This window comes from Halichoerus grypus, chromosome 14 (assembly GCF_964656455.1).
Source record: "Halichoerus grypus chromosome 14, mHalGry1.hap1.1, whole genome shotgun sequence".
In the NCBI taxonomy this organism is placed as follows: domain Eukaryota; kingdom Metazoa; phylum Chordata; class Mammalia; order Carnivora; family Phocidae; genus Halichoerus; species Halichoerus grypus.
In genome coordinates, this window is record NC_135725.1 from 93,402,020 (window position 1) to 93,635,079 (window position 233,060).

The following is a 233,060-nucleotide window of genomic DNA, read 5'->3' on the forward strand; positions in this document are numbered from 1 at the left end:
CCCGCGGGCCACCCAGAGAGGGCCCAGGCCTGACTTCATGCTCCAGATACCCTGAGCAAAGTCCACGTCCTTGTAGCAACTCTCCCTTTCGAGGCCTGGCACCCTCAGCCCACTCTGCTCGCCCGCCCAGCCCGGTGGACACCACCTCCCCTGCGAGCTCATTTGCACCAGATATTCCACTCACCTCTGCGGGTGTCTAAGGATAGAGCTGCACCCCCCCTCCTCCACCCGGTCTCTTGGCCAGCTGAGGGACAGTAAATGCCTATTTCACCAACAGGAAGACGAGCTCAGAAAACCCTTAAGGGCAGAACAGAGCAGATAGGCAAAGTAGGAACATGGAAGGCACAGCCCCAGAAGCTTCCAGTCTGGAAAGTGCAGTATGTCTGCAGGACGAGGTAGAGCCGCAGGGACCTGCTGACAGACAGGAAGCTGACACCATCTGGCTGCAGCAGAGGGGTCTGGGTTACAAGAGAAAGCGGTTACCTTTGCCGGCTCCCCCTTCTCTGGACCCACTGGTGTCCTCGCCTGCACCCCCATCTCTTAAGGCCCCAGGGCCCCGAGGGCATCTCAGGTACGTGCACGGAGAGTCTCTGCTCTTCCTGTAGGTGCCAGAAACAGACACCCTGCTCTGCGCTCCCCTCACGCACACAGGGACCCTGGCTGACACTTAAGTCTACCTTGGGTCTGTGCTCCTCGGGGAGTGGCTGGCCTCCCCAGCTCCCAGATGCCACCGGCAGACGGAGAGAAGAAACAGGCCTTTTAGTCGCCAGGAGAGATCAATTATGATGTTCCCCAGATTAAAAAATACGCCTTGTGTGCAGCAGGTGGTCCCGCATAAACCCACAGCGGAGGAGGGCCCTGGTGAGCAGAAGAGGGGCCTGGTTCCCCTGAGGACCTGTGGCACCTCAGCTGGCCAGGGGGTGGGAAGAACCTCAAGAACTTCCCACGCAGAGGCCTCAGCTGCTTTGCCAGGGAGCAGAGGAAACAGCTTGTCGGCTGGTTTTGGGCGCTCTCAGGGTGGCCTAGGTCCCCCCCACCCAGCTGGAAGAGGGTCCTCCCCTGGCACCTTACAAATCCCATACATGGCCAACTGGGGCTGGCCCTTGAGTTGAGCCCAGAGCCAGTTTACCAGGCACTGTCTTTAGGTGAAAACAAGCCAAGCATTGTGTAGACGGCACCCACAAATAGCATGTTGCAGCCTGACCCTCCTCCTGGGTGCCAAGACCAAGAAGAACCAACAAACTTTTTTTAATAAAAAAAAAAAATCAATGAAAAATTTATTCATAAATTTTTCATGCTGGGCTACAAGTCTATATCGTACACTCAGGAATGTGCTGCAGACTTTATCCAGTTAGAAGTGATCATACCAGGACCCACACACAGCTTCCATATAAGCCTAGAAAGTTTTAACATTAATTAACATAATTAAAAAGGTATTTGCATCTAGAAAAAATATACAGAAAAACTCCTTTTGGAGTAATCTGTGCCTCAGTTTCAATGTCTGCTTGTTTCACTGACATTATCAATATATTCTTCTCACACAAGGTTTTATGAAAAGCCACAGATGACTGCCCGAGAGTCTGACCAGCCACGCACAAAGGGCCTCCACCCACCTGTGTCCTCAAGTGCTCCCCATTTTTGCACGAAGGGTCAGCAGCACTTCTACCCTGGGGAAGCCTCATTTAAATTTGAATAATTCAGCCTCCCTTTTATTTCTCAGGATCAAAACAACAAGGGGTGTGGGGTTGCATAGAAAATTGGAACCTCGGAGACCAGGAAGGGCGCCTTTCGGGACAGAAAGTGACGCAGAAGCACCGCCTCCGGCCCAGGTCCCCGCGCGGCCCCTCCCCCATGACAGGATTTTCGGATTCGAATCGGGTCCTTGAAGCTCCGGGAGACTGAAGAGGGGCAAAGCAGTCCTTCAGCTCACTCAGCAATTAGCACAAGAGATTCACAGTCTTATAGGTATTTTATAAAAATATAAATATGGGTACATTGTTGCCTTCACAGCGCTGGATACAACGCCCTTTAAAATTGGGTTTATAACCAAGATTCAAAAAATACACCTAAAACTTGGCTTAAAATATGTTAATATTTTATATTCCGTCATAAATGTTATGACATTCAATCGTGGCAAATCCATTTACTTTTTTAAAAAAGTGTGCAACCGACTAACTGTAATAGAACTCACTAGAAAAGGTATGATCCCCCCGCCCCCCCCACCGCCACACCCGAGCACCCATGCTCCCGAGGAGGCTTTGCAAAGCCAGCAGGTTTGGGGGATGGTGGCCTCTCACAGAAGAGGGGAGAGGGAGGCCCGGGGCTTCCAAAACTCGCTCGGAACTGTGTGTCCGTGTGCAAGAAGGAGAGACGGGGGGGGGGGGGGGGGGGGAGGGGGAGGGGAGAGAGAGAAAGGAGGGAGAGGGACTAGCACGGGAAAACCATCAGGCCGGGCGGTATTTTCAGTGCAACCAAGAAATGACAGACTCAAGTTTTAGTTTTAAGACTAGGAAAAAAACTGCATCTTCCCCCCCATAACCACATTGACCACGCACAATAGTTTCCAAACAACAAAAAAAATAAATCAGGCGCACAAACTTCACCCACAAATATACACACACATGATAAATACTTTAGAACCCCAGGAACAGCGAAGCGTCTCCACTATCGCGCGTCCGGCCCGGAGAAGCCCCGCCGTGGCCCCTAGGCGACTGCGGGCTTCGGCCGCGAGTCCTGCGGGCGGCGGGGCGCCCCGAGCCCGGCGTCCCCACCGCCCGCCTTCCACCTTCGGGAGAAAACATTTTGACCGGAGGATCCGGTGTCTCGGGACTCCGAACTTGCTGGTAGCGAGACTCAAATTTCAAAGGGGCTGCAGCCCGCGCCCCGCCCCCACCTCCCGCACAACGCCCCCCCCACCCCCCCAGCGAGGCGGCGGGCGGGGGCCGTGGGAAGCCCTCCGCCGGGGTCCCGGCGGCCGCGCGGGGGCGTCGATCCAGGGCAGCGGGCGCCGCGCGGCCCCCGTGGGCGCGGACGCGCGCGCGCCAGACTCGTTGTGGCCTCTGGGCCCGGGAGCCCGGTGCGCACCGAGGTAGTTGGCGGGAAGGTACAGCAGAGGACACGCTCGAGGCCCGCGTCCGGGTCCGGGCGGGCATCACCGGCCGCTGCCCGCGTACTTGGCCTTGGTGATGAGATAGAGCACGATGTCCTGGTGGCCGCCGAACGCGGCGATGTGCAGCGCGCTCCAGCCGTCGCGGTTGGCCAGGCGGATGTCGGCGCCGAACTTGACCAGCAGCTTCACGAGCTCCAGGTTGCCGTCGATCACCGACTGGTGCAGCGCCGTCTGGCCCTCAGGCCCGAACGAGTTCACGTTGAACTCGCAGTTGGTCATGTTCTGCAGCAGCGATTGCAGCTCCTGCGTGTTGCCCTTGCGCACGGCCTCCTGGAAGATGCGCTGCGTCTGCGGCGCCGAGCAGGTGGACAGCTCGGCCTGGCTCATGCTGCCGCCGGGAGAGGGCCGCGGGCCGCGCCGGGGCTCAGCGCGGGCGGCGGCGGCGGCGGCTGCGGCGCGGGCCCCTGGCTGTCTCGGGGCGCGCCTCGGCGCATGGAGGGCGCGGAGCCCCCGGGCCCCGCACGCCGCTCCTGGGCGTTCCGGGCGCTGGGGGCCGGGGGCCGCCGCAGCGGGGCCCCCGCCGCATCCAGCCACGCCCGGGCGGGCGGGCGACGGGGGCGGGCACTGCGCTCGCGGGGGCCGGTGGGCCCGGCGGCCGCGCCGCGCGATCCCGGTCCCTGCTCGCTGCGGCTCCCACGCGGGTCCAACACGCCTCCCCACGCGCAGCTGCACTCGCCCGCCCGCCGCGCCGGGGCGCCTTTTACCCCCTTTATATTTGCATAACAATAGGGCGCCCGTGACGCGCGCGCCGGCGGCCCTACGATTGGGCGGCGCCCACGTGGGGGCGGGGCGGGGGCGGGGCCGGGGCGGGGCGTGCCCGGGCGGCCGCGCGCTTCGCGGCAGGGGGCGCTGGTCGCCGGCAGGGGGCCAGGTGGCCGTGGTTGGCGGGGGTTGGGGGGAGCTCCTTGCTCCACGCGCCCGGGGGCTCTGCGCATCTCCGCCGTCGTCCCGCCTACTCTGCTTTCGGCCACCCGGGGAATTCCAAGCTCCCTTCTCGGACGGACCCAGGCCCGATCCCTGGCCGAGCGCGGCCTCGAGGTGGACCCGAGGGCGGCCTCCCCATGGTGGGGGTTCGCGGGCATTTCAGACCCGGGAGGCCCGGGTAGAGACCCGAGTCTCGCTCCACGCTCCCGGAGCGCCGGCCGTAGACCCTCCGCGTCCCTAGCACGCCGGTGCGCGGCGACAAGACTGGCCCAGCCTGGACCCCAGGACACAGGGTCTACGCGGGGGCCAACTCCACAAACAGCTCGGGCGTGTGACCTCAGCCACGCGGTCCTTCCCGCACGCGGGCGGCTCCTCCGGCGGCCTGGGTCATCCCGCGTTTCCTCCCCAACCTGATTGGCTTGAGGAGCCAAACCCTGAGGCCCCGCCCTGACAGAGAAGCAGGGTCTCTACCGGAGGAAGCCCGGGGCTGCCCCCCTCCACCCCACCTCCCTCTCAGAAGCTCCTCCAAGGTGGCGGGGGGGGGGAGGGGGGAGGTCAGTCAGCGGAACCTCAGGGCCTGCTTCCCTCTGCTGGGCCACCTCCATCAGCACGACTAGGGACAGGGGGCTTGGCCAGGTGAGCAGCCCCAGGAAAGGCGCCAAGGGCCGCTCGGAAGGGAAACCCAGAAATGACTCATTTCCAAACTGTAAACCCATTTTTTATTGATGCTCTAATACTGCGGCCGAATTTGCTCATTAGGATTTTACAGTTTATAGCTGGGCTGCGGTGGCTGGAGATGGGGCAGGAGTGATTCTCGGAGCGGTAGGCCTTGGGCAGCAGGCGAGCACCCAGGAGCTGGCACTCCCTCAGCAGCCAGCCGGGCTCCGGGCCTCGTCAGGGGAGACCACCCTGCTAGGCCTTGTTTCAGGATGGGCTCCCGTGGGTGTCTGCCCGGTGCCCCCCGTGTCTGGACACACACGTGGGTGCGCCCCCATCTTGCTCTCTGCTCTGGAGGAGTCACAGCCAAACCGCAGGAAAAACTGGGTGAGGCCACCCCAGGGCTGGCTGCCTCTGGTCGGCTACCTGCAGGCCGTAGCTGGCTGTCCTGGGGTCCTCCTGGCAGCGGGATCCCCGAGTCCCTCACTCTGGTCTCCCTGAGGCTGGTGGTCCAGCGGTTCTGCTCAGACTTGCTCCCACCAGGAGCTCCCCCCGTGCAGGTGGCTGAGCCCGGGCTCAGCAGAGCCTGTGCTAGGTCCAGCCGTGGTTGTGACTTGGGGGGTGCTGCTGGTATCGGGAGCCCCTCCCTTGTCCCACTCATCTTACCAGGAAGTGTCCCTGGGCCCAGTAAGGGGACCTGGGAACAGTTGCTGCTGGAGTGTGAACACGTCGAGGGCAGGGCCCCGACCACCTCCAGCAGCCCTTGTATCTCCTGAGCACCAGGGAAGAGGGCAGAGGCCCTGTCCTCTGGGGCCCATAGTTCCCTCTGGACAGTGACCCGCAGAGCGGGTGAGCATGCAACCCTGTGCAGGGCTGTGACCTGCTAGGCGGGCACGTACCTCCCTGCTTCTCCCTGGAACAGGGCTGGGCATGGACGGCAGGGCACCCTGAGAATGTGCCCAGGGCTGTCCCCGGAGGGCAGTGGTCTCAAAGACATGCCCCAGCCCCGGTGGGCTCAGGTCCCCTGACCTGAAGAAGGGCATCTTGGAGACCCTGTTGTGCCCCGGAGCAGAGCCTGGGAGAAAAGTCCCATTGACACGGCGCAGGCTTCGAGGAGGGTCGACAAAGGGCCCTGTGAGCTCCACGTGGGAACGTGCGGCCGCCACCACGGGCCAGGAAATCGGTAGTTTGGGTGCCCCCCAGCTGGATCCGCATGGCCAGAGTGGCCGTAAGAGTCTACCCGGAGGTTGCCTCCTGCCCCACCCAGGGTTCGGTGTAAGGGTCAGACAGGTGTAGCCAGGCCTGCCATCGTGGGGTTCAGGGGACGGTCACACTGTCCCTGGGGAGCTGATGGAATTCTCCACTGTGGCTGGGCCATTTCGTTCTGAGCCGCTCTGCTCCACACCCCAGGAGCTGCCCCATTCGAGGACAGGAGGGGAAGAGGGGCTTGCAGGACACCGGCTCCTACATGTTTGCTGAAGGAACAGTCCGAAAGGAGGACATTTGTTCCAAATGCCTTGGAGGGAGGGGGAGAGGCCCGCCATGGGCCAGGCCCTGCCCCGGGGCTCAGGAAAGCCCCCCTCTGGTGTTTGTGGCTCTCTTGGTGGTGTCACTTCCACAAACTGGCTCTGAGGGAGAAACCCCTGACCTGGGATCTGTGGGGACACACTGAACCCTGGCTACGCAGCTGGACCCCGTCCTTCTCCACATCAGCTCTGAGGGTGCTGGCCCAGGGGGTGCCACCCCGCAGGGCCATGGTGGGGTGGAGGCCGGGGTCGCAGGGGTCCCCTTCTTCCTCTGGGGACCCCCTTCCTTTCCAGGCTCAGAGCAGTGAGGAGGGGGGAGCAACGTGGGCAGGGGTGGGGCAGCCTGGGGAGCATTCTGGGATACGGGCTGGGAAGATCTGGGTGGGGCAGCCTGGGGAGGACAGCGCAGAAGAGGCGGCTGGCCAGAGCTGGGCCAAGGCCGCGGCCACCTTAAAGGCACTAGGCAGGGGAGGGAGGGTGAGCAGGCAGGCGGGCAGTGGGGGGGCGGGGCTTCCAGCTAATTCATTAAAATGTGTCGGGGAGCGTGGGAAAGAGGAGAGTGTTTCTTCCCAGCAGCCCAGACACCTGGTAGAAGGGCCGAGAGAGGATAGAGATCAAATAACAAACACTCAGCCCTCGGCCAGAGCAGAGGAAGGACGCCCGGGGCAGGAACTGTGGCAGACAATCAGGGTTCGGCTCTTGCCTGCCCTGCTGGCCGCTCAGGGCACGGCCTGGCACTGGGGCCACAGCCCACCCGGTGGGCATGGTGCCTGACCCCTGGCCTGGGAAGGGGCCTAAGGCTGTCCGGGGGCCTCAGAAGGCTCTTTGGGCTGACCCCCTGATGGCTCAGGACCAGCGGTGTGCTGTGGAGCCAGGCTGGGCAGGCAGTGAGCGCTTGAGCCCCGGAGGGTCCCTGGAGGGAGACAGTGGTCTGGGCAGCAGAGGGGTGGGGAGGTGGGAAGGCAGGCTGGATGGCACAGGCGTGGCTGTGAGGGAGGGGCACACTGAGAAAGGGGCCCCACTTGGGCCCCTTACTCTCCTCCCTCTAGAGGGTACACAGGGCAGAGGGATGCTGGGGCTGGGCCTGCCCGGAGGGACAGGAAGGACACTTGGTCTCCTGTCTCCCCGCGCTTGTCCCTGGCTGTGGCCTCTTGTGTTGAGGACCAGTTGCAACCAATACCAGGGCCTTGGGTCAGAGCAGAGTGTCCAGGAAGCGGCTGGGTTGGGCAGTGGGGCTAGCACCCCTGACGGTTTCCTCCTAACCCTACGGGGGAGGAGCGTGCTCAGGCTGCCCCCTAGGACGGGGCTGGTGGGCTGGCTCTTGGAAGCAGCACCCCAACCACAGAGGGTCCCCACCACTGGTGGGGTCTGGTTTGCCTGCTCACCTCGGCAGCCCTGCCTGGCCCTCAGGCTCAGCAGGGACCAAAGGGTGGGGAAGGCCAGTTTGCAGCCTAGGCCTGGCCCTGTCCTCCGAGCCTCGGAGCCGCTCCCTCCGTCTGTGCAGGGCCACCCTGCTCCAGCTGGCCCCAGAGTAGCTGGGGGGCTGAGCGCCTGGCGCCCGGTGGGCACTTCCAGAGAAAGGAGAGGATAGGGAATGTGGCAGGATGTCCGTATGGCCTTTCAGCATGGCCCCCAACCCGGGCAGGGGCAGAGGCAGGCTGGGCATGGCCCGTGCCCACCTGGTACCTGAGGCCACCACACCTGGGCCTGCAGGTGCACCCTGCTCTGGGCAGAGGCGGCAGCCCCGCCCCAGCCCCCAGGCCCCAGCAGCCCCGAGGCTTCCGCCTGGGCTCCTCAGCCAAATCTGAGCTGGTTTCCGCTCAAGGCAGGAAGGACAGGAAAGGGATGTGGGGGGGCGCACATTCCTGGGGGGTGAGCCAGGAGGAGGCAGCGAGGGCAAGATGCAGTCTAGGCTCCTCTCCCCGCCCACCTGGCACCAGTGCCCGTGGGCCCTTGGGGTGCCTGCCATGGGCGCCTGCGCCTCAGTTTCCCTCCGAGTGGGCGGAGAAGCCCCTGCTTCCTGCAGCTGTGAGGGGGAGGCTCTTGTGTGCAGGGCCCCCCTGTGGCTTCGGCTGCTGCCCTCTTTCATGAGAGGGGGCCACCCAGCCTTGACTGGGGGGTGGGGGTGGGGGGAGGAAAAGAGGCCTGTGGGGTCAAGCTCCGGCCAGCGAGGGGGCCAGGGCAGGAGACTCAGAGGTGCCGCCTTCCCTCCAGGCCACGGCCTTCCAGTACACAATGGATGTCTTCCTAGAGGGGGGCTGCCCTGCCCCTTGCACCAGGCAGGGCTGGGGCCCAGTCCCCAGGAAGCCACCCCGCCATCTGGCCTAAAGGGCCCTGCCCCAGCAGGATCCCACCAGCTTACTCCCCAGAACCAGAGGGCCCCGGAGGGTCCTGAGGCCAGCCTGGCTGGGACCTACTTGGGGTCAGGCAGGAAGGTCCTGTCCTGCCTGGCCTGGAGGCTTGGCCCTTGGCCCGAGATGGCCAGCAGGGTGGGGTAGTGGGGGTGGAGTGGGTTAGCGCAGGGGGGGCCTGTGTGCCCCCACCCCCCAGCCTGCTGAGCCCCGCAGACGGGGAGCCACTTGGGTCCCACCCTTGGGCCTTTGTGCAATTTCCTCTACCAGGCGTGTCCTTCCCCCCTTCCGCCGGCCTCATTCCTGAATGTCAGGCGATTCTCGGCTCAGGGTCCGAGCATCCTGACTGTGAGGGAAAACTTGCATCCCCAGTAGCTGTGTGGGGCTGGGACCCTGCTGGCACGCTGGTGGGGGGCACCCAGGTGTGTGCAGGGAGTCGGGGGGCAATGCAGGCCAGCGGGGCCCGCGGCCCTGTCCTCAGGAGGGGCCGCTGGCCGGGTGGCGGCCGGGGGCTCAGCTCTGCGCCCAGGGGCTGGAGGCACCACGCAGGACCTCGCTGAAATGCATGGTGCTGCGGCCCAGGTGGGCGCCCTCCCAGAAGACCCTGCCACAGCCGGTGCGGCAGAAGGGCTGCAGGCCCGGCCGCCGCAGCACGCCCTTGGGGACCCCTGCCGGCTGCAGCCGGTGCCGTTGCCCAGGGTGGTGGGCGCGCCGGCCTGCAGGTCCGCCGCCTCCAGCCAGCGGCAGGGCAGGTCATAGCTGGAGCCCCTGGGGGCCTCCTCCGGGGCGGAGCCGGGAGAGGTGGAAGCATCGCTCTGAGCGCTCAGCCTTCGGGTGTCTGGTCCCCACCCCACTCCTTCCGGAGGCTCCTCCCTATGTGGCCCCATCCCCCCAAACCTCTGCCTCATCTTACCCGTGGGTCCCTGGCCCTCCCACTGGTCCTGCCCCTCACCCAGGGCACAGGGACCATCCTCTCTACTGGGCCAGGACACGAACCCTGGCTTGGGCTGGGGCCCTGTGTCTGGAGCCCCACGTGTCCTCCGGGGTGGTCCCAGGGCTCACCTGCCTCCTCTAGGTCCTCGCTCGGGGTGGCCTCATCACCTGTTAATCAATCAAGGTCATCAGGGACTGTCCTAAGGATGGGGCCTGGCAGCCCCTGTGCCCACAGTGCACCTCCGGGCGCCCAGCCTCTCCCCCACCCTTAGCAGAAAGGGCAAAGGGCAGGGGGCTGAGGAGCTTTGGTGCTAGCCCGGTCCCCTCCCATGGGAACTCACACCTTGGAATGTTCTTGGGGCTCAAAGGTCCTTGGGAAACAAGCTCTGGGCGTGAGATTAGCCAATTAGGGCACTTGGGGGCCTGAGAACTGGCGGGTGGGGGCGGGGGCATCCCATCTGCGGCGATGAGCAGATAAGCCTCTGCCAGGGGGGCGCGTTTCACAACAGCCCGCACCCCGGTGGGCGGGCAGGGGCCCCGGGGACCTGCGGGAGCTCCGGGTGCCAGCAGAGACCCGGGAAGCGAACACTGTGACCCTGCGAGAGGGTCCCTACCCCCACTGCGAGCGTGGGGAGACGCCAGGGAGACGGCCAGGCCGCGGGTGGCTGAGAAGGCAGCAATGACTGCGGAGCAGGTGGGACAAGGGTCCTCCCCGTTCTGCTGACCTTCCTACTTGGCTCAGCAAACACTTCTGCCAGATGGCTCCAGCTCAACGGCAGTGGGGGCCTGACTGGATGCACCCCTCACCCGAGCCCCACTGCCTCCCCAGCAAGGCCACGTCCTCCAGCTGGCCTCCCTAGCTTGCCGGCCCGTCTGGCCTCAGCCTCTACCTGGAGGCCCCGAAGTACCAGGGGGCCTGCAGGAGTGCTGCCCACTACCCCAGGACAGTGGGGGCCTCTGGGTGGGCTGCTGGTGGCTCAGAGGGGACGGGAGCCCTGCGCTCCCAAGGACAGCCCCACGCATGCGCTGCTCCTCCCCTCCTGGGCCTTGAACGTGTCAAGGCCACACTGCGGAGAGCTGAGAGCGGCTGGGGCTGGACACAGGCCATCATGACGGCTCACCTGAAGAGTGGGTGGCCCCCGCTCTGGCCCCAAACCTCTGAGGGAGGGGGGAAGAGCAAGTAGGGATGTCAGTATCCTGGAGAGGCACCCAGGCCTCAGGCTGACCCACCCAGAGAGTGTCCCAAGACACCCTTCTACACAACCCATGCTTGGCCTCCCCCGAGGAGGGGCTGGGGGCCAAGGGAGCACCAGTCAGGCTCCCGCTGGTGCCCCCTCCACGGGGCCCTTCTCTCTAGAGGGTGGAGGCGCCGTGCTAGGACTGGCTGGGCACACTCGCGGCCCTGGCCAGCAACTTTGAAGTCTCTGTGTGCTCTGCACCCTTTTCTTTCTAGTTTTACAAACACGGAAACTGAGGCTGGGGGGTGGACCTCTGGGGTTTGCCCTCCTTCCTGTCTGTCCCGGCTCGGTTACCTTCCGATCGCTTAGCGAGTGCCGGTGGTGCAGAGCTGTGTAGGCAGATGCCCACGTGTGCCCGTGTGCGCGCGTGAACAGGTGTGCGTGTGCGTGTGCGTGTGCGTGCTCTCCCCGCGCAGGGCCTCCGGGACGGGGGTGGGGAGCACCACCCAGAGGGGTGTGGAGTGTCGGAGCTTCCGTTCCCCTGGGCCTGTGACCTTTGCACGCCACGCGCTCTGTCTTTCCACCAGCCCCTGGCCACACGTGTACTTTCATCCTGGGAGTACCCAGTCATTGGGCCCCTGTCCACAGACCCCACAGAGCCCATGGCCACCCCGTGGGGCACACACCCCTGTGCTGCTGGGGCCTTCCTGGTGGCGGCCGAGCCACAGCAGCTGCCGCGTCATGTCCTTGGAGACCTTCAGGTACGGGTCACAGTTACAGGCCCGGGGACAGAGGGGCTGCCGAGGCCAGGTGAGGCTCCTTCCATCCTCCCGCCCACAGCCTCACGCTCCTTGCAGCTCTGGGTCTGGCTAGGGGATTTCACAGACACAAACAACACATCCCTTCCTGTCTCTGCGAGACAGGGCACACCACCTCCTGGGAGCCCTCCTTGACTGCTCTGGATCCCAGTGGGCCCTGGGTAACCTTTTCTGGCTCCCGAGACCCTGTGGCACTCTGCTATCACCTGGGTTGTTTTCCCCAACCCCCAGAGTCTTGAGGGCAAAGCCAGGCCTGGGCGGCCCCGGGCTGGCTCAGCATGGTGGGGGACACAGGGCCCAGCATTAAGGGTCAGGGTAAGCAGCCCCACAGCTGAGCCCTCAGCTGGTCTTGGGGTGAGCCAGGCCATTCAAGTGTCCATGTTTCTCGACGCTGCCTGTGCCCGTGCCCAGTGGGCACCGCGTCCTGGGATCAGGAGGGAAGCCACTTGTGCTTCTCGTTGGGGTCCTTGTCTAGGACACACCATGGGTGAGGGGTTGAGCTCAGCCCTGCTGAACTTGCGGCGACCCTGGTGGAGGCGGGGGATCCTGGGGCCCGTCCTGCCCTCCCCACACAGTTGCCCCAGGGTTGCTTTCTGATGGGCCCTGCCTGACAGGGTGAGGGACCCCAGGATTCCTGGGGTGAGGTGGGGAGGGCCCCGAGGGAGAGCGGGAGGGGCCAGGCCCCTAGAGATCTGGCTGGCAGGCAGGTAGGGACAGATACCCATGGAGATATGCACACCGGTCACAGCCCTTCCAGACCTCAGAGCAGCCTGCAGGAGGAAGCAGAGCCGAGAGCAGGGCCTGGGGGGTTCCCAGGCCTCAGGGAGGAGGGGCCGTGATCTGTACTCACGGGATCCCTCTCGGCCCCCGCCTGGAGGAGCCTGGCTAGTGCCCTGGATGACATGGCTCCTGGGGGTGGGTGGGTAGGCGGCAGCCACGGGCCCCTGGAGCCTCAGGGTGTGCCCACGTCAGAGGCGGTGCCCCCCCCGCCCCCACATGCCCTTTTCCCACGGGCCTTTCGACACTGTGAGCTTGCTTTACCTGTGGCCTCATGGCTCCACATCCAGCATCGGGAGCCAGGGCCTGGGAGTGCAGGACGGGTGGGGTGGCCTCGGCTGGGAGGCCTAGGCGGGGCTGGGGTCGGGCTGATCCCAGGCAGGACCCTTCCTCCTGCTTCTCTGGGGGGCCCCCTGTCCCCCGGCCACCTCTGCCAACCAGACCCTGGGCCGGCCTGTGACCCAGGGAGTCTGCGGGGGCGGGGGGTGCCTGGCCTCCTGGTCACGGATCCAGCGACCTTCCTGGGGTACAGCCCCGGGTGCCCGTCTGGCCTGTGGTCATTCCAGGTCCAGCTGGGGAAGGAGCGGAGCACCAGTGGGCTGCCCAGCACAGAGGCCCACGTTCTCCCTGTGCAGGCCCCCCAAGGGGTCAGAGCCAGTAGGTGTGAGAGGGACGGGGCATTGGCAGGAGGGCGGGATCCTCTCCGAGCGCTCTGCCAGCCTCCCAGGACCTGGGCCTGGTGCTCACACCTGGGCGGGGCTGCCAGCTCAAGCTGAGTCACTGCACACAGACAAACGACGGGTGCCATCCACAGGGACCTGGCCCCACCCTCGGGAACCACTGGTGCTGGTTTTCCCACGGCTGCTGCCCACTGTCACCCCATAGGGCCCTGGGAGGCCCTGCCCTACCCCCACTTCCATCTGGAAAAGCCGGTTCTGCACTCTCACCCCCTCTCTGCCCTGCATTCCCCATCTGTCGGAAGGACCAGCACCTAGGGCCTCTCTGTCCATCTCCTGTCCACCGTGGGGCCCAGCAAGCCTTGCCCGACCGCCTGCTGTGGGCGGGCAGCAGCCGCCCCTGGAGCAAGCCTGCGGCCCTGCCCTTTGGGGTTCACGGCCCAGCGCGTGCCTGCTCACGGACTTGGTGCCGGGCCAGCAGAGGCCCCCTCCTGACACCAAAGCGGTAGAGCCTTTCGTTCTGAAGAGAGGGGGCTTCTTGAGGGGCTGAGTCACTTGGTCACAGTCACAGAGCCCTCGGCTAGCTAGGGCCCCACACCGGGCCCTCACACTGACCCCCAGGAGCGGGGTGTGCCCGTGGTACCTAAGCCACGCCCACTCCTCCTTGCGGGACACACAAACCCTGGCTTTGGGATGCCGGTGGGTCTGGGCAGACAGCCGTGGGGGTCCTGGGGGAGGCCCTGGACAGGGGCTGGGTGGTGTGGTCTCGTGAGTCGGCCCGGTCTCTGTGCAACCCCTCATTCAGTCTGGGAGCCTGAGGGCAGGGTTGGCGTCTACCCCCAGAGCCCGGCTAGGTGGGAGGGGCCAGGTAAGTTGGGGGCAGGAGGGGCTGGGAAGGCTTCTGGCCTCCCTGTCCCAGGGGTCCCTCTGCCTGCCTGCTCCTCACAGCTCCTGCAGCTGCTCGGAGCCAATGCCCGCCGTGCTCAGGGCACCCCGTCTTCCTGGGGACGCCTCAGGCAGGGCCACGAGCCCACCAGTGGGCCATTGTCTCCTGGGGGCTGGGCCACCAGCAGGGGCTGGTCCTGGGGACTGGTGGGGCCCTTGGACCCACAGTTAGGCAGGCCTGACCTTTCGGTCCACCCTCTGCAGCCCCCTGCTCCTCCCTAGGGCCTGGGGAGGCTGGGGAAGGCCTGCTCTGGTCACTTCCCCAGCAGGTTTGGTTCTCTGGGCTTCTTGGGTGTGTGAGGAAAGGGTATGGCAGGTGCCTGGGACAGCTGTCCATTCCTCTGAGGCTAAGACTTGGCAGGGGGCAGCGGGGCGGCTTTGAGGGGCCAGTTCCCAGGTGTGGGGAGCCATGCCCAAGAGCGGGTCCGCGCTCAGCTCTGAGCCCAGGAATCACAGCCACGCCCACCCACAGGGGTGGTCGGGCCCGCAGAACCACAGCTGAGCAAGAGGCAAGCTCGCGGCATCTGTCCTGAGCTCTGTGTCCCTGGAACTGTCTGTGTTCCCACCCCCTGGGCGCCCCCCACTCCTAGTTGCCCACCTGCTCCGGGTCCCCACCTCCCCCGAATACCCACCTGCCCCAGGCGCACAGGCCACATACGCGGCCCTGGGCTGTGGGCCTGTGGGGGTCTGCTGCGTGCAGCCAGTGGACAGCTGGGACACCGGTGTGGAGCGTGGAGCGGGCCAGGCCCCAGCCAGGGCCACAGAACGTGAAGAGCAGGGCAGGAGGCGGCTCCGCCCCAGGGCAGCACTGGCTGAGTTCTGTTGGTCGCCTAGAGGGAGAGAAGAGGGTGGTATAGGAACTGCACCTGGGGCTCACCACGGCATGGGGCATGAGAGAGAACCCATGTTCCTCAGGGTGCTGGGCAGGAGGGAGGCACCTGCCTAGGCTGGGAGCCCAGCGGAGGGACCCACTCTTAAGGAGGATGTGGGTGAGGCTCTGGGCTCAACCAGCAGGCAGGCCTGTGACCTGAGCTGCCCACTGCAGGCTGGCCCCATTTTCTCTGCCCAGTGGGCACCTGGCACAGCTGAGAGTTGCAGGCCCACCTCCCAGCTGGGAACTGGGCCGGGCCACGCCAGGGTCCTGCTGTCAGGGGTTTCCGCTCTCCTGAGCGAGGGGCGGGCTCGTAGAAACCTCGCTCCTGCCTCATGGTGCTGTTCGGGCTCCAAGCAGGGCCCTGCCAGCCCCTGGAGCCCCCACCCTGGGTAAGGGATGGGAGGACGAGTCGCTCCGGTACCCAGACCCTGGAAGGCCGTGTTCTGGGATTTTCTGACCCCACAGGCAGGGTGGATGCGGGCTTCGGCTCAGAAGCTGTGACATGCTCTAGAGTAATGGGCCGTTTCTTGCTCCTTTAGAGCAAATTAGGAGAACAGCAAAGCATAAAAAAAGCAGAAGAAAATAAACTTCCCCTCAACCCACCACCTGGTGGGAAAAGCCAGCATGGCAATGAGAAGGGTTTCCGTTTCCGGCACCTTCCCAGAGCACACCTATGCGCAGCCAGCGTCTCAGACGCTCACGTCAGGGGAGTGGGGGCCCTGGTGGGTCTCAGCCACAGGACACCAGTGCCGCTCTTCCCGCGGTGTGTTCTGCCCATTTGGTCCCCGCCTCCCCTCACTGTCCACACTTGCTGTTCTGAGAAGGGCAGGCCCTGAGGCCTTCCCTGGCTGGCTTATCCACTGTGACCCCTCCAGAGCCACCCCAACAAATGGTGCCGGGTGCAGGGCCAAAGGGCTGGGAGGAAAGACCCCTGGCCTGGGGTGTTGGCCTGACACCTCGCTGGACGGGGCGGGACGAAGCCCCAGGGGGAAGCAGTGAGGCCTGGGTCCGCTCCACACCTCGCTCTCCCACGCTGTCCCGGCAACGCCTCGTGGGGCCCTGAGCCATCTGCCCGCTATGCTGGGCTGTGACCCTCCAAGACAAGAGCATCAGCCAGCTTTGCCCACGAAGACCCTGCTGGCCCCCGGCATGGGATGTCGCCTGATTTTCCACTGGAGACAGGCCAAGGGGCCAGGGCGGTGGGCGGGCTGCAGTTGTGGCCGGCCCACAGCTGAGATGCTCGGGACATCGTTGGGGTGTCACCCCCAGCCCGCTCGCCAGGGACAAATGCTGGGGCAGAAGGGCCAGGCCCCAGGCCCTGGGGGGCGGGGTGCATGGCTACAGATGCTGTACTGGCCTTTGAGGGAAGGTTTTGTTTTGTTTTGTTTTTAATATTTTATTTATTTGAGAGAGAGAGACAGAGATATTGAGAGAGAGCAGGAGTGGGGAGGAGAGGGAGAAGCAGGGAGCCCAATGCGGGGCTCGATCCCAAGACCCTGGGATCCTGGGCCCTCCTTATTGTTGGGTTTTAAAACCTTCCCATGGGGCGCCTGGGGGGCTCAGTCGGTGAAGCGTCTGCCTTTGTTCGGCTCAGGTCAGGATCTCCGGGTCCTGGGATGGAGTCCCGGGTCGGGCTCCCTGCTCAGTGGGGAGTCTGCTTCTCCCTCTGCCTCTGCCGCTCCCCCCTCCCCCCGACTCCAGTGGGCGCTCTCTCGCTCTCTCTCAAATAAATAAAATCTTAAAAAAACAAAAACCCAACAATAATGCTCTTCTGCTGTGAAGCAGGCTCGTGGCCCTCCAGTGGCCTCCACCTCTGATGTCCATGACCTGGGATGGCAGCCCTGCGGGGGCCTTGCTCCAATGCCTGCCCTGGCCCCGGGTCCAGGAGGGTCCGTGCCCATGGGCCCGGCCCTTCCCTACCTGGCCACTGCCCATCCCCTTCGTGGGGCCAGGACAGCGTCTCCACAGACAGAGCAGGGCATGGGCTCCCTAGGCTGTCAGGGGCCCCCACAGGGGCCATGCGGTGTGAACGAGTCTCCGAGAGGGCCAGCGCTGGGCCTGTGAGTGTGAGCTGGTGCTCCGCAGGTGCGTCTCTCAGAAGCACCCGGGCTCCGAGGGGCCGAGCGTGGGTCTGCATGTGAGCCGGAGTCAGAGGTGTGACTGAGCATTCCACCGTGTGGACACAGGACTGGTGTGGCGGGGCGTCTCAGGGTGGGGGGGGACCTCACGTGTTCCCCTGGCCCCAGGAGGGTGTCCGTGTGTGTGGGCAGCCTGCAGGCAGGCGCCCGTGTCTACCTGGCAGGGGAGTACAGGAGCTCGTTCCTGGGGGCCTCTACGCTCAGGGTACTACCTCCCCAAGCTGGTGGGGAGCCGACAAGACTGGTTCAGAGGGCACAGGGTCAGATGGGAGCAGCCTTACCAGGCTGGCACCCCAGGTCTGGGACCTTGGCCACAGAGGGAGGTGTATACCTGGCAGCTGGGGCCAGACACCCCCCCCCCCCCCCCCAGCCTGCTGCCAGGACAGGAGGGCCACGGCCACTTCCTGAGGACCTGCCCCAGGCTCTCTGGGAGTGGAGCCCCCAGCTCTGGAGCTGCCGTCAGGCCTGCAGAGTGGACAAGGGGGGCTGACAACCAGCAGTGAGGGCCCCAACAGCCATGGCTGTGGAGAACATCCCAAGACCTCCCTGGACATCCCTGAGCCTGCTGGACACTCTGATGGCAAGGGAAGGAGGAAAGGGCAGTGGGTGGAATGGGAGAAAGCCCTGGGCAGAAGGACAGACACAGCTTTCCAGGACGCAGCATGCATGACAACCAGGGAGTGAATGGGAAGCGCCCCAGGTCACCCTGGCCAGGGACATAGGGGAGGGTCACGGCCCCTCCCCCAGGCCCCTCGGGGGCTTGCAGGCCTGAGCCCTGGGAAGTGGCTACAAGCAGGATGGGCAGCTGAGCTTCCTGCTGGGTGTCCCCTGCCCACCCTGGTGCCTTAGCTCCTGAACGCTCCTACTCCTACTGCACCAGCCACAGCCCAGGGCCCACCTAGGACCCGGACATGCAGACCCCACTGTGTGGGGACAGTGGGGTCGACAATCCAGTCCAGGCTGGGCAGATGACACGCCACGTTGCAGCTCCCTTGGGTGGGCTGGGGCTGACATCCAGGGAGGCAAGCCAAGTGGTGTGAGCCTCAGGGCCCAGATAGGTGGCCAAGACCTCCTGCCCTGCTTCCTTAAGCCTGACACCGGTGGTCACAGTCCCAGCCCCCCTCCCCCTCTGTCAGGGGCCGGGGAGAACTCGGGCCCTAAATGTGAATTTCAGAGAAAGTGTGCCATACATTTCTATGGGAGAGGGTAGTCAAGTTTTCTGAAGTTCACAGTTAGCGGGCGTCTGTATTTGTATTTGTGTAGTCCGGTGCCCGGGCCTTCCAGGCTGTCGGGAGGAACAGAAGCCCCAGAACCTGCCCGCGAGTCAGGGAAACCCCACTGAGGGGTCAGTGCTCACCGTCCCCAGCACGAGGCAGGCACAGCCAGGGCCCCCTAGGTCTCTCCATGAGGTGTGGGGGGCCGTAACCACCTGCCCTAGGTTAAATCCAACAGAATCTGGGCCAGAGGATGTCCTCTAGCCTCAGGCCCTGCGGGTGGGGGGGCTGTTGTCTGCCCCCCCTTTGGCAACCTCAGCAGCCCCTAGGCGGCACCCCCTCCAGGAACCCCGGCTAAGCGCACCGCCCAGCCCGGGGCTCCCGGGCACCCCAGCGCGGCGGGCGCAGCGCGGCCGTTCCCAGACGGGGGAGGGGCAGCGGGCCGTGAGAACCAGCCGGCGGCCGGGCCGCGTGGGAAAGCGGGAGGAGGGGCGGGCGGGGAGGGCGGGGCGCGCCTGGGAACGGCCCCCGCCCCCGGCCGGCCTTTGAAAGGGCCACTCAGGACACCCGGCCGAGATTCAAAAGCAAACGGTTGCGCCTGCCTTCCCGCGCCAGGACCCAGGGCGAGGGGGGCTGGGGGACCTCTCCCACCTAGGGCCGCGGGGGGCAATGGGGGACAGGCTAAGGAAGTTGGGGAGCGGCCCTGGTTGTCCTGTTTCCGCAGACAAGTGGAGCCAGGCTCTCAGGCAGCGGGCGGTGGTCCGGGACCCCACGCCCTGCACCCTGGGGTCTGAACCTGCCTGAACGTCTGTGGGCCTTTCAGTCACAGCAGCCCTGCCCCACTGTGTTCCCAGCCAAGGGAGAGAGGAGCCCCAAAGTCCTCCTCCAAAGGGTGGTGATGTTCTAGAGATTGGGCTGAGGGCCTGGAGGCCTTCCTGGAGGAGGTGACAGCCAACCTGGGGCTTGGCAGACCAGGGGAGAGGGGTGTCACAGGAGCGACAGTATAGACGGGCCCAGCATGGTGGGGAGCCAGCGTGACTGGGGGCTGAGCACAGGGCAGGGGTCCCCTGGCCCTTCTCCTTCCTGCCTCCTCCCAGGGCCACTGAGTCAGGCCAGGGAAGCTGGCCCCTTCCACCACCACCTGTGCCTTGAAATGGGTTTTCCAAGATGGGGGGAGGAAGACGCAGTCCTTCCCGGAGCCTGACTCCCCCCGCTTCTCTGACAGACCTTCCCCCACCCGCTCCCCCACCTCCAGGGAGGAGTGCGGGCTTGGCTGGGCAGGCCTATCTCCCTTTGTAGGGTTATTCTTAGGCCCCTCCCTCTCTGGCTGGCCCTATCTCATGCTGTTCCGCCCGGGATGCCCCATCTCCCCCCAGAGACCTTTGGGGTCTACGCTCGTCCTGAATGTGCTCCACACGCAGTGGCCCTGCCTCAGGACAGGGGGTGGGCGGCGAGCGGGGTACCTTGGAGGCGGTAGGGGAAGGGGACAGACCCCATTCCCCAGCTCCAACAGGGGAGGGAGAAGTGGCTAGGTGCCCCGCAGCCCTGGCCATCCATCCACTGGCCCCGTCAGGACACGGATGGAACAGTCACTGCCTGGCAGACCCTCCCCAGACCCAATCCACGGCTGCCCACGGCCTCCTTTATCTGCAGCCCCCAGGGGCTGGCTGCCTCTGGCCTTGCACCCCCGAGGCCAGCCAGGCCTGTCTTGCCTCCCACATCCAGGGTTGAGTGGACAGTGGGTCTGCAGAAGTCAGGCCTGCTGTGCCCATCCAGGCCCCATGGCCACCCACCACGGGGCTCACTGCCCCCTGGCTCCGGGGCCCCGCTTGCTTCGGGGCTGGCAATTGCTCCGAAGGAAGAAGAGCGCCCCCCCCCCCAGATGCCAGCCAGGCCCCTAGGCACTGGTCAGTCCCCTGCAAGGGCCGGTGGGTCCCTGAGAAAGCAGCTGTGGGCAGTGTAGGAACACACAGGCAGAGCTCTGCCAAGAAAACTATTTATGGACGCTGAAATTTGAATTTCATGATTTAGCCGCGGGCTGCCGGGTGCTGACATCAGGGTGTTCGTCTCAACATGCCGCTAACCCCAACCCTGGCCGCGGGGGACCTGGGTGTGCTTCTCTCCCTGAGCCTCAGGGCCCCTCCGACTGTGCTGGGGGGTTCCGTCTGCAGCCCTGGCCCTCCCCCCGCCCGATCCGGAGGCCCGCCAGCATCCAGTGCCCTCGCCCCATGGAAGGGCGTCGCCAGGGGCTCTGGCTCCCTGCTTCTTCAGAGGCCGGTCTCGGGCATTGCCAGGAGCTGCCTTCACATTCTGGCTGGGGGTTCTGGAGAGTCCACGGCTCAGGGCTTTGGGAGGCGGCACGGTGAGAGCTCCCGTGGGGGCACAGAGCAGAGCAGGGGAAGGACCTCGGTCCCCAGAGACACGGCCGGACCCCAGACTTTGCGTTTTGGGCTTCAGGCCTTGTCTTACTGTCGGAGGCGTCTGGGACAGTCACCCAAGAGGACGACGCTGAGGGCGCCCACATGACCAGCTCTGCCCCGCCCCCCCTCCCACCTCTGACCTCAGCTGACCGGCTCAGATGACACCTGGCCCGGATGGCCAGGCCTGCACTGTTCTGCCTGAGGTGGCGAGTGCTTGCTTGGGGAACCTCCCTGCTGTCCTTCCCCCAAGCTCCCCGTGGCGTGACGTGGGGCCATGGTTGTGTCTGTCCAGGCCACCAGCACCCACCTGCATGCTGTGTGTCCATGCACCTGTGCACACCGGCATCCCAGCAGTGGATGGGGCACCTGCTCCCATCCCCTCACACTAGCCAGGGCAGCGGGAAGCACCGTCTGGGCGGGTGTTCATCCTACCTCGGGTGCATCCGTGCCCTCTGAAGTTCAACCTTAAGCACGTCAACCCCTTCTGAAAGTGGACAGGTCATGTGTGCACTCTCCCATCAACATTGGGGGGCGTACACCCAGAGGGGCCCGTCCAGAGGAGACCCCACAGCGCTGATGGGAAGGCCCATTAGAAGCACAGGATCACTGACTGCTGGGTCCTGGGGCACCGGCCGCACGGACAGACACGAGAAGGAGAAAGGAGCTGGGTACTTGGGTGGGCGCCTGGCATAAGCTGGGCTGGGGACTCACACACCAACCACCCCAGGCGCCGGCCCAGAGAAGCCTCGGCAGGTCTCAAGGCCACAGGCATAGGGCTGGCCCTCAGACCTCCTCTCAGCCCAGGCCAGTCCAAGGGACGACACAGCCCAAGGAGGGGTGGGCTGGGGGCAGAGGGCCTGGTGTGGACACATGGACAGGTGCCACACGCGGGTTAGGGTCTCGCGTGAAGCTGGCTGCTGGACGGGTTGGCATCCGGGGGCAGCCCTGCTTCAGTGTCAAGGATGCAGGTGTGGCTGTCACGCTGGCCCAGGATCCTTCCTAAAGTGGCCAGGGTCAGATCAGGGCCACCAGAAGCTGGGGGACCCCCAGGCCAATGGGGTCCAAGTCCTCAGTCCCCCAGGGCCATCTGGTGGGAACAGAAGCCGGGGCTCTGAGACCCACGACTTCTCTGGAAGGGAGGGAGGGCAGAGGGGTGGTCCTACAAGCTGTGGGGAGCGCCTGGAGGTGGCCCACCCTGCTGTCACCCCTAGGGACTGCACCAGGCTTGCTGATTGGGCCATCACCCTGGCTAGCCTCTCGAGTCTGGGGGCACGCTGGCCTCAGCCCCCGCCAAAACCTGCTGGTGGATCCCACTGTCCTTGAGGTCTCACAACAGCGCGGAAACCCATCCTCCTCCAGAGCCCCCGCGGCCGCTCCTCTTGCAGCCTCAGAGCCAGTGGGCCGGGGTCTCTCCCTGTGCAGGGTGGTGGCCACCCCTCCCCAGGCTTTGTGCCTGTGTGACCCCGGGGGCACCGAGTGTGGGAACGGGGCTGGGGGCCAGGGAGCACAAAGGATGGGGAGGGGCGGGGTCAGCGGCCATGGCCCCTCTTCCTGTCGGTCCCTGGTCTGCAGTTGGTCATCAGGATAGAGGGAAGGTCCGCAGGCCCAGGGACCGGGCCAGGCCCAGGTGCCACGGCTGGTCCTGGGTTCCAGGCCTGGGTGCTGGGGGTTGGCTGCTCTGGAGCTCCCCTCACATCCGCAGGCCCTGGGAGCCCTCTGCTTGCATCCCTCCCCTGCCAGAGATCAGTCTGGGCTGCTGTCCACCTCTGTCCCAGGGCCCCTGCCCAGCCCTCTTGTCTCCTGGATGCCTGTGAGGCCCGGCCTCCCCTAACTGCAGGCTTCTCTCTGGCCCCACACCCTCTCCCTCCTGGGGATCCTGCTGCCTGAGAGCTCCCCAAGGCGGGGTCACCGTCCCGCAGACGCCTCCCCTCCCGGGTGCCCACTTCCGGAGGCCAACGTCACTGACTCCCCTCCCAGGACACTCCCCGACTTCCACATGGGGGCCACAGCCTGTTCCCCACCACAGCGGAGGGGGACCAGAGGGACAGTAAAAATAGACATTACGCCTAGCCATGTCAGGGGTTCATGCTTAGGCTTTTTTTTTTAACTCAAATTTCTTTGATAAAATATTTTCCCATGGTGGACGGCACTGGGAATGTCCTTTCGGCGGATGTTCCTGATGGACAATCCCAGGCCCAGGTCGCCAGCTTCAGGGGTCATGATCCTGCCCACCACGTGAGGCCCACCACCCCTGATCCCTGGAGTGGGCAGGTGGGCCATCTCCCCACCCGCTTCAGGCCTCCACCACCTGACTGTTGCTCTTCACGTGCAGATGCCCCAGAAGGTGGACCCTGGTGCCCAGGGCACACGCCACAGCTTCGGGTCAGGGGCTGGGCACCAGTGTGAGGCATGGCCACGGACCCCTGGCCAGACCCCTGGCCCAACCTTGGACCGGGCCTTCTCCCTCTGCACGTCCAGCCTTGTACCCCGATGCACCGGCCCAGAGAGTGGCCAGGCCCGCTCTGGGAATGCTCTGTGTGTCGAGTGGGTTTTCCCTCTGGGAATGGCACTAAAATAGCACGAGGAAGGGAAGGAAAATGGAAAGTCAGCCTGGCAGTGGGAGGTCTCCAGGGAGGCAGCCTGCTCCAGCCGGGGCCCGGGGCGACAGAGGCTCTGAGCCGCCAGCCAGGGTGCTGAGACCCACCGGAGCACAGGACAGGGCCCTGAAGGCCGAGCACTGCACAGAGGCCCTCCCTGGGTCAGTCCTGAATGTGATGCTCTCTGCTGGTCAGTGGACAGCACCTTCTGATGCCTAGATGGGCTTACAAGCCAATAGCCCCACGGAGCCCCACAGAGCCCCACGGAACCACATGGAGCCCCACAGAACCACACAGAGCCCCACGGAGCCCCACGGAACCACACAGAACCGCACGGAGCCCCATGGAACCACACGGAGCCCCATGGAACCATACGGAGCCCCACAGAACTACACGTAGCCCCACAGAGCCCCACAGAGCCCCACGGAACCACACGGAACCACACAAAACCACACAGAGCCCCACGGAACCACACGGAGCCCCACAGAGCCCCACAGAACCACACGGAGCCCCACAGAACCACACAGAGCCCCACGGAACCACACGGAGCCCCACAGAGCCCCACAGAACCACACGGAGCCCCACAGAACCACACAGAGACCCACGGAGCCCCACGGAACCACACGGAGCCCCACAGAACCACACAGAGCCCCACGGAGCCCCACAGAACCACACGGAGCCCCACAGAACCACACAGAGCCCCACGGAGCCCCATGGAACCACACGGAGCCCCACAGAACCACACAGAGCCCCACGGAGCCCCACGGAACCACACGGAGCCAGCCTCGTCACTGTGTTGAGCCTCAGGCTATCACCCTGCAGCGTCCGTGGGGCACCTCTTCTGTGCTTCTTGGTGTTTGCCACTGGTCCACCCCACCTGGCCCCGAGAACGGCGTCTCCCCTGACACTGGGCTGGGAGCAGGGGTGGCCAGTGTGCAGGACGGGTGGGCAGCCATTCCTGGCTGTTGCTGAGGCTGAGCCCCTGGGGTTCAGCTGGGAATGCCGTGGTGGAGGGGCTCCTGGAACACTTGGAGGGAATGTGGCCGGAGCCCTGCCCAGACCTGGCGCTCGCACGTAACTGCCACACAGCAGTGAGCCACCTGTCTCACAATGACCGGGTATTTGGCCTGAGAGCCTCGGTGGGGACCCTGGCCTCAGGCCGAGGCATTAACGCTACCAGCTCGCTGGAACAGAGTAAGCTCAGTCCTCCCACCCTTCCCAAGATGCCTCCCTGGTGACCATGGCTGGGTCCAAGTTTAGAAATCCTGGCTTCTCCGAGACCCCCTTCTCTGCCCACCTGGCCCTGTGATGCTGGCCTTTCAGGGTCCTTGTGCACATTCATGGACCCTCCTAAACAGCCATTTGCCACCCAGGGAGGGTCCTGCCCTGGGGCACACCCAGCGCACTTTCTTTCGGAGCTGAGCTCAGCTGGAGGCCACTGGCCACCCCTGGGACCAGAAGGCTCCCTGGGCCCTTTCTTGACAAAGGCCCATCAGGTGCCGACACACAGCCTTCTACCTGCACCCCCACTTGCTGCCCACGCAGCGGCCAGCCCCTGTGGCCACACACACAGGTCTCTGCCTGGGACCCCCCCAGCCCTGTGCACCCTTTGGTACTGGGGTGGCTGCCCTCCGCTTCTTGGCCAGGGCAGCCGCATGGTCCCAAGTCGTGGACCCTGTCTCCGTCCTCACCAGCTGGTCTTGGGCGGAATGCATATCTCCCACAAATAGGGACAGTGCTGGGCAGGGCCCCCAGGTGAGCAGTGAGCTGGGGGCCGAGGCTTCCCCTTCCTTCCCCATGCCCCTCCCCAGCCTGCAGGGCCTGGTGCATCTGCCTCCAGACCAGACCCCAGGGAGCCCAGGCCCGCTGGGCTGGCCGGGGCAAAGCCTACAACCTAGGAACCCAGCCACAGCCTTAACTTGTATTCTCAATCTGCTCCTGCTCATCTGCTCAGGCACCTGCCACCTCTCACCTGGGCAGGCCCAGCAGCTGCTCCCAGGTCTCTCACCTCCCTACCTGGTGGTCAGAACCCTCCGAATGCGTCTCACCTGCTGCAGCCAGAATAGATCCCAGCACCCCCATAGCCCGCCTCCCAGCTGTCCCCCCATGGGCTGTCCCCTGTCCTGGGGTGGCCGAGTGCCCACCTCTCCGGCCTGGGCACTGGCTGGTCCCCTCTCAGGGCTCTGTCTCCGAGCCTTTGAACTGGCTCCATGCGGCCCCCCAGGCGTTCTCAAACAGCCTGCGTCCTGCCCCTCCCCGGCAGAGCAGGGGGGCCCTCGGCCTGCCAACGGCACAGGATGGACGGGGCCAGCGAGGCCGGGGACGCTCTTCCCCGTGCAGGGGTGTGGTGGCTCGGTGCCCTCGCAGGCCTGAAGGAGGTCAGGCTGCTCCCCAGCACGAGGCTTCCCGGGGCGCCAGTGGGGGTTTCCTCCCAGCTACCCAACTTCCTGTTTTCTCAAGAAAACTTAGCAGCAGAGGCTCTGAAAAGCTCATTAAAATGCCTCCCAGGCGTCCCGGACGTCCTGGGGTCTTTACAACACTTGTCGGCTTGAGCACAGACAAAGAGAGGCAGCCGACAAGGTTCCTGTCCTCCCAGAGCTCGCTGAAGGAAAAGGCCCTGCGGCGCACTTCCCGCCACGCAGGGCAGGGGGCCCGGGGGCCTGCACGGACGGCACCCGAGGCCTGGCGGTGGGGGTCCAGGCCCTCCTCCCCGCTCCCACTCTGCTGCATGCCTGCCCTCGCGTGCACAGACGCGCACGAGGTGCAAATCTCCCGACTCGGCCCCGTGGGCTCAGGTCCCAGGGGCCTGGCCGGAGACGACCCCTCCCCGGCACTGTGGAGGTGAGGCCCAGTGTCCACCGGGCAGCTGGGCTTGGGGAGGTGCTCCTGATGGAGCTTCGTCGTGCCTGCAGCTCCAAAATACCCTGGGAGTAGCCAGCACTCCGCACCAGGAGCCACGGGAGCGCGCTAGGACAGGCCCCAAGGCCCCCCGCGCCCGCTGTACCCCGCCGAGGCCGAGGCCCCGACATGGAGCAGCCATGCTCCAGCCTGCACCACCTCCCCCGCAGCCAGACGGCCCTCAGGGCCCCCAGGCGCCCCCTCCCTGGCCCAGTCAGCAGACGGTACCCAGGTCCCAGACCCCTCTCCGATCTTAACCCTGGATACAGCTGCCCTGACCCGGCCATTTCTTCACCCAGACCTTTCTAGACGTCAGGATGGACCCAGTGGCCATCTGTGGCTGTGGACATTGCCCTCCGAAAATGGGACACCCCCGCCCCCAGCCAGGTGCAACTTCCGTGGGCTCCTCTTCCTTCATCCAGAGCCCTGTGGGAGGCCAGCCCTGGACACGGGAGGAAACGCCTGGGTCGAACAGGCGTCCCACGTGAGCCGCTCCCGTGGCCAGGCCAGTGCCAGCACTCTGCCACCTCCTGGCCCCGTGGGGGTGGGAGGAAGAGGGGGAAACGCCGCAGGTGGGGCAGTGGCGGTTGCTGCTCGCAAGGGCACAAGCCCCAAAGCACGTGGCCTCTGCTGTCCTGCCGCCAGCCAGAGACATGCTGGGTCTCGCCTGCCACGGAAGTGTCTCCCTGACAGCTGGGGGGGCTCACACACCGGCCCACGGCAGGCCTGGGGCACGGGGGACCCACCTGGCAGCGGCTGAAGATGTCTGCGTGGGTGACATGTACGTGAAAGGCTTGAGCACGGCCTTGGCCTGCTGCAGCCTTGAGGGAGCCGTCCGCCTAGAGGCAGTGCCCAGCCCCGACCTGGGCCCGGAGCTGCACGGAAGTGTGGTCGCCGAGCCGCAGGCACAGAACCCAGAACCTCTCCAGGCCCAGCTCCCCTCCCCCAGCTCAGGGGCCAAGAGTCTCCTCTCAGCCCACCCAGGCTGGGACAGCAGTGTCGGGTCAGCCCCCACTCCCATCAGCCCCACGGTGAGACCCCAAGAGGGGGTGGCCCAAGGGCCAGGCTGAGGCTCCCTTGGAAAGATGAGGCTCAGAGGTGAGCCGTCTTCGGGGCCCTCACCTGTGGTACCGCAGCCCCGATGTCAAGATGATCCTTCCCTCCTGCCTGGCAACCTGCGCAGGAGGCAGAGCGACAGGTGAGGGGCACGCTGGCGCCGGTGACTAGGGCTGTTCCTGTCCCCCCCCCCCGTCTCCCCCAGGCCCCGCCCTGTCCCCCAGAGCTGCCTCTGTCTGGGACCTGAGCAGCCAGCAAGTCCTGCAGCCTGAGTCCCAGGGCATTGCCTTGTTGTATAGATTTGGTCTTAGAATCCTACAAACATTTTACATAATTGTAAACAAAATTAAAATTTAAAAAGCAATCTCTAAAAATCCAAAGAAGATGAAACAAATGAACTGCATGGAAAGAAGTATTCCAAGTGACGCGAAAGCCAGTACATTGACCGTGCATCTCCAGGGTGCTCCACAACGGACCGAAAATGAAAAAACCCTGCAGCAATCCTATTGTTGGCGATAAGACTGGCATCGTTGCTCGGAAACGTTCATGTGTGACCTGTGACAAAAACAGATGCATTATGCTGGTGTTGGGTCGGGTTCAGTTGGGAGAGGGGAGGTGTGAATTAAAACTAAGGAAATTGCACCACAGCTTCAGGCCTGCATAGAAAGCTTCACTATGAATTTCTTATACATATATATTGAAAACTATTTCATCCCTCCGGCTACCATAAAGGCCTAGAAAGAAGAACCAACCCTACAGCCAGGATCATCCTGTGCCCAGACTGGTTTCCACATAGGTGGAAAGGGGGTCAGCACCTTTCTTGAGAAATAGGTGATTCCAAGTCTGAGGCAGAAAACGCACACAACGAAGCTGGAATGTGTCGTCGTGTCAGAAAACAAAGAAGTTATCAAAATTCACAAGTGTTCTAGCAAAAGGACTCAGGATGCAACGAAAGCTCTCCCATGCTGCAGGGGGCAAAGTACCTACGGATGAGGTGCCCGCTCCAGCACGCAGAAATGCCAAACACGGCTCTATCGATGTGTTCGGCTCATTTCTAAACAATCACTAGTTATCTCTGGAGAATGTGAGAGACCACTCAAAAATGTAAGAGCTAAAACTATAAAAATCTTAAAAGAAAACATGGTCACGGCATTGGATCTGGCAATGATTTCTTGGATATGACACCCAAAGCACAGACAACAAAATAAAAAATAGAAAAATTGGGCTTCCTGAGAACTAAAAACTCTTGTACATCAGAGGGCATCATCAAGAGAGTGAGAAGACAGCCCACAGAGTGAGTGAGAATATTTGCAAATCATGTGTCTGTTCAGGGATTAATATCCAGAACATATAAAGAACCCTACAACTCAACAACAAAAAAGCAAATAACCCAATTAAACATGGGCAAGGGGCTTAAATAGACATTTCTCCAAAGAAGACATACAGACGGCCAACAAGCACACGAAAAGGTGCTCAACATCACTCATCATTAGAGAAATGCAAATCAAAACCACAATGAGATACAAATTCACACCCATTAGGATAGCTTTTTTTTTTTTTTTTTTTTTTTTTTAAGGAAAATAAGTGTTGGTAAGGATGTAGAGAAATTGGAGCCCTCAGGCATTGCTGGTTGTAATAAAATGGTATATTTACTGTGGAAAACAGTATGGTAGTTTCTCAAAAAGCTAAACATAGAATTACCATATGATCTGGCAATTCCACTTCTAGGTATACATCTGAAAGAACTGAAAGGAGAAAATTGAACAGATCCCTGTATACCAAGGTGCATAGTGGCATTATTCACAATAGCCAAAATGTGGAAAGAACCCAAGTGTTCCAAGTGTTCATCAACAGATGACTGGGTAAACACCCCCCCAAATACACACACACACACACACGCACATGCACACACACACACACACACACACACTAGAATTTATTCAGCTTTAAAAAGGAAGGAAATTCTGACACATGCTACAACTCAGATGAACTCTGAAGACATCATGCTGAGTGCAACAATCTAGACACAAAAAGACAAATAGTATGTGATTCGTGTATATGAGGTATCCAGAGAAATCAAATTCATAGAGACAGAAAGTAGAATGGCGGGTGCCATGGGCTGCGGGGAAGGGGATGGAGAATGATGGTTTAATGGGGACAAAGCCTTTGTTTGGGATGATGAAAAATTTTTGGAACTGGATAGTGGGTACACAACACTGTGAGTGCCCTTAACGTTACTAAATTGCACACTTAAATATGGTTAAAATGATCTATGTTTTGTATATTTTACTACAAAAAGTAAGAAAAAAAGCAATAAAGCAAGTGGTTACTTTGTAGTGATAACAAATATACATGCATGTGATGAATAAAAAATAAACAAACACAACTGAAGTAAATGTGAGGAAAGAACCAAATGAATGGACAGTTAAGAGAAAATACAGACTAGTTACACAGAAATGACACAGGACTGATGGCAAACGTCTCAACAGCAACGATGGACACCAAAAAAATCAATGCGTTATTTTCAAAGCTTTGTCAAACTACAATTATAAACCCACCTACATTCTCTTTCAGAAGAGAAAAGACATAGAGATTTTTCAGAGAAAAATAGACCCGATGAAAGAATGTAGGAAAAGACGTTCTTTAGCAAGAAAGAGATCGCTTTTTCTTGGAGCAAGGTCTGTTGTGCATATGCACATCCACACATCATAAACTCTAAAAACCATCGAATACATAAAACAAATATGATAATGTCTAATTTGTAGATTTAAGAAAACCACATTGTGTTAAAATACTGGAAAATACTAGTAGGTAAGTTGGGAAAGGAATAAGAAAGCTGACTTGTTCTAAGATCCCCATATTAACTTTAACTTCAGACAATGTTAACTCAAATATAAATGTTAAAATTTCTAGGGTGATCTCTAAAAGAATGGAAACAGAACTTATAACTTTCAAGTTAATAGAGAGAAAAACAGAAAAAGGATAAAAAAACTAAAAGAATGTTAAGGAAAAAAGGGAAAAAATAACAGAAAAAGTAGGACCAACAGAAAGCACAAGTCAGGGTAATACAACTGAACCCAAAGTATGTCAGCAGTTACATCAAGTGTAAACAGACTAAACTAATAATTTGAAAAGCAAAGATTGTCAGACTAGACTTTTTTTTACATTCAGCTAGAAGCAATTTATAAGAGTAAAGGAAGGTTCAAAGTAAAAAGGCGAGAAATGATACACAAATACTACCCAAAGAATGCTGGAGAATGATATCAATATTAGTTAAAATAGACCTTATGGCAAAGACCATTATTAGAGTCAAAGAGGTTTACCTCATGATTGTAAAATATTTCACTCAACAGGAAGATACAAGAATTCTAAAAAATATATGCATATGCACCTAATAACACAATTTAAAAACATAGAAAGCAAATTCTGACACAACTACAAGATGAACCCACCATCCTAGGAAACTTCAGTACAGAGAATTAAGCAGAAAAATAATCAAACAAGATACAAATGATTTGAGCCACACATTAATTAAGCTTGATCTATTGAGAGTGTGTGTGTGTGAGTGAGAGAGAGAGAGAGATGGAAATGAGCATAATTGGAGGAGAATATGTATCCTTTTAAAACCCACGTGGGACATTCATAAAGAGATCCTCTACTTGGCTACAAAGCAAGTCTTCACAAATATCTAAATTGGCAGTGCATAGACTATGCTCCTTGACTACTATGTAGTTAGGTTAGAAACCCATTTTTTTTTATTAATTTTATTTGATTTTATTAATTTATTAATTTTATTAATTTATTTGACAGAGAGAGACACAGCGAGAGAGGGAACACAAGCAGGGGAAGTGGGAGAGGGAGAAGCAGGCTTCCCGCCGAGCAGGGAGCCCGATGCGGGGCTCGGTCCCAGGACCCTGGGATCATGACCTGAGCCGAAGGCAGACGCTTAACGACTGAGCCACCCAGGCGCCCTAGAAACCCATTTTTAAAAAGGTAACTAAAAAGCTCCAAAACTCCAAGCTTTCTGAAATTGAAAAACAGCCTTCTAAGGAACTCTTAAGTCAAATAAGTAATTATAATGGGTACTCAAAAATTATTAGAACTACAAAATAATAAAAGTACTACATATCAAAACTGAGGGAATGCAGTGAAAACAGTACTTCAAGAAAAAATTTATGATCTTGAATGTTTACATCATAAAATTTAAAAGGCTAAAAATTAAGGAGCTAAGCACTCCACTTGGAAATAACCCTAAGAAAGCAAAAGGAAGGAAACGATAAAGATAAGAATAGAAATTAATGAGATAGAAAACAAAAATGCAATAGGATCAACAAACCAAATACTAGTAATTTGAAAAGACTTATTAAATTGACAAATCTCAGCAAGATCAAGAAAAAAGAAGGAGCACAAGTATGCACCAGTGAGACTGGAAGTGTGAAAAAAGCTACAGACATGGCGGGACTTACACAAGGAGTACCGACAACTGTATGTATCTGGAATGTTGGGCGGGATGGACCAGAAAAAGACAGAAATTACCAAAAGTGACTCAGGAAGATGCAGACAACTAAATAATCCTATAATTATTAAAGGAAAAAGAATCATCACTAGACACTCCCTCCCCTAAAACATCAGGCCAGGAAGCCTTGCAGAAAGTCAGCCAACATTTGAGGAGAAGATAGTTCAACTATTACTCAAAGTTGCAGAAAGAGGAAAAGCTCCTCAACTTGTTTATGATGAAGCCAGAAAAGGAGGTGATGAGAAAGAACAGTCCGACGTCAGACATGCTCCTCAAGAGCCATCCAAACATCCCAAATAAGAACTTCAAACCAAAGCCAGCAATGTTGGAAAAGGGTTACATGCTCGGCCAAGACAGGTTCAACCCAGAAGTGCAAGGTTGGTCCCAAATGAAAAATGCCCACCGCCACGTTGACACATTAAAGGGAACAAGCCTCCATGGTTATCTCAGTAGCTGCGGAGATTGGTGGTGGGAGGGCTTCCTCGGCCGGCCTGGCTCTGCAGCGGCCGCCCCGCTTCAGCCCAAGGCAACGAGGCGAGGACAGCACCCCCACCGCTCCTGGGCAACACCATCTTGGAGGTCTGAGTGAACGTGACAGGAAGAGGGGAAAACCAGAAACTGGGAGGTTTGGAAAGGAAGGAAGAAAAGTGTCGCTGTTTGTGGGTGGTGCGTCCCCAAGGAGAGCCCCAAGGAGCTGACAGCCGTTGGGCAGAACTGAGGACACTTTCGTCAGGTTTCTGGGTGTGAGACCAACTCTTAGGCCAAGTTCCTGGGTGAGCTCTGGCCAACGAGGCCCAGGGGCCTGAAGCACACAGGAGAAGAGGCAGACAAACAGTCACGGGCAGAAGACTGGATAGTATACACAGGCCTCCTCCTCCCACCCGATTCACGGTCAGCGCAGCTCCGAGCGAAGCCCCACTGACTGGCTGCTTCTACAGCACTGGCCGAAGGCTCGCCCCTCTGGATGCCAAGATGAAGAATAAAGCCAGAGGCATTAAGAGAGGGGAGACGTGTGTTGAGGGTCCCCAAACCACCCCCAGTTTCACTGACTCCCCAGAAGGACTCCGCATAGAGTCATGCTCACGGCGAAGGTTCATCACGGGGAAAGGATACGGAACAAAATCAGTGCGTGGAAAAGGCATGTGGACAAGAGGCAGGGGCACGAGGGGCCCCCACGGGAGCTGCGCTGCTGTCCTGCTGTCCTGCTCCGCCCTCCGCAAGCACACGCGGCAGGGAGCGCCATCTCTCCGGGAAAGCCGCGGACGCCGGGCACCGGGGGTCCACACTGGGGCTGGGCACACAGGCACCCCCTGGCACGCACCGGGACTGCCGACTCCCAGACAGAAACCCTGCGCGCACGGTTTAGGCGTGTGAGCCACCGTCACCAGCCAGGGACTGGCCTCGCAGGCAGGCCTGGCTAAGGACCGCGTCCGGCTTGCTCAGGAACTTCCTCACAGAGCGAGGCACAGAACTGAAGGCGCTGGCAGCTAGTGAACACAGGACAAGATGCTCGACTTTGGTTAAAATACATGACGTATGATTTCACACCGGCAGGCCCAGCGAGACGGACAGCTCGGCACCAGTGGTGAACGTGACCTGTGCTGCCGTTCAGACGCCCACGGCAGGAGAGCCTGGGTCTCGCTCTGTGGCTGCTCTCGGGGCACATACAGAAGCTCTCCAGTCCCTTATGTGACTGTGAGCGGGAAATGTGGCGCCCACACCCATTCCTTCCTTCGCCACTTTGCCCAGCACCGTGAAAGCAGCCAGCTGACCCCACATCCTTGTTACTCAGACCAAAATGTCCGGAGGTAGCAGACGCACGTTCACCCAGAATCTCTCCTCCTACAGGTTCTCGACCACGGGCATCCCAGGGCAGGCCACAGACTACTGGTGACCCCTCTCCCACATGAGACAGTGCTTTTCTATCTCATCGGATTAGAGGACCAAGCCAGAGGTCCCAGACCCCATTCAGAGAGCTCATCCTGAAGACCGTCCTTGGGAACCACTTCTGGCCCCAGCGTTTTCAGCTAGGGTCGCCCGGGAGGCCTCACCCATCGGAGGTGTAAGTGAGGAACTGGCTAGGCGCATCCGAAGTCCGCTGGGCAGCCCGTCGGGGGCAGACCCTGAGCCGTGGGATGGCTACGGGCACGGACTTTCTCTGCGAATTCTGGCTGCTGCCGAGGGACTGAGGGCTCGGGCTTGGTGGAGACCGGCAAGGCCCTCAGTAGCTTTTGTAAACTCATACTCTGCCCTCTGCGTAGCCACAGCCAGCCTCCTCCAGGCCACGCTTTTGAAATCAAACACTTAGTTTTAGCATCTTGCACCGTCCCACCACACTGAGAATTCCCTCCTCGCCTGACAAGGCCTCTCCCCCAGCCGACCCCGGTCCTCTCCTACTTGAGGCCCCGGGATGTGCCTCTAGCACAGAGTGAGGAGGCCTCCTTCGTCCCGGGCAGCCTGCCCGGCAAGCGATGGACACAGCACCACTGTGCTCTCTGAGCACCCGCCTCCCTGCGGGGAACACACCCCTGGCGTCCCTGGCCCTCAGCAGCAGAGCGTCCTTTCTTTTCAAGAACACGTCCGTCAGTGTATTAACATGCACGAGATGAAAGGTATAGAAGGCGGAACCTTCTTCTGTAAAACCTGCTTTTTTTTGAAGGCAGAGCTGTGCGCACGTGGCGGCGGCAGGGCAGAGGGAGAGAGAATCCCAAGCAGGTTCCGTGCTCGGTGCCAAGCCAGACATGGGGCTGGACCTTCCAACCCTGAGATCATGACCTGAGCCAAAATCAAGTTAGACACATAACCGACCTGCTTTTGTACGAAACACACAATTCATGGACTCAGGAGTCTCGATGGGGAAACACATGATTTGGAAAGGTCCGGAGAGGAGGACACCAAACAGCCAAAGGTTTGCAGGAGCTCCCACTGCTGGACGTGCTCTCTCTGGAAGGTGCCCGAGGACCCTGCCCCGAGAGGACACGCCTGCTCCACCATCCAGAGTGTCTACACCAGCAAACGAGCGAAGCGGTGTGAAGTCTCCCACTCTGGAGACATGTACCAAAAACACAGAATTCCTTAAAAGCTTGGATCAAAAGGCCTACTAGAACCAAGTTAAAGGGACTTTGGAAACGATGGCTGACATCGGTCCATGACATGGGTCCATGAAACCACAGGGAGGGTCCGGTCTGGCTCACCCCTCCACCGGTGTGCGGCACGGAGAATGAGCACCCACAAATGCTGCTTCCTGAGCCCCCAGGAACTGTGAGGTTCGTGTGTTTTTAGTCCCGTGTGGTTCGGCTTCACTTTCCAGACCCTCCTTCTGTCTCATACCTTCAAGGCCTTCCACTCGCAGCCCTCCAAGGCCGGGCAGGCTTCTCTCGGGATGCCCCCACCCCCCCGAGCCTTCTGCGTCTGCAGCCATCGGCTACGAGCCTAAACACAGCTCTGCGGTGGGCTGGTCCCGCTGGCTCCATGGGCTCCCTGCTCAGGGCTCACGCCAAAATCTGGGTGCGGGCAGCTTCGCTCTGGGGACGGCCAGGCTCACGAGGTGCTGGCAGGATCCAGCCCCCTGCTCGACGTGGGTCTCAGGCCGCACGCACACACCGCTCCTTCCTGCGCTCTGGATCTGCTCCTGCGTTCTGTTTCTGCTCGACAGGCTCATGTGGTGACACTGGGCCCACCCGAGAGTCACTTAAAATAATCTCTGTATTTTAAGGTCACTTGATTAGTAAATTACATCTTTAAATCCCATTTGCCCTGCAATGTAACAAGTCACAGGTGCAACATAGGGGGGTAAGGAGCAGGGGAGCCAAACCCTGCCTCTCGTTTGCTGGGGACCCCATGCACTCCCCAGTGGGAAGGCACCTCCTCCCTGGCTCCTGAATCCCCTGACCCAAGAGGCCTGGTCTGGAGTCCCCGAGAAGCCAGGCTGGCCACCTTGGTCTCAGCCCCCCACAGGCTAAAAACAGCCTTGGTTGGGAAGCAGGTGTTTTGTACAGGGACAGCGGCCAGGGCCAACCTTGGCACAACCACCTCCTCCCCTGGACGCCAGGACCCGGCCTCCGGGAGAGGCGGCCGCGAGGGGCCAGAGATGGGGGAGAGAGCCAACATCCTGTCATGGATGCCAGGGGCCGGCACAGGAGGCCCTCCCTCCTGCAGCCTCAGCACCCGGGGAGAAGGGGTGGGGGGGACAGCACAGGGCAGGTCCCCGCGATTCTTCTGGCTTCAGCTTCCTCCATAGTGGGGGGTGGCATGAAGAATACCACCCACGTGTGCTGGAGGGTCGGGGAGCCTGGGCCCGTGCAGCCAGACAAACCCCACTGCCCCGCAGTCTCGGGCCGAGGCCCGCCATCTGGTGAGGCAGGGGACCCTTTCTCAGAAGAATGTTTGCAAATGCATAAAAGAAACCACATATTAACAACAAAAATGACACGGCAGCCAGTCTGTCCCACTCACAGCAGTGCCCCTGGAAGCCGCCCAGGTGACCGTCCTTCGCGGTGGGGGCGGGGGGACACTGCTGTGGTCCACCTGCAAACAGAACGCTATCGGGTCTTAAAAAGGAGTGGAGCACGAACACAGACTCCAAGGACCGTGAGCCCAGAAAGCACGGCGCTGAGTGAAGGAGGCCAGCCATCCAGAACAGAGCCCCCACAATGGCCGGGGGCCGGGCGGGGGGACGACAGCGATGGAAACGTCACACGACGTGGGAGCGCACGAGAAGCCCGTGAATGGTGCGCCTGGACGGGTGAGCTGTGTGTGATTCCGCCTGCACACGCCTGTGGAGGAGCTTTCCATCCACGTTCAAACCCCTGCATTCTGAGACCCCCCCCACTCAGACTTTCTCCGTGGCCCCCGGCGGCTGGTGTCCCCACAGGCAGGGCCCTGCCGCGGCCCTGAGCGGGGCCTCCTTCCATGCAGTGTCTCCACAGGACAAGGGGGTGAGGGTGGGGGCAGGCCCACCCCCAAAGGAGCCGGGAGGGTTCCCGCCCACAGACCCCAGGGGCAGGGCAGCCATAAACATCTCTGTCCTTGGACCCAGGGAGACAGAAGGGCCCCGAGCCCCGGGAGGTGGGCACAAAGCCCCGCCACGCTCTCCTCCACGGCCCTGCGGTGTCCTCGCCGGCACCCAGCCCTTGCAGCCTGTGGTCGCACCGCACGCGGAAGGCCCCGGCCGGGACCTCGGGGGGTGTCCTCCTTCTCCGCCACAGGCACCTGCTACCCGGCTTGGCTCAGCAGCCCGCGGCCCCCTCGCCCCACCCTGGTCTTGATGGGGAGTGAGAGCCCTGAGGGCCGACCTTTAAAGAGAATCAGGAGCAGTATGTGGTCAGTGTAGAAAGCAACAGAAAAACAGACCAACAAGATGATACCCGACGGCTCACACTGGGCCCCAGCAGGGCCTCCACAGGTCTCCTTGGGGTGGGGGTGGGGGTGGGCTCAGGCTCATGGCTCGTGCCAGGTACTACCCTGGACCTCGGTGGGGGCACGTCAGGCCTGCTGGCAGGAGACGGCTGGGGACTTCTCGTCCTCAGGACTCTAACCTGTGGCCCTGCTTCCTTCTCTCCAGGGGGAGGGACCCGGGCCCTCTTGGAAGCTGCTGGCCTCCCCCAGCCCAGGCCTCCTCCCCTGTAAGGTCCTCGTTTTCAGGACAGTGATCCTCCTCCCTGGGAAGTCAGGTGCAGGGACCCTGAGGGCTTCGCTCACCTGCCAGGCCAAGACTGAGGCCTCCTGCAGGCTGGGCGGCTCCTGGGCCCCTGGTCTCTCGCTGCACCCTGGCCTCAGGCTCCTGGCCAGGTCCTCAGACGGGTAGAAGCTGGAGGCTCTCTGCACAGAGCCTGGTACACCTCCGGCAGGCGGTAGGCGTCGGCAGCTGGGGGGCACGGGTCAGCCTCAGCCTCCAGGGTGGGGGGCACGGGGGCGAGGGGGTGTACACCTGCACAAACCGGCTGCCCCCGCTCAGCGGCCGCCGCTCCCAGGTAGAGGGCTGCTGTGCCTTGTCCAGGGCCTTGCCCAGCACCTGCTGCGCCGGGAGGCTGAGGCCCCGCAGCCCCTGGCCTCACCCCTGCCTAGAGCTGGCTTGTGCAACACCCACATCTGCCAAGACAGAGCCCCTCGGGGGTGACGGGCCTGCCCTGGGGAAGGCACCTGCGCACAGAAGGAAGGGCACAGATGGTCTAGGCAGGCAGGTGCAGGGGGACTCAGGGCCACGGTGGCCTGCCCACGGGGGTCAGCTCTGGGGCTAACATCTCAGCCCCCAAAGGTGTGGCTGAGAACTCAGAGGGGCCCAAAGCAGGGCTGGTTCTGGGGAAAGTGTGGGGACACGTGGTGACACCCCCTCCCTGGGGGGCCCTGGTGACCTGAGTAACCCAAAGGTGCTCCAAGGCCACGAGCACATCCTGACCCTAGACACCAGCCAGCCTGTGGTGAAGGCCCCCGGCTGGCAGGGGGCATCACTGTGCAGGCAGCTCGGCAGACAAGGGAGGGGCCCCGTCCCCGTCCCCGTCCCCCTCGAGCTGACCTGCCTGTGCACCGGCAGCAGGTCTAGACCGCCCCGCAGCTGCTTCTCCACGTGAGCCAGGGCGGGGCAGGAAGCCCCCAGGCTCCGACGGTCCCCCGCCATCCCATAACCTGCAGGGAGGGCCATCAGCGTGACAGGCACCTGAGGCAGGGGCCCTGACCTCGCCCCAGCACCCTCCCCCTGGGTGGGCAGGGGCTGTGCTCACCCAACTTAGTGACGGAGGGGTCCGAGAGCAGCTGGGACACCAGCCTGGAGAAGGCCTGGGACACCTGCCCTCCCGTTGGCCGTGAGAGCACAGGCAGGTCCAGCAGGAACACACGGCCCTCCGCTGCCACCTGCATGATGGATGCCTGGGGCCGGCCCCCTGTGCCAAATGAGGGTCGCCACTCCAGGTCCACACCGACCACCTGGCCGGGCTGTAGAGAGCTGGGATGAGCAGGGGAGGCCCATCCAGGGGCTGCAGGCCTGTGGCCGAGGGCATGGCCTCCCTGACCCCCCTGAGGGTGAAGCCGAGGGGAGGCAGTTTCTGTTGGGGGGGCCTGACCAGTCCTGTGGGCTCCTACGGGGCCGGGGCTGCGCCTGGCCCCTGCCTGCCCCTTGTTCCACACAGAAGGGGTCAAAGGACTCCTTCTGGCCTTCTCGGGCCCGGAGCCCAGCCATAGCACAGGTGTGGTGCTGCTGCCGGGGGGCGGGGCGGTGCCAAATGTCTGTGGGCAGGTGCCCGATGCTTGCACCTTAGGCCTGGAGTCTTCAAAATGGGCTGGTATAGGTGCCCTGCTCTGCGGGGGTGTCTGGGGCACGGTGGGATGGAGAGCCAAGCCCGGTGGGTCCTGGTGTGGACAGAGCCCCTGGAGCAGCCCCCCACCTGCCGGAGCTCCTCCTCGTGCCTGGCCAGGTCCCAGGAGGCCAGGAAGAGCATGTCCGCCCCGGCGATGGGCAGCTGGTAGTAATCATCCCTCCGGTCTTGGAAAGGCACCTCAGCCGTCCTAGGATGGAGCTGTGGCACCCCCACGCCCTGGGTCCCTGGTGCCCTCCCCCAGCCCAACACTTCCCGGCCTGGCCAGGCCCTGCGCAGACCTCCGAGAGGCAGGGGAGCTCTGAGGGCGCTTGGTGGGCTGGCGTCTGCAGGGGCCTTGCTGCTCGCTCCACCTTGCCCGAACTGCTGACATATGCGACTCATGGGGCCGCTTGCCAAGGGACGGGGGCCCAAGCGCCTGTCCCCCTCGCCAGCCTCCCGAGCCTGGGCGCCGCCGCTCCTGGAGTTTGAGCTGGCGGAGCTGGCGTGGCTGGCAGCCGCTCCTCGGGCAGCGAGAGGTCCAGGGCGCCTCGTTGTCAGGAGAGGCCAGCAGCTGCCGCAGCCCCGGCTGCAGTCACTCGTGCTGGCCCACAGGCCCTGCGGGGCACACGGGATGGGCTGTGCGGCCTGGCTCTGCCCCGAGGGGGTGCGGACAGTTCCCCCGGCCCGCGCCTCCCCCCAGGCCTCGCAAGCCCCAGAACGGGAGGCTGTGCCCTGAAGGAAGGCCACAGATGCTCCCACGACTGAGGCTCTGTGCCGACCGCGCTGCCGAGCGAGGGCCCCCCACGTGGTCCGGTTGGAGGGCCGCTGTCCTGTGTCCACAGCCCAGCCCAGCGGCCCTGCCCCCCAGACCCGAGACCAGCCCTGTCCTTCTAGAACATTGCCTGACCCTGCTCCTTCTCCACCCTTGCGTGCTGCGGCCTGCTCCTGACCCTCGGGCTGCCCCTCAGGTCTCCTCGCCCCTGCCCTCGCGGCCGGCCAACATTCTCAGGGGAAGGTGGGGCCGTGGGACACTCCTGAGCCCACAGTCCAGAGAGTGGACACGGGCGAGCAGCCCTCGGAGTGGCAGTGAACGTGGGGGGCCTCACGAGGCTGTCTCCCACACCAGGGCCCAGCACAGGTGTCCCGCCCGTCAGCTCAGCCTCAGGACACCCACAGCAAGGCCCGGCCCCCGGCACCACCGGGTCCCACAGGAGGGTTTCGGTCCTGGCTGAGTCCTGAGTCCGTGAGGTCGTCGCCTGGAGCCTCTTGCCCTCCTGATCCCTGGCCCCCGAGGCCTCTGTGCGCTCTCAGCAGCCCCTGCCGGCTGACAGGCAGGGCCCCCTCCCAGACGACTCTGTCCCCCCAGTAGCCTCAGGCCATCCGCTTCCCGCAGGCCGCGGGTTCCCACGTGGACGACAATATGTGGAAGCCCCTCCACATTCTTCAGGATGTCCGCTGCCCTTCCGGCTGCCTCGGCCTTGGCACCCAGGGGGGACCAGCCTTCCGGGCCTTCCCTAGGGGTCCACGTTCCTCTCCGGTGACTCACCACCCACCCCACACACCCATTACTCCAGGGGTGGCTCGGCGCTGCCCCCCGCTGGATGCCACTCAAGACACCAGAAGCCAGACTACTCATCAGGGAGGGAAGGGCCCCCCACTCCACGAACTGGCCCACAGTTCCATGCCCGTTGCACCTGGGAGCCCACACACCCCCACCTTCTTCCCAGGCTGCTTCACCCAGGGCTGGGGACAGCTCTGTGCCCATGATGAGCCACACCTCCAGCTCAGGCCTGAGGGACAGAAGCTACTAGATGGTCCTGTCCAGGCTGCCGTCCTGATGGGCTCTGCAGCCCCCAGGCCCAGGAGTGGCCTTGCAGTTCAACCCCCTCTATGCCCCTGCATCACCCCAAGGGGCAGCTGCCTCCTTCTAGGGGCCTGGGCTCACCCCCCACCCTGCCTCAGGGGGCACAGAGCCATGGGCGAGGACCGTGCTCAGAGATGGTCTAGAACATTCCCTTGGTGCACACGTGGAACCCCCAGCACACCGCACCTCCTCCGTCGCCTGGGGGCTCTGTACACAGGGCTGAAGGAGGGTCCAGGCCCCCAGCCGCTCTGGCCCTGCCTCACCCGGGCGGGGCCCTCACACAAAGCCGACCCTCAGCATGCGCCTCTTGCACCTTCTGAGCGGGGTGGCAGACCTGAGGCTCTGTGGCTGGTTCCTCGTCACGGTGTGGCATTTATGCCGGGAGCAGCCCTTTCTCTACACCATCTTCTCCCCAACCTGCCAGGGACACCAGAGGAACTGACCCAGCTCGTGGGCCAACGTGAAAGCTGTCTGGGCCGCGGCACGCACCCGTGAGTACGCACCACGTGCCCAGTCCATATGTGTGCACGCACTCTCCCAGGGCCACTCGTCCCCCTAGGTCCTCACCCAGGTCTCCAGGGAACGCCACAGCACGCAGGGCCCTGCAGACTCACCTGCACGTGGCCAGTCCGGTTCTCCCGAGACAGGCTTCTCTGCAAGAGCGAGCACCAAGGGACCTTTTCTAGCGACAACTCTAGAAGCTGGAGGGACAGCCTCACCCGGAGCACCCCTCCCGCCACGGCCCGGGCTCGGGGCTCTAAGCAGGGCACACGCACCTCCACACCACGAACCACTCACAGCACAGACGGTGCAGGGCGGCCAGGCGCTGCTGAGTGACAGCGCGGGGACACAGCGCGGCTGAAAGACAGCAGAGCCCGGTGGGGCAGGGGCTCCACCCCACACTCTCCCCCACCTCGAGCCTCTCTTGGGGTCTGCCGGAGCCCCTCCCTCTGCACCGGGACAAGGGACACCAGCCCCGTCTCCCCAGGCTCCAGTCCACATTCTCCAGGGCGGGACCCTCCGGACGGTGCGTTTGCTTCCTGTCCGTCTCCCACTGGAATGCGAATCCTTCAGGAAGAGGCCATCTTGCTCACATGTTGACAGACTGATGCTTACTCGTCGGCCTCGCTCCCAGGAAGGGCACCCACCCGCCCGCCCGTCCAGCCATCTGGTTGCTGCCCCTCCCTCCCGGGGCCAGCTGTCCTTGAAGCCTGGCGGTGCGGCTGGGACAGTGAGGGGTCCGGTCTTCTAAGGACCTGGCCAGGACCCTGCGCTCTCCACACGGGCGGCTGCTCCACGAGCACCCGCACCCAGCGCCGGGGAGCACGCTTGTTGCAGGGCCGCTGTCCACCCACAGCGGAGGTCAGTGCTGCCCAGAGGTTGGCCAGAGACTCTCCCTCCTCCTTCCTGCCCGGGACCTGAGGGCTCCGGACCCCAGGAGGCCGCTCAGGAATCTGGGACAACACTGCAGGCGAGGGGGACAAAGCCTGAGGAAGGGAGGGACGAACCGGCGAGCCACGCGGGGAAGAAGGAGCTCAGAGTGGCCAGCGTGTTCTTGGAGCACCGTTCCCACGCAGAGCTGCAGACAGAAACCTGCTTCTCGGCCGTTTCTACACTTTGAAGCGTCACTTTGCCAGTGGGATACTTTGTCCAAAAGCCTCACCCCCACAGGTGGAGCTCAGCCCTGGTCAGACCCGAGCGCAAATCCTTAAAGGAAAAGGCCCGGGTAGAGCAGGCCCGACCTCCTGACACACACTGAACATCTGGAAATGCCACACAACCCAGTGTCCTGCAGACTCATCTGTGCTACGAGGCCTTGGGGGGCTCCACGTGGGACCCAGGCCTGGGGGGGGCTTGTGGGGAGCTCAGGGTGGACAGGCAAGCAGAGCTCCCCGGCCCTCCTTCTGGGCCTAATGTCAGTCCGTGGAGCCCCACAGCGGGGATGGTGGATGCACAGCGAGGACTGCCGACGGGCAAAGGGACAGTGCTGTGGCCCTGAGGCCTCCTGGCCAAGACACACCCCTGGAGCCAGCTGGGGAGCCTGCAGGGGGGGCCTGGCAGCACACGGCCGTGCAGAACGGGAGACCCAGCTGGGTGGCTGTCCTCCCCACTCCCAAGCGGGGCCAAGGAGCTAGGCACCCCTAGAAAACACCTGCCCCTCCCCTCCTGTCCCACAGCCCGTCAGACTCCACATGCTGCCTGGGGGACGACCCCATTGTTTGAGGGGTGTCTGGACAGCAGATCTGCTCCTGCCTCACACTCAGCTGAGACCTGTGGGGTGGGGTGGACCCTCACGGGGGACACACCCTGAACTGGGGGTGCTGGGCTAAGGCTGGCCCAACACCCCCAAAGACTCTTCTGGCCCCAAGCCCTGGGCCCACCACGGCCATGACCTGACCCTGAAGTGGGGACCCTGGGGGTCAACAAACGGCATGGCAGGGCTGCTGGAAGGAAAGACGGCCCCACCCAGAGCCCGCATCCTCAGACCACACAGCCTGCCCCTCACGGTCCGGAGTCCTGGGTGGGGAGAGCCTCACAGCGGCCGCCATGGACTCGGCGCATGGTTCTGTGCTGAGAGCCCCCGGAGCCTCACCTGTAGGCAGCTGAACTCTGTGCCCGCCCCACGTTCCCACCGGGTGATGCCAGCAGGGCTCCCCACCCAGCACCCACGGACGGCATGCAGGTGACCTCAGAGGCCCTGTGCCAGCGATGCGGGTCCCCACGGGGGGCCACTCCTTAGTGTCAGCCCAGTGCTCTAGTCCTCCAAATGCAGGGGCAGGTGACCCACCTTACACGCCCCTGTCCCTCAGGCCCTGGCACCCCAGAGGTCTTTGCCGCTGGGACCCTCCTTGGAGCTTCTGCCCCTAACACTCCACTCTTGGTTTTACTCTGCAGCTGGTGGAGGCTCCTTCCTATAGCTGCTTCCCCGGGGTCTCAGGGGTCCCACCAGTCGGCCGGTCCTCTTAGGCCAGGCTCAGGGCTTCAGGGGGAGCCCCAGCCACCGCCAGGACAGCCAGCAGCTCCCTGCTCCTCGCTGACCCTGACCTGCCCCGACACCGGCCTGCAGGTGTCCACATACCCTTGCTTTTCCCATCTATGCTCCTAGTGCCGCCCGAGGGGCTGTTTAAAGTCATGAATCAAAGCATCTTGGTGATGTGCTTCTGTCTTTGCAAAAGCCCCAAATATTGCCCTCTTTTCTGGAGGCAGGCACCTTCATCCAAGGGCCAGAGAATCTGCGTAATTTCTCAAGGGTGCCAGACACAAACATGATGACAATTAAGCCTCCGAGTGACACAGAGAAACAGATGCTGACCAGAGATGGTGCGGAAATGTGGATACAAACCATAAAACAACCGTGGCCAAGACATTCAAAGAAAGAGAAGACAAAATCAGAAATACGTTCAAGCATCAAGAAGCCGCCCAAAGTGAGACAGCAGATCTGAAAAAGACCGCATTACAACTTCTGGAGCTGAAGATACAACAATCAAAAAACATAAATGATGGATGTGATTTGTAGTTTGTTGGACACAGACGAGGAGAGGCTTAGTGAAGCGGGAAAGAGCAGAAGTCATCCGAACACACAACGAAGGGGACACTGGAGGCGGGGGGAGAAGATCAACACACAGTCAGGGGCCCAGAGAACAGCGGAAGAAAGCAGGAGATGTGATGTGTGAGATCATGACTTAGAATTTTCCAGAACCGACTGAAGACAGCAATCCAGATTCAAAAAGCCCAACACATACCAAGGAAGATAAATACAAAGAAATCTATAACTAATCTCCTCACAGTGAGACCACAGAACATCAAAGACAAAGAGATTATCCTAAAAAATAGCCAAAGGAAAAAAAAGATTGCTTTCAGAGACAAGAAGGTAGATTTCTTCATAATACGTTTCAACCCAAAGGACTGACGTTATACAAGGCATGATCTCCGATCACGATGAGATTGAGCCCACACCAGAAAAATAACTAAAAATGGCAAACAGCTTGGAAATTAAGAAATACATTTCTAATTAACTCATGGGTAAAGAAAAACTTATAATAGAAATTAGAAAATACCTTGAGCTGCACAATAATAGAAATAATATATATTGAAACTTGGGGAATATTTTAAGAAGAAAGAAGGCTTCTAAAATTTAGTTTGGTGGGCTGGGGAGGGCAAACAACAGAGAGGACCAAAAAGCCAAAAGCAGGTAACAAAAGCAAAAATGGCAACAAGTGGCATTCCTTCAAACTACAAATTAGTTTCTGCACAACAAAGAAACAATCAACAAAATGAAAAGGTGACCTATGGAGTGGGAAAAAACATTTGCAAACCACATATCTGATAAAGGGTGAGTATTCAAAATATGTAAGAAACTCATGTAACTCAATAGCAAAAAGAATCCCAAATAACCTAATTTAAAAATGGGCAGAGGAACTGAAAAGACATTTTCCAAAGAAGACATCCAAATGGCCAGCAGGTATCTGAAATGGTCCAAGACATCACTAATGATCAGGGAGATGCAAATCAGAATGGCTATCCTTCGACAAAAGACAGGAACTGAGAGGAGAGGGGAGGGGGGAGGGGGCAGGGGAAGGGGGAGGAGAGGAGCACCGGCCCCTACTCCCAGGGGTCACTGCAGGTGGGCAGAGGGGCTTGCAGACCTCAGTCCGCTGCTCAGTGCCCAGGGTCCGTGATGGTGGGCAGGTGACGCAGGAGGGGGGTCGGGGGATCCTGGCCGCCCCGGGGCACGCAGGGTGTGGGGGCCCCGCTCACCTGGTCCAGGCCCTGCTGTCCAGCAGGCTCAGGACCTGCGACGTAGCGCTCTGGGACCCAGCCTCTCCAGCCTCAAGGAGGTCACCTGTGGGTGTCTGCAGGGAGAGAGACACGGCTTTTTAACTTAATACACGTAAGACTTATTTTCGTCAAAGTCACACACACAGAGTTGAAAACTCAGGTAATTCTAGGAGGCCTGTGGAAAGAGCGGCACGTCACCGTGTCCCAGCACGCTCCAGACCCTCACACATCAATTCCGTCACGGCCAGTATTTGCCTCTGTGTTTCCAAGGAACATACTTGTGCGTGACCTCTTGGTTGTTCAGTCTTAGGGTTTGGTACGGACATCTCGCCGTGGACGGCGCGCCGCGTTCCGACCTAAGTCAGGACACACTGTGTTCACGCTCTCACGACCAGGCAAGCGCGGCCAGTGCAGACCACACCCCTTCTCTTCAGGGTTAGTGCTTCTCTGGTTTTATCGCCTCCTTAGTTTCCAGACCTGAGGACCCGACCAGCCTCGCCCTGAGCCAATGAGGAGGTGAGCGGGCCTCCTCGCGGCCCCCCGGCTGCCGGCTGCTCACAGCACACCTGCAGAAGTAGGTTTGTGCTCTGCCTCATGCTGGCTTGAGGGCTCGGCTGAGCTGAGGCTTTGGGGTTGAAGTAGCTGTCCCTCAGCACGGGGCAGGCGATGCTCCCAGAATCCCGTCTGATCCCCGTGCTGCCCTGGGTCTGCAGCGTGGGGCTCATGCACTCTGGCCGCCCGCAGACCTGCTGCACCCGACCCAGCCACCTCGGGAATGAGCTCTGTCTGCTCTTCTTTCTGGGGTTCCCATTGTTCGGATGTTGGGCCTTCCTGACAGGACCTCCAATTTTTCTTTTAATCTTTTCTCTCTGATTTTCATTGTTTATCTGTTTTGTACTTTTTGGAAGGCATCTTCAAATTTATCCTCCAAACCTCTACTGAGCTTTTCACTTTGCCATCATATTTTTATTGACAAGAGTCCTGTTCTGTGTTCTGAAAGCTTCCCTGACTGTGGCACAGAGCCTCAGCCTGGTCCTCAGCTGAGCCCGGACGCCACGGCCCAGGGTCCCCAGGGTCTGGCTGACCGCCAAGGAGTCTGGGCCTTGGCTCCTGGGCCCTCCTCGGGCTCTGTGCTGGACCCCACATGCTCCTGGTGGCCGCGGGCTCAGCTTCCCAGGCTGCTGCCTGACCACCGGCACCCAGAGCCCCTCCCGTCACTGCCTCTCTCGCATTCTCTTCAAATGTCTTCTCCATTTTAAAGCAGAGACAATAATGGGTCTGCCAGAAGCACTTTTTAGAACCCAGTGTTTATCGAGGTATCACTGACACGCGGCGAGGAGTGGGGATCGTGGGTGCACTTGCACCTGAGGACCCGCTACCCACAGCTCAACACAGATGCGCAGCCCTCGAGCTGCCCCTGCCCCCTTGGCCACGCTTTGGACCAGCAGAGACCACGTGCCAGGTTTTGAACGTCCTACCGTTGGAATCACGGAGTCCAGACGCTTGGGTCTGGGCCATCTCACGCAGTGCGGGCTCTGGGACATTCCTCCACGTTATGTGTGTAACGTGTGTGGTCCAGCTGTGGCTGTGGACCGGCCTCTGGGTCCGTCCAGTGCTTGGGGACTAGGAATAAAGCTGCTGTGAACACACCAGTCTCTTCACAGACCACGCACCCATGTGTCCTGGATTTGCTCCAACAGTGGACTGGCTGAGGCAGTCCTAGCCCATGTTTTGCTGGGGCCAGCAGCGCCGAACAGCTTCCTCGAGTGGCCGGGCCGTGTTAGCCGTCCCCAGCTGGGCACGGGGGTTCCTCCCTCGCTAACGTCTGGTATGCCAGACTTTTCCGTGTTAGCCATTATGAAGGAAGCCACTGCGTCTTTTGCAAATATTTTCTCCCACTCTAACCTGGTCTTCTCGATTTTTTTAAAGATTTGTTTATTTACTTATTTGTCAGAGAGAGAGAGAGAGAGTGAGCGCACAAGCAGGGGAGCAGCAGACAGAAGGAGAGCCGACTCCCCGCTGAGCAGGGAGCCTGATGCAGGGCTGGATCTCAGGACCCCGAGATCACGACCTGAGCTGAAGGCAGACGCGTAACCGATTGAGCCACCCAGGCGCCCCTTGTCTTCTCATTTTTAAAAATACTTTAAGTAATCTCCACACCCAACATGGGGCTCGAACCCAAGACCCCAAGATCAATAGCCTCATGCTACTGACTGAGCCAGTCAGGTGTTGCTCTATGTCCCTCTCCAAATATACAGTAACGGTGATGACAGCCAGCGCTAGGTGTGCCGGGCTGGGCGCCCCGCGCGCTCTGTCTGCTTCGTCGCATGTTAAATCACACAACCCTTTGAGACAGGCAAAATTAGCCCCATGTGAGGGCTGAGGAAATAAACCCAGGAAGTGAGAGTGACTTGCTCATAGCTCCAGGGCAGGTGGATCCAGGGAGGTCGGCCCCAGAGCCCAGGGTCTGCATCTCAAGGGGGGTGGTCTCAGGCCTGGGTGGCTCATGGCGCCGGATCAGGCCCCCAGTGCCTGCAGATGGACGGGAGGCTCGAGGAGCCTCCACAGACAGCCAAGTGCTGCTTCATGCTGTGGCCGCCGCAGATATGTGACCAGCAGATGCCACCCCACGCCCACACTCGGGCGACCCTCGCGTCACGTGTGTGTGCAGCTCAAGTGACCCCACATGGGCTCCAACGGGAGTCACCGATGAGATTTATGAGGCGCAGAGGTGAGTGAATGGACAGGCGCTGTGACTTCCAGCGTGTAGTAAATTGTTCACGCAACCTGGAGAATTATTTTTGTTCATTTAAGAGACTTAACTGTGTCTCGTCTGGTTCCTGCCAGGTGCAGCCTCTGGGCTCCAGAAGCAGGTCCCTCTCTGGCTGACCGAGCCGCGGCGTGTGCGGGCCACACACGTGGCTTTCCCGAGCGCCTGCCGCCCCCTGCCCCACCCTGGGCCCCCATGGGGCTTACCTGGCCACGACTCTGACGTCAAAGCTGGGCTGGCACCAGGAGTCCAGGAGGGCCAGCAGCCTCCTCTGGAGGTCCGGGAAGCCGGCTACATAACGCTCCACGAGGGTCACCTTGTCCTGGAGGAGCAGTGGGGTGCTCCCATCTACGGGGAGCACATCCTCAGGTCACAGCCTTGCAGGCGCCTGGCACCTCCACCCCCGGCCAAGACCCCAGACTCACCCCCAACCCAGAGGAGGCGTGGCCAGAGCATCCGGACTGAGAGGACCCGAGGCCCCTCCATGTGACCTGGCTCCCTCAGGGAGTGCAGAGGCCCGGCCAAGTGTCTGACTACATCCGTGAAACACCCCAGACTGGCTCCCAGGGCCCGGTGCACTCATCCCAGCCCATGCCCTGTGCTCGCACACCTACACACACGCGCACAAACACATGCAGGCCCCACTGCTCCCTGGGCCTGGTCCCGGGGCTCTGTGGTCATCCCCATCTTCATTACAAAGGACTGGAGGCCCCCAGAGGCAAGGGGCATCCTGGGGAAGATCAGCTGTCCCCTTGTCTTCACTGAGCTGCGGGGAGGCAGGAGGGAGACCAAGCATGGGCAGCAGCCCCGATGGCCCAAGTGCCTCCTCACTGGCGCAGGGGGCATGCCCGTGCACGGTGCCCGCAAGAGCCCTGAGCTGCCCAAGCCCGCCCGGAAGCTCAGAGGAGGCCCCTGGCCGTGGCTCTGGGCCTTGGGACACTCAGGCCCTTTCCACCGCAAGAGTTCAGGCCTCAACAAAGCCCCCTGCCAGTGGTCCCAACAGTAGACCCCTCCTCACCTCCTGTCCTCTCCGTGTGACCACATTGGGTCAGGCTGCCTGGAGCCCAGACTGAACAGGGACCCATCTGCGAGGTTGGGACCTCAGGAGGTGGACCTCACGGGGAGCCCCATTCCTCAGAGACCCTCTGGCCACTGCCTTCCGAGCATGTTACACCTAAGTCCAGGGACTGCCCTCCTGGGCCCCACCCCCTCGGGCCCTCCTTGCAGGGTCGGGTGCTCACACGTGACCCCTGCCCTCCAGCACCCCCAGCCCCACCCAGTGAGGAGCAAAGCCAGGGCTCAGTGGTAGGAGAACCCCCTCCCCAAATCATGTTTCTAGAGACCCAGGCTTTATCCAAGTCAGAACCTAAATGATTTTCGTGAAAAGATACTTACCTTTTCTTTCTTTTTTTTTTAAGATTTTATTTATTTATTTGACAGAGAGAGACGGCGAGAGAGGGAACACAAGCAGGGGGAGTGGGAGAGGGAGAAGCAGGCTTCCCGCTGAGCCAGGAGCCCGATGTGGGGCTCGATCCCAGGACCCTGGGACCATGACCTGAGCCGAAGCAGACGCTTGACGACCGAGCCCCCCAGGCGCCCGACACTTACTTTTCAACATCAAGTTCGAGCTGCAGCTTCAGCTTCAAGCCCAGCATAACGGCCTGCTGATCACAAATGCAGCAGGTTACACCGGGCCTGGTGGGGAGCAGGCAGCCCATGGCGGGCGCTCCCCCCTTCTACACCTCCCAGTCACTGAGGGCACAGGTCCAACGGCCTGGAACCCAAAGCCTCTGGGCAGACAGGCCAGGCTCCACAGGAGGCGGGGCAGGGGGGAATGCCCCGGCAGGTGGGTCCTGCCAGGCTGGGGTGTGGCCTGGATGGGGCGTCAGGGTGGGTGCCGGGCCCAGGTGGCTCTGGTCAGGGGTTGCCCATGAGTGGACAGAGGACCAAGAGGGAGGGGCAGACAAGAGGCAGGAGCTCTCTCACCTACCCCCAGACACTAGCACACCGTGCTTTCCCCACACCTGCTCTCACCTGCCGCATACCGCCCAGAAGTGTGCCCTCCGCCTGCAAGTGCCGGGCATGGCCAGTCATGGTGCTCACAGCCAGGGGCCAGGGCTGTGCACCCTGGGGGCCTGAGGGACTGTGGCCCTGAGGTGCAGGGGCCTCTGAGCACTTTCCACAAGGCATACTCTGTGTGCACCCCAAAACGACTAATGAGTGCATAGCTGTCTGTCCAAAAGGGTGGGCTGGCCCCAGGGGGAGTGGTGGGGTCTGTGTGTTGGGGGATGCACAGCGCTGCCCCTTTGGTCCACAGAGAAAGAGGCTCTGAACCCAGCTGCGTCCTGGTGAGGCAGGGAGCGCAGCAGTCCCAGGAATGGGGAAGTGGGCACCGCCGAGAGCCCTGACCCCCCCCTCCCCGCGGCCCTTGCTCACGGCCACAGGGACCCTCCTGCGACTCAGCATGGAGAGCGCCCGGGGCCCTGAGTGCCCGCACGTAGCGCAGGCTCGGCTACTATTAATAATTTCCATACATCGCACTCCCATTATGAGCAAAAATAACCGGGGGAGCAGCCGGGCGCCCCGCCCCACGCAGCTCACACAAAGGACCAAAATAGCGGCCTGGGAAAGGCTCGCTCAGGCCTCCGGCCTGGATCGCGCGGGGCGGGGGCGCGGGGCCAGGGGCCTTTCCCTGCGCGGCGCTGACCCGGCGCCTCCACAGCCTGGCCGAGGTCCAGGAGCTTGGCCGCTGCCAGGCCCCGCGGGGGCCCGGGGGAGGGTGCAGAGGGGCAGGGCCTGGGGAGGGGCCAGGGGCTGGAGGAGGGAGGACCTTATTGTTTCTGGATGGGAGACCCCCTGAGAAGCCACGGGAGCACCAGGCCCCCATCCAGGAAGGGCCCCCATCCAGGAAGGGAAACTGGGGTGGTCGAACCCTACTGCTTGTGTCCTGCATCTGCCATGTCCGGTTAGCTTCCTGGCTCCTCCAGGGCCAACACCCGGAGCTGGGCTTGCTCAGGCCAGGCCACCATCGGGAAGGGGCTGTGGGAGGGATACCTGGGGGCTTGGGACCCTCCCACCCTTCAGACCAGGCCATGGGCCAGTGACCCGGGGAGAGATGAAGCGGGGGGAGCCATAAGGCAAGGGGGGTAGGAGGAGGGGGCACAGAGGCCCCGGGGGGCTGGGCCTCCCCCTCCCCCCCCCACCTCTGCTGGGCTATCAGTCTCTACCAGCCGCTACCTCTGCCCCCTAAGGACAAGACTTCATCTGTGCTCTAGGCCCCAGCCCTCAGTGGGGCTGTGGGGGGATCTTGGCCCCCCACCCGCCCAACAAGCCCTCTGAATCCTGGGGTGTGGGGCAGCCGGCAATGGTGGCCTGGGTGGAAGGGGGCACGGCGGGCACTGCCCCTCACAGCCGCGGGAGGGGCTCTGCCACAGAGGGCAGCCAGCCCCCGTCACCAGCCTCCCTGAGGGTCCCGTCCCTCTGCCCACGGGGACTGCCTCTGCCTTAAGGAGCCAGTGAGGCCAGGGTAGTCCTCGGTGCCAATCCCAGCCCTCAGGGCTCTGGTTGGTCCGTGGTGCCCACTGGCTGAGGGGGTGGGGGCCGGTGTGGAGGTGCCAGCTGCGCTTGGGGCCAGCCCTACCTACCCCGGGCGGGCAGCTCGGGCCTCAGCACACCCCACCTGGCCACACAATGACTGTCGTAACGGGGGTCAGCGTGCTCGGCATGGCCCTTCTCTTCTCCCTGGTCCCTCCAGAGCAACCAGCTTTCCATGCAGCCAGCACTCAGGGTGACCTCTCTCAGCCCTGCGGCCTGCGTGCATCGCCAGCGTGCCCAGAGCTGGATGACCACAGGCACCCCGGGGACAGTTCGGGAGGTGCCTTCATTCGGCACCTGTGGCCCAGGGGTGCGGTGGGCAGGAAGGGGGCAGCCAGGGAGGGTGCCCTGGGGGGATGGCTGACAGCAGAACCCTTGGCCTGGCTTCCGTCTTGGGGGGGAGCCCCATGTAGTTCTACCCCTGTCATCAGGCCTGGCTTAGGATCCGTCTCTGGTCATTTTTCTGCCTGAGCTTCTGCTGAGGTGACAGCAGACCAAGCTGCCCACTGCCTGGTCACATGAGGGACCCAGCAGGTGTAGGAAGATCACCTGCCGACTCAGGCACCTGTGATGAGCAGGGAAGGTGGGAGGGGCTCAGACCCCACAAAAGGAAATTGCCGAGGAATGGGCCTCCCTGGCACCTCCCTGGCCTTCCTGGCCTCTGCATGGAGGCCACTGAGAAGGGAGGCACTGGGCTGCCCAGCAGCTGGGTCAGAGCAAGGCTGGGGACCCCTCTGGCCAGACAGGTGCCAGAGCTACTGCCTTTGGGGAGGGGCTGGAGTGGTCACCGTGGGAAGAGCATCCACGGACCCCCGGGCTGCCCACTCCGCTGGGCAGGAGCGCCGGGCAGGTGCCCAGGCAGCCAAGCCCAGACTCAGCAGCCTCAGACCCAGGACGGGCCTGCCTCCCACCTCCACAGCTCAGCTCGGGCCTGGAGCCAAGGGGCCTTCCCCCCCACCCCCCCGAAGCAAAGCTATCTTTTTACCTTGATAAGCTGTTTAAAAAATGTAAATAAAATAACTCAGTAGACAAAAGCGGGCATTCATCCTGCCCGGAGCCAGCCGCCGCCCTCGACATGAAATATCGGCGCACATTAAGTCGTGAGTCCCTGCTAATCCGAGCGGACAGGCCTGAATGCGGTCCCTTTCGCCGGGCGCGGCGGTGGGCACTGGAGCGTGCATCGCCTGCCGGGCCGCCCCGCTTGGGGACAATGGCTTTTCTTCGCAGAAGGGGCCTGTGCGGGACAAGAGCCCCCTTTGTGTTGGGATTCCTGCCTTGGAGCGCGAGGGAGGTGCATTCAGCCGGCCCTAGACACTCTTTGAAAGGCTCGGGTGTAACAGAAGACGCGGAAACACTAGCCCGCCTTCTGCCTCCCGCATTCTTGCAAGCCCAGCCGCTCATTCAGCCTGCGGAGAATGGCCCTGCGCCACAGGAGCGGAGCCCCGGCCACATTGTCGCTGGCCTGGTCACCTTGGTTTCTCAGCACCTTCACCAGCCTCGAGACAAGAGCCTGGGCCGGGGCATGACAGCCACCAACACAGGGCCCACACCGCCAAGGACCGAGGACTGGCGGCCCAGGTGAGGCCTACCTTGCAGTGAGCCTCCAGGCTGGGACTGGCCCCCCGGGGAAGAAGGCCCCCCTGTGGGGTGGGCCCGGGATCCTGCCCACCGAGCCCTGAGCCACCACAGGTGTGGGGAGCAGGGTTCATGAGCCCCGCTGTCCCTCAGTTAGGCTCGACTTTGGGCCTGATGAGGCAGTGGGTGGAGGTGAGCCAGGAGCGAGCCTCTGGATACCCCTGGAACGCTGGACCTGTGACTCGGTGAGAGCGCGCCCCTGAGCTGGGCGCCCCAGGACCTCTCCACCGCCTGCCTCCCCACGTGGTGATCGTCACATCTCAGGGCCCAGGGATGCCGCGGGGACCCCTGTCCTGCAGCAACCGCCCAGAGCCACCCCACACGGAGCCGCCCCTCCCTACTCACCGCAGACCCCTGTGCCCTTCCGCCTCACGCAGAGCCAAGCCACTCCCGGTGCTCCTGGCCCGCTTCCATCTTCTCTCGGAAAATTCTGGACTTAAGTGAGAGCCGGTGCTACTCACAACAGAGACTCAACAAACCCACCGAGCCCTCCAGAGCCCCACAAGCTCTAACCCAAAGATTTGTAGCTACTAAACCCACATTTCCACATTTGCCCTTTCTGACCCAGGCCTTCCCAGGACAAGGGAGCCAAATGACCTGCCCCCGGCATGGCCCCAGGTCCAAAAGCATTGCACGCACTGGAGAACTCTGCTGTCATGACCAGTAATCTGTGCCCTACACTGAACTTCTGCAAACAAACACGGGCATCATTTCCGAGGGGCTGGTCCTGGGGACCACTGGTACAGGTAGGATGGGGGTCCGCCCAGCCGGTACAGCAAGGATGTATGACCCTCACGGGGCACCCCGCTGGCCGGACCTGATCCAAGTGAGGCACCAAACTGCAGGAGTTGGGTCAGCCCAGGTGAGGCCCCTTCGCTCCAGGGCAGGGCCTCAGGATGGGTCCAGAGAGGTGGCAGGCACAGCACTCAGGGCTATGGAGGGGCTATTCCTGAGCTTCTGGAGCAGGAGCGAAGTGGCCAGTCCCCAGGCCGGGTGTGGGTGTGGCTGCAGGGCCCCCCACGAGGACACAAGGGGACGGTGCTGTCCCCAGCCAGCAGCAACTAGAAGCAGCTGGGCCCCGAGGGACCTGGGCTGCTCGTCCACAGGCCATGCCAACACAGAGGCCGAGCGACCTTGCGAGTGAGTGGGCCTGGGCAGAGGCAGAAGGAGGGAGAAGGGGGCCTCCAACCCCAAAGGGTCATGTGGGAGCTCCCTGGCAAAAGCTCCCCTGGCCTGGGAGGCTCTGGGCTGGGAGGGCTTGGAGGTCCAGCTGTCTGATCTAGGCCCAAGGGGTGGCAACTGTGGGCAGAGGGACCCCCTCACCCCTGACCCTCTTAGCCCCCCAGAAGTGTTTCTGGGAACTGACGAATGAGTCTGGACGGCAGCATCTCAGGTGAGTGGCTTGGCCACAGGACTTCCAGGCCAGAGCCAGGGTGTCCTTGGGCCGCTGACCCCTCCTGAGGACCCAGTGGGCACCTCAAGAGGAAGGACCCCAGGTCCTGGGGTGGGGGCTGCTCGCACGACTCTTTTTCAGCTTGGTGAGTATGAGAGTCTCCTAGGACCCCAACGTCTGGCACAGCCCTGAGCTGGGCCCTTGGGGTGGCTGGTCCCTGAAACCCTCTGCACCAGACCTGAAGCCCCCCACCCCTGGGGAGCCCCCCACAGTGGAGGGACAGAGAGGACACTGCCAGGGTGGACCCTGTGAGCTCCCTCAGCCAAGCCCTTGCTTGACCCCACATGCAGACCCGGCCCACGGCCCAAGAATCAGAAGGTGTGTCCCCGAGCCCCTCCCTCCCAGCCCTGACCCACGACCCACGTGGGGGTCACGCTCACTTCTTTGAACTTGCCCTCCCGGTGAAGCTGGTGGATGTGAGTCAGCAGGGGCTCTGGTCGGCATCCTGCAGCTGGAGGATGCTGACCAGCGGCTCCACGAGACTAGCAGGGCTCTCAGCGAGGACCCTGACCGCACGGGCCTGCAGCTGCTTCAGCCTCGAACTGCACTGGGAGACCAGAGAGCCAGCCTCGGCTGGGGAGCGGGGGGTGCGGGCTGCAGCTGGGGTCACGGTGCCGGGGCAGACCTGGCCGAGGAGTCCTGTGCCCATGGTGGACATGCCAGGCGGGCAAGGCCTAGAGGGCAGAGGCACAGGTGAGGGAGATGTGTGGTTGTGGGGAGGCCGCGGGTCAGGCCCACAGACCGAGGAGCACAGTCAATGCTGAGGCGCCAGCCCCCGCCCAGCAAGGGTGAGGGAGGCAGCAGGCTCCAGAGGCCGGCTTGGGCAGGCGTGGAGCCCACGGTGCTGGGGGGGACACGGCCGGTGGGGCTGGGGCCAGGCGGCAAACCCCCGCTGGGCCTCCCCGGGGCTGTGGAGACAGAACCTCACTGTTGTTCTGTGGTGCTCGAATCCTCCAGCAAAGCGTCCCGCACCTGCGCGGTCCAGAGTGCGGTCTGCTCAGAGAGAGAGCTGGGGCTAGTCAGCGCCGTCCCCCGCTCCTCGGGGCTCTGGTCTGGTCCGACCCGCCGTGCCCTGCGTCCCGGGTGGCAGCCGCTGTCCACAGTCGTGGTCCCGTGAAGATGGGGGGCTCATCCCCGAGGCTGACCAAGGGCGGGAGCCCTCGGAGAGATTCCAGTCCTCGTGCCTCGCCCCACAACCTGTGTGGTGCCCGGGACACACGCGGTCCTTCAGACGCAGTGACGTGGTCGCGGGGCCCAGCGAGGAACGGGAAACAGAAAAAAGGGGGAAAACTGCCTCTGATTGACTTTTCTACCTCTTGCACTACAGAGGATTTGGAAACGGGTGGGAGCTAAAAGGAGAAAGACCCCTACCTGGAGGGAGTGGGTGTCGTCCGAGGGCCACCCCCCGGTGCGTGGCCGGCCCTGGCTGCCCTCTGCCTGACTCTGCTGTTCCCCGAAACACCCTGCAGTAACAGACCCGCTTGGAGCCCCAGACGCTTCTCCCTCAGGGCGGAGCTGCAGGGTCTGGGCTGTGCGCTCGGGAAACAGACACCCTGACGCCCGAGGCCACCCTGTGGGGAGCGAGGCGCTGAGGCTCCGGCTGCCCCCGCAGACCTGCAGACGGGCGCACCCCGAGCACAGCCTCCGACACTGTGGGGCTGCCACCCCCAGGACAGGCGGGCAGAGGCCACACTCGTGTCTCAGGGGCCACGGGGCCGCTGTCCCATCTCCGCCAGCTGCCCCGTGCCTTCCAGGAACGTGTGAAAAGACACCTGAGGCCGAACCACCACCACCTTCTTGCTCGTGGAAGGAAAGATCTAGAAAGAGGCTGCTCTCGTCTGGTCCCGACGTGTGCACGTACAGTTCCCGTTCAGGGCTCCGAAGAGCAGCACTGAGAGGCTCACCGAGCAGAGCGGGGAGCCCGCGTGGCTGGGATCTGCGGCTCCTACGTACCGGCCAGCCAGCCCTTCTCCTTGGAAGGTGAGCTCAGGTAAACACCTGTCTCCTTTCTCCCCTGGGCAGTCCCCACCTGCCCAGCCCCCGGCCACCAGCCGGGCAGAGAGTGTGTACCCAGCCATGGCCCAGGGCAGCGGGCTGGAAGGAGGAATCCCACCCAAGAGAGACCCTCCAGCCCTGGGCTGAGTGCCCACTGACCAGCGGCCACAGAGAACGAAGGCTTTTCCAAAAGAGCCACCATCCGTCCTGTGACAGGGTGATGGGAGGCCAGGTCTGGCTGCACTGCTGGACGGAAGGATGCCCAGGAGGGCCCCAGGAGGCCACACGGACCCCTTCCCAGCAGGACGGCCCCTGGAGCCCCCAGATCCACCCCATGGTCAACTGTGGGGCCAGCTCCTTCCGTTGGGGTCGTCCAGCTGCCCTTCACAGTGGGAACCTTCTGTGGTGGCCAGCAGAAGGGGAGCGAGGGGGCATGTCCTTCCGAGATGGCCACTGCCCATTGCTGGTGCTGGCTCTGTCCCCTCCCATGAGAAGGCTCAGCAGAGCGGCTGAAGGGACCAGTAGTGCAGCTGGAGGGCTGTCAGCTTCCGGGGGCCCCCAGGAAGCTGGACGGTCGTGCGGGGGCTTGCCTGACCTACCCAACGCAGCCAAGCCTCCCCCGCTCTGCCGCTGGGAGCCTCTCAGCCCGTGGCTCGGAGTGGGCCTTGAAGCAGAGATGGCCCTGCACCATCCCCGGGACCGCCGTGGAGGCGACGCTCACCTAGCCCAGGTGCCAAGGTAGGTGCAGCCCTGAAGGAGCCAAGGCCCCACGGGGGTCTGCGGGCCTCGCGGATGGCAGCGTCACCACTGAGGGCCAGGCAGGTCCTTGCTGCACTCTGGCATCTTCCCTGGAGAGAGGAGGCCTTCCAGCAGCCCCCGGGGACCTCCCCAGGGTTCTGCTGACCAGACCTGGGTCACACGCTCCCCCTGCCAGTGACTAAGCAACAGCGGAGGGGAAGTCAGCAGGGAGGCGCAGACCCCCTCTGCTGTTGGCCCCATGGCCCTTCCCACGTCTCTGCCCTGAGAGCAGCCTGGGGACGGCCTGGGCCAGAACTCTCTCCTTGGAAAGCGCTGCTCAGGTCTGGAGCTCGGAGAGTCACCCGTGTCCTGTCTGCATGCCCTCTCCCACACAGATGCCCCTGCTGAGCTCAGCAGCCCCCAGGCGGGGGGCCCCGCCCACAGAGCCATAGGCAGGAAGCAGGGTGCAGAACCGGGACACGGGCCTTGGTCCTCGCATCACCGTGTGGATGATGCTTCCCCAGGACACGCAGAGCAAGCATCTACTTAGTCCGAACCTAATTTTAAAACCACTGTACTTGAGCAAGTTGGCATGCTCACCAAACGTGAAATGCACTTTCCCCTCAAGTATCTGTGGGAACTCAGGAGACCTGGCAAGTCTCCCTTTACAAACACCCGGGAAAGGAGAGGGTCTGTGGGAAAGGAGGCCTACGAGGGCCCAGGGCTGCCGTCGGCACCCGCGCACCTGGGCTGGGACATCACGTGCATCCGCATCTGCTGGGGGGTCCCGGAGACACCGTCGGGGGAGGAGAAGCACCATCGTGCTGTGACCACTCGGTAGGCACGCGGGGGCCGCCACCGGCGGGAAAGAGCTTCACTAACAGGCGCTCAGGTGAGAACCACAGAACACACGGGGACGATGCGCCTTGAGTGATGACCACCACAGGACAGGGAAAGTGCTGGGACAGGAGGACACTGGTCTGGGAATGCAGACAGACAATAAACATGCCTAAAATGGTGGAGGAAGGAAAATTCAGGGAAGAACACAGGGGCCCCGAGGGGTAGCGTCCGCGAGCCCCTCCTGCCCTTCCGGCCCCTGCTGCTGCCAGGGTGGACCTCACACACTGTCCAGCACCCACTGGCCACTTGCTGCCCCTTGTCCTGGAGGCTTAAGTCCGGGCCCCATGGCCCCCTCTCCGGTGCCACTCTGCTCCTCAGCTTTTGGTGGTCCCTGTGTCTACGCTGACAATCCCTTGAACCCTGGCTCTGGAACCCTGGCTGCCACCCCCTCCCTCCCTCCTGCCCTCTGCCCACTCCTCGAGCCCCCCTCTGCCATCCAGCTGGGGCCCATGTCTTGTCACCCCCCGGCTCACACTCCAGAGGTGGGCTTGCTGCCCCACAGAGCTCGCCCCACCCCGGACCTCATGGACTCAGTGCTGCCGAAGTCACCCCACGCGGGCTTGGGCCAGAGCCCCCACGGACCCGTCCTCAGCAGAGCGGGGGCCTGCCCAAGAGAGCCAGTGTTTCAAGCAAGCTCCAGGGGTTTGCCCCCTTGGGCCCTGCCTTGGGGAACACCGTCGTTCCCGTTTGCTCGCCCTCCTGTGCCTACCATCTCTCCTATTGTTCCCTCCCAGGGGGCTCTGAGGACACCCCAAACCCACTGCCCGTCTCTGCCCCAGGCCCCACAGCCCACCAGCCCGCCTCCCCTGCCTGCAGCCTCTGTCCTGGCCACTCACATGCCCCACCGCCTTGTGGTTCCTGTGGGGACCCTCCGCCCGCGGCCGCCGGCCCCTGGGCCATCACCGGGGTCCGAGCTCAGATACTGAGCGGCACGGTGCCTGCCCACCCACCCCGGACCAGTTCTGGCAAGTGAACCCAGGGGAGACAGCACGTGTCCCTCAGGCAGAAGCTTGGCTCCAGGCGGAGAACACAGCTGCCCAGGGCACTCACAAGACGCACACAGACCCGCCTCCCAGCAGGCCTCTAGCGCCGAAAATGAGAACACGGACGTGCTCCTTCATAGACAGAAACAAGTCACAAAAGAGCTCAAAACAACCCTGCGTGTGCTTGGAAATTAAGAACACGTCGGTCTAAGGAGGCGCCTTAATGAAGATCGAGAAGACGGGCGACAGAGCCCTACCCGTGGAGACCTGTGATGGAGGGACCGTAGCGGGGGACGCACACCTGTCAGTGAGCACCTGGGAAAGAAGAGAGACCGTGGCGGGGCCAGCACCAGCCACGGGACAGCACTGAGCCAAGGGACTGTCCTCGACCCCCACACCTGAGAGTCTTGAGAACCGTGGGGGACCTCAGGCCGGCAGCCATGATGACACGAGTGAGGTGGAAGCTTCCTAGGGCAAGAAACCAGAAACGGAAAGCCCCCCAGAAACGGTCCCCCCCTACCCGGGCTCAAGCCCAACCAGGCAGGACGGTCTGCGTTCTTCCAGACCCTCCAGGAACGAGGAATTCCGGTCTTCAACCAACGGTTCCAGAGAAAGGTAACAGAAGGAACGCTTTCAACCCAGTTTATGAGGTTAGTTCACCTCGACGCCAGGAACAGAGACAAGCTCACAAACACCACACTATGACCAGGTGAGGCGCATCCCACACACGCAGGGCGGCCTGAGCTGGAGAATCTGTGAAGTCAGTTCACTAAATAACATGGTCAGCCTGCCTCTGTATTAACTCAAAGCCATGGGAGACAAAAATTAAAAAGAGCTTTTGGCTTTTGCCGAAACTTTGGCTTTCTCCAGCTGATGGCTAGAACTGCTCAGAGCCTCAGCGCGGGCAGTCGAGAGGAGGGTGACGGCCACCGCAGCTCAGGTGTGCGTGGAGCCCAGGCCTGTCGCCCACACACACGGGTGGTGACCCCAGAAGTCTGGCTGACCCGTTAGCCAGGCGCTGGTCCCCCCGCGCCACAAAGCCAGCCGTGGGCCTGGCAGGAGCGCCCTCAGCCTCCGTAGCTCACGGACACCCCTCCTCCGCAAGCCTGCAGCCCCTTCCTGGAGGGCACCTGCGCCGGACGCCTGCCCCAGTGAGCTTGGTCCGGGTCTGGACACTCTGCCCACCCTCAGCTGGGAGCGGGAGGCAAGACACGAGACACGGGCCTTATCCCTCCAGCCACGCATGGGCCCTGCAGCCTTCACTGCGGTGACCAGGGCCACCTCATCCTTCTGCTGCTTCCGGGAGCAAAGTGCGGGGCAGGGGCGCCCACGGGTCCGGCGGTGCCTTCACCACCCGCACGGGCAAAGCCGCCCTCCAGGCCCAGGCCGCACGCATCTCCCGGTGGCCAGACAGGCTGTCCCTGGGGCAGGAGGCCATGAGCAAGGCTAGTGAGAACTGGTGAGTACCCCGGCCCCACACGCCACACAGGCGGTCATGGCCCACTGGGTCCCCTGTGCTGTGCGGAAGCTGGGTGGTGGCCACAGGCCCTTGCCTCCTGCTCTCAGCCTCGGGGGCCTGTGTCTACCAGTGTCCAGTGGGGGTCAGCCCAGGGCTCCAGCCCCCATGCATCTGCCAGAACTTTCAGACAGGGTGGCCCACTGAGGCCAGAGGAGGGCCCACGCCCACAAGCTCACCCACCTGCCGCAGCTCCCGCGTGGACCACAGCGTCTGCAGGCCTGCAGGAACAGGAGCGGGTCCTGGCCTGGGGGGACAAGACGGGGCTATGCAGAGCCCACCAACCCCACCTTGACCAACGCCTGGGGCCCCCCACAGATGCCACCGGTGTCCATGGACTCTTGTGCCCTCTCTGGCCAGGGCTCCCCCTGCCCCTTCCCTGGGACCTGTGGCCTGGCCATCCGCGGTGCTCACTGGGACGGGCTTCTGTCCACAGCTTGGGGGAAGCCCAGGCCTCATGTTCCAGTGGTGGTGAGCGGCCCGTCTCAGAGTCGCCACACTGTGTGAGCGGGAAAGGGGCAGTGGACGCCAGGGCCAAGCCTACAGCCCTGACCATCGCGCCCTCCGTGTATGTCCCAGCCCACCCCACCCACGGCCCACCAAGTCTGGCCTCCAGCCCCTGGCGAGGCCCCAGAGTGGTCCCGGCTTCTGCCTCCCCACCCCCGCTCTCCGGCCCCTGCTGCACCCCACACAGCTGGCCGCTCCCCAACGCGCCCCCCCCCCACAGCCCTGGTCCTCTCTTGCTTGCCCAAGTCCCCAGCCCCACTGCAGGACTGCGGGTCAGGACGGGGACCCCACTGGGACACGAGGCCCAGGGGAAGTTGGGGTCACCCTGTGCCCTCAGACCAGGTTTAAGGTCAATGCCCGGGAGGGTGGGCTGGCCTGGGAAGGTGTCTGCGGCCTGCTCTCCACTTGGGGAAAGAAAGCGGCCTCTGAGTCACCCACAGCCACGAGCGCCCCCTGGCTGCCTCGGGAGGGCCCGCCCCACCCCTGCGGCCACTTGCCCCGGCCCGCAGGGCAGCACCACCCTGCTCGGCCCTTCCGGGGTCCCCCCTGCCTCACTGCACCGCCCCCAGGGCTGTAGAAACCCCTCTTCACTAAGCAAGTCCTGCTGCAAATGCCCGGCCGCTGTCCGACCCTAGGCCTCCACAGCCCCACGAGGACATTACAGAGCCCAGCGCGGATGCCAGGTGACATCAGGGGCCATGGGGCTCAGAGCCTGTGTCCAGCCCCAGCCCAGGGAGGTGGGAGAAGCCCTGCATTTACTCAGGACCCTGGCCATGCCCCCCACATGGTGGTGGTCAGAGGCAGGACCTGAGCCCACACGTTGGGGGAGGGGAGGTCACCAACAGATGCCCTAGGTCAAATCGGGGCTCACCCAGGGGACTTCACCTGCATATCTACCCAAGAATTGAGGGGACAACAGCAACCCCTGGGCTCCCGCGGAAGACCAGACTCAGAGGGAAAGGTGGGGACACCTGGACCAAAGCCTGGAGGGCCGGCCGCCCACCTGAGGACACAGACTCAGGGACCCAGACGGACAGCAGTGGGTAGACGGACGCACCGCACGGGAGGGGGAGTGACACGCTGGGTGCATTCCAGAAGCAAGGCTCGTTGACGGGCTGGGCGTCTACCACTGCGCTCCGTTAGAGGAATAAAGGGGAAATCATATGCGCCTCTCAGTAGATGCAGAACGAGCATTTCATAAACACAATTTCTATTCATGATTTAAGAAACAACCCAGCAAACTGGGAATAGAGGCAACTTCATCGCCCAGAAAAAAAGATGTTTGTAAGAAACACTCTCGGCAAGCACAGGACTTAATGCTGAAGACTGACAGCACCTCGGGGCGCGGGGCCAGCAGGGCAGCCCTGACGCGCACGGTCAGCTTTGGGTGCTGGTGTGTTAGGAGGGGACCGTGACGCACGCACGCTGCAGGGGCGCGGGTGGTGGGGACACGGGAAATCCTGTGCCTCTGGATTCTGCTGTCAACCTAAAACTGCTCTAGAAAATACAAGTCTTTAAAAATTAAAACAGGGGCACCTGGGTGGCTCAGTGGGTTAAGCGTCGTCTGTCTTCGGCTCAGGTCATGATACCAGGGTCCTAGGATCGAGCCCCACATCGGGCTCCCTGCTCATCGGGGAGTCTGCTTCTCCCTCTCCCTCTGTCTCTCCCTCTGCTTGTGCTCTCTCTCTCTCACTGTCAAATAAATAAAATCTTTAAAAAAAATTAAAACAAGAAAATAAAAACATTACTGCTCACTGAAAACACAATTTTGTGGAAAGTCATGAAGAATCTAAAGAGAAGGTACTAGGGGCACCTGGATGGTTCAGTCGATTTCAGCTCAGGTCACGGTCTTGGGGTCGTGAGAACGAACCCTGAGTCGAGCTCCATGCTCAGCACGGAGCCTACTTGAGATTCTGTCTCTCTCCCTGCCCCCCCAATAAATAAATAAATAAATAAATAAATAAATAAAGAGAAGGTATTAGGATTACTTAGCAGGCTTGTTGTAGCTTGGATACTCAACACAAGGCCAATACTAAAAACCAATTATTTCCATATAAACAAGTAACAAACAGAAATGAACATTAAAAACAATTAAAACAGCACAAAAAAATTCAAATATCTTTGGATAAATCTAACAAAAGAAATTCATGCAAAAAACCCCATAAAATATTGAGAAAAAAATTAAAAGACCTAATGAAGGAAGGGCCATCCCATACAATAAAAAAGAAAAGTTGTCACCTGTCCCACAATCAGTAGATGCCATACTGTCCCAACCCCAGCAGCGGGGCTGGGAGGGCATGCATATGTGTCCACCTGTCTTAAAAATCTGTCCAGGGCGCCTGGGTGGCTCAGTTGGTTAAGCGACTGCCTTCGGCTCAGGTCATGATCCTGGAGTCCCGGGATCGAGTCCCACATCGGGCTCCCTGCTCAGCGGGGGGTCTGCTTCTCCCTCTGACCCTCTTCCCTCTCATGCTGTCTCTCATTCTCTCTCTCAAATAAATAAATAAAATCTTAAAAAAAAAAAAAAAAAAAAAATCTGTCCAAAATCACAGTGGAGCAAGACTACCCCATCCCGCGCCAAGCACCACCCTAGCACCACCCTAGCTAAGGCTGAGGGGCACCGGCCTGGAGAGGGCAGCCACGGACCCGTGTAAAGACCTGGAGCCGGAGCTGGGCACGCGCGGGACCCTGATGCGTGACCAGGGTGGCCCCGGAGCCCAGGAACTCTGTGTCCCTATTGAGGATGCTGGAGCATCACTTGCCTCACACCCACACCCCTCACTGCCCCCACCCCCAGAAGATCTAAACATGGAAGACAGATAAATAGAGCCTCTGGGAGAATATTTTGATGACCTTGGGGCAGAGAGGTCTCCCAAAAAATACAACTACGGACAAGATTCCCACTAATCAAAAGGATCCTGCAGGAACCTGGCAGGGCAGGTCCTGGCCCCGCCTCACCTAGAGCCATCCAGCTGTCTAAGGGGACAGCCCTGCTCTCAGCTGCTTCCTTCGCGGCCAAGACCTGGGCCCCACCCAACAGTTCTGCCCTGGGCGTGCTCCTGACCCGGCCCCCACAGCTGGGCGCCGCACACGGCAGAGGGCCGGCCATCTGTCCCTCTTGGGCAGTGACCACATCGGCCTTGTTCGAGGCTGTGGTCCGGGCCTTGATGGGTGCTCCACAGTGAGCTGGGGACGGTGCCAGGGCCAGGCTTGCACACACACGGTCACCAGCCCAGTGGCCTCGGGCAGAGCCCTGGAAGCCCAAGGTGCAGCAGGAGGGGACCAAGGCAGTTCTGAGTGGGGTGGGGCATGGCAAGGACATGGCCCGGTGGGCAGTGAGGTGTGGGTGGGGTGCGGGCGGTGGGGCAGGGAGGTCCCCTAGGCTGAAGGGGGCTCTCAGCTGACACCCATCCAAAGACACAGAAAGGAGGGCGTTGGGAGATGTTTGTCTGAAGGAACAGATAAGCAAACTAAGTGTCGCTTTGCAGAGCCCAGGGCAGGGACCTGGCAGGCCTGGGTCCCTGCTGCCCTGACTTAGGGATTCAGGCAGGAGGCTGGGCCTAGGAGGGCAAGTGGGAGCCTGGTGCCGAGGGGTCTCTGTCCACAGGATGGACATCAGCCATGCCCGCCGCCTGGCATGGCCCCCACGTCCCCACCCCAGGCCTGGAGCTGGGCCAGGCCCAAGTTCATAGCTAACCCGCCCTGACGACGTGGACCTGTAGGCAGAGGGCCAGACAGCAGGATGGGGGCCTGAGACAGATGGCCTCTGGCCTGTGCCTGGCCCCTGACCCCATCCCCGGACCACGCAGGTGGGGGCGGGGTGGGAGGCTCTGTGCAGGGAGGACACTGAGAAGCAACTCATTTCAGGAGTGAAACCTCCACACCCACAGCCGGGGCTGCTCCTCTCTGTCCAGCATGCGGGCCTCACGGGCTGTCCCCGCCAACAGCCCTCCCGCACATGCACCAGGGGGCCTCAGGCTCCAGCCGCACCAGGAGGCACAGGGGTGGCTCACCCTCTGCCCCGTCCCCCCGTCCTCCTGCCTCCCTGGTGCCCACTGGACACCGAGAGCCGCTAGCTGCCCAGCGGCACCCCTGAGGTCGCTGACAGGAGGAAGAGAAATGCAGGGCCAGGGAGGGGCAGGGCAGATAGACAGCACTTCATCCAAAACACCACCGAGCTAACTCAGTGCCTTCACTTTAAGAAACAGATGCGTTCTAGAAAACAGCTCAGCGGCCACGTGAACACGACGGCCTGCTATTTCCTGTCATGAAGCCGGGTGAGACAGAAATAAAACGGGCACTTTCTGTGGGGGTCGTAGGAGCAGAGAAATCTCAGAAACCATGGCCGGGCGTGGCTGAGCTGGGCGGTGCTCACCGGGCCTCCCCTCCCCCCCGTGGTCTCCGTGAAGCACCCCCTCCTGAGCCACCCGGCCGTCCTCCAGAGACCCAGGTCAGGACCCGCAGAGGCTCCCGCGGTTGGTCTGGGATCCCACTCGGCACCAGCGGGAGGCGGTGCTGGACGCGCTGAACCCCGGCTGCCCCGGCCAGACCCGCCCGCTCTGCAGGTCATCCCAGTGTCCACCTCCGCCCCCGGGGCGGCTGTCCTGACCCTGCCCATCCTCGGGTAGCTGCGGAGCGCAGGCGTCCAGCCTGGCTGTTGGCCTGAGCAAGGGCCGGTTTTTACCCCAAACACGCACTGTCGTTTGTTAGGGTCACGGTCCTGCAGGTCAGGGGCGGGGCATGGCTGGCGCCTGGGCTCAGGGAAGGGTCACCGCGACTCATCAGAAGTAGCCACCGAGGCCAGGCTGCGCTCGAGGGCGGGAAGCAGAGCCCTTGGTGGGAGGGTGTTGGGGGCTGCAGGCGTTCCTACACCGTCGATGAGCTGTCCGGCACCCCCGGGGCCAACCGCCAGGGTAAGGCAATTCAGTAAGAATACAGGATTTCTGTGGAACCAAACAAGCCCATTCTGATGCCGAAAGAGAGAGAGAGAAAAGAAAACAAAAACAGAAACGAAAAGCAACGAGAGTTGTTAGTCCCGCCAGAGAGTGAATCACCATAAAACCATGGTCACTAGGACAGCGTGCTGTTGGTTCACGAGTGGACAAAGACCAGAGCAGAAAGCTGGCGACAAACCCAGAGACACAGGGGAACCCAGCATGTGATCACTGGGGGGACGTGGACCGTTCACGGAGTGTTGTCGGGACACCCGAATGTCTTCTAGAAATAGAGGCGAGTCGGGCCCCTCCTATCTCACAGCAGAATAAATGCCATCTGGATCCAAGACTAAACGTGCTCACAGCTGACCCCTCACAGCTCTCTGTTCCGGGCAGGTGTGTGTTCAGCACTCACAAATGGAGGGGAGCACTGGCTTACGACCGTTTTTCTCAGACAAGGAAACACAGGGAGGTTAAGTAACAGCGAGGAAAGTGTGTGTGTGCCACCTGGGTTCCTGGCCTCTCAGGTCACAGCCCAGGGATGGCTCCCCAGCCCCAGGGGCCAGGGCAGACCCTCACCCCAACACTTGATGCCCGGAGGGGCCAGCCTTGCAGTGTTGACTGCATGCCCTGGGGGGGCCCCGTGTTTTGGGGGTCCGAGGGAGGGAAAGGGGTTTCCTGGAGCTTTGGCACTTGTCCCTCCCTCTGTGCTGAGAAGGAACTTCCGAACCCCCAAGGACGGGGAGTCCAGCGCTGCCTGAAAACCCCAACCACCCAACTTCTGATTCAGCTCCATTTGCTCCTACAAAGGCCACGTTTTCTTGGGGAAACAATCTTTGAGCCCAGTTGATGTTTCAGTTGGAGAATGTTTTCTTGGCCCCAGGGAAGCGGAGGTCGGGAGGAAAAGGCCACTGTCCTCACTGGCCCATCCTTCCCCTCATGAAGCCTCAACACCAGCCGCAGACCCAGCCGGAGGAACCACGTGGATGCCCGAGGGCCTCAGGGGTATCACCCTCCCAGGGACCACAGGAGAGGAAGGTCCTCAGGGGCAAAACCGGCAGAGGGGCCAGAAGCGTCCTGGAGGTGCTCAGCCGGACCCGGGGGAGAGACAGATGATGCCCACTGCAGAGAGCTGCCCTGGCCTGAGGCCGCCCACGGAGGCCTTCCTAAGGCTGGCCGCATCTGCTGACCTGGACACCAGCGCAGGCCCGGAGACCCAGGCTGTGTCTGATCGGGGAGGGGGGGCTGTGTCTGATGGGGGGGCTGTGTGTGTTCTCAGGGTGGCCTGCCCCTCTGCTAGCTCCAGCAGGCCATGGGTGAGGCCCAGAGAGAGGAGGGGCCTGAAGATTCCCTGTGCACCTCTGAGCCCTGTGGGCACCAGCTACAACCCCAGGACCTGGGTCCCTGCCCTCCAGACCCTAGATCCTCACTCCTGTCTCTGGTTGCTGGTTGGCTCAATGGCCAGAGCTGACCCCAAAGTGATGACCCAGGAGGCCCCTGGGGGGGAAGTGTGGAGACCATGGCCATCCAGGACAAAAGAGGCATGCTGCGATTTGGGGACCAGTTCTTAGGGTCGAAATGAGAAGACAGCTCTTTGCTGACCACATCCCCGGCCACCAAAGCGAAAATGCCTCCCTACCCCACCAAGGGGGTCTCTGCGCCCAAAAGGCCCCTCATCTCTGGTCAGGACCCCGGGCCTGGGCACGGGGCAGGGGTGCCATGGGGGGCTTTGGGCTCCCATGTTTGCAGTCTGGCCCAGGCCCCTGCTTTTCAGACACACCCCACTTCCCTCCTTGCTGCTTCTTGGCAAGATGAATAAAATGCGTGTGTCAAGCCCAGAGACTCAGAGAAACACCCGTCCTTCCCCCCATCGCCACACACGCCTGCTTCCCCCACTTCTATGTGGGGCTCGGTCCTCCCCTGTAGTGTTGGCCCAGCCACAGAGTCCTCCGGCAGCCGTCGAGCCAGTGGCCAGCAAGCAGCCCGCCTTGGGACGATGAGGCCACGTAGCTTGCCCCTCGGGAGCTGGAGGCTCCCTTCCCAGGGCACACGGAAGCGCCTACCCACTGCCCTCAGGAAGGCTGCGCTTGCGTCCACTCGAGGTGGGCCCATGCGGCCCAGCCCCACACGAGCCTGGAGCGCTGGGACGCCTTCCACCGGGGCTGCCTCCCTGTGCACACACATGCTGCCCATCCGCAGACAGCCCCACGCACATACACTCTGCACACAGCGCACACACACCCCACTCCTCACGCGCCCCCCATACCTGGCCCTGCCAGATGCAGCCCATCGGGGGCGCAGACTCACCTGCAGAATGGCCCTCGCTCCCAGCAGTGGGGTCACCAGCCGCGTCGCCCACAGCGGGGTCCGTCCTCAAGGTGAGGCCAGGGAAGGCAACAGGCAGCTCGAGGCGTGAGGACCTGGTGGAGAGTGATAGACTATTCTCCCCACGCTGACCGGCAGCCCACCAAGGGCCCACCTCCGTCCCAGTGCAGGGACCCAGGCGGCCTCAGCTGCCCCTGCTGGCTGGGGAAGCTTAGAGCTGGCTTCAGGGGCGGGCTTGCAGTGAGGACCCACGAGCTAACCCACACAAGCATGCCCACCTCTAAATAATCCAGTCTGGCCCCAAGCGGTCATGCCCCGTGGTCAGCAGGGTGCCTGTGAGTGTTTATTGTCTACAACACACTTCTCTACACTGATGGAGACTGTTCTGTCTCTCCTCCTTTATTCTGCGTACTTGAGGCCTTGTAAAGACTTTGTTCCCATAGGCAGCCTTCCTCTGCATCGCAGTGAGACATGCAGAGCCTCCTGAGTACCCCAAACCTCACACAGATACGGAAGGGAAGAGCCTCTCGGCTTCCTTCCCTGAAACTCCCCCTCAGAGGCAACCACTCTCAGGAACTCTTTCAGCTGTCCCTTTAGATATGTACATTCATATTTCTTTTTCTTTTTCTAGATTGTATTTACTTATTTATTTATTTGACAGAGAGAGAGAGAGGGAACACGAGCTGGAGGAGGGGCAGAGGGAGAAGCAGACTGCTGAGCAGGGAGCCCGATGCAGGGCTCGATCCCAGGACCTGGGATCCTGACCTGGACCAAAGGGGATGCTTCACCGACTGAGCCCCCCAGGCGCGCTACATTCATATTTCTAAATAATATGTTGATGTGGTTCCTCCTTCAGTTTCCAGCCTTACATGTGACTGACCAACTTCAAGCCAGAATTCACCATCACGCCCCAGCGGCGCCCACACATCCCACAACCTCCTCAGTTCTGTGAGTCTCCCTTAGCTCACTCTTTATAGAAGACGTGAGCACGACTGTGTAAACACTACACACGGCCGAGCCACGTGTGGACTGCGGTTACTTTTCCGTTCACGCTCGGTTTGCGCCAGCCTTCTGCTCTGGCCCCGCGGGAGGACCGGTGCCGCGCGGGCCCTCTCGCTGCAAACAGCTCAACTGGACAATGTATCTGTGGACGACAGGCAACACACAACCATGCCTGCTGACCGCAGGACCGTGCCCAAGGGGGCCCCAGGACGGCTGGCTCCCAAGACCACGGATCTGGAGTCCAGAAAGCACAGCGCTCCGCTGGGTACAGGACGCAGCAGTGCATCTGTGGGACGGGGCACCACAAAAGGGGCAACCCGAGCAGCCGGAAGTGCCCACGCACAGCGCAGGAGCCCCAGGCTCCCAGAAACAGGCGCCTCGGGCCTGAGACGGTAACAGAGACGGTAGCAGTCAGGCTGTGCCGGACATACCAGACTCCAGCCCAGCCGACACCAGCCGAGACTCCAGGAAGGCCAGGCTTAGGACGATGCCCAGAGTGAGCCCCCTCTTGACCTGCCCTGCCAACAACTAAAACCAAGCCCCAGTAGAATCAACATTGGTCGATTGTAGGTCGAGTTGTAGGTTGAGTCCCACCAAGACAAAGATCCACCCTAACAAAATGTCAAGCCATGCTCACCTGTTCAAGGTAATCAGCTAGAAATTAACTGCCTACTAGAACAGAAATCAACATTCTTCATAGGAAGATAACAGAATCCAGAATCCAGAGCTGCTACAATGTATCGTTCACAATGTTCAGTACATAATATAAAAATCACAAGATCTACCAAGAAACAGGAAAAAATGACTCCATAATCAAGGAGAAAAAATTAAAAAAAAAAAAAACCCAGATAATAGAAACCAACTCCAAGTGGCTCAAATGTTGGATTTATCAAAGATAAACACAGCTATTATAAGTGTGTGTGAAGGGACGCCTGGGTGGCTCAGTCAGTGAAGCATCCACCTCCGGCTCAGGTCATGAACCCAGGGTCCTGGGATCCAGTCCCGTGTTGGGCTCCCTGCTCAGCGGGGAGCCTGCTTATCCCTCTCCCTCTGCTGCTCCCCCTGCTTGTGTGCTCTCGCTCTCTCTCTGTCAAAGAAATAAATAAGACCTTTAAAAACAAAAAAGTGTGAAGAACGAATGGAAAACATGTCCAAAAAATTAAAGGAAAACATGGTCTTCATGAGTAAACAGACAAGGGAAAATGGAAATTATTTGAAACTCTATAAAAGAACTAAATGGTAGTTCTCCAATAAAAAGTATAATAACTGAAATGAAAAGTTCAGTGATTGGGCTTGACAGTGGATTGGAGATGGCAGATGAATCAGTGAATTTGAAGACAGATCAGTAGAAATGATCCTATCTAGGGATGGGGGAGGGGAGTAGATTATAGAACAAAGTACATCACTTCTTCCCTGCTGGCTGTTCTTTACCACCATCACCGATGGGACCCTGACAGCGCTGCAGGACCTCCCTCCGCATGTTTCAACAAGCCTGGAAGTCGATCACCTGTTTTTAAAGGCTCTGTCCCCCTGTCTCCGTCTGGACAGCCGCTCTCCAACCCGGTGGTACAGCTTTCACCCTGGGACTCCCGTTCTCTCTTCTCTTGGTGCATCCTGCATTCCTTGACTTCCAAGTCCTCACCTTTCTGTTTTCCTCCTGTTTCCAGAGGAGCACATTCTCCAGAATCTTCCTGACAAGAACTGCAAAGGAAGAACATTTAATAAGCCTTTGGTTGTCTGGAAGTGTCTTCCCTGGGCACTAGCTCTTGGCTGGAAGTTTGGCTGTGTGTGTGGGCCGTAGGTGAGAAGCCATCCCCCAGATATGTGATGTTGATGGTCCTCCATTGTCTTCTAACCCCTTGTGTTGGTGCCCAGAGGTCTGAAGCCACCTGACTCCCAACGTCATGTAGGATGATTGTCTTTTCCTTCTGAAGGGCCTTCCCTTAACAGCATCCAGCATATCAGGAGGATGGATGGGGTGGGGTCCACCAGGTGCTCTCATGTTCTTCAGTTCTGGGACATGTCTTTTATTTTTCCTTGATAATGTCCTGGCCTCCCTGTTCTCCACCCTGTAGTGTAAGTACTCTTTTTTTTTTTTTTTTTTTTAAGATTTTATTTATTTATTTGAGAAAGAGCAACAGAGATAGCGAGAGCAAGCACAAGGGGGGAGGAGAGGGAGAAGCAGACTCCCTGCTGAGCAGGGAGCCTGATATGGGGCTCAATCCAGGACCCTGAGATCATGACCTGAGCCGAAGGCAGACGCTTCACTGACTGAGCCACCCAGGCACACCATGGTGTAAGTACTCCGATTTTGGGCTTCCTGGAAAAACCTCTAATTTTCTGATCTTTCCCCTTCTCTACCTTCAGGGGAGATTTCCTGAACTTTATTTTGCAAAATGATCTTGAATTATTCATTTCTGCTATCAAAATTTTATTAATGAAGAGTTCTTTCTCCTGTCACCCCAGAGGACCTCATGACTCAGTCTTTGTTTTCTACACATTCTTCTGCATCAACGCTCTCTTTCCTGCTCGCCCAGTGTCTTTCCTCTCAGAAGCTTTGCTCAAGTGTCTGGGGACTGCTGCTCATATTTAAGAGTGAGGCACTGAACAGCTGCTTGGGAACTGAGCAGGGGGCAGTCCTGGGAACCGCGGGCCTCACTGTGGGTACCCAGGGCCCGGAAGGCCTCTCCTCTTGGCCCGTCTGTCGGGAAGAAACGCCCCCATCCTCACCTGCAGGTGGGCACTGGGCTGCCATGGCCCAGGTCCCCGGAGGGTCAGAGTCTGGCCCCTGCCCCTGAAAACATCCCAAGACCCTGTTTCCAGTCTGGAGCCTCCCGGGGTGCTGTGGCTGGGGGCCGGCCCTCTGCCTCGGGCTCTAGCTTTCTCAGGTGGTTAGAGAGCGACACTCAGCAGGGCCTTCCACCTCCATGGGGCTTTTCACCTCTTCCCTTCTCTTTGCCTTTATTAAAAAGGCAAAACTGTCTTTTTAAAATGCATCTGCTGTCATTTTAATGGGCCTCAAGTGAGGCCTCGGCAGCTCTGGGCTTGCGCCGCGCATCCTTGCAATAAGCGCACCTCACGCGGAGCACACTCTGCTCACTGTAATCACTCATCTCCTAAGGACTGCTGCACCTAAGTCCATAAATGATGTCGGCCTGCACTGTCCTCTTCTTGGAAATCACTCCCCACCTGCCCCGGAGGCGTGTACACCTCCACCCACCGCAGCTCAGGTGAATGGACGCCCCTGCGCTTCTCAGCAGGAAAGGAAGACATGGGACTGTGGGACGGGGTGGTCCCCACAGTGCATTTACAAGCCCACCCTGTCCAGAGATCGGCCCCCTGGAGGTGAGGTAGGAGTTTCCTAGGGTGGCCAATGCAAAGCACCACAGAAGGAGGCTTAAACAACAGAAATTCAATGTCTCAGAGTTCTGGAGACTGGAAGTCAAATATCAAGGTGTTGGCAGGGTCGGTTCTTCCTGAGGCCTCTCTCCTTCCTGTGCAGACGGCCGTCTTCTGTGTCTGTGTCCCACTCTCCTCTTCTCAGAAGGGACACCAACCTAATGACCTCATTTTACCTTAATGACCTCTGGAAAGACCCCATCTCCAAATACATTCTGAGGTGCTGGGGGCTTTTCACCCAAAATTCAACACGTGAATTTTTAGGGAGACACAATTCAACCATGACAGGGGGGCTGGACACTCACCTGGTGCTCTGGTTCCGTGGGGAAGGGTCAGGGTGCCTTCACAGACAGGAAAACGGGCTCAGCTGGGACCAAACCCCAGTTTTCTCCCAGCTCTTCCCTTACACCACTGTTCACTTCTATTTGCTTTTAATTGATTTTTTACTATTTACAAAGGCAATTATGCCTATAGTAAGATATTTGGAAAATGAAATACATTTGCAAATTTGGAAAAATTAATGCAAAAGAAAGACACCCTGTCCCTCTGGCTGTCTGTCCCTCTGCAGAGACATCTGGTCAGGGTCAGCCCTGGGACTTTGTGGAGCGCCTCTCCCCTCCCAGTGCCGGCCGGAGGGACAGGCGCCCCTGGGCAGGTCAATGCTCCGGGTCCAGTGTGCTCCTGACAACAGACTCCTGTCTGCTAACTCAAGCCACGGAAGGCTACTTGGCAGAAAGGAGATGCTTTAGGCACAGCTCCCGCTTTAACACAGCAAAGTTATAATTTCTCTTCATTGCGGGTCTCCTCCGGGATCTCGTTCTGAAATCACGAGTGTTTTCTTACATCACATTAAAGTAGCTCAAGTCCCTGATAAATACCATACGTGGCCACAGCTGAGAACCAGAGTGCTCCAGCTGGCGCGACCAAAGCATCCCCGGGGCGCCCGGCCCACCCCGGTACCTGTCCCACCCCGACCGTGGCCCCCACCAGTGCCGGACCCAGCCCCCTCCCGCCCCCACGCGGGACCTGCTGCCCAGAAGCCTCCTTCCCACTGCCCCTCCCACCGGAAGCGAGTTGGCCCCTGGGGGGCCCGAGGGCGGGCCACTCCAAGCAGCAGGGGTCTCTAAGACGAGGAGACAGAGACTGGTCCCCACAGCACACCCTCTTTGGGGGTCTCTGGCACCCTGGCACTGGGAGCCTGGGGACGGGCCCCACGGGGCACACAGGCAGGTGCTCCCTGAGGCCCATGGCCAGGGATCTCGGGGGGAGGGGCAGGAGGTGGAGGGGGTACTCTCCTTGTCTGCTGGTCCCCCACGTAGCAGGGGTGCCACTCACATCCCTCATGGTTGCCCTCCCCTGACGCCCGCTGAGTCACAGTCTCAATCCTGTCCACCTGTCTGTTTACTGCTGGCCCTTCCCTGGGGGTCCTCACAGAACTGGGTACTGAGGGCGAGGTCAGTGCCACAGGTCCCCTGGTGGGCTGTGCCAAGGAGACCTCTGAGGCCCCTTTGGCTTCAGGTCGGAGGATGACTCTTGGGCCCACCAGAGGGTCCCCAACAGGGGATGCTGGGCACACTCCAGGTCCCATGGGCCCCTCTCTGAGGATCCACCCGGAGCCCCGCCCGTTCCTTCCTCTGGTCATTCCCTCACCCCAACAGACATGCCTCACCCAGACCCCAGTTCCTTGTAGGGCCAACTTACAGCTGCTGCAAGCCTCAGCAAGGCCGAGGTCCTGGCCTGGCTCCAGGGTGTCAGCTCACTGTTTAACGCTTCTGGAGCCCTTGAGGCCTCACGGTGTGCGCAGTGGATGCCCGGACGGCCTCTCAGGCAGGTCCATCCACAGCAGCCCCACGGGCAGTGAGCCCCTGGCTGGGGCGGGGAAAGGCCGGTGCATGCTGGGGCCTGCATTCCCTGGTCGGAAGGCTGTGGGCGGGAGAGTAAAGAGCATGATGGGGGGGGGGGCGGGAGCTCTCCCTGGGGTGCAGCATTCTGGCTCAGCACACTTTTATGTCTCCCCTCCAAAAACACAGGGCCAAGCATCCAGCTCCAGCAGGACTGACTGAGAGCCACTTGGTTGGTTTCCATAAGCCCCACATGGTGACTCCTCCTCCTGGCCTCCATCTCAGGTCCCACTGTAGGCAAGTTCCCTATGCTACCGCCCAGCTCCAGGCCACTCTGGGGGCTGCTAAAAGGGTCTCAAGGGGAGGCAGTGGGCTTGCAGACATGCCCTGTCTATAGCCCTTCCTCAAGCAGAGCCAGACCCCCAGGCCACCCCCATCTCATTGGCCGTCCCGACACTTGTGTGGGCCTGTGGGCTCTTCTTAAAAAGGTGGAGCCTCACTCTGATCAGAATTATAATAAAGACCAGCATCAGTGCAGGGCAAAGGTCCCTCTGACCCCTTCAAGTCAGTCACCCCAGGAGGAACGCTGCCCTGCGGTCCAATCACCTCCGGCGGTCAGGCCCTGTCCACACTGCCATGACCCTGATGACCTCCCCTGCATGGCAGCCACCCGCTCCGCTGGTCAGCCTAGGAAGGGGGCAGAGGACCAAGTGGCTCTTTTGTGGGAGAGGGGCTTTTCTAATCTCAGGGGAGAAACCCCCACAATTCCAAGACCTGCTCCAGGCTACCTTCCCCTTTCCTCTGAGGAGTGTGGCAGCCAGAGGTGGGTGGTGGGCTGTGTCCTCAGGCGAGCCCCAGGGCAGGTAGACAGACCCAGACCCTCCTCCTTGGGAAAGGGTGAGGCCACGGAAAACCCAGCTCAGCTCTCGTTACACAACCTTTGTTCTGCTCCCGAGCCTGGAATCCGAACTCCACAACGGGCAGCAGCGCAGTGAAGCCCATGTGCTTCTGAGAATGAAAACAGTGGCAAAGACCAAGGTCAAGTTCACCCCAGGCAGACTGTTTTAATTGACCTCATTTTAAAGTGAAAAAAATCCTCTTGGAGTCCAAATTGTCTTGAGCTGAAAATGCGGATCAGGGTTTGCAAGCCACACCAAGACCAGCAGGCCTTCCCAGGGACGGAGCCCACGGGGGTGAGGAACTTCCATTTAAAATGAACCGTCAACATGTGCAACTCATTTAGGCATCGCGACTTTGTCTTGCTGGGAACCGTGCCACCCATCAGAACGTCTGCCTCAGACAGCCCACCCGCAGCAGAGGCTCCCGCGCCCCTGGCCCCTGCTCGGCACCTGAGTGGGGGCCCCGGCCCAGTGGCACACTCACCTGCAGGAGGGCGCAGCCCCGCGGAGCTGCACTGGGCGCCCGCCTGGGCGCGCGCGGTCCGGCCCGACGCAGGCTGGAAGCCCCACGTTCCGTGGAGCCGGGCGGCCAGCAGGGGGAGCTCTCGGCCCGAGCATCCGGCGGCGCAGCCCGACGGGACGACGAGATCGAGATGCGCGTCCACACCACCGTACCCCCTCGGCCGGAGGAGGGGCCGCTCCGCCCTCGCCCTGCAGCTCAGCCAGAGAAGCTGCCGGCACCCTGCGCCCCCACTTTCCTCCGCGGGACGTCCATTCGAAGCAGTCCCTGGCAACGTGCGCTGTCCCCAGACTTGCCTGTGCTTTCGCCATGGCTTGCTTGTCCTGAATCCCAATTCCTGTGCCATTCCCCAGTAAACCCATTTTGCTGGTAAAATAACTGGCTGCTTTATTTTCACGCATTTGCTGTAGGTTCGGGATGTTCCAGGGCCCCCAGATGTGCCAGCCCTGTGCCCACCAGGCCTCCCGCTCTGCGCACCGACCGGGCCGGATCCAAGGCCTTCTGAAACCCATCCCCTCAACCAGGCCTGGTGGGGGGAAAGAGGGCCAGACAGAGCCCCCTGGCATCAGCACCACCCGGCTGGGGCCCCGTGGGGGTACGTGAAGGCATGAGAACCACAGAGCGGGGGCTCACGACACCTGCCCAGCCCTGGCTGTGACCTGGCTGTCCCCTCCGTTCCACAGGAGGGGAAGCAGCGCGGGGCCCGGCTTGCTCTGAGATGGGTGGGGAGGCACGTCCTTCAGGCCCGGGGTCTCCCCACTGCAGGCTTCGCCCGTGGGAGGGACCCTGCCAGAAGCCCAGAGGACCAGCCTCCGCTTGGACGGGGCAGCATGGAGCGGACACTTCAGGGTGTCCCCTGACCTAAAGCTGCCCTTCAAATAACCCAGAAAGGTGGAAATTAAAGGAAAAGGGCAGAGATTAAAAGTCCCCAAAAGAAGCTACATTGCTGGCTGAGGGTCCAATGCAGCCACGTGGGGCTGGGGCTCAGCCTTGCACCCGTCTGTCCATCCATCCCAGGAGAACAGGCCACAGTGGTTAACTGAGGTGACCTTAAGTAGGTCATCAGAGCATTCTCGTTTGGGCGCCGGGTCATGCTTCCTCCACCGCTGTCCTATGCTGTTTTCTGCACGTATGGAGGCGCCGGCGGTGACCCCCCTGCACGTGGTTCCTGTGCCCTTCACCACGGGGCGGCCGAGGCCCAGGAGGGGGTGACAGTGGACTGCCGCCTGTGAAGGAGAGCCCTTCTGAGAGCGTGGCTCCTCCCCGGGCCGCCACAGGCAGCACCCAGCCCTCGGGCCCCGTGGATGGCCGCCACGCCATGTGACCGACAGGACGCGCGGCAGGAACACGGCGCAGCAGGCTGGAGGGCAAGGGGTCAGCGCCAGCCTCAGACTCCAGAAGCCGGCGCCCCCATGGGCGGCCCGTCCCCTCCTGGGCCTGCACTGCCCGGCCCCCCCATCCCACAGTCAGCCACGTCCTGGTTTCAGTGCAAAATACACCTGGGATAATAGCATAAAATGTCTCAGGATTGATTTTTTATATCAATTACAGGTGGGAATGGTGATATTCAGGGAATACTAGAGTTAGAATATATTATTAAAATTCATTAAAAAAAAATTTTTTTTACAAGTAAGCTCTATGCCCACCTGGGGCTTGAACTCATGACCCTGAGCTCGAGAGACACACGCTCCACCAACAGAGCCAGCCAGGAGCACCTCACCTTCTCCTTTTATATTTTTAGTGTTTAGAAAATTTAAAATCACATGTGTGGTTCACATATTTCTGCTGGGCCCACTGGTGTCGACCGAGAAAGCAGCTGGCCAGACCGAAGGGCAGCCCCAGAGGAGCCTGGCTGCCCCCCCAGCAGAGATGCTGCACCCGGACCCAACACCACCAGGGGCTCCCTCTGCTGTCCCCAAATCCCAAATGTAGGTGGGGCTGGGGTCACCACCCCAGACACATGGGGAGCGCGCAGCCTGGACCCCTGAAAACAGGGGGCGCTCGTGTCTCTTTGGTTCAACAAGAACACTAATTCGAAAGCTGTTTCAACTGGTTTTCAAACTGAATTAAATGTCTGGGCACACAACTCCGTGATTTTTTTAAAGCTTTATTGATATAATACACACACCATAAAATCTACCCTTTTAAAGTGCACAACTCAGTGTTTTTAGTATATTTAGGTACGAGAAAACATCACCACTACCTAATTCCAGTACATGTTCATCACCCCAAGATGACTCGTACCCATTAGCCGTTGCTCCCCACCCCCCCCTTTGGCAACCACAAACCCACTTTGCCCCCCGGGGCTCGCCCGTCTAAGCATTCACACACATGGAACCCTACCATATGTGGCCTGCATCCGGCTTCTCTTACCCAACATGTTGTTTTCATGGTCCGTCCACGCTGTAGCACCTATTCTTTCCGTGGCTGAATAATGTTCTGTGGTACAGAGGGGCCACACTCATCTGGGTTATTTCCACCTTGTGGCTGCCGTGGACAGTCACACACAGGTGTTTCTGTGGATACATGCCGCCTTTTCTCGGGGGAACGGGCTGAGCTGGGCCGAGCCGAGCCGGGGAGCCGCCACACTGCATCCCGCCACAGCGCGCGAAGGTCCCGATTTCTGCACATCCTTGCCAACACTGACTTGTTGGTGTCTGTCCTTGTTATTCTATCCGGCCTAGTGGGAGTGATTTTTCACTTACTCACTTAAGAGTTGTTCCTTTCTTTAAAAATTAAGACCACCAATCTAAAACACAAGAAAGCAACTTTCCAGAGATACCGTATGGGGGGGTGGGCCTCTCTGGAGCAGCTGCGGGGGTTTCTGGGCTGGAAGTGGTGGTTTTCTGCACACTCGCCACTGTGCACACATCAAGGGTCACTCGGGTTAAGCTAGTTGGCTTCGGCCCTGCGTCACCGCTCAGGTGGGACAGCCCCTCCTGAGTCCCGCCTCCAGGACCCTTTCCCACAGGGTCCGGGCTGCAGCAGGGGAGGGGGCGGAGGGCAGAAGTCACAGGCCCCACCGTTCAGCTGGGCTTTCCAGCTCCCTGCCCGCTCTTGTGAGGGCCCCCCGCTGTCCAAAAATGGGGTAGAAATCATGTGAATGATGAATGGCTACTTAAAAACGACACTTTACAAAAACATTTAATGTCGTGGAGAAAAAGGACCTCACAATGTGGCACAAAGTTGCGTTTAACGAAAGCAGCCCCGCTACAGTGCGGGCCCAGGCCACCCCCAGCCCCGTCAGCACTGGGCGGGACGCGGAGGACACACAGGCACCGGGGGGGGGGGGCAGACCCCCACTTCTACTTTCCATTTTATTTTTTTGTATTTCCTAAACACTATACAAGGAACACACTCCACTTAGTATTCACGAAGAAAAGAAAATCACAAATGATATTTTAAAAGTAAAAATCGGGGTGCCTGGGTGGCGCAGTCAGTTAAGTGTGGGACTCATGGTTTCAGCTCAGGTCATGGTCTCCAGGTGGTGGGATCAAGCCCCACGTCGGGCTCTGCACTGAGCACAGAGTCAACGTGAGATTCTCTTTCCCTCTGTCCCTCCCACTTGTGCTCAGGCCCTCTCTCTCAAATAAATTTTTAAAATCTTTTTAAAAAATGTTAAAATAAGCTATGAGGAAACCTCAGCTTCGGAAAGGAGATGGGGCCACCTGCTCCATGAGCCCCACACGGGAGGCGACACCAGGTACTCCGCTGTACAGCGGTCTCCCCAGGGCTCCCCAGGGCTCCAGCTCTGCCCTCGTCACCGAGCCTGACCGCGCTGGCCTCTCATCAGTCACGTTCTGCTGCCAAACGAATGTGGCCCCAAACTCAGTGCCTAGAGCAGAACAATCTTTTATTGTCCTGCGCAGGGTCAGGGGTCAGGAACTGGAAGCGGCTTGACCGCGCGGTCCTGCTCAGGGTCTCTGGGGGTTGCAGCCAGAACGAGGCAGGGGCTGCGTTGTTGCAAGGCTCGGCTGGGGCTGGGGGCCCGTGTCCGAGCCGGAGCGCTGGCCGGGCCGTGCGCCCGAGCAGGGCTGGCAGCGGCCCACCCACTGCCTGCGTGGCTGGAACCCTTCAGCCTGTTGGGTCTCTGACGCTCATCGCCTGCTCCAGTTTCCTGTTTCTTCTCAGGTCTGTTCGGATAGATTGGATTGCCAGGAAGTCATCCGATTCCTTGAGGAGGTTTTCCCATTTATGACCACAGTATCGGTGTGGACGTGGCAGATGTGTGGTTCTCCGCTCTTTAACGCTGAACGTTGTTTACGTCTCTCTTGTTTTTCCTTAGTCTTGTCAGAAGTTTATTTCATTGGTCTTTTTAAGAACTAGTTTTTGGTCTTACTAATTTTATACTTCCTGATTTAATTACCTAATTCACTAAGCTTTTCTCTTTATTAACTCCCTCTTCCTCCTTTTGGTTTCTTCCATTTGTTTTTTACCTTTTCGGGCATGATTTCCTTCCTTTTTGGCTAAATCCAGGCTTCCTTGGATTTGTGTGTTCCTCGTAGATATTCTGCTTCCTTCTGACCTCCAGGGCTGCTGTGCTGGCCTGGCAGTAAATGACCCGTTATTTCTCTCCGGGATCCCCTTAGCATCCAGGACTCACCCCTGCATGTTTCAAGGTGTTACCCACTTGCTCATTCATTCATTTCATGCAACGTACACTCTTCCCTTTTGCACTGGCTGTTTCATTGGATTCATCGGACGTAACGTGATGCTGTGGGTCTGCTCTAAGGTTCTAAGCCTGGCCCCCCTTCCTGCTTTCCCCTGCAGACAGCAGCACACGCTGCGGAGACAGGCCCTGGCACTCGGAGCGGCCACGGTGCAGGGCCCCAGACAGCTGCGGGACTGTCTTGTATCTGACTTTCCAATCCTGGCCCAGACAGACACCTGCTTGGAAGGGCCGCATGTAGAAATGAGCTCAAAGACCAGTGGCAACACATTCCTCTGTTTGAAACTGCAAGGCCAAGTAACAGAGGCTGGCTTAGGTCTGCGAGAGCAGAGTGGGTGGTGCCACTCCGGTGCCCACGGACCAGGACTCCCATCTGCCCGGAGGATGAAGCCCTTGACCACCATGGAGTCCTGCAGGAGTGCGTTACAATTTTCCCAGTTTTACAGTCTCAACTCTGAACCTTAAAGGAGATGAATCTTGAGCCGCTTCCTGTCTGCGTGGCTGCCTTCCATGTCCTTCTGGTTTTCCTCTTCAAGATTTCCTGGGGTGGCGGAGGGTGAGGTCCTCAGCGCCCGTGTCAACGGTCAGGAGCCTTTGAACAGGCTGAAGTTGTGGGTTTCAGAAACGTGGCCGATGGTGGGCGCCTCCTCAGTGAACCCTCCACGGAGGGGCTCCGTGACCCTGAATTAGATGCAGCCCCGGTCGGGGCCAGGACTCAGGAAGCTGGTCTCCAACACCAAGCATTTCAATCACACCAAGGCTATTTTTATTTCCTGAGAGAAAAATCTTATTTTTATTTATTTATTTTCTTGGAAAGTTCCCGTTGTTTAGAAAGGGGGAAAAAAAACCCAACTTCTTTGTATTGGGCTAAACCCAATTCCTGCCCATTTCTTTGACACCTGTGCTCCAGAATTAACCATGATTATTGCATTCCTTTAAAAATAAGTCCCAGCACTATGCTGACCGCTATCTGAGTCATATTCTTACCTTAGGAAATGGTTCCCTTTTCTGGACTCTTCCACCGATGTAGGAACTGTGTGATCCACACAGTCTTAGCGGGCCTCCCCAGAACACTGACGTGGAAGAGGGTGACCGCAGCAGGAGCCTGGGAGGCCTCCCTCAGGACAGCAGGCCACCCGTCTGAGAAGGCCAGCTTCAGATCGGCCACTCCAGATGCCTCAACACCTGCTTGGGAATAGATTTTAGCTCAGACAGAAGGAAGTTTTCTATGTTAACATTTAAGCAGTTGAATTTCAGAGCTCGACGAATCTTAGGCTCATTAATCATTTCAACCTTCAGGATATCTGTAAAACAGAAAAACCTGTAATTGAAACCTTCTTTAGAAATTGTTTGAAACATTTGAGATAACTGGAGATACACACGCATTCTGAGCGAAAACAGCTACCCCTGTATGCTATATCCAGTCCTCCAGACGTGACCGTAGTCAGCATCACAACCAGGGCCTGACACGGATTCAGTCAAGACCCAGGACGGTCTGCCCCACAGGACCCTTCGGTGTTGTCCTTTTAGAGCATAATCTGTTAGTGGCCCCAAACAACCACTAATCTGCTCTCCATTTATATAATTTTCATTTAAGAAAATTATATAGATGGAATCAAAGTGTGCGACCTTTTCTCACTCGGCATGCTCCCTGAGACCCGCAAGCTGCTGCCTCCCTTGTTCCACGGAGTGTGTTCCACGGGCGGGCGCAGCCTGCTTACCCATTCCACCACCGCAGGACTTCTGGGGGTGTCTAGTTTGGGGCTATGACTAAGAGAGCCGCAGTACACATAGTATACAGTGACCGGGACGGGGCTGCTTTTATCTTTTTATTATGGAAATTAAAAAGTTGGTATGAGAGCAGACGCTGCAGACGCCCCAGTGGTAATAAACAACGGGAGCCCAGGGGAGGCAGGAGGGGCAGCCAGGGGGCAGAGGGGACCCGGGGGAGGCCATGACCTGGAGGTCAGGCACTAAGTGGGGAGGATGGGCCATGCCCAGGGCCCCCATGGCTCAGGAGGAGGAGGTTGCTGGTTACCCCGACAAGCCTTTGGGTAAAGTGATGGCGGGAAGGCCACCTAGAGCCGGTTCAGGAGCAAGCAGCATGATGGAAATGTGGAACAGGACAGCCACCTGGAACAAAGTTCAATGGAGTGACCCCATGAGCCAGCGACTCCGCTCCTAGGTGTTTACGCAAGAGAACCGAAAACACGTCCACACAGAACTTGTAACAAATGTTCACAGAAGCATTTTTCGTGATAGCCAAAAAGTGGGAACTGCCCAAATGCCCATGAGTGGAGGAATGGATGAACAAAACAGGGTCCATCCATACAATGGAATGTCTCAGTCTCAAAAAGGAGCAAAACTGATATAGGCTACAACAGGAATGAACCTCAAAAAAATGACACAGAGTGAGAGAAGCCAGACACAAAGTGCACGTGCTGTGTGGTCCCATTTATATGCAATGTCCAGAAGAGGCAAATCTGTAGAGACGGGGATCAGTGGTTGGCAGGGGCTGGGACAGGGGTGATGGGGCATGACAGCAATGGCGATGAAGTGCTCTAGAATTATCGGGGATGGTTGTACAATACTGTGAATAGGACAAAAACAGTGATCTGCACACTTTAAAAGTGAACTTGCTGATACATGAATTACATCTCAATTTCTGAAAAGTACACAGCAAAAGTACTGGACACACTGAGAACTCTTTGAGGCAGTTTTGCTGCAAAGGGGAGTAAAGAAATAGGGGGGTGTGACCTTGGGGAGGGGGTTAAGATGGAAGGACTCACAGTATGTTGATGGGCTGGCCCTAGTGAAGGGAAATGATGATGGGGTGGGAGAGGGGACAGGCAGGATCCTGTCTGTGGGAGCAGGGACAGTCTCAGGGAGGGGGCAGATCTGTGGGTGCAGACACTGGGGAGGGGGGTCCCTGCCAGCTGCTTCCATTTGCTCTGGAAGCAGGTAGCCAGGTCCTGGACTGGGAGGCAGGACAGGGCGGAGTGGGGCTGAGGACAGAGGAGGAGGAAGTCCACCATAGGAGTGAGGGAGTGGACCCACCCGAGGCTTGTGTTCAGGATGGAAAGAGACTGGGCACTTCGGCCGGGCTCCTCCAGCCCAGATGAAGGGAACAGGACTGGAGGTGTGAGTGGTGAGGGGGTGTCAGGTCGAAGGTTTGAGCTGCAAGGATGGGGTAGGGTGTGGGGGGCCGCAGCTGTCGGCACTGGGGAGCCCTAGGTGGGACCTAGGTGGGCTGGTGGGAGAGGCACTGAGGCGGTGGCCCCAGAGGCTGTGAAGGGCAGAGCACAGATGCAGGAATGACCCCGAGCAAACGTTGTAGGGAAGGTAGGGAGGATGGGGAGTGGGAGGGATGTCCACATGGGGGGATTCAGGAAGGACAGGATCCCGCCGTGGGTACCCACCCACCTCCAGGCCAGTAGATCAGGAAACCCAGACCCCACTGGTGAGGAAGCAGGTCCTCAGGGGCAGAGGCTCTTGGACATTTACTGAGGAAGCTGCCCAGGTGCCCTCCCAAGCATGCCACAGGCGTGGGTCCTCACAGGTCCACCAGGCCAGGACTCAGCACTCCTGTTCCTCAGGTAAGGAAGCCTGCAGGGTCAGAGAGCTGGCCCAGGTCACACAGGGAGGAGACAGAAGCCATAAGTGAGCAGAGTGGCTCCCAGGTCCCAGGACCCGCAGGCCCCAGGGGAAGGAGGATGGCCGACATGGAAGGCAAGCCAAGTCGCGAGTCACAGCTGAGCTCGGGCTCTGAGAGCCATCGAGGATACAAGCCTCCCCTGGGTGTTCTCTTATGTAAACAGAGGAGCGGAGCCTGTCTACGGGAGCGTTTCTGGGGCTGCGTGCTGCCATGGTTCATTTTACGGGTGCCCACAGAGTCGGTCAAATAGTCACAGGTTGCTGGGAAAGTATTATTTATTGATTTATGGGGGGGCAAGAGCATGGGGGGAGGGGAGGAACAGAGGGGCAGAGGGAGAGGAGGGGACCCCTGCTGAGCACGGATCCCGAGGTGGGACACCCTCCCGCGACCCTGAGATCACGACCTGGGCGGGAACCAAGAGCTGGAGGCTTGACCGACTGAGCCCCCCAGGCGCCGGGTGGGTATTTTTATGAGATCAACATCTGCAGCAGTAGACTCGTCTGAGGCAGATGACCCTTCCTAACATGGGAACGGGACTGGAGGTGTGGGTGGGGAGGGGGTGTTGGAGGCCTGTCAGTCGAAGGGGAGGGGAACGTGCCCCCAGACTCAAGCGGCGGCAGCCGGAGCTCTTCCCCGGGTCTCGTCCTGTCGGACCAGCCTGCAGATTCCGGATTTGCCCGCCCGCACAACTGCTCACAGTCTCTCCCTCTCTGTGCACCTGTCGGTTCTGTTTCTCCGGAGAACCCCGACTAACACGAGTGCTAAGAGCGTGACAGCAAGTAAGACGTACCCGGGCTGGCAGTAGGGACATGGGCTGAGAAGGCAGAGGCCCCTGCGGCGACTCCGGACCTCCAGGAGGGGCTCCTGGCACGGGGCGGGGGAGGCGGCGCCACCTGGGGCTCTAGGGGCCTCTACGTTCTCGGTGAAGGAGGTCCTCAGGGTCACCGAGGTGGGCGGGGCACAGGGCGGGGCGCACTTGCCACAGGGGCGGGCCGGGGCCCGGGTTAGTCCCGCTCGCCGCGCCCCCACCGGGGGCCGACAGCGGGGACGGGTGACAAGGACAAGGGACGGACGGTCCCCACGAGTGTCACCAGCACCTCCCACGTCCCGCCGTCCCGCGGGCGGGGCTCGGGACCCCCCCTACCGCTGGGCCTCTGCTAGCCCCGCGGAGGGAGAGCGCGGGCCCGCCGGCCGCTGGGTGGGGACCCCAGGGCGAGCTCCCGCGGCTCGCCCGTCCCAGCAGAGCCGGGCTGGCGGGGCCGGGGCGCCGGCGGGGGCCCTCGGGGCCGGCCAGGCCGCCAGCTCGGCCACAGCCCGGCCCGGCTCCGCCCTACCTCCTGGCGTCCCGGGGGGCCCCAAGCCCGCCCCACCTCGGCCCGCGCCCCAGCGGTCGCTCACCTGAGCCAGCGGGGTCCGCCCGGAACCCTGGCCCGGCCGCGGCAGCGGCGGGCCCGGACGGCTTTCCCTGGCGCACCGAGACCCACACGGCCCGGGGCGGTGCGAGGCGGGAAACGCGAGCTCCGGGAGCTCCCGGCGGAAGTCCGGAGGGGCGCGGCAGAAGCGGGGGGAAGGGGCGGGGTCGGATATAGAGGGGCGGTCCCTTGGGGGCGTGGCCGTGTGGACGGAGCGGGGCCGACTCGGGGAGGGGCGGGGTCGCTCGGCCGCCAGGGGGCGCCGTGGGGCAGGAGGCGTGGCGCCCCTGCGGCTCGCGGACTGCGCGCGCTCCGAGGGCCAAGCGCCCCCTCGGTCTGGACCCCCTGCCGGCCTCTAAGGGGGGGCCCCCACATCCCCACGCCGGCCTCCGGACCCTGAAGCTCCTGCTCCGCGGCCCTCGGCCCCCAGTCGTCCCGCCGGATCCCTCACGGGACCCCCACCGCCGCCGGCCTCGCCCGCCGCGCTCCGGCCCGGAAGCCAGACTCCGGCCGCAGTGTGACGGGTGTCCACGCCGCCATGCCCTCTCTAGGGGACCTGGTGCGCGACTGGCACCGGGGCGTGCAGGCTGTGGCGCGCGGGGACTGGGGCTGCGCCCTCCGCCTCTTCTCGGGCGACCCCGAGCCGCCCGCCAGGATGTGCTTCAACGTGGGCTGCGTGCACCTGCTGGCCGGGGACCCGGAGGCCGCGCTGCGGGTGAGCCAGGGGCCCGACAGCCCGGCACCCAGGGTTGGTCGCAGAGACCCCACCCCTTGGGAGGGCTGTTCTCTGACCCTGGGGAATCTTACCGTGCGATAAAGACCCAGCTGCAGGGGTGAGCCCGGGGTCCCCGTCCTTCTTCCGGATGGTCATCTGGGGATGTCCCCCCAGTGTTCTGCCTCAGTGAACACCGAAGGCAGGTGGGAGCTGTGTGGTCGAGGGACCCCACCCTGAACTCAGTCAGGGCATGATGCGGGGGCGGCCTCCCTCGCCCTCTCCTCGAGGTGATGACCATGTGCCAGACTCTGTGGTCACAGGGAAGGACTGGGGAGCTGCTGGCTCAGGTGCTCATCGTGGTAATACCTAGAAATAGGCTGGACGCTGGATCCTGCTTGCAAGGGGCTTGCCTGTCCCCCAAGGTGTGGAGTTTAGAGCGGGGACTCCATCAGAAAGCTGTGGCGATGGGAAGGAGATGAGGTCTGTCTTGTTGGTACCCAGACCCCAGATCTAAGTACTCATCTTTTTCCCAATCTGTTCCCCAAAACAGAACCAAGAGCTCAAGAGTGCACACCGGCTAGCACACACAGCCCCTCTGCTGAGAGGGCAGCACAGAACCACCCTCTGCCCTTTAAACACTTTGTGTTCTTTAAAGTGATGTATGTTCCCCAGGTGCATACAAAAATCCAGCAGCGCCCTACTCATTTCTCTGGTCCCCAAATCACCAACAGAAAGAACCAGGATCCTGCAGTTTTTGAGACAATCAGTGGCAGCTACCTGGAAAATGACACAAATGAAAAGAGAATTAGATGTAGGAGAGCATCAATGTCGATATCTTGTAAAACTTTACCACGGGAGTTGGGGGGGAGACTGGGCAAAGGGTACGAGGGATCTCCTCTGTCATTTCTTGCATCTGCATATGAATCTACAATTCTTAATAACAATTTCAGTTTTAAAGTGTTATCCAAGAAAGGGACTATAATCACCAGACATTAGGTAGCTCAGTCAAAAGTAGATATAGGGCCAATCCATTGATCACTTATTCATAAACTGTGATTTAACTAGAGAAGGGACAGAGGTGGTGAGCAGGAGAATATGGTATTAAATTCTTTACCCCAAGAGAAGAGGGAGGACTGTCCAAAGTCAATAAAATTAAGTAATAATAGCATGGGCACATTAGTTGGAAATATGGAGATTTTTTAAAGCAGATGGAATGGCTATAATTATTAAAACTTTCTCTGAGGAGCAGGGCAGGGTGAGGGGGGGTGTAGGTAGGAAAGCAGTCTGTTGATAGGAACCCTATGTGACCTTGACTTGGCTGCTCTGTGTGGCAGGGTAGCAAACAAATGGATTTCTCTGGCACTGAGTGCCCCCACCCCCGCCCACATCAATGTCTCCGTGTGTGCCTTCAACCTTAGGTCAATCCCAGTTCTGCAATAAGCCCCCCATTTGGCCAGATTTGTAAGACCATGATGCCCCTCCTATTACCCGTGTTTAACTGAAATCTCGTTAGGAATAGTCAACCTCGTTTGAGTGAAGTTTAGGGAAGAGCTGTACTTTACATACATACTAAGACTTTTGTGTTCTTGTTATTTCTAATACTTTTTTAAAGATTTTATTTATTTATTTGAGAGAGAGAGAGAGAGAGAGAGCACGAGCAGGGGTGATGAGACAGAGGAAGAGGGAGAAGCAGACTCCCCACTGAGCGGGGAGCCTGATGTGGGACTCGACCCCAGGACGCCTGGATCATGACCTGAGCCGAAGGCAGATGCTTAACCAACTGAGCCACCCAGGCGCCCGTCTTTCTGATTCTAATAGATAAGAAGTGTCATTTTGTATGAACTATCAGAAATAGGATTTTAAAAAGACAAAAATCTTGTATAATTCCATGCCCCAGAGGTAACTATTATTAATGTGCTGGAGTGTTCCCTTCTGTTGTTTCCCCTTGTCCTCATGGCAGACAATTGGTTTATGACAACACCTCGCTGTGCTCTTTGCATTTCGGGAGCTCAGGCTGATTCTGGTTGTGGCACCAAGGAAAACTGAATGGGGATGCAGGCACACAGGCATGAGCTCTGGAGGCCCCGACTGGTGCAGGAAACTTCTATCTGCAGGTGGCTGTCCTGGGGTCCAATGGAATTCCTTGGCCCCCTGCCACTGGTCATCTGCCTGGACTGTGTGACACAGGGGTGATAGAATTGCAGACCTTGGCGATCCATGGGCATTTTTGTCCCCAGGCATTTGACCAAGCAGTGACCAAGGACACCTGCATGGCTGTTGGCTTCTTCCAGCGAGGAGTGGCCAACTTCCAGCTGGAGAGGTGAGCACAGGGATGCCTTGTTTCTCCTCTGATGGCTCCTTTTCTCTGAAAGGTCCATTCTTATGCTCCCCTCTCCCCCTCTCTCCCCATGGGTCACCTCCTCTTGCCAACCCCCTCCTCTACAGCCCCAGGGAAGCCTGGAGAAGACACTGTGCTCATGCTGGAGCGGGACACAGGGCACAGCTACATGGGGAGACTTCTCTCTATGCCGAGGTTCACAGCGTGCTTTCATGGGCATCCCCTCCTTTGTTCCTCAGCACATTTTTGCTGTAGCAGGGATGGTGTGATTATACCCATTCTGCAGATGTGGAAACTGAGAGTAGGGCTGCAGTAATGGTGTGTCCCGGGACACAGAAGTGGTTGGGGTCCTCAATGCTCACCTGGGCGCTTTGCACTGTGGTCCTTCCCAGAGAAGGAAACATTCTGCAGGACAAGCTCATCTTCCCCCTATCTCACCTAGCCCCCAGGACAAGCCCCGCAGATGGCCCCATGCCAAGCAGGCAGACTCTGGGGGCAACCTCCTCCTCACATGGGTCCAGAAGACTGCCTGGGGGAGATAGGGATTCCAGTGGAGGCTCAGGAGCTTCCGGCAGGTCTCTGCAGAGGGAGGCCCGCAGGGGATGGGGGTCCTGAGAAGCAGGAGGGAAATGCTCAGGGCACTCTACACAGCCAGGGCTGGAAGAGGGCCTGGGGTGCAGACAGGGGCCCCAGGCAGGGGAGTGAGATTTCCAGAAGGCAGAGCTGGATGAGAGCTGACATCACCTCACACCCCAGGCGTGGTGCCCCCTCTACCTCCCACAGCCACGTCTGTATGTTGATCCCTTGACCCATTGGTTGGGACTTGAGTGCCTACCATGTGCTAGGACCTGGGTGGCCACCACTGCTCCCTAGCAGGTGTCCCTGGAGATGGGGGTGGGGGGAGGCTGGGGCAGGGCTTGGCCCCTTTCCCTACAGCCACTGAGAACACCCCCCCAACCCCCCACTGCCCACAGGTTCCGGGAGGCCCTGTCCGACTTCCGGCTGGCCCTGGCACAGCTAAGGGAGAACGCCACCATTGACTATACGCAGCTGGGCCTGCGGTTCAAGCTGAAGGCCTGGGAGGTGAGCTTGCACCAGACTTGTACGGGGAGCGGGCCTTCAAGAGGTGGGGCCAGCTGGGGGCCCTGGGGGTGCTGTCTGTGGGTGGATGGCCCGGGAGCCCCTTCAGGCCCCGTCCTCTGGGGCCCACTGTCTTGTTACTGTCACAGGTGGGGTCATGTTGACTGATATGCTCCCTCAGGCCTGAGACACCCCGCTACCCCTACTGACCACACTTTCACCCCAAGGAAGCTTAGGGGCAGAAGAGGTGGGAGGCCACCAGGAGAAGGGCAGGGGAGGGTCAGAGTCAGCAGAGGGAGGCAGGTGGGGTCAGAAGGAATACAGCTTGGCTGTGAGCCCCCACCCTGGGCTCTCCGTGTGGCTGACACCAAGGGAGGGGAATCGAGAGGACACCCCCAGCACTCCCGGAAACATGCTGCCTGGAGCCTTCTCCAAGCAGCCTGTGTTGCAATCAACAAATCGTGGGAAAGTCCCACCGGGTGGGCTCCACAGCCCGCCTGGGTCCCCTGGCCCAGGGCACCCAACAGTGCAGGGTGGGGCATGGGGTGTTGGCCTGGCAGTGACCCCCACCCAGCCGTGTAGCAGCATCTCCAGAGGGTGGCCAGCTGGCTCTGGGAGTGTGGGGTCACCTGGCAGGCCATGGGGACGGAGGGCCGCGGGAAGAACGGGTTGGTTTCTCTTGACATAGGGCCGAGCTGGGCAAGCACTTGCTGCCCCTGCAGCAGCCGAGGGGTCAGCGGGCGGTGTCGGCTCCCAGGAGCACCGGGGCAACTTCGCTTCTGCCCTCAGCACGTCCCGCTGGCGACAGCCTTAACCCGACCCAACCTGTCCGTCCAAACGTCTTTTCACACGGGGGTGGGCGTGAGGAAGGGGACAGGACAGAGGAAGGGGCTCCTTGGACAGCACCCCAGAGCAGGGCACTGAGCAGGGCAGCACACAGTCGAAGGGGCTGCAAAAGGGGTCAGGCCAGACGCAGCGTGGGGGTGAGGCAGGCGGAGAGGATGCTCCCGGAGCTCGGCAATCTGCCCCGATGTTCGGAGCAGAGAAGCGCCAGAGCGATGAACCGCTGCAGCTGGGGCGTCTGGAGAGTGAGGCCTGCCCGGCAGAGCCACTGAGCCAGGCAGGCTCCGCTTCAGGCTGGGCACCCAGAAGGGCCCTCGGGCGCTGTGCCTGAGGCGCGACGGGGCCGGGGGCGGGGCGGGGGCGGGGCCAGGAGAGGCGTCAGGGGTGGGGCTGGAGGCGGGGCCAGGAGAGGCGTCAGAGGCGGGGCTAGGAGAGGGCCTGGGGGTGGAGCCAGGAGGGGGGTCAGAGAAGGGACTGGAGGTGAGGCCAGGATGCGGGCCGGGGGCGGAACTGGAGGCGGGGCCAGGAGATGGGACTGGCGGTGGGTCCAGGAGAGGGGTTGGAGGCGGGGCCAGGAGAGGGGGTCAGGGGCGGGACTGGGGGCGGGGCCAGGAGATGGACTGGAGGCGGGGCCAGGAGAGTGGTCCGGGAAGGTACTGGAGGTGGGGCCAGGAGAGGTGCCAGGGGCGGGACTGGAGGCGGGGCCAGGAGAGGGACCTGGTGCGGGCCTGGGGTGGACTCCGGATAAGAGGCAGGGGAGGGGTGGGGAGCAGAGGGGGAAGTTGAGGACTGAAGGGCTGCTCTGGGGGTGGGACCAGGGGTGAGGCCAGAGGAGGGGAGATAAGTGAGGGAGTAGGCTGTCATCTCCCACCTCGCTCCCAGGTGCTCTTCAACGTGGGGGCGGCACAGTGCCGGCTGGGACTCTGGGCTGAGGCCACCCACAGCCTAGAGGAGGCCCTCTCGAAGGGGCCGGAAGGGGCCGACGACCTGCACTCCGCCCTGGACCAACTGCAGGTGAGGGGGGGGCAGGTGGAGAGCAGGCCGGCCCCATCCCCCGGGCGCTGTTGGGCCCATAGCCCACAGTCCAGGCCCCCCAAGACCAACTCTGTGAGATGAAGAAATTTCTAGAGGGAGGTGGCCGGTGTGCCCTGGTGTGGGGGCTGGGGAAGGACTTCCCAGGGCCTGTGAGAAGTGGGCGGAGGGTCCCTGAGGCCACAGCCCTGGTCAGATGCTCAGGTCTGCGTTGGCCGGACCCCCTCCAGAAACAGGCCCCCCTGCAGCCTCGGCAGGTCCCCAGAGGTGAGGTCTTCCGGCCCCACAGGCGGCAGCTGGAGCATCTGGAACCAGTGGATTTCCTAGGCAAGGCCAAGGTAAGGGGACAGCGGCTCACGTCCTGCGGCCGCGGGGCTCGGGGGGCCAGCAGCAGCCCGCAGGTGCTGAGCTCACAGGGGCACCTGTTGTTAGAAAGGCTTCCGTAGGTGGGTGGAGAGTGGGCACAAGGCCACCCCCAAACTGCAGAGTGCCTGAGCTTCCTGGGTCAGGGCCAGTGTCTTCAAGTGGAGTTCACAGATCCTGGGCTCTTGGAACCAGGAGGCAGAACCCACCGGAAGCTGGCTGCAGAGGAGGGGGCTCATGACTTTTTGGCAGGGATCCCCAAGGCGGTGCTGTCCCCAACTGCCTCTACCTCAGCCATGCTCTTCTGGCCTCAGCACCTCCCTGTATTTTTCTGTCTCTATGTCTCCCTGCATCTCTGCCCCAGAGAGTGAGATCCCAAGGAGGGCCGGGGTAGGCTGGCCTGGGCCACGCAGCATCACCAAAATCCCAGAACATTTGGGAGCAGGGGTGGAATGCAGAGAAGTAACTCCCCTGTGCACAAAGGAAAATTCGCTTGGGTTTCAAGCTGGTGGCCCTTGGGTTAACCCCAGCACCCACCGAGGTCACCGAGGGCCGGCACGCTGTGTGTGACCAGGTACGGGGCTGGTGAGGTCACATGCCCCAAACACCTCATCTTTGCAAACATCTGCTGGCAGGGGCCAGGTGGCTCTGAGCTGCATTAATCTGAATTTAGAGTTTGTTTATCACAGTATAAGACTTCTAAGAAATAAAAATATTTCAGAAGTTGTATTAAAAATAATTTAAAACTGTCGGGACGACTGGGTGGCTCAGTCGGTTAAGCGTCTGCCTTTGGCTCAGGTCGTGATCCCAGGGTCCTGGGATCGAGTCCCGGATCGGGCTCCCTGCTCCGTGGGGAGCCTGCTTCTCCCTCTGCCTCTGTCTCTCTCTCTCTCTCTGTCTCTCATGAATAAATAAATAAAATCTTTAAAAAAAAAAAATTTAAAACTGTCAACACAGATGTTTTCCTTTATCAGACATATTGTTCCTACCTTCTAGCCCCCACCCGGCAGACGGGACACTCAGGAGTGTGGGGTGGGCAGCAGAGGCTGGGAGTGGACATCACAGGGCCCCTGACTCTGCTGTCCCCTGCTGTCCCTCACCAGGTGGTAGCCTCTGCCATCCCCGAAGACCAGCACGAGGGCACCCAGCCTCAGCAGCCCCAGGTGGGTGGGTAGCCTTCCAGCCAGCCCAGACTTCTGTGATTTTGCAGGCCTGAGCATTTCAGACCTTTTTACTGTGAAGGGAGGAAAATGCTCTGAACCCTCCCTCGGGGCTCCCCAACCTTGCTCTGATCTGAACTTGGGAATGGCAGCCTATTCTGTGTGAGAGTCTTGCCTGGGGTAGCAGGGCGCGGGGGCAATGCTGGGCCTCCCTGCCCTGACACTCACCCACAGGGATCTGCCTCCTGACAGATGTCATTCTGTACCCATAGGTTCGGGATGCCGATGGTGAAGGCAGACCTGGAGCCGCCCCACGGTAGGAAGGAGTGGGTCTCCCCTCTGCATGCTGGTTTCTCCTCTTGGGGCAGAGGCCCTGGTGTGAGGCCTGCATTGCAGCCCCTGAGGCCAGGGAAGAGGTGTCTAGCCTCTCTCAGCCCTGCCCATGCCCCCTTTGTCCAGATGCCCAGGGCTTACACTGTCCTGAGCCCATCCTGCTCGTGAGGAAGAGCCCTGTGCCCCCTTCTCATAGAAGCAGCACCCAAGCCTCAGTGGGCACCAGAGGGGAGTTGAGACTTCAGGTCGCCATGACTCCAAGTAGCACCGAGGCTCGGAGCCGAGGTGCCCAAGGAGGGAGCTGGCTGGGTTGTGGGCTGACGTAATTACTCCTCTGGCATTGCCAGACTGGACCTCACAGGTGGGGCTGTCCCAACTCGGGAGAGGGGTTGCTGCTCAAGGTTGCACAGGGTGTAGGGACATAGAGCAGTTCCCCGCCCGGGGCCGTGCTCTGCGCTGCCCCTCTTCTCCACACTTGGGGTTCCTCTCAGGCTGTGTTGGGGGGGGAACAAGTTGGGCAAGTCCTGGGTATGAGGGCTCCCCCCGCCCCCCAGGGCTGGAGACTCAGGCCCCTGCAGAACTGCCACCCCCTGTGGTCCCAGGATGCCCCTTGAGGCAGAAACAGAGGTTGGCTCTGGACAGGTGGTGCAGGTCATCTACGATGAGCAGGTGAGTGAGCCCGGGCCCAGGTCGGCAGTGGGGGGGGACAGGGGCCACAGTGCTGGGAGGACACCCCCCACCAGGCTGAGCATGGGGACCAGCAGCCACAGCCAAGCACTGTGAGGGTCTCAGGGCAGGGCAGGTGGCCTCATCGGCTTCCTCTGTCAGGGCACAGACAGGGCTGGATGCCAGGGTTGGGGAGCTTGCTGGTGCTCACGGGTGCATAGACTGGAGTCCGGTGGTCCTCCCCCCGCCGCTGGCCTGCAGCCTGGGCTTCTGTACCATTCATCCACCTAGCCTTCCTTCCTGGACACAGGCTTCTCCTAGGCAGGGACCCCCGGGAGGGTGTGGCTGGCCACCGCCCAGGGCCAGCGCCCGGAGAGGGGTCGTCCATGCGCAGAGAAGGTGGTTGAACTTAACATGCAGTTTATCCAAGGACTCGATAAGAAAACAGACAGTCTCTCCCCTTTCACTGATGTTCCATTAACTCAAGGTGAACAGACCTGTGCCCTGAAAAGCAATTGTTCTCTGTCATGACTGAGCTTCATTAAATCCCCGCAGGTTAAGGCTGCCTTTACTAGGTTCGTACATTGGGGGTTTAGGTCCTTGACCCTCCTGACATAATAGCAAACAGCTTCTGAAGGGCTTTAACCAGCTGGAAAATCTGATACAGTCCAAACACTTCATTTATGGTCAAACTTCCAGACCCCCCCCCTTGAAGCCAGAATCTGATTCAGGATGGTCTGGACCCCGGGGCCCCTCTGGGAGGTTCCGCTGCCCCTCTAGCACCTCCTACATGGGGTGAGGTCCAGCTGGCCCCTGGCCTGGGTCCTCAGCCTCCAGGGTCACCGGGGACCCCCAGCTGGAGCTCCCATCTCATAGTGCTTGGTGGTGGCGGTGGGGGGCATGACAGATTCTTCCCCACCGATGTAAGGCAGGCTGTGTGTGGTCTCCAGGCCCCTAGGGACCTGGTTCATGCCCTGAATACACCCCCACATGGGTTGTATTATGGCTTCCTGCTGATCAGCTGGCTCCCTGGCCATAAACCTCACCACTGGGTCTGCTGCGACAAGCCCCAGGCCAGGGAAAGCTGCCCCATCCTCAGGGCCCCCCTCCCTGGCCCCTGCTCCCAGCCTGCGGCTTTTCCTGCAGAGGCCCCGGCTTTTCCTGCAGAGGCCCCGTGTGGAGCAAGTTGGCAAACAGGTTCCTCCAGGTAAGGACATCCTGAGCAGCAGGTGGTGGGCAGAGGCTCGTGGTGGTGGGAGTCCTGGGCAGGCGTCTGGGGGTGCTGGGAGCGGCCTCTTTGCCCCCGAGGGAGGTGGCTGGCTACCTTGGGCCTCCCAGCGGGCATGTGGTACCAACAGCTACTCTACCCCAAAATGTCCCAGTTTGGGGGTGGTGGCCATCTGAGTCCCTGCTCTGTCACCCTCCACAGGGCCGCTGGTGGCAGGGGCGCCAGACCCCAGCCCTTTGGAGGATCCCTCAGGTGCTGGGGTAAGAGGCACTGTCCTGCATGTCACCCCCACTCTTCAGGGATTGGGGGCCCTGAGGCCAGGCCCTGGGGACCCCAGCTGATAGAGCCTTCCAAGCCTGGAGCCCCAGCCCCTCCCCCCTCTTTGCTCGAAGGCCACCCCAGCCGGGCCCTGGGCATGCAGATGTGAGGCTTCATGACTGACCACTGCCTTTCTGCCCTGACCCAGGGAGTGGCCGTGGGGGACCCTGCGTCCTCGGTGACCGTCACGGTGCAGTGTGCCTTCACCCTGGCCCTGCAGGTCCCTAGAGGAGCTGACCTGTCCAGCCTACGGAGCCTGCTGAGCCAAGCCCTGCCTCGCCAGGCCCAGCGTGGGCAGCTCAGGTGAGCGGGCGGGAGGTGGGGCAGGACTGCAGAGGCCAGAGGGCAGCGCCCCGCCAGAAGCACCCCCTGCCCCCTCGACGCCACTCTGGGGAGTCTCTTTGCAGTTACCGAGACCCCAGCAACAAGGGGCGCTGGGTCCCCCTCTCCGGGGAGGAGGCACTGCAGAGGGCCTGGCGGGACGCGGCGGCCAGCCCGGGGGTCCTGCAGCTCCAGTGCCAGGTGAGCCTCAGGATTGCGTGGGTGTGGGTCTCAGTGTGGGGCACGGGGGACCCTGGGGCCCTTCTCCAGCCCTGCAGCCCCCCTTCCCGCCGTAGGGAGCAGGTGGCCGACCTGCCCTCTGCCAGGTGGTGGCCCAGCACAGCTACTCTGCCCGGGGGCCCGAGGACCTGGCCTTGCAGCGGGGGGACGTCGTGGACGTCCTGTGTGAAGGTCAGTGGGCTGCTGGGGCATGAGGGGCTTCTGTGAGCGGACCTTGCTTGGTGTGCTCTGAGGAACCCTGACTCCCCTTGCATGCAGTGGACCAGGCATGGCTGGAGGGTCACTGTGATGGCCGCATCGGCATTTTCCCCAAGTGCTTTGTGGTCCCAGCTGGACAGTACGTGTGAGGAGCCCGACACCCCCACCCAGAGCCCCGCCCAGCCCAAACCCAGTGAAGAAATCAGCCCTAAGACGTCCCGTGGCAAGGAGGATGTTAATAAAGCAGTCTTGCCCCGCGAAGGTGTGGTCTGTATTCTGGGCTTGTCCACTTGGAGGGCCTGGCGAAGGCCTCGAGGGTGGGGGTGGGGCTGCCACTCCAGGAGAAGCCTGGAGCCCGACACCAGGGGTCCAGCTGGGCCTCTGCCCAGCCTCCTCCTAGAGACCCCCAGGGCCCCACTGCCAGCATCTCCCAGGGGGCCATAGCCCCTCTTGCCTGGGCAGTCACTCCCACCTCCAGGCTGGACTGGGCCCCACGTCCCACGGCACCTAGGTCACACAGCCCTGGAGTGCTGCAGGGCCCAAGTCACCCGCCCCCCTGGGAAGCCTGGTGGAGAAGGGGACCCAGGGGGGCCGGGATGGGGAGAACCACCCCGAGGGCCGAGTGGGGCCATCTGCCCATGGGGCCAGAGCCCTCAGGACAGGGAGCCCCGACAGGGCTCAGGAGCTCAGGAAGGCTCTGGCCGGTGCAGCCGTCCAGCCTGGGGCAGCCAGCTTAGCCCTGGGGCCACAGGAGGTGGACTGCCACAGCCCCAAGAGTAGCCAGGAGAGTCAGCACCGCAAAGACGACTCCAGCCGCCCAGATGCCATAGCTCTCCGCCCGCCACTGGGCGGGCACCTCGGCCGGGATCACGCCAGTCAGGTTCAGCATGTAGCCCAGCGTCCAGCCAATATCGGTGCCACCGGCCTGTGGGACATGCAGCCTGGTCAGGGCTGTGGGCAGCTGCTGCGGAGCCCCTGACCCCCCCTTGCCCCGGGCCAGATGGCCAGGCCCTGGGAGGTGGTCACCTGTTTGTGGAACTCGATGTTGGGCCAGGTCTCCTCCCTGAACCCGTAGCCCTCGAGCAGCAGTGTGAGTATATACAGGCCCGAGGCACAGTGGTCCCGCAGCCAGCGGTCCTGCCCTGGCGAGCTCGCCTCCACCTGGGGGCCGGGAGGTGAGGAGCCAGGTGACGCCCCCTCTCCCGGCCCACCGGAGGCTGCTCCCACCCACGGATGCGGCCCTGGGCCCCCTGCCTGGAGCGGGATGGCCAAGGGGCTGTCTTCCCTTCCGTCGGCAGCCCCCCAGCCCTGCTGGCCACACGGCCCAGGATGCGGGCCCCCCAAGTGCCTGCTTGCTGCAGCCCAGAGAGCTGGGGTGGCTCTGGTGGGGACAGGTGGCCCCAGGACCCACACACCTGCTTCCAGGGTCTCCGGCAGAACTCCCAGATAGTGGCGTTGACGGTGGTCAGCGGCTGCTTGGAGGTGAGGTTCAGGAAGTGGAAGGTGTAGTAGAAGTTGGAGAAGGCCTGGGGCGGGGAAGTAAGATGGGCGTGCCTGCACTGGGGCGATGCCCAGGTGGGCCCGGATCAGAGTAGCCCCAGCACGGACCAGGCAAAGCCCCCCCACACACACACACACGGGGACCCAGAGTCCCCAAGACCCCACCTGTCCAGGGCTCATCCGGGGCCCACCTGGCATCAGGCCCTTGGGGCTCCAGGAGGAGGCTGGGCCCCTGGGGAGGACAGTGCAGAGTGCTCACATAGAACCGGCCCCGCACGGGGGGCTGGTAGACCCCGTCGAAGGCACAGTGTCCTCGGCCCTCGCAGCTGGAGAAGTTGAAGAGGCCCCGGATGGCGGAGACGCAGGCCCCAGGGTTCCCTGTTCCTTCCACCGTGAGGGTCCGGGCCAGGTCTGGAGGGGGTGTGGTGTGGACACAGGGTGACTCATACAGGATGGCCGGGGACAGCGTGGTCCAGTAGCCACTGTGGTAACAAGGGTGACGGACCAGGGGGCCGGGGCTGCTCTGCAAGAGGACAGGGAGGTGGCCTTGAGCCCAGCAGAGGGCCACAGGCCGTCCCACTTCACCTGGGCCTCCTCTGGGGGCAAGCCAACCTCCATCAGCCGAGCCAGGAGTCTGGTCAGCATCTGGTCACGCCCGAAACAGAGGTAGCTGTGGGTGTAGACCCTGTGCTCAGAGCCGTAGAGGCGGAAGGTGGCCTGAGTGCTCTTGTCCAGTATGGGGCCTCCAGGAACAAAGGTGATCTGGGTGGAGGCTCCACCCATGTCCAGGGCACCCACCAGGGTCCCCTCCAGAGGCCGGATCCATTCTCCAGAGAAGGAGTACTGAGGACAGACAGGCGGCACTGAGTCCTGGAACCAGCCACATGGACCCACAGCCCCCGGTCATCCAACCCCCACCCAGGGGCTGCCCGTGGCACCTTGATCAGCGTGCCCAGCACGTAGTTGATGGTAATCCAGCCTAAGGCACCTTCAGCCTGCCCAGCCAGGAGCTCAGCACCCCAAAAGTCCAGGGGAGCCTGGCCCAGGACCCGGCTGACTGCCGCAAAGATGTCTCCTGCCTGAGAGCTGTTCTTCTGGCTGGGCAGAAAGGACCAGCAGCCAAAGCTGGTAGGAAACCCACAGCAACCCCACCCTGCCCACCTGCCCAAGGCGTCCATGCCGCGGTTCTCACAACTGCTCCGTGCAGATGTGCCCCAAGCCCCAAGCCAGCCCACCTCACCTGAGCAGCCTCATGCCGGCCGTGGCCCCCAGGAACATGGGCGTTTCCTGATGTTGTGCCTCCGGGACCAGGGCCAGCGCCTCCTCCAGGCAGTCCTGCAGGCTCTCACCAGCTTGTGCAGGATTGGAGGCATAGGAGGAGATTCCAGGCCCTGAAACAGAGCACCCAGGACAAGGCTCCAGGCCCGAAGGCTGGCGGGGCTTGGATAGTGTCGCCCCAGGAAATATGTCCACGTCCTCACCACTGGGACCTTTGCGTGGGATCTTATTTGGAAAAAGGTTCTCTGCAGATGTAATTAAGGTAAGGATCTTAAGATGAGATCATCCTGGATTCCCGGGGCAGGCCCTACGTTCGATGGCCCATTTCCTTTAAGGGAGAAGAGAGGAGGGGTTGAGACACACGAGGAGGAAGAGGTTGGACTGATGGGACCACAAGCCCGGGAAGGCCGGGAGCCTCCAGAAGATGGAAGAGGCAGGCGGGACCGGGCAGGCGCTGTACCAGTTCTCTGCAGACGAACCTGGGCCCTGGTCCAGTGCCACACTGGTCGGCTGTGCCACCTTGCATCATTCATTCAACCTCTCTGAGCCACTTTTCCTTTAGGACCATTTGCTGATTTGCTAAAGGAAATCCCACCTTGCTCCCGCTGCGCCACCTCCCAAACCTCCACCCAGCCAGGGATCCCACCCTGACAGCCGTCCGCGGCAGTCGCGCCCGCCCACGTTGGCACACTGACCTTTCACCTGGCAGGCCAGGGCCTGGCTGACCACACCTGTGTTATTTTCCTTGTCTGCTGGCCACCGGTACACAAAGAGGGACGTGTGGGAGGACCCGGCGTCAAACACGATCCCAAACTGAGAGTGACAGCAGGGTCAGGAGGACAGGGGCCAGCACATCCTCAGCCCGCCCCCTCCCCCGCCCCCCAGCTAGGGTCCGGGGGCATACCTTGGTGTCTGCGGGCAGGAGGACACTGGTGGCCTCCACCAGGAGGAGAATGAGCGTGGTGAGGCCTAAGGCCGCTGCGGCCCCTAGCAGGGCCGTTAGGACCCGCTTCTTCCAGGTCAGCCCCATGAGGGCAGGGCAGGGCTGGCAGCTGCAGGGGGCAGTGGTGGGCACCCAGACTCCCTTTCTGCAGACACTGCTGCCCTGGAGAGTCACCCCGTCCTCCCTGGGGCTCAGCACACCCTGGCTGGGTCAGTGGGCAGGGCCACCATGCCATGGGAGCCAGGCCTGCCCAGGGTGTTGTGGGCATCGGAGGGGCCCGTGGGGCCAGGGCCCAGGAGGGCTCGTCTGGCAACAGCGCTAGCCCGAGACGCACAGTGCTGACGGCGACGGGGTCCCGAAGAGCCCCACCCTCATGCCGCGTCGGGGACCAGCTGTGCCCCACCATGCTATCCAGGCAGCCCTGCTCCCCGCACCCTCCCAGGAAAAGGAGCCCCAGCCCTGCAGGTCAGCTCCAGGCTGAGGTCGGGGGACCCAGGACCCTACCTCTGCTGCTGGCCTGCCGCCTCTCTGCGGCCCCCACCCCAGGCCTCTCCCAGGGCCGTGTTTCCTCTCTGGGAGCCCTGAGGTCAGGCCCGAGCCAGGTGGGGACAGGTGACCAGCTGGATATCTAGTTCCTGCCAGGCAGCCTCACGTGCACTCTAATGAGTGAGGTCAGCAGGGCCCCGAGAAGCACGTTTTCTTGACGAAAGGACCTGGAGGTCAGGCAGTTCTTAACAAAGACGTTGGTTTCTATTTGAAAACCCAACCTCTGGTTTCTCTAATCTGATTTTGAAACTTTTCGTTGGCTCCAGGCAGCCCCTGGGCATCTGGCCGAGGCTGAGCCAGGAATGCAATTTGCACAGGGCCCAGGTGCCCAGCTCAGTGGCCTCGGCCCCTGCAGGGCCTGCTCCAGGCCCCAAACACCCCCGAACCAGGCCGTGCACAGAGCACCGTCAGGAGTCTCGGCCCGGCTGGCGCCACCGCCCAAAGGAGACTGCTCTCTGCGATTCCTGTGATTTTGTATCGCACCGTGAACCTCACAAAAATGCAAACAAATGCAGGCAATTTCCCACTGAGTGATGACACAACTATCCCGCAGGGGGCATAGGACAGGCTGTACCCAGAGGATTGGGGACCTGTTTGAGCCAGTCAGTCCAGGCCCACAGGGGACCCAGCCTGTGCCCCCAACCAGCACCCAGGTCACAGGCAGGGCCCAGGGACACTGGAACCCCACCTCATAACCCCCCCTCCAAGCAATATAGCATTCTGAGACCCCCCAGCCTGGGCCCCCAGTGGGTGGGCAAAAAGGATGGGCAGACTCTCCCACGGTCAGAACACCCCCTCCAGAACTGGTCAGCACCCCCAAGACCAGGACAGCCCCTCAAGACCAGGACAGCACCCCCCAGACCAGGACAGCCCCCCTTAGACCAGGACAGCCCCCCAGACCAGGACAGCCCGTCAAGACTAGGACAGCCCCCCAGACCAGGACAGCCCCTCAAGACCAGGACAGCAGCCCCCAGACCAGGACAACCCCCCTTAGACCAGGACAGCCCCCCCAGACCAGGACAGCACCCCCAGACCAGGACAGCCCCCCTTAGACCAGGACAGCACCCCCAGACCAGGACAGCACCCCCAGACCAGGACAGCCCCCCTTAGACCAGGACAGCCCCCCCAGACCAGGACAGCACCCCCAGACCAGGACAGCCCCCCTTAGACCAGGACAGCCCCCCAAGACCAGGACAGCCCCTCAAGACCAGGACAGCACCCCCCAGACCAGGACAGCCCCCCTTAGACCAGGACAGCCCCCCCAGACCAGGACAGCCCCCCTCAGACTAGGAGAGGCCCCTCACCTGGGTGCTGGGTAGCCGGCTGCAACAAGGAGAAAGCTGGACTGCGGTCCCTCAGGCACCTGGCAGGTGCTCTCCTGCCTCTCCCTCAGCTAGTCACCACCCACCTCCGCCTGGACCTCACCAGGCAGGTGACAGAGCCTGGGAAAAGGATCCCCTGTGAGCTGGTACTGCCCACCCCTAGTTCACAGACTGGCCAACAGAGGTTTAGGGGGGTTGAGCTCAGGCCTCTGCCGGGGGGTCATCCCCCACTACCTAGGATCACACTCTGCCCACCCCACCACCACCCAGGGTCATCTCCTCACCTGTGGCCTGGGGTTGCCCCTGCCCCACCTGCCCCACTCAGTGACCGCCCAGGTGGGCCCCCACCACTCCCTGGAGGCTAAGCAGACTTTGCCCTCCAACCCCACCCTCCCCCAGTGGGAAGCCAGGTGCCGGGCTCAGGTTCCGGGCAGGTCGGAGTCTGGTGACCCAGGCCTTGGCTCGAGCGAAGGCCGGAGGAGGCCCGACTAGCCTGTGGTCCAGGGAGGAGGGTGAGTTCAGCTCCTTAGTGCAGCTGTGTTTGGTTGTTTCGAGCGTACAATGAAATTGCCCCGTTTTTGTGCACATGTGTAAACTCACAGGAACACCCCCACAGTCAGAATCACCCTGCACCCCTCCTGTGCCCCCTGGGGTCGCGCCCTGCCCCCACCAGCTCCACCGCCAGTGGCCTCTGGGAGAAGGCTACAGGGATAGGTGGAGCCTGGCTTCCTCCACGCAGGGCGAAGGGCGAGGCCCAGCAGCCACCACAGACGCCCAGTCCCTCCCTGGGCCTGAGTCAGGCCGTCTAGACAGGCCGCAGTTTGCGTGGCCTGCCCCTGTCGAAGGCATCCGGGGACTTCCCGCTCGGGCTCCGAGGAGCCGCTGAGGACCTTGGTGCCCGACTCACCCAGGGACACACTGCTGAGCGCGTGGCCAAGTCATGTGTGACTGGATTCCAACCGCCTGTTTCTGGAGTGAGGTCCGGCTTCTCCGCAGCATCCCCGGCCTTTGATGTCATGATTTTTAATTTTAGCCAATCTGATGGGTGCACAGTGAAGCCACATTATGGTTTTAACTTGCACGCATGGCCGAGGTGCTGGACACCTTTCCACGCGCTGATTTGCACACATATATCCTCCCTGATGAAGTGTCACATTTTGCCCATTTTAAAATTGGATTGTTCAATTTCTTCCTGGTAAGTTTAGGGAGTTCTGTAGAAGCGGCGTTCAGGCAAACAGGCTGAGCGACCCCCTGGCGGAACACAGACAAGCCCATCAGGAGACCCACCTCAAAATGTCCAAAATATCTGCTGACCAATGGGCTACTTACAACCAGGCACAGTTACCAAACAAGTGAAAATCCCATACGTGGCCTACCTCCTTGGCCTCCCTCTTTAAAGACAGCCCTCAGCCACGGCCCCGTGGCACACAGGCTCTCCTCTTTGGTCCTGCCCACGGCCCCCTGGCCGTGGATTCAAGAAACTCTTATCTCTTTTGTTCTGCTCGAGTGAATTCTTTCCCCTCCACCGGAAGCTCCACTGGCTTCCGCCCCATCGGGTGGCCCCACATTTGGGGGCCGCCATCCGATTGGAAGAGACACCACATTTAGATACCAAAAGTTCTTTATATATTCTAGATCTATCCCTCTGTCATGTATGTGGTTTGCAAATTTTTTCTCCAGGTCTGTAGCTTGTCTTTTCATTTTGTTAATGATGCATTTCACAGAGCAAAATTTTAAATTCCTGCTGAAATCCAGTGTATGTTCTCCTGTGGACGGCACTTTTCACGTCATTGCTGGGAACTTTTCTCCTAACACCAGGTCTTGAAGATTCCTTTTTCCTAAAAGCTGTAGTTCCATGATGTGTGTTTAGAGCTACGGTCCATCTGATCTTTGGTGAGATGCGCGGCTTAGGTCAAGGCTCACTTCTCACGCAGCACCGTTGGTGAAAAGGCCGTCCTTTCTGTATGAACTCTCGTGCACCTGGGCATGATGGCCACTCGTGTGGGCCTATCTCTGGGCCCTTCTGTGTCCACCTCCCTTGCGTCTGTGCTGACCGCTGCCGCCCGTGTGAGCCTCCCACCCACCCCGCTTCATTCTTTCTAAAAGTCATTTAGCTCTTCCAGTTCCTCTGTGCCTGCCCCTCTCTGGCTACAAAACATTCTCTTGAAATTTCTGTGATCATTTTGGGGAGAATTGACATCTTCACAAGTTTCAGCCTTCTAGTCCATGAACACAATTCTCTTCTCTCCCTTTATTTAGGATTTACGTCTTTTAAACATTCTCTTTTGCCAGAATTTCTAGTTTTCAAAACAATGATCCAGTACATGTGTGTTTTTAAATTCAACTTATTTAAGCAAAACAAGACAGTTGACCCATTTCTCCCACTCTCCACCCCCATCTTTTGCAGCCACCAACCTGTTCTCCGTATCCACAAGTTTGGCTCTGTTGTTGCTGTTGTTGGAGCCCACGTCCACATATAAGTGACCACATGGCGTCTGTCATTCTCTGCCTTATCTCACTGAGTGTAACGCCCTTGACATCCATCCACATCATTGCAAATGGTAAGATTTCATTCTTTTTATGGCTGAGTAATACTCCATTACTTACACACACACACACCACGTTTCTCTGTACCCATTCATCCATTGGTGGACACAAATTGTTTCCATATCTTGGCTGTTGTGAGTAACGTTGACATGAAGGGTGCATGTATCTTTTCGAATTAGTATTTTTGTCTTCTTCAGATAAATATCTAGTAGTGCAATTGCGGTTTCTAGGGTAGTTCTATTTTTAACTTTCGGAGGAACCTCCACACTGTTTTCCAGAGTGGCTGCGCCAGCTTGCATTCGCACCAGCCGTGTAAGAGGGTTCCCCTTTCTCCGAATCCTTGCCATCATCTTCCCTTTCGTGTGTTGTTAATTTTAGCCATTCTCACCATTGTGAGGTGGTATCTCATTGTGGTTTTGATTTGCATTTCCCTGATGATGAGTGATGTGGAGCATCTTTTCATGTGTCTGTTGGCCGTCTGTGTGTCTTCTTGGGAAAAGTATCTGTTGAGGTCCTCTGCCCATGATGTAATCAGCTTCTCTGTCTTTTCATTGTTGAGCTGTGTGAGCTCTGGGCACAAGCCCCTTGCAGATACATGATTTGCAATTATGTTCTCTCGTTCAGCAGGTTGCCTTTTCATTTTATGGATTGTTTCCTTTGTTGTGCAGATTTTTAGTTTGATGTCGTACTACTTGTTTATTTTTGCTTTTGTTCTGTTGCTTTTGGTGTCCGATTCAAACAATCATCACCAAGACTGATGTCAAGGAACTTCTTCTAGGAGTTTCATGGTTTCAGATCTTACATTCGAGTCTATCATCCATTGCGAGTTAGTTTTTGTGTGTGGTGTAAGGCAGTGTCCAGTTTCATTCTTGTGCATGTAGCCGTCCTGTTTTCCCGACACCATTTATTGAAGTAGGCATATTCTTGCCTACTCAGTTGTAAATTAATTGACCATACATGCGTGGGTTTATTTCTGAGCTCTCTGTTCTGTTCCATTCATCTATGTATCTGTTTTTACACCAGTACCATAATGTTTTAATTACTCTAACTTTGTAAAATAGTCTGAAATCAAGGAGTATGATGTCTCCAGCTTCGTTCCTTCTCAAGATTGCTTTGGCTCTTCAGGATCTTCTATGGTTCCATACAAATTTTAGGATTGTTTGTTCTATTTCTGTGAAAAATACCATTGGAATTTTGATAGGGATTGCATTGAATCTGTAGACTGTCTTGGGCAATATGGACATTTTAACAATATTAGTTTGTTCAAACCATGGGCATGAAATATCTTTTATTTGTGTCTTCTTCAATTTCTTTCATTAATGTTTTGTAGTTTTCAATATGCAGGTCTTTCATCTTCTTGGTTAAATTTATCCATAGGTATTTTATTCTTTTTTTTATAAGATTTTGTTTATTTATTTTTAAGCTCTCATTTATTTTAGAGAGAAAGTGAGAGAGAGCACACGAGCAGGTGGAGGGGTGGCGGGACAGTGGCAGAGGGAGAAGCAGACTCCCCACTGAGCATGGAGCCCGACGCGGGGCTCCATCCCAGGACCCTGAGATCATGACCTGAGACGAAGTCAGATGCTTAACCCACTGAGCCACCCAGGCGCCCCAAGAGTTTATTTTTTAACTAGTCTCTATACCCAATGTGGGGCTCAAACCTACAACCTTGAGATCAAGAGTCACACGCTCCACCAACTGAACCAGCCAGGTGCCCCTTATTCTTTTTGATGCAATTATAATTGGGATTGTTTTCTTAATTTCTCTTGCTGATGGTTCATTATTAGTGTAAAGAAATGCAACAGATTTTTGTGTATTGATTTTGTATCCTGCAAGTTTACTGAATTTGTTCTGTTTTTTGATAGAGTCTTTAAGATTTTCTTTTCTTTTTTTTTTTTTAAATTTTATTTATTTATTTGAGAGAGAGAGAATGAGAGAGAGCACGAGAGGGAAGAGGGTCAGAGGGAGAAGCAGACCCCCCGCTGAGCAGGGAGCCCAATGCGGGACTCGATCCCGGGACTCCAGGATCATGACCCGAGCCGAAGGCAGTCGCTCAACCAACTGAGCCACCCAGGCGCCCCAGTCTTTAAGATTTTCTATACATATCATGTCCTCTGCAGATAGTGATAGTTTTACTTTTTCCTTTCCAATTTGGAAGTCTTTTATTTCTTTTTCTTGCCTAATTGCTTTTTTTTTTTTTTTTTAAAGATTTTATTTATTTATTTGACAGAGAGAGACACAGCGAGAGAGGGAACACAAGCAGGGGGAAGTGGGAGAGGGAGAAGCAGGCTTCCTGCGGAGCAGGGAGCCCGATTCAGGGCTCAATCCCAGGACCCTGAGATCAGGACCTGAGCCAAAGGCAGATGCCCAATGACTGAGCCACCCAGGCACCCCAAGTCCTAATAAATTTAAGAGGATTGAAATCATACCAAGAATCTTTTCTGACCACAATGGTATGAAACGAGAGATTAATTACACAAAGAAAACTGGAAAATTAAAAAATATGTAGAGATTAAACAACATGCTACCAAACAACCAATGGGTCAAAGAAATCAAAGGAAAACTTAAAAAAAAAAATACCTTGAGACAAATAAAAATGGAAACACAACACACCAAAATTTATGGGATGCAGCAAAAGCAGTTCCAAGAGGGAAGTTCATAGTGGTAGATACTACCTCAAAAAAACAAGAAAAGTCTCAAATAAACAACCTAACTTTACACCTCAAGGAACTAGGAAAAAGAACAAATGAAGCCCAGTTAGAAGAAGGAAGGAAATAATAAGGATCAGAGCAGAAATAAATGAAATAGAGACTAAAAAGATAATAGAAAAGATCAATGAAACTAAGAGCTGTTTTTTTGAAAAGATAAACAAAATTAACAACCTTTAGCTAGATTTACCAAGAAAAGAAGAGAGAGAACTCAAATAAAATGAGAAATGAAAGAGAAGTTACAACTGATACTGCAGAAATACAAAGGATCATAAGAGACTACTATGAACAATTACACACCAATAAATTGGACAACCAGAAGAAATGGATAAATTCCTAGAAACATACAACCTACCAAGCCTGAATCATGGAGTTCAATGGAAAATTAATGGAAAATCTGAACAGACCGATTACCAGCAAGGAAAATGAATCAGTCATCGAAAACATCCCCACAAACAGAAGTCCAAGACCAGATGACTTTACTGGCAAACTCCACAAACATCTAAAGAAGAATCAATACCAATCCTTTTCAAACCCTTTAAAAAATAGAAGAGGGGGGAGCACTTCCAAACATTTTATGAGGCCGTCATTACCCTGATACCAAAACCAGGTAAGGATGCCACCAAAAAAACTCAAAACAAAACAACAACAAAAACAATATCCCTGATGAACATGGATGCAAAAATCATCAAACAAATTTTAACAATCCAAATTCAACAATACATTAAAAAAGATCATATACTGTGATCAAGTGGGATTTATTCCAGAGATGCAGGGTAGTTCAACATCCACAAATCAGTCTGTGTGATATGCCACATTAATAAAATGAAGAATAAAAATCATGTGTTTATCTCAATAGGTGCATAAAAAGGATTTGACAAAGTTTAACATCCACTTATGATAAAAACTCAATAAAGCAGGTCTAGAGAGAATATACCTCGACATAACAAAGGCTGTGCATGACAAGCCCACAGCCATGTCACAATGGTGAAAAGCTGAAAGCTTTTCTCTAATTCAGGAATAAGACAAGAATGTCTACTCTTGCCACTTGTACTCAGCATGGAATTGGGAGTCTTAACAAGAACAGTTAGGCAAGGGGCATCTGGGTGGCTCAGTTGTTAAGCGTCTGCCTTCGGCTCGGCTCGGGTCAGTGTTGTTCACCACTGAGCATGGTGTTAGTTGTAGGTGTGACCTACATTGTTAGGTAGATGCCCTTCTCCAGGCTGAGGAAGTTCCCTTCTAGTTTGCTAGAGAAGTTTTCTTCACAAACAAATGTATTTTGTCAAGTGCTTTTTCCTCATCCATTAATACGTTCATGTGATTTTTCTTCTTTAGACTCTCGCTTTACATTGGTTGATTTTCTTGAATACTAAACCAGCCTTACAGTCTCAGGAGAGACTCTACTTGGTTCTTTTCTTTATATATTACTGGATTTTATTTGTTAACACAGTCCTCATTATTTGTGGATTTTGTGTTTGCAATTTTGCCTACTAACCAAAAATTATTTATAATCCCCAAATCAATGCTTGCATGGTCATTTATGGACATGCACAGGGCAGCAAAACACATGAGTGCCAGACGTGAGTTTTCTCAGCTGAGGGTGAACAAGGCAGCATCTGCTTTCTTGTTTCAGCCCATACTGGAAAGTGTCCTTTTCATGGCCCGTGTAGTGCTGTGTTTCTGCACTTTTGTGCTTTGTCTTGGTGGTTTCTGTTTGGAACGACCCTGAGTGTGGTGCCAAAGTGCTTCCCAGGGTTGCTAGTGCTGGAGGTCTTCTCTCTGCTGGCCGGCCTTCTCAGGGTTCTCCAGGTGTCACCACTTCTGGCTGCAATATTTTGAATGCCATTCTGTGAGGCTGGGGTCTTGCCTCCATCCTGTGGAGGATGCTGGGGTTTTAGCTGCAGCCTCAGTGGCTCTAGTCCCAGGTCATCCCCTTTTCCTTCACCACATTTCTGTTTGGCTTTGCTCTGCCTCCAGTCTGAGAGTGGGCCAGTCTGCTGCGCGGGGCATGGGTTAGGGTTGCTTCTACATGGGCCTGAGTGCAGGGCTAGGGGTTCGTAAACACCTTTGCAGGTGGCCTCCCGGTACTTTCTACATCCCTGCCTCCTGGCTCCCTCCTGGGTGCCTCCTTCCATATCCAGCCTGCACTGAGCCCTCCGACAGACCCTGGCCCTGTTCAGCTGACAGCTGCATAGGGGTGGGACCAGCAGGGGCAACGCCCACAGGGGCTTTGACACCCTCCCCGCCAGTCGACCCTGGTTTCCAGAGACTACTCCATGGGAACTGCCAGTGGGAACCTCTCTCCCTAGCGTGCAGACTTAGTAAGAGGGGCTGTTGGTACAATGTGTCCCTTCTGGAAGCGGGAGGCAAGTGGCAGCGCCAAGTGTGAGTTTCATTCTAGGAGTGAGGGAGCCTTGGAAGCTTCTAGATGAGGCAGATGCACCCCGTGTTGCTGGGCAGAGAAGAAGCTCAAGGGGCTGTAAGTGGAGGCCGGGCTGGAGGACACCCATGGGGGAGATGTGGAAGGTGGCTTCCTGGCCCATCCTGCCATTTGCAGGGGCAGGTTTCATGTCTTCTCCCCTCTGCCCCCAGCAACACTCACTGCCGGGAGTGAGCGGCCACACCTCCCGTCACAGCCTGTGATTACATATGTGGATTTATCCCCATGCAGAGAGGCTGTTTTCCTCTACTTTACGGGTTGGGAATCACACCTCAGTGTGACTGGAGGCACTCCCCCACCCTGCTGGGGCATCACACCCCAGCCCTGTCTTAGCGGGGCGCACATCTGGCGCCAAGGAGGGCCCACAGCAGGTGAGTGAGGCACAGAGAGGGCAGCGTGGGGGAGCTGGGCAGGCTGGGGCCACCTGTGCCCATGCTGTTCGGAGAGACAAGGATTGTTCTCGGGCCCGGCCTTCTGGGTGATTATGAATTAATTATGAAGGCATACATGTCACAGTGGGTGGCCGGACTCCTCTCATCACTGTTCACCTACCTACTCACTTTAAACAGAGGCCTGACCATATTTCCCCCTTAACAATGAGCCTTTTGAACCATCTGCTCCTTCTGGGATAGTCGGCCCTGTGATCTGGCCTTGCCCCAATCAGTGGCATGAACGAGGGCAAAGGACAGCTGCCCCAGAGGGAGGGAGGTGCTGGCTCGACAGACCTGCCGGTTTATCAGCTATATATATATATTATACACATAATATACATATACACACACACATACAATTTCAAGATTTATTTATTTGAGAGAGAGTGCGAGTTGGGGAGGGGCAGAGGGAGAGAATCTCAAGCTCCCTGCTGAGCGTGGACCCCATGCAGGGCTCTGTCTGGATCACGACCTGAGCTGAAATCAAGAGTCAGATGCTCAACTGACTGAGCCACCCAGGTGCCCCATGTCAGTTATATTGTAAGAGCTGTGGCCAGATTATCTTCCTGAAAGGCTCTATCAACTCACATTACCTTTTCCCCACACATTCACCAGCATAGGGCACTAATGCCCTAATGTTTGTGCCAAACCAACAGGCAAGAAGTAATACCTCGTCCCTTTTGTTGGCTTTCACTGGGTCCCTAACGCCCTAAGAAGACTGTGCATTCATTAGCCCCTTGACTTCCTTTTCTGTGTTCTCTCTTGAGATCTTTACTCATTTCCCCTCTCGACTGCTGTCCTTTACTTAATATATAAGAACTTCTTACGTGTCAAGGACCCTTCCGCCTCTCTCACCACCTCTAGCTGCTGGGGCAGGTGCGTGGGTCAGCGCTGCGGTGGCCCCGGCCAGCGTCGGCCCTCACGTCTGCCACACCTTCCCCGCTTGTACTTCTCCAAAATGCTTGTCCATGTTGTACTGGGCTTGTTCCTGGGTGGTGTTTCTCCCACTCTTGACATCTGTCCCTCCACCACGCTTCTCTTCAGTGGTTATGGGGCAAGGAATGGAAACTTGTGAGCCAGACGTTAAGACCTCGAGCCTCCTGCTGGCAGACCTCTCAGGCCTTCTCCACCGCAGCTGTGCTGAAGGACCGTGTGGGCTGGACAGTCCTGCTGAAGCAGCCCCAGACCTGCAGCTACAGGGCCCCACTAGGTGAGGGAAAGTGAGGGGAAGGGGCATGGGACACAGTTTCCAGCTGGTCCTGGGATGAGGGTTGCAGACAGCACAGTAAATGTGCCCTCTAAGCGCACAGCGTGCAGGTAGCTGGGTCGTCTTGAGGAGAGCTAGCCTCCTGGCCTGCACGTTTAAGACAAAAGCCTACAGACAGAAATTCTGGCAGCACCAGGCAGCCTGCAGGTGTTAGGAGCAGGGGCGATACGTCATGGCTCAGGCACTGAGTGCACTAAAAACTCCCAGATAACACGACGTCGTATGTGAGAGCATGTGGACAGGCATGTGGCTTGTGCGTACCTACAAGCTTACCTATTCCCGTAGACACCGACCGCTCGGCCGCCTGCCCCAGCCCTGTGTGGGATGCCCTGCGAGCATCTGGAGGCTGCAGGGCTGTGTGCCCCTGGAGCTGGCATGCCCACCCCAGGAAGGGCCGCCTGCCTCCAGGATCCCAGCACCCAAGGCCTCAAGCCTCCTAGACTCTACCCACGCTGTCCACTGGTGGCCTCCCGTCCTGCCCAGCCCTTGGTGGCCTTGTATGTGCACATCTGGCGCCTGTTGCCCCATCCCTGGACCACTAGAGACCAGGAGCCACCCAGGTAGCGGGCCCAGCTATGCCCAGCAGCAGCTTTGCCACTGGGCCCATCTGGAAAAGGGTGGCCAGCTGGTCCCACGGTCACTTCCTGGCATCCTGCGGCAGCCATACTGCTGACCAGATGCAGAGAGCGGCCTGAGGGGTGGGTGGCCCTCTGCTTGGTGCCTGGGGGTCTCTGTTCTCACCTCCTGACCCTTCTCGACCGTTTTCCAGGAGCACACTCCTCTGCCCCCTGCGGCTATCTCAAGAACCTGCTTTTCTCCATCCCCGCCGCTGCCAGACCCTCTCATGGAGCGTGCCCTTGGCAGGGGAGGTCTAGAGGCCCCACCCAGCCCTCTCTGTCCAGGCAGCCATGGCAGCAACCTTGGACCAGCAGGCCCCAAAGTTTCTGGGCCCAGGGAGGTAGTGGACGGTGCTGAGAGGAGAGCCAGGCGGTGGCCGCAGCGGAGGGTCAGGTTTAATGGTCACTCTAAGGGATATCGTACATCATTCAGAGCCCAGCACATGCCCTTGCTCCTCCCTTAGCTGAGGGCAGAGCCAGGTGTCCTCACACCCAGGCTCTGCGGAGGGGGGCCTGCCCCCGAGCCCCAGCTATGTACAAGAGCCAGCCCCACTGGGCCCCAGAGTCCACCGCTGCTCAGCGCCGCTGCGGGGTCCAGGCACCCACTGCCGTGTGCGGCGGGGTTCCCACCCACCGGGGCCCAGCCCCGGCCTGCCCCTGCTGAACCCTTTGCACTGGGAGAGGGCTCCAGACCGAGGCTGGCAAAAGCCGAACTGCACCACAGCATCAGGGGGCCGGGCGGCTGCTGGAGGACGGGGAGCGGGCAGGGCGCTGCTCAACCCAGAGCCTCCTTTGAGAGAAGGGGAGGCGTGTCCCCTCCACGGCTGCCCAGACACCCCTGCTGGGCCGGTGCGGCTGAGGTCAGAGGAAGCAGGGGTGGCAAGAGGGTACAAGCACAGACCATCAGGGCCTCGGCCAGGGCCGGAGCCAGGCCGGACAGCCGGGCAACACTGCCCCACAGACGGGCCGCCCTGGTGCTGGTGATCAAATAGGGCAGGGCTGGGGGGCTGGGGGCAGAGAAGATCCTGGACACACACTGGGCTGGGTTGTCTACACCGTAACTGGTAACATAGCACTTAACTATTCAACTAATAATGCTGCTTCCCTTTGAACTGTTTCGGGGCTGTGAAAATTGCACTTATTTCTAGGAACCTGCAGAGAGGAGCCGCCCCAGCGCTGCAGCCTCTGGGCAGGGCCTAGGCCCCATCAGCGCCTGGCTGCCGAGCACCCCCGGCCACGTGGGGTGAGGCTCGTCCCGGGCCGCAGGGGCTACGACCTCAGTGGCCTGGGGTGCGGTGAGGGCCAGACCCCCAGGAGGGAACCTGAGCAACATCTGAGGGTGCCCTGAAGCGGCCGTGAAGACTGGGACCCACGCGGTCCTGGGCCACACACAAGGGGCCCAGCCCCAGCCGCTGGTCCACGGAAGCAGCCGGGTGGCGGCCCTCAGAGAACATCCTCAAAGTCCAGCAGCTTCGAGTGCTGACGGCTCTTCCACAGGCGGTAGAGCCGGAAGTCAAAGTAGGTCTCGATCATCTGCTTCCCTGGGGCACAGAAGAAAGGCCGGGGTTCAGGCCTCAGCCCCTGGACCCCACCCCTTAGGCTGGGAACCAGCCTGGCAAGCTCACCTTGGGCCGACAACTCCAGCGGGGACTCAAAGGTGACCCTGTAAGGGGTCATGAGGGTCCTGAGGTTCTGGAACAGCTGAAAGGGCAGGGCGGGGCCGTGAGTTCAGGGCAGGGGAAGGGAGGGGATGGGGGAGGAGGGGGGGGTAGCAGGAACCCCCCATCGTTGACTGGGCTCAAGCACAGGGGGCTTCTGAGGGGTTGAAGGAAGAGAGGAGCGTAGAAAAATGAGACGTTGTCAACGCTTTTAGTGGGTCGGGGGTTTCCAGAAGCCTGGGGCAGGGTTTTGGGGTCCCTGTACCTTCTCCCCGTTGGGGTTCCCCAGAATGTAGCAGCCCATGATGTGGATGACGTTCGGCTCTGGGTTCACTTTGCTCATCAAGCGGCTCAAGCGCTTCCAGAAGCTGGTGGGGGAGGGCTGGGTCACAGGTAGCCTCCAGCCCAGGCCCCCACGTGTGAGGAGGGGCAGGCCAGCGTCCAGGACCCGGCTCCAGAGACAGGAGCATCCCGGGGAGGGGCTGCAGGGATGGCGTGTGCAGACGGACGCTGCCTCTAACTCCCCTATCCAGCCTCCGCAGGCAGCCCTGCCCACTCACTGGATCATGTCCTCCTCCTTCTCCACTTTGGCAAAGGTGGCCACCTTGTTCTTGAGCAGGTACAAGTGTCCCGGGCCGCCCTGTCAGAGACTGTAGTTGGCCACATGGGGCGTACACAGAGGGCGTCCATGCACTGCCCCCATCACACAGACACGTGGTCGTTCACACATGCGCACGGAGGCCGCACATTCTCGACTGATACCCCGCTCCACGCCCCAGCAGGAAGGGGCTGAGCCCTACCTGGCAGAAAATCAGCATCTTCCAGATCTTGGCCCCCTTGTGGTAGATGTTCAGCTTTTTCTCTATTTCCTCTAGGGAGGGAGGAGGGTGAGCTGTCCCCTGGTGCCCCCCACCCCCCGCCATGGCCTGTAGGTAAACCCCCACACCCAGGATCAGAAGACAGTGGGGTTGGAGGGCACATACCCAGAATGTCCTCAAAAGTCGCGTGCTCGTGATCCTGAAACAGACACAGGCCACACTCTGGTCAGAGCCCCTCAGGCAGCAGCCCCACCCAGCACCGGGGGCTGGGGGAGAGACTCACATAGAGGATGGGGATGATGGACGGGTCGTCCCTGCGGATGATAGTCGGGATGTACTCAGCTTTGGGCACCTTGGAGGAGATGAGCTGCAGACGGCACAGGGAGCTGCTCAGGGCCCAGCCGCCTTGGAGCCCGTGGGCAGTGGGAGGCCCCGTGAGGTTGCCCCCCGCTGCTGGGCAGCCTGTGATGGCTGCATCATTTCCAGGTAGAGCCAATTGGGCTCCTGGAGGAAGAAGGACCCCGCCCCCGCCAGCCCAGAACCGGCTAGAACAGGAATAGCGTAAAGACACCCGACCTCACCATAACCTTGGGGGGCACAAAGCCCGCGGTGTCGCAGGCCACTGCCTCCAGCCCCTTCTCGGTCTCCCAGTCCAGATCCTCGAAGGCCTCACCCAGGGTGCAGTGTGAGCTCTGCAGGTCACTACCTGAGGGGCAGGATGGGTCACCAGGGCCGGGGGCGACCAGCAGCACCTCCAGTCCCAGCTGTTACCCGCAGACACGAGTGGTGGAAACCGCAGTAAAGACTCCCGGAAGGTCCTCCAGGCCAGCGAGAAAACCAGGGTGGGGGACAGCGGCCAACAGAGGCCACCACCAGCCTGGCGAGACCGGCCGCTGCCCCCACCCCCAAGCTGCTGCACTGTGGACGCCCGCACCATGCCAGGAGGGCCAGGCCAGCCGGGGCCCGGAGCCAGCAGCAGGGCAGGGCAGCCCCCGGCCCCTCCGGTCTCCCGGAGCTGCGGCAGCCCACAGCACCCTGCCCACGAGGTGCCCCCACCTCACAGATGGGTAAACTGAGGCTCAGAGAGCAGAAGCGCAGAAGCCTAGCTGCCCGGGCAGGAGGCCCGCCCTGCGGAGCGCGGGAGCTGGGGGCCTAGGGGAGCCTCTTGGGGCAGGTGGGCCGGCCTGCGCCGGGCACCTACTGTCTCGGGAGTCGTGGGAAGTGTCGGCTTTCATGGGGGTGGGGTCGCTCCAGGACCGGCTGAAGCTCCGCTCGCGCCGCTCGGCGAACGCTGCAGGGAGAGCAAAGCGGCGTCAGCGGCTGGAGCGGGGGCGGGCGGGGCAGAGCCTGAGAGCGGACTCCGGGCCGCGGGGCCCCACGGCCGGGCTGGCTCCGGGCCGCGCTCGTGGCTGGGCGGGCGGAGGACGTCAGTCCGGGGCGCCGGGGCCGAGTCTGGCGTGCGGGGGCAGGGGCTGGGGACCGGCCATGTGGCGCAGGGATAGCAGGGGCGCCCGAAGGCGCCAGTGCGGGCGGCGGAGTGAGCGGCCGGCCCAGAGGCACGGCCCGTGCGGAGGGGCCGGGGCGCCAGGAGTTGGGGGCGGGGTTGTGGGTGGGGCCTGGAGCCCGGGGCGGAGCCTGAGGCAGGGGTTCCGTTGCAGGGCTAGGGGCGGGGCCAGAGTCCAGGGTTCCCGGGTGGGGCTGGGGTGGCGGTTAGGGAACGCGGGTCTTTCCGGCGCAGCTAGCAGCCCGCAAAGCCCCAGCCGGCCGAGGGCAGCGCCGCCCACCTGCCCACCCTCCTGCCCTGGGTCTTACTCTGGGCCTTCACCCTCCGGCTGCCGACCATGCGCAGGTGTTTGCGGAAGTTCCTGGGGAAGAAACACGGGGGCTGGTGAGGCTCGCCAGAGTGGGTGGGCGGCGGCCCGGTCCCCCATGCTCCCTGCTCCTGGCGCCACCGCCCCGGAGTCGCACCTGACGTTGCCTGAGGCTCTGCCTTCACCTCTTTAGGAAAGAAATGGCTCGCGCGCCCCTGCGCTCCCCCACTCGCTCCCCGCCCACTCAGGCGCAAATCCCCCCCAGTCCCTGTCATGCTGACACCTCTCCAGGGCTCCCCTTTGCTGCCAGGACAAAGGCACAGTGGTCAAGCCTTCTCTTGCCGTCGCCCCCATCGCAGGACCACTCCCTTGGTGACTTCCCCCGCCTTCAGGGCCCCACCTCCACTGCCCACCCTTCGTTCCCTCTGGGCCCAGGCACACTCTGAACCCCACCAGCCTCCCTCTCCAAGTGGTCGAGGGCTCCCGCTGCCTGTGCTCGGGGACCAGGGCAGCACGACTGTCTGCACCAGCCTCAGGTCGGTTTGGGGCCTGCAGACACTCCTTCCCCTGCTCTCATGTCCCTGGGCCACCTCAGAGACGGGTCTTCTTTACCCCCAAATGTGTGCCCTACCCAGGTCCAGGGTCCAAGATGGACAAGGTTTCTGGCCACATCTCTGAGGTGGGGCTTGGGGAGGATAAGCCTTGTTGCTGACCCCACAGCTCTGGGGTTCAAGGGGCAGGGAGAGACATGGGTGGGCTAGCTGGCTGGAGTCCCACTGTCAACGTACCCCCAAAACACAGGCCTAGGGGGCCCAGGTTCCATGACCTCTCCTGCCTGCTGCGTCCCCAGAGCAGGGCCAGGCCAGTGGTCGCCACCGCCCTTCCCCCATCAGGTCTGCCAGGGCCCAGTGGGTCCAGGCCAGACCAGCACAGACAAGAGACGGACCCTGGTGGCGAGTGGCTGGCAGGCCCTACCTCTGGATTACAGACGCGGAATCATTCTCCCGTTTCCGGCGCTTCCTCTCCGCGTAGCCCCTGAACACCCTGGGAAACCACCACGAGTCAGCACTGCCCTTGGCCGCAGGTAGGAGGGACCGAGACGTGGGGACAGAGTCGTGAGCACAGGGCCTGGAGGGGCATCCAGGGCGCCGGGCCAGGCAGAAGGCTCCTGGCCTGTCTCACCCTGTCCTCCGCCCTGCTTCTGGCAGGCCCTGCTGTGGCCTTGGCACTTGCGGGGGTGCACTCTCCCTCACACTCAAGGCCCAGGTCCCTGGCCTGCCCAAGCCTATCTGGGGGTAGGAGGGTCCCCCAGGGACAACCACCGTGCTCTTAAGCTCCAGGTCCCACAGGGTACTTACGAGATGCTGGAGGTACGGCGGGACGGGGCAGCGTGGGAAAGAAGACATAGTGAGCCACGACCCCGGCAGCCCCCTGAGTTCCCTGTTACTGCCCTTGTCATCGACTCCAGGGGCCCCTCACTCATACTCCGGGCACTAGCTATGCTGTGGGAAGCCCACGAGAGGGCCGTGGCTGTGGAGGTCACGGGCTCATGCTACCAGGTGCTGTGACGTGGTCATTTCTGCCGGGTCTGGGCCTGGTGGCAAAGGTGGCAGCCCCCAGCCAGCCTGGGGGCAGTGCTGGGCTCCCCAGAGCAGCATCGGGGGAGGAGCTTCCTCAATGTGGGGGGCACTGCAGCAAAGGGTGCCTCTCTGAAAGGAACTCCGTGTCCGAAAACCCAGGTACATGTCCCAGACAGAAAAGAGCCAGCCCCGCAGGGGACTCCTGAGGTGTGGTCCCTCAAGGTGCACACAGGGTACAAGTCCACTGCTGTCTGGGAGCTGAGATGAGGCAGTGGCCTAGGAGAACCACCCCCACGGGTGACTGCGTCAGCTGCAGCCCTGGGCGGGGTCCCCAGAGGACCATCAAAGACAGGGGAGGGCCAGGAGAGCAGAGGGCAGGGCAGTGCGGAGGGAGGGGTGGTAAAGGGATGGGGCGTGGGAGGGGCAGTGGGAGGCTGGGGTCGGAGAGTAGCCAGCCCTGCCTTCCCTGAGACTGAGGTCACATCTGGCAGCCATGGGGGGACATGGGCGCGTGGGGCTGCTCGGAAACAGTCACGCAGGTGGCCCAGCAGGAGGGAGAGGGTCCAGCAGTACTTCCTGAGCACCAAGAAGAGCCCCTGGCCAGGCCCCACGCCGTGGGCACGTATCAGGTACACGACTCACGCTTGCATAGTTGTGGTTGCTGTCTGGAAACTGAAGAGGTTTTCCTTGGGGAACCAGGTTCGGATGGGGGTATCATCTGCAAGACAGAAGTGGCAAGGGTGGCTTGGGGCTTCCTAAAGCCTTTACTTCCACCTGCCAGGGAAGGCGATGCTTCTGCCAAAGCCAGTGGAGGAAGAGCTCCAGGGTGCCCTAACCCTCTCCCAGGTGGGCGGACCCTGGCATGGGGCTCTAAGGTAGCATGTGCCTGCTCAGCTGCTCACGCCGAGACGACTCAGCAGCTTCGTGACAGTCGGTCTTTGCCCAGCTCTCCCTGGGGCTGCCTACAGTGGAAGAACATTCCTTTGAAAGCACAGCCTGTGTCCAGGGGGCCCAGAGAAAGGACTCACTTTGTCTCTCTTTGGAGAGGAGGAACAGGGCAGGGGCAATGGCTGCAGCCTTTCCTGGGGGCTCTGGGGCCTTCTCTGCAGCCTGCACATTCCACTCCCTTGCACCGTTCCAGGAGGGTGAGGTGGAGGCCCTCCCCCAGCGTGGAGACTGTCTTGCTGAGGGCTGCCCCTTCTCAGGACCCCTACAGCTCCCAGATGGGGTGGATGAAAGTTTGCTCTACTTTCTCACCCTGACCCCTGCCCCAACCCCTAGGCTGTGTCCATCAGAGAAGCATGAGGTCATGGAGGTGAACTGCCCACACCCCCGGCCTGTGCCCTGATGCCTAGGCAGGTGGCGGACTGGGAAGCCCAGGAGGTATCCTGGGTTGATGTGGGGGCTCGGCTAGTTAGCACTCTTGCTTTTCAGGATGTGACCTCAGAGCCAGGAGGCATGGGGCTGCTCAAGTGTCTTCTAGACACAGTAAGCCTCCAGGGCTCACCAGCCACTCACACAGCTCAGCAATCCTAGGAGGCACCCAATACCTGGCCAGGCCCCAGACAGCTTCCTCAGGTTACTGGGAACTTCATTTGTTGGGACCCAGGGCAGGGACTATTCCCCAGGACTCCCCAAAGGCAGCCTGATTTTCTAATTAAGCTACGTTTTCTGTGTGCTCAATCAAGATGCTCCTAATCCCCCTCCTCCAGGAAGTACTCCTTGATTGACTCGGTGCTGCGGGGCACCTACACACCCTCCACCTGTCCAAGCCTCATAGTGGTGGTTGCCAGCAAACCCCAGCATCAGCTCCCTGCCCCCGAGCCTGCCCTCACCAGACACACGATCAACACTGTACATCCTCTCCAGCTTCTTGCGGCGGCTCGTGGCCTCAGGCAGAGGTGGCTGGTCCAGCCCAAAGGCCCGAGGGGAGGGGCTGGGACCGGGGGCCAGCTGGGCGCATCCTGGACATTCCTTGGAGCCCTGGCGGCTGCCTGCCCAGCTCTGGCAGGGCCTGCTGACGTCCTCACGGCTGCCCCCCGGGCTGGCACGCAGGGGCTGGCTGTGGTGGTGGTGGGGGTGCCGTTCCCGCTGCCGCCGCCCCTTCACCACGGCCAGCTCAATGGCCTCGGCCTCTGGGCTGGGGAGCAGGGCCGGCTCCCCGGAGATGGTGTACACACGGGGCTGGGGGCCCTCACCGGCCGGCTTCCCGCCGACAGCCTCCTCTGAGAGGCTGCCCTCGTAGCGGCCATTGGAGACGAGGGAGAGGCGACGCTTGTTCTGGGGGGCTGGCTGCATCTCGGGGGACCCGTCGTGGCCAGAGTAGGCGTCAGCCAGCAGGTGGTCTGGGGGAGAGGCACCAGGTGAACTGCAGCCCTCTGGCCCTGCCCTCCCATTCTCCTGGTGCGGTGAGGGCAGAGGACACCCAGTGAGTGCCTGGCCTGGATGGGGGAGGCTGGAGCTGCCCTCCAGCCCCAGTGACCAAACGCTAAGCCCCTGCTATCTTCGGAAAAGGTGTTTGCGAGCTGCGCACTCCTCTTAGACTAGGCTCCCACCCTCCTCCTACCGGGGCCCCAAGCCCTGGGTGTGTGTGCGTGGGGGTGACAGGCTACACTACCTGCGGTTGATGGTGGGGGACGGACGGGAATAAACAGGCCACCTCCCAGCCTGCCACTGCACCCGTGTGCCCAGTGCCAACTTCTCCCCTCCCCCCCACCAGCTGGCCCCAAGAGACAGCGGTGCCAACCCTGGGGGTGCCAGGAGGCCTGTTGCCATGCCAACGGCCCAGGCTGGGTGGGTGCCATGGTGATGAGTGACTCTGAGCTCCTCCTGGGGCTCTGGGCCAGGGAGGGCAGGGGGCGTGAGGAAGCCAGCCCAGCAGCTCACAGCCCACGGGCTGGGCCAGGCCTGGGGCAGGGGACAGCAGCCCTACGTCGTGGGGGTGGGGTGGGGCTGCGGACCAACCCTGTCCTGGCACCTCTTCGAATGCCCCTACCTGCACCGTTCCGATTCTCAGGGTGACTCTGGGACAGGTACTCGCCAAATGCTCGGGCTGCTCTGAAGGGTGGACAGCGGGGTGCGCTTTCAGTGCACCCAGGCCACTCTGGACTCTCTCCAAAAGGGAGCCTGGGGTCCCCACCCCCACACAGGCCTCGGGCACCAGCAAGGGGAGGGTCGGGGTCACTCACGGCAGACCGTGCCGTCCCACCCCCAGAAAACCCAGGGCTGGCAGGTCGCAGTTCCAGGGACCCTCGGGTCCCAGTGCAACGTGGCCGGGGCCCGGGTCTGCTTTCTGTCCAGCCCCCGTCACTGTGTGTGTGGGGGGGGGCGGGGGGGTCGTGAGGTCGGCATCTCACCCACAGCTGTCTCCGGGAGGGGAGCCGCGCCGAGGTGGCGGTGCGAGTGGGGGAGGGAGGCGCGGCGAGAAGCCCCGCCACGGGGGAGGGGGCCGGGCGCGGGGGAGACGCCGCGGGGGCCGGGGGCGGGCGTTGAGCCCCGGCCGGCCCGCCGCACTCACCGCACTTTGGCCGCCACCGAGGACATGGCCTCGCTCCTCAGCGCCCTCCTCCGGGAGGCGGCGGCGCCCATGGTCGCGGCGGCGGCGGCGCATCCCCCGGCCTCAGAGCGCGCCCCGCGCCCGCCGCCTCCGCCGGGGTAGCCACGCCGCGCCGGGGCTCCGGCTCGGGCCCGGGCCCCGCATGGCCGCGCTGGGCCGTCCGCGAGTCCCGCCGCACCGGGAGAGCGCGGCCGGGGCCGGGGGCGGCGGCTCCGCCCACCGCGACGTCATGGATGGGGCGGGGCAGGGGCTCCGCCCACCGCGACGTCACGCCTGGAGGTGGCCGCCCATGACGTCGGAGCCTGGCGGGGTCGTCCGGAGGGGACTGGGGCGGTGGCCCCGCCCACCGTGCAGGCGCTGGGGAGGGGGACGCCGAGAAACAGGCTGGCGGTCACTTGACTGCAAGGTCCTAGGCCCTCGGGTCAGGGGTCTCCCTGCCCCTTGGAGACCTGCAGGGGCTGCGGACCCCAAAGACGCAGGGCCGGAGTTGTCCCTCCTTTTATACAAAAGGGCTCCCTGGCGCTATTTAATGATCCGAGACAGTGTGGGCGGCATGCGACCTAGGAGAGCAGCCCGTGTACTGCGGGGGAAGATGCCTGAGAGATCAGCAGTGGGCTCCCTCTTGGTTCGGGGCACCCCAGCTCCATGCGGACCCTGGGTGTCCTGCCTGCCTGGTCAGTTGTTGCACCGGGGTGCCTGCGGCCCCCACATGGTGACTTCGGAGGACAGCAGGTGATGCCACACCCAGTCCGGACTCAGGGATGCGCCCCCACCCCCCAACCCCACGGTGGACCAGTGATGGGGGCCGCGGCTGCTCCCTGGCACCGGTCAGGCCCATCGTGTTGCTCTCTGCCACAAGGACCTTGGCAAGGGACATGTCCACACACAGTCAGATCTACCTTTATTGACACATCAAGCAGGTGCACCAGGGGCTCCGACAGGTCTCCGAGGCCTCCGGGAGCCCCGCGGGGGCGGACACAGCCCCTGGGACTGTGGTGCACAGAGGGTGCCAGGACCGAGAGCCCCACCAGAAGCTGCCAGTGCAGACGGGCAGAGGCAACCAGCGCAGCTTGGGCTCCAGCACAAGAGAAGCTGGACTCAGTGGCTCACGGGCCCTAGGCCCCAGCCGGTCTTCCTGGCGGGCTGGGAAGAGCCCCAGGAGCTGTAGGAGCCAGGGTCTCTGAGGGAGGCCCACAGCAGATGCTGCTCTAGGGTGCATCTGAGTGGAGACCTCTACCCATCCTGGTCAGAGTGCTAGGGGTAGGAGTCCGGGGGCAGTCCTGGGAAGCCAGACTGGGGCTCCGATGCCGAAGCGAGGACTCGTCATCCTGGAAGCAAACGGCACGTCATGGTGGGGCTGAGCCTGGAGGGCTGACCCTGAGCCAGGTTTCTCTGGCTCTGTGCTGCAGGGCAGCAGAGGGAGGGAGCGGCTGGCCTGCTTGGAGCCCTCAGAGCTGACTCAGCCCAGGGGCACAGGCAGGTCCGGGCAGCTCACCGAGTCCGAGCCCACGTGGGCCGGGGCACTCTGGAAGTCAGCATACGCATCCCTTGGGCCGTCTGGCAGTTCCTCCTCATACTCGGTCTGGTAGTCAGACTCGTCTGGACGGAGGGGAGGGCTGTGTTGGTCCCCTCCTGAGGGCAGGGGCCATGCCACGGTGGTCACCAGGCCCCAGGGCTGCTAGAGGGAGCCTGGTGGCCAGGGCGGCTTGTTGGGCGTGCCAAGGGTTAGAGGGAGACGCTACCAACAGCACCCTCAGCTACGCAGGTGTGTGTCCTGAGCATCCAACTCACCGTCCACCGTGGCCACCTTGGCGGGTTCAATGCGTGACACAATCTCGGCAAGGTCAGTGAAGGAGGCGTTGGGGCAGGTGAGGACCTGGAGGGCCGAGATGGAAGAGACATGTGGCCAAGGCCACAGCTCCTCTGGTCCCCAGACCACAGCCCTTGGCTGCCTGGCCAGGCCCCCAGCGCCTCTCTGCAACCCTCTGTGGTCGTAGCCTGCTGAGGTGCCCAGGCCCCTGGAGGTGGGGCAGGGCGTGGAAGATGAGCAGAGGCCAGAGCAGGCCCCCACCCTCTCCTACCGAGAGCAGCAGAGAGCCAAAGTGGGGCAAAAAGAGGGGGTGCCGGGGCAGAGACCAAGAGATAGCTACCACAGGGCCGCACCCCTGCCCTTGTCTTCTGGCCCCTGGGGGAGTACCAGAGGCCTGAGCAGCTTGGGGGCGGGGCGCCAAAGGACCGCAGGCTGCAGGGAGCCCTGCACCTCTCAGGCCCACTGCGGCAGGCAGAGGACCGGTCCCGGGAGGGAGGGAGGGAGGAGGGGCACTAGCTCGGGCACTCACATCACATGCCTTCATCTTGCTTGTCCCCTGTCGGTCCTGTAGCATCTTTTCCAGCACACCGCTCCGACCCCAGATGTCAAACACTGTCCGCCCATGCTGGTACCCCACTTCCTGCACACACACCAGGAACCCCGGGACCAGGTGTCAGGAGGCCCCACTTCCCAGCTCAGAAGCGAGGGCAGGCACTGCACTGCAGGCCTCCGCACCCCAGCTGCACTCACGCAAATCTCGTTGAACTTGCCGAAGTCCAGAGTGCCGTAGCTATCGATGGGGGGGCGCAGGTACTCACAGTACTCACTGTTCTTCACCATCTCCAGCTGCCGGACGCAGCACACATAGGCCAGGCGTGTCTGGATCTCTGCCATGTTCAACACCTGCTGCCGTCGAAGCATGTGAGCGAGGCTCTGCGGGCCCCCCACGGCTCCAGGGACCCCGTATGGGCACAGCTGCCTGCGTCTCACACCCTGGCCCTTTCCCTCCCCTCTCCCAAGGGGAGACACATCTCTGCTAGGCCTGGGAGGAGGGCAGGTGCCCAGCCAGGGATCCTGGAGATGGATCCTGGCGGGTGGTGGGCCTGTCCCCTTTCCCTAGAGCTGGTCCAGGCAGGATCCCTGGCAAGGACAGTGAGCAAGTGACTGCAGCCCTGTTGGCCTTGGAGCCCGGAATGGGCTACAACCCTCCTCTGCCCACAGAGGCATTTGTGCTGCACCATGTTGCCCATCTTGGGGACAGAAGCCACAGAGGAGCACCTGGCTGCCTGGGCACTGTGCAGAGCTATGCCCCCACCTTGACTTTTGAGGCCAAGGGGTTCCAGCGCTTCCAGAGCAGCCACCACCCAGACAGGGCGTCGCCGTAGTTGGTGAGGTCCGTCTCGTCCTGGCTGCCCACATCAATGGCAATCACCACCTTTGCCCCCATAGACCTGGCCACATCCGCTGGGGAGAAGACAGCCTTGGTCACCACCCAGGACAGGCATGCAGAGCCCCAGGTGGGAGCAGGGCTGGGGGCGGGGCAGGGATAGAGCCTGCAAGGGCCAGAGGGTCTCCTGTCCAGCCTCTCCCTCTGGGCCTGTAGAGGGGCAGCCTAATGCACAGAACTGTCCAACAGGTGACAGGTGTGCCCGAGGGAGGGGCCTCGCCCACAACAACCCCGGCACTTTCTGGCTGTTAGTTCCAACTGTGGGCACAGATGGGACGTAATTGCTCTCAGCTCCTCTGCTTGGCCCTTGTTCTGAGTGCTGCTGAGCTGACAAACAGGGCCATATGCTGGGAGCACACGATGCCCAAGTGTGTGTGCACAAGGGCATGTGTCTGCATGTGCCTGTGCGTGTTCTCTGGGCTCCATGAGCACACTCTGAGGACAACGAGAGTGGAGGTGGGTGCGGGAGGGTGGGGGTGGTACCTGGCAGGTTGTTGATGTAGCCCCCGTCCATCAGCAGGTGTCCGTCTTTGGGGTCGCAGAGGGGAGGCATGTAGCCTGACAGAGACATGCTGGCACGCACATACCTCCACAGGGAGCCTGGGAGAGAGTTGCGGGGTGTGAGGGGGGGGCGGTTGTCACCAGAGCCTGCCAAGGGGCAGGAGGGAAGCCTTTCGCTGCCCACAGTGGGTTCCTGCCCTGGACCCTTGGCTCAGAGCCCTGCCCGCATGGGCTCCTGAAGTCTGCACGTCTGGACAGACAGACACACCTCCTGTTCTTCCTCCTTCACAAGGGAGGCTCTCTCCATAGAGGGAGCATGGGGAGGGCCAGAGGCCCAGGGGAGGCCCGGCTGGTTCTGCAGTCTCCCCACATTCTGCTGTGAGCCCCACCATCCCACTCACCTCCAAAGAGACACACGCACTCAGCTCACAAACCACTTTGCCCTGGAAAAGGGCCCTCAGCTGCCACCCACGTACTGGCCTTCTCACGGTCCCCAGCCCAGCAGTCTCCCACCAACTGCTGATCTGAGCCCACAAAACACATGCCCTGCATGTGCCCTTCACCCCGCGCCCCCCAGCCTGAGCGTGCCCTTCGCCCCCCACCCCAACCCGAGTGTGCCCTTCGCCCACCCCGGCCTGAGCGTGCCCTTCGCCCCGTGTCCCCCCAGCCTGAGCGTGCCCTTCGCCCCCCACCCCAACCCGAGTGTGCCCTTCGCCCACCCCGGCCTGAGCGTGCCCTTCGCCCCATGTCCCCCCAGCCTGAGTGTGCCCTTCACCCCCCACATCCCCCAGGCGTGAGTGTGCCCTTCGCCCTACTCCTCTCCGCTCTTAGTTCACATTGTTATCTCCACCTTTCTGTGTCTAGTTTGGGCTTGTGGGTGCTTCCAGACTCTTGGTTCTGTCCCTACCCGTTTCCCTCATGCTCGCGGCAGGATCCTCTCTGGGTTCAGACCTCCCTGAGCTCCTTGCCTCCTTCGGGTCATCTCGGTGCTTCCTCTGGTTCATGGAGCTTCCAGGTTCTCTGCCTGCCTGCCCCCTGCCCCCCAACCCCGAGCTGGTCCTTCAATACCCTTCCCCTGGGTCACGCTGCCCCAAGCGGGGGTGGGGTGGGGGGCGCTGTGCCCCGTGCATGTCTGAGCCCATATTAAGGGGAACCCAAGGAGGAGGTGCTCACCGTCCGTGTGGACCCGCATTGCGGAGGCCGTGATGTCTGTGGTGATGGTGAAGTAGGGGATCCACAGGTCCTGCAAGGGGACAGCAGGACTCAGAAGGGCCATCCTCCCCCACCGCCAGCCCTTGACCCTGCAGGCCTGGAGGCTCGAGGGGATGAGGGAGGTCCCTGTTTGGGGGGGCACCTCGATCTGCCGGTCCTTGAAGACGCTACAGATGCTGCTGTTAAGGCCGGCCCCCGAGAACATGGACGTGATAGGGTAGGTCAGGTCCAGCACAGTCTTCACCATCGATGTCATGTCCTGAGTGGGCAGGGCACACATGAGACCCGGGCGGAGGATGATCCCATGGGACTCAGCCAGGAACCCAAGTCTGGGAAGGGAGCAGGGACAGAGCACACACATGTGCTTCCTATGAACACAACAAGGGTGTCTGGGAAGCATCCTGAAGGGTCTCTGGGGGGAGCGGATGCCAGGGCGTGAGCAGGAGGGTGGGGAGGTCCTATGAGGGTGCCCGCTAACGCTGGCTCTCACTCAGGACGAAGCTCAGTCAACACCGGTAGGTGAGGGGTCGAGATAGCTCCCTGCTGAGGTCCCCAGCATGCTTGGGGTTGACCCCCATATTCTACCATGGCAGACACTCCATCGGGGCCCGGGAAGGAGTGGCCCTGTTGAGGGCCCTTTCTGCCAAAGCCCCCCAACCCTCTCCCTCTGGAGGGACTGAGGCCCATCCTTCCTCAGTGAAGACGGGGGCCAGGAGCAGGACTCGTGACTGGGCAGGCAGCACTGGCCTTGCCGCAAGAATGCCCGGGTTCAAGGCTGCCTGACTTCTTGAGGGAGAAGGAGAGATCCTCCCTGCCTCTGTGCAGACAGAAGCTGAGATGGAAAAGCCCAGAGCATGGGCCATACAGGAGGCGGGCCCCCCACGGAGGGTGAGCTGCCCCTCAGCGTGCTCACACTGAGATGAACAGAATGAAGACCCCGCCTTGGGACAGGCAGAGAGAACAAGTGCGCTGCTGGGTCAGGGACTCAGGACAGGGTGGCCCCCAGGGTCCTCCACGGTTAGCAAGGCCCTCACTCCTGAAGACACCCCTGTCTAGCACCAGAGTCTGCAGAGCCAAGCCTGGCGGCCCCAACAACCACCACCTCCCTCAGCGTGGCAGGAGGCCAAAGGCTACCTAGGAAAGGCAGGGAAAGAGGACAGTCTGGACAGGACCCACCCCACCGTGCCTTGCAGAGTGGCCTCCCAGCAGACTCCCATGACCCAACGCACACTGAGGACAATGAGGCCATCAGGCCCAACGTTCCGTGGCCATTCCCACACCTGCATCAGACCAGCAGAGATGGGGAAGGGAAATGTCTGCCTGGCCTGTGACCGGACCCTCAGTTGAACTACAGGTAACTAACTTTCCTTCCAATGGCGCTGACCTCCCCATGGTGTCCTCAGTCACCTTTATAAATTAAGACCAGGCACCAACCAGAGCCCATCCCCCAACACTGATGTCCTTACTTGCTCTGTGCTCCTCCTTCCCCCCCCATCCCACAAACCCTGCTCTGAGTCCAGAGCCCTGCAGAGCCACGAGCAGGGGCCAAAGGTCCCAATGTCCTCCTGCTCCCGCAGCACCCCAGGGACCTGGTGCTAAGCTCCAGGGAGGGCAGAGGCCCCTCACCTCAGCCCACTGCTTGGCCCGGATCCGTATCTGGCTGTAGTTCCGCTCCTCGGAGTACAGGGCCCCCATGAAGGCCCCGATGGACGTCCCTCCAACCATGTCCACAGGGATGCCACACTCCGTCAGGGCCCGGATGATGCCGACCTGGGCACAGCCTCTACACCAAGCAGGAGCACAGAGCAGGAGTAAGCACGGTCGCCAGGGACAGGAACCTGCCGTGCGTTGGCAAAAGGCGCCAGAGATGGTCCTCCCAAGCCACCCCTCCTCCTCAGTGCCGGCCTCTTGCATAAGTCACAGAAAACGGGATGCGAAGCTGAACAGGCTTTGCACAGACTCGGGAGGGTGGAAGACACACAGAAGCGGGTCCTGATAAACGCCCTGAGGGCAACACTGCAGGGGGTGGGGGGGACATGACCGAGCCCCCATGGGGACAGGAGAGCCAGCGTCTGACTGAAGCCATCGCCCGGAGCCTCAAACCACCGCTACGATTTCTCATCTGTGATGCCCACAAAGTCTCCAGTCCCAGAGAAGAGGCCATGTGACCACAGCCAGGAGGAAACAAGCAAGAGAGGCGTGAGGAGCCAGGCAACAGGGACACGACACAGGCTCCCCATGACCACGCCCAGCAAGTCCCAGGGCCCAGAAGGGGTAAGCAGCCTGCAGGCCTGCTGGGTGAATGAGGAAGCCAAGCGCCGCACACGTGTACGAGGGACGTGGCTTGGAAAGGAACGGAATTCTGACACAGGCTACTGTGCGGACGAACGTGAGCCCCTTCCGCTGAGTGCAAGAAGCCGGACACAGAAGGACAAGGACTCCCCTCACTTGAGGGACCTGGAGGGGTCAAGCCCACAGACACAGACAGTGGAGAACAGGGGCCGGGGGGTGGGGGTGGGGGCAGAGGTTCAGTTTGGGAAGATGGAACGTTCTGGTGATGAACAGTGATGTTTGCACAACACCATGAATGCACTTAATGCTACCAAATTTTACAGTCAAAAATATTTAAAATGGTATGGCATGCATATTTTAACACTACTAAAAAAGTATTTAATATCACCACAAAAAAACTGAATACTCAGGTATAAGCCTAAAAACAATTTCCAGAAATTAAAGACAAGATTGATATTTGGCACAGAACTGAAAAACTGTAAGACAGGGCCAAACGGCAACTTTAGAAGTGGAGATACGGTGTCTGACGCGAGGAGTGCCATCGGCGGGTTAGGCAGCAGGCCAGGCACACTGAAGAGAGCCCCCTGAACACAGGGCAGAAGAAGATGCTCACTGAGTCACAGGACACCCCAGGATGGCAGCCATGGAGACCGCTCCCCGGAACAGACGTCCGAGCGCCTAGAGGACGCATGGGATCCGGCAGAGGAGCCCAGAAAGAGAAGAAGGGGAGGGGGCAGAGGCAGTACCTGGACAGACAGACAGTGGTCTGGACGGAACTGACCGTCAACTTCAAGCCTCAGATTAAGGGAGCATCATGAACTCCAAGCATCAATCAAAAGAAAGCCATTCCCACATTGCTGGAGACCCGAGACAGAAAGAAACCCGAGCAGCCTGAGAGCAGAAGGCACGCTGCGTCCACGGGAGCAGCGCAGGAGGGCCGGCCTCTCTGTCCTCTGAGGTCACGACACATCTACCACCCACAACTTAGGACAAAAAGAGAGTTTAAGTCAAACAAGTTAAATTACGGAAATAACACAGATAAGAGCAGACATTAAGGAACCAGAAAACAAACACACAAGAAAGAGGACCAACTCGGAGGGAGGGGGTGTCGGGAGTGAGAAAGGGCACATCTGCACGGACGCCCCAGTTAGAACAGTGAGAAGTAAGTGTGAACCTCATGTGTAAGTAGGAAAAATTCAGATAAAATGGACGCGTTCCTAGAACAACATAACTTGCCAAACCTGACATGAGAAAATCTGAATCGTACTATAACCATCAACATAACTGAGCCTTTAATTTTTAAATCTTCACAAAGAAAACTGTATGTCCAGATGGTTTTACTAGTGAACGCTACTGAACATATAAGGAAGAGTAACACAGATCTTACATAAAAATTTCAGAAAATAGGAAAAGAAGAAGCACTTCCCAACTCAATTTTTTTTTTTTTTTTTTAAGATTTTATTTATTTGACAGAGAGAGACACAGTGAGAGAGGGAACACAAGCAGGGGGAGTGGGAGAGGGAGAAGCAGGCTTCCCGCTGAGCAGGCAGCCCGATGCGGGGCTCGATCTCAGGACCCTGGGATCATGACCTGACCCACCCAGGCACCCCTTCCCAACTCAATTTTGAAGCCAGCGAACAAACCTACATGCGTTTCAAGAAAGGACAAGCGCACTCAGATTCAAAGGGAGCCCAGCAACATACAAACAGGACAACACACCGTGGGCAAATGAGTCTATCCCCAGAACACAGTGTTAGTTTTTATTTAAAAAGCAGTGTAATTCACCACCTTAACAGACACACAGAAACCATTCATGATGCACCCTCAGCAAGCTAAGAATAGAGGGGTACCTCCTCGATCCGACAGAGGCTGCAAACACCTGCCGCCAAGATCACACTCAATGACAGAGGCAAACGCCATCCCTCCCATGGCAACAAGGCAAGAAAAAGAAGAAACAAAAGACGTAAATATATTTTGGAAAGAAAAAGAAAAACTGCCTTTATTCCCAAAAAAAGTAACTTGTACATAGGAAATGCAAAAAAAAAGCCTATAAAAAAGTCACTAGAATAAGAGAATTTAGCAGGGTTGTAGGACACAGCATCGAGGAACAAACACCGATTGTATTTCTACGTACTGGCAACGACACTTTGAAACTGAAATTTAGAAGATGACATTTACGACAGGAAAAAAAATCTTGTAAGATACTCAGCTGATTCTAAAAAATTTATATAGAAGTGCAAAGCACCTAGAGCAGCCAAAGACAATTTTGAAAAAAACAAAAACAAAACGGAAGGATGTGCAGTGCCTGAAGTCCAGCTTTACCACGAGGCGGCCGGGACAGCGCGGTGGTGCCCAGACACGGTCACACCTGGAGGCATGTGGGTGACACGGCGACCTCAGGGGAAGGGAAGTCTTCAGCCAGAGGTGTGGCTACAAAACAGAGTCTCAAGAAACATTAGGTGGGTCACAGACCTGAATGTGCACAGAGCTTCCAGAAGAAGACAGAATGCCTTTGTGACCTTGGGACAGACAAGGGCGCTCAGAACACCAGAAGCAATAACCATGAAAACGGAAAATCACACTTCATTGAAGTTAAAAACTGTTCCTCAAAGAAATACCATTGAGAAAATGCAAAGTCAAAGATTGAGAGACAAAATTAGCAATAAATATACCTGGCAGAAGACTTGTGTTCAGACTATATAAATAATCCCTCTGAATCAACAATAAAAGACAAACCACCAGTTAAACATGAGCGAGGAACATGAATGCTACGAAACAGACACAAATGGCCAGGAAGCACATGACATCAACAGGCCCCAGGGACAGGACCCCTGCACACGCATTACAGCAGTTCAGAATCCTGATAATACCAAGGGTTGGCAAAAACGTGGGAGCCTGAACATCAGACATCGTTGGCGGGGGGCACAGAGTGTAAAACGAGCCCCACAAGCAGGTACTTGCCCGAGAGGAAAGAACAGCACACAGATCTGTGCAAGGACAGTCACAGCCATTTTCCCCACAATAACTCAAGTGGCCAGGAGCAGGGTGAGCAGGGTGCGGCAGACGGCGGGACGCACTCCCCAGTACTGCGATGTGGCCTAGCGCACGCAGACCGCCTCACTCAGAGGGCTGTGCGGCCAGACGCGAGCCCGCAAGGAGCAGAGCGAGGCAAGCGAGCAAGACACCTGCATGAATATTCTCAGAGAAAGTCAGCATTACACTTGAGGAACAAAGAGAGAAAACCGTGGAAAAAGCATTCAGACATTAGAAATATTTTTTAAAGGTTTTTTTTTTTTTTTAAAGACTTCATTTATTTGTCAGAGAGAGAGAGAGCACAAGCAGGGGCAGCAGGCAGAGGGAGAAGCAGACTCCCCCCTGAGCAGGGAGCCCCACGTGGGACTCGATCCCAGGACCCCAGGATCCTGACCTGAGCCAAAGGCAGACGCTTAACCGACTGAGCCACCCAGGCGCCCCAGACATTAGAAATACTTTAGCAGAAGATCTATTTGAGAAAAATCACCTGGAAAGCAGAACAAAAAGAGATGGAAAACAAGGGAGAAGAAAGACAGGAGAGCTTGGGGGCCCATCTTGGATGCGTCAGAAGCTCCAGGAACAGAGGACAGAGCCCAGGGTGGGGGAACATCATAGAACATTCCCCAGGGCTGAAGCTCATGATTTCCAAATTTGGAAGGGCCCCTGGAGCCCACCCAGTGTAGTGGATGGATGGACTGCTCCCAAGGCACATGGCCAAGTGCCTGCAGGCACAGGAACTAAGAGACCCTCCCACAGCTTTCAGAGGGAAAACAGGCCCCACTGGGCGTCCCAACAGGGACCCTGGAAGCTCAAAAGACAACGGCAGCAGCATCCCTTAGAAATTCTCAGGGAAAATTACTTCCAGCTTGGGTTCCACACCCAAATCGTCACTGAGGACATTTTCTGCTATGCAGCCTTTTAAAACTTCTACTTCCCAAGGGGCACCTGGGCGGCTCAGTCGTTAAGCGTCTGCCTTCGGCTCAGGTCATGATCCCAGGGTCCTGGGATCAAGCCCCGCGTCAGGCTCCCTGCTCTGCGGGAAGCCTGCTTCTCCCTCTCCCACTCCCCCTGCTTGTGCTCCCTCTCTCGCTGTGTCTCTGTCGAATAAACAGAAACTTCCACTTCCCAAACATCTTCTTTTAAGGAGGCGTGTACAGCAGGGAGGCGTCAGGGAGGAGGGAGGCGTCAGGGAGGAGGGACGTGTGGAATCCAGAAAAGGAGCCGGACTTGGGAGGGGCAAAGGCAGGTCCCAGGATGACAGTGAAGGGAAGCTCCAAGACCGTGTCCCAGCAGCCAGACTGGGAAGCAACCAGCAGAGCCCAGGGGTGGGGGGAAGCCTGGGGGGGTGGCTCCCACTCATGGTGGAGCAGAAGCTGCCCGGGACGGCAGCAAGCGCAGACAGGAGGCGGACGCTCCAGGGGCGGTCTGGGCACTAATCCGTGACACCCAGGAAACAGCAAAGGGCAGCTGCGAGGAAGGACACACAGCCACACATGTGCAATGAGCCATGTTGTCAGAGAAAGAGACAGGGGGACAACCAGTGGGGCCAGTGTGGGAACCATACTGGGACTGTGAGTGGTGAGGAGGGAGATGGACTGAGAGACAGAAGACAGGGGATGGACGGATGGGCGGACAGATGGACGACAGACGATAGGTAGATGAAGGATGGATGGACAGATAAAAACCAAACAGATAGAATAGGAATGTTACTTGGAAACGCAGATGAGCAGAGAGCTGACAACACGCTGCAGGTGACGGTCCCTGGGATACCTCTGGACTTGGTGTCAGGGCAAGACGGGCAGAGGACTGCGAGGGGATGGCCACAGGGCTTTTAAACTAAGGATTATTTTGACTAAAACTAAATTTTCATTAAACATGCTGTTGAGCATGCCTACAAACCAGGTCCAAGTCTGGGCCACCTCACTGTCCTAGTCCCACAGAAGTACCCTGGGTCTTGCCTTCAGTCTGTCGACATTAGGCAAGTCACCTGGTTCTCTAGACCCCTTGGCTCGGCTTTCAAGTACAAGCCCAGTGCAAGGAGGATCGCCTCAGACAAATGAGCACAGAGTTCATGCTGCACCACCAGGCCAGGCCACGTCCGGGGGCGATCAGGGGTGGGGGCTGTGTCCACCCACTGTCCTGTCAGTAAGGGCCTCAGGCCAGACTCCAGGCCTCCGAGGTTTCCAGGTGGGGAAGTGCAGAGAGCGGGCTCAGACATGCTCCTCCACACTCTCCTGATCCTTTCTAGACAAGAGGGTCTGGGTCCTTGGCCTCTAGGCTGGACCACATCTCTGACCATGATTCGGCAGGTATGAGCACAGGTCTGGCTCCACAGGCAGGAGACACCTTGGAGAGTGCCCCCTCCAAATGCCACGGCACTCCCAAGGGGCCTCAGTTCTTCCGAGCCCCTCCCTCCTCCTGCTCACTTTGAAAGCGATGCTCTTGGGACACTGGAGGTGCTGAGCCAGGCACCTGCTCCTGGGGAGAGAGGCCAGCACCAGCAGCAGGGCTGGGGGGGCGGGTGGTTGTGCAAAGTGCTCGGGAGGCCCTGCCCAGGGACAGCCCTGAGCCTCCCTTGACCGGGGGGTGGGGGCGCGTGAGGGACTCCACCCCACAGTGCACCCCCCAGCCCAGGACCCAGCCCGGATGCCCCGTGCCCGCCCTCCCTCCCTCCGAGGGGCAGGGGTCCAGCACGGACATGGCAGTCCTGCTCTGCCCTCCCACAAGCATCTGGTTCGCCAGCAGAAGGCCTGGGTCTCATCACACCTCCTCACGGTGCACCCGGGCCCCACTTCTGCTCCAGGCACAGATCCCTCTTCAAGTTCAGGAGAAAGGCGGCAAGGGCCAGAGTGACAAACACGGGGTAGCGGTCATTTAAGGAACTCATTAGCCCACCGAACTCAAGAAAGCTGCTCTAGGTCTGCAAGCAGATGAGGCCAGCACTCCGTAAAGTGTGTATTAAAATGGAAAGAAACTCACCCGGAGCCCAGTGGAAAGACTGGCAAAAGGTAAGAACAGAGCTTTCAGAAGAGGCACGAAAGGCTAACGGACGAGCAGACACCTCTAGCAAAGGCTATCAGAACAAGACACAAATCGTCTACTGCCCTGGCCACCGTTAAAACCTGGGACACGGGGCGCCTGGGTGGCTCAGTCGTTGAGCGTCTGCCTTCGGCTCAGGTCATGGTCCCAGGGTCCTGGGATCGAGCCCCGCATCGGGCCCCCTGCTCCGCGGGAGGCCTGCTTCTCCCTCTCCCACTCCCCCTGCTTGTGTTCCCTCTCTCGCTGTGTCTCTCTGTCAAATAAATAAAATCTTTAAAAAAAAATAAAAATAAAATAAAACCTGGCACAGCCTATGGGGAGCACTGCTTGGCAAGGTGCACCCAGGTGCAGAAAACTGCTCGGCCACGCGTGGGGCTGATCTGCAGGGACCGCTCCTAGGACAAGCTCAAAGGCCTCGTCATCAGCATGCACGGGGTGGGGACTCACCTTGCCCCCCCTCCCCCGAGCACCAAGGCAATGGCGTTGCCAGTCAGCACCCGAGCAAGGCGGGAGAAGTCTGAGTGCCGGTCTGGGGGCCTCTGGAAGACTCGCTGGTACATTTCCACCTGAGAGAGGGGCCAGGAGACAGGGAGGCTGGGCCAAGTCCCACACACTGTGGCCTGACCAGGGCGGTTTCCTCTACTCGGGACCCAGAGCCCTCTCCAGGGCACAGCAGGGTCTGATACTGACCCGGGCAGCACCTTGGTGCCCAGGCTTGCCCGAGAGGAAGCTCTTACAGGGCATGTGGGTGAGGGGGCAGTGTGGGCAGCTGGGCTACACACCCACAGACCCAGAAGGAGACCCCAGAGACCCCCAAGGGGAGGTTGCTCCAGGGCATGGGCTATCAGGACACTGTCCACTGAGCTGCGGGGCCAGGCAGGCTGTGGCATGTGGGTAGCCTTTGGGGCGCCCAGCCCCCAAGCCCCAGGGCTGAGGAGGCTCCCCTCCTGGTGACCTCCCCCACCCCCCCGTCCCCCAACTCTCCCAGGCTCCCTGTGGAGGTACGTGCGTGCCAGCATGTCTGTCAGGCTACATGCCTCCCCTCTGCGACCCCAAAGACGGACACCTGCTCATGGACAGGGGCTACATCCATCTCCCAGGTACCGCTCCCAAAGATCAAGCTCAAGCAAATGTGAGCTTACAGAGAGGCAAGCCCCCCTCATCAGCGCCCCTAGAAGCTCAGACTACAGAGACCCAAAGAGGGAACGTGAAGGAAATACACTACTCAATCACAAAGCAAGTCAGAAAGGCTGTGTTCTGGAGGCCGGGAGCTCCCATGGGGCCGGCCCACCGCCCAGACCTCACCAGCTTGGGCATGCTTCTCCTGGAGAAGACGCGGCGGGGGCAGCAGAGGTGCAGGTGGCCAGAGCACCAGCTCCGCATGTTCAGCCACTCGACGGTGCGGGAGGGTGCCGGCCCGTCCTCCCGGTGCAGCAGGATCAGCTGCTTCTGGGCACGCACAGCTGTGCTCTCCAGCATCCGCTCCAGCTGCAAGAGAGCAGAGCCTGAGGGCTCGGGCAGGACAGAGCTGAAGGCCAGGGGTGAGCTGTCACAGAGACGCCACTCTGGACATTGCCCCACTGACCTGCCCCACACAGGCAGGAGGGTCAAGGGCAGGGCCTTGGCAGGTGGCAGCCGGGTCCTGTGAGCCAGCTCAGCTGTGTGTGTTCTGCCCTTGGGCTGTCAAAGCTGTGACCCCGGGGTCTGCCTGGCCATGTGCCTGCTTCACGCGGGGCTAGGGGAGAGTGGCCGCAGGGAGTGGTGGGGGTGCACAGGAGGGGAGGGGCCTCCTCCCCATCTGCTGCCCCACCACCACCTCGTGGGCACACACTGTGACCTTCTCAATGACGTATCTGCAAACACTCTCCCTTGCGGCAGAGGAACCTGCTTCAGAGATGGGTAATTTTTAGCTGCCCCAAGGTCAGAGAGAAGGAGGTGGGGAACGTAATGTGCACGGAAGGAATGGCCAGCCTACACTTCATACCCTTGAAGCTGGAAACAAAGTGGGCCGACGATGCAACTTCACAGCTGAGAACAGACAGATGGTGGGGTACTCACAAATAGGAAACTAAACAGTCATAAAAATGAGTGGAACAATATGGATAAAGCTTAAACACCTAAGTGTTGAGGAAAAAAGGACATTTCAAAGGGATATAAAATAGGACACTATTTTTATCAAATTTAGACCTGAAAAACAGTACTGTGTACATTCATAGTAAAATAGAAAAGACGCAACTTCACAAGAGGCCCCCTGGGGGCCACTTCAGGGCACCTGCCCTGCTTTGTGCTGAAACCACCAGAGGTGAACACAGCAAAATGTTTCCAAAGCAGGGCAGAGATCTGGGTGTTGGCTTTTATTATCTGTCTTTTCCTGCGTTCTTGAAATATTTCATTCAAAGGAAAAGACAGAGAAACAGAGGGGTGTGAAGAGTGGGCCCCGACCAGGACCTGCCCAGCCTGCAGCCTGCCACCACTACCCCCACCTCTGCCTTGCCCTAGCCACTGCCAGCCCTCGCACCGAGGCCCCGCCAGCCCAGGCCCACCCCCAGGCCCGCCGGCTCACCTCGCCCACCGTGGGCTCCTGCTCGCCCAGGCCCACGATGAGGATGCAGTCAGCTTGCCGGATGCAGCGCTGGGTCCAAGGTGTTAGTGTGCTGTCCGCCTGGTAGAGCACGATCCGGTGGATGTCCTCCTGCTGCCCCAGCCAGCTGGACAGCCGGTACTCGTGGATACTAGAAGACACGTGGAGGGGCACAGATGCCAGAGCGTGGACCTGGGGGTGGGCAGGCACTGGCGCTGCGGACGGTGGGGGGTGCACAAACACAGGGGGCGTGGGGGATGCAGATGCCAGGCTATGCTTGGACCTGCAGCAGCAGGAGTGAGCAGGAAGCTGGGGTGGGCCAGGCTGTCCCCACACAGAGGCCGCGTACCTGTCCAGAGCAGCGGAGCCAAGGCGCTGTTTTATGTTGTCACTGGTCAGCAGCAGGATGGGGCCTGAAAACACAAACACTAACTACAGAAAACTGTCCTGACAGCCCAGCTCCCGGGACCAGCAGCCCCAGGGCCTGAAGACAAAACCTCAACAGGTGGTGGGGGGCTCTCTGAACCTCAGTCTCTTTGCCTGCACAGGAAGGATTCAAATTTTTGCAACAGAGACTGTGTGTGTGTGTCAGGAGCATGGGAAGCACAGCTTGTAAAATGCAAGATAATATAGAATTCCCCAAACCCAGATGAGCAAGGCTGGCTGGATTCAATACGTGTCATTGGTGTATTCACCCATGTGGAGATGCACATCTTTTCACATCTTGTGTGTCTGAAATCAGCGTGCATCTTTCCTCTGTGATGCCTACGTGGACACAGCGGCCGCGGCCTGCCCAACCAGGAGTTCCAGCAACAGAATCTGCAGAAAGGTCACCAGGGGCTCACATGCACTGGAGGCTGCAGATGAGCACCCACAACCCTGGGCTGGAGAGGACCCAGAAGTCCTGAGGGCTTTCTTCTTGTACAGAGCTCTCCAAGAGCTTCCGTTAAAAGGTGAGACTAAGAAATCATTGCATCGTATTTTAACTAGCAGCATCTGCTTTCCTAGAGGCACACAAAATAGTGGTGTGTCCTACGACGATGGTGCCCCTGCTGAGATGTGGCATGGGTGTCTCGGACCTAAGTGGCAGGGGCTTGGGGTGAGGGGGCTCGTCCTGTTGGGGGCCTGCACTCCTGGCTACAAGCCCTAGCTGGTCATCAGCAGGGGTCCTACTGATGGGAGGGAGACCTCTTAGGGCTGGGCTGCATCATGGGCCTGCAAGGGCGGGCCCTGCTGGGCACCACAGTGATGTGTCTTGACCACCTCTCTTGGACATCATACAGGATGTGATGGGAATGGCAGGCTGTGTCTGGCTGCAGGAACAGTGAGGAGCCCAGCCCTCAGGCCCACCAGGGACCCCAGGCTGGTCTCTACCTACCCACTGGGGCACGTCTCCCGTGTGGACACCCCTGCCTAGACTCAGGGGGGCTCTGAGGGGGCCCTCAGGAAAGTGTGGAGCCAGCAGAGGTGGTGCTCTGGGCTCCCACAGCACGGAGACCAACCCTGTCCCTAGCAGGGTCTGCTGAAGGCCAGGGGTAAGCAGGTCCAGGGCAGGGAGGAGAAACAGGATGGCTCGCCCACACTTGGGGTGTAGCTGAAGCGGGCGTCCGCTGCTGCTCCAACCTGCTCTGGCCTGGCTGCCAGACAGTCCTTCCCAAACACTGGAAGCTGAGGAAGCAGAACAACACCTCCAAGTGCTAGGAGAAAATGGCCACCAGCCTAGAATCTCCCTCCAGAAGGGAAAGCAACCTGCACAAGCACGGGCACCTGACTTTGGGCAACGATGCCAGCGCGGCAGTGGGCCAAGTTCAGGCTCTCGAAAGGAGGGTCTGAGTCGCTGAGGAACCCTACAGACATCGTCACCAGAAGCAATCCCAACGGACTGCAAACTGAAAAGGAAAGGTAAAACTGCAAAGCGTTTAGAAGAACATCTTCATGCTTGGGGGCAGCACGCACTTCCTTCAGGAACATACAAAAGCAGTAATGATGTAAGAAAAAAATTGATAAATTGGCCTGAATTAGAATGAAGAACTTCTGTTTTCAAAAGACATCATTAAAAGAATACAAAATCAAACCACAGAGAGAGAAAGATACGTGCGGTCTCGGCACCCAAACAAGGGACTGTGTCCGGGTCACATAAAGAACTGTGCCCACCACCAAGGGGAAGACAGCAACCCAACAAAGATGCTGGGCCACCTGGCGGGCACCTACAGAAAGGGCACTCTGATGGCCAACGAACAAACTAACTTCTTAGTCACGGGGCATACAAATCGAAGCCACAAGGAGAGGCCACCACACACTCACCAAAATGCACAGAGACAAGACTAACCACCCAGAGAAGCGGACCACACACTCTTCCCAGGCGCGCCAGGCTGGCTCCGTCCATGGAGCGTGCGACGCTTGATCTCGGGGTCGTAAGTTTGAGCCCCATCATGGGCACAGAACTTACTTCAACAACAACAACAACAACATAACCCAGGACATCCTCTAGGACAGATTATATGTTAGGCCACAAAACCAGTCTTAATAAGCTTTAAGACTGAAATCATACAAAGTATCATTTCTGGCCACAATGGTGTGAAACTAGAAATCGGTAACAGGAGAACCAGAAAATTCACAAATGTGTGGAAATTAAACACCACCCTCCTGAACTACCCGCAGGTCAAAGAAGAAACCCAGAGACCAGACGAAACACAAACACAGCATCCCAAATGCAGGGAGGGAGCAGTTGGCTGTGGAGAGAGGAGCCCAGAGCTACCAACGTGCTTGGAAGAAAGAAGAAAGATCTCAAATCAAGGACCTAGCTTTATTTATTTATTTAAATAATTTATAGACTTTATTTTTATTTAGGTCTATGGAAAAATTGAGCAGAAAGTACACAGAGTTCCCGTATACATCCTCCTCTCCCCTACCTCCACCAGCCTGTTCCCGGTTACCAGCATCTTGCATTAATGTGGTACGTTGTTACAGTCCATGAGCCAGTACTGACCCATTAGGATGAACTCAAGTCCAGCGTGCATATTAGGGTTCTTTATGTTGTACACTGTATGGGTTTGGACAAACGCGGAATGACACATATCCACTACTGTGCTATCACACAGAGTATTTTCACTGCCCTAAAAATCCTCCTCCATGCTCTCCTTTTTCATGCCTCCACCCCCCTGACCCCTGGAAACCGCTGATCTCTTTACCGTGTCCATAGTTTTGCCTTTTCCAGAATGCCAGAGAGTTGGAATCACACAGTATGCAGCCTTCTCAGATTGGCTTCTCTCATTTAGTAACATGCATTTAAGGTTCTTCCGTGTCTTCAGTTTGCTGAGACTTTAAGTTTTTTTTATGAAGGACCTAACTTTATACCTTGGGTAACTAGGAAAAGAACAGTAACTAAACCCAGAGCAAACAGAAGAAAGGAAATAATCGAGATTAGAACAGAGATAAATAAAATGGAGAACAGAAAAACAACAGAGAAAACCAATGAAACCAAAAGTTGGTTCTTTGAAAGAATTAACAAAACTGACAAACCTTAAGCTAGATGAATAAAGAAAAAAAGAGAGAAGACTCAAATTATTAAAATCAGAAATGATAGTGGGACATTATTGATCTTACAGAAATAAAAAGGAGGGCACCTGGCTGGCTCAGTCAGCGGAGCGTGCGACTCTTGATCTCAGGGTTATGAGTTCAAGCCCTATGTGGGGTGTAGAGATTACTTAAAAATAAAATCTTAAAAAAAAAAAACAAAACCCAACTATTAATGGGAAGAAACTTCTTCAGTATATGAAAGGCCACACATAAAAACCTGAGCGGACATCACACTCAGTGGTGCAAGACTGAGAGCTCTCCCCTAAGATCAGGAACAAGGAGAGGACGGCCACCCTTACTACTTCTATCCGACAGTGTGCTGGGAGTCCCAGCCAGAGCACTTAGGCAAAAAAAAAGAAAGAAAGAAAGAAAAGATATAAAAGGCGTCAAAACTGGAAAGGAAAAAGTAACATCTCTGCTTGCAGACGATATGATCTTATATGTAGAGAACCCCAAAAAGCCCACAACTAATAAATGAAGTTGCAGGATATAAAAATAACACAGATGTCAGTTGTGTTCCTATACAGTGACCATAAACCATCAGAAAAAAAAAGGGGGTTAAGAAAAATAATTTATAATAGCATCAAAAAGAGCAAAATATAAGGAATAAACTTAACCAAGGAGACAAAAGACTTGTACACGGAAAACCACAAAACATTGCTGAAAGAGATGAAAGAAGACGTAAGTATGTGGAAACGCGTCCCGTGTGCGTGGGTTGGAAGACTGAACATTGTTGAAGCGCCTGGACACCCGGGGCGAACCACAGAGTCAGTGCGATCCCTGTCAAAATCCCAATGCCATTTTTTACAGATAGAGAAAAACCAATCCTGAAATTCATACGGATCTCAGGGACCCTGAACAGCAAAACAGTCTTGCAGAAGAACAGAGCTGGAGGCCTCACGCTTCCTGACTTCCAAACCTACTAGAAAGCTACAGCAATCAACACAGCGCGGTGCTGACATGAAGACAGACGTACAGACCCTGGGAGAGAAGGGCCCAGAAACGGACCCTCACCGATATAAAACGGTTCTCGGCAGGGTGCCAAGATCATTCAGTGGGAGAGGGGTCGTTTCTCAATAAATGATGGTGGGAAAACTGAATATCCATAAGCAAGAAAATAAACCTCTACTAAACTTCACACCTTTTACAAAAATTAGCCCCAAAGCAGATCATTAAGTTAAATGTAGACTGGAACCTCAGGGGGCGCCTGGAGGGCTTAGTCGGTCAAGTGTCTGACTCTTGATTTCTGCTCAGGTCTGATCTCGGCGTCGTGAGATCAAGCCGCACTGGGCGTGGAGCCTGACTGAGGTTCTCTCTCTCGCTCTCCCTTTGTCCCTCCCCACCTGCCACATGCACGCATGTCCTCTCAAATAAATAAATCTTAAAAAAAAAATGTAGAACTTCAGGCCTTTTGAAAAAACATAGGAGAAAACCTAGGCCCTAGGGCTAGGTGCAGAGTTTTTAGAAATGCTACTGAAAGCATGTCCCATAAAAGGAAAAAAATGGATAAAGTGGACTTCACCACAACTTAGAGTTCTGCCTGTGAAAGTGGACGGGGCGTCAGAGGGGCGGCTGCACCCCCAGGCCAGCCAAAGAGCCCATGTCTAGAGGGTGTGAGGAATTCTCAAACCTCAACAGTAAGAAAACAAATAGAGCAAAAGACAGGACGTCGTGAACAGATATTTCACCAGAGAGGACGTGCAGATGGTAAAAAAGTACGGGGAGAGACATTTGGCATCGTGAACCATCAGAGAAACCAAGACGGAGCCATGAGCTGCTCTCACTGCCCATCCAACAGAGCAGCAGACACGGGGCGCCTGGGTGGCGCAGTTGGTTGAGCGCCCGGCTCTTGACCTTGGCTCAGGTCACGAACTCAGGGCCGTGAGTTCAAGCCCCACACTGGGTGACACGCTGGGCGTGGAGCCTGCTAAAAAAAAATAACAGCAGAAATAAAAACCAGTAACAGCTCCGAGGGCTGGCGAGGACAAGCAGGGGCGGGGCGGCGGGAGCGTGCAGGGTGCAGCCCTCTAGAAGGACTGCACATACGCTGACCACACTCACCCCATGCCTAGACGTCGATCCAGACAAAGGAAAACTTAGGTGCGCACAAAAGCCTTTACACAAGAAGTCACAGAGCCGCACTGCTCCACGGTGAAAGGGACGCCTGCGTCCAGAGGTCATCCGTGCACGACTCCATTTTTAGGGTCCTCTCAGAACAGGCCCCGGGTTATGAGCTGCAGGGGCGGCGGGGGCCTGCACCCAGTGGCAGCGGCAGGAACCTGCCCGGGAGTCGGGGCCGCAGAGCCCACATCGACGCAGGTGACGTGTGCAGGCCTGCAGACCGCACCCGTGACCTTCCTGACCTTGACCGGGTGCTACCGCGTCGTCACCCGGGGGAAGGGTACATGATCCTCCCTTTACTGTTTTTGCAACTTCCTGTGAATCTGTAATTATTACAAAATAAAGTTTTTTTAAAAAACGGAATAAGCTTTTATGAAAGCAGCACATCTCTGCTGTAGGACTTGGAGACGCTCTGCGTGCCCTGGACAGTGTGAGCGACGCCAACAGGAGACGAACAGGACCCCCACAGCGGGGCTGTCTGTTACAGCGAGTGCCTTCTGTGTTTCAGAGTTTTGTTTTGTTTTGTTTTTTTATTTTACTTATTATGATGTTATGTCACCATACAGTACATCATTTGTTTTTGCTCCATGATTGACTGTCTGCGTATAACACCCAGTGCTCCACGCAGAACGTGCCCTCCTTAATGCCCATCACCAGGCTAACCCATCCCCCCACCACCCTGGAATTTTGTTTTGAGATTAAGTTTTAAGGACCTAGAGTAGTATCTTCCAATTTTATAGATCATTTTTATTTGGTATTTATTTAATGCTTTCTATTGTCAAATGTCTACCTCAGGCAGAGTATTAACATACACACTCTTCTCACAGACCCCGTTTCAGGACAGTAATAGAACACTCACTGTATTTATTATTATGCCATTTTAAAAAATACAACCCCTGAAATTTTCAGTATAACCACATCACAGAAAGTTGATCTACTATTATTATGGTCACTCACAGTTATATAAAAACTTATAAATAAAGTATTAAGAATACAGGACACTTTGGAGCTCGTGGGTGGCTCAGTCGGTTGAGCATCTGACTCTTGATTTCGGCTCAGGTCATGATCTCGGGGTCGTGGGATCGAGCCCCGTGTCGGGCTCCACAGTGTGCGTGGAGCCTGCTGGAGATTCTCTCCCTCCCTCCGCCTCTGCCCCCGCTCCCTCTCTCAAATAAACAAAACTTAAAAAAAAAAAAAGGAATACAGACACTTTATGATTTTGGGAATTCCTAAGAGCTCGGGAATTTCTATTCCTTGTTCTCAAATTCCAACGTTTAACGGCTATCAGGAATTTGGAAATACTACCCAAGCACCCTGACCCCAACCGAGGGCATTTTCCACACGGCCAGTCAGCTCCTGCAGCCACTGCAGTGTCCCCTCCGGGTAGAAGGCGGGATCCCCGAGCCACAGGTGCGGGATCCCCCAGCCAGGTGCCCACAAGACCGTGTTTGCCATCAAGACTGTCAGGACGCCGGGCGGATGCTCTCCTGCCCCCGGCAGCCCTCCCCAGCATCCACAAGGCTTAGCTGTGAAGGTGACAATAACTGCCCTTGCAGAAGGAACCAGAAGGACCACGAGGCAAGAGGAGGAGGGCTCCCGAGGACCCTGGTGGCCTTGCGCAGGACTTACCGATGGCACTGAGGGCGTGCTTGAGCTCCAGGGCAAAGGCGGTGAGGGGCACATCCTCGGACACAGGCATGACAGCTACCGTGGAGAGGTTGCTGGCGGGGTTCCCCGAGTCCCACTTGCTGCCTGTGGTGTGCAGCCCAAACTGGTGACCTGCGGAGCACAGGGTCGTGCATCGGCCTAAGAGGCTGGGCTGCGGCTGACAGCCTCTGAGTGTCTCTAATTGTTTCTCGAGGGCACCAGGACACAAGGGCCTGGGAGAGAGGAAGGGGCCCCAGGGCTTGCTCCAGGCCTCCATAACCAAAGCGTCTCATGCCCACCCACCGGACCACCCTGCCTTTCCCATACTGTGAGCACCTTGCAGTTCACACACTCCAGGACTCAGGCCTCACTGATGAGAGGCACAGCATACAGAAAAGACCCTGAGACCCAGAGAAACCTCGGAGGTCAGGCCCGCCTCCTGCCGTGTTTCCACCACGCACTGTAGAAACAGTGAGAGCGACCTGTGGGGCGCAGCAGCCTGAACCTTTGAACAACAAGCCAGTGCAGTGAGAGCCTCCTGTCCCTGAGACCACGGCTCTGTCCTCTAGCTGTGAGGCCCAGGAAACTCAGTGCCTCCCTGGGGCCCCCACGGCAGCAGGGAAGGAGGCAGCAGGCCCGCCGACCCACAGAGTCATTAGTTAGAGGGTCCCTGGGACTTTATTTCCAACAGTGGTCATTTCTTGGCCAGGAGCAACTCCTATTTTCACGAAAGAGGCGGTGAGGGGTGGGGGGCAGCCTCACCCTCCTGCTGGCCACATCCCAGGCAGACTCTGGTCTCCTGCAACCTGCACACGCCAAGGGCTCTCTTCCCGGCTCCCCGACTGCCCGCTGCCCCGGCCTGCTCCATGCTGCTTGCCTGGCCCAGCCAGCCGGCTGCCAAGCCCCCAACTCCCACGCAGACCCTCCTGACCTCTGCAGCGCACAGCCATGCGCATGCACTGGCCACACCGGAAGGGCCCAGCTCCTCCAAGACAGCGTCCATTTCTGAGTCTGCTCATCTCACCCTGGGTGAGGAATGGCAGTTCTTGAGTCCCGGGTGTGTCCCTGCATGGCCTGACCCAGAAACCAGAGGGGATGCAGGACAGCAGAGAGAGGACGCAGCTCAGGGCTGGTCTGGGGCAGGGAAAGAAAAGGCCATGAGCGGGTCACGGGGTGCACACAGGGTGGCAGAGGGGCCTCTTTGCAGCAGTTTTCCCACAACTTCTCCTCTGGGAAGCCCCCTCCTCTCTGTCTTTTCTAGCGACCTCTGATGTCAGAACCCTCTGTCTGAGGCAGAACCAAAGGGGACTCTCTTGCTAGCTTTGCACAGCTCTCTCTTCGCCTTCACCAGAGGCACTGGGAGGTCCTGGTTCTGGCCAAGAGGGAGATAGGGCAGGCACATGCCACCTAACTGCTGCTGACAGTTACAAGGGGGCTCAGAAGGGTGCAGAGAGGAGGGCAGACGGGACGGACCGGGGCCTCCACCCCCCGCAAGCACTCCACCAACACAGCAGTGCCCCCCCCCCCCCCCAGCTCCAGCCAGGCAGGCTCCACCCCTCCCAGCCCAGTGCTGCCTCCAGGGGTCCCTCCCAGGGCACCCAGCCTAAGCAGGCGCTTGCCTGGGGCTGCAGACACAGCGGGGCGGAGCCCCCCAGCTCTCCACACCCTGCACCGGAGCAGGGAAATCGCAGAGAAAAGAGGGACGGAGAAGGAATTCTCGAAACCTAGCGTGAAGCCCTGGGCTCACCTCCGCGTGGCCCACCCATGACACCAGCCGGCCTCCACCCCGGCTCTGGGGAGCGCACAGTAGGGCAGACCAGAGTAATACTGCAAAGGCCTTGAGAACTAAACTAACGTTTAGGACATGCTCTGTGAATATGAGCACCCCGAAAGTCTGTTAAAACAGGAGATTTAAAAGAGAACCAGAGTCTCAGGACATCATGCCTGAAACACAGGATATAACCCAAAATTACCAGCTGTACCAAAAGCCAAGAAAATCTCACCTAGAACAACAGCGGAAAAAATGACAACAGGTCATAGAATTTGGAACTACTTGACAAGGACGGTGAAGCAGTGAAACAGCGATCGTGACCAGTAAGACACGTACACAAATACAATGAACAGAGACCAGAGCCAACGACCCTGAAGACAGACCACAAGAAACTATTCAATCTGAACATCGGATGAAGGAAAAAACCAGCTGTGCCCAAAAGACCTCAGAGACAATAACAGAAGGTCTGGCGTCTGTGTCACTGGATTTCCGGAAGAGGATAAAGAGGACAGAGCTGAAAGAATATTTGAACAAATAAAGGCTGAAAACTTCCCAAGTTTGGTAAAAGACATAAATCTATAGATTCAAGAAGATGAGCATTTAGTCTCTAAAAACTAAGGACAAAGACAAAGTCTTGAACACAACCAGAGAGAAAGCATAGGAACAGCCACGTGTGGGCCTCTCAGAAGCCGCAGAGGCCGGCGGCGGCGTGTTCCCCAGGTGCCACGGCAAAGGGCCCACTGGTGCAGCGGCGCATCCACGAACAAGTCCTGGGGATGAAGTAAAACAGACAGCCTCAGATGAAGGGAATTCAGAGAATAGGTAGCCAGCAGGGCCGCCGGGATGAAGAGTGGCAGAGTGTAGGTGTTCTAGACGATTCTCCGCTCGCGCCTCCACAGCATGTTTGCTGGCTGAACGCAGACGTCCCCGTGCTGCGTGAGGGGCTCACTGAGCACAACCCCAGCTACAGGGGCCACTCGGAGCGATGGGGCCATGAGGAATGGGAGCTGCGATCCCACAGCAGCTGTGAAAAGTTCCCTATGAAGATGCACACTGGAACCACGACTGAGAAATACGAGCGGAATACTCAAAAAGGCTGAAGGAACTCCAGAGAGGGTGGGAAGAGGAACTGGAGAAAGGACGTGAGGGGAGGACAGGCACCAGTCCCAGCCCAGGAGTAACTGCTCCACACGGAGGGTCTGCACACAAACCACACGAGGGGTCAGGTGGGGGCGCCCGGGGAGCTCAGGCGGCGGAGCGTCCGCCTTCGGCTCGGGCCGTGATCCCGGGGTCCTGGGACTGGTCAGTGGGGAGCCTGCTTCTCCTTCTCCCTCTGCCCCCCAGTCCTCTCTCTCTCTCTCAAATATATAAAATCTTAAAAAAAACACACAAGTTGTCAGGTCGGATGACAAAAACACAACCCGACTATATGCCTTCCACAAGAAACCCGCTTCGAACATAACTAATACCACGTGCTGGGCCGTGCTTCCCATGTCCACCCCGGACCTCAGAGCGTGGCCTCGTTTGGAAACAGGTCTTTGCAGACGTAGTCAATCGAGATGAGCTGCACCGGATTCGGGTGGCACCGGCACGCTTTGCTGCTCCATGGGGCACACCGGCCACCCCAGTGCCCGGGTCACTGCCAGGAGACGCAGGGCCACCCTCCCGCAGCTCGTGAGCCGGCACGGCGCACGGACCACACAGGAGGAGGGAGCGGCGGGATGAGCCAGGAAATTGAAATGAAGTGGAAAAGGGAAACTGAGGGGTGCAGGGCTTGGAGTGGCCAGGTGGGTGTGGGGCTCTGCTGAGGGGGTTCCGGCAGAGGGGACAGCAGGCCAAGGCAGGTGTGGGTGGTTCCCGCCGCTGCTGACCAGGACAGGGGGCCAGCGAGTATTTCACAGCGCACTTTCTCAGAATTAGAACCAGAAGAGAACACACAAGCTGACAGGGAAAGGCCCAGCACTGGAGAATCACCTGCTCTGCACAGGTCAGACGGCCGCCCACCAGTACCTCCCAGTGCCAGGTTTAAATCCGCGCTCCACGCGGACCAGGGCTTCCCTCCCACACTGCCCACGCCCAGGCCTGTAGCAGCCACGGGGCAGGTGGGGCCTCTGGGCCAGGAGGGCGGGGCTCCCCAGGACACACCTGTCGCAGTTCCCTGCTGGAGGCTGCCCAAAATCTTCTCACCCAAGAGATGAATCAGCCGCGTCACAACCTGAGGGCAGAGAAAGAAAGGAGGCCACACATTTGAACGAAGAAGAGAAGCACCCTGGATCCACATTTTCAAAACCACCATGTCTGTAAACCCCTCTGGGCTGAGGGCAGTGGGGTGGTGGCAGGCTGGTCACTGGGCGGGGGGCCCCAACTCTATGGGATGAGGGGCTGCTCCACAGAGAGCCCGCCAGGGGCCAGCAGGTGTGAGGGGCACATGTCCTGTGACCTGGAGCCCGAGCCAGGGTCTCTTTTTACTTCCAGGGCAGGGAAGCACCAAGGGAAACCACGACCACCCCACCAGACTGCCTTCTCCAAATTCCGAGTTCACCTTTCCCAAGATGCAGAGCAAGAAAGCCCTGTACTGTGGGAACCACACATTCCTTGTACTTGCTCCTACCTGTCCCGAGACTCCTCACTGGTTTTATTATTTATTTATTTATGATTTTTATTTATTTATTTGAGATAGCGAGAGAGCACAAGCAGGGGGAGGGGCAGAGGGAGAAGCAGGCCTCCCGCGGAGCAGGGAGCCCAATGTGGGGCTCGATCCCAGGACCCCGGGATCATGACCTGAGCCGAAGGCAGACGCCCAATGACTGAGCCCCCCAGGCGCCCTCCTCAATGGTTTTAAACACCACTTGGGACATTGCTCGTCTTGTGGGATGGGCCAGGCAGGCTTCACTCGCTGGGTCCCCGCATCCTCCTCCTGCCTCCTGGCAGTGCCCAAGTCACCTGTCCCAAGGCCCTTATCCCCAGGTGCTGGTCCACAGGGACACTTCCTTTAAAACGTGCAAACTGCCTGCTCCAGGTCTCTCCAATCTGCACCTCACTCCAGTACTTAGAAGGATGCAGGCCTGATAACCCTGAGTTCACGGTCTGGACGTCCCGCTTCCTGAAGGGAGCCCGCAACAGGAGCGCTTACCTGTGGGTACCTGCGCTTGATGGATGTCAGGGCTCCTGTCGGAAGCTTGGCCAGCTCGGAGTCCCGAACAGCATGCACTGTCGTCGCCCTGGCCTGGTGGGTGAGCGTCTCCACCTGAAGAAGAGAGGCTGGGGAGGCGCGGCCACACCGCTCACGCCCTCCAGCCCTGCAGACCCAACCAGAGGGCAGAGCACACGGCCGCCCTTCTGGAACATGGCGTACGGGGGAAACAGGAAGAAAAGTGGCTAGTCCAGCCATGCCCGTGCTGTTGGAGGAGCATCAGTGAGGGCTCGCCAGAGGGCGCGCTGCCGGCAGCGCTGGGACCTGGGGTCAGGCACCTGGAGGACACCACCTAGCCGGGGCCTCGTCCTACGTGAGTCTCCGAGGAACTACCTTGGGGTATGTCTTCCTGGCAGGGGCGAAGGGGCTGCCCCAGGTGCCCCCCTGCGCAGCTCTCCCTGGAGACTTTCAGAAGTGACTGTGCCACGCAAGTCAGCCCCCCAGGAAAGGCGTGCCCCAGACCAGGCGGGTAGGGGCCCTCCTCAGGCCACTTCCATGGGCCAGAAGCCACCCTGGGGCAGAGCATGGTGAGGAGGGAGCCCAGCCCTACCACACCAATGAGGTCTCCGCGGCCATACTCCCCCGCCAGGCGCTTTTTGCCGTCGTCCTTCCGGATCACTGAGCGTAGCCGGCCACTGAGGACGATGTAGGTGCAGTCTGACTTGTCCCCCTGCCTGCGCGGACAGAGGCTGTTGGGAGCGGAGGGGCAAGGCCAGGAAGCCCTCCCCACTTTGAGGTAGGGGAAGAAAAAGAATGCAACCTTCTCACTGTATTTTTTTGTTTCGGAAAATACAGTTACTTTCCATTAAAAAATACGTATGCCAGGGGCCCCTGGGTGGCTCAGTTAAACGTCTGCCTCTGGCTCAGGTCGTGATCCTGGGGTCCTGGGACCGAGCCCCGCGTTGGGCTCCCTGCTCGGGGGGAGCCTGCTTCTCCCTCTGCCCTGCCCCTCCCCCTGGCTCCTGCTCATGCGCTCGCAGACGCGCGCACTCTCTCTCAAAAATATAAAATCTTTTTAAAAAAATAGTGTTTTAAAATAAATAAAAATACATATGCTAATATATAAATGGCTTATTGTGATTTTTAAATAAATGATTAAATATTTAAAATGTCCTCAGTTTTAATTTTCCGCACCATGAAGATGGACAGCTGTGACCGTATCTGTGACACGGAGATCAGGCGCCCAGACGACACCCCAGGGGGACACTCGGCACACGAGCACCTTCATCAAAGCCATTTTAACGTCACCTCTGCTGGGCCACCTCAAAGGACAGTGTGGATTTGCAGCGAATGACGTGGAAAGACGCCCATGAGAAAGCGTGTGTGTCTGAGCGTGTGCGCCCGCACACGGGTGTGCTGACCTCGGGGGGCAGGGCCGCGTCTGTCAGCGGCACCGTCTTCCCAGTGGACAGTGTGGAGGGCAGAGACCTGCACCCCCACGGGCCCCACCTGTACACCGCGCGCCCGGCCTCCACCTCCATCCAGTCCAGCGCGAAGTCGATCTGCCGCACGAAAGACGACACCCGCTTCACCACAGTGTGCGCGACACCCAGGACCACCGTCGGCTGCTTCCGCATGATTCTGCCGAGCCAGCCCAGAGTCACGCCTGCCCCACCACGGCCTACAGCCGATCCCGCCGGGGCCACCCCTTCCCTCCAGGCCACAGCACTTGAGAGTTGGCAGGACCCACACCCCCATTTATCAAACGGTGATGCCACGTGGCAGGTGACAGAGACACAGGCCCAGGGCTAGGACAGAGCTCGGTGCCCACTCAGCCACCTGCTCCATCATGGCCCATGTACACCGAGCGGCCAGCAGCCCTGGGAGAGCCCGCGGAGCTCCCTGCCCACTGCCACCTACCTCACAGATGTGCTCAGAGCACAGGCCTCACATGGGGGCTCGACCCTGGGAGTGGGATGCAAAGTCCCTGCCCCCCGCAATGTGCCATCAAGTCCAGACTGGGTGGAGAAAGGGGCTGAGAGGGGGCACAAGACTGAGGGTGAGGCTGAGAGGTCGGAAGGCAGCGACCACGTGGGGCCTTGAGCCAGGAAAGGCACTGGGTGGATCCTGGGCATGATGGAGTCCCTGGCAGGCTCTGGCCAGCAGGAACACAATGGACCTGGTTCCCTGGTTGCCATGTGTGAACAGGCTGCTGGGGGTGAGGGCAGAAATAGGGTGTCCCCTAGAGTGTGAAGGCTTCTGGAAGGCAGCAGCAGGGGCATGGTCAGCTCAGGGGCTGCAAGCCAGACTGGGGCCCCTCTAGGACTCGGCCCAAGCGATGGGCAGGTAAGAGTCACCAGTCACAGAGTAGACAAAAGTGGGAGCAGAAGCAAAGTGGGGGGAAATCTATGGTTCAGCTTTGAACAACAGATTAAGGAAACCCCTGAGGCAGCCCCGGGGGGTGTCAGGACAGCAGGCCGACGCACAAGCCTGCGCTCAGGAGGGTAGTTTGGGGGGAGACGTGAATTTGGTACATAAAGACCCAGGATTGGATGAGATCGCTCAGGACACCAGTCAGACGACGCCTACGGGGCAGGAGCCGGGCTGGACTCATGGCAGGTCGGGGCCCAGCAGGCACTCACTCGTAGAAGTGTGCCTTGGAGACGGAGAGGAAGCTGCAGTCCCTGTTGGCCCTGATGGTGAAGATGAGGGGCTCCCCCGTGAGCACGGCCAGCTGCCCCACCACCTCCCCGGGGCGCACGACGAACAGGCAGGTGTCCTCCTCACAGTCAATCTTCCGCTGGTACACGTGCAGCAGCCCCGAGACCACGAAGAGGATGTTCACGTCCTGACCAAACAAGGGGTGTGGGCTGGAGACCACGGGGCTCTGCCACGGGCTGGGCTTCTGTGTCCGCGCTGTCTCGTGTCCCTGCTCCTGGGCCCGGGCTCTCCCAGGAAACGTGTCAGCAGCATCCATGGTTTTATCGTTGGATTCTTTAGTGGCAGAGAGCCTAGCCACAGACGCTTACCCCGCCCGCACGTCGGCGGGTCTGTGCTGCCCACGTGCTCCCTTCTCCCTCCACGCGGCCCTGCTGAGTCTCCCCGACCCCCCCACACCACATGACTGCCAGGTGTGCCTGTGAGACTCCGGTGCCCACCTCAACTCACCTGTGTCCATCACCTGGCCTCTCTCCAGACCTGCTCACCCTGCTCTAGTCAGACCCCACCTCTCTGGTCCGAGCAGGAAAGGGCCAGTGCAGGGCTCTGGGAGGCCCGAGGCTTGGCCCTCAGGGTCTGGGAGGCCAGGGGCAGACAGAGGCCGGCTCTGCACCCCGTGCCCCCCACACAGCCTCCGAGGGGCCCGGGGTACCGTGCGTCACAGAAGGCAGTAGCGAGGACTGAGGCCTGCAAGTAGGTGAGCGCTTTCCTGACCTGTGGCCCAGACTGACTGGCATAAGAAAGTCAGCCAGCAGTCTGCTTCCTCTGGGGAAAAGGAAGAGCCTTTCCTGGTCATGGTACAGACAAGAGGGAAGAAGGGGGAGAGGGAGAGGCAGGGACACCAATGCCCTCGGACAGCCTCAGACAGTCCCCTCGGGGGTCTGACGCCACCCTGCCCCCCGGCTGGACCGCCTCGCCTTCCCCATCCAGGGCCCACAGGCTCCTGCTGCCTGGGCTCGTCTGTCCCCCAAGTCCCACCCAAGCCTGCACAGCCAGCTGTCATCACCTGGACCCCTATGAGGCAGGAGTGGAGGCCCAGGCTCGGTCTGCTCTCCCAACAAGACAGACCCATCTCACCAAAGCTGCTCTAAAAGCAAACTAGGCAAAACACTGTCCACCATGCTCGCGCAGGAGCCAGAGAAAACGCAGCTCCTACAGAGAGAGACCCCCAGACCACACCTGCACCAGGGGAGATGAGCTCCCAGGAGGGCAGAAGCTGTGGAGGTTATCTTTGCCTGCCCAGTGCGGCTTTCAGAATCAGAAATTAGGTCCATTTCATTAGAAAAATATTTTTCATCTGTATTTGGATCTGAGAATTGGGGAAACAAAAGCACCTCTTCTGCACCTGACTGTGAAATCAGTGATGACTCCTGTTCGAATGCACATACGCGAGCGTCCATGAGCGTGGACACGCACCCTCCCCCACGAGGACAGGCCACAAGCCCGGGGTAAAGAGAGAGCGCCCCAGAAACGGGGACGACAGGCCCTGTATCACATGTCCAGCGTGTGCCCAGGCTGGGCCACAGGGAGGCTGCCTCCTCAGCACTCCATCCAGCGCTGGCCACAGCACTGGGCAGGCCTGGGGACCGCTCCCTCCCACCGCAGCCTTTTGCTCACCTGGTCTCCCTGCCTCGACACCACTGTGCCCCCCGGAACATGGAGAAGCGTCACCCGCCCATCCAAGAGCGAGGGGTCCTAAAAACAGGAATGCAGGAATCAACACAAGGAGCACGGACACGTGCTGAGGACCACCACCAAGCTGGACCCTGCACAGCCATCCACTCAGACTGAGGCTGTCGGCGCAGGACACCCCGTCAGGGGCCCCGGGGTCTTGTGAGCTCTACCTCCAGGAGCTCAAGTGGGCTCCCACAGGAAATGGAGAAAAATGCCCTTGGGTCTCAGTGGTGGTGGTGGGGGGACCATTTGGGACACCCCCCCCCCAAAGCATTCTGTTCTCCACAGGCTTGCCCTCAGGGGAAACTATTTCAGCAGAGCCTAGCCTGCTGGTGTCCCTCGGGGCCTCACTGACCAGGGGAAGGAGAGGTCAGGGTGAAACACAAGTTCGATCCAGACGCACAGCCCTTGCTGAAGACAGACCAACGCAGGGGTCATAGTGTGTCCCGCTCCCCACGCCTCGCCGCCACATCACTCCACGTCTGTGGACTGTAGTGCCTTCTCTTTCTTTTCTCATCAATTATAAGTTTAATATAACAAATGTTAAAAGCAGCAATTCAAAACCATGAATGTTTCAAAGGCTCACGGGGTTACTACAAGGTCAGCTGGCAATAATGCAGCTACTATCCGGATGGATGAAGTGCTAGGGTGTGGAGTCAGGGTATGCTGACGTCCCAAGTGAGGAAGACACCTCCCCCCGCTCCCCCTCTTCAAGCCCAGAGCCTAGGGAGCCTGAGTGGGAGGTGCAGGTTCACCGAGACAGGCCTTGCTCATCCTGTGCTTCCTCAGAGGCCTAGAAAGCAGGCCTGGGAGGTTGCTGTGCCCTCGGAGGCCAGGCAGGAGCCACAGATTGGATCCCAGGTTCCACGCCCCTGCTGGGCTGGGGCTGGCTTCTCCGCTCCCCTTCCATCTGGCCCCAGGTCGGGGCTTCTGTGGCAGCAGCCGTGGGGCTGAGAAAGGACTGGGCCCAACCCCAGCTGCTCCCTGCCTGGACCACGCTAGGGAAGCGGAGGGAGACCGCAGTTCCTCTGACCAGGGACGTCGTGTCCTACTATCAAGAAACAGCCACGAGGTGCACAAAACACACATGGGCAGAAGCAGACGCAGACCTGCCGGGGGTGCTGGAATTCTCAGACCAGAATTTTAAACAACTGTGGTTAATACAGGCTAAAGGCTCTAGGATGAAGTAGACAGCATGCAAGAACACACAGAGGTGGAAATCCTGAGAACCAAAGAGAAAAGCTGGAGATAAAGACAGGGTGGCAGAAATGAGCCCTTTGATGAGCTCGTCTGCAGACTGGACTCGCTGAGCAGAGTCTCGATGCTTGAGGACACAGCAATAGAACCCCTGAAATTGAAAAGCAAGCAAGCAAACAAAACTGATAAACAAAGAAGACGATACCCAAGGACTGTGGGACAATGACAAACGTGTAACATACACGTGATGGGAAGGCCAGGAGGACCCCCCTCCCCAAATTAATTGCCCAGGAATGTCAGAGAACGCCAAGCAGGATAAATGCCAAAAACTCACACCCAGGCATATACAGCACCTTCAAACTACTGAAAATCAAAGATAAAGATCCTGGAAGAAGCCAGAGGGAAGAAACACCTGATCTAGAGAGGAACAAAGATAAGAACGATATCGGCTTCTCCTCGGAAAGCATGTGAGCAAGGAAAAAGTCGAATATTTAAAATGTCGAGAAAAAAACACACCAACCTAGAATTCTGTACCCAGTGAAATCATCCTTTAAAAGTGAGGGAGCAATAAAGATGTCTAACAAATGAGAACCAGGGACTTTGTTGCCAGCAGACCTGCCCTGAAAGATGTTCGAAGAACTCCTTCGGGGAGGAGAGAATGATCAAGGTCAGAGCCACGGATCTCCATAGAGAAAGAGCACAGGAGAAGAACCCAGCAAAGGCAAAATTAACACTTTCATTGTCCTCCTTTTTTTTTTTTTAAAGATTTTATTTATTTATTTGACAGAGAGTGAGCACAGGCAGAGGGAGCAGCAGCAGAAGGAGAACCCACACGCCCGTTTGTTTTTTTTTCAAGATTTTATTTTTATTTTACACCCAGCATGGGGCTTGAACTCACAACCCTGAGATTAAGAGTCACATGCTCCAGGCGCCTGGGGCACTCAGTCGGTTAAGCATCCACCTTCGGCTCAGGTCGTGATCCCAGGGTCCTGGGATCGAGTCCCACATCGGGCTCCCTGCTCAGTGGGGAGTCTGCTTCTCCCTCTGACCCTCCCTCCAACTCGTGCTCTCCCTCTCTCAAATAAATAAATAATATCTTTAAAAAAAATAATAAAGAGTCACACGCTCCCCTGAGAGAGCCAGCTGGAAGCCCCTCCCTGTTCTTAACTGATCTTCAATACAGCAATGGCGGCAGCAACGCCGTACTCGGTTATGCATGCCACAGTGACCCAAAGGGTGGCAGGTCAGGGTGATGTGGTTCCAAGTTCTCACACTCTACAAAGCAGTACAGTGTTTAAGAGGAAAACTCCGTTTCCCTACGCACTGAATACGTCCAACCCCATGTGGTGGGCCTTCCCACGCCCGGCATGCCTCCGGCTCTCTGCAACACCTGCTGACCCCACAGGTTAGGGGCTCGGTCCCACCAGACTCCCCCCACTTCAGACGCCAGCCCCAAGTAGAGGGTCCCCAGGGTGCACACAACTTGCCGCACAAGGAACTGGCTATGAATTGGAGGTTCCCACAACCCCTTCCTCGAGTTCGCAGAACTCTGGGAAACATGTATGCGCTGTCACTGGTTTGTTATAAAGGGCATGAGTCAGGAAGAGCCCAGTGGAAGTGATGCATAGGGCCGGGTATGGGGGGGAAGGTCACGGAGCTTCTGTGCCCTCTCTGGGTGCACCATCCTCCCCACGTGGGTGTGTTCACCCACCTGGAAGCTCTCTGAACCCCGTGTTTAGGGATTTCTGTGGCGGCGTCATCACGTAGGCGTGATGGATTATTAATTCAGTCTGCAGCCCCTCTCCCCTCTCTGGAGGCTGGGGGTAGGGCTGAAAGTGCCAAGCTTCTGACTGTGGCTTCGTCTTTTCTGGTGACCAGCCCCATCCAGAGTCACCTCAGGAGCTGTCAGGAGCCACGGGCAGAGACCAAAACACATTATTTCTCATCATGTCAGTGTAATTTAAAAGTGGACTAGGATTAGGTGTAAATGTATCTTGCAAATTTAGGACAACCACTAAAAAAAGTAAAAAAGGAATATAACAAACTAGCTAAAAAAGGAGAAAAAACAGATCACATAAAATGCCCAATCAAAATTAGAAAGAGCAGAAAAAGAGTGGTAGACGAAAGTAACAAAAAACAAGGGCAACAAATAGAAAACTGTAACCAATGTGGTAAATAGTAACCCGATTATATCAATAATCACTTAAACATCAATGGTCTGAATGCACCAATTAAAAGACAAAGATTGTCAGACTAGCTACGACTATGTTGACTCCAAGAAACCCACTTTAAATGTAAAGACACACACACAGTAAAAGTAGATGAAGAGAGCATGTTAACGCTAATCCAAGAAAGCAGAAGCAGCTCTATTCATTTCAGATGAAACCGACTCCAGAGAAGGAAGATGAGCAGGGATGGCGGGCATCACATGGTGATAAAGGGTCCGTTCTCCAAGACGTAACAACCCAACGCACCCTGTGTGCATGCCCGACAAGAGCTTGAACCTGCATGAGAGACAACTGACAGAACTACAGGACAAACAGACGGATTCACTGCGACAGCTGGAGACCTCAGTCCTCTCCGGCAGCAGAAAATCAGTGAGGACACAGCGGAACTCAACAGAACCATCCAACAACTGGGCAGAATTCATATCTATAAATTACTTCATACAAAAAAGCAGAATACAGTCTTCTCACGTGGAACACTCACTGAGATAGCCTCTATCTGCCGCCATAAACCCCATCTTCAAAAATTTAAGAAAATGATAATCACACAATGTCTGTTCTCAGAGCATAGTGGAATGACACTAGAAGTCTTAACAGAAAGATAACTGGAAGATCCAAAAATACTTGGAAATTAAACAACACACTTTTTTTTTTTAAGTTTTTTTTTTAAGTAATCTCTACACCCAATGTGGTGCTTGAACTCACAATCCCAAGGATCAAGAGTCGGACGCTCAACCCACTGAGCCACCCAATTGTCAATAAAATCGATAAGCCCCTAGCCAGACTAAGAAAAAAAGAAAAAGAATATAAATTATTAATATCAGAAATGAAAGAAGGGTCATCACTACAGATGCCAAGCAAAGTAAAAGGATAATAAAGGAAGACTATGAACAACTCTATGTTCAACAATTTGATGTTGAATCATATGTTCAAAATGAGCCCATTCCTTGAAAGACACAATCCACCAAAATTCACACAAGAAAAGAGACTATCCGAATAAGACTATATCTATTAAGAAATTTAATCAGCAATTAATAACCTTCCAAAACAGAAAGCACCATGCCCATACGGGCTGGTTCACTGGTAGACTCTACCAAATATTTAAGGAAGAAATTATATCAATTCTCTATAGGGGCGCCTGGGTGGCTCAGTTGGTTAAGCCTCTGCCTTCAGCTCAGGTCATGATCCCGGAGTTCTGGAATCGAGCCCCACACAGGGCCCTCTTCCCCACCACTCATGCTCTCTCTCTCTCTCAAATAAATAGAACCTTAAAAAAAAAAAAAAAAGGAAAGAAAAGAAAATATATATAGATTGGGAAGAAAGACATAAGACCATCTTTGTTCTCAAATGATGTGATGATCTATACAGAAAATCCAAAAGAATCAAGAAAAAAACTCCCACAACTAATAAGCAATTACAGCAAGGCTGCAGGATACAAGGTTAATACACAAAAGTCAACTGCCTTCCCGTATACCAGCAATGAACAAGTAGAATTTAAAATTAAAAACACAACAATATTTACATTAGCACCCACAAAATGAAATACTTAAGTATAAACCTAAAAAAATACACATGAGAAAACTACAAAATTTTAGTGAAATAAATCATAGAATAACTAAATAATTGGAGAAATATTCCATGTTCATGGATAGGAAGACTGAGTATTGTCCTGATGTCAGTTTTCCCCAACTTAATCTATAGACTCAATGCAATCCCATCCAATCCCAGCAAGTTATTTTGTAGATATCAATAAACTGATTCTAAAGTTTGTCTGGAGGAGCAAGAGTCCCTGAATAAGCAACAATTCACTACAGCAAGAGAAGACTCACTATAAAGCCACAGTGATCAAGACACTATGGTATTGGTAAAGTGTTGACAAAGAGATCAATGGAACAGAACAGAGGACCCAAAAATGTATCAACAGACCCCCAAATATAAATGGAGTAACCTGATCTTTGCCACGGGAGCAAAGGCCATAAAATGGAGAAAATATAGCCTTTTCAACAAATGGTATGGGACCAACTGGACATCCACATGCAAAAAATGGATCTAAAGGGCGCCTGGGTGGCTCAGTCAGTTGAGCGTCTGCCTTCGGCTCAAGTCATGATCCCAGGGTCCTGGGATCGAGCCCCGGGATCGGGCTCCCTGCTCAGCGGGGGGTCTGCTTTGCCCTCCGCCCCTGCCCCCGGCTAGAGCACTCTCTCTCTTTCTCAAAAATAAATAAATTAAACAAATCTTTAAAAAATGGATCTAGATACAGACCTTACACCCTTCGAAAAAACGAACCCCAAATGGATCTCACAGACCTAAGTGCAAAATGCAAAATAAAACTCCTAGAAGATATACGGGAGAAAATCTACATAATCTTGGGTTGGGCGATGACTTTTTACATATGACACCAAAGGCATAATCCATGAAGGAAAGAATTTATAAGCTGGACTTCATTAAAATAAAAAAACCCTGCTCTGTGAAAGACACTGTCGAGAGAATAAAAAGGCCACAGACGGGAGAAAATATCTGCAGAGACACATCTGACAAAGGACTGCTGTCCAAAACAAACACACAACTTTTAAACTCAACAATAAGGAAACAAACTACCCGGTTAACAAGTGGGCGAAGACCTTAACAGATTCCTCACCAAAGCAGACAAGCACACACATGAAAGCATGCTCCATGTGATATGCTATCAGGGAAATGCAAATTTAAACAACAACGACATACCACTGCACACCTATTGGAATGGACAAAATCCATTAACGTACTGACATCAAATGCTGGTGAGGATGTGGGGCAGCAGGAACTCTCACTCAAGGCTGGGGGACATGCAGCAGGGTGCAGCCACTTTGGAAACAATTTGGCGGTTTCTTGCAAAACTAAACCTACTTTTACCATAAAATACAGCCCTTGCACCTCTTACTATTTACCCAAATGAATTGCAAATGTAGGCCCACACGGACATTTAGAGCAGCTTTATTTACAGCTGCCAAAACCTAGACGCAACCAAGATGTAAGTGAACGGATAAACTGTGGTTCCTTCCAGACAACAGAATGCTCTTCAGCGCTGAAAAGAAACGACCTCTCAGGCCATAAGAGACATGAGGAACCTTAAGTGAAGGAGGCCAACGTGAACAGGCTACACACTGTATGATTCAACGACGTGGTGGAAAAGGCAAAACTACAGAGACAGTACAAAGATGGGGGCTGAGGGAGGGCTGAACAGGTGCAGCAGTGGATTTTTAGGGCAGTGAACTACTCTGTGTGAGGCTGCCCCCACACGCTCACAGAGCGCACACCACCTGCGTCACTCTGAGGTAACACTAAGGACTTCGGGGGTGATGACGCGTCCGTGCAGGGTCTTCTACTATACCGAACGCACACCGGGCGGGGGCGTCAGTACTGGGAAAGGCTGTGCAGGGCAGGTGGAGGGGGCAGCAGGTATACGGGAAATCTCCGTGTTCTTCTCAGTTCTGCTGTGAACCTAAAACGGCTCTAAAATATAGTCTGTTAAAAAAATTGAGTAGTGAAAAAGCCATCTGTGATATAGCTGAGGAGACGTGACGACTAGCGGCTGGGTGGACTGTGGTGCGAGGCCTTTCCCACTGTGAGGATCACACGCCACCGCTCAGTAGTGGCCGCAGATAAAAAAAGTAGACATTCCAGATCTATAAAATGGAATAACCAAACTTGAGAACTCAACGCACAGGTTTAGCAGCAGATTAGACACTAAAAGCAGAATGTGAACTCTGATAAAAACATGTATATCAAGTCCAAGGACTTACAGGAATATGGGAAATACAGACAAAAGGGGTAAGACAGGGGCACCTGGGTGGCTCAGTTGTTAAGCGACTGCCTTCGCCTCAGGTCATGATCCCGGGGTCCTGGGATTGAGCCCCGCATCGGGCTCCCTGCTCGGCGGGAAGCCTGCTTCTCCCTCTCCCACTCCCCCTGCTTGTGTTCCCTCTCCCGCTGTGTCTCTCTGTCAAATAAATAAATAAGATCTTAAAAAAAAAAAAAAGGGTAAGACATAAAAGATAAAGGAGAACATACATTCCATAGAGCCTCTGAAGGAGAAGAGAGAAAATATGCAGAGGCAATATTTGAAGAGAAAATGCTGATAATTTTTCAAAAGGAGTTCAGAGGCCCAGACTGAAGAAGCCCAAAGAATTTCATGTAAGATAAACAAAAAGAAATCCACTCCCAGTTCTGAAATTGCAGGAAACCAAAGATGAATATCTTTTTTTTTTTAAGATTTTATTTATCAGGGCACCTGGGTGGCTCAGTTGGTTAAGCGACTGCCTTCGGCTCAGGTCATGATCCTGGAGTCCCTGGATCGAGTCCCACATCGGGCTCCCTGCTCAGCAGGGGGTCTGCTTCTCCCTCTGACCCTCTTCCCTCTCGTGCTCTCTGTCTCTCATTCTCTCTCTCTCAAATAAATAAATAAAATCTTTAAAAAAAAAAAAAAGATTTTATTTATCTATTTGAGAGGGATAGTGAGCAAGAGCAGGGGGAGGGGCAGAGGGAGCGGCTGAGGCAGAGGGAGAAGCAGGCTCCCCGCCGAGCAGGGAGCTCGACGCAGAGCTCCATCCCAGGACCCCGAGACCATGAGTCGAAGGCAGACGCTTCACCGACTGAGCCACCCGGGCGCCCCAACAATGAAAACATCCTAAAAGCAGCAAGAGAAAAGTTATTCTCAAAGGAGGAAAGACCAGCACACGACTTTCTACGGCAGCACTGGGGCTGGGGACGGTACGCGGCTGCCGACACGTCACCTAGAGCTCACCTCAGCCAACCGCCCTGCGAGCGGGAGGTCAGCCCACTGCAGCCTCTGTGCTGCTCAGGACGGGAGGCAGAGCCCGGCCAGACGGCTGCAGACACACGGCAACACGAGGTGCAGCGGGCGGCTCTCGGCTTCTCTCCTCCTTCAGCCCCCAACTTTGGCCTGAAAGCTGACCCAGTCGGGATGCTATGCTGGGCCGTGGGCACACGTGACAAAAATGTCATGAAAAACACTCTTAGGACCAGAGGGCCAGGGAAGGCAGCTCCTATGAGCAGGGCAGGCGTGGAGGAAGCCCCCAGGAGGGCAGCCCCGTGGGAGAGCTATTCTGCTGTGCGTGCCCACCAAAAGCAGCGCAAGGAAACACAACAGAGGACCCCACAGACAGGTTTACGACGGGGGCAGGATGCTGGGCCAACCAGGAATCCATGAGCAAAAATATACATAATCAGTGCTTCCTTGCATCCTGCACAAAAATTAACTCCTTCTCATTAAAACCTAAGAAAGGCAAAGCAATAAAACTTTCAAACAACAATATAGAAAACATCTTTATGAATCTGAAGTAAGGAACTATTTCTTAAGCAAGGCATAAAAGCACTAACCATAAAGGAAAAGACTGGTAAGTTTACTGTGTTATAATGAAGAACTTCTGTCCACCAAACGTATCATTCAGAAGACAAAAAAGGCAAATGCTAGAGCAGATCATGTGCAAGACCTATAATCAACAACAGACTTATTTAGAAAATATAAAGAAACCCTTAGAGTCAAAAAGGGAGACAGAACAATGGGCAGAAGTCTCAAACTGCTGCCTCCCAAGAGGCAGACAAAGCAGAAACGTGGAAGGCGCCCAGCCCTACTTGGAATCCAGAAAATGTAATTAAAACCAAAAGCTCTACTCAACACTGTGCCCGTATTTATGTGAAATGGAAAAGGCTGAAAACCCAGATGCTGTCATGCATGCAGGGCCAAGGAACCCCCGGTCTGGGTGAGAGGTGACGCACAACCCCCGGGACGCAGACATGTGCACGCGTGTCCCTCCACAGCGTGGACAAGGGATGGACACCCACGGTGCATTCCTGTGCTAGCAGAGCCTTCAGGACTGGCAACCACGTGGGCAAGTCACAGACACGATGCTGAGCAAGAACAGCGGGCCCAGAGGACACACGGGATGAGTCCCGCACAGAAAGTCCCCACGCAGGTGCAAGGCGGTGGTCTCCCTGGGGGCGAGGGGCTGCAGCCATGGGGGGCACACAGCTGCTTTTGGGAGCAGCTAAGAGTACGGTCCCTGGAATGGTGGTTCCATGGGCACCCACATTCTTCTGTAGACAAGGTATTCACAAGCCTTTAAAATGTGAGGGAGAGGGGCGCCTGGGTGGCTCAGTCGTCGAGCGTCTGCCTTCGGCTCAGGTCCTGATCCCAGGGTCCTGGGATCCGGCCCCGAATCGGGCTCCCTGCTCCACGGGAAGCCTGCTTCTCCCTCTCCCACTCCCCCTGCTTGTGTTCCCTCTCTCCCTGTGTCTCTGTCAAATAAATAAATGAAATCTTTAAAATAAATAAATAAATAAATAAATGAACGTGAGGGAAGAAGGGTCAAGAACAAATGGGCACGTGATGAAGACACAGTCAGGAGAGCCATTGCTTATAACCCTTCCAGGGCTTCCTGGGTGGTGTCCCAAGCCTGCAGAGCACACAGGGTTCACAGCCCTGCCACCTGCAGGCACGCGGGGGAGGGCAGGGATGCGCTGGGAAGAAGGTGCCGGGGAGAGGGTCTGCACAGCCACCAGTGCAAGGACGCCATCCTGAGCACCCCAGAGGGAGCCCCGCCTCGGGCAGGGGCTGTGGTGGCCCCGATCTGGGACACAATGCCCCAAAGGAGTGGGTCCTTAGGAGGACAGGCTGTGGGAGTATCACTGGCCTCTCCAGAGACCGCGCGCATCTCCCAGCTCACCCCAGCCAGAGAGAAGGCAGGAGGGCAGCCACTTACGTCCAGCTTCATCAGGGTAAGCAAGTCCTTCTTGGCGGCCCTGAGAATGGCATCTGTCTTCCTGCTGGAGACAGCCTCATCTGAGTTAGTCTCTGAGTACTGGAAGACTGCAGAGGGAGCGTCTGCAACAATCACGCTCTTCTTGGACTTGAGAAGAGCACAGGCAGATCAGAGGGACGTGGCAGGGGAAAGGGTCCCGCAGGGAGCACCAGGCCAGGGCAGGGCACAGCCTGAGACGGGAGGGAGTGTGCCCACCTACCTTGCTGGCCACGGCGCTCCCAGGGCGTTCCTCTGCATGGAGGAGGACCCTGGCACGGTCACACGCCATCCTCAGGTCTGAGGTGCTCCCTACAAATGGAGGGAAGACGCAGGACACTGTGCCGACCTGGCTGGACATGCGGGTCCACACACATTCGCCGAGGGCTGGCTGAGCTCTCCCCCCGAAGGCGAAGCAGCACAGACCCCGGCAGGTGAGACTCAGATCACTGGAGCGCAGCCACTGTGCTGTCATGCATGCCCTCTTGTGACCCACAACCAATTTTTATTTTATTTCTTAAATTAATAAAAAAAATTGGGGCGCCTGGGTGGCTCAGTCGGTTGAGCGTCTGCGTTCGGCTCAGGTGTTGGTCCCAGGGTCCCGGGATCGAGCCCCACATCGGGCTCCCTGCTCGGCGGGAAGCCTGCTTCTCCCTCTCCCTCTGCCCCTCCCACTTGTGCTCTCTCTCTTAAATAAATAAATCTTTAAAAAAAACAGTGTTAAAAATAAAACCGTGCCATAGTCCCTGTGATTAACCCACGCATACGGTAAAGGTTACACAGTCCTATGCAATGCTGTTCTTACCATCAGTTTACCCACATCAGTTGACAAAACTTAAAATGTTGAGTCCCTCTGCTCTTTGCAGACACATGTCTCATAAGAGGGCATTATCTGCAGGGACCAGAGGGAAGGTGACAGTCGCCTGCATACGTTTATGGAACAGGGTCATCCACAGTCACACTTTATTACAGGTGGACTGCTATTACTTTCCGGTCTTTTTTTATTTGAAAAATTTGCTAAACACATTTTTTTTTTTAAATACAGCGGGTCAGCTGAATAGCCATATGGAAAAAAAGTGTATCGTGTCCAGTATGCACTTTAGACAAAAGAACCAATCCTAGAGGGATGAACATGAAAGGTAAAATGTTAAATCTTACAGGCAGATTTCCTAAACAGGACACAAGATGCATTAATTACAAAAGAAAAAATTCGATAAATTGGACTCTTAAATTTAAAAACTTCTATTCATCAAATGATACCATTAAGAGAGAGAAAAGTAAGAGCAGAAAATATCTTCAGTACATATATCCCACAAAGGATTCACATAGAGAAGATCTAAAGAGCCCCTATCAATCCGTGAGGATGAATGACAACCTAAGGGGAAAGCAGACAGAAGACCATGCAGCCCACTCCAATGGAGGCGGCAAGTCCTGGGGCTCAGGAGTGTCAGCAGGACGGGGTGCGGCCAGTGAGGCCTGCTGAGCCAGAGGAGCCGGGAGAAGAAGACAGGAAGCAGAAAGCGGGCGGGGGCGGCGGGGGCTTCCCGGAAGACGGTGCCGCCCGTCAGCAGCACTCACACACGGGCCAAGAGCGCCTACGTGGGACAGAGGACTGAATCGCCAGGAGCTCAGTGCTGACAGCGACACGTGCTGGGGACCCCACATTGGACAGTGCAGGCTTAGGAGGGCGGCAGAAGTACACATCGGGACGGGCACCCAGAAAACCGTGCGCAGCACCTCCTGAGCCAACGGCGAGCACTCTGTGACCCAGCGGTCCCAACAGGAACACGTACGTGTGTTCAAGAGACACATAAGTGCACTGTCTTCACACAATACATCGCTGCCCACCACTGCGAACAGGTGTGTGTGGCTGCCTACAGACCTCAGACACAAAGCCGAGCGGAAGCAGCCAGACTCTACACCAGCTCACGCTGCTGAACTCAGGAGGGCAGGGAGCTCCGGCGGGACGGCTGGCAGAGCCCAACCTCTGCCGGTGCGTTTCTGCGTCTGGGCGCTGGCCTCACGGGAGGGTTCAGTTTATGAAAAATCATCACGCTGCCCGTTTACATTTACACCTTCTGTATTCATATTACACAACCAAAAACAGTTAAGGAAAATTGAAAACAACTTGGTGTCCATGAAGAAATAGGCAAATATCCCAGTAGAACACAAAAGATGCCTAAAAAGTAGTCCAAGTAATGAAATATGCAGAACAGGCAAATCCAAGAGACAGAAAGCAGACCAGTGGGGGCCGGGGCCGGGGATGATGGCTAATGGGGACGCAGTGTATCTACTGGCTGGCAAGATGTTCTGGATTAGATGGTAGTGACGGATACACAATTTTGCGAATACACTAATGAATTATGCACTTTATTTTTTTTTTTTTTTTTTTTTTTTAAAGATTTTATTTATTTATTTGACAGAGACAGAGTGAGAGAAGGAACACAAGCAGGGGGAGTGGGAGAGGGAGAAGCAGGCTTCCCGCTGAGCAGGGAGCCCGATGCGGGGCTCGATCCCAGGACCCTGGGACCATGACCCGAGCCGAAGGTAGACGCTTAATGACTGAGCCACCCAGGCGCCCCAATTATGCACTTTAAAAAGGTGAACTTAAGGGTATGTGAATCACATCTCCAAAAAGCTATTACTGAAAAAAAAAAGAAAAAAAAAATCCACGTATATTCAGAAACTTGACACCAAATGAAGACAGCACCAAAAAAGGCAACAGGAAAGGAAAGATTGTTTCGTGAATGGCACTGTGTAAGTTACCACCACACAAAGTAAGAAAAGGCTGAATGTCTGACTTCGAACACACCCAAGTGGGAAGGGCAAACAAAGGAGCCCTCAGCGCACAAGGGGAACCACTCAGCTCGCAGAAGAGGATCTGGGAGAATACGCTTACAACCCAGTGAATGAGGAAAGAACAAGGAGGAAGGCACCAAACACAGAGATCACAGGGTGTGCAAGGGCTGGTTTTCAATAAAGGAGCATCATGGGTCCTGTTCATGTCATGTGGACATCACAGTCCACAAGGCTGGGTCTTCTGACAGACGGAGACCAGAAAAAAGCGTCTGAACAAATACAACCGATGAAGGGTCTCTAGCCAGAGCCTATGAAGAATTGATGCAAATCAACAGATTCAGAAAACCCTGCAGAAAATGAGCAGAGAATATAAGCAGACAATTCTTTTTTTTTTAATTTTAAGTAGGCTCCACACCACGTGGGGCTCGAACTCACAACCCTAAGATCAAGAGTCACATGCTCTACCGACTGAGCCGGCCGGGTGCCCCTAAACAGACAATTCTTTAAAGGGTTTTTTTTTTTCTCAAGATTTTATTTATTTATTTGACAGAGACACAGCGAGAGAGGGAACACAAGCAGGGGGAGTGGGAGAGGGAGAAGCAGGCTCCCCGCTGAGCAGGGAGCCCGATGCGGGGCTCGATCCCAGGACCCTGGGACCGTGACCCGAGCCGAAGGCAGACGCTTAATGACTGAGCCACCCAGGCGCCCCGAGAACTCTGCTTTAATGAAAGCAGATCCTGGTAGCAGCTGAGGGGCCAGAGGGCCTAGGAAACCCATTTCAGTGGAGGATGCCACATGGCGGTGTGCCAGTGAGCACAGCCCAGCACAGGGGAGAAAGGGTGGCACTGGAGATGCTCCTGCAGCGGCCAGGTGCAGCCTTGGGGACGTAGGCCCCTGGGACACAGATGCGAGGCAGGGGTAAAATAGGGCAGTGTAGAAAGGAGCCCACGGGATGCTCAGGGCAGCAAGACACGTAATTACCACTGCATCTAATGGAGCCAGAGTGTGGGCATAGGGTCCTCTGGGCCTGACAGCTTGCCCACCTGTAAATGCTCTAAGCTCAGGTGCCCAATGCCTTACCTGGTGGAGCGAAAGGGGCCTGGTCACCTGCCTGGGCCTTGCCGAACTCATCCAGGATCTCTTCGTGGACAGAGGGCAGCGGGAAGGACCGGCTCCTCTGCAGCGGAGGCCCAGAGGCTGCTGCACGGCTGCCCCCTCCATCTGCTGGGAGGGGACGGGTGGGAAGAAGGCCTCTGTCCCCACGGCGGTGCACACACCTCATGTCTCCAGGCCCTCCGCACCCGCACCCAGCTGCCCAGGGCAATGCTAGGCGGCGCCAACCTCGGACGCGGGCCCTGCTCTGCCTCCCCAGGTCGTCCTGAACTGACCAGCCCTTGCTGCCAGCCTCCTCCACCAGGCTGAAGCCTTGCGTGTCCCCTTCCCAGTGACTGCTTTAGTCGAGGTGACCATCGAGCACACTTGGCGTGAGCCTGGCACACTTCCGTGCTCCCCTGGCCCCTCAGGTGAATGAACGTAAAAGCCACCTTCCAGGAAGTACCCTGAGCGACACAGCTTCATCTCACTAGTCTATCAGCCACTTGTTTATAAACACACAGGTGACCTATCCCACATTTGTGAGCATGGCTGCGTGTTACACACTCAACCTGAAGGTGACTTGTAGCCAAGAAGCCTCAATGGACGGTTTCTCTCCCCAGATCTAGGACCCTCTCAAGAGCTCGGAGCGGCATGAAGCTTGGAATCTGCTCCCCGAATGGCTTTCCCCTGAAGCCTAGTTCTCCCAGAGACGGGGTGACGGGAGAGGTGGCTGGGGTGGGAAGGAGGCCCGGACTCAGGCGGGAGGCCAGTTTGGGGGCAGTACCTGGGTCGCAGGACTCCTGGGGCCGCAGGGGCCTCTCAAGACGATCCTCAGAGACGCAGCATGCCTGCCTTCTGACCTTCCCGGCAGCCACACTGGCCACAGACACCAGGGGGATGGCCTGGCTCTCCTGGGATGTGAGAAAGAGCAGGTGCTCCAGGGGCACCCCTGGGCTGGTACTCTCAGCAGCCACACTTGGGAGAACAAGAGGAGTGGTGACCAGCGCAGAGGCCGGCCGTGGGCTTAAGGCAACAAAAGCCCAGCTTGCTTTATCCTGGCAACTCTATCAAGTTTAAATGGTGGTCAACACTGTCAGAAACCTTAACGTTCTTCATTAAGAGAAAAGTAATGTAGAAAACAAAAGGATGTGCCCTAAAATACCAGTAAAGGAAGATGACAAAACCTAAAACCCATCAGAACTAGGGAGAATCCCCAAGTGCGGTGCTGACCCCAGTAATGAATGATTAGCATCCAGGCCCCCCTGAAGCAGGGCCCTCGAGGGTCTCATCTACATCTGCTGCTCACAGCAGCTCTGGGTAGAGCAAGCGGACCCCTCGCCCAGACTGCCAGCAGGAGGGGCCCCAAGGGACAGGAGGGGACTGCCTCCACTGGGCAGGCAGGCAGCTCAGCGGTGTGCGCCAGGTGAACAACAGGAAAGGGGCAGGCAAGCTTATGGAGCAAGGTGACCAAAGGGGCCACATTCAGGCCAAACTGCAGGCTCTCCTGGAATGGGCATCGGAGGAGTCCCATCCCCACATCTCATGGGTGGGACAGGTTCTTAGCACAAGGCCTCAGGAGAATCAAGCTCATCCACCAGCACTGGCTTTAAGGCAGAGGAGTAAACACGGCCGCACAAGCCCCTCTCAAAGCCCAGGGTCCCAGTGACATGACATGGACAAGGGCATGAGGCTGCACTTACCGGGTTGAAGAGCTCTGTGGTCAGGCCCAGGTAGTTGTGCAGAGCCAGAAAGGTGACCCTCTGCAGCCGCACCATGATGATCTGTGGGGGACAGCCAGCTGTGCCAGGCCCGGTGCCCCCTGCAGACCCCCCGAGCCCCGTCACGACACGGAGCCCCCAGTCCTGACAACTCACCGTGGTCACCTAAGATGTTAGTGTTTAGGGCGTAAGGAAACTGCATTATTTGTGCAAGTTTTCAGTAAATCTGAGATTACTTCAAAACAAGAAATTTAATAACAAAAAAAGAACTCTTTGGGGGGCTAGTGGGAGTTCTGAAGACCTCTTTGAGGTCATGAATATTAACTTTTAGTGTAAAATATATATTACAAATCCCTCAGAAAACCACCTTAGTCCTTCCTACACCCACTCTGGACGCACTTTCCTGGGAGTGTGACACTCAGGACCAACGCGCCAGCCTGTGATAAACGCTTGGTGCCCCGGCCCCTGGGCCAGAAAGGGCTCCTGCAAATGGGACCCACCTGCACCACCCTCACCAGGGTTTCAGGATACTTCTCAAAAACTCCTTGAAAAGCCACCACTGGGAGCCGGAGGACGGTGGAAGGGACAGCAGCGCGGGCAGACACGGTTTTGTACGGAGCGGTGTGGCCCTGCAAGGACAGCAAGGTCAGGCTGCTCCCAGCATCCCCGTCTCCAGAAGCGACGAGACACCAGCACATGGTTGTGCATGGAAGCGCCCGCCACGGCCCCGCTGCGCCTCGCCCCACTCGAGAAGCCCCTCCTAGGAGCCCGCAGAGCCTGCTTTTCCAGCCAGGACACCACCCTCTGCTGTCACTGCCCTGTCCGTCCACTGCTGCTTCCAGGCAGCCACCCAGGGTTCATCTGTCCTGATGGTTTTGCTTCGTCAAAACATTACATAAATGGAATCACACAGGGCCGGCTCCCTTCTCCCTTCACTGAGATGGCAGTTTGAGGCCCGCCATGCTGTTCACGCACCAGCAGTTATGCTCTTGGTGGCTGAGAAGGAGGCGTTTCATGCGCCCAGCAGTTAAAGGGCACCTGGGCTGTTTCCAGTTTAGGGCAGTTGTAAATAAAGCTGTCATAAATGCTCACGTACAGCTTCTGGGCCATTCAGTATATGCATCTTTAACTTCCAGGAAACTACCATGCTGTTTCCACAGCGGCTGCACCACGTGGCCCACATGCACACCACATCTGCACTGTCAGGGTTGAATGGTGAGGAACGTGGTCAGTCTCGGCCCCTGGTTCCTGGGGGGAGCCTCTCAACCTGTTAGCAATGTCCGTGTTCACAGGAACAGCCCTGGGAGTCTCAGGATGGGGCTGGCCACACCGGGAAGTCTGCCCACAGTGGGGGGAGCTGGGGTAGTCCCGACCTCGTGACCAAGCCCTGTGCGTCGGGAACCTGGGCGTGTGGTTCTCGAGACGTTCTAAGTGAGCTCTGGGACTCTGTTATATTTCTTCCCCTTTCTGCTCATTTCACATCCTTCATAAAAAGAAAACTGTCCCTGGGAGACCACGATGGCACCACACGAAACAGGAGCACAGAGCAGTCGCCTGCCGGGTGTTAAAGGACAGAAAGTACAGGCCGGCTCCAGGGTTCCCTGCCCCTTCGTGAGGCCAAAGGTGCCAACACGCCCCCTCGTCGCTTATGCACCACTCGGCCGCTCTGCGGAGAGCGGGCACCCCTTCTGTGGGCGCACAGTGGGCACAAGGTGTGTCCTGGATGTGGTCTCACCCAGTCTCCTACTCACAAGCAAGTCAAGCAGCTAGGAGATCCCAGGAGAGCCAAGGGAGGGCCGGCCCACAAACCCCATCAGATGGCAGTTCTCGTCTTTGTCCAAGAATCAGAGAGAAAAGCAGGTGCGTATGTTTGGGGGAAAGGTGGGAAAAGGGAATGACAGAGTAGCCACTGTTGCTAAAGATGGCTCGTGGGATACTTATTTCCAAATTGACTTGTTTATTTAGAAGAACACCACCCTCAACCTCACCTAAAATCAAAAAACTATGGCGCCTGGGTGGCTCAGTTGGTTAAGCGACTGCCTTCGGCTCAGGTCATGATCCTGGAGTCCCTGGATCGAGTCCCGCATCGGGCTCCCTGCTCGGCAGGGAGCCTGCTTCTCCCTATGACCCTCACCCCTCTCATGTGCTCTCTCTCTCTCTCTCATTCTCTCTGTCTCAAATAAATAAATAAAATCTTTAAAAAAAAAAAAAAAAAACTATGTGAACCACAGAGAGAGGCTGAATTGCTTAGAGTGTGCACAGGACCCAGGTGTAGACCCGCAAGAAAGCTTCACGCTTGCACACCCTTCCAAACGTTCTCAGCAGCAGAGGCACGACCAAAAAACAACTACAAACAGGCTGAAGGTCAGTCAGCAACAGGATGTATCAACAGCGCTGTGGACGACTGAACCGGGACACACCGCGCACGTGGGGGCCTGACAGTAGTAACCCGCATGGGCCCAGCTGCGGAGGAAGCACACGGCAGAAAGCCACCATGCCATGTGCTGTAGAGGGTACGGCTGCCCTCTGAGGAAAGGAGGGGGACACTGGAGGGTGGGTTACAGCTAGCCAGCTTGGCGATGGCTACAGGACGCGGGTGACAGCTCACTTGGTCACTTACTATCGTGCATTCCCATATATCTGAAATGTTTCATAACATTTGTAAAAATTAAAGTAATAAGGGAAGGGGGAGTTGGAGTAAGGTGGTCAAGAGGTACAAAGTTCCAGTCAGAGTATCAGGACGGCAAGTACCAGGGGTACAACGAGCAAGCCGGGGCCCGTCGCTGCCGTAGGGCACACGGGAACGCTGTGAAGGGGGCTCCTAGGAGCTCATCACATCTCATTTAAACCTGTGTCTGAGATGATGGCTGTTAGCTGGACCTGTCGTGGCGATCATTTCACAACAGAGGTAAACCAACCATCCTGCTGCACACCACACACTCACAGTGACGTGTGCCAGTGATTTCTCAGTAAAATGGAAAAAAACTAAAAGAATCAAAATTCAAAAGAATACGCTGTTACTTCACTTGGAAAAAAAAATAATAAAGGCGACCTCCCATCAAAGATGGTAGTTTGAAGGTGACTGTGTATCTCCACGGCACACCCACTAATCTCTGCTCTATTAAAAAGATAAACCTCCAAGAATCAAGACAAAAGCTAAGAGCAGACGAGACGCGTAAACAACATTTTGGAAGCTAGTGAAAAGTATGTGACAGAGTGGCAGCTAACAGAGCTATCTGATGAAAGCTGAACCATTCTCTATAAGGGCTACAGAGCCAAGATGGTGAAACCCATCCTCACGGGAGGGCCCGAGCCCCCTCCTCGCCCTGCAGCTGGCCGCTGGTGTCCTGCAGACGGTGAGCAGACAGGTCAGAGCACCAGGACCTTCAGCACAGCCAAGGGCCAGGCACCATCTGACGCCTGGGCTGGAGGACAGTGTCCACCTGGATGGGGCAAACCCACACTGCCTCCCCGACTCCAAGCCAATTCCTCTATGGCAGGACATGGGCAGAGTCCTCTCTGAGATTCAGCTTTAGAGAAAAAACCCGCAGATGCTGACCTGTGGGTTCCCTGCCAGCCTTCCTGCAGTGAGCCCCAGGGGGACAAACCCTGAGCACACAGGGGCTCACAGGCGGCTTCCAAGTAGCTCATGCTATTTTTCTTTTTACCATTAACCCATATATCCAGCACTCAAAAGAAGGTATAGGACATTTCCAGCAACCCAGATTACGTTATGCCCCCACTGAGCCCAATCAACCTAGTCCTGACAGGTAACAGTAATTGGCCAGAATGGGCAAACCTCAGCCCAAGGGCCAAATCTCACCCACTGCCCTTTTTTGTAAATAAGTCTTTACTGGAACACTGGGAGGCCAGGCTGAGCAGTTACAGCAGGGACTGTGTGGCCCGCCTGGCCCTCTCGTGTGCTGACACAGGTCAGCCTTGCTGCGTGTAGCGCTCTTTCGGTGACTCACTCTGGCTCGCGGGTGGGGCCGATGTAGCCGGGTCAATGTGGATGTCACTCCCGCACAAATGGGAGAGACAGAAGCCAGAATAAAAAGAGAAGAGAGACCCAAAAGAGTGAGAGAGGACACAGGGAGCAAAAGAAAACCTTTTGTTAATAAAATGTTATCTAAAAAAAAAAATTTGGTGGGGGGAAAGAGCTCCTAAAATAAAAAACATGGTGACTAAAACCAAAAACACAAGAAACAACAATTGTTGGTGAGGATATGGAGAATATTAAAAATACAATTACCACATGACTCCAGTAATTCCACTGCTGGGCATTTATCCATAGAATATGAAAACACTAAAAAAATATACATGCAAAATATGTGTGTATATACACACATACGTATATACGTATGTGCACCCCCGTGTTTACTGCAGCATCACTCACAACAACTAAGACACAGAGCAACCCAAGTGCCCGCTGTCTGATGAACGGATAAAGATGAGCCGTGTGTATGCACGTACATACGTATAATACACACACACGTGTATACAACGGGATATCACCCATAAAAAAGGACGAAATTTTGCCGTTTGCAATGACGCAATGGATCTAAGAGTATTTCTTTTTTTTTTTTTTTTTTTGAGAGAGAGAGAGAGTGCATTCGAGCAGCAGAGGGAGAGGGAGAGAGAGAATCTTAAGCAGGCTCGACACTCAGCACGGAGCCCGATGAGGGGTTTGATCTCACAACCTGAGACCAGGACCTGGGCCCAGATCAAGAGTGGGGAGCCACCCAGGAGCCCCTAGACTGTATTATGCTGAGTGAAATAAGTCAGTCAGAGAAAGACAAATACCATATGATTTCACTCATATGTGGAATTTTAGAAACAAAACAAACGAGCAAAGGAGAGAGACAGAGAGAGACCAAGAAACAGACTGTTAATTATAAAGAACATACTGATGATAACCAGAGGGGGGACGGGTGAAATAGGGGATGAGCACCAGGTGATGCACGGAAGTGCTCAATCACTATGTTGTACTCCTGAAACTAATGTAACACTGTGTGTAACTATACTAAAAATTTTTAAAAATTTAAAAACAAATAAAATAAAATATATGGTGACTGAAATTAGAAGTTCAGTGGAAGGTTTGGAAAATGAAGTGGAAGAAATCTCCTAGAAAGTATAACAGAAAGGTAAAGGTAGGGGCACCTGGGTGGCTCAGTCGGTTAAATATCTGCCTTCGGCTCAGATCATGATCTCAGGGTCCTGGGATTGAGCCCCACATCAGGCTCCCTGCTTAGTGGGGAGTTTGCTTCTCCCTCTGCCTGCCCCCCCCCCGGCTTGTGCTCGCTCGCTCTCTCTCTCAAATAAAGTCTTAAAAAAGAAAGAAAGAAAGAAAGAAAGGTAAAGGCAGCACAGAATAAAGACAATTCTGGATTTGTAAGGTTCCAGAACTCTATCTCCCTCACACCCTTCTTGGGAAGCAGACAGGAACTGCTCCACCAAAACAAGCAAGCTGGCCAAGGGAGCAGAGGTGAGAGCCCCACACAGACAGAAGGACAGGGCCCAGGTGAGGAGTAGGGACCCCGGGGGAGCTGGAGCTCAGCCCAGGGAGGTCAGGCTGGACAAAAAGATGGGGGCTCGGGGGCTTCCCAACTCACAGGGCACTGGGGCAGGGCACCAGACCATAACACACACAAAAAAACTAAGCCACCCAAAAACCAAGGCAACTGTTAACTCCAGGCAAAACAAGAAAGGAACCTCACTGAGGTGAACAACATTGCTTCAGTGTGGCTTTGCTGGGGTGGGAGGAGTGGGGAGGCCAGCAGAGCAATCGGGAAAGTCTGCCCTCATTTCCAGGCCAGGAAGCTCACTTGAATCTACGATGGAAGGATTACAAAAGAGCAAGAAAAGCAGGTTGCCCAGAAAGCCTAGAGGAGATGGAAGTGGCTTTTCTGGGGAGGGGGCAGTCGAGCAGACAACTGTGATTCACAAAACACCAAAACTGTTTTTAGAATTTGTCTATATTACTTGGATAGAATTTTTTTAAATGACAAACACAAGTATTTATTAGGCAAAAATTTTGTCCTTCCAGATGATCAATTAATCACAATACAGAATTATTTTCTCTCAAATATCACTCCTGTTTTCTTACCCCACCCCACTGAAGGGAGATGGGCTGCCACCCCAGGAGGAGGGCAGGGATGCAGCAGGCTGGGGAGGCCCTGCTCATAGCACACATTTCCTGGGGCTGCAAGAAATGGTGTCCAAGCCCAAAATTACAGTGAGACCAGGACTCACTGCAGACAAGAAATACCAAGAAGAGCCTCCACCAAAGCTATTTTTTGCTTAATCCTCGCCAAGGAAGAAGGAGGGTACAGAGCTGCATAACTCCCTAATTTATCTCCATGTAGACAGACAATCTGTCTACACCTCCTGGGCTTCTCAGGCTCACAGTGCACCTTACAGATGGTGACACATACCAGAGTCCCGCGAGAGCCCCATGGGACCTGCCCTGCACACCTGGGTGCGCTGGCCCAGCACCGCGCTCTAGGTAGACGCATTGGCCTTTCAAGACAGGCCGGCCTTGCTCAGAGGAGGTGGTGTCTCCCTCAGTGCTGGCCAAGGGTCCTGTGAAGACACACAGGTCCTGGGGGCAGAGCAAGATGCCGGAGTCCTATAAAAACAGGTCCACCCCAGGCCCCAACACAGCTCCAAGCACGCCTGTGCCAGCCTAAAAGGGACGGGGGAACACAGTGGACACCCCCAAAGTCTTGAGTTTGTCACTCCCTCGTACACAAGAGCCCAGGGCTAGATCAGAGGGTACCCACCAAGGGCCCCACCCATCGTGAGTGTCACACAAGTACCTAGACTCCTAGCCCCGCATGGACGCATCCTTGCCAAGGTCTGCTAAACCACTCTGGAGGCCCCTCTGTGCAGTGTGTGGGGGAAACTGAGGTTCAAGCTGCCTCAATGAACAGCTAAAAGTATAACCTCGAAGGTAAGGTGACAATCAAACACACCGTCTGAGCTACACAGAGGTGTGCATTATCAAAACTCGGGTAGTGCACACTTAACATCTGTTTCACTGTATAAAGATTTTACTCTGAAGAAAAAGAAAATGAGACATTAAATTCTAGTTAATGAGAAGGGAACAGGTGTGCTGAGCCAAGACATTCTACAGCTAGTGACGCACAAATAACTCATTTTACTGTTCTGTCTACTTTTGCGTATGTTTGAAATGTTCCATGACGGGGCGCCTGGCTGGCTCAGTCAGTTGAGCCTCTGCCTTCGGCTCAGGTCATGACCCCGGGGTCCTGGGATCGAGCCCCGCATCAGGCTCCCTGCTCGGCGGGGAGTCGGCTTCTCCCTCTCCCTCTGCTCATACTCTCTCTCAAATAAATAAAAATCTTAAAAGAAAAAAAAAAAAAGAAATGTTCCATGATAGTAAGTTTAAAACTTACAAGATAACATGAGATGTTATTTTGTAATTGACTGGACTGGCAAAGATCAAACATGAGATGACTGCCTGACTGGTGGGTGAGGGCACGGGCGCCCTCCCGCGGGACTGTGGCTCAGGCGTGGGGGTGGGGGTGTACCCTCACACCCGGGAAGTCTCCGCTAGTCAAATACATGAAACAACAAATACGTGCGCACAAAACCATTCACCACAACACTCAACAGCAGAAAACTGAGAACAACAGAGATACCCGTTGGCACAGAAGATCCACAAGAGGGCCCCTCCTAGGAAGGAGCCCTGGGGCCTAAAGGGTGAGAGGAAATGTTTTCACTATACAATGTTTGTCCCTTTTGAATCTCGGACCATGTGCATATATTACTCAGTCCAAAAAATAATCATTTAAAAAACAGCCAAAACACATAAGCAAATGCCCAGCTCTTCCTAAACACACAGTTCAACTTGCTCCCACACACACCCTTGACCTCCGGGGGGGGTCCCTCCCATCCTAGGCCAGCCCCTCGCCACTGGGGAGAACTGGCCTTGGCGCTGAGGGGCCTGCTGTCCAGGTGACTTTGGGTGGACCCGGGGCACTCACGGTGATGACGTCCAGGATGCTGAGGAGGCTGTGGACGCTGTCTCCGGCCAGAACCTCTTTGACCGCCACCTCATTGCCGTCCTGCACTCGGGAAGCGGGGCAGAGTCATCCACTGACAGGAGGCTCAGCCCAGCCCAGGCCCGCTGGGCCACCCAGCCTCCACTGTCGCCTGCCCCGAGTTAGGCCATGCCCTAGCTGACCTCCGGGAATTCAGGTGTGGTAAGCTCCAAAGCAGAGGACAGAAGACATGACAATGAGTAAGAGCAATCAGGAAGTCCATTCTGAGCGTGGCCCTTCAACCTGTGGCTTGTCCTCACCAGGAGGACTTAGATTGAATTTCACAAAACCTAAGGAGTTTGCTGATCTAAAAAGAAGGCTGTGACGGGGCACCTGGGTGGCTCAGTCGTTAAGCGTCTGCCTTCGGCTCAGCTCATGATCCCAGGGTCCTGGGATCGAGCCCTGCATCGGGCTCCCTGCTCAGTGGGAAGCCTGCTTCGCCCTCTGCCTGCCGCTCCCCCTGCTTGTGTTCCCTCTCTCGGTGTCTCTCTCTGTCAAATAAATAAATAAAATCTTTAAAAAAAAAAAAAAAAAAAAGAAGGCTGTGAAGGCCAAACTCAGTTGTTACTGGTATAAATCACAGCATTTTGATATATTTTTCCACTGGATTAAAAAAGAAACGAAACTAAAAAAAAAAAAAAAAGAAAGAAAAAAGAAAGGAAACTACGGTGGTTATTTAGTATAGGAACTTCATCTCAGCTTAACCCGGGAAAATCCTTTTTGAACTTGTTCAAACTTGGCCCTGGTCAGCCTCCAAGAACCCCTCCTTCTCGTCCAAAGGCTCCATTCCAGGAAACGCCCACCAGCTGGGTGGCGCCAGCCCTGGGCACTGATGGCTCAGACGGGAGGGGGCTGGACGAAGACCATTTCCTTTCTCATCATCCCATCAAGTCCAGTGTAGATGAGGCGACACACACAGACAACATCGTGGCTAGAAAGGACATGTGGGATCCAAGCTGGGTCAGGGCCCACCCCCAGGGTTCAGGCAGGTGGGGACTTCCTTAAGGTCAGGGGCCACCGCATGCAGTCTGGGGCTCCCCGGGTGTCTGCTTCAACAGCAACCAGAGGTGGGGAGCCTGGATCACGCTCCTGGGCACATCAAAGGATGCGCCCTGCTGGAGAGCAAGACCTCCACAGGCTTGGCCTGGAGATCGCCCCCTGGCAACTCTGATTCAAGGGTGTAATTCAACAGAGGCCGAAAGTAAGTATATCTTTTCAAGCAAAGTAATACCTTAATTATTTTCTTAGAGTTAAAATCATTCACAATCTAAAACTTGAACACAAGGCAAGGGCGGGTGCGACTGATGGTGGCAGATCAATACCCAACCACTGCAGGGTGTTCTAAGGACACAGGAGAGACACCTCAAAAGGCTTAGAACAGGTAAAATGCAGAAAACCACCAAATGCCACTGAACCCACTAAGCGATGGGCACCCCACACGTGTGAGTGAAAGGTAACGCACCGATATCAAAGGGCACACCAACTGTGAGCCAATGCTTTTGACACAAAGTGTGCCTTTTTCCCCAAAGAACTGAAACTTAAAATTTTACACTAACTTTTCAATAGAAAACTTCAAAAAATCTTTTAAATGGCAGACATATAAGTAAAAACACAACAGGGACGCCTGGCTGGCTCGTCGGTAGAGTGTGCAATCTTGATTTCAGAGTCATGAGTTCAAGCCCCACACTGGGTGTAGAGCTTACTTAAAAAACAAACACACACAACACAGCAGACCCACACCCTCCACCTCGCTCTGTACTCCCTCGGGCCACCGACACACACTTTGCCAGGCACTCTCACCGCGTCCTGGATGCAGACTTCCAGGCGCCCATCCTGCACCACATAGATGCTGGTATCCGGCTCCCCCGGCTGGAAGACATGTTCCCCTTCGAGAAGCTGCACAAAGACCATGTGTTTGCAAAGTTCCAGGAACAGCGGCTTCTCGAAGTGGCCCAGGACCCTGCAAAACCACAGCACATGTGGGAGACCTTCCACGAAGGAGGGAAGGAGGCTGATGGGGATAGAGCCGTTGCCCCCGTCACCACGGGCCAGATCCAGAGCTGGGGTTCACGGAGGTGCAGACCCTGCAGCACCAGCCACCCGATTCACTGTCAGGACTGAAGCTGAAACTTCAGGAATTCCCATAAACTGCTTTCCCATCAGCTCAAAGAACTCTTGAGCCATGACCACGAATCCGAATCAGAGGCGTACACAAAAGCCCAGGACGGTGAAGCAGTGCTCGAAAGAGGAACAGGGTTTCCAGGCAGAGATGGAAGGAAGCCCAGGCTTGTAGCTTTGATCCAGCCCCACACTTCCCGAACCTGCTCTGAGTTTCCTCCTGAACATGGAAATGCTGACAGGCAAACAAATACAACAGGAAAGACGCTCGAGAGACTGCACTGGTGGCCAGAGGGAAGGGAGCGCGGCCCCAGGCCCTCCTGCAGCAGGCCTCTGTCACCCAGCTTCTGTCTTACCGCACGTTCTTCAGCATGTACAACACTTCTGACGGCAGGTGAGAATTCTTCACGTCAAACTCCGTGAGGTCAGCCTCCAGCAGGGAGGGTGGTGGTTCCTTTGGCTGCAGGGTTGGGTATTCCTTTTTGAAACGCAGAATCCTACAAAGCAGAGATATGTGCACCTGGAGCCCAAAGGGATTCCAAGCAGACGGTGTGAGCACTGCGACCCAGAGGCAGGGCAGCAGTGATGGCCAGCAGGCTCACCAGTGCCCTCCCGGGAGGGCAGCTGGGGCGCGTGTGGTCTGAAGGACACTCCTAGTACCTCTTGGCCAAAGACAGCACCTTGGTCCTCTTCCTCACCCGCTGCCGGGGGGCTGCCGTGCTCCCCACAAGTGTGTGGGGCAGCGTGGTCACCTGCAGGGTGAAAGGAGAGGCCAAGTCCTGAGCCTGGACCTAATGGACCTGGCCTTCAGCCTCAAGGCTCAGCCACAGCCCTCAGGACCTGCCCTGTGGGCTGCCTGCGGGCGTGGCCTCAGCTCCCAGGGTCTGGCCCTGCCTGCCTGGCCTACCCAGGACACAGGGAACCATGCCTGGTACCTGGGACAATGAAGCACCTCGAGGCCATATCCCCAAACACCTGGCGCTCTCAGAGCACCAGGTCCTCAGGCCTGTGTTCCCTCTGCCTGCAAGGCTGATGCTCAGCCTCTCCTCTCTCGCGCTGACACAGCAGCCCCTTTCCACAGCCTTTTAAGAGCTGGCCCTGGGGCGCCGGGTGGCACAGTCAGTTAAGCATCTGACTCTTGGTTTTGGCTCAGGTCGTGATCTCAGGGTTGTGAGACTGAGCCCTGTGTCCGGCCCTGTGCTCATCATGGAGTCTGTTTGGGATTTTCTTTCCCTCTCCCCGCCCCTCCTACTCATGCAAGCTCTCTCTCTAAAATAAATAAATAAATATATACATATATTAAAAAAGCTGGCCCTGTCCTGTCCTACTGCCCCACCCCCCACCTAGAATCCGAGTCCCTGCATGATCATCGCAGGTCTGGAAAGCTCTTTGCCCCTTCCCCACCGAGGCCAGCTCATCTGCCCTGTGGTGCTAGCAGGGCAGAGCGACTGGTTCCTGGATGTCAGCAAGCCCCCTCTGGGCAGCCACTAGCCCTCTGCTCCCCGAGTGGCTCCTGCCCCAGGGCGTCAGCTGTGGGCGTGTGGTCACAACTCCTCCTTCCCTCCAGGTGACCTGGCACCACTGGACCACGTTCCTGTCCTCCTCAGCCCAGGTCTGGTCCCTGCACAGTCCTCAGTGGGATCACTGGTTGACTGCCTCCCCACCTGACCACGTGCAGGCTCCTTCAAGACCTGCCTGAGGTCAGCCCACGTGGCCCCGCACGAGGCTGTGAGGCAGCGGCGTTCAGGTTCGAGGCCCGTGAGCAGCCCCAGTGGACCTCCTCGTCACAGCCTGACGCTGAGAAGAATGGGAGGTCCACGCAAGGACTCACGTGCCTTCTCCTGTGGCACTTCAAGTTTGCTACAGAGAACATGTATTAGTTGCTTATCAGAAAAAAGTGCTAGGTAGATGCTACTCTAAAACGTCAGCAGCTATTTGGAGCAAGCCCCTGGGTAGTGTTGAGTCCCTCCTGCCCTCGGGGAGTGGGAGGGGCTGGGGGTGACCAGGCTGCTTATCCTCCACGTGGGTATTGATGAGGACAAGGGAGGCCTCCCAGTGTCCAAATCTTGGCAGGACCCGCCATGCCCCAGGACAGAGGCCGACGGAGCCTCCGTCTCCTGCGCTGGCTAAGAGTCTCTGAGGGTACGGAGGTGAGGGCAGCCACAGGCCTGCAGTACAGGTTACCTTCCTCATGATCTTCCGGCCATAAAACATCACTTTGTCTCTCTTCCGGAACCTGTACTGAGGAGTGGGCTGTACTTGTCCTGCAAGGGGAGCAGAGGGGCCTCCTGAGCCACGGCTGGGACACAAAGAGGTGGGAGGGTTCTGCCAGGCAGCCCGTAGGCTGTGCACACCGAGCCTGTCCTGTCCCTGCTCCGGCATACAGTGTGGGGGAAAGGCACATGGCATCTTGGGCCCGGGCCGGCACAGGCTGGCTCACAGGGAGCAGGACTTGCGTCTCCTCTTACCAAAGTTTTGCTCAGAAATGTGAGCCAAGGAAGCTGGGGACATACACAAATTCCATGGGTCCGACATGCACAGCCTCAGCTGGGACAGGCTGGCAGTTCCCAACAAAAGCTATCATGGGCCTGAGGGCTGCTCCCAGGAGCTCAAGACACGGGCAAGTCACCCAAACCTCCCCCACCCTCCCAAGCCCTTGTCCCTTACCCCTAGAGCTGGAGTCTGAAGTGAGATACTCACGGAATCGGTTAACCCTTCTGTACACAAAGAAGACGGTGATGCCAACGAGGGCCAGGGCCAGGAGGGCTCCAATCACAATCCCCATCAGCTGGGCGAGGTTACAGACAGAGCACCCATCAGCAAGACTGCCACACTGCCCCTCCCCACCCTGGCAACAGGCTGGGACAAAGGGGCCAGGAGCAGCCACAAACCCCAGGGCCCACCCGTCACCAGGAAGCACTTGAGGTGGTTACCATGGTGGACTGTGAATGCTGTTCCGTCAACTGCAGCCCCCAGGACTGCAGGGCAGCACCCAGACAGAAGCCAGCCTAGGGGAGAACACTGTGGTCAGGAAGGGCCAACACAGGCGTGGCCCTGGCTTCCCAGGGCAGCAAGAATAGAGCTGCTGGTTAGGGAAGAAGTGATCTTCTGGGCTGCTAAGGTCCTCTGAGCACACCTGCTCAGGAGACAAAGAAACCGGTCTCCCACGGCCACCCACGGGACACCGGGTCAGGCAGCTGGGCAGGGCCAGCAGCTGGGCTGTGTTGACCACAAATACCCTACGCATTTTTATCGCATGTGAATCCTAAATTTTCAGCTTTCCAGTCCTTCAGATGCAAGCCTAGAGGAGCAAGCCCGGCTGGCCACAGGGGGCGCGAAGGCCATCACTCGGTGCCCTCTGATCACCAACAGGACTGTGCGCTGCCGGCCTCAGGGCACATGGAAGCCTACACCACAGCAATGCTGAGAAACCCCAAAGAGCCACGGATTTTGAGATTTTCTGGATTTTGAGAACCTTGAATACCAGCTCATAGCAGGGAAAGGTTATGTGCCTGCTCCCTACCACCTCCTAGGGAAGGAGTTAGTGGGGCTTCAGAAGCTCAGACCCAAGGGAGGGAGGAGGAAGAGAAAAAAGTGAGCACAGGATGGTGAACGGGCAGATGGCTGGGGCCACCCACACGGAGAATATTGGCTGATTCCTCAAAAAGATGAAAACGAGCAAGAGAAACCAGCCAAGCAAGCAGCCACTCTGCATTCCCCCCAAGCAGCCAGGAACAGGATGCGGCAGGAGGCACCTGTTAATCCTTTCAAGTCACAAGTGCCAAGGACTAAAGTATCCTGTCCGATCCTTAGCGAGAGAGCACCAGACACAGCATGGATGCCAGAAAACCCAATGAAATGGAAGGGCATTCAGAAAAAAGTCTCAAAAGCAGAATGTTGCCGCAAGACAGGGTAAGTACGTGGCCCAGAAAAGCAAGTCTTTGAAGTTGGTTCAGCAGGCAAATGGAAGCAGTGGGAGCTTTTTGCTTCGGAGCTGAGGCACCCAGCCCCTCCTGGCCCTGAGTGCTCAGCTGTCAACATGACAGCACCCACAACCCACTCTTCACTTAGGTGTGTCCCCTGGAGCTCAGCCACCATGTCAAGGACAACCAAAGATAACCAAGGAAAGGGTCACAGAGGTGGCCTGTAACTGAGTTATACAATCTCCTACACTGAGCATCTCAGGCTTTTCATGGTTGTTTTAATGCATCCACTTTTCTGCTTTAGGAATAAAGGCCTTTGTGATATGGCTACAGATGTTCCACGGAGAAAAGACTCGCGTCGAAGCAAACAGAAGTCCTAAGGGGAAGCGGGAACTGACAGTTGTGACCTCGGGGGAAGAAGTGGCAGGGTCTCGACTCTGACAAGGGGACAGAGGGGCCCAAGCTGCCACTCCCATTCAGCCGACTTCAAGGAGCTGCCCACAGAGCAAATCTCCTTGTCCAGAAATGCCCCTGACTGGGAATTCTGAGGCTCTGAATCAATCCTGGAACCCTCCAGTTCCATACCTCTGCGCTGGCATCCTCCTCTTGCTTCATGGCTAAAAATGAAAAACAAACAAACAAACAAACAAACAAAACCAGTCAAGGTGAAAAGAGGAAAGATTGGTTCAAAGGAGGGCAAGGGTCCCCCCAGCTCATGCTCACGGGGCAGAGCAATGCTTTCAGCCTTTCCTCCTGGGCTCCTTTTCTCTTTAAATTATGTTTGCACTGAAAGGAAAACCCTGACGGAAAGCTGTGTTCTCCAGGAAGGGACCAGAGCCACTCCCCTCTCTGAAAACAGCTCTCCTGTGGCTGCCCAGGAACCCACAACTGCAGCCAAGTCCCGCTCTTCACCCAGCAGGTCAAGGGCAAGCGTGGACTGCTCAGCCAAGGCCTAGTGCCGCCAGGAGCTCCCAGGGCCACAGGGAGGAGGCTGTGGCTGGGGGCGGGGAAGGGGTGCATGGGGCCCCACAGGGAACTGTGAGACACCCTAGTGGCCTGCCTCAGGGGGGTTCCTATCCAGTGGGGTTGAGTCCTCAAGGTGGGTGCGTCAGGTCCAGAGGAGGATGAACTTGGGGAGCTGGTGCACCTTGCCCCTGTCTAGTGGGGAGGAGCCAGGTCTGGGGCTTTCACCCTGTGGCTCCCAGGCCCCTTAGAAAAGCAGCAGCAAGAGAAGACTCTTCTCTCCCAAAATCCCATCCAGAGAAGTCAGGACTCAGAAGGCAGATGCAGGGTCATAGTGCATTTGCTCCTGGGTCAAATGTCCTGCGTCCTCTGCCACCCACATGGAAAACCCTTCCTTCTCAGACGAGTCTCCTGAAGGGCCAGCAGTGCCCTTGACCCCAGCTCTGTGGCCTGCTAGTGCCCTGACCAGGCAGTCTCCCCACACATCCCATCCCTGAGTGTCTGAAATGGGGTAGAGCTCACGGCCCCCAGCACCTGCTAGGGACACAGAAGTGGAAGTCATTGCTTCTCCGCCTGGGACAGCACAGAGCCAGACGAAGTGGGAGGCAGGGGGCTGCAAGGCTGGGAAGCGGCAGGTTAGGGAGGCATCGGGGTTAGTGGCCGTCCAGGTTGGGGTGTCATTTTAGGGAGTCATCGGGGTTGGGGGGTGTCGGTGTAACCTCGGGGTTGACAAGCGTTGGGGCTGGCCGACGTCGGGGGTTGGAGAGCTGGGGTTGACGGGTGTCGGAGCTAAGGGGGCATCGGAGTTAGGGGGTTTAGGTTTGGGAACAGCGAGGCTGGGGGGCTCGCGGTAGCGTCTGGGTTGGGGGCTGGGGGTTGACAGGCGTCAGGGTTGGGCCTCAGGGTCGGGGAACCTCGGAGCTGGGGGCTCGGGGTCGACGGGCGTCGGGGCTGGGAGTGGTGGTTAACGTCCGGGGGACCCGCCTCCCACCTGCGCCTCCCACCACGCAGCGCACGGCCGGGAGGGCCTGCGGGGCAGGGTGCGTCCCGGCAGGGGTTGGGGGCGTTGATGGCTACCCTGCCTCACAGCGCCAGGCCCAGGGCACCGCCATCTCGGGGCGCTCTGCGGTGACTCACCGGGACCGCGCGCTCCCGACGCCCGCGCTCCCGTCACTACCCCCACCGCCCCGCCGCGGACGTCGCACCTCCCAGCGCATTGGCCGGGGCCCGCACGTCCCGCCCACTCGCAGGGCCGAGGCTGTGCATTGGACGCAGCGCCGCCAATCGGAGCTGCTCTTGCTGCGGCGCGGAGGCCGGGTGGCGCCGGAAGCCGCCGGGTGGCGCCGGAAGCCGGGCTGACCGCCGGAAGCCGCCGGGTGGCGCCGGAAGCCGCCGAGGGCGCCGGAAGCGGAGGGCGGTGCGGCTGATCGCGGCGCGTGCGAGCTGTCTGGGACAGCGCCGGCGGGGCGCACGGTTCAGCATGGGCCTCCTGAGCGGGGCTGCTCGCATCGTGGTGCGGGGCGCCGACCGCATGAGCAGATGGACCAGTAAGCGGGGCCCGCGCACCTTCTACAAGGGCCGCGGCGCCAAGGGCACCGGCGTCCACGGCCGCGGCGGGAAGTTTGTGCAGATCAAGGAGATGGTCCCGGAGCTGGTGGTGCCCGAGCTGGCCGGCTTCAGGCTCAAGCCCTACGTGAACTACCGCGCGCAGGCGGGCGCGGACACGCCCCTGACGGCCGAACAGCTCTTCCGGGAGGCAGTAGCGCCTGCCGTCGAGAAGGACTTCCGGGACGGCACTTTCGACCCGGAGCAGCTGGGGAAGTACGGCTTCGAGCCCACCCAGGAGGGCAAGCTCTTCCAGCTGTACCCCAAGAACTTCCCGCGCTAGGGGCGGCGGGGTGCCTGCCAGCCTGCCGACTGCGCCCGTCCCTCCTCCCCGGCCGCCGGACGGATCGGCTCTGGCGTCTGGTCCTTGCGAGATGGAAGGACCGAGGCAGAACCCTGGAGACCCCACTCCCGGTGAAACTGGAAGCCGTCGTCTCCCGACCGGTTTTGGGGCAAGAACACACGGCTTAGCTTGCAAAAGGAAGAGGATGCACAGGGCACGTCGTGCCACGTGACAGCGCTGGTTAATTTATCGCCCAGACTCTTCACCCCACGAAACCAACGAGCATATGCTTTATGGGTTCAAAAGCGGCTGCTTTGGGGGCAAACCTCCAGTAATCTAGTCTCTTTCTCCTCTGGGTTCGCCTGTTTCTGTGCACAGTCCCTCTGGTCTTCTGTGTTCTGCTTAATATTTAATTGATTTTTATGTTAAATACCGTTACACGCTAAAGGAGGGTTCAAATTCTTCTATTGAAATAAATGCGCCATTAGCTGGGAATCGATCATTTTAGCACAGTAATTTCTTACGTGTTCTGACCTATATTTTCATCAGAAAATAAAGCAAAAAATAGAAATGTGTTTTCTGGGATGTCTGGGTGGCTCAGTCCATTAAAGGTCTGCCTTCAGCTCAGTTCATAGTCTTGCGGTTTTGGGATGGAGCCCTGCGTAGGCTCCCTGCTCAGCAGGGGTGTCTGCTTCTCCCTCTGCCTGCGCCCTTTGTTCTGGCACACACACTCTCTCAAAGAAATAAAATCTTAAAGAACGGTGCATGTTTTCTGCCCCTGAACACCTACTTACGAGATTAGTACCTACTGAAGATTTGCCAGACTCCACACTGGCCTGCACTTCAACGTGTTTCTTCCAGAGAGACAAGAATGAGGTCTGTGGGAGTCAGATGAGTCACAAATTCAGTTATGTCTTCAAGCTACTCCGCGTCCAGGCTTTGGAAGCCACTCAGGTACTAAAGCTACAAGGGGGAGGAGGGATCAATCCACCACACTAACCTATTTCAAGTTTATGACACGATAAGGCAACTCAATGTGTACACACTTCCCTTTGCTTATCAGCATGGGAGACTAATAAGCACATCTGGTGCCATGATGAGGTGATCTTTTGAAATGTTCATGTAAAACTATTGTTAAGTAGCTTTAAGGAAAAGCACACTTTCAGGGCGCCTGGGGGCTCAGTCGGTGAGGCGTCTGCCTTCAGCTCAGGTCATGATCTTGGGGTCCTGGGATTGAGATCTGCGTGGGGCTCCCTGCTCAGTGGGGAGTCTGTTCCCTCTCCCTCTGACCCTCCCCGTTTGTGTTCTCTCTGTTCTCTCAAATAAATGAAATCTTAAAAACAAAAAACACACACTTTCATTTAGCTCATTTAAATAAGTACGAAGAGCTGAATGTCCCTATGCACACAAGAAACTGGGAAGTTTGAACTGGGAACCAAGACCCCTCCACTCCCACAATAGCAGACTCCTTGCTATCAGGCAGAGTCACCACTTGCCGCAGCAGATAAGGTTTATTTAGAAAGCCAAGAGCTTCTCTGTTCACCCCGTAGAGCCCGTGAGGTGCACTGAGCCCTATGCGGTCACCTGTGGCGTACAGGAAGACTCTCAAGGAGACGGTCTGAGGGCAGTTCACTCAGAGTCACACTCTGGGTTTTATTTGTGGAAATGGTCTTTATGACCTCAACCAAACTCTTCCCTAGCTCAGCTGCTCTCCCACTTCCAGAGGTGAAGAACGTGATCATAAAAGGAGCAAGTAGCTAGGAGGTCAACGTCCAAGCTCGCTGCTTCCAGAGAGAGGTCACAGTCACAGACCTTGGGCCCTGCAGCGTGGTACCAGCTGCCGCTCTTCGTCATGTCCTCTGTGAGTGGATGGAGAGGCGTCTTCGGTCTGCTGCTGCTCTGAAGTTTGGAATGACCCTCTTCCTCGTCCTCTGCTAGACGATGAGAAGAGGCTGCTGGTGACTGCCGTACAGCGTTCAGGCTGTAGAGCTGTGAGGCTTTGGCTCCTGAGTAGCTGTCGGGAAAGGCCCCCAAGCAGCATGGCTGGTGGGTCTGTGACAGATGGCCGAAGTAGAGCCAGGACCAGTCAGCTCCATACACCAATGAGCTGGGCAACGTATGGGACACAGAGACTGTGCAGGCTTCCTGCTTCTCCTCTGGAATGAGAACATGGGACGTTACCCAGGGTTGATCTCATCACTTCCAACCAGTGGCCCCTGCCCACTCTCAAAGGGAGACTCTGCTAAAAGCAGAGTCAGCAACCACTGTGTGTCACACAAAGGGACCCTTGAGATGTGGACGGATGAGGAGAAAACAGACCTTCACTTGCAGGGAGTGCACTGCGTGTGTGCCTGAGGGAGAAACCAGCTACAGAAGCACGTGGGCGAGGGTGCCTTTCCAAGCTGGAGGACTTGGCAAAAGTCTCTTAGTGAAGACTTCAAAGCAAAGGACAAAGGAGGTAGCCAGATGGGAGCAACAGGGATGCATGAGAAACAGAGAACAAGCATGTGTGAAGTATAGAGATAGAACAGGACACATCTGGGCAACCACAAGTGCCCGTGGCTGAAATGCCATCAGGGAGTGGCGACACATGTCTGGAGGGTTACAATCGTGCAGAGTTCTGCATGCTCCATAAAGTCTGGGTTTGAGCTTGGAAAGGAGTCACTAAAGAGTTTAAGCAGTTTTCCTTATGGTGAGTTGCTATGGCAACTTTGAGGATGGAGGGCAGGACTGGAAAGAGGTCTAGCTATAAAAGGTTTGAAAGCAACATTCAACCAGAGAAAGAAATGACAAAGTGTTGCCAAACCTGAGATAGTCTAGGGTCCAGGGCAAGGCCAAGGATGGCAAGAGCAGCTACAGGAAACTAGTGGCCGGTGACCTGGGGTGTGGACTTAGAAAACTGTCACCAGATGGAAGGCCTGGTGGCCAAAAATCGAGGGAAGTACTCAAAAATCAGTAGGGACATGTGGCACACACAGGAGACGGCTTCAGGGGGTTTTCATGAGAAAGCTCTAGGATGATGTGAACATTATAATGAGTAATGACAATAACACTTTATGGCCCACTGAGTAACATAAAAGCCATGAATCTACATGGACAATTAATAAATACAGATATATAGGAGAAAAGAAAGCTCTTCCTTATAAAAGAATGCTAATTTTAAAACGTAGAAAAAATGGTAACAGGGGCGCCTGGGTGGCTCAGTCGTTGAGCATCTGCCTTTGGCTCAGGTCCTGATCCCAGGGACCATGGGGGATCGAGCCCCACATCGGGCTCCCTGCTCAGTGGGAAGCCTGCTTCTCCCTCTCCTACTCCCCCTGCTTGTGTTCCCCCTCTCTAACAAATAAATAAAATCTTTTAAAAAATTGTAAAAATATATATATATACATATTTACATATGTGTATATATATATATTTTTTTTAATAAAAAAATAATGAACAACCAAACAGAAAACCAACAGAGCATGTGAACAGAATCTGCAGAGCACTCTGCCCGGGGCCATAGAGCAAACTCTTCTGAAGAGCACACGGAACGCTCTCTGGGATCGACCACACACGAACCGACAATACGAGTCTCAATAACTTAAAAGGAATCCATGAAGGAATAAAATTAGAAATCAGTAACAAAGAAATTTAGGCCAGTCACAAAAATGTGGAATGAAACAACATGCTCATAAATAACTAATGAGTCAAAGAAGAAATCACAAGGGAAATTAGAAAGTACTGGAGATGAATGAAAACATACCACACCCCAAAACTAATGGAATGCAGCAAAAGCAGTGCTCAGAGGGCAACTTCTTGCTGTAAATACCCACATTAACACGCAAGATCTCACAAGGCTTCCAGCTGAGAACTGCATGTTCGCGTCACTACCAGAACGGATGCGCAACAGTTGGAGGAACTGAAAACACAAAACAGGAAGCCCGGAGTGCAGCCCCGCACCGAGGAGACTGGGCTTCAGAGCCACACTGGCCAGGTGGTGTCTCTACTCACTTCTTTGTATGGACAAGGAGGGAGGGGGATCACAAACAGAACGAGGAGGGAAAGGGGGCATTGGCAGCTTGAGAAGAGAGAAGAAAATGTGAAAGAGTTCTGACAGTAAAGAATGGCTGGCAGGAGAAAGGCCACGGTTCGCCTGGCAACTCCAAGGACCCACTGTAACATCAACCTAAAGTGAGACCCCACAGGGTTACTCTTTCCCTCCAACCCCCTTGTGTGGCTCAGGCCCAAGTGGAACTGGGTCTGACCAGTGCTGGGAGCTGCCCAGAAAGAGTGAGCAAGGGAGCAAGGGGAAGAGAGCTGAAGCATGTTGGGAACATGAGAGCACACAGACCACCACACTGCACAGGCAGGAAGACGTGGCAGGAGGTGGGCCAAGGACGGCTCTGGAATGCTTCTGGAGCAGAGTCCTAAGAGGGCAGAGAACAGCTGAACGGCAGGAGGTATCAGAAGAACTGAGCTGGTCAGGTAAGACCCATGGCTAAGGAGCAGAGTGCTGCAGACTGAGGCTCGAGGCTGGCCCAGTTACGGGCCTTGGTGAGATGGCGGTGTGAGCCTGGGGATGTGCAGAGCAAGGGAGCAGGGAAACTGGGAACCCCCACCCCAGGCCTGGCTGCCAAGGGGCCCCTACTCACCTATCGCCTTTTGGCAGTTGAAGATCTTAAAGCCACTGTGCATGCACGCTGCCAGGAGCAGGTGATGGTGGAAAGGGTGCCACTTGAGCCTCCACACTCCGCCCTGCGTGGGCATGTCTGCGAACGGCTGCTTCATGCTCCGAGTGTCCCACAGCAGAACATGCTCATCATAGCTGAAACCCACCGAGCACAGGGATCATGCAGGAAAACCAATGCCCACTTTTCCCCCACGGCCCCCAGGTGGCAGGGGACACTCCTGGAGAAACCCATACCACTCATCCCTCTATAGGACAAAGTCCCTTCCCCCAAGCCCAGATAGCCACACTCTGGTGTAAGAGTTGGTCCAATTCAACAGCATTGCAACGGTCAACATGAGAGAAGGAAGTGAAAGATGGAAGACGGACCCCTGTGAGCCAACCCTAAGGGACTCACCTTCCTGTGGCCAAGATGTTCTCCCGATGGGGACTACTCTGGATGCTGCACACACCCATGGAGTGTCTGTAGGCAAAAGTGCAAGGCCTGAGCAAGCTCCCACGCAGGGGCACGTCTCCAGTGGAAAGTCCACGGAGGAGGGACAGGAGGGCTGGTGTTACATGCCGAGGGCTAGCCCTTGATAATCTACCTCTTGCTAGTGAACACAGATGTGCCCGGTGTCCTGGTGTCCCAGCCTTTCAGAAGGGCGTCGTCCCCACCTGCGTGGGAACAGAAAGATCCACTGACAACAGCAGGCAGCCACTCCTCAGGGAGGGAATTTATGCCCGTGGGGCAATCCCTGTGGATGACTTTTCCTGGGTGATTTCAGGTTGCCACCAGGCAGAAGAGCCCTGTCCTAGAACTGTGTCTTCAGACTTGGAGAGGGCCCCTGTGGGGAAGACAGGAAAGGCTGGGGGGCTCAGGCTACAGGAATAAAAGGGAAGCCCAAGAAGTTAGGGAAAGAATTTCCAGGTCACAACATGGCTAACGGGGCTTCTCTTTAGACTCCAGCAATCAATGCTCCTGGCTGCCGCAAACCAAAGTTGCCGTATCAAAGAACTCTGAACCAGAATTGCGTGCAGAAGGCAGCAAACATGAGCACTTCTTAAGTTTCTGGAACCTTCAGCACACCCCCATGTGTTTTAAAGGGAAGTGCCCTTTGTAACCTTACAGTAAAGAGGACCCCTGCTTGTCTTGGGGAATTGAAAAAATAGGAAGAAGGGGGAAGCTGGCACCATAATGCAGTCTTTGAAGAAAAGCAACAACAAGATACAGGGTGCTGGTGGCTATCCTGAAGGAAGGGGAGCAAGGCTGAAAAGCAGGACCCACAGGGAGGATGAAGAGGAGCAAAAGAAAAACACCTGGGTCTGACCCCTCCACCCATCCATCCACTCAACCGTCTGTGCTTCCATATACCCACCTGCCCACCACCTACCCAGCTTCCATTCAACTACCTGCCCATCCAACAGGTGTTACTGAGCACGCCGCAGGTCCCTGTGACAGACAGAAGGGCTACGGCATGAACGTGACCTACAAGTAAGCAGACCAGCAGAGCCAGCACGAGGCCTGCAGGGGCGCCCCCAACACGAGCTGCGGTCCTGTGGCTCAGTTACGGAGAAGCCTGGTAGTGGCTTCTTTACACGCTGCTCCCTCCCGTCTCACACCCACGTTCACCCACCAGGAGACCCTCTTGACCCACCTGCACACATACATCCAGAGTCCTAGCACTTTTCCCTTGTGTGCACTACTCCCAACTTGGTCCGAGGCCTTCTTGCCCCACCCGCATGGCAGGTCTCCAGGCTCTGCCCCCACCTCCTTGCAGTCTCTACTCAACACATTATAGCGAAGCAGATCCCCTTCAATTCTACGATGTAAGTCAGAAAATGTCATCTCTCTGCTCAACATCCTGCTATTGTTCCTATTTCATTCTGAGCAAAAGCCAAAGAAAGTCCTTCCTGTGGCCTGATCTCACCTGCTTTTGTTCTGCCACCCCTCCCACCATTCTGGTCCTGCTGCTCTCCTCGTGAAGCAGGCTCACTCCTGCCCTAGGCCTCTGTCTACAGTGACCATGCTCTGTAACAGGACAGCCTGCACCTGCCCCCACCCCAGCCCCCCAACCCTGGTCTACCTTTCTTCTTCCCAAAGCACTTATCACCTCTGAGCTACTGTGCCCTCTGTTCACTCATTATACGCTATGCTCCATGACCGCTGCCCATCCCTCAATGTAAGCTCAGTGGAAGCAGGGACTTTTGTCCGTCTTGTTCACTCACGGATCTCAAGCACCTAGAACAGTGCATGGCACATAGTAGAGGCTCCATAAACATTCCCTGAATAAACGAGTTGGTGCTGAATTATTAAATCATAGCCCCCACAATACCCTTGCTCTGAATTAGCTAAGCCTCAAGGTAGTGTAATCCAAGAACGAGAAGACCTAAAAAAATTAAGTCTTGGGGTGCCTCACTGGCTCAGTCAGAAGAGCATGCAACTCTCAGGGTCGTGAGTTTGAGCCCCACCCTGGGTGTAGAGATCACTTCAAATAAATAAGAAAAATTTCCTTGAGAGAGAGAGAGAGAGAGAAAGAGAGAGAGAGAGACACACGCAAAGAAAGAGAGAGAGAGAGAGAGGTCTGCTTAAGCAACCAAAATGCAGTTGTTTCTGGAAGACAGAGACTGTAGCTGAAGTCAGGAGAGCAACAATGCAGAGAGAGAAGAGCACCAGAGAGAGGCCAGAGGACACGAACACTTTCAAGCAGAGGGAAGGAGCCAGCAAAGTAGAATGGAGAGCAATCAGAAAGAAGAGGAAAAGTCCAGGGTAACCCAAGGAAAAGACGGCGCCAGGACGGGGTCAGCATGGGAATGTTGCTGAGAGGGTGCTCTCTGGATCAGGCCACTGAGGAGCTGAGTGAGAGCGGTTCTGGCAGAAAGGGGGGGACCATGCAGCGGCCTACAGTCCAACAGAACGTCCCTGGCCTCACCGCTCACTGTGGAGCTTAGCACACTACCAGCAAGTGGATGCAGAAGGAAACCAGGGTCAGATCTTTTGCCTCTCTGCAAATCCAGCAGCTCCCCTTCTGCCTTTTCTCAGGGGCCAATGCCCCCACCTCCCGCCTCCCATGTCCCATGAGTCCTCCCCACTTGGCCAAGAGAGGCTGACCACAGCTACCTGGCTCCTGCAACCTCTAGTTCTAGTAATTTCTCATTCTCACATCAGCACCCACAATACATACCACTCACAATACCAGGAAATCAACCCTATCTTCTCTTCGGGAAGGTAAACTGTATCCAAAACGGGAGGAGACAAGCCTGAAATCCTACATGACAAAGTCGATACTGGACACAGAAACAGCAGCGGGAAATGCGGGAATTCTGGATTTCTCACAGCAGGAGCGAGGGACCAGGTGCCAAGAGTGGCAGGAGACAGGGCTCCCGCGGCTCCAACACTGTGGTCAGCGCTACCCAAGACCCCGCAAAGCCTCAACAGCTAAGCAGCGAGTACCAACTACAGCTTCTGTCTCCACAAAGGGTCAAGATCCCGACACGCCCGGAGTCCTGGGCCTGACATGTGCCACACTTGCTCCCTCCCTCCCTCACGGGGCCGACACCCAGCGGAGAAGTACCAACCTGAATAAACGATTTCTGTCTGCCAGTAATTGAAGGCAGCAATCCAGGCCTCAAAGTGATGGGCGTGCCACGTGACCACCTCCTGCAGCGCCGGCCCCGCCCCATTCACCTCTAGCAGGTGGAGCTGCCCCTTGGAGTCGCTGCTAATGATTTTCAAGGGCTGGTCACTGGCCCTAGACACAGGGAACCAATGGAGAAACCCAGCTGAATTTATTCATTGACCCAAACTCATCACCCTCTTCTGGTTCCCAACTGGTGACACTCCAAGACATGTCAAGAGAGAGGTTCTCCATGGACCTGGTCCATGGACTTGCCCTTTAAGACGTTTGGGCATCTGGCAGAAACCAAAACTACCACTTCGCTTGTCAAAATAAACCCGTGTCAGCTTCTCTTGATGAAAACACCATCCCTTTTATCTGAAAAGTCGGAATGTTTTCTTTCTAGATTAGGACTGGTAGTGATATTCCCAGGCCTGGGAAGCCGCAGTCAAGGCTGGTGCAGGGTTTCAATTCTCTCTTGCATGAAGAGACGAAAGACTTCTCAGAGGAAAGACTTGGGGTCCCTCACCAACGCCGGCCCCTACCTTTCAGTTTTCCCGGTGGACCAATCCAGAGACAGGGCCAGACACTGCTTCTCCAGGGCACAGCTGGAAACCGGCTGCAGTGTGTAAGCATTCTACTGGAGAGAAAAGAGCCCTATCAAAGGGAAACAGCCCAGAACCCTGGAAAGGCGCTTCCTCTAGCTCAGGTGGCCATCATTCCCTCATCTACTACTAGATGAACAAAGTGTGTTAGTCCTTGATTCATCACAGATTGAGGACACTGGGGGCCTGGCCCCTGCTCTCCAGGAGCTCACACACCTGCAGGAGGACTTTCCCACACATGTGACCTGAGTGGAAGTGGGTCTCTCTGCTTTTCAGAACCCCTCGCTGTCCATGCACTCCTAGACACAACCCCACCACCTACACGGGCTCCAGGTAGCAGCACTGGCGCACACTCCCCACTTCTCCCCGCCTCAAGGGATGCTGGGACACTCTGTCTTCAGGGACAGCGACAACGGGATCTTTCCTCTAGTTTCCGTTTCAGAAGCCACAACTAGCCATGAAATGCTGTTTCTCTTTTCTAAGATACATTTAAGTTTTTTATTACCTAGGCAAGCTGGACAGTGCTTAACACTCTCAAAAGGCTCCTAGCAGGCTGCCTCCTCAGGGTCTCTCTGCAGGCTACCTGCTCTTGCCAGAACGTGGTTCGTGGGCCCACAGTCTTCCCCAGATTATTCCCTCCCTCATTCCTCAGACAGGGCTGCAGCAAGGCCCTTTACACACAAGCCCTCAGCTGCCATGACTCCAACAGCAAGGGGACCTGCTCCAGTCCCACACACCTGCATTAGTGTGTGTCCCTCCCACCGAGTGAGGGCTTGGTCTTGTGGGCTGTTTACTTCCCTCGACTACAGGACTTCCCAGTTCTCCCGATCCTTCAACAATCAGATGCAGTCATTTTGCAAACACGTGGTACTGATCAATACCAAATGCTCTGAGAAAGCCACATGGGAAACATACGCCTTCCTAATTATGGGTGACAAATACCACTTTCACACAGGGAATTCGTTGCTATTCTTGGCCCCAGCATCATGAACCTAAGAATGCTGGTCCAGGCTTTCCGCACAGAAGAACTTTCAGATCCACTGACAGGTGAATGAATACCCTGTCACTTCAGCCCTTCCACTGGTGACACATGGGTGACCTCTTCTCAGAGTTACGATGCAGAACCAATAATTTAAAATAGACTGCATGCTAGATTAGGATGTTTTATGATAACGTTTGCCACTGAACAGAAATCATGTTACAAAAAGGTTTGTAGCAGCACCGCCTCACGCCCAAAGCCTCTCCGTTCAGATTCCTTCCGCCCCCCACTAGGACAACTCCTGGGCCTAGTCACTGACCTCAGATCCCACCAAGCAGAGTAGCTCTATGGACCCACCAGCATCTGCCACAGCCAAGAGGGCACGGCCGGCCACCGGGATGTGGCACCTGAGGGGGAGAATTCATATGCCAGTCAGAACACAGGATACACCCAGAGCACAGGAGAGCATTATGCACCTCAGTAACTTATTATTTAAATTTCAGCTCCAAAACCAGGTTGTAGCCTACAATTCTGTTCCAAGATTCCCCAGCTTATCAATCAGAAAACGAGCATCACTTCCCAGACTCATACCAACCCTAGGACTTGGAAACTGACAAATGAAAGGAGCCCAAGTCTACTGTACCCTCCAAGTGCCAACAGGTGGGCAGAACAATAAAGAAATGAAAAAGTTCAGACATTTCCCCATGTTATTGAATGCTGACAGGCATCAGGCTCCCTGATTAAATGAATGGATACTCTTGACAAATTCCAGACAAGAGGAATTGTTATCAACATTATACCATTTCATGTCCAGGATTGCAGAAGTATCTCTTCTTTGGATCTCAAGCAGGGGGCAAGCAGGGCTGTCCTCATAGAAACTATACAAGTAGAGACGACCTAAACGGACTTGAGGCTCATCAACGTCCAGTCCACTCTGCAAAAAATGCAGATGTATTCTCTGATTACCCTAATAGATACCGAGGGACCCAAGGGATGGGAAAAGGAATCAAGGGAAAGAAAAGGCTTGGCAAGACTCCGGGACTCTGGTGGCTCAGTAGGTGAAGCCTCTGCCTTCAGCTCGGGTCATGACCTCCGGGTCCTGGGATTGAGCCCTGTGTCAGGCTCCCTGCTCAGCGGGGAGTCTGCTTCTCTCTCTGTCCTTCCCCCTGCTCGTTCTCTCTCTCAAATAAATAAAATCTTAAAAAACAAAACAAAACAAAACAAGACTCTGGAACTCTACCTGGAAGCAATATCCCTGATTTTCTGAGCTGGAGAAATGTCTCTTCTCTTGTTGTACTATTAGTGGGCAGGCAAATAAACTCTGCTGGGCTCAGCATAGTATGCTCCCTTTTTTTTAAGTTTTATTTAAATAATCTCTACACCCAATGTGGGGCTCAAACTCACAACCCTGAGATCAAGAGTTCCGTGCTCTACCGACTGAGCCAGCCAGATGCCCCTAGAATGCTCCTTCTAAGTGGGCTAATAGGGACCAGCTATGGTAGGGTCGCCACAAGACCCAGTCGCCCTGAAAGGTCCTGACTTAGGCCTGTTGCTGGAGTGCCAGTTCTCATTCTTCTAAGTGTCCTGGTTTGCGTCTGAATAGATGCCTTCGAGAGATTAGGTATAGCTCCTTCCAACTCCCATTTTCTCTTTATTCTAGGCTTTGTCCACAAACTTGAGCCACACCTGCATATAAGGCACTCAGGATTCCCGTTCCAATCGCCTGGCTGGCTCAGTTGGTGGAGAATGGGGCTCTTGCTCTTAAGGTTGTGAGTTCCAGCGCGATGTTGGGTGTAGAGATTACTTACCTGAATAAACTTAAAAAAAAAAAAAAGATGCCCATTCTAACCTACCTTCTGACCACAAGACCAATGTCACATCCACACAGACTCTTCTCTTCCAGCCTTCCCCACTGCAGGCCAGACATGCCTCAACATTCGCGGTGGGCTCTGCCTGTCTGCAGTATTTTCCCGCCCTTCCCGAGACCTCGCCTAAAAGAGGAGCGGAGCCTTCGCTGCTCGAGACGCCACCTGGGGAGCGCAGACCTAGAGAGCCGCGGCCAAGACCGCCTGCGGCCAGAAGGGCGCCGCACACCTCGCTCTCAGGGTCGGCGCGCTGGTCCTCCGGCTTCCGCAGCTGGTAGGCCCCGCAGGCCAGCAAGTGCCTGCAGCCTTCCAGCGGGCACCACTCCACCGACGCCGCGGTGTACTCCGTGTCCACCGCCTGCAACAGCCGGACGCGACCGCCCGTCTCCCAGGAGTCAGACGAGGACGCAGCGGAGACCCGGCGGCGAAGCGGGGGTGGCGAGGCCAGGTTGAGAGCGGGGGTCGGGGCTGAGGTCTGCGGTGAGAGCGGGGATCGGGGTCGGGGCTGAGGTCGGCGGTGAGAGCGGGGATCAGGGCTGAGGTCTGCGGTGAGAGCGGGGGTCGGGGCTGAGGTCGGCGGTGAGAGCGGGGATCGGGGTCGGGGCTGAGGTCGGCGGTGAGAGCGGGGATCGGGGTCGGGGCTGAGGTCGGCGGTGAGAGCGGGGATCAGGGCTGAGGTCTGCGGTGAGAGCGGGGATCGGGGTCGGGGCTGAGGTCGGCGGTGAGAGCGGGGATCAGGGCTGAGGTCTGCGGTGAGAGCGGGGGTCGGGGCTGAGGTCGGCGGTGAGAGCGGGGGTCGGGGCTGAGGTCGGCGGTGAGAGCGGGGGTCGGGGCCGGGGCTGAGGTCGGCGGTGAGAGCGGGGTTCGGGGTCGGGGCTGAGGTCTGCGGTGAGAGCGGGGGTCGGGGCTGAGGTCTGCGGTGAGAGCGGGGGTCGGGGCTGAGGTCGGCGGTGAGAGCGGGGGTCGGGGCCGGGGCTGAGGTCGGCGGTGAGAGCGGGGTTCGGGGTCGGGGCTGAGGTCTGCGGTGAGAGCGGGGGTCGGGGCTGAGGTCTGCGGTGAGAGCGGGGGTCGGGGCTGAGGTCGGCGGTGAGAGCGGGGGTCGGGGCCGGGGCTGAGGTCGGCGGTGAGAGCGGGGTCGGGGTCGGGGCTGAGGTCGGCGGTGAGAGCGGGGGTCGGGGCTGAGGTCTGCGGTGAGAGCGGGGTTCGGGGCCCGGGCTGAGGTCGGCGGTGAGAGCGGGGGTCGGGGTCGGGGCTGAGGTCGGCGGTGACACCGGGGATCGGGGTCGGGGCTGAGGTCTGCGGTGAGAGCGGGGGTCGCGGTCGGGGCTGAGGTCTGCGGTGAGAGCGGGGGTCGCGGTCGGGGCTGAGGTCAGCGATGAGAGCGGGGTCGGGGCTGAGGTCGGCGGTGGCACCGGGAGGTCGAGGTCGGGGTCGGGGTCGGAGCCGCGGTGAAGAGAAAACTAAGTTCCAGGCCGGTCCTTTTTACTTCCGCAATCTCCTCCCTCCCTTTTCCGGGGCACCGGGGGCGGGACTTCCGGCCGCCGTTGCGGCCTCGCGTGAGGCCGGGCTCCTGCGCCTCCTGCCGGCCGGCGGACCTCCGCGGGCCCCACGCGGGTCTGGAGGGACAGCGGAGTATCCAGATGTAATCGCAGAAGAGCTGGGCTCTTAGAAAGGGGAGGGAGAGGAGAAAAACAGGGCATAGAAGTGGGGGTGAGTAAAGGGCCTACAACTTCAGGGAGCCAAGTCCAGGGTCGGTTCCAAAGGGGCTGGCCATGCCTGCCCTCTGTCCCTCACGTCCATCCCAGGGGGGCTGCGGGTACGGCGAGAAGTGCGGCGCAGCAGTGGACGCAAAGACCCGCCTGCCAGGACAGCAGAGAAAGGAGCCAGGGCCAGCTGGGGGTGCCTGATGCGCCACCGGCTGGGGTGGTGGGCCGGAAGGTGGACAGAGGGCCTGGAGAAGAGCCAGCATCTGGGCCCAAGGGGCAGGGCTCGGAGGACACCCAGTGTGGGGTGTCCAGGATCTGATCTGGGAGACTGAGCAGACGCTGCTGCCATTCACGAAAATGAACATATTCTACAGAAGAGGTTTGGGGAAGGCAAGCTTTGGACACTGTTAAGGATGGATTGAATTGTGTCTCTCCAAAAAGATATGTCGAAGTCCTATCCGACAGCACCACAGAATGTGACATTTGGAAACAGGGTCTTTACAGAGATAATCCAGTTAAAATTAGGCCATTAAGGTGGGCCCTATCCAACATGACTGGTACCTTTATGAAGGGGTGATTTGGTCTCTCAGGGACAGACCCACACAGGGAAGATAACATAAAAACAGAGTTTTGGGATGCTGCATCCACAAGGCAAGGGACACCTGAAACTGCCAGAAGTTGGGAGAGGCCTTTCCCATGTGTCTTCAGAGGGAGCATGGTCCTGCCAACACCTTGATTTGGGACTTCTGACCTCCACAAATGGGAGGATACATTGTTGTTTTAAGCCATCTAGTTTGTGATACTTTGTTAAGATAGCCCCAGGTAACTGGACAGGCTGACGTTGAAATCTACATGGGTACCTGGGTACCCAGCCTGTGGTTTTTGAAGTAGGGCTTTGGCTGGAAATACAGCTGTGAGTCAGCAGCTCAGAGGGCAGCGGACTGATCAGGAAGAAACAGGACTGTCCAAAATGGGAGAAACACACACCTGTACCTGGTACAAGAAATGGTCAAGGGGAGCACGGCCGGCTCATTTGGTAGAATATTCAGCTCTTGATCTTAGGGTCATGAGTTTCAGCCCCACACTGGGTACAGAGATTACTTTAAAAAAAAAAAAACTTAAAAAAAAAAAAAAAGTCAGGGCACCTGGGTGGCTCAGTCAGTGAAACGTTTACCTTCGGCTCAGGTCATGCTCTCAGGGTCCGAGATCGAGCCCCGCATGGGGCTCCCTGCTCAGCAGGGAGTCTGCTTCTCCCTCTGCCCCTCCCCCTGCCCGTGCTCTCTCTCCCTTAAATAAATAAAATCTTAAAAAAAAAAAAGGGCGGGGGGAATGCCTGGGTGGCTGCCAGTTAGGTGTCTGCCTTCAGCTCGGGTCGTGATCCCGGGGTCCTGGGATCGAGTCCCGCATTGGGCTCCCTGCTCAGTGGGAAGCCTGCTTGTCTCTCTGCCTGCCACTCCCCCTGCTTATGCACTCTCTCTCTAACAAAATCTTAAAATAAAAAAAAAAAGTCAGGGCGCCTGGCTGGCTCACTCAGTTAAGTGTCTGCCTTCGGCTCGGGTCATGATCCCAGGGTCCTGGGATGGAGCTCCACATCAGGGGTCTGCTTCTCCCTCTCCTTTTGCCTCCCCCCGCCCACCATCATGTTCTTTCTCTCTCAGATAAATAAAAATCTTAAAAGTCAAGCAGCTCCACAATTACACAAGTCCCTTATTTTAACCATCTGAATGTTAACCTTACTCTCAGATGTATAGCTACAAAGATCAAGAGATTGGGGGCCATCAGAGGAGAAAAGAAACCAGGGGCTGGTATCAGAGAAGGGACAAGGGAAGCAAACAGGGATTAAGAGCGGTCTATGGATCCTATAGCACCTTCATGACAGGGTCCACTCCAGGGGGCCACAGCAATGATGCAAGCAAAGGGAAGGAGTCATTACACAGGCAACTTTAGAACCCTTGTGGCCACCTTCCAAGCTCCAGCCCACTTCCCCAGCACAGATGTGGGGGGGTCTCTAACACACAGGCCAGGGGAGTAGCCCAGCTGGATAGGGAACAGCTACCAGCTGCAGCACCTGCTTGAAGCAGCCACAGTGGACAGCAACGCCTCGGCCAATGCTCTTCCAGATGAGCCGCGGGACGTGGAAGAGACCAGTCATGTGTCAGGACCTGGTGTGCTGTCCTATGGGGCCACTGAGACCTTTCGATGTAATTTTCTGATGAGTAGCTGACCACAGGACGATGTGTGCGGGTCAGGGAATGAAGACAGGCTGAAGTGCCCACACACAAAGAACACAGGCAAAATCCAGCCTCTGGTCTGGTGCCTCCTCATCCCAGGAGCCTTTGTTTGAAAGCACGTTGCCTGCGCACACTCAACGCCCTGCGCCTGGAAGCCCACCCAAACCCCAACATGCCGGCCTACACCAGCCCTCGGAACGTCCCAAGGGCTCAAGCCAACTGCCGTCTGCAGGACTGTCTCTCTGGGTCACACATATCCCCCTCCCCAGTAGGTTTCTGAGCCCCCGTTACTACTCAACCTAGGGTCAGGAGAGACCTAGAGTAGACCTCACCTATGGAGCAAAGATGTCCCTGGCCTAGAAAATATGCTGCACCTAACCCACACACTGGCAAAGGGGAGCAGGTGGGGTTCTCTCACCTTCAGAGACCCTCCCTCGGAGTTAGGAATGAGCCCTCCTGCGCCCTGTATGTTGTCTTCACCTGATTTCCCCAGTCCTGCTCTCCAAGACATACTGCCCCAGGACTGCAAAAGAACCTACCAGAAGCTCAACTCACAAACCGAGGACACCAAGAGGCTGTCCCCAGCCAGGGAAATGAGAACACACAAGGCAGATGGAACGCACTGAAGATGACAGAAGAGCTGCACCAGGGACAGCGTAGCAGGAACCCCTGGGACCAACATGGGGAAAGGGACGGCCCAGGACACACAGTCAGGTGGAATGGCCAGCCTTCATTTTCCCAGGAAGTAAAGCCTCTAGCAGGCTGGATGGCTGGCTGGCTGGATCTGGAGACCAGTAAGTTCCCAGGCGCAGAGCCTGGCTCATTGCCCTCAGGTGGTTCTGCAAGGTGGAGGAGACACCGCCCAGCCTTCGGACACCTGTGGCTCCCTGAAGGGCGAGGGAGCCCAGCAGAGTAGACAGGGAGGCAGCACTCACTCACCCTGGCTACTCCAATGCACAGGCAGGACCTCAGGAGGTCTGCTGGGCAGAAGCTCCGCCACTCAGTGCATGAATCCAGGTGAGAATTTACCTGTGCCAGGGCCGAGAACATTCCATGCCCACTAAATGGGGCTGCCTACTCCAACACCCCCAGGAACTCCTGCCACGGGACAAGCACAGTCTGGTCTCACGTTCCCTGCCTGCCTCCTCTCTCTCAACCCAGGAATAAAGGCAACCCCCACCCCCCACACCCGGACCACCTTGATTCACTCCAAAATAAACCTCGACGGCATTAAAGGCAAAAAGGAGAGCACAGAACGGCTGAGGCACTCGATGATTCCACCCCTTTACTGTGCCTTGGAGATACGACCCCATGCAGGCCGCGCTCTTCGGGGCTGCAGCTGCCCGGGAGAAGCTTCTGCTATGTGACACTTTTTAGACTTTTTAAACATGTGGCCCGACTGTTTGCCATTTGAGAATTACAGCAAATGATTCTATTTGTAATTTCTAACCCTCCCACTGCCTCCCCCCAAAAAAACTGTACATGAGTTTACAAACATATTAACATATAAATAATGAGAAGCGTCCTGGTGGGAGCCTCCCCAGCTGTCTCTGCTTGGAGCGGAACACCGCGGGGCACCGCTGTGCCCACACAAAGTACCCACGACGAGGGGCCTCCGTGGTGGTGGCCATGGGTGCGCGTCACCGGCTTCTTCACACCTTCAGGTCAACCACCAGTCGTGTCTGCTGCGCCCAAGGAAGCTCAGGAAGCCCGGTCATCGCTCTGGCTCGAGCTCGTGCTGGAAGGGGCGCTTCTTCTCCCGGCAGTGCTTCTTGTGAGCTGGCCAGTCCTTCTGCTGGCACTGAGAGCCGCAGTACCGGGCCACCTGGCAGCGCCCACAGATGTTGAACTCACGGAGCTGAAAGCACACACAGAACCACCATGGCTTCACCGTCGCACCAGGGGACCGGCTGTGGGGCAGACGCCACATCCCAACCAGAAAGGACCCGGCACCCCCATGCGCTGAAGCCGCCACGCTGGAGAGGGGCTAGGACGGCGGGGTGTGGGCCAGCCCTCGCGGCCGCACTGGTACCTGCTTCTCGATCATCGTGCAGGGAGGGTAATGGCACTCATAGTAGGTGCAGGAGTTCTCCTCCTCTTCCACCACGTCCCCGTTGGCGTTATAGTACCGGGTCACGTTCAGGACGGGGAACTGCTCCTCTATGGGGTCAGTGGGAAGCTGCTGGATCGCCAGCCAGTATAAGCTTTGCTCCCTCGAAAGGAAAAGCAGACGATTCGGTACACTCCAGCCAGACACAGTCAAAGCAGGGACATGACAATGACATGACTCCAGGACAAACTATTACCCTTGCTTGGTTTTTACGACAACTTGGCTTTTCTTTGGCCACCCCCCCCCCCACTATGTAGTGGGGCTTATCTCTGTGTGACATCAGGTATCCACCCACTAAAAGGTACAGAGCAGGGCTATGTCTACCTCACTCCTCAATCCCCCCAAATCTGGGACTGACAGGCACACGGCAGGCAGAGAGAACATGTGGTCTCAGGACAGGGACCCGGCCAAGTCTGGCCACCCGAGCATGGCCTCGAAGCCCTTTTCCTTGCTCATGGCCCCAGAGGCACCTGCTTCTGCCCCGGCCACCTCCCCTTCGATGCTGTGAGCTGCTCTATGTCCTTAGTGGACCAGAAGCTTACAACTCAAGAATCCCATCCGACGCTAGAACTGAGGCGCCCCAACAGTCCCTACGGGAGCACAGGTTGGGTGGGACAAGTGCAGACAGTCAGCAGCCCACCCTGGTGCTGGGTTCCAAAGGAGCAGGTTAACACCCCCTTCACCCCACCACCCCCATGGGGGCCAGGCCTGGAGAGACTAGGTTATATACAAAAATTAATTCAAAATGGATCAAGAACTTTAATGTAAGACCTCAGGGCGCCTGGCTGGCTCAGTCAGTAGGGTAGAGGCCATAAGTCTTTTTTTTTTTTAATTTAATTTTATTATGTTATGTTAATCACCATACATTACGTAGTGATCCATGATTCATTGTTTGCGTATAATACCCAGTGCTCCATGCAGAACGTGCCCTCCTTAATACCCATCACCAGGCTCACACATCCCCCCACCCCCCTCCCCTCTAGAACCCTCAGTTTGTTTCTCAGAGTCCATAGTCTCTCATGGTTCGTCTCCCCCTCCGATTTCCCCCCCTTCATTTTTCCCTTCCTACTATCTTCTCTTTTTTTTTTTTAACATATAATGTATTATTTGTTTCAGAGGTACAGGTCTGTGATTCATCAGAGACCATAACTCTTGATGTTGGGGTGATGAGTTCAAGCCCCATGTTGGGCCTGAAGCTTACTTAGAAGAACAACAAAAAAAAGGGCACTATCCACAGAGCTAAAAAGGCAACCCATAAAATGAGGAAAAATATATGCAAATCATGTATTTGATAAGAAATTAATATCCAGAATATATAAAGAGCTCCCATAACTCAACAAGAAAAAAACCAAACAACCAGATTTAAAAATAGGCAAAGGGAGCCTGGGTGGCTCAGTCAGTTAAGCGTCTCTTGATTTCAGCTCAGGTCATGACCTTAGGGTCCTGAGACTGAGCCCAGCACTGGGCTCCATGCTCAGTGGGAAGTCTGTTGAGATTCGCTCTCTCCCTCCCCCACCCCCCAATAAATAAATAAATCTCTAAAAATAGGCAAAAGACCGTAATACACTCCTCTATAAAAAGACATACAAATGGCCAACAGGCACATGAAAAGATGCTCATCATCACTCATCATCAGGAAAATGCAAATCAAAACCACAATTAGATATCACCTCACACTCATTAGGATGACTATTCCTTAAAACAAAACAAAACAAAAACCAGAGTGTACTAAGTATTGGCGAGGATGTGGAGAAACTGGAACCCTTGCGCACTGTTGGCGGGAATTTAAAACGGTGGACACTGTGGAAAACATTATGGTGGTTCCTCAAAAAGTTAAAAATAGAACTATCCTACAATCCTGCAATTGCACTGCTGGGCATATACTCAAACAAACTGAAAGCAGGATCTTACAGAGACATTTGTACTCTCATGTTCATGGCAGCATTATTCACAACAGATAAAACATGAAAATGACCCAAGTGTCTGTTGTTGTCGACACACAAATAGGTAAGATGGGGTATATAAATATAATGGATTATCATTCAATCTTAAAAAGGATGGAAATCCAGACAAAGGCAATACCACGGACAGACCTGGAGGACATTGTGCTGAGATAAGCCTGTCACAAAAAGACAAATCCTGCAGGATTCTACTCCCAGGAGGCCCTAGAGAAATCAGATCCAGAAACGGAGAACGGGAGGGTGGAGGCTTGGGGAGGGGAGGGGTCTGTGTTTGGGTGGACAATGGAAAAGTTCTGAAAAATGGATGGATGGTGGGGATGGTTTTACAGCCATGTGGGTGTATTCGATGCCACTGAACTGAACATTCAAAAATGGTTAAGATGGGGGCACCTGGGTGGTGAAGTCACTTGAGTGCCTGACTTTTGGTTTCGGCTCAGGTCATGATCTCATGATTGTGGGATGGAGCTCCCGCTCAGCCCGAGCCTGCTTGAGATTCTCTCTCCCCTCCCTCTGCCCCTTCCTGCCCCACCCACCCCTGGGTACACTCTCACACATGCACACTCTCTCTCTAAAATATATAAATCTTGGGGCGCCTGGGTGGCTCAGTCGTTAAGCGTCTGCCTTCGGCTCAGGTTGTGATCCCAGGGTCCTGGGATCGAGCCCCGCATCGGGCTCCCTGCTCTGCGGGAGGCCTGCTTCTCCCTCTCCCACTCCCCCTACTTGTGTTCTCTCTCTTGCTGTCTCTCTCTCCGTCAGATAAATAAATAAAATCTTAAAAATATATATATATGTATAAATCTTAAAAAAAAAATAGTTAAGATGGTAAATCTTATATGCATTTTACCAGAATAAGAAAAGTTTTTTAAAGGGAAGAGTCAGGAGGTAGGAGGCTGCTGGCTGCCTTCTGAGCCCTTCAATGAAGTCCTACAAGACAGAGGCAAGTTTTGGCCCCAGCCAGCTTTTAAAAGCAGCAAGGAAAGAAAACACACCTTGACAAAGAGGCCCTTCCCACCCCCAACAGATGAGCCGCCCTTGTGGCCCCCACACGGAAGGAAAGCCAGGCGGGATGTGCAGGCCTGGGAGAATCCATGGTGCCATATTCCTGGCCTCACAGACAGGCTGATTCCCACCACAAGAACCAGCCATGTGGAGGCCACCAGCTGAGAAATAGAAGGACACATAAAGGCCAGCTGGGAGTTCGGGCTGCACTCAGGCTGGCTCTGACCCACAAATGGTGTGACCACTGCTGAGGGTCTAAATCCCTAGCCTTGGAAAAACTAAGGATGGCACCACTAGATCAGCTCCTCGGAGGTCACAAAGGAGAGAGCCTCAAGAGCACAGCCTCAGTCCTGGGCTTCCCAGGAGGAGCTTAGCGGAGAATGGGGGCAGCCAGGCCATGACCCGGCAGAGACCACCGGACAGGGTAGCCTGGGGCGTAATGGACCCTTTCCCAAACGTGTTCTCAACTGTGGTTATCTTATAACCATAAAGGGTGTTCAGATGAGTAAATGTAACATTCAGCCACAGGTTGGCCAAACCATGAGTCACACAAAGGCCTAAAGTGACAGACTTCATAACCCAGAGGTCCTGGAAGGAGCAGATCCACTGCTGGGTGAAGGGGTAGACAGTGCCTTCTAGGTCTGCAGTGGGGAAACCTCTCTGGTGTTGTAGGGGCAGGTCCCAGTGCTCACACTTTACAAGTGTCCATGCTGGACAACCCAGGAGAAAATCTGTGGACATTGATTTGCCTCCTGAGCTGCCCTTACCCTTCTTTTGATAACGCTGTCTTCGTTTTGTTTGATGAAAGAGGCTTCCCAGAGGCCCGAGGGCATGCACAAACCCCAGAGAGCCCCTGTGAGCCCAGAGATGATGTACACATGGCCAAGAACATCCTGGCTCATTTCAGCTCCCAACTCCCATCCTGCTGGTTCCCCAGCTCTTCCCAAGGGCTCCATGAAGCTCATACCTGGGCTGTTCTTGGGGCCATGGGAACTGCTCTCAGCATCCTACTTGCCCAAGTGGGATACCTATGCTATCCTGAGCAGAAGCACTGTTTTCAGGACCACACAGAGGTGGAGGCTGAACAGCAGAGTCCCCAAACCACATTGCCTTGCTTCTTTTAAAGAATTTACTTATTTATTTGAGAAAGAGCAAGCGAGAGAGCACAAGCAGGGGGGAGGGGCAGAGGGAGAAGCAGACTCCCTGCTGAGCAGGGAGCCCATCATGGGGCTCGACCCCAGGACCCCGGGGAACATGACCTGAGCCAAAGGCAGCTGCTTAACCGACTGAGCCACTCAGCTGCTCCATGTCTTGCTTCTTTTAAACCACTACCTAGGTGAAGTGCTTAGACAAAGAGCATGACAAAAAGACGCATGTGTGTGTACAGGGGCATCCTTAAGATAAAGACGTCCAACTTTTCTCAGGGATATGGGGCAGAAGTCCTGCTCATGTGCAAGCATCCAGCCCAGACAACCCTTCTCCCCACTAGAGCCAATCATTAGAAAACCAACCCAAAATATAACCATCAAAATGGTATCCCACCCCCATGAAGAAAACAAGGGTCCCACACTTTGAGGGAAAATAACCAAGGTCTCCACTCTCACAGAAGCATCAGAACGCAGAGTAGAGACATAAACCCTCTTGGTAACAAGAGCCTGGAGGATGGGGCGCCAGGGTGGTTCAGTCGGTTAAGCAGCTGCTGTCGGCTCAGGTCATGATCCCGGGATCCTGGGATCCGGCCCCGCGTCGGGCTCCCTGCTCAGCGGGGAGCCTGCTTCTCCCTGTGCTCCCTCGCTCTCTCTTGCACATATGCGCTCCCTCTCTCTCAAATAATAAATCTTTTTTTTTTTTTTTTTAAAGATTTTATTTATTTATTTGACAGAGAGAGACACAGCGAGAGAGGGAACACAAGCAGGGGCAGTGTGAGAGGGAGAAGCAGGCTTCCTGCCGAGCAGAGAGCCCGATGCAGGGCTCGGTGACCTGAGCTGAAGGCAGACGCTTTACGACTGAGCCACCCAGGTGCTAAATAAAATCTTTAAAAAACAAAAACAAACGAAAACACAACAGCCTGGAGGAGGGCTTTCCCCCCGGAGGCACCTCCGCTGGCTTCAGGAGGCCCTGAGGAGACCCACCTTTGTTTGCTGGATGTCTCTTCAGCTTTGGGCCGCCAGCCCCACGGCACCAGCTGTAGGTTGTCCAGGCGGTTGTCCACAGTCACAGCATTGAGGTGCACCACCTGAAACCCCGGAGCAATGCCTCCCCTGTGCCGCTCCCTAGGAAACAGACAACTCTCGCAATCAGCCGCCTCCGGCCTTCCCAAACACTTCAGCCATGGGATCTGAACTGGGCCCTCGCCACAATGATGGACACAGTCAGGAGCAAGGCTGCTGAGAGGAATCCAAGTATGTGAGTCTGTGGCCAAACAAGATGGACCACGTTGACAGTTCAGCCCCTTGATTTAAGAGCTAGGCTGCAAGAAGCCAGGATGGAACCCCCAACTATCAAACACACAGCCTAGAGAACACCTCACCTGAGTATTTCGAAGCATTTTGGAACTCCACCATGGACGCCAAGGAGAGGTGTTGGTCGTTCCTCACATCCCACTAACAAGCTCAGCAAGAACACGGTAGAGGGAGCAGACCCCACCCTACCCCAGAGGGGGCTGTGTCTGGAGCAAGTAGCTGAGCAGAAAGTGCACTTTTAGGCTGCTCCATCAGTGGTACAACACGCAAATGAGCAATTCCTCTGGGTTTTGGCAATGACACAAAAGTAAGTAAGAGGGATGGTAGGGGGAGCAGGGCTCGGGGAAAGCACCTTCTGTCAACAAGGGCAGGTTGCTCCACAGGCTCCATGCACCCTGTACACAACAGGGCTCACGCAGTACCCAAATGGCAAACAAGCAGCTGGAAAATACCTACCACAGCAGCTCGTGAAGGAGCCTTCCTGACCCTCTTCCTCGGTTTTTGTCAAAGGCATATGCAAATATCTTAGCACCATTTCCATCTGCATCTACTTCCATCCGGGCCTGAGAAAAAACAAGGAAAAGGTCTGTTAAAAAGCCTCCGATTCTCAGCTACATTTTGAATCCCTCTTAAAGAAATGAAGTGAAACAAACAAGCCAGGGCACATATATGAGGCCTATTTCTGGGACCCAGGGCTCTGCAGAGGCTCCCAGACATGGAAGCCAGCCCCGTATCCCAACAAGCATACACTCAAACCACTCTGCAAAATACTGTGCACACAGAGAAGTAAATTTTCCTATTCTTAGAAAAAACCCCACAATTCAGTGAGAGAAATCCTTGAACAAGTAACTAACAGTTGACCCCTGAACATATAGGGGTAAGACACACTGAACCCCCACACAGTTGAAAATCCACATATGACTTTTAACTTTCGGATACTTTACTGATAGCTTGCTCTTGACTAGAAACCTTACCAATAACAGAGACAGCTAATTACATATACTTTGTACGTTACAGGTATCGTGTGCTATATTCTTACAAGAAGTTAAAACTAGAGAAAAGAAAACATTTTCAAAAGAAAGTACTGGAGTATGTTTATAAAAAAAAAAAAAGCAAACCCCAAAACCAAAAAAACCAAACCCACATCTAAGTTAACCCGTGCAGCTCAAACTCATGCTGTTCAAGGGTCATCTGCACTATGAAAGCATGGGGGGCTGAGATGGAAGTGCAGTGGGTCCGCGGGCTCTGGAGGATCTACAGAGGGGAGGGGCCGGTAGGTAAGGACTGGCCAGTGAACAGCAGCTCATGGAGCGGAGAACAGCAGGAGGCAGGGGGGCGCAGGCAGAGGAGAGAATGGAGAGCACCAGGGCACAGGAGGGACGGTGGGGCCAGGCCGGAGGAAAGGAGAGGTGGCACTGGACAGTCTCCTAGGGAGTCAGAGCTTGTCCAAGTGAACATTCAATCACAAACATGACACCATTTGATCTGTTTTCAGGAAGAGTCAGCCACCAGGGTGAAAGTGGGGGAGGACCAACCTCACAGTGGTGGTGGTGGGGCTCCACTGGGCAGTGAAAGCCAGGCTGCCCTCACAGGGGCTAAAACCCGTCCCTCATGACCCTCCCCGGCACTGACTGAAAGCAGGCCAGCAGAGAAACAGCCACCCTTACCTCAAAGGAGTAGCCCTCCACCAGCGGGATATCTTGCTCATCTATCAGTGTGTACTTGGTCTGGAAATTAACCATGTTTCAAAACGTTACCTTCAGGGTCACAGCAAAGTATCAGTAACAGACAGAAATGGCCCCTTCCGGCTACATGAGGCAGCCTACCCCAAAAAGCCGGTGGATATTTCCCACTCAAGACTGTACCAGAGGAGCGGGTATCAGGCTTCACTTCCCATCCACATGAGCCTAAACCGTAAGTGCCACTGAGCCGGCTGACCTCTAAGCCGTGTGTTTTAACGTGCCAACAAACCTCATCTGAGAGGGCGGCTTCCGCAGAAGAGAGGAAGGGGCCCTGGACGGAGGCAGAACATCCAGAAGGTTTCAATTAACGTTTACGTATTAAGATGGGTGGCAGTACACACTGAATTGTTTGTTTTCTGTCTGAAGTGTTCCAAGTAACAGTTCTAGGGGATGATATTAATACAACCAGTCACTGAGTGAGAAGGGGTCTCAGAGCTGACGGGGAGCCCACCCTTCCTGGGGTAAAAAGCCACATTCCTCTTGCAGGAAAGGCAGGAAACAGTCCCCCAAACGGACTAGTCTCATTCTTGCTTGGAAAGCCTTTTTCTAAGATCTAAGCCGGTTTTACCTTCATCTGACTGCCTCTGCTCCTCTCTCCCACCAGAAGCTTCCGCCGCTGGTGATGGGAACAGGGTTCCCATCCAGGGTAAGGTCCGTGGCTGGCGCAGCTGCACGGCCGGCCGGCTCCTGGAAACAGCCAAGCCTCAATGCCCACAGGTGCCAGGAAGCCCCAGCCTCGAACACGCGGAGGGCGGGGCCAGGTAAGGGAGAGAAGCAGAGGGAGGCCCTGCTCTGGGAGGCCCACCGAGGCTCGTCCAGACACGGCCACCGCTGGCAGCGTGAACCCTGCGCGAAGCTCCACTACGGGCTGCCAGGCACTGAGACGCACGCAGACTATCTCGCCAACGAGCGAGCGGGCCGCCTCGGAAGGGCGCTGCGCTGCCCGCGGCCGCCAGCCCCCTCCTGGCCCGCGGGGACCCGCCGCCAGCCAGCCCGCCCGCCCGCCCGGCCCCGCATCCCCCCGACCCCGCGGCCCCGGCCCAGCGCTCCGGCCCCCGGCCCCGCGCTCCGCTCCGCTCACCTTCCCGGCCACCCGGCCGAGCCGCACGATGCCCAATTTGAAGTCGGTCATGGCCGGGCCTGCGCTCGGCCGGCGGCGCCGCTCCCTCGGGAGGCGCCGGGCCGGGACCGGGGCCGGGCCGGGGCGGCGCCGCGGCGCGCCGGGTGGGCCGGGCCGGCGGGCCGGGGTCGGGGCCAGGGGGGACGAGGCTGGGCCGGGCTCGGGCCGCCGCCGCCTCGCGCCCGCCGGACCTGCCACGCGCCGCCGCTGCCGCCGCCGACGCCGCCGCCGCCGCCGCCGCCGCCGCCGCCCCGCGCACCACCGCGAGCGGAGCCGGAGGCGGGGCGTGGCGCCGACACACCCCCCGCCCGCCGCCGACCCGCCAATCGCGGGGCGCGCACTGCGCCTGCCGGCGCGCGCCGCCACGCCGTGGCCAATGGGAGGAGGGAGAGTGCGCCGGCGCATTGAGGAGCGGAGGGAGCGCGGGGGAGGGGTCGGCCGGGGGCGGCGCCTGCGCGGCCGCCCCGCGCTACGTCAGTTTCGCGGGAAGCTTTGTGCTGGAGGCCGCACTTCGGCTCCTTGCTCCCCGCTGCCGGTTCTAGGCTCGGACCCAGCGCCGGACCCCACGCCCGGCCCCGGACCCCGCATCTAGCTTCCGACCCCGCGACCAGCCCGGCGGCCCCCGGTCTCGCGCCCAGCCTCGCATCCCCACGCCGGGACTGCGACTCGGACCGTGCTCCCGACTTTCGACCCCTCGCGGAGGGGCCGGCGGGAGGGCCCTGCAGGTTGGGGTTTCTGCGGGACTCGCTGCGGCTCCTCGTAAACGGCCCCCCATCTGCAGGACAACGTGCAGGACGCGCGAGGTGGGAGGCGCTGCGGAGTAGGGGCTGGGGAGCCAAGCGCCTAAAGGACGGGATGGTCCTTTACTTGGTCCTTTACACCGCCCTCCTTCCTCCCTGGCCACCCACCACCTCCTCACAGGGGCCCAGCTGAGGACCACGGTGGCCCGGGGTTTCCCCACACAGCCCATCCTCAGGCTACCCCAACCTTCCCCAGGTCTCAAGCTGCTTAACTAAGGAAGGTGTGGTGATGTGCTAGCAGCTGAACAGCTTGGTCCAGCTCCTTCCTAAACAGGTACTCCAGGGCATGAGGACTTTGGGGGCTACCACCCTTGTTTCCTGACAACCACTCCAGCTGGGCTTTCACCCCCCCCCCCCACACACACACTCTGAAACTACACACCCACTGAAACTACACCAGTGCACAAAAAAAATCCCTGGTCATATATCAGTTAGGGAAGCAGAAAAGGCCCATGATAAATAAGTCCTATGCGAAAGTGATAAATGCTGTGGGGGAAACAAGTAGGTCAGCATTAGGGGTTGGAGTCCTCGGGAAGGTGGTGGGCAGGGAGTGCCCTATTGACAAGTCAATTTGAACAGTGTAAGGAGAGAGCCATGTGGGCATTTGGGGGAAGAGCCAGTGCAAAGGCCCTGAGCTGGGATGTTTGAAAAAGTGGGGTGTCCACTGTGACCAGACAGGAGTGCAGGACAGAAACAGGTCAAGATCAGAGATGTGAGGGGCCAGAGGGGAGTTAGTAGGCTCGTATAAGGACTTTGACTTTTACACTTAGAAAAATGAGGCCATTGGAGGATTTGAATAGAGGAGTAGTTTTTCCATGAATCAAGCTGGCTGATGGGCACGGTAGTTTAGGGGGAAAGATTGGAAGCAGGAAGGCTATTTAGCAAGTGAATACAAGTAGCTAGCCAAGAGATAATGGGTGTTTGGACACATGGGGCCAGTGTTCTGTAGAAATCTGGTTAGCCATGTTTATGCTTCAGTCACAACCCCAAATTCTCAGTGGCTTAGCAAAATAAAAATGAATTTCTTGTTCATGCTACATGTTAAGGTTGCAAAACAATTGAATATATGAGTATAGAGTTCAGGGGAGCTGTCCAGCCTGGGGCATAAACTTGGCATTCAATAGCACATTTGTTGTATTTAAAGCCATGCAACTGGATGAGATCACATTGGAAGAAAATGCTGTGGGGCACCTGGGTGGCTCAGTCGCTGAAGCGTCTTCCTTCGGCTCAGGTCATGATCCCAGGGTCCTGGGATTGAGCCCCACGTCAGGATCCCTGCTCAGAGGGGAGCCTGCTTCTCCCTCTCCCTCTGCGCCTCTCCCTTGTCCTGCTCTGTCTCTCAAATAAATAAAATCTTTAAAAAAAAAATGTGGATAGCAAAGGAGAGGTCAAAGACTGAGCCTGGGTACTCCCTTATAAAGGGGGAAAAGAGGTTGAAAAGAGGAGGAGCCAGTAAAGAGGGAGATGTCTAGTAAGAGGAAAACCAGGAGAGGGTGGTAGCTTGGGAGCCAAGTAAAGACTATGTGAAAGAGAGGGATCAGCCATGTCAGGTGCTGCTGATAGGTCCTGTAAGGTTAGGGTCGGGAATTAATAACTGAACAAGACAAGGACACTGGTTGCCTTGGCAAGTACAGCTCTTGATGGAGTGATGCAGACTACGTCTAAGGGGTTAAAAGGGAGTGATAAGAGGAGATTGGAGGCTGTGAGACAGAAAACTCTTCTGAGGTGTTTTTGCTAAAAACAGGAGCAGAGAAATGGGGCCAAAACTGGAAAGAGAAGGGAAGTGGAGAGATTGTTGGTTTTACACTGGGAGAGGAGACGGCATGTTTGCTCACCAACAGGAGTGATCCCATAGAGGAGAATCGCTGGCGAGGGTAGGGCTAGGGAGTTGGGTAGGGCTAGGGAGTTAGATAGGAGCATGGGTGGTTCAGCTCAGTACAAAGGAGAGTCCGATGTAGAGTTCTGGAAGGCAAGTGGGTATGGAGGTAGGAGTTTGGGGAAGTTCTCTGCTGATGAGAACTTTCTACTTTCTCATATAAGTAGAAAACAAAGTCATCAGTTGAAAGTGAGGACAGGGGAGCAAATGTTGGCAGGGCAAGGAGAGAGGTCCAGGAGTGATGTAACTGTCTAGGAGAGAAGTAGAAAAAGGCAGTAGGATGGCCCAGCAATGTTTAGGGTGCTAGTCAGTGCGACTGTGTGTTTTTCTCCAGCCTATGTAGGCTGCTGCAAAGAAGGCAAGGAGAAAGAGGAGGGTCGGGTTTAGCCAAGACTGTGGCTGTGCCGAGCAGGTACGGAGGGGGGTTCTAAAAGAGAGTGGCCCTGTGGCATTAGAGCTGAACGGAGAAAGGAGAGAGGACAACAGAGGGGGCGGGGCCAATGGGTTGGGGTTCCCAGTGGGGGCCCAAGAATTGCAGGAGTCATGGCACTAGAGAGAGTGGGCTAGCAGGACAGGAGGTGGTAGCCAGAGATGTGTGGACCTGAGATCATGAGGGCTGTGGCTGTTGGTGATGACTGTACGCTTTTGTGCAAACCAACCACTCCAAAACCTAATGGCTTAAGACAACATTGATTTATCATTTTTTGCAATTCTATGACTGGGGTCTTCTGTTCCACATGGTGTCAGCTGGGTCCCTCCTTTGGTTGCACTCAGCTGGGAATTCACTGGAGCACCTAATTTGTCTTCCATGTCACTTGTCTTTGTGTGATGTCTCATTAATCAGGGTTCCCCGCATGGCCAGGCAGGATAGCTGGACTTCCTTCCAGCATGGAGGCTGTGCTTTGAGTGACAAGTCCCATTGTGCAAGCATTTATTGGGCCTCTGCTTGATCATTCTTGCTAGTATCCCACTGGCCAAAGCAAGTCACCAGGGCAAGCCCAAAATCAGTGTAGGAAGGCTGTTCACAAGTGTAGGAAGTGTGGTTCACTGGGGGGGGGGGGGGGCACTAGTGGAACAGCCTGCCCCAGTCCATCCTCTGGCCTCTAATGATTCATGCTCCTTCCTCTTGAAAAGTGCATCTCCCAAGTGATCCCAGAAACACCATCTCATCAAGGCATTAGGCTTGGAGTCCAGTATATTGTAATGTGCAACAGGGCCAGATGGATAAGGCACATTGGGTTTGGCCCCTTTTGCTCCAAGGGCATATTATCTGCTCCCCAACACCTGACATTCAGTGGTGAAGCCCAGTGCAAGTGAACAGACACCCTGTTCAAAAAGGGGGAGTATACCCTTAGTCACTGCTCCACAGCAATTTTGGAACCCAGCTAACACCTGACACAGTACTCCTTGATTGGGGCTCGTCTGCTCCCTGCAAGTAGCTCCCTTGGCTACTGTTTTCAGCGTTCTTGGTTCCTCCCCCTGGGCACTGGGCCCTGTACTCGCAGTAACCCCCTTTTCCATAGAAAATGGCCTGTGTTTGCAGCTGAGTGGCTTCGTCAGTCTGCTCAGGGTCCCAGACACCTCTTTTATTTCAAAATCTGTCCATTTTACATTTTACTTCAAGCAGATACAACCCTTAAAAAAAACAACAACAACACTGGATTTTCTATATATCAAACTGTAACTTGTTTCACTAGACAAAAGCTATACTGCAAATGTCTTTGAGAAGGCTCTTCTCTTCTGTGGCCTGTGAGTCAGGTGCTGTGGGACAATGACCTTAAGATTCTTAGAAGCCCTTTTGTATGGCTGAGGGGGTCAACAAGGACTCCCTATCCCCCACCTAAACGCCTCAGAAGTCTTAGGAAGGTATCATACAACTATACCCTTGAATTTACTTTATAATTCTCATGTTTTGCTGGCAGTGCTCCAGATTTAATCTTTACCATGACACCATTTCTTACCTTCAGTACCTTTTGCTGCCTGGAAAGGCTAGAAACGAGAGAGTTTTGATTTTCCAACTCAGCAAGACCTGGCTTGGAAATACTTCCTCTAACTTCTGCCGGAACATGGAACAGTTACTTCTTTAATTCATTTTTCTCTTTTATTTCACTTTAGCATAACCGAACAAAGCCAATCGGCCTTTACGTTTTCTGCCAGGAAAATCAGATCATTAGACGCATTTTCTATCTTCCATGTTACCACAGGCCATGGGCTCCCCATTTTCTTGCCAATTCTGGACATGGCCTCCCTCATCCAGCCTCCATCAGCAAAGTTCTCACTGCCAGTGTCCACCTGCTATCTGCTCCAAAGTCAGTGCCAGATTTTAGAATTTTATTACGGCAGTATCTCACTTCTAAGTACTAGTTTCGGTCCCAGTTATCTATTGCTGCATAATAAACCACCCCAAAATGCAGTGGTTTAAAACAACTTTATTTTCTCATGATTCTGTAATCTAGCTTGGGCTCAGCTGTTGGTTCTTCTGCAGCTGGCTGGTGTGGCAGGTTGTCTCAAATTGTCACAATCAATTCCCTCCCTCTGTGTGATGCCTCACCCACGCTGGTCCTGTGACTGTTTTAATGCACTCAATGTGGTAGAAAGTTCTGGGACTTTTGAGCCCAGGCCTGAGGACTGGCAGCTTCACCTTCCTCCCTCTAGGGTACTTGCTTCCAGGTAATCAGTCTCATTATCTGGAGACCATAATGCTGTGCAGGACCCCAAACTAGCCATGTGGAGAGGCCTCATGGAAGAGACACCTGACCAGCCTCAGTCGAGGCATCAGACATGTAAGTGAAAGAGAGATCTTGGACATTCTGTCCTCAGCACACCCCACACACCCCACACCGAGTGGAAAAGCCTCCTGGCTGAATACAGCCTGATTTTCAGAATAAATAATAGATCAGGGTGATTTGGGTCACTCCTACAGCCACAGTCATTGGGGTGTGTGACTGAGGCAGGCAGTCTGAGATGGTTTCACGCCCCCGTGCAGGCGTTCTCTCTTCCTCGCTCTGCGATCTGTCCAGCAGGGTAACCAGATATTTTGAAATGGTAGCTCAGGACTCCAAGAGAATGTGAACAAGTTGCAAGGCCTCCTTAGAGCCTGCAACTTACATGGCATCTCTTTCATTGCAGTTCTGCCAGTTAAAGCAAGTCAGGCGGCCAGCCCAGATTCAATAGGAGGGGAAGGAACTTACCTTCTGATGGGAGGAACAGCGTGAATGTAAAGGGATGGAAGTTGGTGCCAGACATCTTTGCAGACAAACTAAGGAAGCCAGAGGACAGAGCTGCTTAAGTCACCTGTGGAAAGTTCTTGGAGGAGAGGAGTCATGGGAACAAGAGCTTGATTGATCATGTTGTTATTTTCTGTATCTTATGATACCTTGACATTTTGGGGGCCTTGCTGGCTGGGGAGAGGCTGCCCCTCCCAGGGTTAGCTAATTCCAAGAAATAGCAACTTGCCTCGGACCACACCTTTCACATGCAAACCAACCAATCCAGAGGCCATACCCCCAAACCAAACCAACCAATCCAGAGGCCATACCCCCAAACACCTCCTTTACCAAACTCACACCAGTATTCCCCTGTCCTGAATCACTGTAGGGCCAGGTACTGGACAACTAGAGACCGCGGAATTATTCAAACTATCTGATCCTAAGCTTGCTCAAACTTGCCTAACCTGCCTCACCCATTCCTTCTCACAGAAGACACAACGAAGGCTCTGGGCCATGCTGTCTCCTAGCAAATTCGGCCTCCTGACCAACCCTGGTACTTCCCCATGTCCCCCCTCCTCTTGGGAATCACAAGTACTAAACTCTTCTTTTGAGGAAGTTGTCTCTGCGCCTGTCACTTTATCATACCTGATTAAAACAAATCCCAGGTACATTTTAAGAGAGGGCAGGGGTTGGAAGGATCACCCACGTGGATTCTGGAGTCACTAAGAATTCCTGCAACCGTGGTATTAGAGAGAATGACAGTGAGTCAGGAGCTGAAATCACCAAAAAATAAGGGGGACTGACCTGGGCTTTGAAGATGACAGTAACAATGGAGCAGGTGGGCTACCATTCTGAGAAAATGAGTTAAAGCTGGGAGCTTTTGAGGATGGGGCAAGTGGTTTGGAAGTTATTCTGAGTCAGGGGGGCACACACTCCAGGCCCAGACATAGGCGGGTTGTGTGAAAATAAACATCTACATTTGAGAGGCTCCAGGAGGAGTCCCGGGCTGCACGAGAGCAAGAGGAAAGGAGCACTTAGGGAAGTTGGGGCCTTTGTGCTGATGCTGTAAGCGAGGGTACGGGGATGGGTGGGTGACGGTACAGAGTTGTACGGGGTGCCATTTTCTGTCCTTTACTTCATTTTAGCAGCGCCAACACAATCTCTTACTCCTTCCCAAAACACTCCCTTCTGGACTTCTGCTGTGGACATTGGGCATTTATGGGTTGCCCACAATCCTCCCAATTCCCACAGGGACCCTGAACTCCTAGTTCAGGAATGTCTCCATTTGCATGGTATTGACAGGGAAATGTCTTAAGTGTGGCCAATCAGACCTCTCCCCACACCCCTAATATCAGAATCCCAAGCGAGGGGGGGTGGGGAGCTGGTTCCGGCTGCACACTCCTGGCCCTCCAGGGCCTCAGGCCCCTCTTTTTCCTCAGCCTGGTCCAGGGGAACCCTCCAGCCTGTAAGCCCCCCTCCTTTTGCTGGAGGGCTAGGTCAGGTTTCCGTGGCTTTCACCCCAAACTCTTAATGTCATCAGCGCCCTGAGTTGAGTTACCATCTTCAAACACGGGCCTGCAAATCTGTAGTCCTTTGTCTTCCTCACACCCATGCGTCTTAGATTCTGCTTATCATAACTTTGTTCCATCCCCCAATTTATATCTAAGCCAGTCTTCTCCATCAGAAATGCCACCCATTCACGCAGGTGTTCTGGACAAAAACCCGGGCCACCCTGACGCCCTCCTTCAGGCGTTTGCAGCATAACGCGCTGGTGGCGCCCGGCCACTGCCCCGCGCAGGCATCGCCCTCCCTCGCTGCGCCCCCTCTCGGGTCCCCCAGCTCTCCCCCCTCCCCAGTTCCTGCTCCCCAGGGACCTCCTGTGAGACGGCAGGTCAGAAGGGTGTCCCTCCTCTCCCACCCCGCCCCGGGGCGCCGTTCTCGCGGCTCCGGTGCCCGGACGGCCCCGCACCCACACCTTCGGGGCTGAGGGGGGCTCCCGTCCGCGGCCTCTGCCGGAGACTCGCTCCCCAGGGACACCGCCGCCACCCCAAGTGCGCGCGGGGGCCACCGCAGGAGCCCGGCCCGTCGCCAGAAAAGAAGGCGCCCGGCGCCGGGGGGCCCGCCCCCCGTGACGTCCTTCCGCCGACCGACGCGGGGCAGCCCTCCGCAGCGAGCGTGCCGCGACCGGGCGGAGACGGGGGAGGGGGCGCCGGCCTAGCCCGCCCCCCGCCCCGGCCCGCCCCTCGACAGGTGAGCCGGCCGCACTTCCCGGGGCAGCAGGGGGCGCCCGTGCGCCGGGGTCCCGCGCGCCGCGCCGATCTCCAGCCCACAGGCGGGCCCGGCTGGCGGGCGTCGGGGGCGGGGGCAGGGAGTTGTTGGTGGAGGGGCGGGAGAAGGGGCGTGGGACGGACTCTGGCGGGGCTGGGGGCAGGGCCGAGGCGGGCCGGGGCCCGGGGGCGGGGGGCGAGCGGGGGGGGGGGGCCCGGGTGGATCGGGGTGGGCGGGCCCAGGGTATTGGGCGGGTCCGACGGGGCGGGCCGGGGGCGGGCCGGGGAGAGGGGGCGGGTCCTGGAGGGTGGGGCTCGGAGCGCGGCGGCGGGAGGGGGTGTCAGTGCGCGGCCGCCCGGCCAGGGCGACGGCATGGGGCGGGTACAGCTCTTCGAGGTCTGCCTGAGCCACGGTCGCGTCGTCTACAGCCCGGGAGAGCCGCTGGTGGGGGCCGTGCGCGTGCGCCTACGGGCGCCGCTGCCCTTCCGAGGTGGGCGCGGGGTCCCCTCGGGGCGGGGGCCAGGTCGGCGGGGCTCAGGTGGCTGCGCAGCACCTGCGGCTGGGCGGGCTCTCCCGGAAGCAGCAGCTCGTGGCGCTTGGCCTGGACCCGCGGAACTGGTGGCGCCTCCTGCCGCCCCCTCCCTTCCCCTCCCGCCGGCCCGGGGAGTCTTGGGCCCCGCCGGCTGCAGGGAGGGCTGGGGTGCGGCCGGCCGGGCGGCGCAGACCCGCCGGGGTGGGTGGCTGCTGGCAGATGGGGCGGAGCAGGGAGGCCAGGGTGGCCCAGTCCTTCCGCATGTGCCCTTCCTGTTCTCTCCTAGGGTCGGCCAGAGTCGGGGGCGGGGGTTTAGATCCTGCCCACCTTGCCGAAGGCCCCTCTGACTTGGACACGTGCACGCCCCCGATCCTCTCTGTCGGGTCTGCAGGGTCCGCTGCACCCTGCACCTGCTGGGCCCTCACCTGGAGCCTGGCCCACGCTGGGCTTTCTCTCCCACACGCCCAGGCCCCTGGCGCAGGCCCTCAATCCTCATGTTCCCGCGGCGCACCCGTTTCCACCCAGGCTAAGACTTGGCCTTGCGAGCTGGGAGGGTCTTGCTCATCCCTGCGTGACCCAGGCTTCCAGCCCAGTGAGCATCTAGGAACTGAACCCGAGCCCTACTGGCTGGTCCTTCTGCTGGTGCAGACATCTGGGACTTTGGGACTGGGAGTCAGGTTGCTGGTGTGGCCCTTGCTAGGGCTCTCTGCAGGTGCGGGCCTTATCTGCCATCTGAGGTGTGGGCAGGGCCCTGAATGGGACTTTTTCAAAGCTCAGCCCTCAGGGTGCCACCCAGGTACTCTGTGCCTGATTGCTGGTTCTGAGTGTGAGTGTGCTCTTGCTGGAGTACTTCTCCACCTTGGATGCTTGGCCCAAACCACAGCCATCAGGCAAGCCTCTGGACTTTGATCCTCTGGACCCCTGCGTGCTTGGTAGCTCAGTTCATCTGGTGCCTCTGAGGACTGAGAGCCACTGCCCAACTTTCTGGGCCACCGCTGCCCGGGTCCTGGATGGGTCTGACTCCTGACCTTGCCATGTTTGAGGCCGCAGGGTTTAGGAAGAAACTGAGTGGGTGAAGGTACCCCTGGTCAGGCGTCCAGCCTTGTGCGGTCTCCTCCTGATGACTCACACCTCCTTTCCTGTCTCTTTGGTTGGAGTTTGGGGTTTGGGTGGGGTAGTTATGGTGGTGGCGGGGGGCACAGCAGGAACAGTGCGGCTCTTCCTTGGGGCACAAGGAGAGATGACAGTTGAAATGGGAATGAGGGGAGAGCCCAGGGCACAGGAAGGAGGGGTGGGCTTGTGGCTGTGGGGATGGCAGACATGAGACCCCATGCAGGAGCTCACTGCCTGGCTCATCCGCCCAGTCATGCTTCTGTAGCTGGGGCCCAGGGCAAACAGGCTGTTACTGACCACAGTGAAGCAGAGTCCCCCAGCCTCCATGTGGTGGGTGGGATGTGGGTGAATGGACAGTTGGGCCATAGGATGGTGAGGGAGCCCCTGCTGATGGTCCCCACTATAAATGTGCTAGCCAATCGCCTGAATAGGGGAGGGAAGATGGGGGCATAGGCTGAAGAGTAGATGGATGATGACTTTGAGCCAGAAGAGTTATTATTCAGATTGTCCCTGGGGTGTAGACAGAATGTGGTGCTGAGGCTGTTCTGGGGCCTTCTTTTAGCCCTGGTTGGGTTTGGAAAAGGAAAGGCTGTGGTTCTTTTTTTCTTTCATTCATAAGATACTTGTTGAGCTCCTGCTATCAGCCAGTGATGCAACAGGGAGGCCCTCCACTGCTCCGGGAGGACATGGAGGGGGGAAGGCCTCAGGCCTTCAGGCCCTGGGGGGCTCCTAGTCTTGCCCACTAAATGCTTGTCTGATGAAGGACAGAGATGATTTGCACTCAACCATGAGGACACTGGCTGCCCTCGGAGCAAATGGAGAAGGAGAAAGCTGTGGAAGGAACTGGTTCCCTGGAGCCAAGGTCCAGCCGAGCCTGTTCTGCTCTCAAGGGTGGGCATTGGGGGCGGCGGGAGCCTAGACAACAGCAGCAGTCAGCCCCCAGCTCGCCAGCTCACTGAACTCTCACCGTGGGGCAGATGCCATTCTCCCCACCTCCCATGGACCAACTCTGTGAACCCTCAGAGCAACCCTGGGAGGGGGGCACCATTACTCTTCTCATGTTTCAGACTTAGAAACAGGACAGATGGAAGTGCCTCAGAGGCCAGAGCTTTAGTGAAAAGATGTGGCAAAGGCTGGGCTGCCCCAGGTTTGTGGGAACTGGTGGAGGTGGGCGAGACCTTTGGGACCAGAATGAGGAGTGAGCAGAGATCTTCTTGGTCAGATGGCAGATGGTGCAGGGAGGAGGGCTGCTGGACAGGGGAGTTCCGAAGTCACTCTGGAACACAGTCCACATGATGATGTTCCTTGGAGAACAGGAGCAGCCCCAGACCTCCCGATGGATGCTTATCAGTTTGGTGCTTGCCTTTCTTTACACACCTGAGCACTGTTGGAAGTGAAACACCTTTAAACCTAGGTGGTGCAGCAGGGCATGTTGCTGTGCCCCGGGGACCGGCCCAGGTGGTGCCCTTGCTGCGAGTCTGCTGGCACCAGAACGCACCTGCCCCTGTCCTGTGCCTGGGCCTCGGGGCACACACGCTGGTGTGACGGCTGTGCTCACCTGCAGGAGCGGATCCCCCTGCATGGGGTGGGAGGACCAGCCTACTCTGCGTGTCCATCCCCTGTGCGTCCGTTGTACCCCTGCGGAGGAGAGTGGACAGGAACAGGCCGTTTGACTGCAAGATGGTGATGGGAAGCTGCTCGTTCAGGCAAGGTCCCCGCAGGGGCTTTAGCGTGTGAGCAAAAAGAGGCTCTTTGCCTGGGCATTGGGAAGGTCATAGAACTTGGGCCCCTCTGGGATACCCCAAGGGTTGGTGTGATACTGTTAGTTTTTCTGAGGTCAGGTGACCCCGCGGCTTGTTCACCTGAATTCTGGGGGCCGCATCCAGGCTGGGTGGGTGACTGTTTTAGGCATTTTGCTGTTGGACACGTGGGCTATGCCTAGATAGTTTGCTGTTACAGTGTTGCTCGTAGCTCCTGGGTAGATAGGGTGGATTGTGAGAACCGTTGGGTCCTCTGGGATGTGCATGTAAGGTCCTAGCAGATCTTCCTGGTGCTTTGCTAGGGCCCCTGTAGCGGCCTACAGTTTGATCACCGTAAGGGAGTTTTCCATCTCCTCTCCAACACGCGTCAACATATTTAATATTTGCCAACTGATAGGTTAAAATGGTAACTCATTTGAGTTTCTCTGATTTCTACTGAGGTGGGATATCTGTTCCTCTCGTCTGCTGCTATGTAAAAGTCACTTCTATGTAACAAGTCACCCCTAAACTGGGTGGTTTAAAACAACCAGTTTATTATAACTCACAGCGTTGTGGATTGGGAATTTAGACAGAGGTGGGCAGGGTGATTCTTCAGCTCTGTGTGCCATCCACTGAGGTCACTTGATGGTTTTCAGCGGGCACTGGGCCAATCTGGGGACTACTTAATTCCTTCTGGCATACTCTGCTGGTCCCAGAATTCACAGGGCAGCCACGTTCAAGGAGGGACGCACCCTCTCTGTGGGGCCTGTAGAGTGGCGTGGCATCTGGAGTCGTCACACTGCCCCTCCTTTATTCACTCCCTTGCCGTATTTCTCTCGGGATGTGTTCATCTGCAGGAGCGCCCCTGGTGTCTCCGATTTCTGGGATAGGAACAATTCCAGGTCTGGCCCTAGGAGGGGATGGCTGATGAAGTGTGGCTTAGAAATCAGGGCTGAGGTCTGGTCACTGGCAGTGCCCACGGGGGTGGAGGATAAGCCAAGGGTTCCCCGGGGGAAAGCCTGCTGGTCTGTGGGTGGCCAATAGGAGGCTTGTTTTGTCAGGGTTGGGTTGCCTGTGGAGACCCGGACATGTCTGGTGTGGCTGGCCCCTGGCCCTGGGCACTTGGGATACCAGGTTTCTCCTGCCTGGTGCCTCTGTCAGAAGGGTGTCAGATTCTGAGTCACCTTCCCCTCACCTGACCATCAAGTCAGGGGAGGAAGAGGAGAGGCTGGGCAGGGAGGCTGACATCTTTGGCCTTGTCTCAGCCTTGCAGTTAAAGGAGGGGTGGAGCCTCAAGGCTACCTGTCACTGAGCTCCCAGCCCCTCCAGCTGTGGTGTCCTCCTTGCGGGTCCAGCCACGGCCTTCTGACCATAGTGGTCTTTGGGCAAACGCCCACTGAAGTGGGGAATTTGAGTTCCTGGCCACAGGAAGGTGGTGGTGACCTCTGCTGCAAACGGTCCTGGCCAGAGAGAGGACTAAGTCCTCTCTCGATGTAGGAAATCACCCCTCCTGGGCAGCACTGGTCCAGGAAGCCAAGGGTGTCCCCACCCTGCAGTGTGCCAGACTGTTGGGTACCTTATCTGCTCAGGCAGGTCTGACCACATTCCTGCATCATGAGGGCTAGCAGTTAGCTTCCTGGAGCATGAAGGGGCGCCTCCCAGCCTAACTGACTTGCCTGTGAGCCAACACGAAGTGGGGCTGGAGGTCAGCTGCCCCAGAGGTTTCTGTTCATCATTGGTGTCCCAAGCATCCCTTGTAGGGAGCTGAGTTTACACAGGTCTGGTGGGCCCAGGGGTGGCTGGGAACCAAGGTTACCAGGTTGGGGGTTGTCCAGGTGTCATCTGGGTGACCACTGGGGCCCTCCTGTTCTGGACTTTGGGACAGATTTAACTCTGTGCCTCATCACCCTGGCTCCCTGGGAGTACCCCAAAATGGGGGATGGACATGAGGTATCCTCTGAAGGGCAGCAGGTCACTTGCTGGCCTGCCTAAGGCCAGCACTCCTTGGTGTGCCAGCTCTACCTAAATCTCTGTGATGGGGGCAGGGAGGGGCCCAGGCCAGTGGCTGGCTGGGACTCACACTGTCTCCCCACCTTGCAGCCATCCGAGTGACCTGCATGGGTTCCTGCAGGGTGTCCAGCAAGGCCAATGATGCAGCATGGGTAGTGGAGGAGGGCTACTTCAACAGTGCTCTGTCGCTGGCTGACAAGGGTGAGTCTGGGAGCCTGTACTTGCCTTGTCACATGTAGTGAACCCCTCCAGGGCAGACCTTGGCTGAGAGTGGGGCCTCTCTCCATCCCACTCCTCATCTGCCTCTGCTGACCCACCCTCTAGCAGGGCTTTGTACCCTGATGTGTTGCTCTCCCCAGCAGGCACTAGGCATTGCCTGATAGAGCCTGGGTGGCTGAAGGGGGCCAGCTTCTCCTTGATTTCGGTGGGCTCTGGCCCCTGGAGTAGCCCCGTCCCCCTTTCCTGTTTAAGCGAAGCTCTTGTACCCCTTCCTTTGCCCAGGCTGCAGCCCTGTACTGCTACGGTGCCTGGAGTCAGAGCTGGGAGACCCAGTAGCCAGACCCAGCATGAACTGGTCGGCTGCAGTGCTTGCTTGTAACCTGTGTCCCGTGGTGTCAGCTCGAGGCTCCTGAGCCCCTCTCCCCAACCCCTGCCTCCTGTCTCCACAGGCTCCTGAGCCCCTCACCCCACCCCTGCCTCCTGTCTCCACAGGCTCCTGAGCCCCTCACCCCACCCCTGCCTCCTGTCTCCACAGGCTCCTGAGCCCCTCACCCCACCCCTGCCTCCTGTCTCCGCAGGGAGCCTGCCTGCTGTGGTGTCAGCTCGAGGCTCCTGAGCCCCTCTCCCCCACCCCTGCCTCCTGTCTCCGCAGGCTCCTGAGCCCCTCACCCCACCCCTGCCTCCTGTCTCCACAGGCTCCTGAGCCCCTCTCCCCCACCCCTACCTCCTGTCTCCACAGGGAGCCTGCCTGCTGTGGTGTCAGCTCGAGGCTCCTGAGCCCCTCACCCCACCCCTGCCTCCTGTCTCCGCAGGCTCTTGAGCCCCTCTCCCCCACCCCTGCCTCCTGTCTCCGCAGGCTCCTGAGCCCCTCTCCCCCACCCCTGCCTCCTGTCTCCGCAGGCTCCTGAGCCCCTCACCCCACCCCTGCCTCCTGTCTCCGCAGGGAGCCTGCCTGCTGTGGTGTCAGCTCCAGGCTCCTGAGCCCCTCTCCCCCACCCCTGCCTCCTCTCTCTGCAGGGAGCCTGCCTGCTGTGGTGTCAGCTCGAGGCTCCTGAGCCCCTCACCCCACCCCTGCCTCCTGTCTCCGCAGGGAGCCTGCCAGCTGGTGAGCACAGTTTCCCTTTCCAGTTCCTGCTTCCTGGTAAGAGCCCAGCCTGGCCTGGCCTGGCCTGCTGCTGACCGTTGGTGGACAGGAGGTGGGACAGGGGACAGTTGGGTGCCATTCCCTGCTCTTTCTCCAGCCACAGCGCCCACGTCCTTCGAGGGCCCCTTTGGGAAGATTGTGCACCAGGTGCGGGCCACCATTGACACACCACGTTTTTCCAAGGATCACCAGTGCAGCCGTGTGTTCTATATTTTGAGCCCCCTGAACCTGAACAGCATCCCAGACATTGAGGTGAGGATGGAGCCGTGGTTCCTGGCTGATGCCCTACCCCCAGGCGAGATGAGGTGGCTGGGATCCAGAAGAGCACTGTGCAGTGTCTGGGGGGCAGGCTTAGCAGGGCTGAGTGGGCTTGTCCAGGGGCTGCAGAGATCTAGGCTGCCCATACCTGCCCAACACTTAATTACTGCCCTCCCCTCAAGCAACCCAACGTGGCCTCCACGACCAAGAAGTTCTCCTACAAGCTGGTGAAGACGGGCAGCGTGGTCCTCACCGCCAGCACTGACCTCCGCGGCTACGTGGTAGGGCAGGTGCTGCGGCTGCAGGCTGATGTCGAGAACCAGTCAGGCAAGGACACGAGCCCTGTGGTAGCGAGTCTGCTGCAGGTCAGAGTCCTCGCTGGCTGTCAAGGCCTGTCCCCCCGGGGCTGGAGGAGGGGAGGTGACTGGCCTGCCAGGCTCACAGGCTGGCCCTTCCCCAGAAAGTGTCCTACAAGGCCAAGCGCTGGGTCCATGACGTGCGGACCATCGCAGAAGTAGAGGGTGCAGGTGCCAAGGCCTGGAGGCGGGCACAGTGGCACGAGCAGATCCTGGTGCCTGCCCTGCCCCAGTCAGCCCTGCCAGGCTGCAGCCTCATCCACGTGGACTACTACCTGCAGGTGCTGGGGGTTGGAGGGAGCCTGGTGGGGAAAGGGGGCTGGGTAGCCTAGCCTCACTCTCCCATCCTCCCCAGGTCTCCCTGAAGGTGCCTGAAGCCACCGTGACCCTCCCTGTCTTCATCGGCAATATCGCTGTGAACCACGCCCCGATGAGCCTCCGGCCAGGCCCAGGGCTGCCTCCTGGGGTGCCAGTCCCCGTGGTGCCCTCGGCGCCGCCCCAGGAGGAGGCCGAGGCTGCGGCCAGCAGCCCCTGCTTCGCAGACGCAGTCTCCCTCTCCACGGAGAGCCACTCACATGAGCAGCCATTGCCTGCTGCCTTTGGCTCTGTGCCTGGTGCCCCTGAACCCCGCCCTCAGGATGGCAGCCCTGCTCCCCACCCATTGCCCCCTCCCTTGTGCATCTCCACAGGTGCCACTGTCCCCTACTTTGCAGAGGGTTCCGGGGGGCCAGTGCCCACCACCAGTACCTTGATCCTGCCCCCAGAGTACAGTTCGTGGGGCTATCCCTATGGTGAGTGAGGGGCCTGGGGCCGGGTGGGGGAGAGGGCACCATGAACCCCATGCAGACCTCGTTCTCTCTCTGCAGAGGCCCCGCCATCCTATGAGCAGAGCTGTGGCGGTGCAGATCCCAGCCTGACACCCGGGAGCTGACCCTGTGCCGCCTTCTCCGGGTGGGCTGACCTTTGCCCTGGGACCGGGCACCCAGGGCCTTGTGCCTTCTTCGCTCCCGGCCTGACCCGGCCCACTCAGGACCCGCTGCTGCCCGGCTGCTCCTTTCAGCCTCTGCCTAGGGACCAGCCTCTCCCCAGGGGCCTGGGGCCTGGAGAGATGCCGTGTAAATAAAGCACTTCATTTGTAGAGCTAGGCACAGGACAGCCTCTCGGGCACCCTCTTCCTGCCCGGTGCGTGGCAGCCTAGCCCTGGGTGCCCCTCCTGGGCATGCACCCCCCCTCCTGGTCCTGCTCGCCCTTCCTTCAGTCCTGGAACCCCGCCTATGGGCCGCCCCATCCTCTCCAGTGCGCATGCCCCTCTCCTTGGTTCTGGGCGCCTCCTTCCAGGTGCCTAGGGCTTAGAAGCTGGCCCCGGGGAGCGGGACCAGCATGGACTGGGTACCTTTAACTCAGGCCGGGGCTGGTGCTCGTTCTCATGGTTCTGCTTAAGGATGTGCCCTCAGAGGGGGCTTGCATGTCTGGAGCCTTGGTGTTAATTTAAAATGTATTTGTAATGTGGGGAGAAGACCACCCCTGTAAGGTTTTATTGACACACTTTGGGCTTGCCCATCCAGCACCCATCATTCCAGGTGGCGGAGTTCAGATCTCCTGCACCAGAGGAAATCCTGTGGGGGGTGACCAGGTGGGCTTGCCCACGTGCCCACCCCTTGTGCTGTTCCCTTATCCTTGGCCTCAAGTCTCAAGTTCCTGCTGTCACCACTGCCACCCACGTCTGGCTCTGAGGGATACTGCTGCTCGTCTCCCATGAACACCCAAGCCCATGCCTGCTCCCGAGGTCCCTTTCAAATGCCTGTTGTCTAGGATTCAAGGAACCCAAGAACAAATAAAGTCAGGGTTCGGCAGAGCAACGTTTACCAAAGGGGCATCCTGCAGGTGTTCCAGTGCTGTGGGGAGGCCTGTAAATGCCCAACGGGGCCAGTGATCTGGACCGTGCTTTGGGAAATACTGGAGGTGGGATTAAGATAAGACTTTGGGTTGAAATTCCATATCTGACATATGGTGAGGGAGTGACCTTGGATAGGTGTCTCAGTTACCTTAATCTATAACAAACTTATGGGACTAGGAGTGGACATATTGAACCCCCTGCCCCCCCACCCCCCGCCCTTGGGGGTTTATTTCTTGTACACTTAACAGTTCAGATAGCTGTTATTCTCAAGTTGAGGCTTCCACCCCGGGGTTCAGGGTGGCCATTCCAGACTTCACCATCAGCCAATTTCCTGGGTCTGCTCCTGTAACTTCTTGGAGGCTACAGGCTGGGAAGTAGATTGAATCACTTGTGCAAACATCCCACTGGCCACTCTTTACAGCTGGAAATGTGCTCCTTGGCCAGGCAGCCATGTACCCAGCTAAAATGTTACTATTTGTGGAACAAGGAGAGGATGAACATGGGAGAAAAGCTCAAAATACGCCACAGGGAGGATAATCTGTAAAACATCCATTAGCAGCCTCATTGTTGGAAACCTGCCTGGCTTTCAACCCCATCTCAGCGTCTCAACAGTTAGGCGGTCTTGAGGGCACTCAACTCCCTTGCTTTAGTTTGTTCACTCAACCACGTCTCGTGACTGACCTGATGGTTATACAGTTCACATGGCATGTGTCAAAAACAGCACTCGATATAAGTGATCAGTGGTCACACAAGGATAGGGTGGGTTGGGCTTACAGTGCAAAATGGGGACACCATTCACTTACAGTCAATATTTGCCTGGTAAAGGACTTTCTCTCCACATCTGATTTATTCATTCAACAAATATATATATTTTTTCTTAAGATTTTATTTGACAGAGCGTGAGCACAGTAGGCAGAGTGGCAGGCAGAGGGGGAAGCAGGGTCCCTGCTGAGCAAGGAGCCCAATGTGGGACTCAATCCCAGGACCCTGGGATCATGACCTGAGCCGAAGGCAGCTGCTTAACCGACTGAGCCACCCAGGTGCCCCTCAACAAATATGTCTCCTTCATGCCAAGCATTGTTATAGGCAGTAGGGCACACAGGATAAAAATCTGTCTGTCTGGACTTCTGAGTGGGAAAGACAACATAGCAGTGGAGTGCCATGGAGTCAAAGCAAGGAAGTTCTGGGGAGCAGTATTGTTTTCAATAGAGAGATCAGGGAAGGCTTCCCTGAAGAGGTGCTATTTGAAACCCGAGGACGGTAGAGACGCTGCGGAGATAATGCAGGAGTGGAGATGGGGAGGATGGTGCCAGAGAGGCGTATATGGGTGAAGGTGGGTCAGGCTGGGCACTACTGAGCTTCCAGTCATGAGGCTCGGAGCTGGGGTCCTAAGCCTGTTAGGAGCTGACTTAGGCTGTCCCAGAGAAACCTGGGAAGGTTTTCTAGGTACTTACATTCGTCCACTTCCTCCTCTGCACCTCTGTGCATGGTCAATGCCCACCTTAGTAATTTTCCTGCAGTCCCGTGAGAGTGAGCCATCATAAGCCAGGGGGAGGCAGGATTAGCCTTCGACTCAGGGCCTCCTCAGTTCTCGCTGCAAAGACTGGCCAGAGAAACCCAATTTCAGTCTGTATTTCTTTCCTCAACTCCCAGAAGATGGTAAAAATAGGCCTTAGGGAACGGGTGGGCGAAGCCAGTTTATGTGATGCTGTCCATGAAGGCTGCTTGGTGTGCAGAGATCTCTGTGCATAATTGGCTGGCAGGCTGGCGGGTAGGTGCCGATTCAAAGAGCTTGGGGTTGCTCAGGGAGGCTGCCCAGACGGAGCACACCTCCTAACTGGAGCATCCCGCACGAGCGGGGGGCAACCCTCCTCCTGGGGACGTTCCCCGCCCCACCCCGAGCCTTCCCAGTCAGAACACAGTCCCCGTCCAGAGCGCACTTTCCTAGCGGGACACCCTCCCTAGTCAGAGCATCGTCTCCCACAGCGGAAGTGCTCCCTGGCCAGAGCATGCCCCGAGGCCAGGGCACCTCCCCTAACCGAAGCA

At 57.7% G+C, this 233,060-nt stretch overlaps 10 protein-coding genes and 2 long non-coding RNA genes across 41 annotated transcripts in view; 4 read left to right on the forward strand and 8 right to left on the reverse strand.

Annotated features, from left to right (window-relative positions):
- LOC118518261 (uncharacterized) overlaps positions 1-1,708 on the forward strand; it is a 4,275-nt gene extending 2,567 nt beyond the window's left edge. Inside the window, exon 4 of the long non-coding RNA XR_004908547.2 lies at positions 1-1,708. This exon is cut by the window's left edge and continues 858 nt beyond it. This is a non-coding gene — a long non-coding RNA (uncharacterized LOC118518261).
- Positions 1,709-2,492: 784 nt separating this feature from the next.
- On the reverse strand, positions 2,493-3,842 carry NRARP (NOTCH regulated ankyrin repeat protein). The gene has a single exon (XM_036064933.2). The coding sequence runs from the start codon at positions 3,494-3,496 to the stop codon at positions 3,152-3,154; it is 345 nt and encodes a 114-aa protein (XP_035920826.1). The 5' UTR covers positions 3,497-3,842; the 3' UTR covers positions 2,493-3,151.
- A 5,298-nt stretch (positions 3,843-9,140) lies between these two features.
- Positions 9,141-86,494, reverse strand: EXD3 (exonuclease 3'-5' domain containing 3). Its single transcript, XM_078061312.1, is given in 30 exon segments — positions 9,141-9,313; positions 9,316-9,465; positions 9,690-9,728; positions 10,682-10,718; positions 11,425-11,535; positions 26,843-26,973; positions 27,220-27,271; positions 37,369-37,481; positions 37,484-37,559; positions 37,604-37,714; positions 38,183-38,292; positions 38,388-38,598; positions 39,048-39,945; positions 41,188-41,241; positions 41,439-41,477; positions 41,601-41,682; positions 45,583-45,677; positions 48,580-48,714; positions 49,976-50,034; positions 55,436-55,485; positions 55,488-55,729; positions 60,070-60,139; positions 61,367-61,408; positions 61,411-61,434; positions 66,565-66,660; positions 68,936-69,048; positions 71,598-71,656; positions 75,056-75,277; positions 82,271-82,468; positions 86,337-86,494. Coding segments are annotated over 27 exon segments (3,348 nt in total). The 5' UTR covers positions 71,633-71,656; positions 75,056-75,277; positions 82,271-82,468; positions 86,337-86,494.
- On the reverse strand, positions 55,997-57,012 carry LOC144380100 (uncharacterized). The gene is made up of 3 exons (XR_013443910.1): positions 56,828-57,012; positions 56,427-56,626; positions 55,997-56,280 (listed from the first exon to the last, which is right to left on the reverse strand). It is a non-coding gene; the product is annotated as an uncharacterized LOC144380100 (long non-coding RNA).
- Positions 86,495-86,593: 99 nt separating the features above from the next.
- On the forward strand, positions 86,594-97,446 carry NOXA1 (NADPH oxidase activator 1). Of its 9 annotated transcripts, XM_078062087.1 has the most exons (15): positions 87,051-87,065; positions 89,303-89,385; positions 89,511-89,598; positions 90,378-90,486; positions 92,209-92,340; positions 92,589-92,696; positions 93,825-93,884; positions 94,154-94,197; positions 94,769-94,883; positions 96,027-96,087; positions 96,310-96,368; positions 96,575-96,729; positions 96,834-96,948; positions 97,044-97,158; positions 97,246-97,446. In XM_078062087.1, exons 3-15 carry the CDS (start codon positions 89,543-89,545, stop codon positions 97,332-97,334), a joined length of 1,218 nt encoding a protein of 405 aa, XP_077918213.1. In that variant the 5' UTR covers positions 87,051-87,065; positions 89,303-89,385; positions 89,511-89,542; the 3' UTR covers positions 97,335-97,446. The 9 variants fall into 9 exon arrangements, with proteins under 9 accessions (XP_077918210.1, XP_077918211.1, XP_077918206.1 ...); XM_078062084.1 differs by lacking the exon at positions 89,511-89,598 and having other exon boundaries at positions 86,594-87,065; positions 96,647-96,729; XM_078062085.1 differs by lacking the exon at positions 89,511-89,598 and having other exon boundaries at positions 86,594-87,065; positions 96,048-96,087; positions 96,647-96,729.
- Positions 97,447-97,582: 136 nt separating this feature from the next.
- On the reverse strand, positions 97,583-102,999 carry ENTPD8 (ectonucleoside triphosphate diphosphohydrolase 8). 7 transcript variants are annotated; one of them, XM_078062075.1, is made up of 10 exons: positions 102,757-102,999; positions 101,411-101,619; positions 100,868-101,015; positions 100,659-100,776; positions 99,926-100,076; positions 99,624-99,783; positions 98,945-99,528; positions 98,601-98,739; positions 98,212-98,346; positions 97,583-98,110 (listed from the first exon to the last, which is right to left on the reverse strand). In XM_078062075.1, exons 3-10 carry the CDS (start codon positions 100,991-100,993, stop codon positions 97,919-97,921), a joined length of 1,605 nt encoding a protein of 534 aa, XP_077918201.1. In that variant the 5' UTR covers positions 100,994-101,015; positions 101,411-101,619; positions 102,757-102,999; the 3' UTR covers positions 97,583-97,918. The 7 variants fall into 7 exon arrangements, with proteins under 7 accessions (XP_077918201.1, XP_077918204.1, XP_077918202.1 ...); XM_078062078.1 differs by having other exon boundaries at positions 98,601-98,711; positions 98,945-99,208; positions 99,298-99,528; positions 100,868-101,619; XM_078062076.1 differs by having other exon boundaries at positions 98,945-99,208; positions 99,298-99,528; positions 100,868-101,619.
- A 10,163-nt stretch (positions 103,000-113,162) lies between these two features.
- On the reverse strand, positions 113,163-122,416 carry NSMF (NMDA receptor synaptonuclear signaling and neuronal migration factor). 3 transcript variants are annotated; one of them, XM_078062092.1, is made up of 15 exons: positions 122,169-122,416; positions 121,647-121,708; positions 120,487-120,996; positions 119,294-119,369; positions 118,047-118,139; positions 117,073-117,125; positions 116,458-116,551; positions 115,842-115,962; positions 115,544-115,627; positions 115,426-115,459; positions 115,243-115,313; positions 115,003-115,082; positions 114,708-114,810; positions 114,410-114,485; positions 113,163-114,325 (listed from the first exon to the last, which is right to left on the reverse strand). In XM_078062092.1, exons 1-15 carry the CDS (start codon positions 122,237-122,239, stop codon positions 114,228-114,230), a joined length of 1,626 nt encoding a protein of 541 aa, XP_077918218.1. In that variant the 5' UTR covers positions 122,240-122,416; the 3' UTR covers positions 113,163-114,227. The 3 variants fall into 3 exon arrangements, with proteins under 3 accessions (XP_077918218.1, XP_077918219.1, XP_077918220.1); XM_078062093.1 differs by having other exon boundaries at positions 118,047-118,115; positions 122,169-122,415; XM_078062094.1 differs by lacking the exon at positions 118,047-118,139 and having other exon boundaries at positions 122,169-122,415.
- A 675-nt stretch (positions 122,417-123,091) lies between these two features.
- On the reverse strand, positions 123,092-186,879 carry PNPLA7 (patatin like domain 7, lysophospholipase). 8 transcript variants are annotated; one of them, XM_078062088.1, is made up of 36 exons: positions 186,798-186,879; positions 185,283-185,314; positions 183,708-183,782; positions 183,475-183,562; positions 182,959-183,038; positions 181,435-181,526; positions 181,131-181,271; positions 180,457-180,616; positions 178,600-178,680; positions 171,094-171,222; positions 170,576-170,656; positions 169,660-169,786; positions 168,861-169,001; positions 165,205-165,293; positions 164,946-165,092; positions 154,709-154,786; positions 153,016-153,221; positions 151,883-152,014; positions 150,984-151,107; positions 150,374-150,487; positions 149,386-149,455; positions 145,452-145,601; positions 138,472-138,535; positions 138,105-138,273; positions 136,847-137,029; positions 135,989-136,107; positions 128,804-128,960; positions 127,320-127,436; positions 127,139-127,208; positions 125,948-126,064; positions 125,333-125,481; positions 124,768-124,920; positions 124,547-124,657; positions 123,999-124,083; positions 123,703-123,806; positions 123,092-123,535 (listed from the first exon to the last, which is right to left on the reverse strand). In XM_078062088.1, the coding sequence occupies exons 2-36, from the start codon at positions 185,310-185,312 to the stop codon at positions 123,416-123,418; spliced, it is 4,053 nt and encodes a 1,350-aa protein (XP_077918214.1). In that variant the 5' UTR covers positions 185,313-185,314; positions 186,798-186,879; the 3' UTR covers positions 123,092-123,415. The 8 variants fall into 8 exon arrangements, 7 of the variants coding, with proteins under 7 accessions (XP_077918214.1, XP_035920845.1, XP_035920847.1 ...); XM_036064952.2 differs by having other exon boundaries at positions 168,861-169,004; XM_036064954.2 differs by having other exon boundaries at positions 168,861-169,004; positions 186,738-186,829.
- Positions 186,880-187,023: 144 nt separating this feature from the next.
- On the forward strand, positions 187,024-188,047 carry MRPL41 (mitochondrial ribosomal protein L41). The gene has a single exon (XM_078062100.1). The coding sequence runs from the start codon at positions 187,141-187,143 to the stop codon at positions 187,546-187,548; it is 408 nt and encodes a 135-aa protein (XP_077918226.1). The 5' UTR covers positions 187,024-187,140; the 3' UTR covers positions 187,549-188,047.
- Positions 188,048-189,040: 993 nt separating this feature from the next.
- On the reverse strand, positions 189,041-199,465 carry DPH7 (diphthamide biosynthesis 7). 3 transcript variants are annotated; one of them, XM_036064978.2, is made up of 9 exons: positions 199,443-199,465; positions 198,198-198,331; positions 197,717-197,804; positions 196,359-196,450; positions 195,776-195,948; positions 192,805-192,874; positions 192,615-192,680; positions 192,183-192,355; positions 189,041-189,704 (listed from the first exon to the last, which is right to left on the reverse strand). In XM_036064978.2, the coding sequence occupies exons 2-9, from the start codon at positions 198,203-198,205 to the stop codon at positions 189,250-189,252; spliced, it is 1,125 nt and encodes a 374-aa protein (XP_035920871.1). In that variant the 5' UTR covers positions 198,206-198,331; positions 199,443-199,465; the 3' UTR covers positions 189,041-189,249. The 3 variants fall into 3 exon arrangements, with proteins under 3 accessions (XP_035920871.1, XP_077918225.1, XP_035920870.1); XM_078062099.1 differs by having other exon boundaries at positions 199,428-199,445; XM_036064977.2 differs by lacking the exon at positions 199,443-199,465 and adding an exon at positions 199,251-199,405.
- Positions 199,466-204,459: 4,994 nt separating this feature from the next.
- ZMYND19 (zinc finger MYND-type containing 19) lies at positions 204,460-213,696 on the reverse strand. The gene is made up of 6 exons (XM_036064979.2): positions 213,555-213,696; positions 212,399-212,458; positions 211,188-211,294; positions 210,402-210,542; positions 205,232-205,412; positions 204,460-205,057 (listed from the first exon to the last, which is right to left on the reverse strand). Exons 1-6 carry the CDS (start codon positions 213,603-213,605, stop codon positions 204,914-204,916), a joined length of 684 nt encoding a protein of 227 aa, XP_035920872.1. The 5' UTR covers positions 213,606-213,696; the 3' UTR covers positions 204,460-204,913.
- An 8,384-nt stretch (positions 213,697-222,080) lies between these two features.
- ARRDC1 (arrestin domain containing 1) lies at positions 222,081-230,972 on the forward strand. Of its 5 annotated transcripts, none has more exons than XM_078062096.1 (9): positions 222,112-222,236; positions 224,956-225,124; positions 227,231-227,341; positions 228,450-228,500; positions 228,601-228,755; positions 228,944-229,126; positions 229,222-229,398; positions 229,473-229,908; positions 229,984-230,972. In XM_078062096.1, exons 3-9 carry the CDS (start codon positions 227,248-227,250, stop codon positions 230,046-230,048), a joined length of 1,161 nt encoding a protein of 386 aa, XP_077918222.1. In that variant the 5' UTR covers positions 222,112-222,236; positions 224,956-225,124; positions 227,231-227,247; the 3' UTR covers positions 230,049-230,972. The 5 variants fall into 5 exon arrangements, with proteins under 5 accessions (XP_035920863.2, XP_077918222.1, XP_077918221.1 ...); XM_078062095.1 differs by having other exon boundaries at positions 224,956-225,097; XM_036064970.2 differs by lacking the exon at positions 224,956-225,124 and having other exon boundaries at positions 222,081-222,236.
- Positions 230,973-233,060: the final 2,088 nt, after the last annotated feature.

Coding starts and splice junctions, on each gene's coding strand:
- NRARP (XM_036064933.2), bottom strand. CDS start 3,496: ATGAGCCAGGCCGAGCTGTCCACCTGCTCGGCGCCGCAGACGCAGCGC.
- NOXA1 (XM_036064949.2), top strand. CDS start 86,889: ATGCCCTCTCTAGGGGACCTGGTGCGCGACTGGCACCGGGGCGTGCAG. Junction 94,884..96,026: donor AGGTCATCTACGATGAGCAG/GTGAGTGAGCCC, acceptor CTTTTCCTGCAG/AGGCCCCGGCTTTTCCTGCA. Junction 96,730..96,833: donor GCCCAGCGTGGGCAGCTCAG/GTGAGCGGGCGG, acceptor GTCTCTTTGCAG/TTACCGAGACCCCAGCAACA.
- ENTPD8 (XM_036064939.2), bottom strand. CDS start 100,993: ATGGGGCTGACCTGGAAGAAGCGGGTCCTAACGGCCCTGCTAGGGGCC. Junction 100,077..100,658: donor CCTGGCCTGCCAGGTGAAAG/GTCAGTGTGCCA, acceptor GCTCTGTTTCAG/GGCCTGGAATCTCCTCCTAT. Junction 99,529..99,623: donor TGCTGGGCACGCTGATCAAG/GTGCCACGGGCA, acceptor GTCTGTCCTCAG/TACTCCTTCTCTGGAGAATG.
- NSMF (XM_078062092.1), bottom strand. CDS start 122,239: ATGGGCGCCGCCGCCTCCCGGAGGAGGGCGCTGAGGAGCGAGGCCATG. Junction 119,370..120,486: donor CAGTGTTGATCGTGTGTCTG/GTGAGGGCAGGC, acceptor TCTGTCTTGCAG/ATGATACCCCCATCCGAACC. Junction 114,811..115,002: donor AAGGAGGAGGACATGATCCA/GTGAGTGGGCAG, acceptor CTCCCCCACCAG/CTTCTGGAAGCGCTTGAGCC.
- PNPLA7 (XM_036064952.2), bottom strand. CDS start 185,312: ATGAAGCAAGAGGAGGATGCCAGCGCAGAG. Junction 181,272..181,434: donor GTGCTGTCTTTGGCCAAGAG/GTACTAGGAGTG, acceptor TCTGCTTTGTAG/GATTCTGCGTTTCAAAAAGG. Junction 165,093..165,204: donor GGAGCGCCGTGGCCAGCAAG/GTAGGTGGGCAC, acceptor GCTCTTCTCAAG/TCCAAGAAGAGCGTGATTGT.
- MRPL41 (XM_078062100.1), top strand. CDS start 187,141: ATGGGCCTCCTGAGCGGGGCTGCTCGCATCGTGGTGCGGGGCGCCGAC.
- DPH7 (XM_036064978.2), bottom strand. Junction 196,451..197,716: donor TCTGCTTGGTGGGATCTGAG/GTCAGTGACTAG, acceptor TCTCTCCAGTAG/AATGCTTACACACTGCAGCC. Junction 195,949..196,358: donor TCCACCGGGAAAACTGAAAG/GTAGGGGCCGGC, acceptor CCCTGTGTCTAG/GGCCAGTGACCAGCCCTTGA.
- ZMYND19 (XM_036064979.2), bottom strand. CDS start 213,605: ATGACCGACTTCAAATTGGGCATCGTGCGGCTCGGCCGGGTGGCCGGG. Junction 205,413..210,401: donor GAGACATCCAGCAAACAAAG/GTGGGTCTCCTC, acceptor TTTCCTTTCGAG/GGAGCAAAGCTTATACTGGC. Junction 205,058..205,231: donor GCACGATGATCGAGAAGCAG/GTACCAGTGCGG, acceptor GTGTGCTTTCAG/CTCCGTGAGTTCAACATCTG.
- ARRDC1 (XM_036064970.2), top strand. CDS start 222,119: ATGGGGCGGGTACAGCTCTTCGAGGTCTGCCTGAGCCACGGTCGCGTC. Junction 227,342..228,449: donor TCTGTCGCTGGCTGACAAGG/GTGAGTCTGGGA, acceptor CTGTCTCCGCAG/GGAGCCTGCCAGCTGGTGAG. Junction 229,909..229,983: donor TTCGTGGGGCTATCCCTATG/GTGAGTGAGGGG, acceptor CTCTCTCTGCAG/AGGCCCCGCCATCCTATGAG.